Source organism: Sus scrofa, chromosome 15, assembly GCF_000003025.6.
Source record: "Sus scrofa isolate TJ Tabasco breed Duroc chromosome 15, Sscrofa11.1, whole genome shotgun sequence".
Classification (NCBI taxonomy): Eukaryota; Metazoa; Chordata; class Mammalia; order Artiodactyla; family Suidae; genus Sus; species Sus scrofa.
The window spans coordinates 45,478,856-45,752,914 of NC_010457.5; the positions used below are offsets into that span (position 1 = coordinate 45,478,856).

The 274,059-nt window shown below is 43.3% G+C and overlaps 3 protein-coding genes, 2 long non-coding RNA genes and 1 pseudogene across 12 annotated transcripts in view; 2 read left to right on the forward strand and 4 right to left on the reverse strand.

Moving 5' to 3' along the window:
- The window catches only part of LOC110257052, a 16,591-nt gene extending 16,522 nt beyond the window's left edge, over positions 1 to 69 (reverse strand). Inside the window, exon 1 of the long non-coding RNA XR_002339219.1 lies at positions 1 to 69. This exon is cut by the window's left edge and continues 522 nt beyond it. This is a non-coding gene — a long non-coding RNA (uncharacterized LOC110257052).
- On the reverse strand, positions 67,924 to 214,386 carry IRF2 (interferon regulatory factor 2). 8 transcript variants are annotated; one of them, XM_021075622.1, is made up of 12 exons: positions 214,293 to 214,386; positions 191,319 to 191,439; positions 188,148 to 188,198; positions 177,852 to 178,209; positions 111,900 to 111,992; positions 103,767 to 103,866; positions 102,560 to 102,736; positions 102,198 to 102,244; positions 91,302 to 91,419; positions 78,517 to 78,681; positions 70,797 to 70,843; positions 67,924 to 69,263 (listed from the first exon to the last, which is right to left on the reverse strand). In XM_021075622.1, exons 4-12 carry the CDS (start codon positions 178,071 to 178,073, stop codon positions 68,955 to 68,957), a joined length of 1,278 nt encoding a protein of 425 aa, XP_020931281.1. In that variant the 5' UTR covers positions 178,074 to 178,209; positions 188,148 to 188,198; positions 191,319 to 191,439; positions 214,293 to 214,386; the 3' UTR covers positions 67,924 to 68,954. The 8 variants fall into 8 exon arrangements, with proteins under 8 accessions (XP_020931281.1, XP_003483662.1, XP_020931282.1 ...); XM_003483614.4 differs by lacking the exons at positions 177,852 to 178,209; positions 188,148 to 188,198; positions 191,319 to 191,439; positions 214,293 to 214,386 and adding exons at positions 135,477 to 135,636; positions 155,699 to 155,887; XM_021075623.1 differs by lacking the exons at positions 188,148 to 188,198; positions 191,319 to 191,439; positions 214,293 to 214,386 and having other exon boundaries at positions 78,517 to 78,675; positions 177,852 to 177,873.
- LOC106506214 (collagen alpha-1(I) chain) lies at positions 149,261 to 155,302 on the reverse strand. Its single transcript, XM_021075624.1, has one exon. The coding sequence runs from the start codon at positions 154,807 to 154,809 to the stop codon at positions 154,198 to 154,200; it is 612 nt and encodes a 203-aa protein (XP_020931283.1). The 5' UTR covers positions 154,810 to 155,302; the 3' UTR covers positions 149,261 to 154,197.
- LOC100515241 lies at positions 225,035 to 227,441 on the forward strand (annotated as a pseudogene).
- LOC106506219 lies at positions 227,497 to 235,888 on the forward strand. Its single transcript, XR_001301389.2, has 3 exons — positions 227,497 to 229,101; positions 229,444 to 229,501; positions 234,934 to 235,888. It is a non-coding gene; the product is annotated as an uncharacterized LOC106506219 (long non-coding RNA).
- CASP3 (caspase 3) overlaps positions 265,465 to 274,059 on the reverse strand; it is a gene marked incomplete at its 3' end in the record, with an annotated part of 8,933 nt that continues 338 nt past the window's right edge. The window contains 5 exon segments of the mRNA NM_214131.1: positions 265,465 to 265,696; positions 266,880 to 267,000; positions 267,475 to 267,650; positions 267,982 to 268,110; positions 272,019 to 272,143. Coding sequence (NP_999296.1) covers positions 265,465 to 265,696; positions 266,880 to 267,000; positions 267,475 to 267,650; positions 267,982 to 268,110; positions 272,019 to 272,143 — 783 coding nt within the window.

A 274,059-nucleotide genomic window follows, 5' to 3' on the forward strand; every position in this document is an offset into this window, starting at 1 on the left:
GTTACAGGTGCGTGGATTCTATGTGCTCAATACAGGCACCCTGCAGAGAACAGATGCCTCCCTTGTAAACATCTTGCTTGTAGAAACTGCTGGCAAAAAAAAAAAAAAAAAAAAAGAGAGTTTTTACTTCTGCACTTTTTGTTATAAGTATGTAGCAAACCATCTATATTTAGCATAAATGAGTGTTTGTGAGTGGTCCCAGGAATCTAAACATGTATTTTGTTTCTAAGTTACAAACAACTAACTACCAAGGGAATTTTGGTCTTTAGCCTGTTTTTTATACCAGGTATTCTCTCAACTTGTGAAAGAGGAGGAAAGAAATGAGCATTTATTAAATGTACCTTATCTGCTACCCACTTTACAGAATGAGTCCATCTAGTCCCATGACCCACCTCAGTTTATAGGTGAGGAAATGGAAGCTTGGGCAAGGGAGTGGCAGAATAAGGAGCAGAATCAAACTCCAGAGCCAAAGCCAGGCTGTTGCCATGGCTCCTCTGAGTTGATGGGCACCCTCTCCACTCTGAGCATTCTGGGGCAGGCCTGAGAGTGGGCTCCCACTCTTCCAGACACCCCCAGCAAGGAGGAGTCACGTGGCCAGGGTGCCCAGCGCAGCACAATCCTGAACACCAGCTGTCTGTGTTTAGCTAGGGAGCTTTGCTTGAAAAACTGCTGTTGAAGATACTCAGTTTGACAAGGACCACCTCAGGTGAGTGACAAAGATTCTCTCCTGGACCAAACGCTCAACCTAGCCAGCTCCTCAACCTTGCACTGTAAAGACTGGGACAAACACTAACCTAGTTTCTGACAGCTCGAGACTGCATCCCTCGGTGACCCTAACTGCCCCATAAAGTGCAAGCTTGAGAAAACTCAAGGCTGCCCAAAACCTGACTGCTTGTTCCAGCCAACACCTGAAGACAGGGCCCCATCTCACAGCTCCGTGGAAGAATGGAAGGCTAACTTTGGTAACTGCCAGTAAACAAACCCAGATGGGTTTCATATGGACCACCCACCCCTTCTCACTTCTTGTGATTTTTCACTTCCCTGACTGCTGAGCCCCTGCTCACCCCCTTCATTGTCCTTCATTCTCTCTTTAAAATGCTCAGTTACCTTTGTAAAATCAAAGTTGATTTCAGTTCACTCTGGACTCTTCTTGTTACAGCATCCTTCTCACTTTGACTAGTGTCCATCTGTGTTTATCTTTGCTGGGATGGGCAGAGATGCCCTTCAGGGATGGTCCCTCCACTGCCCCCCTCCCCAACCCTTGCTGCTGCCCCCACTGCCCCTACCCTAACACTAGTCCTAACAGCCACCCTCCCTGGCCTAACTCCCCCCACCCTCCTGCCTCTTCCTTCTCCTGTACCTCTTCCTGGGTTTCCACTTCCCATTTCCAGGAGGAAGAGCAGGAGTCACGTGAATTGGGCTCTGGCATGAAGTAGAAAAGTGTTTCAGCCAAACGGATATTTAGGTCACTGAAACAGTTCATCTGAGCCCTACTATTTCAAACCCTACAGAGAGTAAGGGCTTGGGAAGAAGCAGCACACTTCCGAGAGCCCAAGAGCTGGGTGCTGTGGAGAGAGAGGAGGTGTTTCTGGGAGCTCAGGCCTCCAGGCGTTGATGTTGTTGGAGACCCTTCAGGGGTCAGCGCCAAGACTGAGAAGGAAGAGACTCCAACTGCGGAAGGAAACCATGCTGGGGCTCTTGGCCAGCTTACAGGGGAGGGGCCTTCAGGGCTGGCCTCTTCACGTCACTCTTAGCTGCCTGCCCTTTACAACCACTTCATGTATCTGCAGACGAGGTGTCAACTGGGAGTTTCCATGGGAGTTGGGTCATCTCCAGAGAATTTAGTGTTTGCTCCCAAGCCATGCACAAGGCCAGAGACATCTACTGTTTTCAAGTTTTCAGAAGAAGAGTTGGGTACCTTAGGTTTTGGTGTGGCATTGCTCTAGTTTGTGATGAATGTCAAGCCCAGCACCTGAGCTAGGCTCTTTCTTGTGAATTTGGACATGTACTTGGAGTCTCTAGACTGAAAGGTATTCATTGTAATGTGAAATTATTGGAGTTATAACATCCAAAGTATCTCTAAACTTGAAAATAATACTTGGAACATTTCCTGTTTTTATGTTTTCCCAGCGCTATTTTGGGCCAACAGAGGTAGCATAAGAAGTGGAATTACGTAGAGATTACATGCAAGTCCTGAAGAATTTGGGACTCTTTCTAACACTTTAGGACCCATCTCCCTGCAGTATTACAAAAGAAATATAAACCAAACTCCAAAAGCAATGAGAGCAAAGTCATCACCCACCTTGGCAAAACTTCATTAAAGTTCACTAATCCGAGAAAGTGCTCAGCCAGAATTTCCCATCTCTCTCTCTCCCTTCCCGTTTCCCAAGTCTGTGAGTTCTTTTCCACCCAGGGGAACCTCCCATTTCTCTCTTTGCCTGCACTAAGCTTTTCAATTTTTGCAGCTTTACATATTATCACTGAAAGGGAGGAGAAAGAAGAAGGTCTTTCTACATGGTCTTTCTATACTTGTCTCTGTCATATAGGAATTAAATGCACATGTAACAATATCTTCCCAAGAGAGACTGTTTTACTTAAAGAGCTAGCAATGTAAATTCTTGACCTTTCAACACAGAGTTCTTCTAATTTCTCAAGGCATTTCTCCATGCTTTTCTAGCAACTATGTGCATTGGAAATCTCCTGCAGATCCTCTTAAAATGCAGGTTTGGATTCAGTAGTTCTGGGGTGGGGCCTGGGATTCTGCCTTTCTAATAACCTCCCAGATGATGGCCAATAATGCTGATCCTGAGACCTCACTTTGAATAGCATGGTTTAGACTACCTCATTTTTTCTATCATGCCGCTGGAAACACTGAAATAGAGTCATTACAATGATTTTCATCACTGGATGTGTCATTTTATAATCAGGCAACCTAAGGAATCCTAGTCAGCCTGTGATTTCATCTCCTCTTACCTTTGAGCTGGAGTTCTCTGGCCAATGGATAGTCTGTTGGGGACGGTGCCATGTGGGACCTTTTCTAAGACAGAGACATGTGGGCAGAGAGACACTAGTTGGGACATTTCTACACAAATCTTTAATAAATTGAGATTCTGGCTCCTGTTTAAAATAATGTCCTGAATGGGTTTCTTAGAAGATCCAAGGACCCTCGGTTTAGGCCAGTTCTCAGAGGTCACTGGAGCAGCAGGCCAGTCCAGCATGAAAGGTGTGTCCTGTAGAAAAGGCAAGGATCTTGGTCCCATTAGGGGAGCCACTGGACCCATCTTTCACCTGAATCTGTCCAGATCTCATTAACACAACCTCCCTCATAGGCACGAACTAAAAGGGAAGTTGGAGGGTTCAGCCTGTGAAGGGGACTGTGGGGCCTGGGGGCTGAGGGCCTGGGACCAGCAGTCTGATGTCAGTAAAGAACAAGACCTCGGAGTTGTGATCCAGCTGCTGGCCCAAGAACATCCAGAAGGGAAAAGCATTGGCCAGCTGCATTCTTAACCCGAAATCAAAGCGCACCGTAGCTAAAGGGACCTCAGAGACCATCTGGCCCTGAGCCTCCGTTTACAGATAAAGAAACTCACCTCCAGGAAGTTGGGTGATTTTTCTCAAAGTCATAATATTAGTTGGGGCTTTTAGCTATCTTTTGAACTCATGGTCCTGAGCTCTTTACAGTTGAATATGTTTTTTCTCACATTAATCAACTCTCACACACAAAATTAGGTGTACAAGCATTTGTTCCCAAGAGTGAATTCATATTCTGTTCTGAAACTCTACAGACACACACACAAAAAAAAGTCAGCCAAAGAGGCCATCACGATGCCCCCAACTCCCCCAGAGCCCAGCCCTGGGGCAGCCGCAGTTTGAGGCAGACTTGGATTGTTCACACCATGTGTCTTTCCAACAGGGAGCTGATTCCATACCCAGGAGTATGTTTAATTCCCACAACAGGCCATTAGGTAGGTAATATGAATCCCATTTTACTAATGGGAAAACTAAGTCTCCGATGAAGTCAATGGCTGTAGGTCATATATCTGTTGACCTTGAACTCAGACCTGGGTCTGCCTTCTCCCAAATCCTATGCTTCTTCCACCCTCTGCCTGAACCTTCATCCACTGTGCCCTCCTTGAGTTGCCAGGAACATTGTCCAGAGGCTCTGGAAACGGGACTTATTTTTCATAAACACTGAGAGGAGGAGTAGCATCCAGGGGAAACGGGACCTGAAGCTTAGCTGTTGGGAGGACAAAGCAGGACAGTCAACAGAGAATGTTTGCTTAGTGCCCAACACTCACTGCACAGCTTTTCCTCTCTGCTCTTGTTTCTATGAAGAGATCAGATCATTCATGGTACTTTCCAGCAACTGTTTGAGGCTCTTGTTTTGATGAGCTGGAATGATAGCAGTTATGTGGGTGGTGGGAGCCCCCTTTCTCACTTTTTTTTTGCCTTTCCTGTCCTGACCCCAGAGGCAGTAAGTCACCCATAAAACAGCCCAAGAGTGTGTCAGGGCTGGGTAATACCCGGCCTGGTGCCACATCCCTGTGTGGTGATACCCAAGGCTTCCTGCCCTTTAATGACAAAGGCTGAGTGCCTGAGGGGAAAGGCAGTGCTACGGTAACGCTGACATCTGTACTACCCACTGATCACCAAACTGGGCTTTTGTTTGTGTCTGCAACAAGAGAGTCAGGTGCAAAAGATTTCTAGTGGGAAAGAGATTTTTCTCAAATTTTTAGTAGGTCAAAAACCAAATTAGATGGCCTAGATCATTTTCCTCATAGATAGAGAAAACCCCCCCTCCTTTGATGACAGCAAGGCTATAATCCTTGGCAGAAAGATGTGTGAGGTGGAGGAAATGGAAAGCCCAGAGCCTGTCCCTTCTAGAACTGAGGGGTTGCAGGAGGAAGGGAAGGAGATAAAGGAGGACAAACTCTGGGGCTTTGGTTTATCCCTACTCTCCAAGACCAGCTCTTTTTTTTCTTTTTAAAGGCTGAACCTGTGGTGTATGGAAGTCCCCAGATTAGGGGACATCACAGCCACAGCAACACCAGATCTGAGCTGCGTCTTTGACCAACACCACAGCTCACGGCAACGCAGGATCCTTAACCACTGAGTGAGGCCAGGGATCAAACCAGCATCCTTATGGATGCTAGTCAGGTTTGTAACCGGCTGAGTCACGACAGCAACTCTTCTCAGGACCAAAACTGGAAGAGAAGGGTGGCTGGAACCTCGGGGTTGGAAATCCATGTCTTTGGGCAGAGGAAGGGGAATTTTCAGGTCCTTGGGGAACATCAACCTTCAAAAATGGTAAAGAGTAATGGCAAGTGGGTGACAGATAAACCCAAGGCAGGGCTTCCGGAGTGCATACTAGAGTGGCATATTGGAGTGCAGCAGTCCTAGGTGCCACCAGAAGGGAGCACAGCCATGCTAAGAATGCCATTCCACCAACAAAGGATCTGAGATCACTTCACAAAAGCCTTGGTGATACTAGACATCAAGCAGCATAGCACCCTAAAGGGTCAGAGGAGGCCAGTAGCCCCTCCAAAGGACCAATGCAGGAGGTAGCCCAACCCGGCCACTTTGTTGCACAGACTAGGGTGTAATAGTGGACCCAGAATGGATCTAATCATCCACTCTGCCAGGAGGCTGCAAGAGACACCCTCTCCTCCTTAACCAGGTGTATACCCATTCATGCCTTGTCGTCCTGGCATGATTATTAATGGTGTTCCCCTTCTCTTGCAGGCATGCGCTGAATTGATCTGGCATGTGTGGTTATGAAATTATATAGAATAAGGTGCATATTGTGATTCTGTGTACTAATTAGGAAAGAAAATCACCTGTACGTCTCAGGTTTCTCTGTGTTTGTACATCAGCAGAGAACAGGTTTGAAAAGGCACTGCTAACAGTGGCTCCCTGAGAAGTGGGTGGGGATATAGAAAGTGTTGCGTTATTTTATACACAGGCTATTGCACCTGGTATGTGTGTCTTTTTAAAGGGTCCCATTTGGAGGATGAGTTATAATGGTCCCTCCACTCAGAATGCAGGCATTGAAGAGTCTGGGAAGACAGTAGAAACTGCAAGCTGGAGCATTTCTATCAAAGCATTTTTCTCAAACTGGGATGGTTTATGTTATTGCAAACAGACCAAACTCCACCAGATCATTCTAAGCAGAGTGTGGTTTGTTTTCCTATTACCTAGTGGGGGTGGGCTCAGAGGAAAACCAGAGGAGGCAGAGAAAAACAGCGTGAACATATTCTCTGCCCATCTGAGTACAGGATGAGTTGTTTTGTGACTGTGCTGGAGCTGCATCTGACTACCAGTTTTGAAGGACTGATTACTCATTTCTTCCAGTTGACAGAAATGATACTATCCTTTGGTGAGAACATGACCTACATTATTTCTCACTTTAAAGTTTGGCTTTTGGTCCACACTCAATCCCATAACCACTGCCAGATCCCAGCCAAAGAAAATGCAAGAGCCTGTCACTGTCACGCGGCTGCAGATGGGCTACAGAGGTGGCCATGGTGCCCATAGCCTTTGAAAGGTCAGATGGGGCTGGGCACCCACTTCCAGTCTAGAGATGCCTCTCCACGGACCCTGGTGGTTGGGTAGATGTTAGCTCTCGCCATGTGCGCCATGACAAGATAAAGGTTGGGAAGAGCCCCTGAGCATTCTTTCACAGCAAGTGAGGTCTTGTGAAGGGTGACAGTGTCAGTAGATGCATTGTTGGCAAATGGAAGGACACTGTGATAAAAGTTGCCCTACCAATGGCTTATACTTACGATTTTAAATGGAAAGGAAGTAGATCATGATTTTAAGTTGGAAAGCAATATTGGGTCTTTTCAGCAACTTAAATTGTCTTATTCATATTTTTGTTTTATCTGATGGAATTCCCATTGTGGTGCAGTGGGTTAATCATCTGGCTTGTCTCCAGGAGGCGCCAGTTTGATACCCAGCCTCGTGCAGTGGTTAAAGATCTGGCATTGCCGCAGCTGTGGCTTAGGTCACGGCTCTGGCTCTGATTCGATCCCTGGCCCAGAAACTTCGATATGCCAGAAAAAAAAAAAAAAGTTTGCTTAAAGGTTGAAAAATTAAAACAGCTTTAAGCTTAATAAATAGAAGTTATTATAAGTATTTGGAAAGGCTTTTCAGTCAGATGTGCTTAAAACGATATCTGAATATAAAAAATTTATAAAAAAAATTTATAAATGAAATCAGTGTTTGAAGGGATCCCATGACAAATGTAACTAGCCCCCTTAAATATATTAAATGCATTGTCTGACTTTTTTATATTCAGATTTCTTTTTAAATACTTCAATTGCTTATCGACTGGCTTTCCCAAATAGTAGATATTGTGAACCAAAAAAGAACTGTCACTCATCACCCAGTGTTAAAGGGTTACATGGCAGCTCACTTCAGTGGCCCACTGAGAGTACACCATGGGGCAAATTTAAATCAGAATGAGGCATTGGAAAAATCAGAATGAGCCATTCTGTGCTGTGGGTAAATGGCCCCTAAATAGTTCAGATGCTTATCTCAGAAAGAATTCCAGTGACTTAGGATTCTTGCATCTTCCGAAACATGCAAAAGCACAAAAATCATTAACCTGAGATATGTGTACTTTTGATTAGCAGTAATCTTTTATCAAGATATATGCTTGACTACATGTATTTCCTCACCAAATAAATTCATATATGTACTGTTTCCTCCCCTGCTGCTACAGATCAGTTCCTCAGAGCTACTGAAAGGCAGTTTCCCTGGCTGTAGTCCCCAGTAAGGTAAACTGATAAGTCTTACATTATATATTAGTTCTTTCAGTCAACAATATGATTGTTGAGAATGCCCTTTACTAATAAATAAAATAATGGAATTTGAAAGTCGCACTTAAAAACGTAAAGAAGAAACAGCTTAGGAGTTCTGTTATGGCTCAATGGATTAAGAACCCAACCTGGTATCCATGAGGATGCGGGTCCAATCCCTGGCCTAGATCAGTAGGTTAAGTATCCCCCATTGCCATAAGCTGAGGCATAGGTGGTAGATGTGGCTCAGATCCAGCATTGCTGTGGCTGTGGCATAAGCCTGCAGCTCAGATTTGACCCTTGGCTCGGGAACTTCCAGATGTAGCCATGAAAGGAAAAAAGAAACAGTTTGTTTTTAAATTTTTGTAAGCTTCAGTAAGTTGAATACTAATTTTTATTTTTATTTTATTTTATTTATTTATTTTGTCTTTTCTAAGGCTGCACACATGGCATATGGAGGTTCCCAGGCTAGGGATATAATTGGAGCTGTAGCCGCCAGCCTACACCAGAGTCACTGCAACTTGGGATCCCAGCCCCATCTGCGACCTACACCACAGCTGACAGCAACACCGGATCCTTAATCCACTGAGCGAGGCCAGGGATTGAACCCGCACCTCATTGTTCCTGGTCAGATTCGTTAACCACTGAGCCACATGGGAACTCCTGAATACTAATTTTTAAAACCAAGTGGTCCCTGAATAATCTTTTCGACAGAAAAGGACCCTCACCCCCCAAAATTTACCCTGACATTCCCATTGGTTTTTGAGTGGCGTGAACCTTGTGTAGAGCAAGAAGGCGCACGAGCCCAGCATCACTTCAGTTGGTAGAGTGAGCTTCAGTGAATGACAGCTGTTATATTTAGGACCTCTTCTTCCTCCCTTCACCTTCTTATTTTCCTTTCTGTCTAAAAGCTCAAACGCTGGGTGTCAGCATTGCTCAGAAGCACAGTCCTAATCCTCAGAGTCGAGATGTAAACTGTTTTAAGTAAACCCATTGACAAATCATCCAGAAAAGCTTTTATATATATTTGCATGCTTGACCGCAAAAAAGCAAATCAAATTGTTATCCCAGTCTCTGAAGCTGGTGTGCAGGTTTCACCAGTTCTCCCACCTGACGCTGGGCAGGTCTACAGCTCTACAGATTTGCAGAACATGGGCAAACAGCAACTTTCCCACCCCATCTGCCCCTTCTGGGAACTTCCTTTCCATGCAAGGGACCACCTATTATAAGACCAATGAGGGACTTGAATTGTTTGTCCCTCTCACAGAGTAGTAACTACTTTCTGCAGATATAGAAGCAGGAATGGGGAAAGGGAGGAGGAAAAATTAAGAATGAAAGAAATGGGTTGAACTCACAGGCTCACAGTTTCTAGAATTCTTCCAAGCTCCTGACATTCATTTCCGGCATCGGAAATGTTTCTTCCTTGTCCCCCCCCCCCATTTATTCTTCCTCTTCTCTAGCCCCAAACTCAAGTAGAGATTTAGATTTGTTTATTGGTCGGTTGCTTATTTTGTTTTAACAATACCTGCCCAGTGCTTAGGACCCAGATTATTTTCCACCTGCATTTTCAAATTGGACTCTTTGTCCCGAACCCTTATCGTATCTTGCTACTCTTCCACCAAGTGGGAGGGCATAAATTCACTCAAGTTCCACTGCTATTGGGGGCAGGCACTTAAAAATAAGGAGCATCGTCATTTGAGAGTGCGGCAACCTCTCTGGTCTTTTTCTCCTCCATATTCATAGTCTTTCTCTCTCCTGTTTCCTATCCACCCCTTTTTTCCATTCTCTATTCTTTCTTTCTGTTCCTTTTCCCTAGTGTAAAATCTATTCCATTGAAAGTTTTCTCTCTGACTAGTTCTACTGCATAATTTTCTAACATTCGTTTTTGACTTTCAAGGGGGACCCTTGCATGTTGTGTGACGTTTTCCATGCTTTAGAGTACAAGCCCATTTCTTGTTAAGCCACAGAAAAGGGACTTGCAGGTATTAACCACCTAGCCTTGTCTTCAGAAGGTGGCATGAGGTCCTGTCCTCCATGGAGTTGCACCTGGGATGCATATTATTATCCATTGAGCAAAGCAGGGTGGGGATGGTGTCACACTCCCTGTTCTGAAGAGATCTTCCAGCAGGAGGAGGCCAATGTCCTAGGCCTGACCAAGTCCCTGCTGAGGAAGCTAGGAGGCGGGGACCAGACTGCCTCCAGGCTGGTCATACCCAGTAAAGAAGAAGATCCTGGGAGTTCCCATCGTGGCTCTCAGTGGTTAACGAATCCGACCAGGAACCATGAGGTTGCGGGTTCGATCCCTGGCCTTGCTCAGTGGGTTAAGGATCCAGCATTGCCTGAGCTGTGGTGTAGGTCACAGACACAGCTCGGATCTGGCATTGCTGTGGCTCTGGCATAGGCAGGAGCTACAGCTCTGAATAGACCCCTAGCCTGGGAACCTCCATATGCCAAGGTTTGGCCCTAGAAAAGACAAAAAGAAAGAAAAAGAAGAAGACCCTCCAGGTACAGCTGGACTGATGCCAGTTTGATCCTGGACTCCAGAAAGGTCCTGAACAAGGAGATCTTGTTCAGCCTCAGCGGCATTATTAGCACTTCGCTTCCATCCTCCACTGAACTGCCTGGCCAAAGTTTTTTCCTCCTCAGTTTCTGCAGCACTCAGTTATTCCCATCATCATTTCAGTCACCAATATTGTTGACTTTGGTGTTAGGGAAGCTTTAAAAAGCCTTTTGGCTAGCACTCTCACATTTTGTAATCTGACATTTCTGCTTTGGACCCATCAGTTAACAGGTATTTAATAATGTACACACTGTTTGCTAGTCTGCTTTTTCCCTTGACAATTACTGTGAACGTTTCGCCTCTGTTATTTAGTAGACTTGTAAATAGTACTTTGATGGTTGTGTTGTAATCCATCATGAGATATCCCATAAAGTATTTTTTGCTATTGGATATTTAGGTTTTTTTCAAACTTTCACTATCCCAAATAATGCCTCAGTAAATACTAGTGTAGAAGAAGCTTTGCAATCATTCTCTCAAATATTTTTAAAATACATATGTAATAAATGAACACATGCATTTGATAAAAACTTAAAACGTTACAGATATGACTAAACTGTTAATGACCAGTTTCAATCTACTCACTGTCATTCTAATAGTTATAACTCCTGTTATTGGTTAATGCATTTCCTTCTCTTTTTAAATGTGTTTACATATATTTTCATGTATCTAAATGAAGTATATAGTGCTGGGTAGTTTTTATTTGCAAGACTAGGAATGGTGCACAGATGCTCTTGTGCTATATATATTCACTCGGCCGCATATCTTGGAGACATTTCCATGTTCACACATGAAGATCTATATCCCTCTCTGTAACTGTTGCGTAGGATTCCATACTAAGGATAAATCACTGTTTATTGAGTTAGTTCCTGATTGCTGCGTATTTGGGCTCTTTTTAGTTTTTTGCTAAGACAAACAATGCTGGATTAGATCGTTTCCTTGTGCACATATACAAATGTATCTCTGGCGAGATTCAGAGATGTAGAAGTATTGGATCATACACAAGTTTTTTGGTTTTTTTTTTTTAATTTTAAGAGCTACTGTTAAATTACCCACAAAGTAGCTGCACAATCATGCTCCCACCAACAAACAAATAAGGGTATGTGTGTCACTGCCATCTCACCCATACTTTGTATGATCAGCTTTGGGTTGTTGCCTCTCTGATTAAAAATGGATCTGTGGGCATTCTTTTGTGGCTCAGCAGCAACGAACCCAACTGGTATCCATGAGGACATGGGTTCAATCCCTGGCCTCGCTTAGTGGGTGGGGGATCCAGCATTGCCTTGAGCTGTGGTGTAGGTTTGCAGACATGGCTCAGATCCTCAGTTGCTGTGGCTGTGCTGTAGGCTGGCAGCTGTAGCTCCAATTTGGCTCCTAGTCTGGGACCTTCCGTATGCCTCTGGTGTGGCCCTAAAAAGACAAACAAAGAAAAAAAAAAGGATCTTGTGGTATTTTATTTGCATTTCCTTGATTTCTAAAAGATCAATTATCTTTTCAAGTTTTTTGGCCTTCTTAGGTCACATTTCTGAAGTCGTTACTAAGTCAAAGATATGCAATATGTGTGTATATGTAAGCATCTATATTTCTGTTTCAATGTGTGTGTGTGTGGTGTGTGTGTGTTATGAGTGTGTATCTGTCTTTTATCTATCTCTTTAAAGGTGATTTTTTTTCCCAAAATGCTTTTCTTTAATAATTGAACCAAACATATACTCTCACTACAGAGTATGTAAACTTTATTTTTTCAGACTCTGTAGCACTGAGCTTTACATCTGTTGTTTTGACAATTTGATAGGGAGCTATTGCATCTCATTTATTTTAAATTGTTTTCATAAAGATAAGATTGTCTACTTCTAATTTGGAGCAGTTTATGTTTTCTTTTTGTGAATGGCTTTTTTCTTTATTTCTCCCATTTTTGTCTGGGGTTGTTCATCTTTATTTCTGTGTGGATTTATAAGGCCTCTTTACACACATTAAGAATGTTAGCCTATGTCTGAGGATTCAATAAGGACCAGATAGTTCAATTAAAATGTTATTCCTAATATATTAATGTATAATGTAGAAATTATTATATAATATATAATTCCTTACAGCATAGTAACATGCTGCCATGGAAAGGGGTTCCTGGGAAAAGCCATTCTGGGGACTAGAGCCCCTCATATAAATAAATAAAACTTTATAAGATTGTCTTCCTTTGGTTTCCATATTGTCTTCTAATTTATAAAGCATCCTACAGAGGGTCATGCTAAAACAGCAGATTTTTTTCACTTTTTTCCATTTTTTTTAAGTTTTATTGAGTATAGTTGATTTATGAGGTTGTGATCATTTCTGCTATACAACAAAGTGACCTAGTCATACATATACACATATCCATTCTCTCTCAGGTTTATTTTCCCACAGAGATTATCATATAATACTGGGTAGAGTTCCTTATGCTGTACAGCAGGTCCTGTTAGCCAATTATTCCATATACCTCAGTGTGCATATGCCAATCCCCAACCCCCAGTCCATCCCTCCCACCCCCCCAACCTGTCCGCTTTGGTAACCATAAGTTTTTCAAAGTTTGTGAGTCTGTTTCTGTTCTGCAAATAAGTTCATTTGTATCCTTTTTTTTTTTTTTTTTTTTAGATTCCACATACAGGTGATATCATGTGATATTTGTCTTTCACTATCTAACTTAATTTAGTATGATATTTTCTAGGTCCATCCATGTTACTGAAAATGGCATTATTCTGTTCTTTTTTATGGCTGAGTAATATTCCATTGTATATACTTACCACATCTTCTCTATCCATTCCTCTGTTGATGGACATTTAGGTTGCTTCCATGTCTTGGCTACTGTAAATAGTGTTAAAGCAGCAGATTTCAAATGTTTGAGTGTGAATAGACTTCAGTGGTTCACTGTTAAAGGATTGGTCAGTGACTTATGCCTAGTCACTCTTCTAGAAGTCAGGACTCTCCCCACCTCACTCTTCACAGGAGTCAGGACTCTTCACAGAAGTCAGGACTCTCCCCATCTCACAGGAAACGGACAGAGCTGGAAGCCCCAGGAAAGGCTAGAACCTGCAGCTGCCACATGAACTGGAGGAGCAGTGGCAGCTCCTTACTGCCCACTTTTGCAGGGAATCCTCCCTTTCTCCCTTGTTCTCCCTGTTTCTTGTAAGTCTGTGTTTTCTACATGAAGAAGAAGAAGAAGTTCTACAACCAGAAAGCTAGTTAGTAATAAAATAAATACGCATAATGAATAGCAGATGACCTAAACATAAAGCAGATGAACACGGTTGTTTTATGGCACAGACTATAGCCTGGAATCATTTCATGGCAGGTTCAAATTCCAGCTCTACCCTGACTGGCACACAACTTTGACATGGACTCGACTCTCTCATCTGTAAAATGGGAATCATGTAAGAGTAATACTTACTCTTTTTTTTTTCTTCTTTTTTTTTTTTTTTGCCACAATCACAGCATGCAGAAATTCCCACGCCAGTGGTCAAACCCCAGAAACTCCCGTGTTCATACCTGTTTTTAAGGCAGTTGTGAGTATTAACTGATTTAATCCATCTGTGGATTCTGGCCTGATGAGCATTTTTTGTGCAGTGTCTCTAATCATTGTTTCTCCATTTATTCTCAGGATAGAGGCAGATCTCTCTGTGAGAATTCCACTTTCAAAGTTGTAGAAAGGGGCATATGAGGACATATAAGTTCTGAAACACTGTAACCATAATAGAGTCTGGGATGGTGAAAAGGACTTTTCTTGTTTGTCCTGGATATGACATATTTTTTTTTTTTTAAATCTCACTTCAGTTGAAGCGTCTGACAACCATGGATTCCCGGACAACGGTTACTATGGCTGCAAGGAGGAAGCAGAAAGAACCTCCCAGCAGTGTTTCCTGAAGAAAAGGGAGTCAATAGCTCCAGTAGTTAACTAATGACTGTGCTTTGTCCTTGAGACTATAAGACAAGAATGACTGCAAAACGTGCAGAAAAGCACAGCCGTGCCCTTGCCGAGGAACACTGAGAGAAGCCATCCCAACCCCATCCACGTTACCCACAGAGAAATATGGCAAAGGTCTCCTTTCTTCAACATGATAGTCCACTCTCTGTCATCCTTTTACTATATCCTATCATCAGGTTTCTGTTCTTAGAATTTTGGAGACTATCTTTCTCACAAAGCCAATGTCGATGATTCATGCTGGCCCAGATTTATGAATGAATTTCAATAACTGTGGTAAATGGGGGAAGAATTCATGATGTCCCTGATGCCTCCCTGACCTGCGTAAGGCTGTTTTCCATGACAGTTGGTCATGATCTGTGAAATGGAAATAGTGGTAGCTACTAAGGGAGAATGAGCTTTGGTTAAGCAGATTTGGCTTTGAATTCTGCCTCTACCCTTTAGAGACTATGTGACCCTTGTTAGTTATTTAATATCTCTGAGCTTCAAATTTCTCATCTGCAAACTGAATATAATATTGCTATTGAATATCATACTTAGGTTACAGGATGTCGTGAGGATTAGCAGTGGTATATGGAAAACAGTGAGCACAGTGTGTGGAATACAGTTGCCTTTTGTGGCAGGCTGAATAAAGACCGCCCAAAATGTCCACATCCTCATCTCAAGAACCTGTGAATGTCACCTTATATGACAAAAGGGACTTGTGGGTGTGATTACATCAAGAATCTTAAAATGGGAAGATTACCCAGGTGGGCCTGGTGTAATTACAAGGAGCCTTATATGAGAGAGGGAGGACATGAGGACAAGTAGTGGAAGGTGATGTGACCACAGAAGCAAAGATTGAAGTGATGTGGCCACAAGCCAAGGAATGCAGATGGCCTCCAGAAGCTAGAAGAGCAAGGAATGAATTTTCTCCTAGAGTCTCCAGAAGAAACCAACTTTGCCAACCAAGTCCCATGAGACTTTTTTCTTTCTTTCTCTCTCTCTTTCTTTCTTTCTTTGGCCACATCTACAGCATATGGAATTCCTAGGATAGGGGTGGAATCGGAGCCACAGCTGCTGCCTACACCACAGCACAACAATGCGGATCCAAGCCACATCTTTGACCTACGCCTCAGCTCACAGAAACACCAGATCCTTAATCCCCTGAGCGAGGCCAGGGATGGAATCTACATCCTCGGGAAGACTGCCTGAGGTTCTTAACCCACTGAGTCGCAATAGGAACTCCCCCATGGGACTTATTTCTGACGCTCTGACCTCTAGAACTGTAAGATAATAAGCTAGTATTGTTTTAAGCTACTAAGTTTGTGGCAATTTGTCACAGTAGCAGTAGAAAACTAATACAGCTTTCTATAAATGGTGGTCCTTTTCATTATCAAGCACAAGAGTGTTCATTCAGAATGTGAAGAATTTTTTGAAAATTGTGAAGTGCCACATGAATGTTCCTATTTTATTCTACTTTCATTTAAATCCTCTGCTGCTTCTAAACTTTGAATTTAAATATTTTCTTAGTCTGTCCATGAATGACAAAACTATACCTGCATTCTTTTTACCATTTTCCAAGAACATGTATGTCTTAGGAGACAGTCAAGTACGGTGTCGTATAAGACACTCCAGCAGCTTGATCTGAACACAAAGGGTGAACAGAGTTAATGAGTAGGAGAAAAACAATAATATACTAAGTATACAGTGGCAGAGACTTTCAGGAATCTCCCAGTGTCCGTTCTCCCCACATTCTATATTTTTACCTGGGTACATGACCACCCAAATATGGACTACATTTCTCAGACTGCTTTGCAGGTAGGTGAGGTCATTGATTAAGTTTTGAACAATGCACTGGAAACGGAATTGACATGTACAACCTCCAGGGAATGTCCTTAAGGGAAAGCTCTCTGCTTGGCTCCTTTTTGTACCTCAGTTCTATCGGCCAAATTACAGATGTGATGGCCCTCCAACCACAAGACAGAAGCCAAGTGTTAAGGATGGTAAAGCAACAAAATAGAAAGACTTGATTCCTTGATAACTGTAGGGCCAACATATGAAAATAAACACCTATCTTGTTTAAATAGCTATTTTTATTTATTTGGGCATCGGAAGAAATCCATTCATTGTAGTCATACTAAACCCTTACTGCTATAGGACTTATTACAAAACTTGCTATACAGGGCTGTTACTATTATAGCTTCCTTGTAAAATAGAATTCTGGAGAGAGCATGCAACATTTTTATCAAAAACAGGGGGAGAGAGAGCATAAAAGAGATTTATAATTGTACCATAAATAAAGTCATGATTTTCAGTCCTTAAGATAAGCATAGAGAAACTGAAGTCAATGATGGTAAGTATGGAGACCTGATGCATAGCTCAGAAAGTCATGTGGTGAAGGAGATGGAAATTAAAGAAAAAAAGTCAAAGACTGAGGAATACTGAGGAAAAGGTTAGCAGTGAAGATACATCCAGGAAAGCAAGATGTGACTACAGATCTACAATCCCTTATCTGAAATCATTGAAGCCAGAAGAATTGTGCAGTTTAGATCATTTTAGCTTTTAGAATAATACTGTACATGATATACATATGTATTTATATGTGGATTATATGTATATTTATGTGTGTATTCATTTTATGTATATCATATTTTTACATTAGATGTATATTTACAAATTTATAGTATATATTATATTACATCCCCTGGGAAATATAGGAAGTACCCCAAAATCAAACTTTTTCAGCAGCAAAACATAGAATATTCACATTAATATTTTTTAATGACCAGAAATAGCCTCACATCAGCTTAGGCTGTGTTTTTCCACCAAGTGTGCTTGCTGAAAATTTATTTCTTAAAAAAATAAACTAGGAGTTCCCACTGTGGCTCAGTAGTTAAGGATCCAGCATTACAGCTGCTGTGGTGTAGGTCACAGCTGTGGCTCAGATTCGATCTCTGGCCCAGGAACTTCTGTATGTCACAGGTGCAGCCAAAAAAAAAAAAAAAAAGAAAAGCTTTGCTCCCTTCATGCGTCAGTGGTAACAAATCCGACCAGGAACCATGAGGTTGCGAGTTCAATTCTTGGCTTTGCTCAGTGAGTTAAGGATCCAGCATTGCTGTGAGCTGTGGTGTAGGTCACAGATGCAACTCGGATCCTGCATTGCTGTGGCTGTGGTGGAGGCTGGCAGCTGTAGCTCTGATTCACCCCCTAGCCTGGGAGCCTCCATGTGCTACAGGTGCGGCCCTAAAAAACAAAAAACAACAAAAAAAGATTTCCAGTAGAAGGGAAACGGTGTACATGAAGGAAAGGTAGTGACTACAGACGTAGAGGAAAACAGTCCCTGGCTTGGAGAAAGGCTGAGTCTGTAGTTTAAAATAGAGTTTAATATGTTCTAGTCTGGATTGATCAAAAGAGGCATAGGTGAGTTTTAAAACATTCTGAGTTCCAAGGACCAAAAGAAATATATTGAAAGCTTCTTGACATTTAGAACAAGTTACACATACAAGGGGAAAAAATGAACTGACATTTGACTTCTTTTCTGCAACACTAGGAATCAGAAGGAATACTAGGAAATGTCATAGAATGCTGAAAGAAAAAAATAAGCCACCCAGGAAATAGCCGAGCTATCATTCCCTGTTACAGTGAAAAGAGAGCTATTTGCAGATATGCAAGGACTCAGAGCCTACAGCACACAGATCTGGAGCCTAGGAACGGAACCAGAAATTGAAAAAATCAGTTTACCAGGACATCCGCTTATGAACAGGATGAACTAACAAGACCAGAGTTGTCCTTTCTGCCTGAAACAATGAAAAAACTGAATGAAATCTATACAAAGGTTTTCAGACATTAACCACTGAGCATAGTTCCACCTGAGAGAAGGGAGTCATGTGATGGACCCAGCTCACTGCCTGGGGAGACCTTCTGAGGCGTCGCCTCTGGAGGAGCAGCCTTGCTGAGCCTAGCAGTCACCGGGTGGAGCAGATAGGGATGGGATTCTGAGAGCAGGTGGTTGAGAGTGTGCAGGGCAGAGGACCAGAGAGGAGAGAGCTGCACAAAAAGAGCACCAGAGGCTCACTCTTGAGACTTTGGCCAAACACTGATGAGAGCATGTCTATACGGAAGCCACACAAGGCTGGAGAAAGGGAATACAGTTAGTTATACTGGTACACAGTCATCCCCATTCGGGCACCTATTGTCTCTGGCCACTTTCACAGTACAAGAGCAGAGCTGAGTAGTCAAGACAGAGACTGTGGTACAAACCTCCACTTATCCAAAAAACAAGCCACAAGGATGTAACATGTAGCGTAAGGAGTATGGTCAACAATACTGTAGTAACTTTGCATGAGGGCAGATGGTTTCTAGACTTATCATGGTGATTATTTCATAATGTATGCAAATGTCACATCACTATGTAGTACATCTGAAACTACCATCATATGTATGGCAACTAATTTCAATTTTTTAAAAAAAGATGAGACTGTGCGGTCCACAAAGCCTAAAATATTGACTCTCTGGCTCTCCATAGAAAAAGTGTGCCAAATAGGGGATAAAGAAAAAAAGCACCTGTGGATTGAAATACTTGGACTTAAATCCCTTCATCACTGTGCGACCTTGGGTAAGTTACTTAACCTAAGCCTTAGTTTTTTCACCTGTGAAAATGGACAAAATATAGCACCTTCCTCGTATTCTCACAACGTGTTGTGAAAATTAAGTAAAAGACTGAAAATGTTCTGAACCCTAACCCTAACCTAAATTTCTCTGGTGTGAAAGAAAGGATAGATGGATGGATAGGTAGGTAGGTAGGTAGGTAGGTAGATACATAGATAGATAGATAGATAGATAGATAGATAGATAGATAGATAGATAGAAAGATAGATAAATTTTTTAATTTTTTTTTATTTTTTTTAATTTATTTTCCCACTGTACAGCAAGGGGGTCAGGTTATCCTTACATGTATACATTACAATTACATTTTTCCCCCACCCTTTGTTCTGTTGCAACATGAGTATCTAGACATAGTTCTCAATGCTATTCAGCAGGATCTCCTTGTAAATCTATTCTAGGTTGTCTCTGATAAGCCCAAGCTCCCGATCCCTCCCACTCCCTCCCCCTCCCATCAGGCAGCCACAAGTCTCTTCTCCAAGTCCATGATTTTCTTTTCTGAGGAGATGTTCATTTGTGCTGGATATTAGATTCCAGTTATAAGTGATATCATATGGTATTTGTCTTTGTCTTTCTGGCTCATTTCACTCAGTATGAGATTCTCTAGTTCCATCCATGTTGCTGCAAATGGCATTATGTCATCATGTAGTATATATGTTATATACAATCTTAATATACTGTCCTTTACTAAGAGGCTGACAATTCTTGGTTGCCTTGGGGTTCCCATTGTAAAATCAAGCCACATGACTTATCTAATCTTAACTATTGCTCTTCTCCATCCTCTTTGCCCCCCCCCAACATTGTGACCATATCTATCACGTCCTATATCTCTTTTTGCTTATTACTTTGTGCTCAGCTCTGCATCCTTAAGATCCGCCCAGCTGCTCCAAGTACACCCAGTCTGTTGTTTCCGTGTATCCCACTGGGTGCATCCACATACGTGACCAAATGGCTCTCCACATTTGTTTAAGGTATACTTGAAAGTAACTTGCCAGTTTAAGCAATCCTCTTTCCTTGATTTGGGAAACCAAGAGGCAGTCCATCTCCTTGACCATGGCTGGAGGGGCCCAAGCCCTGGGAAGAGACAAAGAGGTCAAAGAGAGGTAGCCTGAGTGTAGGGACAGCTCTGCTCCCCCCTACCCCCCATCTCCATGTCCTTGGCCCTGTCCTCAGCCTCTCTGTTTTCTCACCTGCAGTAGAGTCAATAATCCCTGCCCCACACATGGCAGGGGGCTGAGCAGCGGCTCCAGGGAAGCAGTAGGTGAGAAAACGAGCTTAGACTAGGGTTCCGCACCACAGGAGGCCAATCAGCCCACCTTCCCTTCTCCAGCCGCGTCAGAGCCCCACCTGGTGAAGCAAAGGTGCCTGTCCCTGTGCAGGGAGATGGCCCTTGCTTTCAGGGCTGTGCAGTCAGTTTAAGGACAGTACATCCTGGGCAGTTTTTCCTGACAAGGACTCCCTTCCTCTTGCCCCTGTCTGTTTTTGCTGAGCCCTCCGCAAAGACAGGATTTCCACAGATTTTGATGCTTCTTCTGCACCTGCACGTTTCCAATGCGGCCCTTGTTACTGGGTGTGATTGATGGGATTGCAGGTCTGTCTTTTTCCCATGAGAAGCCCTTGGCTTCAGGAGGGCTAATGCTGGTCACATCGCTCTAGGGTTTTTTTTTCTTTGTTTGTTTTTTGCTTCTTTAGGGTTGAACCTGCAGCTTATGGGAGTTCCTGGGCCAGGGATTGAATCCAAGCTGCAGCCACGAACTACGCCACAGCTTCAGCAATGCCAGACCCTTTAACCCACTTCACTGAGCTGGGAATTGAAGCTGTGCCTCCCCAGTGATCCAAACCTCTGCAGTCAAATTCTTAACCCACTGCACCACAGGCCACAGTGGGAACTCCTGCTGCTTAATCCCCTCAATGCAGAACCCTTCCCTGCGCCCCCGGGACACAGTCCTGGCTTCCTTCCAGTGGAAACCTACCCTTACTTCCCTCTCAGCCTCATCTCCCCAGTCCCTCCTCTGGCTCCACACTCTTGCTCTGCGAAACTTCTTTCTGCTTCTGCGAGGAGCCATATTTCCTGTTGCCTCTGTGCATTCCCCGTGCTATTCCCTCTGTTCTCACGCTTCTTCTTCCCCTCATTTGAAGAACTCCAGTGTCCCTCAGGCCTCAGGAGCCAGTCTCTGTCCCCAGGGAGCATATCAAGATGAGGCTTCCTGGGCAAGCACACGCTGTGTGTGGGCCTGTCTGGGTCCAACTGCATCGCCCCCACCCTGGCGAAACCCCAAACTTCGTGAGGGCAGGCATGTGTTCAGTTGTGCCCCTCCCCAAACTCCAGCGTTGCAGACCTCCCCTCCGTTGCTTCAAAAGTGCCCTTATTTGGATACAGGGTCTTTACAGAGCTTGTCAAGTTAAAATGAGGTCGTTGAGCTAGGCTCTAAGCCAATATAACGGTGTCCTTGTGGCAAGGGGGAAATTGGAGGCAGACATACACAGGGAGGATGCCACGTGAAGATGAAGACAGAGACTGGGGTGATGTCTCCAAGCCCAAGAACACCAAAAGTGGCCAGCAGACCACTGGGGAGAGGCGGGGACAGAGTCTCCCTCAGAGCCCCAGAAGGAACAGGGGTTGCCCACACCTGTGAGACAGTGTCTTCTGTGGTTGATATCACTTGGTTTGTGGTACTTTGTTAAGGCTGCCCTAGCAAACTAACACAGGCGGCAATCACATCTTTATTTTTTGCCACTGTTTTGCCATAAGTTTTGCCATTGTGTCTACAGAGCTTAGCGTAACAGGAGCTCAGTGCATAGTTCCTGAAAGAAAAATCTGTACTCTGGAGAACAAAGAGATGTGGTTCCTGCATTTGAAGATCTGATCATGTAGGGGAAACCCAGAGAAGGGAAAAGACAATTCCAAAGGTGTGCTTAAGGCCAGGTCGGGACATGGGTCCTGTGGGTGCCAAGCCCCAACTCGAATGGGGTGCCGTGCTGGGCAGCCACCCAGAAACCTCCCAGTGCCTGCATGTTGTCCTGTGAGTTAATCAAGCAGAGAAAGAGAACTGGAACAAGCAGAACAAAATGCAACAGCAAGTGAGAACATGGCCTATTTGAGGATCCGTGAGTAATTTGTTATAAAGATAAGCTGGACCCTGATCCGGAATGGTTTGTATAACATGCAGAGTCTGGGAACCAACAAAGTGAATTTAAATAGGGGAGGGATATCCTGGTCAGGCTTGAGTTCTAGAAATTTCTCTCTGGCAAAGTGGGGATCGATCGTAGGGGGTATGACTCACCACCAGATGCTCATGCTCTTTGTGGACATTAGAAGTGGGGGGACATCTTTATCAGCCCCCCATCGAGGGCACGCAACACCCCCCGCCATGGCTGGGCCTGGCTGGGGACATCCTGTGAGCTACATGCCTGGCCCCAGAGGCCAGCTCCTACTTTGTCCTTTCAGTGAGCAGCAGTATCTCCTCACCGGATGTATTGTATAACTATTTTTAAATTCAGACAATCCCCACCCTCCTAGAATCAGCCTCTAATTCTTGGAGAGTGGGGTAGAACCACATGTTTTTCATCAGTCCTCAAAACCGCTAGCTCACAGCACGTAGTTCTGTGACATTGGGGAAGAGGCCATGGACATTTGTGTCACATTCTGCTCCCAGGCATATTTCTCTGTAGAGCAAAGCACAGTCATGCAAGGCCATAAAGACCACAGGGAGAGTTGGGGGCAGGCAGGATCCTGAAGGAATGGTGCTGCCCCAGACCAACCTCCCCAAAGGAGAGGGGCACCCGGATCTGGACCTGAGGCTGCCCCCCTGCTGCAGGACACATCAGGAGTCTGCACAAAGTGAAAACACCTATTTCGGTCCATTGTCTTGGTCTCATTTTTACCAGAGGACACGTGGTTGCCCTGAACAATGTGCTCAAGATAGGAAGGAAAGGAGCTCCCGTCATGGCTTAGTGGGTTGAGAACCCAACTAGTATCCATGAGGACATGGGTTTGATCCCTAGCCTCTCTCGGTGGGTTAAGGATCCAGCGTTGCCCTGAGCTACGGTATAGGTCGCAGACTCAGCTCAGATCCTGAGTTGCTGTGCCTGTGGCGTAGGCTGGCAGCTATAGCTCCGATTAGACCCCCCAGCCTGGGAACCTCCATATGCCATAGGTGCGGCCCTAAAAAAAGGAAGCAAAGAACTCAGAGAACTCTTACTGGGGAATGAGAGGAAAGCACACAGAGCTTGCTGAGGTCCTCGCTGCCCCCACACCCACCTGCAGACCTTCTGCATCCTGAAATCTCTTCTCAAACTGCCACTAGACCCTAGCCCAGCCCCAGGCACCATGGAAGCCAATCTCATGGCCGTGGTCTGGACACTGTGGGGGTTTCCAGTGCTTATTTGCCCCTGCAGACCCCAAATGCCAAGGGACCCATCTGCTGACCTTTAGATTATGACATTATGACAGGGCTGCTGTTGACATTTGCATTAGCGGGTTCAGCCAGGAGCATACCTCCTGGATCATCCTTCTGCTGGGGCTTCTAGGCACCATGGGACACAGAGCTGGGGGTCACCACAGAGCCAGGCTTCCACCTGTGTGGCAGAATCTGACCACCTGGAATTTCCCTGCTGGTCTGGATGGGTTTTGATGGCCTTTTCTCTTACTACATCTCTTAGACCTTGGGACAGCATTATTACCAATGCGGTTGAAACCCAGAGTCCCTTTTCACTCTAGTAGGGGTAGCATTTCAGCAAGGGGAGGCGTTCACCTATGCCCAGAGGGGCTCTGAGCAGCAGCTGAGGCAGGCAGCCCACCCAGCCATCCCAGCAGACCTTAGGAGCCTCCTTTGCTACAGAAACAATTGACATCTCACCTCTGCCCACCTGCCAGGACATTTATGTACTCTAAATCCTGTATTCTCAGCCCTGGGAGATGTAAATGGAAGGGAGGAAGGGTCAGGGCTGTACAGGTCAATTTTATCACCGTTGTCAATGACGAATTTGCAGAGAGTGGAAGAGAACGTTGTTTAGAAAAAAGACTTGCAACTTCAGGGCAGTATACTTGCAATGCAGTATTCTTTTTTAAAATACTATGAATAGTTGGTCGGTATTCCAATTGAGATATTCACATTAAAAAAAAAAAAAAAAAGATTTCCATCTTCTCTTGAACAATAGGAAGACACGGCAACCTTCACGCATATCTCTGCCTGCCAGCAATCAGCTCAAGCTCAGAAGCAGTTCTAAATGCGGCCTTGTCTCCAATATGCCAGAATCCCACCCAGTCTCTTCCAACCATTTATACTGCTTGCCTGGCCCCTGCAGGCATTTGAGTTGGTGGGATCAGAGCTCCAATCGGGGAAAGCAGATCCCGAGCCAGGCTGGCACCTCCCCTTCTCTGATACAGTGATGAGTCATGGGCTGGTTCTTCTGCACAGGCTGCTCTTAGCTTTCCAGTCCTTATGAACAGCTGCTCAGAGAACACAGCCTCACAACGAGAGGAACTAGTGGGTATAGTCCAGGCTATAGAGCGGGTTTCGGTACTACTCACTCTGAGTCCACGTGAAGCCAGGGAGAACTTCTGCCCGCTTTGTGCCACCTTCCCTAGGTGCCACCAAAATAGTGACTAAGAGCCAAGCAGACACAATCACATCCAGTTAACTGTGAGGACTCAGGGGGAACACCCTGCCCCCAAGGCAAACTCAAGTTTAATCTCTTTCAGGAAACATCTGCTTGCGATAGTTAAGGGGTCAGCTTCCCAGAATGTTTCCCCATAAAATTGCTTTCTTAAAAAAAAACCTTAATCTTTGAGCCACCTGTGACCATCACATCGTCTATTCTAGTGTCTGGATTGCCTGCGAGGTGGAGCATGATAAACAGCTAAACGCTAAAACTTGAGACCAAGTTGATTGAAGCTGGTGGGCAGGGGTGGTTCCCATGGTACTAGGACATCTGCACGCTGATTGTGAAAGAAGCCGTGAAAGAAGCAGCCACGATCTGACTTCTCTTGGCATAGATACACGGAATAGAGTTTTTCACCACCGTTGTGTCATCTAATGCTCACGCGGGCTAAGAAGAGCAGACAGGTAAGGGAGTGAGCTGAAACTCAAATTTTTACCCCTAAGTCCTGCCTCTTTTGCTGGACCTGGAAATGTGAAAGGAACCACAGAAAGGTACAAGCTTTGGGAAACCCCCTGACCGCTGCAACCCTGACTGAAAAGGGAAGCTGGTTCCATCCCATGTCCTGCTCCCTGAGGTCTCCTGACTGCCAGCATGAGCGGGAGGGAGAATCACCTCCCCTTTCTTCCCAACCCAGCCCGCGGGTGGGCATATGACCCTTTCTCTACTCTCCTCTCTTCCTCCTGGCTCACCCAACCTACCTCCCCATGCTGTGCAGTTAATACAACATTATGCCAATTAACTGGATGAAATCTTTCTAGTTTTATGGCGTAGCAACTCTCTGTGACATGCCGGGAATTCGGAATATCCTGACTTAGAAAATACAGCATTCTGGTCTTCAGTGGAGGATTCCCAAAGTGCCTTCCAAACCCTGGGGTCATACTTAACTCCTAACACCTAGACTCCTTTAAAGCACTTCTCAGTTTCTTAAATTTCAGACCCAGAAAGTGAGGGTCAGAGAAACTCAGGACTCCTTTTGTTACCTGATGGAGGCCTGAAGTCTGGTTTCTTGTCTGAGGGCCTGATGCTTTGCAATAAATCGGGAAAGTCCACGCATGTCAAAGAAGACCAAGTGTGCCCAGGTGGACCACAGCATTAATATTCAGCCCACTACTAAGTCATTATAAGGTGACAGAGCCTGAGTATTTGACCTGGAGATGCATATGCATGATAGCTGACTGCCACTGTTCCCTTAGAAGCATCAGTTCTCCCCACACTGGGTAAGTATCTAAGCTTTCATGTCAGTTGGGTTTGGATTGGCTACTGGCTTCTTACCTCTGCAGAACTCTCATCAGCTAATTCAGCTGAGTATTGCAAAGGCCTTCTTCTCAAGCCATACTCCCCAGTGTAAGATAAACAGGGCTCATCAGAGAAGAAGGAAAGAGGCAGGACTTAGGGGTAAAGATTTGAGTTTCAGCTCACTCCCTTACCTGTCTGCTCTTCTTAGCCCGCGTGAGCATCAGATGACACAGTGGTGGTGAAAAACTCTATTCTACATTATCACGTAAAGTCATTTATTAACTAGCCCAGAGAAGACATGGAAGTTTCTGTGAGATGACTTACAGTGATTTCTTACGCACAAATTGGGCACACATGTCCTCCTGAGACATTCATTCCATACCTCTGCAGCCTGGCTATCAGGTCTGATCAATGTTTCTCAGATAAAAAGTTGATTTCTTAGGAAGCCAAGAGAATCAGGCCAGTTGGCGAATCAGAAATATCCGGTGGGAGGAGGCCTTTTAGAGAATCATGAATGAATATGGCAAACCTTAATCAATTTTTATTTCATTATTAATTACTAATTACTTATGATATAATAATCATTTGAAATAAAGTATTTTTTGGTCTTTTTTTAGCACCACACCCTGCAGCATATGGAGGTTCCCAGGCTAGGGGTCAGTTGAATTGGAGCTGCAGGTGCCAGCCAACACCACAGCCACAGCAATGCTGGATCTGAGCCTAGTCTGTGGCCTACACAACAGCTCGTGGCAACACCAGATTCTTAACCCACTGAGCAAGGCTAGGGATCAAACCTGCATCCTCATGGATAATAGTCAGTTTCATTAACTGCTGAGCCACGACAGGAACTTCTAAAGTAATTTTAATTTCATTATTAACTGTTTAACAGTTTGCTTATAATGTGTTTGTTAAATTGTTACTTATGATTATTGATGAATTAATTATTGTTATGTTTTTAAATTAATGATGACTGATGAAGTGGGTTGTGGGAGGCTGTAGCAAAAGATAAAACTAGAGGGAGAAGGTGACAAAGACATCTGTTCATGCCATCAGGCTCCCGAGAACCCTAATAATGCATATCTTGAAATTGGAAAAGGAGAGATCCCGTCGTGGCTTAGTGGAAATGAATCTGACTAGCATCCATGAGAATGCAGGTTCAATCCTTGGCCTTACTCAGTGGGTTAAGGATCCAGCGTTGCTGTGAGCTGTAGTGTAGGTTGCAGACGTGGCTCGGATCTGATGTTGCTGTGGCTGTGGTGTAGTCTGGCAGCTACAGCTCCAATTTGATCCCTAACCTGGGACCCTCCATATGCCACAGGTACGGCCCTAAAAAGACAACAACAAAAAAAAAAGACATTGAGAAAGTCTCTTTGAGACTATGTCCCCTGGCTAGGTTGTTTTAAAGCTTCACATAGTTCTACCTGATGTTTTAAAGAATAAATTATCATTTGTGTCGAGCTCTTATTTTTCAAAAAATTTATAGCTCAAAAATTGTTACCAGCTGCAAAAGTTTTTATCAGGTGAAAGTTATCTCACCACCCAAAATTTAGTATGTAGGGAGTATGTTTTCCCAGGGTGTAGGGAAAGTTGAGGCCCTGGGCATGAGGGAAGATAACTGATCTAGACATTCAGGTAAAGAATGATTTTTAGGAGTTCCCGTTGTGGCGCAGCAGGAATGAACCCGACTAGTATCCATGAAGATGTGGGTTCAATCCGTGGCCTCGCTCAGTGGGTTAAGGATTTGGCGTTGTCATGAGCTGTGGTGTAGGTCACAGACGCGGCTGGGATCTGGCATTGCTGTGGTTCTGGTGTAGGCCGGCAGCTACAGCTCTGATTCGACCCCTAGCCGGGGAACTTCCATATGCCTCGGGTACAGCCGTATTTAAAAAAAAAAAAAAAAGAAGAATGATTTTTTTCAGATTCTTGTGCCAATTAAAGGAATGCTATTCATGTGCTTTCAAGTAACAGCCTCGCACTGGTACCTGCCTACCACATCCTGTTCAACCATAAGGAATATCTATTTATCCTTCACTGAGAAAATGTCCTTTTTGCTCTCGGTGTCAATTTTCTCTTATAAAAAATCAGATTGAGAAAAGGTATAAACTAATGGAATATTCCTCAGGCATAAAAGGGAATGACATTCTTGCACGTGTCATAGCATGGAGGAAACTTGAAAACTGAGAGAAAGAAGCCAGTCACAAAAGGAAAAAATTGCAAGATTCCACTTACACGAGGTACCTGGGATAGGCAAGTTCATAGAGACAGAAAGTAGACTAAACGTTACTAGATCTTGAAGGGAGGAAAAATGGGGAGTTGTTGCCCTCATGGGTACAGAGTTTGTGTTTGGCACAATGAGACAGTTTTAGAAATAGTGGCAGTGTGGCACAACATTGCAAATATAATGAGTGCCACTGTACTGTAAACTTAAAAATGGTTAAAATGGTAAATTTTATGTTATGTATATTTTAACAACAATAAAAAATACAAAAATAAGAATAAATTAACAGTTGGGATGCCTTAGGCCATAGAGTTCCAAGTAGGATCCTTTCACTGAAAGGACACACAAAGCCATGTGTCCAAGGCTTTTCCATCACAGATCACTTGTAAAAATGTTCTCTGTTAGCTGGACATCCCCTCCCCAACCATTCTTGCCAATCTTATAACTCCGCTTCTAGATTCAGCCTCACCAAGAAAAGCTTCCAGAATCACAGACGCATTTTGGGAGAATGGTTTGCTTGAAGCTATCATTTTTGGCTTTAATCAAAATTTCTTAAATAGCTTCAAACAGAATTTCTGTTTAAAGTAGGCTAAAGTGTAATAGCAACTTTAGAGAAACTTCATTACACCTGTATCAATTCCTAGCCTGTGATCAATCTGTTTTTATTTTCCTTTTCTCTTATTTCAGAAAGAATACAATGGCTTTGCTTAAATATAAGAACCCAACTTCTCATCTTGTTGACTTCCTTGTATTAGAAGGTTTTCCAAAATTTACCCAGAGGTCCCCAAAGCTGGCTGTGTAGCTAAGGTGCTTGGGGGATGTCTATGTTCTTTATAACCACTCACATCAGGTTTGCCTTTTAAGTTTCAGGAGGCAGAAAATCCCTTAAAGATTTCCTTCGTAAATAAAGACCTTTTAGCTGATTATACATTTTGCATGAGATGGAGAAGCTTTTGCCCAAGATTAGGGTGCATGGCTTAAATGTGACTCAAGTTTTCACTAATTAACCGTTGTTGAGAAGAAGAACTTCAGCATAGTAAAAGGAAGTGTGAATTTGCTGTTAACAAATGGTGAAAATTGCTTTTATGTGTCAACTTGACTAGGCTGAACATTATTCTAGATGTTTCTGTGAGGATGTTTTCCGGTGAGATGAAATCAGTGGACTTTGAGAAAGCAGATTGCCCTCCATATGTGAGTGGGCCTCATCCAATCAGTTGAAGGCCTGAGTAAAACAAAAGCCTGGCCTTCCCCAAGCAAGGGGGAATTCCACAGGAGACTGCCTTTGGACTTGAACCGCAACATTGGCTTCTTCCTGAATCTCCCACCTGCTGGTTTACCCTGCAGCTTTTGGAGTTGCCAGCCTCCATAATAGTGTGAGTAAATCCCTTAAAATATATATTATGTATGTTTTATATATATTAAATAATATACTTATATATTATTTTTATATTGTTATTTTATGTGTTAAAATTTTACATATATATATACAGAAGGAGATTTGCTGGCACAATTCTGTTTCTCTGTAGATCTCTGACTGACACACAAATCTAGTGACAAATCCTGAGTCCTTTGCTACATATTTGCAGAATGATTTCACTAAGCCAATTAGCTAACCTCTCTGAGCTTCACTTTCTTCCTCTGTAAAAGGAAGGTTTTTATATTACCTTGAAGTGTTCTGGGGAGAGGGTATATAAAGCACATGACATACCATGGGTGCCAAATAAAGGGTAGCTTTTCAGAGGGAGCACTACAAATATGCAAGCAAAGAAACCACTTCTCCTCCCTTAAGTAGCTTATAGCCTTGCAATCGAGATAAATAGCCACTTATGTCATATGTACCAATGCCAAAGAAGTGGTGCTCCAGATTCCCACTCTTGGTTATGAAGAGGACCAACATATACCACTTTAGCATAGGATGGTTTTGAGCTGAAGGCACTTAGCTCTCTGCTCTCTCCCTTTCTATCTAAAAGCAAGACATAAATTCTCATTTGTAAAGGTGTATCACTCTCCCTACCAAGGAGAGCACCACTCCAGAAACAACGCTAGCACAAGAGATGCCTCTATCTGCAAACAAACCTTAACAAACAACACTATTTTCTTTTCCTTCCTTCGTCTTCCCATAACTTACCACCAGAAGCCTCAACCCCCATTCTTGGTATAGCCTAAGATGGTATATAAGCCCCAAATTCTAACCACCTCCTGAGTCAGATTTCTGTATGAATGCCCATGCATATATATATATATTTTTTTTCTCTTGTTAATCTGTCATATGTCAGTATAATTCTCAGGGCACCCCAGCTACCAAACATAGGGAAGGAGAAGAAAAAAAGTTTTTCCTACCACTGTTTCATTAAAAATGTAAGAGATCCTGCAGAGATCCAATATTCCCAATCTCCAATCTCAAACCTATCTTTCTCATCCTGAATTGATCGTGTATTGACCTAGAGAAGATCAAGCCCAGGAAATTTAGGAAGGTGACACTGAAGGTAGCCATAGCCAATTGGGTAGAATAGCCAGGAAAGTCCATTTAAGAGTGAAATGATCCCTAATTATAGTGAATTATCACCAGTTTAAAATTTTTTGCTAGATGTTGAAATTAGATGGACTGAGTAAAAAGCATGGTGCTTAAAGTGTGAGGAGCTTTAAAAATGCCTTCAAATCCCAGCTCTGCTTCTTAGCAGCCACTGGCCTTGGGGAAATTATGTATTCTCTGAGCTTCAGTTTGCTCATGGCTGAAATTCAGCGGCTCACCGTAGGAACACAGCAAATGCTGGAGTCATTGAATGAGTGGCTAGATGAGGGGTTGACAGTCATTAAATCCAAAATCGTTTGCCAAACCCAGGCTTAGTGGATCCATGCAAAGACAGTGGAGCTGACAGAGAATTGTTTTAATGGGATGACAGGGTAAATGGAGAAAGGGAGTGGATTCTGGAAAAGAGCTGAAAGGCCCCTTGGCTTGCTCCTTAAACATTGCTCCTTAACCATTAAATACCCAGAAACCATTCTGTTCCGTCAGACCTAATGATAAATGGTCCAAGTTTTTCATGAAGGAATCATCACCGTAGTTTGACGCATCCAAAAAAAAAAATCTCCTTGGCTTTTCTGCATAGGGCCACACCCAGCTGGGTAAGCACAATTCGCAAGCCACTGGCATAAATCCCACTCAGGCAGTAGACCCCCTTCTTCCCTATTCCCACCCTCTGGCCTTTAAAGAAGAGGTTGCTGTCCTCCCAAGGAAACATATTTTTTGTCCCTATCAAAGAGCAAAGGCCTTCCTGAACACACTGTTTGCTGTCCAGTAACACCACTGTGGAAGCATTTAACACAGGCCAATTTTGTGTTTATGGTGGTTTTGTTCTCAAATCCATCAGAGTGGTCACAAATCCTAGTTCAAGGCCAGGAGTAAAGACAAGTTCAATTGATGATAAATTTTCAACATGAATGTTCATTGTAGTGACGCAAAACTTTCCCTGCTGCTTTGGGCTGCACATTTACACATTCCACACTCACACAACAGCGGGGTATTTCCATATCCATGTCAGAGAAACAGACGTTTCACACAAATTTCACGTTGACAAGTGATGTTGGCTACTCTACACATCAGGCAGTGAATGTCCAAAATAGCTCATCTCCCAATCATGCTTTGGCTCCCAACTGATCATTTAGTTAATGTTAAGATTACCAACTATAACGGAAAAAATAAAAATCATTTTTTAAAAAAAGGAGTTCCTGTCGTGGCGAAGCAGAGACGAATCCGACCAGGAACGATGAGGTTGTGGGCTCGATCCCTGGCCTTGCTCAGTGGGTTAAGGATCCGGCATTGCCATGAGCTGTGGTGTAGGTTGCATTCACAGCTCAGATCCTGCATTGCTGTGGCTCTGGCGTAGGCCGGTGGCTACAGCTCTGATTCAACCCCTAGCCTGGGAAGCTCCATATGCTGTCAGAGTCCTAAAAACTAAAAAAAAGAAAGAAAGAAAAAAAAAATTAGACAGGAAATACTGCTTTTAGAGAGTCTGGAATTTTAGCAAGCCTAAGGGCTCCTGATGGTCTTATTTATTTTATTGGTGGGGTTCCCAAAAGGAATTTCACACCGTACTTAGCAAGAAGTAAGCATTTTCTCACTTACCAAAACAAAAGTTGGTTGACACAGAGGTAAAGTCACTCAATGGTGCATTCGTGATACAAAAATGTGAAACCAGGGCAGAAAAAAGAAGTACACACACGCACACAGAGCCACGATGGGACTGAAAGGTATTAAAAGAATAAACAAATAAAATAGCTGGCTCAGTGCAAAGTAAGTTGGAGTGGGGGAGTTTTTCTGAGCCTTTGAAACTATAAAGAGCACTTGGCTCAGGCCAAGGGGGAGAAATTACAGCCTTGAGGGGGTCGATTGCTGGCTGCAGGGGTGTCAGCTCTGCCTCAAGTATCTTTCAAATGTTGATGCTGGTTCATCACACACATTATCCTATAAACACAAACACACGTATTTAAAAAAAAAAAAAAAAAAAAATAAAGGTACCTGGAGCACAGAGCGCTCTCTTTAATTTACTCCTAGCTCAATACCGTTTTGTTCATTTTATAAGCCCTTCTAATAAAAGAACAGAGGCAGCTTACTATAAAGAGTTTAATGGTAGAAAACCAATATATAGCAATATAAAGGGTCATGGAAATAAAAAACCACTTCTACTGCACCAAAAGTCCTTACCAATGGAGTCATGCTTTATTCTAGACTTCGAGCTTCCAAGAGCTTCCCTAAATTAAGGGACATAGGAGTTCCTGTTGTGACTTAGAGGATTAAGAACTCGACATAATGTCCATGAGGATGCAGGTTCAATCCCTGGCCTTGCTCAGTGGATAAAGTATCTGGTGTTGCCGTGAGCTGCAGTGTGAGTTGCCGATGTGGCTCGGATCCTGAGTTGCTGTGGCTGTGGTGTAGGCTGGCAGCTACAGCTCCTATTCGCCCCCTAGCCTGGGAACTTACATACGCCAAGGGTGCAACCCTAAAAAGAAAACAGCAAACAAACAAACCAACGAAGAAACAAAAATGGGACACATGTAGGTGAGTATAATGTGGGCCTATGTGCCTGCAGTAGAGGTGGGGAGGGCTACAGCCTCCTGTCCTCAACTTCATTACCAGCTGGTATGTTTCAAAGAAAGCAAGGCTCAGGCTGAATTCAGCCACAAAATAAACATTTGGAAGCCAACAGGCACCAAAAAGTTGCACAACCAGTTCTGTAAACTCAATGAGGTATCAGTTCTCTGGCTTCCTGGCGCTCTGACAAATTCCCTGTAAAACAGATTCACTGAAGGCAGATGTGATGATATTCTAACCCCAAGATTTAGTTACACATCAGAATCTGGGGCAAGAATGTCCCTACAAGCTGTGGATACAGGTCCATTTCAAATCCTAAGCCAGAGACCGCATTCAGAAGGGCGCACGCTATCAACTAGGCTTTCTAGATCATAACACCCTTTACAAGCAAGGGCAGGAGTGTCTGCTAGAGTATTTTCAACCAACTCACATATTTTGAACACCTCTTCTTTCTCCAATGACAATTACTTCTAAGATCCATTGTGTTAAATAACCAAGCCGCTCAGGTTATTGGGATTGAAAATGGGGGAAGTGCCTCTAGCTGCTTCCAGAGCAGGACCATTTTAATTATCCTCCCACAAATCTCCCCTGGAGTGTGTATTCATTCCTGAGGAGGGTCCTTCGATATATCTAACTGCTCCTGGGGTGTTGCTTAAAAACAGGCAGATATCAGGCAGGGGAGGGCAGGGGATGGATGAGCAGTTTGGGGTTTTGGGAAGTAAAATATTATATTTGGAATGGGTGGGCAGTGGGGCCCTACTCAGCACAGGGAACTATGTATGATGGTGTGACTTTGCTGTACAACAGAAATTGAAGAAACATTAGAAATCAACTATACTTTAATAATAGAAACAAACAAACAAAAACCAGACAGATAGTACACTGCCTATGCCAGTGCTTTAAAGTCAATTGCAGACATTACAGCATTTCTTTCTGTTTTATTGTTTCTTGTCAGAACTCAGGGCCTGCAACTGGGCTCTGGGCTAAAGAGAGCCCTCTCCTCTTCCTGTTCCGTAGCCTGGAGTCTGGGTCAGAATCTGCCCATGACCAACAGCTATGCCTGCCTTCTCTTGCCCAGGCCTTGAACTAACACTATGTACCAGGTGATGGTAACCAAGTTAGAGTCCAATTCATTCCCAGGCTCACCAGTGGTACTGATTTGGGGGCCTCAAGTAATCCGTTTGAAATGCAGCATTTTCTTTCCAGAACTCTAAATGCTCTGATGTGTCTTCTCCATGTGGCTTTTCATTCTCCACTAGGCAAAGCCTGCTGCCTTCAGGGACATTACAGGACCAAGTGAAGGAAGGCAGAAGCTTCCAGACCTCCTGAGCCTGGACGCTGGAACTCCACATCTTTTCTAGCATATTCTATAGCCCAGAGCAAGAGACAAGGTCGTCTCAGATTCTAGGAGTGAGTTCCCGTCGAAGCTCGGCGGTTAACGCACATGACTAGCAACCATGAGGATGCGGGTTCTATCCCTGGCCTCACTAAGTGGGTTAAGGATCCAACGTTGCCCTGAGCTGTGGTGTAGGTCACAGACACTGCTCGAATCCCATGTTGCTGTGGCTGTGGTGTAGGCCAGAGGCTGCAGCTCTGATTTGACCCCTAGCCTGCGAACCTCCATATGCCAAGGGTGTGGCCCTCAAAAGACAAAAAAAAAAAAATTCTAGGAGTGAAGAACTAGACTGTGCGCCTGAGTGGGAGGAATGGCTGGGTCACTTTGCAAAAAGTATGCATACTAAAAAGAGAAGGATATGTAGCCATTATTAGACAACCAACCAGTGCTGTAAAAATTATTTTCCTCATGTGTGAAATGAGAGCAATAATACCTAATTTCTAGGGTTATTATGGCAATAAAGTGCAATAACATCTTTGAAAGGCCTAACATATTAAAAAAAAAAACCTGGGGAAAGGGTACCTATTATTAAAGTCATTATGGACTAAGTTATAGGCAGGCATTTCTCAGAGGAAAGTCTCTTGTTCTAGAACATTTGTCTTGTTAACCTTTTTTTCTTGGTAGAACCTCCAAGACATGACTAGGAACTTAGTTTTATTGTCACATTTTGGGGATAAATTCTTTCTTACCCCTTCTTTGCTGTAAACTCCAAAATACATGTGGAGTCGGAGATTAAACATACTGAAATTATAATTCGATGTGCCTTCAACTTTTGTGTTTAGTTACTATGTGCAGGTATTGGTCAGTCAGCAAAACAGAAACAGCTGTAGGACTTTCAAAGAGAGGAGTGTTAACATAGGCAATCGACCACAAATGTATTGAAGGACTGGAGAAAGAGAGAAAAGCTGAGATCGCTTAGAGATTAATAATTGCAGGAAGCTACCACCATCCTAGGGCTGACCGAGCAAAAGAAAAAACAGTGTTGAGGAAAAAAAAATGGTGTTATCCAGAATCCACGATTGCTTTGCTGCTGAGATGGCTAGGGTGCCCACTACTGCACTGCCATTGTTGGAACATCTTTCAGGAAGCCCAGAGGCTGAACTCTAACCCAAGGCTGAGCTCTAACCCAATGTTGAGCTCTAACCCAAGGCTGTCTATCACTGATACTGCTACTGCCAGAGCCAGGGTCCAGGAATCCTGTGCTTTGGAGCCTGCAAGAACAGCCCTGGCTCCACTGCTGACTTCCACTGCCTGAGGGAACTCGAATCTCCCACTGCTGCTGGTGCTGACATTGTCAAAGACAGTCAGCAACAGTCAAAGGAAATTTGCTTCTCCTTTCTGTCATCTTTCCAGTCTCCCAGCCCTGTTTCCCATGGATAGAGCCCAATTGGAATCCAGCTGGCTGGGGAGTCTGGGAAATGTAGTTTGCAGGCTTCCAGCCCACTATTGAGAGGGACAAGGAGAGTGGGAATGGAGTGGAGCGCCTATAGATCAATAGGCAGCCCTGTGTGTGACTTATATACAGATGTTTCCCATAGATGTGTGTGAGTCTCCAGATGTTTTCTACTTGCGTCTATCTTCAGAGCAAATGTTCAGAACCTCTAATGGAATGTTATCTCACATCTACCTGATGATCAAACCACTCTTCCTCCCGGTCATTTACTCATTCCTGGGGGTTGGCAGGGGATATGTAAAAACTTGCCTGTCACACTCCACTTTGCAGAACACCAGCGGAACCATTTTAGCTTTTTTAAAAACAGGGAAAACTGGGGCTCTCACAGCTGGTCAGCAGCACAGCCAGAATCCATGTCCTCTCTATTCTGCCCACACATCAGTGTGAGTGAATTCCTGTGACTGGCTCCCGCTAAGGGGGCTGAGGGCTAAGTAACCTTCACGGAGCCTCTGTTGTGTGCCAGGCTTCACGCTGTGTGCTGGACACACTTTATCTACCTTTGTCTTCCTAAGTACCCTGACTGGCAGGTATTGGTGCTCCCATTTTTCAGAGTAGGAACATAAGGTCTACCACTAAAAATGTGTACAGAACATTTGAACCCAGGTCTGACCTAACTCCAGAGCTGTTACTCCTGTGACACCAGCAGCCTCCCCATCTACGTTGGGAGTAAAGATGTGAATCTCTGAAGAACAGGAAGAGGGCTGAGCTGAGGAGGGCAACAGCCAGGTGACAGGTTTGGACAGAAGTGTGTAGAAACCAGAGTTCCCTGGTGGCCTGGATGTTAAGGATCTGGCGTTGTCACTGCTGTGGCTCAGGTTTGGTCCCTGGCCCAGAGAACTTCCGCATGCCACAGGCATGGCCAAAAAAAAAACATTTTTTTTTTTTTTTTTTAAAAAGTGTGTGGAAACAGAAAAGAGGGGCTGGGACAGTCACATACTTGTCATAATTGTCCTACCCCCTGGGTCCCCTCTTCCCTGCCAGTGTCTCTCAGAGGTTGAGAGAGGCCTGAGCCACTTGCTTTTTTTCTTTTTTTCCAGAACCCAGAACAAGTTTGAACTTGGGGTCCCAGGCAAATATTCCTGCTGGTCTCCCCCCACAGTGGGTTCTTGTCTCCACTCCCTCCGTCTACACCCCCATCTGCTGGGCTCCACGGAATAAGCTTCTTACATTACACGCACAGGCCTCCTCTTTCAAAAGGTTGTAAATACAGCTGGGCAGGGCCCAAGCCTGCTCTCTAATTGTTATCCCTAAGGACTTATTACTTCACTCTGCACCCAGGGGAGGGCCTATAAATATCTTCTGACCAACTGAAAAAACATAGTGACCTTTAAAAAAAAAAAAAAATCCCCAGCATTGTAGGAAAATAGTGGCCACCGAAGTTAATTTCATAGGCTGGCTTTGGGAGTTGCAACATTTTGAGCAACTCCAAAGCATGAAGTCCCTGGTGCTGAACAAAACAAAAGAAGTAAATCATAAATGTATATCATTTTCTAAAATCTCTTCCTTTTAAAATTTGGTGTTAAAGGCAGTATTTCCTATCTGGACAGCACTGTAGCCATGTTCTTACCCCACACACCCTTCTCGCCTCTGAAGAACAACAAGAAAAAACAAAACAAAACAAAAAAACGGAAATCTTGTGCTATTGGGAAATTGCTGGCTAAAAATTCCTCTATCTCAACACTTTGTCCTCCTAACCTAGTTCAAAACTTTGTGCACTTAAGCCAAACTGAACTCAGAAACAGCGAGGAGGGAGAGAAAAAGAAAATGAGATGATCTGAGGTCATAAAATAAGCTATTTTAGCCTAGTTTTGTATTCTAGGTGAATCTATAGAAAAATGGTCTTAAACACCATCTTATGAAAAACCATTGTGTGATGGAGTTCCCTGGTAGCCCAGTGGTTAAGGATACAGCCTTGTCACTGCTGTGGCCCAGGTTCCATTCCTGGCCTGGGAACTTCCACATGCCACATGCGGCAGGCACAGCTGAAAAGCAAACAAACACAAACTTTAGTGGGAAGCAACTAATGGGAGAGGGGTTTCCTCTTAGCAAGAAATTTGGTGCTGCTTTTGGATTTCCATGTCCACTGTATTTTCAGCAGGTGGTCAGAAAAGCTATAAAGATCTTGGGGCAATTCTTCCATTTTACAACAGCTACAAGACAGATCATCCTAAGGATCTGAAAAAAAATACATCCCTAGTGGTGATTTCTTAGGAGGTTTTAAAGACAGGCTGCTTTATGATGCTCAGTGAATTCCATAGGCATTTTCAAAATGTCGCCTTCCTACTTTCAGTATTACTTCCTCTTTCAGCTGTGGAACGGCAAATGCTGCTGCAGAAATTACCTTCTCCCCCTCTTCTGGGGTCTCCAAATAGAAGTGGATGGAAAGATATGCGTGATGCTCCATCTTTGGGCCTGTGAGCCCATAACGTAGGGGCTACATTACTTCTCGGCAGTGGCAGATATCTATTGACTCAAGAAACCATCCAGAAATCTGGGGAGATATCTTTTTTTTTTTTTTTTTTTGTCTTTTTGCCATTTCTTGGGCCGCTTCTGTGGTATATGGAGGTTCCCAGGCTAGGGGTCTAATTGGAGCCGTAGCCACCAGCCTACGCCACAGCCACAGCAACGCGGGATCCGAGCCGCATCTGCAACCTACACCACATCTCACAGCAATGGCAACGCCGGATCCTTAACCCACTGAGCAAGGCTAGGGACCGAACACACAACCTCATGGTTCCTAGTGAGATTTGTTAACCACCGCACCATGATAGGAACTCCTGGGGAGATATCTCTTACAGAGTGATAACAGCTCACCCTGCTCCAGTGCGTGAATTGGCCACAACATTCAGGAAGTCACAGCTTCAAAATAAAATTCACACATAAGCATTCAGCCAACATTCAAATCTTTTTTTTTTTTTTTTTTTTTTTTTTTTTTTATGGCGGGTCCCTCAGCATTATGGAAGTTCCAGGCTAGGGGCTGAATCGGAGCCTATGCCACAGCCACGGCAACACCAGATCCGAGCCACATCTGTGATCTACACCACAGCCACAGCAATGCTGGATCCTTAACTCACTGAGCGAGGCCAGGGATCGAATCCATATCCTCATGGATACTAGTCCTATTCTAAACCCACTGAGCTACAATGGGAACTCCCTAAATCTTAATCTGATGCCTCCAGGTGTCCCAGCCTGAGCTTTATCCAATGTCATAAACAGTCCCGTGGACATTCAGACCTGACCCTCTCTCTGGGCTGGGATCTTCTGGGAGAGGTGCCCCAGCAGAGCCACTGCTTTGCCCCCACTGAGAAAACCCTGACCCTGGCTGGATTGAGGTCCCGCACCCATACCCCCAGTCCATCTGCCTTAGGATGAATTCCCCAGGCTTTAGGACAGTGCCTCGGATCTCTTCAAGTTCTGCTTAGGGAGGATTTTGGAACTTGCCTCCTGAACATTGATGAGAGATAAAGGAGCTTGTCACTGAGAAACTTTCATCAAAGTCTCTGCTTTGTATTCAAGAAGGGCTTCCTCCCCTGGAGCTATCCCTACCTGATAGAGGTCTCCGGCAGGGTCTGGGCACACGCAGAGCCCAGAGCAGCATGGAGGTCTCAGTGTCTCCACTCAGAGAGAAAGGGAGTTGTTTTTGGCTTTTTTTCTTTCTTTCTTTTTTTTTTTTTTTTTGGCTGCCCTGTGCCATATGGAGTTCCAGGACCAGGGGTCAGATCTAAGCCACAGTTGCGACCTACACTGCAGCTTCGGCAATGCCAGATCCTTAACCCACTGTGGGGTGTTGGGGATCAAACCTGCGTCCCAGCACTCCAGAGACACCACCGATTCCGCTGCACCACAGAGGGAACTCCAAAAGTGAGTTTTAACACCTTGAAGTGAATGAACGTCTCCAAACATCCTTTCAGTAAAAAATCTGTTCCAATTTCTGATATGCATATTTATTTTCATTTTTTTAGATCACTTCCTGGTAAGAGCCAGGACTCGTATAGATGACTGACTTCTTTCATAATCTTCCAGTTGGCCTCAATGCCTGTCCAACACCTCTTCTCTGATGACACGGTCCTATTACCCAGAGGTCAGGGCCAGGCCAGTGACACAGCCATCTGGCCCCCAGGATGTGGGATGTCATCCTCTGAATCCACTAATCAGAGTCTATTAAGAGACCTCTATTTGCAGTCTGGTGCTTCATTAGAGAAGTTGTCTGTAGACTCCAAATTGTCGTTCCTTATAAACGCAATTAAATCCGACACCTAGCCCTAGATATGCCTTCAAAAATTATTACTCTCTGACTATTTACAGACTCAGTCCCTTCCCAGCCCTTCTCCACACCCACTGGCTCCTGTGAATCGTGTATTTATTTGCTGACTGAAGTTCTCTCTGTCCTGGTTTCACAGCGTCCTCCCCGCCCCCATCCGTGTTGGACGTTGCATAAACAACCTTATCTTTTGGCAGCAATTTTCAAAAACATGTAAGTCCTTTTCTTTCCTCTCCACCCCCCGTCCCCCCTCATCCTGTACTGTACTGTACTTGTGCCAACTTCCCAAGCTTTTCTCCAAATCATTGTGCTGGGATATGATACATGGAAAAATAGTTTGCTAATCCAGTGGGATGATTGGCGTTTAGTGGATTATGGAGATTGTTTCTCTGCGGTGTTAACGGAAGGTCAAGGTCCACTGTATTTCATGTCCCTCCTTTAGAACACAAAGGTCAACATGATTCTCACCATACCAGCTTCAAATCAGATACTTTGGAGGCAAGTGGGTGTGGCAGCACTGTGATTTGCTGAACCAACGGGCAAGCAAATATTTACACCTGCAGGCATAGCCACTCCCTAACTTCTTCCTCCTCTTACCTATAATAAATCCCTGTTTAAACCAAGTTGGCCTTTTTTTTTTTTAAGGGCCACACCTGCAGCATATGGAAATTCCCAGGCTAGGGGTCGAATTGGAGCTTCCACTGCCAGCCTACACCACGCCACAGCAACACCAGATCCAGGCTGCATCTTCAACCTATGCTGCAGCTCACAGCAATGCCGGATCCTTGCCCACTGAGTGGGCCAAGGATCGAACCCACATCCTCATGGATACTAGTCCGGTTCTTAACCTGCTGAGCCACAACAGAAAGTCCCTCAACCAAGTTTAATGGATCCTCTTTTTAAAGCCTTCCAGAGAGGAATTCATAATTGCCCTGAAAAGAACCCCTTAATGTGTAATTTAAACCCAGTTCACTTAGGTATTTAATTTGCACCTTATTGGCATTCACGAATCCATTGTAACTCAATTTTCATTATTATTTTTGACTTGAAGTATAGTTGATTTACAATATTATATTAGTTTCAGGTGTGCAGCAGAATGATTCAGTATTTTTGCAGATTGTCTCCATCATGGGTTATTAGAAGATTAACCGCTATAGTTCACTGTACTATACAATGTATCTTAGTTGCTTATCTGTTTCATATGTCACAGTTTGTACCTCTTAATATCATACCCTTAATTTGTCCCTCCCTCATTATGACTTCTTGAATAAGTGAGTGAAAAAGTTGCCTATGTGTGTATCTCATTCCCAGACCTCTTTCTGGATCTTTCTGTGATGCTGACAGAGCCAGCATCGGCTTCTCTCGCCTTTGCATTCCCTGTTCCTGCAGTGCTTCCCTCTCAGGAAATGGTCACTGAATGCTGACTCTGTCCTGCTCCTTGTGCAGAAAAGGGCCCCCCATCCTCTGGGGAAGAACCTCCTTTGTGGGTCCTTCTTTCCCACGTCACGCAGGCTCAGTTTCCCCAAGCGTCTAGGGTGCTCTTCTTGGAACCCTCTAGAGGATTCGTTTCTCCCCTGACCCTGCACATCAAGCCATCCCTGAGTTTACTTCCACGTGTACAGCAGGCTGGAGAGCAGGGGAGAGTCTGGAAACGCTGTGACGGATGTGCAGCCCTTATTATCCTCTCTAAGCATTCTGTGATGGAAAGAGGCATTGCACTCATTTGAAGGACCTTTGCTGGAAATGTTGGGAATGTAAGCACATCTAGAACTTTCTCTTCTATATTTGTATCTCCTCCAAGAGTGCCAATGCCACAAAATCACAGGAGGTTGCTTTGATGGGGAAATTACGGGGAAGGCAGCTTGAAGAAAATGTAAGAAGACAACAATATATTGGGTATGAGCACAGCACTGCCTCCTAAGAGAAGCTTCTAAATGCACACAGTCTGTTACCATGAGAAGCAGCCCTGGGCATGGGAGGACTCCCACCTCTGACCATTGAGCCAAACAGCCTGCCAAGGACATCGCAAATTGGATGGTGCTCCCAACGCTCTTCTCTCCACCTGTAGGGAAATCTGGACCCTACACAGTCTGATTCACCCCCAAGGTTCAGCTCAAGACCACCTCTGCAGGAGGCCTGGCCCACCCACTGCCACACCCACCCCTGTGAACTCACAGCACCCGCTGCTTCTACCAGTTACAGTCTGCTCCTCCTCCATCCTTCCAAGCAGATCAACATTTTGCCGCCAAGAGCAGGAAGGGTTTTCAGCAATCAGTAGAAAGTTTTAGCACTCGATGAGACCTTTGAAAAAAAAATCTGACTCTCTTGCAGAAGCATCTTCCACTAATGCAAATAGGAGCTGGTTTCCTAACTTCGGAAGAAATGGGACTTTCCGATAGATCTGGGATGAAGGATTTGCAAAGACAGTTGCCCTAGTGTTTAAAAAGAAGTGGTTGACCAAGAAGGCTATCTCAGGATTGTATTTTAATTTTAATGAATGAAGCAGGTCACTATCAGAAACCAATGCCCTTGGGGAGTTCCTGTCATGGCTCAGAAGAAACGAATCTGACTAGCATCCATGAGGACGCAGGTTGGATCCCTGGCCTCTCTCAGTGGGTTAAGGAACTGGCTGTGCGGTTGGTTGCAGATGCAGCTCAGATCTGGTGTTGCTGTGGCTGTGGTCCGGGCCGGTGGCTACAGCTCTTATTCAGCCCTGGGAACCTCCGTATGCCGTGGATGTGGCCCTAAAAGGACAAAAAAGTAAAAAATAAGAAGAAACCAATGCCCTTAATGAAAATTCCATTCTCTGGGAGAGAGGACCCAGCCCAGGGTATAAAGCTGCAAAAGATGGTCTCCTTGAGGTAGAAGCAATGCCAACCCAGATTAACTTATTAATATTTTTATTAGCACAGTTTTTGCTTTTATTAGTGCTCTAGTTGTTAGTTGAATAGGTTTAAAGAATCCCCCCCAACCCTGCTTTTCCCAGAAGCCCAATTCTTTTTCAGGCTTGATTGTTTAGAAGTCAGGTTTTGGGGGGCAAGAGAGGATGATGCCCATATGACCTTCAGTAGAAACCCCAGTATTTGGCAATGTGGCTTATTGACCTATGACTGTTTTCTGGAGTTTCACCTCATTTCACTTTGCTGCTAGCATTCGTTCCCTATAGCCGCAGTAATACCCATGAGCTCAATGGCTTAAGAACACATATGTGTTATCTTACAGTCTGAAGGTCAGAAGTTCAAAATGGGTGTTCTTGGACTGAAATCAAGGTGTAGTAGGCAGGGTTGTGTTCCTTTCTGTCTCTTTCAGCTTCTAGAGTCTGTTGTCATGTCTTGGCTCATAGCCAGCCATGGCCAGTCAAGTCATTCCCACATTGCCTAACTCTGACTCTCTTGCCTCCCCTCTTTCACTTATAAGGACACATGTGATTACATTGGGCCGAGCTGGTAATCCAGGATGATCTCCCCATCTCAGAGCTTTGACTTAATCACATCTACTAAATGCCTTTTGTCAGGTAAAGTAACATATTCAAGTTTCCAAGGATTAGGATGTGGACACTTTAGGGGCACTGTTATTCTGAAACTACTCTGTCATTTACCTTTCCATGTGTTCCTGCTTTGTTACCCCTGGTAGATGGAACACTCATTGAGGGGAGGGACTCATTCCTTTGTCTTTTTATTTCCCGCTGCCTTTGCCCAATTCAGATCCTTAGAGGGTATTTTAAATTAACCTTCCTTCCTAACTCTTGATTTGAAGAGCACCCAGGTAAGCTTTGTGCCGAGCCAGCCCCTGTATCTTACCTTCTTGCTGAGCACAGGGGATATAGCGATGATTAATGTTGCCCCAACTTCCCAGCAATTTGCCTTGCAAAGTTTTCAAGATGATTGGTTGGCATCAGGGGGGCCAGCTTTTTAAGGCATGAATAATACACACAACTAAAGATGAAGAGTGTGAGAATGGGAGTTTCTGTTGTGGCTCAGCGGGTTGCGAACCCAATTAGTACCCATGAGGATGTGCGTTTGATCCCTGGCTTTGCTCAGTAGGTTTTAAGGATCTGGGGATGCTGTGGCTGCGACGACGTAGGCCAACAGCTGAGGCTCTAATTCGACCCCTAGCCTGGGAACCTCCATATGCCGCAGGTGCGAATCAAGTGCAGCTTTGCAGAGCAAGGAGAGAGCTGGAAGGAATGGAGAGGACAGCCAGGGACAAAGAGAGTCAGAGTGGGTCCAATTTCTCTATATTTTGAATAAGGTCTTGGAAAAATCAAAGTCGTAGGGAGGGGCCACCGTGGGGTGCCAAGATGTTAACGGTATGAGAATGAGACCCCCAAAAGGCAGCAGAACTCTTTCATGCTTAAATATATCAGAAGAACAAAGGAGTGCTCACCTTATTTAAAGTGATACAAATAAAATATTTTATGGGGGGTGGGAGGCGGCAGGAGGGACAGAAGTAAACAGCCTTTCTGGTGCTTTGCTTTGTCAGTCAAATGCTCAAACAAATTCTGGCTCTGTGTTTACCGCATATTTCCCTACCTCTCTGTCTTATTTATTCTTTCTTTAAAAAAATTTTTTTATTGCAGTCTAGTTGGTTTACAATGCTGCGTTAATTTCTGCTGTACAGCAAAGTGATTGTTACACATGTACACATATCCATTCCCATGCAGGTTGTCACAGAACACTGAGTCCCCTGTGCTACACAGCAGGTCCCCCTTGTTCATCCATTCCATACACAAATGTGTGTATTTGCTGATCCCAAACCCACAATCCATCCCTGGCCCCCCTCCTCCTTTGGTAACCGTAAATTGTTTTCGAAATCTGTGAATCTGTTTCTCCTTCGTAAGTAAGTTCCTTACTTCTGGTATTTAAAAATGCAGTCTTCTCTGCCTAGTGTTCCCTCTTGCCTCCCCCATCTTGCCAGATTCATCTCAATGAGAAAAGACTTTGCCCCTCCTGGAACCCCTGGGCTCTTGGTTTGCAAAGTGCAAAGCACCAACCTCAGACGGTTTCAAATTCTGCAATACAAATCCCCTTACAACATCTAAAAGCAGAATCTGGTGTGGCTGATTGTTTTTTTTAAGTTTCGGAACTTTTATTTATTTATTTATTGACCTAAAAAAAATAAAGGGCTGCACCCGCAGCATATGGAGGTTCCCAGGCTAGCGGTCTAATCAGAGCTGTAGCCGCCGGCCTACACCAGAGCCACAGAAACTCGGGATCCGAGCACCTACACCACAGCTCACGGCAACGCTGGATCCATAACCCACTGAACAAGGCCAGGGATTGAACCCGCAAACTTTTGGTTCCTAGTCAGATTCGTTAACCACTGTGCCATGAGGGGAAATCCCTATTTTATTTTAAAATTTTTTTTGTCTTTTTAGGGCCAAACCCAAGGCATGTGGAAGTTCCCAGGCTAGGGGTCAAATCAGAGCTGCTGCTGCTGGCCTACACCACAGCCACAGCAACATCAGATCTGAGCCTAGCCTGTGACCTACACCGAAGCTCACGTCAACGCGGGATCCTTAACCCATTGAGTAAGGGCAGGGATCAAACCCCAGTCTTCATGGATACTTGTCAGGTTCATCACCACTGAGCCACAATGGGAACTCCCCGTGTGGCTGATTGTATTGGCCAAAGATGGAAAAATAACAGCATCTCCCATCCAGGTCCTTCCAGAACCTTCCCACTAACAGTCCAGATGTAGTGTCAAATTCCCATTCCCTTGAATCTGAGTAGAGTAAGACTCTGTTGTTACCAGGAGAAGACAGTGGCCATGATGCTCTATGACTCTTAGGTCATAAAAGGCCATGGGGCTTGCTGAGTCACGTGCCCTGGGCGTCCTGAGCTTCTACACTAGAAGTCCACCTACCCTGGAGCCACCATGCTGTGAGGAAGCTCCAGCACTTGGAGAGGCCCTGGGTAGGTTCTCTGGTCCACAGGGCTCATCTTCAAAGGCTCCCAGGGCAGGCACTAGACATGAGAGTGAAGGAGTCTTCAGATGATTTTATCCTCAACTGCTGACACCCCCAGCTGTCTAGACTCCTCAGTATCAGGGAACAGAGGCCAGCCATGCCTGCTGTCTAAATTCCAAACTCACAGAATCCATGAGCATAATAGATGGTTGATTTAAACTCCTAAAGTGGGGGATAATTTCTTATGCAGCAATAGTGCTGTGTATTTCCTGATCCCAACCAGGGCACCATACGGGTATGAGCAGTATACGTATTTTCACTGACTTTATTACTCTCTAAGAGTATTCCTGAATCAGAGTCATCATGATAGCCATATGTTATCAGAAGAAAAAGTATCTGAGAGGAGTAAATCACTTTTCTAGAAGAGAAAATTGAGCAGAATCTCCGTGCCTAAAGACCCCTGAAAATGGGCACAACTTCCCCCTCCCCTATAGCCCCCAGGGCGAACTGCCCTCGGAGCACAGGAAAGACCACCACCCTGCATGGCAGGAGCGGTCCCTGCAGGAGAGAAGCAGCCAAGGAAGCTTATCAGACAGATAAGGGATTTCCAGGCAGTCTTGGGAAAAGCCCTTTCTGTTGCACCTTATTTACGCCACACTATGGAGAAGACGGCACACACACACACACTGCCCCGCTGACAAGAGACGGGACTTCCTGGTGATTGGCTAAAGTAATTACTGCTAGGAAGAGAAGGGAAGTGTATGCTTCCGGAGAGTTTTGCTTTCTGTGGCTGAAATATGAGGAACTTGGCAAACATCCCAGACCAAGAAGTCTCTGTGCCAGCCTGATAGCCTAACACACCAAAGTCACCGAAGCGAAAGTGAGCTGTCCTTGCACAGCATCCTTCTTGTGTGGGGAAGGGCTGAAATGCAAAACAAAACACAGTAGATTTTGTAATACTATCTGGACAGTTAAGTAGGCAGCTATAGATGTTGTTAAGACACTTAGGAACCCAAGCGATTATGATTTAGACTCTTTGTTGGTTTCCCTAAGACATCTGAACAATTTTGCACAAACCAGGATGTGCATATCAAGTTCCTGTCTATTCTTACCCAATTAAATTAATTCATCAAGAAAGAATTACTGAGCAGGTAATTCTAAAACCATTCACTTAGATAAAGAAATCCAAGAAAGAACTTTTAAAAATCGGTAGTGAGCTGGAGTTCCCGTTGTAGCTCAGCAGTATCGAACCTGACTAGTGTCCATGAGGACTTGGGCTCGATCCCTGGCCTCACTCAGTGGGTTAAGGATCTGGTGTTGCCGTGAGCTATGGTGTAGGTCGCAGATACGGCTCAGATCCCGTGTTGCTGTAGCTGTGGTGTGGGCCAGCAGCTGCAGCTCTGATTCGATCCCTAGTCTGAGAACTTCCATATGCCACAGGTGCAGCCCTAAAAATCAATATCTATCTATCTATCATCTATCTATCTATCTATCTATCTATCTATCTATCTATCTATCTATCTATCTATCTATCTATATCTGTAGCGAGTGAATGCTTCCTTCCACATTAGCTGGGATTTATTGTACATTATAAATCTACTCAACATTCAAGGATCCAGACTTCAGTTTTAAATACCAGCCTTCCTTCTTCTGGTCCAGAAAGGTGTAAACATGCCCTGAATGTTGGTTTAAAGTAATTGGTTTTGATGTTATCACCTACCAGACACCTTCAATTACCTGGTCACTGCATAACCAAGCCTCCGGCATACCCGGGCTGACACGGTGGGAGAGTCAATCAATGAAGCATCTTGTATTGGTTAAGATGGTGCTGGCCGCTACCACACCTAAACCTTCAAATCTCAGTGGCAAAATATTATTATTTATTTACATGAAATACAAAATAGTATTTATGAAACGTATCTCCTACTCAGGTAGTGTTCAACTGACACAGGCAAACACAGGCAGATCGCCTCACTGCACCGTCAGGTGGAGACCCAGCTGTAGGGGCAGGTCTGTCTTCAGGACCTGGGCAGCGATGCCGCCCATGGCAGTGCCATCCAGCCAACATGCAGGATAGAAAGAGCCAAGGGGAAGGAGGGAGGATGTCATAGGTCAGGCCTGGAAGTGTTTATCCCTTTTGCCCACATTCTCATAGCACAGCTCTGTCACCGCCCAAATTAGATGCAAGTGTTTCTGGGAAATGTCATCCCTGGATTAGCATCTAGTTTCCGGCAACACAGAAGGGAACACACTTCTTTGGTGAATAACCAGCCTTTCTGCCATGCACCTTATTTATACTATGGATTCCATTCACCCCCAAGCTTGCGGGCTAGTGCGATAGATTATCAGCTCAGGCCAGTTCGACCAGATCCAAAAGTCTCACGCTTTGTTGTCTTGGCCTGTGCTACATCTAGCTTGGAGCAGTGCTGTGGAGCTGGGAGATGGTCCCTCCAGGAGGGTATGACCCACATGCATGAGCTTACACTGGCCCAGCTCATCCTCGTAACACAGGAGTGTAATGACTTTTCATGTTTCCAGTGTTCATTCACCCAAGGAGTTCTACCAAATGTGGGAGGACCCGGTGGAAGAGGAAGGCGTTCCTCGGGTCCTCAATGATAGATGGACACTCTAGCATGGTCGGTGCCCCCAGGCCAGCTGTGGGAAGCCAGCACCATTGCATCAAGAAGGTTTGCTATGGGACTAGGCCCTGCCCAAAATGTCACTCAGGAACACATTCTAGCCAGTCTTCTGTGAGCAGTTACTAGTGACGTGATGCCCAGGGCACACAGAGCTGTGTAGAGATCTGTTCATTTGCACAATAAATTGGCCGGTTCTGTGCCCCCATCATCCTCCAGATCTAGATTAATTTTAGATTAATAGCAATATAAACCACCATTTTTTATCCCATTTATACTGGTCACTGTGCAAAGTATAGCGAAATCTTTTCTATGTGATGGTAACAACTGTTCTGCAAGATAGATTTGTTTTGTAAAATGACGTATCTCAGCAAGATGAAGTAGATCCTTTGAAGTAAATGATGAGTGGCTGAGCTGCAATTCAAGTCCAGACCTCTAAAAATCTACTCTCCTCCCATCAAGCCATATGATGAGCCCCACTAGCTCCCATCCCATCATGGGGCACTCACCACTAGCTACAAGAGCAAATGCGCGGTATACACAAGGCACACACCAGCCCAGCCATCCGTCCCGTCAAGTCTTACCTAAGGAAGGCTTCAGACTGCTCAGGGCACCCTGCCATCTTCACCTTGATGGAATAAACCCCATGTGCAGGAAGTTTAAAGAAAAGATAGTCATTGAAAAGTGAATGTTCATTGCAAACAACCGTGTAACAATAAATTCTAATCTGTGGCCACACCCACTCCTTTTCAGCCAAGCAAAGGTAAACTAGTGGCAGAGGCAGGTGTTTGGGATTAAGCGTTTGTGTCACTGTCATACAAAGTCCACATCTGTTCACTTCACGTATCTGCTTCTTCACAGTCACCAGTGAGCTAGCCCTCCTCTGTCTCCAGAGATGTTACAGAAGCAGCATTGATTCAGAGAGTGACCGTGCGGTCACCAAGGCAGCCTTTTTGCCAAGCCACAGAACATTTTAAAAGATAGTTACCAAAACCAAAAATCCACATCATTGAGTAGTACCTTCTCCAGTGCAACATTTTTGTGTGCATTTTTGGAGATTTTAAGCAAAGGCAGAGAATTTTTATGTAGGAGACCACAACAAAGAAAAGGATACTACGTATTCCCTTAGTGTCATTATTAAAACAATCCTTTCCTTTATTGCAATACTTAAGATTGCCAGGCACTGTGCTACCTGCTTTATACACAGTGTCTTATTTAATCCTCCCAATGATCCAAAGAAAAATCTATAATATGATTATGTCCATTTTATAGAAGAAAATGAAAACAAGCAAAGAGTCTCATTAAGAAAGTGAATTGCAAGTAGCAGCAGAAGATGTTGACCCCAGGTTTGTCTATCTCTAAAGCCTATGTGTTTTTCTCTATTCCAAACCAACGAGAGATCCAGAGCTATTTGCAGAGAACACCAGCTAGAAGGAAAACCCAGCATGGAGTGAGAAGCTGTCCAGTGCTACCTGGCAGTGTTGTTGTTGTGGGATTTCAAGAAAAGGAACACAGTGTTCTGAAATTGCACAAGGAATGTAAACAAAACAAATGGAATCTTCAGAAGTGGCGCTAATCCCTTGCTGGAGGTCAATTTCAGGAAAAAAAAAAAAATCCCTTTGCGTAGCATTTGATGAGGTTAGCTCGGTGTTCAAAATACTAAAAGAGGAGTTCCCCATGTGGCTCAGCAGAAACGCATCTGACTAGTATCCATGAGGACTCAGGGTCAGTCCCTGGCCTCTCTCAGTGGGTGAAGGATCCAGTGTTGCCATGAGCTGTGGTGTAGGTTGCAGACATGGCTCAGATCTTGCATTGCTGTGGCTGGCAGCTGCAGCTCTGTTTTGACCCCTAGCCTGGGACTTCCATAGGCCTCAGGTGCAGCCCTCAAAAAAAAAAAAAACAAAGTTATGAGAGCAATGACTGAGTTTTGCAATTGTATATGCATGCAAGGTAATCTACTTCTTCCTAATCAAATGTTTCCTTACTTATGTCAGATCTCAAATGCTTGCTGAGCTATTTAAGAATTCCAAAGAAGACTGGAATTAGCTTTTATGAGGAAAGTCCCAAAGCTGATATTTGTTGATGAAAGTAATTTCACAAGATAAATAAGTACTAGGGATGGAATGCACACGATAAATATAATTAATACTGCTATAATTTATATAGGAAAATTGTTGAGAGAGTGAGTCCTAAGAGTTCTCGTTACAAGGAAAAAATTTTCTTCCTTTTCTTTTGTATCTGTATGAGATGTAACCTTATTGTGGTAACAATTTCACGGTGTATTTAAGTCAAATCTTTATGCTGTATACCTTAAACTTATACAGTGCTGTGTGTCCATTAGATCTCAATAAAACTGGAAGAATTAAAGAAGTCATTTCACAAGTTTTGTCTTCTTTTTTTTTTCTTCCTTTTCTAGGGCTGCTTCCCGAGGCACATGGAGGTTCCCAGGCTAGGGGTCTAATCGGAGCTGTAGACCCCGGCCCACGCCAGAGCCACAGCAATGTGAGATCCAAGCCGTGTCTGCAACTTACACCACAGCTCATGGCAACGCCGGATCCTTAACACACTGAGCAAGGCCAGGGATCAATCTCAAAACCTCATGGTTCCTAGTCGGATTCGTTAACCACTGACCACCACGGGAACTCCCACACAATTTTTGATAGAATACTCCTGTATTTCACAATGAATCTCGGTGTCCTCAGCTTAAGATTTGTAACCACTTATGGGACAGCAGTGGGCTGGAATTATGGCCTCTTGCCAGTCTCCCATCTTGAGAATCTTTCTCAAAGACCTGAAAGTCATCTCTAAAACCTACTTATATCTTCACTGGGAATTCCCCTTGTGGCTCAGGGGGTTATGAACCTGACTAGTATCCATGAGGATGGGGGTTTGATCCCTGGCCTCGCTCAGTGGGTTAAGGATCTGGTATTGTCGTGAGCTGCACTGTAGCTTGCAGATGTGGCTTGGATTTCACATTGCTGTGGCTGGGGCGTAGGCCGGCAGCTGCAGCTCCAATTCGACCCCTAGCCTGGGAACCTACATATACCACAGGTGAGGCCCTAAAAGGCCAAAAGAAAAAAGAAAGAGAAGAAGAATAAAAAAAAAAGGAAATATATCTTCAGTGTATGGCTATGATGCACATCATATTTTGACTTAATGTTTATGCAATAATAAATTGGTTTTTTTGTTATACTTTTTCAGAAAGGTTTTCTGGGTTGAGGGTGGGAGAGAGATTTTTTTTTGTTTTAAATTATTTCTCCTACAGGTAACAGTAGTAAACAAAGAAGAAAAGCCCTTTCCTCTTGGTGCTCACAGCGGAGGAGTTAATTGATGGGGAGAAGGGTAGAAAAAGGTAGTAAAAATTAAGTAACTTGACAGAATATTCTAGCTAGTAAAAAAATTCTACGGGGAAAATGCAGGGAAGTTCATGAGGGAGTAGGAATTTGTGATTGTTAGTTTGGTGGTAAAAGAAATTTTCCCTGAGAAACTGGAATTTAAGCCAAACCTTGGAGATGAGGAAGAGAGCCTTGAGCTAAATAGAGGAAGAATGGACTGGGCAACAGGAACAGCAGGTGCAAAGGTCCTGAGAGAGCTGGAAACCTTACTTCTCCAAATGAAAACACCTAGAACAGGGTGCCAGTTCTGTAGATTTTTTTTTTCTGCCACATGAGCCCATTTTCCTCATCTGTTAAATGAAGGCATCCAGCAAGGAGGTGACCAAGATCTCTCCCACTCAAGTCTTGGATTCTAAATTGCTCAAATTTTATTGCCTCCCCTTCTTCTGACACTGCCACTTGCTGATCCGCCCATCGGACCCACTTGCCATGCTCACGAACCCAAGACTCATCCTTTCTCCATCCACTCCAAATTGGTTGGAGGAACCCAGACTTTGCTTATGTTTATTTGCCCTTGACTCTCTATGGTGATTCCATTTTTTCAGCATCTTCTCTAAAACAACCCCAGTAATCTCACTTGTTTGAAATCATCCCTATCCCTTCATCCCTTAATGGCTCACTCAAGCAGCCTGAGAAACACCCTGTATTTCCCTAATTCTAAGATGCCATTGATTTTAAGATGCTCTATCAAGGAATAGAAGCATTTCAGTGAGGGAAGAAATAAGAGAAATTAGAAAGAAAGAAAGGAGGGAGGAGAGGAAGAGACCGAATTTACTGTGCGTATTCTTTGCTTGTTTTGAAGTAAGAATTTTAACTAGAGAAACACCCCAGCACCACCACACACACACACACTGCCCCTCGGCTGAGGAGGCAGCTATGTGCCTGACAGCAGTTTTGCTCGCTCCATACCACCCTTCTTGTAATCTTGTACAACTACATGCCTTATGTCTTTGCTAGCAGCTCTGCTAGCAGTGCTTCAAGCATTGCTTATCGGTTTCGTTTTTGTAATCTTGTTTACTCAGCTTCTTAGGCAGGAACACTGTCTGCTCAGGGAAGGGAGGGGGGCTGCTTATGAGGAAAAAACAAGACCTGGAAGTCTGTATTATATAAAAGCAACCCAGAACAAAGACCTGGTGCTCAGACTCTGGAGGGACTCCTCTGAGCCCATACAGGTGCTGAATAAACCTGACTATTTCACATCTCTGAGTGCTGCTTGTCTCTCGGCTGCCACGGTTTCTGCAACATTTTGTTTGTTTGTTGCTTTTTAGGGCCGCACCCGTGGCATATGGGGGTTCCCAGGCTAGGGGTCTAATTGGAGCTACATCTGCCAGCCTACACCACAGCCACAGCAATGCCAGATCCCAGCCACATCTGCGACCTACACCACAGCTCACGGCAATGCTGGATCCTTAACCCACTGAGCGAGGCCAGGGATCGAACCCGCAATCTCATGGTTCCTAGTCAGATTTGTTTCCACTGCACCATGACAGGAACTCCTACTGTGCATGTTCTTAAATAACATTAGTACTCATTTATCTATGCAATTATATGCTGCCATAGCTTGCCCATACACCAGCACTGAACAGTGAAATTTGAAATTAAAAACACGGTACCATTTACATTAGCATTCCCCCAAATAAAACACCTAGGTATAAATCTAATAAAATATGCAAAGATCTAGACAGAGAAAACTACAAAACTGCATATCTCTGAAAGATATCAGAGAAGAACTAAAGGGAGTGCTATTTCATGTTCACGGATAGGAAGACTCAATATTGTCATCATGTCAGTTTTTCCTAACGTTATCTGTAGATTCAATGAAATCCCAATAAAAATCTCAGCATGCTATTTCATGGCTATTGATAAACTGATTCTGAAGTTTATATGGAGAGGCAAAATGTCCAGAATAGTCAACACAATATCAAAGAAGAAGATCCAAGTTGGAAGACTGACACTTCCTGGCTGCAAGACTAACTACAATAGGATAATCAAAACAGTGGTTATCCTAACCGATCTTTGACAAAGGAGCAAAGGAAACAACAGAGAAAAGATTAGATTTGCTAACAAACAGTACGGAAACAACTGAATATCCACATGCAAAAGAAAGAAAAAAAAAAAAGGTTTTAGACACACACTTTCCACCCTTCACAATTACATGCTGCTTTTATTACCAGAGTTTAACTGTAGCTTATTTCATAATCAGAGGCTAAATATTTTTCCAAGTCATTTTGGGCTCTCAAACAGTTATTCAGTCTTATGGGGACATGCTGCTTTCCACTCATGCCCAAGAGCTTGGCCTTTTTAGCAGGCTTAAGACTGACAATGTATGGAGTTGCCGTCGTGGCACAGTAGAGACGAATCCGACTAGGAGGTTGTGGGTTTGATCCCTGGCCTCGTCAGTGGGTTAAGGATCCGGTGTTGCCATGAGCTGTAGCTGTGGCATAGGCCAGCAGCTGTTGCTGCTGATTGGACCCCTAGCCTGGGAACCTCCATATGCCATGGGTGTGGCCCTAAAAGGCAAAAAAAAAAAAAAAAAAAAAAAATTGACAAAGTAATATGAAGTCATCACAGAGAACTTTAGGGGTTTGTTGGCATTTCCTCTTTGGTTAAACTTATAATTTTGTTTTGCCTTTTTTTTTTTTTTTTTTTGTCTTTTTGCTATTTCTTGGGCCACTCCTGCGGCATATGGAGGTTCCCAGGGGTCTAATCGGAGCTGTAGCCGCTGGCCTACGCCAGAGCCACAGCAACGTGGGATCCGAGCTGCGTCTGCAACCTACACCACAGCTCACAGCAAAGCCAGATCGTTAACCCACTGAGCAAGGGTGGCGACCGAACCCGCAACCTCATGGTTCCTAGTCGGATTCGTTAACCACTGTGCCACAACAGGAACTCCCTGTTTTGCCTTTTTTAAGGATAAATGTTAACCAGCTTCTATTGAAAATCACTAGAGACTTTTGAAAAATTTTGGAGACAAAATAAGTTTCGTTTTTTTGGGGGGGGTTATTGTTTTTTATGACGTATGAAATGGTCACACCAATTTTCCCCAGCTTTGAAAATTTTTGTAATTTACTCTGTGTGTTGGGGAAACTGGTCATGCTTGGCATGTGCATACAAGGGGACTTCTGTTGTAATACAGTAAAGCAGCATAATCTTTGTGAAGACATTTTCAGTGACACTTAAGGACATAAATCTAAGTTAACAGCATGTGGTGCCACCAATGCAAAACACAAAACAGAAGGGGCAAAGGGGATGAAGAGAGCTTCTCTGCTGGCAAAACTTGTGTGGCTGTAAGCAGTGCCAACCACGTTGGCACCTCACTCCTCTGCCCAGCAACTGATAAATATTTTTGACAGATCCCAATTTCATAAATGTTTTAACACATGCAGAAGTAGAGTGTTATACTAAAGAAAATAGGGCAGGAGTTCCCATTGTGTCTCTGCGGAAACGAATCTGACTAGTATCCATGAGGACGCAGGTTCGATCCCTGACCTCACTCAGTGGGTTAAGGATCCAGCATTGCTGTGGCTGTGGTGTAGGTCACAGACGCAGCTCGGATCTGGCGTTACTATATCTGTGGCATAGGCTGGTGGCTACTGCTCTGATTCGACGCCTAGCCTGGGAATCCCCATGTGCCATGGGTGCAGCCCTAAAAATACAAAAAAAAAAAAAAAAAAAAAAAAAAAAAAAGAAAGAAAGAAAAGAGAAGAAAAAGAAAATAGGGCAGCTTTCAACAATTACATGGCCTTGCAGGTTCTGCAGGGCCAGAGCTATGGCCACCCACTAAAAATTTTCAGAAACTCTACCCTTTTGGTCATTCTAACTCCCCTTCCAGCTTCAACCCTGGAGACCATAGAGTTCAAATCACAGCTTAGAGGGACAACCAATCTAAAAGGGAAGAGGAAGACAATAGTTATGCTTATTTTAAGCTTCCTGCCTGAACTACCATTAGGTTAATTTCTTCTAGATCAGACTTCATTTCCTGAGGGTTCATAAGCAGGTGTGTCTTTTCATGGCTCTGCTAAGCTATGAAGCCTCCTTCCAGGGCCTCGAACCTCCCTTGAATTAGTGTGAACACATGGCTGTTGTGAAACATTGACTCACATCTGACATAAGAAATTAGGAATAATTCCTTTATAAGTGTTTTGTCGTTTTGCATGTTCATGTGTGTGGTTATTTTTGCTTCAAGTGTTCTTCGATTCTTTCTTTTTATAAAGTTAAAAAGCAAACAAACGTTTAATGGTGGTACTCATACAGCAAAGCCCCTCCCTTCCCCGTTTAGCAATTAAGGGCTTTGCTTTACTGCTTCTGAAAAAATCTGTAGCTTTTAAAGAAAGAGTAAATCCCCCAATCTGGAAATACGTGACAAGAATTTACACAGGAGGGCAAAGTCCAACCAGGCCAAGATGCAGGTGTCTGGAAGGAATTTACACAAAGCTCTGGAAGAAAGAGTCAACCGTGGAGGCACAGTGATCCCCTCACTCAGAGGGTTAATTTAATGAAAACATAAAATGAATACATGATCAATTTTTTAAAGTGATCCATGTTCACTGCATTTGAAAAGACAATATAATCTTTATTATTCAGGCACTGTATTTGAGTATCTGTGCATAGTTCTACCTTATTATTTATTAAATTGTTTAAATCTGTTATATATTTATTTTCTTTCCATTAGACCTGCCATGCTGAGTGTGGTGTGTTGAAGTCTCCTGATACTAATGTGTTTCCATTTTTCGTGTAATTTCTGCTCTGTATGGGTGGTTGCTGTATTATTTCATGCATAGATGTTTATAATTTATCTTCATTGTGAATGGTGATTTCCAGCATACTTTTTTGTTTCATTTAAAACTTTTGACCTGGGAGTTCCCATCATGGCTCAATGGTTAACGAATCTGACTAGGAACCATGAGGTTCCTGTCATGGCTCAGTGGTAACAAACCCGACTAGTGTCCATGAGGATGCGGATTCGATCCCTGGCCTTGCTCAGTGGGTTAGGGATCCGGTGTTGCCGTGAGCTGTGGTGTAGGTCGCAGACGCAGCTCGGATCCCTCGTTGCTGTGGCTGTGGCGTAGGCTGGCGGCTATAGTTCTGATTCGACCCCTAGCCTGGGAACCTCCACATGCCACGGGAGCGGCCCAAGAAATGGCAAAAGGCCAAAAAAAAAAAAAAAAACTTTTGACCTGAATTCACTTCATCTGATATAAGAATCACCACCCTTCTTTATTACTGTTTTTCATTTTTCTGGCATAACTTTGCCCATTTCTTTACTTTTGGTCTTTTGAATCACAGTGATTGAGAGGTGTCTATTAAATAAAATGTTGCTGTGTAACCTAATTTGATAAATGGCTCATTTGTCACTATAACAAAAGAAGTGAAAAAAACAGTAAAGTCTGTTCCATTTATTGATATGGCCCATGTTTAGTCTCAAGGCTATCACATGATTTTATGTTAAAGTCACTACATGTTTTATTTACTGTATTTCCTTCTTTATTTGGGTATTTCTTTGCTATTTCTTTTGTTTTCTTTTTCTTTTTTTTTTTCATTCAGAATGTGTGAATGTTTGCTTCACTGGTAATTATTCTACTCATAGTGACTTCAATCTTATTTTTTCCTACTGAGAGAGAGGGCACTGTCTGTTTGTATTCTTCTCCATTTATTATTTATATGACTGTCAATCTTACTACCCTATCTTTCTATTTCTCTCCCTTCCCCTCTCTTTTTTTGGTTGTGTGATTTTTACTTTTCCAGAACACGTAATATATAGATACTAACCTTCAATCCATGCCCTGCCCTGGTTTTAATCTTTGCTGTACAGTTAAATATATTATAATATAAATAATAATATAATAATTAATATAATGTAAAATACATTGCAATAAAATTGCATCATAAAATACATTTCAGGAGGTCCCGTGCTGGCTCAGTGGAAACGTTTCTGACTAGTATCAATTAGGACAAAGGTTCGATCCCTGACCTCACTCAGTGGGTTAAGGATGTGGCTTGTGGTGTAGGTCGAAGATATGGCTTGGATCTGGTGTTGCTGTGGCTGTGGCATAGGACAGCAGCTACAGCTCTGATTGGACCCCTAGCCTGGGAACCTCCATATGCTGTGGTGCAACCTTAAAAAGACCAAAAAAAAAAAATGCATTTCGCCATCAGTTCTTTTGCTAAAGTTTTTACAGTTATCTCAGTTAGACAAAGCTCATCCTGCAGAAGAATCCTATCCCAGATGTGTGCGGTATTCCCTGCATGTTGAAACTGTTTCCTTTAACCTTGATACTTGAAGGACAGCTTGACTGCATTGAAAATCTTTTCACTCACGTTCTTTGCTCTTAAATCTCTTAGGAATGCTGCCCCATAATTGACTGGCTTTATAAGCTCTTCATGAGACGCCTGATGCCAGTTTAATGGTTTTACCCTTAAAGGTAATCTGACCTTTTGGCTCAGAAGTCCTGTAGTGAGTGGATTGAAGAGTGGCCCCTACAAGATAGGCCCCTTTCAAACCCTAGAACATATATGCATGTCACCTTACTTGGGAAAAGGCTCCTGACAGATGTAATTAAGCTAAGAATTTTGAGATAAGATCATCCTGGATTATCCAGGTGGTCGCTGAAAACAGCACCTACCACCTTCAGCATCTTACTGGCTCTAGCTGTTCACATCCTCTGGCTCGACTGTCTTCCCAGAAGCTAGTCTCTGATACATATTTCTAGCTCTTTTCCCAGGAGGCTTCTCAACCCCAAGGTTAATCAGTTTAGGCAAACAGATACCCTGGAAAGGAGTTCTCCTGCCCTTATACCTGGTCTACGTCTAGCCTCTATCAAAGCACCTGCCACACAGGCTTCCTCATCCCATTCATGACTAAGATAACATTCCAGGATAAGGTAGGGCTATATCAAGAAACACAAAAGTTTAAAAGTTTGCTTGTCAGATTGATAAGTATATTGAAATGAACCTTAATTTCAAAATTGCTGAGTCAGGAGTTCCTGTTGTGGTGCAGCAGAAACGAAACCACTAGATTTCGGGTTCCATCCCTGGTCTTGTTCAGTGGGTTGAGGATCTGGAGTTGCTGGGAGCTGCAGTGTAGGCCAAAGACACAGCTCAGATCTGGCGTTGCTGTGGCTGTGGCATAAACTGGCAGCTGTAGCTCCAATCAGACCCCTAGCCTGGGAACCTCCATACGCCGCAAGTGTGGCCCTAAAAAAAAGCCAAAAAAAAAAAAAAAATGCTGAGTCAAAACTTCATGCATCCCGTGAATCTGGTAGGAATCACAGTGCCACCTGGTCTATGCTGAAAATTATACTGCTGACCCAGAATGAAGCAAATTAGGCTACCTCAATAATCAAAAATTAATTAAGTTCTACCTGGTAGTTTCATAAGGCATTTCAAAACTGTGTTTGAGACCATGCTGTTAAAAATAAAAGTAACTGCCAGCAGATTCTGATCCCCTTCACCTTCTGTTAGGAAGGAATATTTTCCTAGCTCCTTCTCAAGCCTTTCAATAATAAAATTAGCCTTACCCAGTAAAGGATGCCCAGGATCTAGAGGGAAAAAGATCCATTAATTTTAGCTATGTAGAAATTGGGGTCACTGGTTTGAGCTCTGGGATCCCCTGTGATAAATTCTTGACTTAATGTAAGTCTGGGAGAGGATGGGTAATTTGGAATCAGCGCTCCATGCTATGGATCCCAGCTCTTTTAAGATTATATGGTTGATAAAACTGAGGGTATACAATGTGCCCCATACTTTAACAGCATCATCTTCTTTCTTACAACATCTTTGCAGATAAGATGTTAATACCCTACTTTACATACAAAGAAAACCACTTCTTATAAAGAGATGTCCCAAAAGTCATCAGGAAGTGAGAACGGAACCCAGGTTCACCTGATTTCAAAAATCTCATCTCAGCGTTCCTGTTGCGGCTCAGCAGTCATGAACCTGACTAGGATCCATGAGGACACGGGTTCAATCCCTGGCCCGGCTCAGTGGGTTAAGGATCCAGCATTGCCATGAGTTGTGGTGTAGGTCACAGACATTGGATCTGACATTGCTGTGGCTGTGGGGGAGGCCAGCAGCTACGGCTCTGGTTCGGCCCCTAGTCTGGGAACCTTCACGTGCCACAGGTGCGGCCCTAAAACAAAACAAACAAAAAAACCTCATCTCTTCCCACTACACCATGTTGCCTTCCCATATCTGTTGGAGGACAGAGATGAAGAGCCCTTCTCTAGGTACTCTTATTTTGGCGTTCTTACTTCCTTTGGTGTTATTGGCAGAGTGGATCCTCGAGATGCACGCATGTCCTAAGTGGTCGCTCAGTCCCCTGCGGCATCTCCTTCTCATCTGCCCTCCTCTCATGCTGAAGCTGCAAATCTAGAGCCGTATTTCCTAGTCTTCCTTGCTGCTGGGCTTCCAGCTCTGAATTAGGTTCAACTAGCTCTCACGCTTGTGTGAGACTGGGAGTCGGGACTGAAGCAGAAGCAACCTTCACATGGATTTGGCCAAAACCACTGGCAAGCATGATGGTGAGACCCTAGGACTTTCTTTTCTTTTTTCTTTTTTTTTTTTTTTTTTGGTCTTTTTGCTATTTCTTGGGCTGCTCCGGCGGCATATGGAGGTTCCCAGGCTAGGGGTTGAATCGGAGCTGTAGCTGCCAGCCTACACCAGGGCCACAGCAACTCGGGATCTGAGCCGGGTCTGCAACCTACACCACAGCTCACGGCAATGCCGGATCCTTAACCCACTGAGCAAGGGCAGGGATCGAACCCACAACCTCATGGTTCCTAGTCGGATTTGTTAACCACTGTGCCACAATGGGAACTCCCTCCTAGGACTTTCTGAAGCTGCATCGCAAGGCTCAGTTGCTAATTTAAAGAGTGTCAAGAGATAGGGTGGGGATGACAGGGACTTCCTGGCTCTAGGATCTCAGCTAGAGCAGCACGTTCTCACAATCAATTCATCCTTCCAGTACCTGATCTCTGACCTTCCTGGTCCCTGGTGCAGAGGTGGAGGCAGCCCTGGGGTCGGCCCCTCCAGTCTTCCCAACAACACAAACACCTGCTCCTCCCTAGTCAATGCTTCTCTGCTGAAAATAGCCTAAGTGGTTTCTGTTTCCTGCAACTGAACCTGCTGATACCCACTGTTCTCTATCCTTCCCCCTAACTGCTGGGCTTTGCAACTGTCAACCCTGCAGTGGATCCTTTAAGCTCTAAAATTCGAGTCTGAATATCTCCATCACTCCCCGTCTCCCTTATCCGGCTTTATCCTTCTCCATAGTATTTATTGTCTCTCAGAGATTATTTATTGGTTGGCTGTCCACCCCAACTGGAATTTAATCTCTATCTGAACAAAGGCTTTGTTTTGTTCACTTCTGTACAGCCCTCTAACACTTAGAACACTCTTGGCAAATACTCCTCAATAAGGAGTGTTGAATGAATGAATGTATTTTTCTTAACACTACTACTAATTTAACGTATTAGTAATACAATAAACAATATATCCTCAATAATGCCTTCTCATGAAGCTTTCACCTGGGTTTAGAAAATCCTCAAAAACACAAAATGATATGCATTTCTCTGGATCTTGGCATTAAGTTTAGGGTGACCAACTCCTGGTTTGCCTGAGATTTTCCCAGTTTTAGCACCAAAGTCCCATGTCCTGGCACCCCATCAGTCCTGGGCCAACCAAGAAGATTGGTTACCCTAGTTAAATTGATGAGGCTCTAAAGAAAGACATTTGGAATTACTTTTTTTTTTTTTTTTTTTGTCTTTTTGCCATTTCTTGGGCCGCTCCTGCAGCATATGGAGGTTCCCAGGCTAGGGGTCGAATCGGAGCTGTAGACCCTGGCCTACACCAGAGCCACAGCAACACGGGATTCGAGCCGCATCTGCAACCTACACCACAGCTCACAGCAACGCCGGATCCTTAACCCCCTGAGCAAGGCCAGGGATCAATCCCGAAACCTCATGGTTCCTAGTCAGATTAGTTAACCACTGAGCCATGATGGGAACTCTGGAATTACATTTATTTTAAATGAATCTTGCAAATGAAAATTTGCAAACACTAGTCTTTTACACCAGGCCTTGGTTTCCTTCCCATGTCACAGCCGTCTTGCGAATGATCCCTGAGGTCATCAGGGTGAAATCTGCACAGTGGCCATGGGTGCATGCTCCATTTTTCCTAATGTGCCTATTTGGTTATACATTGAATATGCTACAGCTCAGAGTGTGAAATATAATTAATATCATATTTCATGATTAAATCTAAAAACATGATACAAGAGCTTCCCAGAGAAAAGATTGAGTATCAGATTCTTTGGGGAAGGCAAGAGGAGTCTGTTTATAATCTCCTTGGGAGACAGAAGAGTGAATTCTATTAAGAATATTTATCGATATTAATCTAGGTGAATAATGGTTTAGCCATCACGAACCATAAGAAACTCACTCCCTCTAGCTGCTAACATTATCCTGAAATTTCAGACAGTGTGTTCGAGTATATTTTGTGCATTTGTGGTGCAGGAGTTTAAGAATCTGACTGCAGCAGCTTAGGTCGCTGTGGATGTGCAGGTTTGATCCTGGCCCAGTGCAGTGGGTTAAAGGACCTGGTGTTGTTGCAGCTGGTCACAGCTGCAGCTTGATTCAATCCCTGGCCTGGGACCTTCCGTATGCCTTAGGTGCAGCCATAAAACAAATAAATAAATAAAGTAAAAAAAAAATACTTTGTGGATCTGAAAAATGCCTTGATCTGGTGCAGGAGAGAGAATTTGGAGAATATAAGGATTCTCAGATGTATCATCCATGTTTCCAGTGGATGGTTCATCTCAGAGCCTCTCTTTCCCTGATGATTCATGTGGTCGAATATTTGGATATTTAGGTAATAAAACATGCTTCTCAACCAAACCCAAAGCTTAGAGATGCTACCACCGTGGGATTTGTTTGGCACCTGCAAAAACAGTTGTGTTCCTAAAATCAACGGTTGTGTGTGATGGCGGCGCTGGCCCCGGCCATGTGTGTGAGGGGTTAACCGAGCTAGAGTTGCACAACCCCAACACAATGCATTCCTCCGAGCCGGCAATCTCTGTCTGAACACGTTTTGAAACAGATACAGAAAAACTGACCAAGTCTCCCAAGGGCAGCTGGCTTAGAGGAACAGAAGCATGCAGGCTGCTCTTCCTCTCAAGAAACTGGCTAAAGGGCTCCTGAAAACGTTCTTTTCCGACTGTGTGAATTCAATCCTTCCACGGTATGACTCAAATTCTTGGACAGACTTCACATTTTTTGCTCACACCGGCTATTAGGCCTGGCCACTTCCTTCCTTTCAGGCACTATTTTCGGCAGCAAAGCCCCTGCACCTGTTGTCAGTGTTGCCACAGAAGGAAACCTCGGCAAAACCCTCATCTGTCCGCACAGCAGGGCTGGTGCTGTCCCAGCCAAGGCAGGGCATGGCATTGGGGTCCAGAGGGCTGGTCGGGGCCTCAGGAGGAAACGTCTCACTCACCCTATCCTCGTGTCTCCTGACTTTTGGCTTTGCACAACCTGGGTGCTGCTCTCCAGGTCTGTCGGCCTGCCACACTCCTAAGGGGTGAGGCCCAGGGACCCACCCTGATCTTTGGACACTGGTATGGGGATCCCAGAGGAGGAGGAACAGCTCCTGGGGGTGACTGCCTCATTTCCACACACTGGATGCCGACGGGACTGAGACACAACCTCCTTGGAAGCTTCTAGACCCACTGACTGGGATCGCCAATGGGAGGGGATGGAGAACTGGTTCCCAGCCCCCTTGGCTGGTCAGGTTCAGGTTCCCCTGGCTCTGATCGTCCTGGCCCTGGGTGAGCCAGGGGACAGCGCTTCAAGAGGAGGTGGCAGAATGCCACCGGGGGGAAAAACCAGGCTCTGCCTCAGTTCTCCTTCCAAACCAAATCGGGTACCGACACACTGGGTATGTGACCCTGCATGCCAGGACCCATCCTGGCTCCCTGCTGGCAACTCTCTCCCTGGCGAGCTTCTTTTGTCTCTCCTCAGTAGAAATTTGGCAGAATAGCAGGGCTCTTATTTTCACCTTTTATCTGGGTCTGTTTGTCCACAGCTAGAATAACAGGGGGCTTTTAAAACCTAATGAATTCAACGTTCAAAGAATGGCCTCAAGCAAATGGAATGTCTAATGTTCCATGAGGGCGGGAGGCCATTTGGGGCTTAACATCATTTTTTTTTTTTTTTTTTTTTTTTTCATTCACATGCAAAATACTTCCAAAGGTACAAATTTGAAAACTCAGAATCCTGAAACCCAATCACTCATCTTTCTCATTCCTAAAATTTTTACCTTAGCAGTGGTTACCTGATAGTTTAGAACACTTTAGATTTGGGAGGAGGGAAGAAAAAAAAAAGGCTCTTATTTTGGGGTTTTGATGTCCCAGTGGATCTGCGTCTATTTCTTTTCCGTGTATATTTCTTCTTCTCTATAAATACATTTAAATAGACTAAACACCTCCTTTGGCAGTTACTTCATCAAAACATGGAAAACATGCTATGGCTGAGCATGGATTTATTTAGAGACTTGCAAACAGTGTTCCGGAAGCCCTGTGCGGTTGGGATGGGCTGGGTTTTCTCAGCCTTCAGACGGGCGGGAGTTCCTGTCACTGGATTCACAGTTCACAGCTGTACACGCTCCTGGTTATCAAGGGGGTGACCTAGGTGCTGGCTGCAGAGAATAAGACACTGAACCTGCTGGACACACACACACACACACACACACACCACACACACACACACACACACACACCTGATGCCGTCACACACACACACACACACACACACACACCTGATGCCGTCACACACACTCACACACACACACACACACACCTGATGCTGTCAGAGAAGCCAGCTGCTCACATAGATGCCTACCCAGTGAAGCACGTGTCCCCAGCACTTCCTCTGCCTGACAATGAAGTCTGAGGCCGGAGTCCTTGAGATGCCCCATCCCATTTGTTCTTACTCATGCCAACCCTAGGCTTGGGCTAACTAGTTATTTTCCTACACTCTAGCAAGTAGCACTGAGAACCATAGAGCCTTTCTGAAATAATTCGAACAGGATTGTTTCTCATGGTCTTCTCGGCAGTGGATGATGGCCTTTAGTGCCTCAGCTCTGCATTTCCAACCCTCCATCTTCTCGAACCTGATGAGATTCTGTATGTCTGGTCGGAAGCAGGTGGAGTGGCGTCTGGCCCTGCAGAGTTGCTGAGAGGGGCAGGACGTGAGCTGGGGGTCCCTTAAAGGATTAAGGGAGCTGCCCTTAACCATTTGACCTCCAGGCCATGTGACGAGAGCCACCTTCTGTTGTCGGTCTCTCTCTCTCTTTTTTTTTTTTTTTCTTTTTAGGGCCGCACCTTCAGCATGTGGAGGTTCCCAGGCTAGGGGTCTAATCAGTGCTATAACCACCGGTCTACGCCAGAGCCACAGCAGCACCAGCTCTGAGCCACGTCTGCGAACTACACCACAGCTCATGGCAATGCCGGATCCTTAACCCACTGATCGAGGCCAGGTATTGAACCTGCAACCTCATGGTTCCTAGTCGGATTCGTTTCCCCTGCGCCTCAACGGGAACTCCTTTTTTTTTCTTTTTTCTAAATCGAGCTGTACCCACAGCATATGAAATTCCCAGGCTACGGATGAACTGGAGCTGCAGCTGTCAGCCTACACCACAGCCATAGCAATGCTGGATCCAAACCGAGTCTTTGAACTATACTGCAACTCCTGGCAACACTGGATCCTTAACCTGCTCAAAGAGGCCAGGGATCGAACCTGCATCCTCATGGATACTAGTCGGGTTCATAACCTGCTGAACCACAGTGGCAATTCCCTGGGGGTTTTTTTGTTGTTGTTTTTTTGTTTGTTTTTTTGGTTTTTTTTTGCTATTTCTTGGGCTGCTCCCGTGGCATATGGAGGTTCCCAGGCTAGGGGTCTAACTGGAGCTGTAGCCACCAGCCTACACCAGAGCCACAGTAACGCGGGATCCAAGCCGCGTCTGCAACCTACACCACAGTTCACAGCAACGCCGGATCATTAACCCACTGAGCAAGGGCAGGGACCGAACCCGCAACCTCTTGGTTCCTAGTCGGATTCATTAACCACTGCGCCACGACGGGAACTCCCTTTTGTTGTTTTTTTTTGGGGGGTTGGCTTTTTAGGGCCATACCCACAGCATATGGATATTCTCAGGCTAGGGGTCGAATCAGATCTGCAGCTGCTGGCCTATACCACAGCCACAGCTACACCAGATCCAAGCCTTGTCTGTGACCTACACCACAGCTCACGCCACTGAGCGAGTATCAGTGTGATACTAGTGAGGTTCTTTACCCCTGAGCTGCAACAGAACTCATGTTATGGTTTTTTAATTTGTCCTAAAATGGGATGACTAAATAGAAGGCTTTAGGGGCAAATTGCAAAGAACTAGACCTGCTGATTGAGGCCCAGGGAGAAGCCTAGGTCTTCAGCAGAGAGCACAGTGCCTTCCCTCCCAGAGGAGGCGAGGGAAATACAGTCAACAAGGCGCTCCTCCCGGGAGCACTGGCACCTCAACTTCAGCACCCTGGCCAGGAAAACACTTAGCTTAATTTTTGTTCAGGGCTGGAGAATTTTATGGCCACTAATTATATCTGCAACTACGCACAGGGAGAGGCCTGAAAATAGCCCTTTGTCCTTTCATTGAAGCAACCTCTGCAAATATTAACCTGGCCATTTCCTCCACAACCCCCCAGAGGTAGGAGTCTGACTTGGCAAACATTGAAGATGCAGGAGGGGTGAGTCCAAGGACTGTCTCAAGGTCAGGGACACACCTTGAAATGCTGAGGGGTGATGGGGCCTGGGGTTCTGGATGTTTCTCGCTCAAAAAGACATTCCTGAAGTTCTGAGGGCTAGGCTAGGGCTGACGGCCCGGGTCTTAGAAAGAAGATTGATTGAGAGGAGGAATACAACAAATATTTCCTGTTATTGAAAATGCCTTATCCATGAGACTGGCACCTGACATAAACATCGAATTTTAGTCAGATGTTTAAGAACAAGAAAAACACAGATGTGGATGGAATTTGCTGACAGGAGAGAGCAGTGGAAAAGGGGTAAAAAGACTCCCTCTTGGAGTTGCCCTTGTGGCTCAGCGGAAACGAATCTGACTGGCATCCAGGAGGACATGGGTTCGATCACTGGCCTCGATCAGTGGATTAAGGATCTGCCGTTGCCGTAAGCTGTGGTGTAGGTTGCAGACATGGCTCAGATCTCACGTTGCTGTGGCTGTGGTGTAGGCTGGCAGTTACAGCTCCGATTCGACCCTTAGCCTGGGAACCTCCATACGCAGAAGATTCAGCCCTAAAAAGACAAAAAAAAAAAAAAAAAAAAAAAAAAGACTCCCTCCATTGTCACAGCAGCTTTGGGCTTAGCTTGTGTCCTTGACTCTTACTACCTATGTGACCTTGAGTCAAGGCATCTTCCTTTTAGGTCTCCATTTCCTCCTGTGAACTGGAGAGACATCCCCACCCTGAGCACAACTCGATGAGTGAAGAAGTGAATTCATCATGCACATTCAGCACAGTGTCAGCTCAGGGGGGGAGCCCCCATCAAGTACCTCTAGGCTTGAAAGGGGGACAGTTACTGGTCACAAGAAAGGGCACTCTGCCAGTCCTATCCCACGATAGTGCTCAGGTACCCACAGACAAAGCCAGGCAAGATGCCCATTAAAAATTTAACTATATATCATATTCATTTATTATCAGTCCACAGGATAATTTGATTGCTACATGAGCTCATAAAAGCTTTTTCAACTTTACAAAATTAAAAAAAAAATGTGCCACAAGGATGTAATAACAATTGCCGATAAACAAGAAAAGGAATCTTAAAATTATAAATTTGCTGTAGAAAAGATAAAAAACAATTATATCTTCTTTAGAATTTTACCTTGAATAAAATATTCCCCTGTATAAAAAATAAAAAAGCTTGCTCTGGTTAGAATTAGAGTATTTTCGTCTTCAAATCTGGGAATTTGAATAATCTCTCCATGATAGTTTTTCTTTGTACCGCGTGGCATTCAAGCATAGCAGATTAGAAAGATTTTCTTTTTTCTTTTTTTTTTTTTTTTAAAGCAGTCTGAAAATGGGACATCTGCGGAGAAGTTCATTTTCTTCTCCTCCTCCTCAGGGATGTGGGACACAGCCTTTGAAGGGAGAAAAAAGGAGGAAGGAAATGGGAGGGGAGGGGAGGAGGGCAGGGAAGGGGGTGTTGACGGTGCTGTGAAACAGAGCAAGATCACAAGAAGGTCTGTCTGTAAGTGCTTTAAGATAAGGTGCAGAAGCAGACTGCAACGTCGCTAGTACTGCCCTATGTACATATTCACAAGAATAAAAAATTCTAGCTAGTTCACATTTTCTCATCCATTCTGAGGCATCCACGCCACCACGCTGGCCTTGACCGCAGGCAATGCAGCACCTCACTGCCCGTGTGGGTGTTGGTCCTATGACGTTCTTGAACTTGAGGGAGCAGCCCTGGGAGATCCAGCAGGCTCTAGAGATCACGCGTCTACCAAGGGGCTGGAGTCCTGAGTTCAAAAGAAGCTCCAGTACTGGAGTTGGACACAGCAATCAATGTTCTAATGTCAAGGCTTTTTCCCTTAAGATTTGTCTAAAACAGATGTCAGAGAGAAAAATAAAATACAAACAAACAATAAAACAAAGCCAAGAAATCCCAACAACCACCAGGGGAAGTCAAAGGCTTAACAGCTCTTGACGCGGGCCTGGGTGACGTCGGATGTCTTCTTGATGACACTGGCCCGGGTCTCCCGGTCCGGCCGACTGCTGCTGGGCGCCGGGGTCCCGGGGGCTGTGAGGGGGAGGTCTGGGAACGGGGGCCAGGAGCTGTTGTAAGGCACCGGACAGCTCTCCTCTTTGACAGTGACCTGGAGGTCGGGCTTGTTGGAAGTGACGAAGGTTGCCATGCTGGGCAGCAGGTAGGCGGTCCGCGTCCCCATGTTGCTGAGGTACTGCTTGCCTTCAATGTTCCTCTTCCGCCAGTGAGGTCGGCCCTTCCAAGGACAAGAATCAAGATACGTCTATTTGCCTGGCCTTCTCTGTATGGCTTTTTAAAAAAATGTACCATGGGTGTTCCCACTGCGGCTCAACGGAAATGAATCTGACTAGAACCCATGAGGACGCAGGTTCGATCCCTGGCCTCGCTCAGTGAGTTAAAGATCTGGCGTTGCCATGAGCTGTGGTCCAGGTCGCAGGTGCAGCTTGGATCCTTCGTTGCTGTGGCTGTGGTGTAAGGCTGGCGGCTGCGGCTCCAATTCGACCCCTAGCCTGGGAACCTCCACATGCCGCAAGGGCAGCCCTAAAAAAGACAACAAAGAAAAAGAGAAAAAGAAGCACCATGTTTCCCAGGTGTCGGTGCCTGAATTTCTCAAGGGGCGTGGACCAAAGAAACAGCTTAGCAACTGTCTCCAGGTCCCTGGACTGAAACCCTCCCCCAGCTCTGTACACCCCCGGCCATGGCCTCTTCCCTTTTTATCAAGGCCATCTGCCACCTCCCAGAAACCTAGCCAAGACTGTTCTATGAGGGCAGGAAACAAGGCAGCAACTTGGGTTTCTGGTTCCCTCTACTCTAGCTGCTCGGCCTCATCATTAGGGAGCTCAGAGCTGGACTACTGGTGTGTGTCACGGAGGATGGCTCCTCACAGCTGGCCTCCGACCTTGGAGTCAAGGTTTTCAGAGGGAGGGAATGCCCCCAGATTGCTTTCAAATGGCTTGGAGCTTAGGGCTTCAGCGTGCAGGCAAGTAGCTGGCCTTGAGGATGGCTTTGTTCAGAGAAGGAGCTGGAATACTGACCTTGAAGAAACAGGGTCCGGATATACATAGGTTCCTGCAACTACTGTCTTTTCAGAATTCCTGGCCTATACTTGAAAGTATTTAGTACATCGGGAAATCACTAATCCAAACAACCACTACTCAACTTCTCTCTCTCCCCTCCATTCCTCACAGGCAGACACAGAGCAGGCTTTGCAGGAATGCTTTCCATCACCATTATAGCCATTTCCTGCCCTTTTCCCAGCTGAGAGGAGGGAGATCAGAAGAGGAGACTCAGAATCCAGACCAACACACACCTGGCTTCTGGGCAGGATCACAGAGGGTGGGGACTCCAGGTATGTGGGGGTGGGGTGCTACTTTTGCTTAGCACTGCCTGATGTGAGCTTTGGCCACTTGGACCTTCTATTTCTGCTTGGGCCTCAGGATGTTTATGGTGGTAAGATTATCAACGTTTCCTGGCCTTTTCCTGCCATCCTCCAGCCTCCTTTCGCATGGTAACATTTTCGCTCCCATGCAGTCCCCTGAGTTTCATTTCATAATTTGAAATCCAAAAGCACTGTAAATCTTATGTTATATTTTACCACCACCACCACCAAAAAAAAACAAAAATCCCAAAGGGAAACTCTTGATCGAAAAGAAAAAAACCTAACTAGCAGCTAGGAACCCAAAGTGCTGGTTGAGAAGCCCCCCTGACTCCCCCCCAGGCACCCCCTCCCCCCAGCATCTGCTGGAGTCAGTGTGGTCGCCGTACTTACCTCTGAGCTCTCTTCATCACTGGGCACACTATCGGTAGTTTCGCTTTCTGTTCAGAGAGAAAAACACACAGGGCCATCATTCCTGCCCTCCACACCGTCTCGAGGCTCAGGCAGCATTTGAAAAACTAGATCAGCACTTCTTTCATGGACAGAGAAATGGGTCACTATACCCTTAACCTCTGTCCGCTTTGTCAGGGCAAATGCTGGCGCCTAGGAGATGCCGGGACAGCATTTTCTGTCTCTAACTTTTGGGCCTTTGGAGAAAAGTTTGAGGGTTGAGGGGTAGCTCATCTGCTCTGGGCCAGGCTACAGGCAGTCATGGCCTCTGCTCCCCAGGATGGGGTTTGGGCCCTGTGGTGAATCTGCCTCCGCCCCCCAGGCCCTAGGCTGGCCGGTCCTTACCGCCCCACACCACTCTCCTCTCCCAGGTAGCTCGTTTCAGTCCCAGCCCGGTCTTTGCAGATGAGCCACGCTCTCTGCTCAGGCCCCTCCTTTCCCTCTCTGCTGCTCCAGTCCTGGGACATCTGGATTTATAAAGTGGCATCCTCCTGCTGGGTTACTGTGGGTGGGCAGATTCCAGGGTGGCTCTGTGAGCCCCACCCACCGGGTTTACCTTCTGGGGTGTGGGTGGGGCTTGTGACTTGCTTTGTACCAACAGAACACGGCAGAGGTGATGGGATGCGTGTGGTTACTTTACATATAACTGAACCCAGTCTGACAAAGAGGCTAGTCCCCTTGCTGGCTTTGAGGAAGTAGGTGGCCATGGCGGAAAGGCTCCCAGGACAAACGACCACGGGCTGCTTCTAGCCAATAGCAGCAGCAAACTGAGGCCCTCAGCTTGACACCCTGCCAGGAACTATGTTCTGCCCCAAATCATGTGAGCCTGGGAGCACACCCTCCCGATAACATCCTCAGCTGAGACAGCAGCCATGGACCAGACCTTGACTGCTGCCCTGAGCAGAGGACCCAGCAAAGCCATGCCTTTCCCCTGACCCCTAGAAACTGGAGGATAATAAATGTGTGTTGTTTTAAGTCACTAAGCCTGTGGTTTATGGTCTAATTTGGTGACTATCCTGATTCAACCTGCCAGCTGTGAGAGACATGGAGCAAGTTACTTAACTTCATGGAGCCACAGTTTCCCTCATCTGTAAAATAGGAGTAGAAACACCTTCCAAAGAGGATTCTGTGACAAGTGAGCCAGAGAGTGTGTGAAGAGAGGCCTAGCACAAGGCCTGGCACAGCTCTCACCTAGCACACGTTACCACGCATTTGTCCTAAGCGCACCAGCCTCACTCAACACCAGATCTGCTGGACAAGCTAGGGTAACAGGATCATGGTTCATAGCAAGTGGTTCCACATCACCTGGACAAAGACTGTGAGTTTTTTTTTTTTTTTTTTAAGCAAAGAAAATTCCTTGATTTTTTTAAGGGAAAAAAAAATTAATTGTATTAAATAAAAAATTGATGGTGTGTGGATTTACAGCATTCATGGGAGAAATGAAAGCACAGCGGGTAGAATTTCCAAAATACACAGACCCTTAGAGATGCCTGAGTTGGGGTCATTCATTTTACACGTGAGGCCTGAAGGGAAACAGTAATACTGCACTTTTATGGGGTGTATGGGCCATGGGCCGGCACCTCTGTTTTGTTTGGTCGCTCGGGGGTCCCAGGTTGGGGAGCAGCTCCTACCGTCCCCCTGCTGTGCAGAGGAGCTGGTGTTTCTACCTCCTTCATCCCCCAAACCATATCTTGCCGGTGGCACAGCTGTGACCAGATGGCTTCCAGCTCAGATGGAGCCCTCTGGCCGCCTGGAGCACCAGCCACAGACCAGGCTCCCTGAGAAGTGAAGGCTAAGGACAAATGGACAGAGTAACAGATTCATTCCTCAAGCAAAGAAACCAAAAGTGATGGCGCGGGGCCCACCCTGGAGCCTCTGTGTACACTTTCAGCCACTTCCTCTGGTGACTTCACCCAGGCAAGAGGGACTGCTGAGGGCGGACCACCAGCATGGGGAAGACGGGCTGGCCACTCCTCGGGCTGAGCTGACCTCCAGAAGCATCCTCGGGGGTCCCACCTTGGCTGACAATGACCCTGATTATGAAGGCAAAGCAGCAACACCCAGCACCAGACATGTTTCCACGTAAAACCAAATTAAAAATAACAGCAAGGGGAAATGCCCCTCCTTGCCTAACCTTCACACTAGCTCAGGCCCCCGAGGGGGCAGGAATCAGCGCAGCCACTCCTAAGGAAAATGCGGAACAGAGATGTTGAGAAATCAGCCAAAGTCTGGACTGAGTCAGCACAGAGGAGGGAAAACAAAGCAGCCTTTGGCTTCCAGGGCCCTGGGCTCTGAAGCTGTCCCGCAGCTCATGCTTCTGATGAAACTTCAAGATCCCCTTTCCATTTTCATGGTTGGAGCTCTTTTTGTGCTCAGAGGCCAAGGTTTCTCTTCCTTTCCTGTCTGTCTAGGCCCCCCCTCTCCTAATCACCCTCCATCAATACCACTGTTTTCTGTTCCCCTCCGCTGAAAATAAAAACACAGTGCCACTAGGCTTGCTCTGGAGGCTGGAAATAGGGAAAATGAGCAGGTGAGACCAAGGTTCTGGGATTCCACTGCAGCCCAAGTTACGGTTGCAGGAGAGGTTGGAAGGCAGACCCTGGGGAAGACTCCTTGTTAAGACCTTGCCTGGACCTTGAACGTGATCAGAATGTTAATTGCCCGTAAGGACCTGGTTTTGAACTTCTGGGTGACAGTCAGAGAGAGAAACACGCATGCTCTGAACTCCTGTTTTCGGCTGACGCGAATGTTTGCATCGTTTCTAAAGGAAGATCAACTGCTTCTAAAGGACTTTTGATAACTCTTCGTATAGCAAATTGATCCAGCCTAAGGACCTCAAATCCTTCTCTCTAGAATAAGAGCGATGCTCACGGCCTCCCCTGAATCACTGGTTCAAAGTGCTTTGTCGGGGCACTCATGCCCAGTTTCCTGTTTTCTTTTTACCATGGTCATTTTCAGGATTTTTTTTTTTTTGTCACACCCAAGACATGCAGAAGTTCCTAGGCCAGGAATCTAACCCAAGCCATAGCAGTAACAACACTGCTTATCCTTAACTGCCACCAGGAACTCGAATTGAGATCCCTTATAGGACAAATGAGTTCATGGCAGCTGCCGCTTCCAGATCACCGTCACTGCCGACACAGCAGCATGAGGTTGTTTCCATTTTTCCTTTTGATTAGTGTGGACTGGATTTTGTATTTGGAATAAGAAAAAAAAAAAAAAAAAAAAAAAAAGGGGAGTTGCTTCCCGAGCAGGTCTGAATAAGTTGCAAGTGTTTCCAGAGTGATAACAGGTACCTGAGTTTAGGTTTATCCTTCTGGTCTCAGTTTCCCCAAAAGCAAGTAGGGTGAAAGAGAAGGGAATGTTGGATCAGATGATGGCAAAGATGCTTCTTTCAGAGCCGAGGTTTGGTTTACTTTATTTATTTATTTATCTTTTTGTCTTTTTAGGGCTGTACCTGGAGCATATGGAGGTTCGCGTAGGCTAGGGGTCCAATCAGAGCTGAAGCCACTGGCCTATGCCAGAGCCACAGCAAAGTGGGATCCGAGCTGCGTCTGCAACCTACACCACAGCTCACGGCAACGCTGGATCCTTAACCCACTGAGTGAGGCCAGGGATTGAACCCGAGTCCTCATGGATGTTAGTTGGGTTCGCTAACTGCTGAGCCACGACGGGAACTCCAGCAAGAATCCTCTTAATCTTAAAGCACTTTTATTTTTGCCCCACTTGACAAAACGCAACCTTGCTATGGTTTCTGGAAGGACCCAAAATCTTTCTGCTGCTTGCTGGTCAGTAGGAAATGTCCCTTCTCTCGGTTATCACCAATCAGTCCTCTGTCTTAGGCTTTCTTCTCCATCCTCTCATCCGACCTTCCCCAAAAGACGACCACGGCTTTCTTTTTATAAAACCACCAACATCCTAATAAAATCCTGGTGCCACACATGGGGCAAGAGGCCACTTTGGGGAAGATCTTTAACGGTAAAATGACTCTCTCTAGAGTGTCCCATGGTTGGGCTTTGGGACATCCCTCCCCAGGATAAAAGTTTATGAATCCAATTAGAATTCGGTATTGTCTTAAAAATAATCCAATGCAAGTCCATTCACTAAAAGAAGCTGTCCCTTTTCTTGCTCGCTGTAATATTTAGACCATGGAGAAGACAGACCTGCAACAATGAGTGTGGTTTTTGTAATACTACTGGGATTATATTTCAATGCTCAGTAGGGAGAAAAAAATAGCCAACAACGCCTCCAGTTTCCTAAACAAGGGAATGAAAGTGGTTGGAGGAGGCTGAAATTCAGCTGAATAGTCCAAACAAAGGAACCCTGTCATGAAAGACAGGCATATAGCCTATTCTCTTGGGGAGCATCAAACTTGAAAGAGAATATGACCCAAAAAGCTGCCTTTCCTAGTAGCAAGCTGTGAGATCCCCAACTGGAAAATTTTAGTTGCCCATGGTCAGTAACAGATATGTTTCTTATTCGCTTAGCTTTTTTCGGGCCACACCTGTGGTATATGGAAGTTCCCGGGCTAGGGGTCAAATTGGAGCTGTAGCTCCTGGCCATAGCCACAGCAACACTAGATCTGAGCCACATCTGTGGCTTACACCACAGCTCACAGCAAGGCAGATCCTTAACCCACTGAGCGAGGTCAGGGATCAAACCCTCATCCTCATGGATACTAGCTGGACTGGTTACCGCTGAGCCATGATGGGAACTCTCAGACACATCTCTTTTGTGCCTGTAGGTTCCAGAAAAGTAGCAGTGATGGCTTATCTGGGCTCCATCCAATAAGCCCCCCTCCAAAGGGTTCTGGAGAATTCAGACAATGAAAACAACAGAAAGAACTAAAGGCCAGGCTGAAACACCAGGCTCCAACCAACACCACCACGCCCCTGCTGTCTCCCCGCAACCCCACCAGCCTGGCACTAAAATCCTGCCTTTCAAATCTTGCAAATGTCCTGAAAAGGGTAATGAAATTTTCGTTTCTCTCTGCATGAATCAGCTGTTCTGGGGATTCTTCTGCTAGAGCAAAATGCCACTACTGGCAGAAGAGCAAGAAGAGGCCTTTCCAGAATCCCCAAGAAGACATCAGAAAAGTCTTACTCAACAGATAAATAGAAAAGCTAAAGCTCCAACCCCTTAAAAAAAAAAAAAAAAAAAAAACCCAAAACACATGGGAGGTAATAATGCCTGCCGTAGCATAATATAGAACAAAGTCATACATTTTCAGCCACAGTCAGGGAAACATAAGCAAAGGAGCTTCACGTTTCAAGTTTCAGTTATCTCCACGGTAAAATTAGGGCATAAACATTCTGCTCTGCCTCCTTCGGTTGGCCCTTGAGATCCTGGGTCGGGCGGCTGTGAATGGCCGGGCCCCACATGGCTTTGTAGGGCAGCCCCACACTGGGAAGCTAAGAACTCAGCATCAGCTCTGTGAGGGTCTAACTGTGCTGTAGGTGGTTCCGTCCTGGACACTCGGCTTCATCCCATCGGCCTTGGATTCCTAATTTTTTTCGGGCCACACTCTCCACATATGGAAGTTTCCAGGCTAGTGGTCGAATTGGAGCTGCAGCTGCCAGCCTACATCACAGCCACAGCAACGCCCGATCCTTTACCCACTGAGCGAGGCCAGGGGTCGAACCCCCATCCTCATGGATATTAGTTGGCTTCTTAACTCACTGAGCCACAACAGAAGCTCTGAATTCCTAATTTTTAAAGAGAGAATAATGACAGGACCCAAGCAGACAGGGTTATTCTCATGCTAGTTCAATAAGCCAATCGATTCCAAGCACTCAGCACAGCTCACAGGGCACAGCAAACACATGGCAAATAGCAATTATTATTACGGGGACTGGCAGAGACCAAAGAGGAACGGGCACATGCAGGAGTTCAAAATATGCCTGACGAATCCACGACTGATGACAAGCTTATCCTGTCTGACAGATTATGGGTTTCTCGTGGCCAAGGCTGGCTCACGCTTTGCTTTTAAGTTCCCAACACAAAGGAAGGCTAGGACCTTGAGGACCTCTGTGAAGCGAAAAGTGCCAGTCACCAACGAACACACACTGGATGAATCGGCTCCTATGAGGTATCTAGAGCAGCCAGGTTCATAGGGACAGAAAGTACAAGGGTGGTTGCCGAGGGGCTGGGGGGAGGCGGAGGGGGAGTTATTATTTAACAGACACAGAGTTTCAGTTTTGCTTTTAAGTTTTGCAAGATGACAACTTGCTGGAAGTGGACGGTGGTGACGGTTTCGAGACTAGGTTAAGGCCCGTAATGCCGCAAAAAGGTACCCTTAAAAATGGCTAAAATGGTAAATGGTAGGTTATGGGCATTTTAACACAATTTTAAAAAGTAAATTTTTTTTTTTTTTTTTTTTAAGAAAGAGTTCAGGAAATATGAGGTTAACTTAGGGGCTGATAACTCACAAACAACTCGTCACTTGACTCAACCTAATTCTAATGCTGACTCTGTGCCTGTCACCGGGGTGGCTGCCCGACTGAAGGACGCGCTATTTGGCAGCACAGAAAGGACGCTGGAAAGAACTCCCGAACCGCCTATTAGAACTGACTGTAGTTACCCAGGAGAGGGCCTCTGCTTTTTATTTTTAATATCTGCAAGCAACAGTGCTGACTCAGAACGTGTATTTCATAATTACAATTGAGTCCCACAAAGTTCAGTGGAGATCATCAGAAAGCTTGGAGAAGAAGATATGATGTTGGTGGGAAAAAGGAGCCATCACTTTAGCCTGTAAGGATGGAAAAGCCAACTGAATCTGGCCCTAATCCTGTGACCGCTGGGGCCAAAGTCTGCAATTCTACAGAGTTGAATTCCCTGGGGGAACAGAAATGGGCTCAGTCGTCTGGCCCCATTAGAAGTGGTACTAAATCATTATATCGAAAAAGAAGCAGGAAACATGTGGAAATGCCCAGTAAACTTGGCCGAACAACAGAATGGAACTTGGGGTCTGAAGGTGTAGTTCGAGTCCTGACCCAAACACTTACTGGCTGTGTGGCCGGGAGCAAGTCTCTTCACTTCTGATGAAGGACTCGGAAGAGGTGGTCCCTAAGGCCCTATCCAGCTTGGTCAAACTCAGATTCCATGAACAACACCCTCTGGAATTTCTGATAACTTCTGCAAATAAAATAAGACTCAGACGAACTACTTCCCCAAAGAAATCTCACTGTTAGTTATGCATGAACATGTTACGGGTGATCAAGTAAAATGCTGTGACCATGTCTTCCATCTGAGAGTAAAAACCCAGGAAGATGTTGATTGAGAACATTATAGCAAGAACAATTCTAGCCAGGAGTTCCCATTGTGGCTCAGCAGTAACAAACCCAACTAGTATCCATGAGGAGGAAGGTTGGATCCCTGGCCTCGCTCAGTGGGTTAAGGATCTGGCATTGCTGTGACTGTGAGGCAGGCCAGCAGCTGCAGCTCCGATTCGACCCCTAGCCTGGATCTTCCATGTGCTGTGGGTGTGGCCCCCCAAAGACACACACGCACAAAAGAACAATTCCAGCCAGAATAAGCCTGGCTGGACAATTCCAGACAGAGGAGAGGTTCTCTGGTGCGTTGGGGCAATGGGTGACTTTAGACTAAAGGGCCCGCCCTCCCTTGCATCTTCCTGGGTCCCAGAGCTCCCGTCCCACCCCCTTACCTGCGTAGGAAGACACGGGGGAGATCTGCAGGGGGTAGAGCTCACTCATGCTGACCGGCTGCTCATCGCTCTCGGTGGTCACCTCCACGACTTGGCAGATGTCTGGTGGGTTAGTGACAATCTCTTGATCCTCAATGGTGCTGTCCAGATGTGACTGTCCTACAACTTCAAAGAAAAGACAGTGATCATGCACCAGTGTCACCTGTCCTCACCAGCCCAGCACACACTCTCAAGGAAGACAACCTTCCCCCAGAGAGAGACCAAGAACAAGGAGTCAGAGTTCTGATCACCAAACATCGTCTGCCATGAAAGAAGAACAAGCCTTCGCTTTGGTTTAATGTCCCCAGAGAAGCAGCTTGCCAATAACCTGCCTCCCCAGGGCTATTTCCAGTGTGCCTGGCAATGGTGCTTACATGTGGCTACGTCCCAAACTTAACCTGGCCACAGCCAAGAATGTAGGATCAGACGCTGTAGGCAGACTTAGCTCCAGGGCCAGCGAGATAAAAGTGCTTTGAACCTGTCCCCTTCTAGTCTCTCTTCTTGTTCTAAATAAAGGTACTGTGCTATTTTCTGGGTCTTGGGGTTGAAAGAGACATCATCGAACTTTCATTAGGACCTCCAAATCCACCCCATTGTGTCATTTCTAGCTGTGGAGTGCTCTGTGCATACCCCCAAGCACCCTTCCTACTCTGCAGGCACGGATGCAATATCAGAACAGCGGAAAAGAATGGTTTCCCAATTCTAACACACCTTAGTAACATCGACTCTTTAAAACACTGATAAGATGAATTCTGAACACCCTGGCTCTGAACTCTGCCCCAACTTTTTAAAAAACGAAATTCTTCAGTTTGAAATCATTGTAGATTCACATGCAGTTGTAAGAAGTAATACAGGGATCCGGCGTGCCCTCTACCCATTCGCCCTCCATCGGTAACATCTGGCCAAACTATGGTAAACATCAGGATAGGGACACTGATAATCTACCCAGCTTGTTCAGATTCATTCCATTTCACTTATACTCCTGTGTGTGTGTGTGTGTGTGTACCTACTTCTGCACAATTTTATCACACATGTGGTTTCATGTTCCCACCACCACAGCCAAGACACTCAACAGTCCCATCATCACAAGCATCTCCTTTAAACCGTACCCACCTTCCCTCGGTCTCCTCCCTTGTCTTGAACTCCTGACATCCACTCATCTGCTTCCCATTTGTATAATTTTTGTCATTTCAAGGATGCTTCATAAATGGATTCACATTCCGAGACGGGCTGTATTCACTGAGCCTTACTCCCTAGAGATTCATCCAAGTTGTTGTGTGTATCAATCAATGGTCAACCCGTTTACACTGTTGAGTAAATATTCCGTGGCATGGATGTACCACAGCCTGTTTTGAATCAACTACTTCTGGGTTGTTTCCATTCTCTGGCTATTACAAATAAGGCTGCTATGAACATTTGTGAACAGGTTTTATATGAGCATATATTTCCATTTCTCTGGGGCAAATGCCCAAGAGTGCAAAGGCTAGATCACATGGTTATTATATATTTAGTTTTACAAGAAATTGCCAAACTCGTGTCCAGAGTGGCTATACCATTTTATGGTCCCACCACCCATGTATGGATGATCTAATTTATGCACATTTTCGCCAGCTTTTGGTGTCGTTACTATTTTTTGACTTTAGTGTGGAATGCTACCTCACTGTGGTTTTACTTTGAATGACCCCATGCCCTGCCCTACTTTCAAACAGAGCTAACCTTCTACTTCTATTGGCAATTGACTAGATAGAATATCCCTGAAAACTGGCACTAATGAACATAGGGGAACAGTGATGTTTTCCCAAAGGCCTCTGTCAAAGCACTCTGCCTTCATAGTCAATGTTCTACTCTGTAACGTTTCTTTTTCTTTTTCTCTTTTTTTTCCCCTGCTTTTTAGGGCCGCACCCACAGCATGTGGAAGTTCCCAGGCTAGGGGTTGAACTGGAGCTACAGCTGCCGGCCTACCCCACAGCCACAGCAATGTGGGACCCAAGCCGCATCTGCAACCTACACCACACCTCACGGCAATGCTTGATCCTTAACCCATTGAGCAAGGCCAGGGAGCGAACTGGCAACCTCATGGTTCCTAGTCGGGTTTGTGAACCACCGAGCCAGGAAGGGAACTCCATATTGTTAACATTTCAACCCATGAACACACCATTATCCTGTTATAAATGAAGACAACCTGACACAGAGAAGTGGGGTGCCATGTCCAGAGACACACAGCCTGGAATACAGGCAGTGCTCTGAGTCCCTGCCACTTTCTCAGCCACCTGTAAAATGTTTTGGTTCGGCAGGAAGGAGGCCACATTCCAGTCTCCTCAAGAAGTTATTTAGCACCATGGGCGAGTTCCTGTTTTCACTGTTCGAGATATTTTGATTGCTCAAGTATTTCTGTTTATACATGGGTTTCTGTTTTCATTGCTGTGAGGCAGTGTGATGAAATGACTAGCAGAACTTAGGGAGACTATTACTTCATTTTTCTCTTTTTTTGGCTGCACCCATGGCGTGCGTGCACAAGGTCCTGGGCCAGAGCTTGAACCCACACTGCAGCAGCAACCTGAGCCACAGCAGTGACAAGGCCGTACTCTTAACCACGAGGCCACCAGGGAACTCCTATGTTACCTGACTTCTACTCAGGGAAGGTTTTAGAAGGGAGTGAGAATTCATGGCTTTTCTAACAAAGAAATAGAAAGGCACCAAAGATGCTGGGAAAGCAGATTTGAGGACGTGATCGAAAGAATCCACAGACCACAGTACACAGAATAAAACTGGACGCCATTTAGGAGGGGTTAAAATTAAAGAAAAGGAAGGCAGGCTAAATATGGCAGGCAGACTCCCAAATTCTTATTTTATCCTTTGGACTCTGCTCCTGAAGCCTGAGAGCATCAATTATGAAGTTCCCTGGCCAAGGTCTGAGCGTGACACTGACCTCTCTCCCGTTCCTTCTGCCTCTTCTCTCAAGTTAAATAAAACGGCAGGAAAACGAGCTATGTCCCATCCTTTCCCAAGTCCTAAGAAGCAGTTGATGGGTGGGGACAGAAACCACATACCTGGCTCAGCCCACGTGTTTGACAAGGGGGTGGGTACCATCAATACCCTGAACACTAAGGCAAGTAAAACTTACATCAATCTGATTGAAATCAAAACTACTTTAACTTCTACTACTCCAAAATTCACTCCTCTCTTGCACTGTCTTCCAAGTGGAGGGGCAGTGAGCTAACTGGAAGGATAAACAATGGCAGCCGTTCAAGCATTTCTCTAATTATATCTCTTTGTTCTGATCAGGAATTCTCTTCCTCAGTGTCCTCCTCCATGAGGCCCACCTCAGTCATTCAATTATCAGAGGGTTGTTTTTTTTTTTTTTTTTTTTGCCTCTTTTTCTTCTGTTTTGTTTTTTTCCTGTTATTTTTGTTTTGCTTTTTACAGCTACCCCTGCAGTATATGGAAGTTTCCAAAGGCTAGGGGTGGAATTGGAGCTGCAGCTGCCAGCCTACACCACAGCCACAGCAACACCAGATCTGAGCCACATCTGTGACCTATATGATAGCTCACAGCAACTGTGGATCCTTAATCCACTGAGCGAGGCCAGGGACTGAACCCCAAACATTTTCTTATGGACACCACGGAGCCACAGAGGTTTCTTGAGCATCTTCTTTGTATAAGGCATTGCTGGTACTAAGTAGAGCACAGAAAGCATCGTCTAGTCCAGCATCTGGTTTGTGAGAAGGCCAGTAGCTGGATGCAGCATTAACGATGGGGAGAAAAAGTTGAGGACAGTAGTGCAAAGGAAAAGAAGGGGTCGGGAGGAGGGCACACGATGAAATTTGAGGAAGTGGAGTATTTCTTTCCACTTCAAGGAAGTCAAAGGCTTCAATGAGGCCATAACACAGGGGGTGGAAGGGGAGCATGACTGGCAGGCAGGAGTCAGATCGTCTCTGCTTTGGGAGAGCCTTTTTCTGACCACCCCAGAACCCCAGAACAGACTCCCTCCTCCTTCCTGCAGGTGTTTCACTTGCTGTCCCCATGGCTCAGCTGAAATGACAATGAGACACAACCTTGACTTTCCACCTCACATGGCCAGTTAATTCTAGGTATCTTTATTTAACTGTGTATTTGGACATGTCATTTCCCAGCCACAGTATGGCTCCCATGAGAGTTCAGAACCTGCGTTCGGAGTTCCCGTCGTGGCGCAGTGGTTAACAAATCCGGCTAGGAACCATGAGGTTGCAGGTTCGATCCCTGGCCTCGTTCAGTGGGTTGAGGATCCCGGCGTTGCCTTGAGCTGTGGTGTAGGTCGCAGACACGGCTCAGATCTGGTATTGCTGTGGCTGTGGCTGTAGCTCCGATTAGACCCCTAGCCTGGGAACCTCCATATGCCATGGGTACAGCCCTAGAATAGAAAAAAAAAAAAAAAAAAAAAAGAAGAAGAAGAACCTGTGTTAGAGCTTTTTGTCTTGAATCCCAGCTCTTGCTCATGGCTCGTGCCACAGAGTAGCTCATTGAATAGCTGATGAATAAAGAGATGAATAAACAGAGCAAGTTTCCCAGACTGGAGCCTGAGGCCTTCAGGTGTTCAGGCCCACTTGCAAATACCCCATGTAATGTCGAATGTTTCCTAGAAAATTTCAAGACTCCTGGCAAGTGGGTTTTTTAAAACCTAGATGAAATGCTAAAGACATAGCAGGCCATAGATGCCAGGGGCTGCAGGGAGGGAGAGAAAATGTTTGGGGTGAGGAAAACATCCTATGTCTTAAATATAGTGGTGGTTACACACTGAGGATGTCTGTCAAAGTTCATCAGCCTGAATGCCGGAAGGGGGTTCATTTCACTGTACTTCACTTCATATATATCCCTTAAGGCAAAAAAGTAGATAAGCACCTGTATTCAAATTTTAAGTGTGTCCTGATTGCCAGTGACCAGGATAGAAAAACAAGGATTTGTTTTCTGGACCACATCTGGATACGGGTTAATATAATACATTGCCGCAAAGGCCAGACATCACCCAAGAAGTGGGTGGCTTCGTGCCTGGGACACGGACGACCACTGCTCTCCATATGAATGTGATTGAGAGCACTCCAGAAACTCCCCAAGTCACAAGTCTCAAGACCAAGAGAAAATCAGGGAAATCCCAATATCAGAGATGCTCTCTGGATGTGCTTTATGCACCAACCCTACTCAGTCAGTCCCTCTCTTCTCTCTCCTCTCCCTCCATCTGTAGAGACCGATGTGAACTGATTTCCCAGAAAGCATCAAACTTTGCTCCAAGGGACAACACAGACAGTGCCGCTTATTCCTGATGATGGACAGGTTACAAGAATAGCAGACTTAGCAATCTGCGAGGGCAAGTAAGGTTGGAAGTGGGAGCCCCCTAAGTGGTAGAGAAGACTGACTGACCAATCATAGCAAAACATAACTTTTCTTGAACACTGAACTTTGTCTTTCCTACGCTGACCTCGTCACCTGCCGGACCTTAAAATTATCACCCCCATTTCAGACAGGAGGAAAAGGACCATGGAGAGTTAAATAACTAACAAAGAGTTCAATGACAAAGTCAAGGTCAGACAGCCAGCAAATGGCAGAATCGAGATTCAAATTCAGCGTTCCCTCCCTAGTGGTCTCCGGTACCATCTTCCTGAAAGGGAAGTTCAAACTAAGCTACCCTGGGCTTTCTAAGCACCTCTTAGGATAAAAACTTCCAAATCTCACCTTAATAAGACACTGGGCTCATAACCAACACTGAAATTGCCTTTCAACAGTTCTGTACGGGGTGCCAAGGAAATTCTCGAATGGTTAGAGGGGCTAGAAATCCACTAAGCCTCCCCAGCTTACCAAGGTCAGCACATCAGGAAAAGAGTCACCCGCAGGAATGTAATTTTATCTGGACTTCGTTGCTGAGACTTACAACAATATTATTCATGGCTGGTTATGGATGAACCGGTTTGATTCCTTAAAAGGTCATTCATACTTTATGAACAAGTGTTGACTTAATGCCGAGCTCCACGTGAGAAGGCAGTTGCTTCCATGCCTCAGAGAAAGAAAGCCCTTAAAGGCAGACTACGGGGAACCAGAAAGTTCTTTGAAGGTGGGTTGGTGCTACCACTTCGCAGCTTGAAAAAGCTAAAACATGGGGAGGTCAAGTGAACTGCCAAGGTCACTCAGGCAGCTGCAGGGTCAAGTTTAAAGCCTTTTGGCAGGACATGTAAAAGCAGGCCTTCCCAGAGTATCCGTCATGGCGCAGTGGTTAATGAATCCGACTAGGAATGAGGTTGTGGGTTCGATCTCTGGCCTTGCTCAGTGGGTTGAGGATCCGGCATTGCCGTGAGCTGTGGCGTATGTTGTGGACGCGGCTCAGATCCTGTGTTGCTGTGGCTCTGGGTGTAGGCTGGTGGCTACAGTTCCAATTAGACCCCTAGCCTGGGAATCTCCATATGCCACAGAAGTGGCCCTAGAAAAGGCAAAAAGAAAAAAAAAAAAAAAAAAAAAGCAGGCCATATGCACACTACCATGGAGAGAAATGTCTTCTTGACCTCATCTGAAAGTTGGAGAATTTAAGCTGTTCATACCAGCCCTGATGACGTAGCACAGATGGCGGCTACTTCTTTTCCTCAAATATATTTTAATATGATTTTGATAATATCATAATCATAACATTATCATACCACCTGATAACCACACAGTGATTTTTCCATTACACTCATTTGATCCTCACGACAACCCTGGGAGGTAAGACAGGATCAGCTTTATCATTTCCTTTTTTTTTTTTTAGGGCGGCATCTAGGGTATATGGAGGTTCCCAGGCTGGGGGTCGAATCGGAGCTACAGCTGCTGGCCTACACCACCGCCAAAGCCACAGCAACACCAGATTCGAGCAGCATCTGTGACCCATGCCACAGCTCACAGCAATGCCAGATCCTTAACCCACTGAGTGAGGCCAGGGATCGAACCTGCATCCTCATGGATGCTAGTCAGATTTGCTTCCACTGAGCCATGAGGGGAACTCCATCAATTTCCATTTTAAACATTAGGAAACTGAATCTCAGAGAGGTTAGGGCATTTGCCTAGGATCACGTGGTAAGTCAAAAACCTGCAGAACCAGGTCTTTAAACTTTTAATCTGCTGCTCTTCTGTGTTTTTTTTTTTTTTTTTTTTTTTTTTTTTTTTTTTACATAAAATCGCCACAGTTTAGGCATCCAGGAGCAATGGTGGGAGAGATGGTCCTTCTGGGGTAGTAACGGCAGGGAAAGAGCTGTCCTTGCACAGCCAGACTGCCCCAATGGTGACAGGCTGCCAGGGTACAGGGTGGAGCCAATGTGAGGGGGGCAGTGTATCTCTTCACTCCGGGAGAAAACAGCATCCCATGCTGCTATAGAGGGCAGAAACAATGTGTCCCAGTAAAAACTCAGTGGAGTTAATCACCATGTCTCAAGGGAGCAGACATCTGGGGCAGACCTCTCTTCCCCACGGAACCACCAAACACCCACTTCTTGCCGGGCTGTGCTGATAAAACCTTAGCATCCACTCCACAATAACAAAACCCACAGCGAAACCTGGCTTTCTCCCTCTGGATAGGCACATGGGAGTCAAATTGTTCAAAGTCATCAAGTTCAAAAACAAGTATAAAAGAGGTAAAATCAGGACCCTGGGGACACTGGGGCCTTTGTCCTGGGGGGCAATGGGGACATGGTGAGAGCGGCATTTTTAAAGAAATTACTCTGTGGGGAGAAGGGGCAACGTGGAAGCAGAGCTCAGGCGAGAGCGAAGGTGACTGTGTGTTGTATCAAAAATAGAAAGAAGGGGATGGACTTGCGAACTACGAAGAGGGAAAACAGGGTTTGATAGTTAATTATAAATGAGGTGGAGGTGGCTAGAGAGGGGGAAGGAGAAAAATATACATAGCCTCGGGAAAAAATTGGCAGCTTTCTTGAGTAAATAAAAAACTCCTTAAGTTTGAAAAAAACAACAGCTCAACTCCATTGCCCAGGGCTCCTGGTACACGTGGGGACAGAGGGCACATCCCACACAGTCTCACCTTTGTGACTGTGGCTGTTTCAAGGTCCAGGTCACTGAAGAAAAACAAGATGTCAGCTCTGTGTCTGGATGTCTCGTGCTACTTTTTTTTTTTTTTTTTTTTGGCTTTTTTAGGGATGCACCTGAGCTAGGGGTCGAATTGGAACTGCAGCCGCCAACCTACACCACAGTCACAGCAACCCAAGTCACATCTGCGACCTACATCACAGCCCGGCAATGCCAGATTCTGAACCCGCTGAGTGGGGCCAGGGATCTAACCCGCATCCTCATAGATGCTAGCTGGGTTGATAACCCGCTAAGCCACCACAGGAACTTCCTGTGATAACTCGGTTCACATCTCGCACGGACTTTCCTATTGCTGAGCGTTTTCTAGGCATCCTGATAGATCTGGATGCTTTGACTCTGGCCTTTACTACTGTGAGGTGAGCAACTGAGCCCCGGGGAGAAGGGGACAGCACAAAGCCTACAGAGCACCAGCTTGGAAAGCCTTTCCTGGGTCCTTCTCAAGAGGGGGGCCTTCTGTGTAACGGCCACCCCAAAGCTACTGTTTATTGTGCAGATGAGATTTTTCATATCTTCAGCACCAGGGGAAATGGCAAAAAGAAAGGGGAAGCCGGGAGCTGGAAAAGATGAAGACAATTCCACAGTCCAGCGTCCCCTGTGACCACACTCAAGTCCTTATGAATTCACGTGCCAGAGACTGCCAGTCTTGAGTTAGAACTGTGAGGTCCCAGGGAGGGGGGACCCTCAGTTTGGCCTCTAAGTTGTGAATCTGTTCTGCTCCTTTTCCCTTTATTTTGCTGCTGTTGTTCTGCTCCTGTTGATACTCAAGTTTCTAAGTCTGGCTAAAAGAAAAAAAAAAATGCTACTCAAGGTTTACTTTAGATAAAGTTAGTCATATTCGGAAGCAATCACCATAAAAAAGGATGTCCTAGAAGGTGCATTGGGGGCAGCCCCAATCAAGACAAAATCCAAATGACATTATTTCCTAACTGCCTGTGCCTGTGCCTAAGGCCCGTTCGATTGACTTCAAAGCAATGAATAGCCTCCCTTATTTCACAGCTATCTTTGCTGTCTTGAAGGGTGGGGTTACCTTTTATCAAGAAACACAATGGGGTTATGAGGCCCCGCCTGGGCCAGTGAGACAGAATGTCTGCACCTGCAAACTTTTCACACTGGCCTGGAGGTGATTTCAATACGGCTCAGCAGAAGCACTGCTGACCCGGGCAACATGCCAGCAGGGTATTGTCAGAACAATTCAACATGTTTGCTGGCTTCTTCCGCTTCCTAAAAACAGAAGTTGCCACACACACGAAATAATTCAATGTGAAAGAAAAGTAAAAATAAAAATCAGGAGTTTTTTTTCTCCCTCCCCTTAAAGGGCTAGCAGGAAAGGTCTTTAGGGGTGGCTCTCCTGTGCATTTAAACACACGGGAGAGAGAAAACAGTAGAAGATCTGGTTTGAGACACCGCACTCAGACTGAGTGCACAGCCAACTGAATCTGGACCATTCAGCTGTCACGGACAAGAAGGCAAGACCTGGATACTGCCCACTGGCCATGAGTGTGTGCCTGCCTGTGCACACGCATGTGTGTGTTTACACGCATGTGTTTTTCTGCTATGATTTGCCACCAGAATAAAACCACATAGCAGCAATCCTTCAAGAGTTCATCTGTCAGGGTAACAGTACATTTTGTGTTTTACACATTTACTGGATGCACTTACCAAATAGTCACCTTCTCCAGAATTAAAAATGTACTAGTGGCTGGTCTCCAATGGATTAAGGTATTGATTTTCAATCTATTTCCCTAGCGACAGAGCCTACCAACAACAGGAAAAACGTCTCGTGTGAAGGACTTGTTTCAAGCTCCCATTTTTAAATCTTATAAACACATCCTTATGAGAGCAGAATGAAAACATCTTGAGGCTTTCATCCCTGTTCCTGGATTCAAAACTGGAAGGAACTCTGAGTTTAGAAACAAATGAATGGAAAGCAGGAAACAGTGTCATTTTTAAATAAAGCATTTTTTAAAAGGTAAAGCAAGACTAGTAAAGGCTAGGATGCCTAATTATTGGTCACATGGGAGAGTGTAGAAAAAAGATTTGGGAAGGCTTTAAAATCTGAGGTGGTGCTACTGTTTGCAGTGACACTCATTTCTTTAAAATACTTGCAAGGATCCACTTTGTATATCATTACATAGCTTCATAAGGTCATGAATTTGAAAGTGATATTCAGACTCATTTTACTGCCATCCACTATTACTTTGTTATTAGGAGGGACTCATTTTATCCAGTAGGTGATTCTCTCACCAAACCTGGCCTCTCTCTTTGCCTGGGGAGTAATGACTCATTAAATTAGCACCAACCCTATGTAGCACCAATCATACCAAAGGGCAAAGAACCAGCAACCTGAGACAATATTTGCATACTGAAGACCAGACCAAAATGTTAAAGAAAGAAAGAAAGAGAGAAGAGAGAGAGAGAGAGAGAGAGAGAGAGAGAGAGAGAGAGAGAAAGAAAGAAAAAAGAAAGAAAGAAAGAAAGAAAGAAAGAAAGAAAGAAAGAAAGAAAGAAAGAAAGAAAGAAAGAAAGAAAGAAAAGAAAAGGTAAAGAAAACAGGTCCAATTCTGACATTTATGTGGCATATTTTATCTGAGGCTGACTTCACCTCTTTAATGAAGGGGTGCTCCAAAAGCCAACCAGCTCCCTCCAAATAAGCTGAATCTTAAGAAAGCGTGCCTGGAAGATGGGCATATATCTTCCCTTTTTAAAAGGGCTCAGTGGGCAGGCTTGCAGGGACAGCCTGCTGAGAAAGGGATGGTAAAAACCCAGGTGCTGGTGAAGCAGCTCTTGGCCTTGAAGCTGGGCTCCCAGGCAGACAAGTGGCCTCACTTCAGAGGGGAAGTGAGAATGCTCACTCTCCAAGACCTCGCTTAGCCCCAAGTGACTGTGGGACCATCTGTCTCTATGCCAAGTGCCCCATCCAGCCGTGAGCCCTGGAGGAGGGCAAAGCTGCCCCTCCCTGAGGTCCAGCAGATGCTGCATATCAACCAGGCTCTGCCCCTCCTTTAGGCCGAGCTCTGCCAGAGAGCTCAAGGTGTGACGGAGACCCTGCTTACGCGATTCTACTTCCCAGACTCCAAACCCCAGGAACGAGGGGCGGCTGCCATCTGTCTGTTACTCAACTGCGAACCCACAGATGAAGGTGCTCAGACGTGAGGCTTGCTCTTGGAGCGCTCGCTGACTGATCCTTCCGGTTCTGCCAGCATCAGAAGCCCTAACTGTTTACAAAACAGAGCAAAATGTAAAGGACCAACAGGTACTGAGGACAAAAAAAGGGCAAAAAACCCCTGAGGTTCTGGATTCCAGCGCTGGAGCGAGAATACAAGTTCCGTTCAAGGTCCCCCTCTTGCAGAGGGTCCCCACCGTCCATGCACACCCTATGCCAGAGGGACTTTACGGAGATGTACTTCACCCTCCAGGCCTAAAAGCCTCCAGGGGTGGTGTTTACTTTGTACGTTTATGTAAAACATTTGTGTACCTTCCTATCTGCTATACTTCCATTTTAAAAAAAAATTGTTTTAAACATACCCCCCAGCAGTTGGGGGATAAAAACCCAATCTCCTTCTCAGGGGTCTGCAAAGGCCCCCAGGAGCTGTCCTTCCTTCCTCCTGAGGCACCTCCCCAGACACACGGGCCACCCCTCTATTCCTCCAAGTGTTTTCCTGTCTTGGGGTCCACGTGGGGAGTTCTACTGTCTGGCCCACCCCGAAGTTTCTCACCCACTGGCTCCAGGGGAAACGGGGCTCCTCCCAGAAGCCTCTGATCTAAACCTGGTGCCGTTTTTCTCTCTCATCGCTCCATTCTTTTCCTTTGCAGCTACCACAAACGGGGATGCTGTCACTAGCTGTGGCTTTACTTGTTTACTATTGGTCTCCTTCCATGAAGCTAGGAATTGGGTCTGCCATGCCCATCCCCCTAATCTATCTCCTGCTCATAGTGCTGAGTTTGGTATATACAGAAGGTACCCAAAACTCTGGGTGGGAGCCAAGTGTCTCTGTGCCTCAGCTTCTTCATCTGCAAGATGAGCACCGCCTCTGTGGCAGGTCTTTTGTCCAGCAGATGCTGAAGGGGACTCACAGGGACAATCCCCCCACCCCCAGGCCCCCGCCTTGTTCCCAAGTAAAATAAATAACACTTTTGCCCACGAGACCAATTTTTGAACGATTGGGAACTGCTAATCATTAGCCACTGAGGGGGAAGAAAATCCATGTCATCTGCCTACTTTCTTTTTTTTTTTTTTTTTTTGTCTTTTTGCCTTTTCTAAGGCCACACCGGCAGCATATGGAGGTTCCCAGGCTAGGGGTCCAATCGGAGCTCCAGCTGCTGACCTACAGCACAGCCACAGCAACGCGGGATCCTTAACCCACTGAGCAAGGTCAGGGATCAAACCCGCAACCTCGTGGTTCCTAGTCGGATTCGTTAACCACTGCGCCACGACGGGAACTCCATCTACCTACTTTCTTGAGGTGGATCCCTGTCAGTTCCTCTATCTGATCCTCAAAGGCCCTTAAATCTGGGGCCTGAACTTGCATTTTGAGATGGTTCCAGGACCTCCTCCTGCTAACTCTGTTATTTCAGATCCCGTTTGACAAATTCTCAGCCCCAGAAGGCTACTCATGTATATATATATAAAAAGAGACGTGAAAACAGTTTACCTATGATGTTCACCGTACTATCCACTTCATTTTTTATAGCTGAAGTCAGGACCGCGTACTCAGGAGAAAGATCACTTACTCCATTACTAAGCCCCAAAGATGACTCAACTGGTTCTTGCTAGGAAGAAGAAAAGAAAAAAGAATTGAGAATACTTTCTTTTCCCTCTCTTCACTTAAATTCTACTCTCTGTCTACTTTCTTTCATGCTAAGTCACGTTCATCTCCTGAAGGCATTCCCGACATGCTTTAAATCAGCCTGGAGCTTGAGAAGCACGTTTCGCAGAGAGTGTCACACAGTGGGGTCTCTCGCTTTCATTTTCCTTCCAGGAGATGGTACCAGACCATCCGGCTTGCCCTCCCGAAATGCTTACACCTGCAGACGATAGCGTGGAGTTGAGCGGAGTTGCATCACTGTCTAGGTAAAAGCACCTTGCTGCCAGATCCCGGCTCTCCCTTCTCTGAGGGAGGGAGGGTGCGTGCTTATGAGCTGTTCCTGGACTTCTCTCTAAAGAGAGGAGTCCTGCCACTCCTTTTACAGCTTCAGAGAAAAAAAGCTCTGTTCAATCACTGGCCTGAAGAGCAGATCCCAGAAGATGTGGTGAATGAATTCTTCTCAAATAGGGTTTGCCCTGGGCTCTGACCTCTTGAGCATCCTAACCGGGTGGGGTACAAGTATATGGGCTAGAGTCACAGCCAAAGCCTCCTCTACCCCATGGAGTCCGGCGCAGCAACCCACACCCACAGCTCCCCATGAATGCCTTCCCAGTGCCTGGATGGCCCAGGCAGCCCGAGAGGCTACACCTTCACGCTAACGAAACTGGGAGAACAAATTCCTCTGCCTAAGCATAGCTCTCGGTTCTGCCTCATTCAAGCACACCTGAGCCCTCCAACCTCAGACTGCTGGCAGCTTGGGGACAGCCGGTGCTGGGGTACATGCTGCTGACTGTCAGCATTTTGATAAGAGCTTCACCTCAAGAGGAGATCATACCGGCAACTATGATGGCAGCAGAAGCAGACAAAAAAAGCTGCACGGGACAACTCCTAGGGAGACCAAACTGGAGAGGAGGGTGGAAGGGTGGGACGAATGCAAGATGGGAGCAGAAGATCAAGTGAGACAGATATATCTGTGCTGTGAAAAATCGAGAGTGGTGGGAGTTCCCGCCATGGCGAGGTGTGTTAAGAATCTGACTGCAGAGGTCAGATTCGATCTCCGGCCAGGGAACTTTCATATGCCATGGGTATGCCCATTGGAAAAAAGTCTTCAATTCCTACTGTGGCTCAGCAGATTAAGAACCCGACACAGTGTCTGTGAGGATGCAGGTTAGATCCCTGGTCTCATTCAGTGGGTGAAGGATCTGGAGTTGCTGCAAAGCTGCAGTGTAGGTAGCAGATGTGGCTCGGATCTGGCATGGCTGTGGCTGTGGCCTACAGCTGCAGCTCTGACTTGACCCCTAACCTGGGAACTTCATATGCCACAGGTGTAGCCGTAAAAAGAAAAAAAAAAAAATCTAGAGTGGTAGACATCTCCAAGGCATGAAGGTTGTTTTTAATCATCTTAGGTGGTGTTTGGAATTGATGATCAATCCCCTAAAATCTTGGTGAAGCCACCTAGGGAAAGAGGAGGAATTCACCTCCTCCCCCACGATCCCACCTGGCAAACTCCTATCATGATAACCATTATTTCAAACACATGAACTCACTGTATAGTTCAATTCTTAAAAAAAAAAAAAAAAAAAAAAAAAATCCACATATAGCAGGGTTGACCAGACGTACCAAAGGCTGAACATAGGAAAGGCCCAGGATGCTGCCCACTGGGCAGAAATCTACTTCTTTTACCTATAGCATCTCTTTTACAAATTCTAAACAGTCAGTCCTATCTGGAAAAAACTCCCTTGCCTGTGAATCACCCCTTTTCTCCTCCTCTAGAGCCAAGCTCCTGACCACACACCTGCAGTGGCCCCCTTGCCCCCTCGCTGTGTTGTGGTGAAGCCTGTAGGCGGCTGCCACTCCACTTGTGGAATCAAACTCTCAGCCCTGGAGGGGGAGCGGTGAACAGGCCTAGCTTTGGAGTCACATGAGCCTGGCGTCCAAGCCTTTTACTAGCTACCGCACTTTAACCTCTTTTTTTTTTCAGGGCTGCATCTGCGGCATATGGAAGTTCCTAAATTAGAGGTCCAATCGGATGGCAGCTGCCGGCCTACATACGCCACAGTCACTGCAACGCCAGATCCAAGCCTCATCTGCAACCTACACCACAGCTCACGCTTGGCTCACTGACTGGGGCCAAGGATGGGACCTGAATCCTCACAAATACTAGTCAGGTTCCTAATCTGCTGAATCACAACAGGAACTCCCGTACTCTCCCTTCTCGACCACAAAATCTATGTGACTCTCCACCTCTCTGATGGCACCTTCCTGGCTTCCTCAGTGGCCTTTTCTCCATCTCCCCTCCCCATGCATATCCCAGTCATCTTATTCCACGTTCATCTCAATTCCCCCAAAGGTACTAAGAACATCTTAAGGAATTATGGAAAGAACTGCTCATTTTAATGGGTCTCTTTTGTTGTTAGGTTATTTTCCACTCGTTCTGCTTCTATGTTTCTTATAAAAGTAATGAGGCAGTCAGACTTATATATCTTTAAAAACCTCGATTATTCCAATATCTCAATTGGAGACCCTGAAGTGTTTCACATTATCTATAGTTTAATTAGTGGCAAGTGATACTTTTATCACTTTACACTTGAGAAAACTATGGCTCAGAGACTAAATTAATTTTCCAAAGATCACACTACTTTTACTCTGTGGACATATAGACACTGAATTCAGTCTTTGGTCAGGCAACATGGTACCAGGAGTTTCTGTCTCAATAAACCTTTAGATCCTGTACTAATTCCAACAGAGACTGAGACAGAACCATTTCCAACACCTCTACCTTGCGTCCTGCACTACTTCTGTAATGGACCAGCATACTCTACTGATGGAGACTCTGAACATTGTTTCACCTCCTCCCATCCCTACTTAACAAAACAACCTGTTTTGATTTCAAAGTCTTTGGTGCAAACCTTCTCATTGGCACTACGACTTTGGAAGGACAATAGAGCAGACCGTATGGTGCAAGGTGGCCAGCATCCCCCTGAAATGTTTTTCTTCAGGGAAGAGAACAACAGGGTCTTCATTAGACTTGGTCAAAATTTTGGAAGGGATTAGACGAGGAATAGCTAAACCTAAATTATGTATTTTATTATTTTTTAATTTTTTAAAGAATTGCTTATTTATTTACTTTTTTAGGGCCACAAGTGCAGCACATGGAAGTTCCCAGGCTAGGGGTTGAATCGGAGCTGCAGCTGCTGGCTTACACCACAGCCACAGCAATGCCAAACCTGAGCCATGTCTGTGACCTACGCCACAGCTCACAGCAATGTCAGCTCCTTAACCCACTGAGCGAGGCCAGGGATCGAATCCACATCCTTATGCATACTAGTTGGGTTTGTTTCTTCTGAACCACAAAGGAAACTCCCCTAAATTACATATTTTAAAAAGCAAGGGACCTAAATTAAGAAAGGGGTGGGTGCTCTTCTATGGAACCTGCATACAGAGACCCCGCAGGTCATGAACGGCCTCTGCCCTACAGCATCTCCTGGTTCTCTAGGATGACCACGCCTGCCCTGCCCCCTTTCCTGGCCATACCATAACCCGTCCTTTGGTTAACCCTGAACCAGCCTCCTCTTTCTGTTCCCTTTCTTCCTTTAGATACAGGCTCTCTTGTAAATCACCTCGCCCCAAAGAAACCCCCCAAAAAAGATTGTGCTTGGTTGGGTTCAGACCTCTCTGCGGTGCATTAACTCTGCCAAATATTTATGCCCAAGAATCTTTTTCTCATTATAAAATCCAAGGTTTGTTCCGCAGCATAAGGGATTTTAGGCAAAAGCAAATCAGCAGAAGGCAGAGTTTAGGGGCAGGGCCAGCCTTCCTTAGGCCTCTCACATAATATTCATCTGGCTGGTCTCAAAGCTGTGCTTGCTGGAGGGGCTAGGGGGTGGGTCTGAGTCAGAGGACATCGAAGGCCACTCACCCCTATTCTCCAAACCCATTCTGTCTCATCCCTGCGTCACAGTCCCTTATCTGGATGTCTCCTCCTTCGAAGCCAAATACAATGGCCATAAGACCATTTCCCATTCCCAACCCAATCCGTCACCCCCAGAAATGCCTTAATTCATCTGTGCAAAGGCAATCTCCTCAAAGCCAAATTTAAGGGCATCTCTAGGTCTCTCTACCAACAAAAATCTCAGGCTGACAGCTGGGCTTCATGAAAGTGGCCCAGGGAATTTCACACTCCACACCACGGAAGGCCAGGAAGCCACTAAGAACAGGAGAGCTACTGAAACCAGCTGAAGCCTCCTGCCTCGTCCTAGAAACAGCATCCTTCCTTAGAACTAGACCATCTGCATCCTCTTCCGCCCTGCTCCCACTGCGCCCTGCTCCCACTGCGACTTCCCCTTAGACTCCCCCCCACCGATTTTCTCTTCAGCTTCTGAATTGCTGTCTTTATCGTGTATCGCTTCCCTCTTGGAGAAGGCAGCTGGGCTCGTGGCGTCCAACATCATTCTCGAGTGAGCGACCTCACACCTGGCCTCTGACATTCACCCAAGCTCCGCACCTGCTCTAGCACCAACTTTCTAGCCCGAATTTGCTGTAGAGGGCCCTTGGTCCTTTCTAACTTGCTACGTTCAACGTTAAGCTCACCTCTTCTCCACAAAACGCGCTCCACTCCCAACATCCCCTCCATGAGGAGTGAAACCCCCTTTGATCCACTCCTGTCTTTGTCCTCCGCATCCTCCTGCGTTCGCCAGAGAAATGTCTCCTTGTCTCCATTCCAAGTGCCACCACCTGCATCTAAACCTGCTACTGCAGATTCTCCCATTGTTTCCAATACCCGTGAGAAAACCTCCCTTAAAATCAATTCCATCACACTCCACATCCTCCCCAAGGAGTTCAACTGTGCTTTCTTTCACAAAAGCATCCTCAGAGCTTATTCAGCCAACCAGTTTTTCTTTTTCTTTTCTGCTTTTTAGGGCCACACCTATGGCAGATGGAAGTTCCCAGGCTAGGGGTCGAATCAGAGCTGCAACTGCCAACCTATGCTGCAGTCACAGCAATGCCAGATCTGAGCCAAATCTGCAACCTACACCACAGCTCATGGCAACACTGCATCCTTGACCCACTGAGGAAGGCCAGGGATCGAACCTGCGTCCTCATGGATACTACTCAGGTTCTTTACCACCAAGCCACAACGGGAACTCCCAATCAGTTTTCTGACTATGCTCTGAGAAGTCCCCTCAAGACCTCCACGAGGTGGGGAAAGGCACCAAAGCAGGGGGGGAAGGACCCTCTCCAGCTCCCTCCAGAGCAGCTCTAATTTCATCTGTTGACATTTCAGGTGGGTTGCAGGCATGTGTTTTCATTTCATTAAGGTTTAACAACTGAATGAGATAATAATCCAAGCTGAGAACTTGGTAGGTGTTCCAAAAAGTCAGCTACCACCCTCTCTGTTTAATCCACTTCCATCCTCACTGGTCTTGGCCTTGTGACACTTTTTTTTTTTGAAACACACAACATGCTCTGATGATGTAGAATCTGGTACTGCATCTCGCTGTGTTTCTTATTCTCATTTTCTTACATACCAGTTACCTCCACACTGGTGGCGCTCAGCGCAAGTAAAACATGGCTCACTGAGTACAAAGCATAGACTCCCAAAGAGAACATCAGGGGTAAGGAGGCAGCATTTCTGCACCTCCTCCGTGGCCAGCGAGCCTTGGGCCTCCCAGACTCAGGGAAGCTATGTGCTGAGGGAACAAAGAACACGGAGATGAAGTACCGGAATGACAGTTGGCCTACATGCTCTAAACTTCCTTTGCTAGTTAAAACTTCAACTTGAACTGAAGGAACAGTGGGAAGAGCTTCATTTAACAGCAAGTTTTCGTACCTAGATACTACACACAAGAGAATTTTCTCTGTGGAAGAAACCCATCTAGTCTATCTAGTTGCATACATGCACAGGACACGTGAACTCAGAGCTTAGGTGTGTTGAGATCCAAGAAAGAAGTAATGTAATTAAGGGTCTGGGATTAATCTAAACACACTCCTATATATAAAATAGATAACCCACAAGGACCTACTATATAGAAGAGAATGCTACTCAATATTCTGTAATAACCTATATGGGAATGGAATCTGGGAAAATACTGGATATGTAGATATATAACTGAATCACTTCACTACATACCCGAAATACACACAATTTTATAAATCAACGATACTCCAATAAATTTTTTTTTCTTTTCCTTTTGGGTCACCCCACGGCATGTGAGTTACCAGGCCACAGATCAAATCTGAGCCACAGCTGCAACCTATACAACAGCTGCGATAATGCCATATTCCTAACCCACTGTACCAGGCTGGGGATCGAATATGGGTCCCAGTACTCCACAGATGCTACTGATCCCGTTGCACCACAGCAAGAACTCCCAATAAAATTCTTTTTAAAAAGTAATGTAGTAATAGCTCATGAAGTATAAAGTCCTTTACACAATTCCAGATAATCTGGAGAATTAACTTCTTTTCCTTTTTTTTGGTCTTTTGTTTTTTTCAGGGCCGCACCTGCGGCATGTGGAGGTTCCCAGGCTAGGGACCTAATTGGAGCTACTGTTACCAGCCTACACCAGAGCCACAGCAATGCCAGATATGAGCCACATCTGTGACCTACACCACAGCTCACAGCAACGCTGGATCCTTAATTCACTGAGAGAGGTTCAGGGATCGAACCGGCAACCTCATGGTTCCTAGTCGGATTCATTTCCACTGCACCATGACGGGAACTCCTGGAGAATTAACTTTGAACTACTCTACAAAAACACTGTGAACGCTCTGGTGTTGGTTGGCATCATGAGCCACAGAACTTGGGGGGACTGCTGGCCTTATCCATGAACTGCTGCTTCATTGCAGGAAAGACACAAGCAAAATAAGGCAGTGCTTATTTCTGATGAATTCCCTGCCTTCTGCTGGAGAAACAATGTCTCTCGGAGGGACAAGTTCCAGGTGTTTGCTTTATCTTCGTCCCAGGAGGATTTCTCAGTGTGCTCTCTGCTGGGGTGGAACTTGACCCACGTGGTGGCACCTAAGAGGAATCTCTCTTGCCCCCTACCGGGTCAGTGTGGAGCCTGACCACTTGGCTGACACTGCCAACGGGGATGTGACTGCACGTGTCCTTTACCTACGAGAACAATTCTAAGGTGCACGTTTCCTCCCATTTCCACACCCCCGGAAATGCGATGCACCTTCTCGTCAATTCTGTCATGATTTCCTTGCAAGCAGTGTTTCCTGCTTACAGACACATAAAATAAGGGTGCACCTTGTAATCACTGGCATCTGATTATTTGAGGATGGATATGTTTGAGCAAAGCTGGTTGAAAAGTGAACATCTGTTACTCCATATTTATTTCTCCATGAATGGAATTGTGAAACTAAATCTGCATCCTAAATCCCCCATTCTGACCCCTATAATATAAAGAAATATTATATTTATTTCTGCATCTATTTAGTCAATAAATACTCAATCATCTATTCTGTGATCAAATGTGTTTTATCTGTTCTGTGCCAGGCCCTGAGCTAGATGCTGTGAAAACAGATATGAGATAGTCATGGTGAAGATTATAGCAGCTTCTTCAAAAATCACACATTTGTGAAAAGTTAAACTTTTCCGCCTAAACAACAATAATCAAAACACAGGACTTAAAAAATTCTAAACTGTGGGAAACTTGATACAACTAATAAGTAGGTTTTTTCCAATTGAAGGAAAAAAAAATTCTATAGTAATACAGAGGAACTTATAGATTAAAAAACTTAAAGACACAGCCAAAATCAAAACATGTAGCTCTTATACAGATCTTAGTTCAAGTAGCCAGACGGCATAAAAAGTATGACTCTTATGAGACAATTGGAAATTTGAAACACTGACTGGATATTTCATGATATGGAGGAATTTACTGTTAATTTTTTCAGATGCAGTAATGACACTGTGTTATTTCTAAAGAGTGTCTATCTTTTAAAGATATATATATTGAAATAGTCATGAAAGAAATGACAGGATGTTTGAAATCTGCTTCAAAATACTGAGCTGAACCACATGAATTTGTTTCTGTTAAGTCAAAAATGGTTGAATATTGGAGTTCCTTCATGGCTCAGTGGGTTAAGGATCCAGCATTGTCAGTGCAGTAGTTCTGGTTACAGCTGTGGTGCAGATTCGGCCCCTGACCCCTAGAGCATGGCCAAAAAAAAAAGGCTGAATATGGCAGTTTCATATTGGAGGTAAAGAAGTGGATGGAGGTACTAAAGACACAAAATGGCCATGAGGTAACTAATGCTGAAATCGCGGTGACGGCCTATGAAATACATTTGACTCACTTGCCTCCTTCCTGTGTATATATAATTTTTCCATAATAAAAGGTTAAAACAAAATGAGGTCTATACTGTGCTATATTTAAAAGAAATCAGCAGCTAAAAATATGAAACATGGAAACTGGAGGTCTCGGTGTTAAAATCACTCTACCTAAAATATTTATTTTCCATTGTAGAGGTAAACGGGTCTGAAATAATTGACCTAAGTTTTCCCTTTAACTACCTTCACAAGTCACACTTTATACTGAAGTACACTGTAGGGGATTTTTTTTTTTTTTTTTTTTGGCTATTTTGACTAACTGGTTTGCTTTTAAATATTGTGCTGTCTAGACAATCTGTTTTTTCCTCCAACAGTTATTCTAGAGTAGAAATCAGAATACTTGGCATCTCTTTAAGTTCAGTTCTAAATAATCCTGTGACCTTGGCCACAAGTCCCACTGCCCTTGGGTCCATGTCACTCAACTCTTGAGCCTCTGTTTCTTCATCAATAAGCACAGTGAAACAGACAATCTTCTCTCTGACGGTCAAGGGCTCTGGACTATAGTATTTGCTCTTTTCTTAGCAACTGAAGCTCATCCTCAAGTTTGCACATTTGACTGTTTTCTGGCTATTGAACAAGGGCCCACCCAAACTACACACAAAGATCTTCACACTGTAGCAGATTTCAGATGATAGAGTCTACACTAGCAAGAACACACACACACAAACACATTCCTATGGAAAACCTCTGGAAGTTAAGAAAGTTGACTGTATAGCAGAGCAGAAAAAAAAAAACAGAGATCCACATGTAAAAAAGGTTTGAACAGACCTCTGGTTCTCCAACCTAATGGCCCATCATGGAAATGTATCACTTATGTTATACAGAATTATCATATATAATATATAAATTGTAACCCCCTCCCCCAAGAATACGTCTGTGAAAGTAGCAAATTAGGGAAACGATGTTCTAAATGATTTTCTCTCTCCTTTTCTTCCCCCACTCTATGAAAACTTAAGAATCCTTATTATGAAGTTTATTCTGGAATTGCAAGATTAATTTCCTTCTCCAGTCTCCAGTGTGAATGGCTAATTTCTTTTCTAATAAAGAGGTACCCATGGATCACACAGTGATTTCTTTTTTTTTGTCTTTTTTTTGCCTTTTCTAGGGCCGCTCCCACAGCATATGGAGGTTCCCAGGCTAGGGGTCTAATTGGAGCTGCAGCTGCCGGCCTACGCCAGAGCCACAGTGACAGGGATCCAAGCTGCGTCTGCAACCTACACCACAGCTCACGGCAATGCCAGATCCTTTAACCCACTGAGCAAGGCCAGGGATGGAACCCGCAACCTCATGGTCCCTAGTTGGATTCGTTAACCACTGAGCCACGACAGGAACTCCCACACAGTAATTTTTATCTAATTCTTTTCTATGTTCTCAAGACCTTAATGTTATATATATATTAATATTAGCATATATAACATACATTAGTATATATACTAGTATGTATTATATATATTTGCAAAATATACTAGTATAATGCTAATATATACTAATATAATTTATATAGAACATATTATAATAACGCATATATTATATATGTTAGCATATATAATATATATTAGCATATATATTAGTAAAAATAATACTAATGTGAAACTTTTTTCATGTTTTCCCCCTGCCATTATAAAGAAAGGCACGTGCTATTGTCCTTCACTGAAAAAAAAAAATAATATATGGGAGTTCCCGTCATGGCGCAGTGGTTAACAAATCCGACTAGGAACCATGAGGTTGCGGGTTCGGTCCCCGGCCTTGCTCAGTGGGTTAAAGGATCTGGCATTGCCGTGAGTTGTGGTGTAGGTTGCAGACGCAGCTCGGATCCCGTGTTGCTGTGGCTCTGGCATAGGCCGGCGGCTACAGCTCCGATTAGACCCCTAGCCTGGGAACCTCCATATGCCTCGGGAGCAGCCCTAGAAAAGGCAAAAGGACAAAAAAAAAAAAAAAAAAAATATATATATATATATATGACATATATAATGTACATAATATGATAATACATTGTAATATAAATATATAATATTTAATACACTTTAAAATATATTTAATGGCCTGAAAATATACCTAACATTATCAGGTAGTAGCTGGCTGCTGAAGCTTAGCTGAAACTAAGGGACCAGCTGGCAACGGTACGGGGACCAGATGGAGCTTGCTCAGTCATAACGCTCAATGTGGACTTGTGGGTTCATTCATAAATTTCTCAGGAAAATTAGATGAAGCAGGGGATGTGTGTACTTGGGTCCACAGGTGGGTACATGCCAAAGAGGAGCATGAGAGCCCATAAAACACAACAGCAAAAGAAGGAAGATTAAATACTTCACAGAGATCACACTGCTCTTTTCTACGAGAGAGGATATGAATCATTAATACAATCACAACTTTGGCCTCCTCTCTAAACAACCAAACATTACCTTGATGTGCTTCACTCTGTCTTCCTTTTCTGTCTTTGGTTTCTTTCCTGTGACAACAAAATAGTTCTGGATTAATTCATGAAGAACAAACACACAGACATCTCCCCTAAGTTACGTTCTTCCTGAAGCTCTCAATGAAGGCATTGCTTTAATATGCACATGTCCAAAATCCCAAATGTTTCTTTCATGGCCCTTGGGGGCCCTGAGAGTCATTTTCCCCAGCCGGGTAAAGCAGCATTATCACCCACAACGGCAACAGGTGGTCTATCCTGTGGCTACAGATGTGGAAATAAAGGAATCATAAAGGCACTACAAGGTATATTAAGCCATCACTGTTTTACTCAGTAAAGATCTTTACCTACCTTTCTTAGAAGGTCGCTCAGATAAGGGCAGCATCCGGTATACCCTGAAGGCATTGTTTCCTTTCTTTATGCTTTTATCCTTGACTTCTTCAATGTCAGGCAAGGAGTTCATGGCACATCGAAAATTCGCCTTCCATGTTTTTGGATCAGGTTTATCTACTCCCGGTTGATGCTTTCCTAATAAAATAATTGAAAGAATTAAGGTTGTGGGGGGAATTAGATCGAGACTCAAAATTTCTGGAAACAGGAGAGCTGGGCAGGTGGTACAGAGAACGCTTTCAATTCTAGGTCACACCTACAGTGACCAACTGCCCCGGGTTGTTTAGGGCCGAGAAGGTTCCGGGGATGAGGGAATTTGTGTTTTAAAACCCAACAGTTCTGAACAAACTGGGACACACTGGTCACCCTGGTTCTACAAACCCGGTTAAGAGAAAAGAATGATGGTAGAGAAAGGGAAAATCCAAGTAAGGAGAAAAGACAGCGAAAAGGTCAGGAGGCCAACAAGCACGGGTAAGTGGAAGGCCTCTTTATCATGAAGTAAAATCCATTCTATAAATAAGTTTCCTAGTTAAATTTTGTTATAAGTACATATAATCTCGGCTACCTCTGGGGGAGATAAATTCAACCCAGCTCCAGAACAAGTCGTTCTCTATTCCCCGGGACACACGTGGATAACTTCTGAATAGCACATTTACGGGAAATCTCAGGACTAAGTGTCTAGGGAATAGGAGCATCGCTTCTGAGTGATGAGATCTGCACCCCTGCGACATGTGCCAGATGCGCCTGGGGACAAGTCACAGGTTTTTCGGAGCTACATCTTGACTCTAAAAGCCAGGAGATTTTACATAGGTAGTAAAAATAAACATAAACAATAGCTAACAGTCTTACTGTATAACTGAAGTTTGCCAAGACAGTAGAACTTAAATGTTCTCACACATACACAAATATATATACTTTAAATACCTTACAATTTATACGTCAATTTTTATTTATTTATTTTTTGGACATGCCCACAGCACGTGGACGTTCCCGTGCCAGGAATCGAATCCACACCACAGCTGTAACCAGAGCCACAGCAGTGATGACGCCAGATTCTTAACCTGCCCCACCATGAGGGAACACCCACAGCTCAATTCTTAAAAAGGCATGAAAACCACAACGGCAAAAGCAACAGTGCCAGCCTCTACAAACAACACGGGGTTGATACCTGTATGGATGGCCCAGTTTCTAAAGAGTGGTGCATCTTTTTCCACATCCCACCCATGTCTAGCTGCATGCATCCAGGGGATCTGAAAAATCTTCTTTTCCTGAAAAATAAAAGTAATTAAGAAACGTAGACATGGGTTTCAGGCCACCACTGCAGAAGGTTCTTTGGTCCTAGCTAACAAGATTCTCCAGTAAGTAAGTACCACTGGGGTTTGCTGAATATCTACTGTAAACCCACTTTCCCCCTGGACCCCAACCCTTGACAGTCCACCAGACATGTGGAGAAAGGCATATGGAGTCTGGTAGAATAGGAATGTATACCAAGGTCAACAGTGATGATCTGGGATATGCCCATGTGTTCTGTTACCTGGGCCTCCTTTCCCGTAGAGGACCACAGGAAACTGAGCACTTACTGAAACTTCCAATGCTTAATTACTCTTATGACTTATTTCCATCACTTGATAAAGAGGAACTCCAGCTGCCTTAGGTAAATTAAAAATTAGGCAACTCTCCAAAATAATACCATTTTGCTGTTAATGGGAAGTCGGGGTGTCCAAGGCCATTGTCAAGACTTAATATCTGCTTGAGCAGCCAACAGAAATAGATTTTGTTCTAACCCCTCTGTGTCTACCACTCCGCACGAAACAGCAACACATGCAAAGAAAGATGTGTCAATTACATGAAGAAGATGCTCCTTTTCTGGAGCAAAGTCCCTTAATTCAATTCTTCTTATAGCAGAACCTCCTCCTCGCTCTTACATCCCAAGAGGGGACTCAGAATTGCTTAAATTGACCCTGGCAAACATAGGTCTAGAAACTAGTACTTTGGGAACAAAGTGACACTTGTAGTAAAACTAATTTTGTGAAACCTGGTTCACTTTGCATGTTTACATGGTCTCGGTTTTGGTTTCTGCAACACCCTAACAAACTACTGTGATTATATTATCATTTCCGCTTTCCAGTTGAGGAAACAGAGGCACTCTCATAAATAAATTATCTAGCCAAGGGTCTAAGTTCAAAACCAAGGTCATGTGATCCCAGACTCAAGTCACTTACACCACCCAATGTCTCCCAGGGACTGGATTTAGAAGATTGCCCTGTCTTACAATAAATCTGCTCACTTGGATTCCCTGGAGATTAAAGCCTAGGGAAACTAATTTTTTTAAGCTCTCAAGGTAGGTCTGATCATTTCTAGGTCTGGAGATCTCTGCACAATACCCTGGAGCAGGAAAGAAAATGTTAGTAGGAATTTTCCACCACTTTAGTGTCACACAATGAAAGAAAAGGGGTCCCCACCAACCCAAAAGGGGCTCGGCTCCTCTCCTCAGAGCCAGTTATAAAGCCTGAACTAAAAATACGCCAGAACATTTGAGGACTCCCCAGAACTGTTAAAGGGGAAAATTTATGTATTTAAAACTTCGTCAACAAAGAAGAACTGAAAGCGAGAGGTTTTTCATAAATCTCTGCATGTTCAGGCTGTATCGTCCACAGAAAGAGGAGGGTTTCAGGTTCACCATTTTTCAAAGGGCAGTTAATCAGAAGAAGGCTGGGTGAATTTTTTTTTTTTTTAATATATATGAAAGTCAGAGAGGAAAATCACTCAGTGCAGTTTTGGACATGCACATAAGACGGAAAAACTTTTTGAAAATGAATTTATCTCAGCGAATGAATTTTTCCTGAAGTGCACCATCAGAATCTAAAGGTTTATGCCTTAAAGATAGAGACCCTTAAAGAATTTGCTGTTGTACTTTTTTTCTAGGTCAAAGGAGATCTGGGGTGACATAATCTGAAATCTATCCCCTAAGATACAAAATTCATTGTGATGAATAAATCTTTTCAAGTATTTGCGTGTTCAGAGCACACATGTGCACTCGCACACACGCGCGCGCACACACACACATCCTCAAACCTAGTCGCCCAGGAACCACACTCAAATCATGAATCCAAAAGTAATGACTGAACCTAGCAATTATCCTCCAAGGACCCTCTTGAAATGGCCGAAGGACCTGAACAGATATTTTTCCAAAGAAGATAAAGAAATGGCCAAGAAGCACACGAAAAGTGCTCATCACTAGTCATTAGGCAAATGGAAATCAAAACAGCAATGGGAGAGCATTTTAAACCCATTAGGATGGCTAGAATTAAAAACAAAACAAAACAAAAACAGAAAAAAATCAGTGTTGGCAAGATGTGGAGAAACTAGAACCCTCACACTGCTAGTGTGAGTGTAAAACACCACAACCACTCTGGAAATCACTTTGGCTGTTTCTCAAAAAAATTAACACAAATTACCACATGATCCAGTAATTTCACTCAAAGAATTCCAACCAGCTTTCCATGCAAATATTGACACATGAATGTTCATAGCAGCACTACTCACAATAGGCAAAAGGTCCATCAACCAACAGAAGAGATAAGAACGTGTTGTATATGCATAAAACGAAATATTATTCAGCCACAAAAAAAACCGGTATTGAAACTGGCTACAGTAGGGATGAACCTTGAAAACTCTGTGCCAAGCGAAAGACACTGTCCACAAAAGGCCATAAAGGGAATCATTCTATTTATATGAAATATCCAGAAAAGGCAAATCCAAAGAGACAGAAAGCACATCACTGGTTGCCATGAACTAGGGAAAGGAGAATTGGGGAGTGACTCCTTAATAACAGTACCAAGTTTCCTTTTGGGGTGATGAAAACGTTCTGGAATTCGATGGTAGTGATGGCTGCATAATAGTGTGAATGTACTTAATGCCACCAAATTGCACATTTTTAAATGGTTAAAGTTGTAGATTAAAAAAAACTACAGGTAACATTTAACTAGTTTTTCATACTGCAGGAAAAAAAAGAAACTACTAATAAATATGACAAACATGTCTCTTCTTTTAAAAGACCATGTTGAACAATAAAGAAGGCGAAACTGGGGAATTCCCGCTGTGGCACACTGGTTAAGGATCCAGTGTTGCTGCATCTGTGGCTTGGATTCGATCCCTGGCCTGGGAACTTCCATATGCCGTGGGTACAGCCAGGAAAAAAAGCAAACCTGAAAGAGAGTGTAACCAGTAAACATTCTGGTTCTATGGGACCAGGAGGCATTGTCTGTGTCCGTGGAGACTGCGACATCAGTATGTGCCATCAGAATGCCCCCCAGAGCGGTGGCGTCCACTAGTGTTTACATTTACAGAGATTTCTGCCCACCTGCAGGCAGGAGAGATGAGCATGGCCTGAATTGAGAAGAACATCTGAGATAACACACACCGTGGCCCCCAAAGCAGGAAACTGGTCCCCTTATCTCCTTCTGCCCTTGCCCTCCCCCCACTATTTATAAGATGTTCCAATTTCATTTGCTGTTTTTGTTTGGACTTCTTACTTTGTTCCGAGAACCTGATATTTACATAAGCACAAGCCTGCTTTCCAAGTGCAGAGAAGGAAAAGGTCGGAACCACCTGACAATCTCCTGGGCTTGGGGAGGGGCCTCAGTGCCCAGAGCTGGGCTGACCTCCAGTGAGAAACAAACCAGGGTGGGAAGCGATCGGAGCTACAGGAAAAATGGTGAAGCTGCATGTGGTTGCCTCCCTCCTTCCTCAAGAAACGGCCCAGGGAAACCAGAGCCAGCAGGACAAATCCAGAACTGACTGGGCTTTGCCATAAACCAATGGCGAGGAGAAAAGGGAGAGGGTACTGCTCACAGCCAGGAACCAAGCACAACCTATGGGGCTTCTTTAGATTCTGATTGAACAAATCAACCATCAAAAGATATCTGGGGAATAGTCAAGGCATTCGGCATTTGAACAGGGCTGTAATGACATTCTAAATTACGATTAATTATGATTAATTTAGGATTATCCAATTGATAATGGTATCACAAATAGATAATATCCTGGGGTCTTGGAGTTGATTTACCTGGTCAGGGAGTTGATTTACCACACACACGCTCACACAGATTTTTTTTTTAATGTTAATTAACTGTTCAATCTAGATGTGAGCTTTAAATCTAGATGGGAATTTGCTAGACTATTCTTTCTAGTCATTAGATTGTTGAAGCATACTATTATATTTGCAAATTATATTTGCAAGCAGTCATACTAAAAAGGAGTTCCCGTTGTGGCTCAGCGGGTTAAGAACCTGACTAGTATCCATGAGGATGGGGGTTCGATCCCTGGCCCCACTCTGTGGATTAAGGATCCGGCATTGCCGTGAGCTGTGACGTAGGCCGGCAGCTGTAGTTCTGATTCGCCCCTAGCCTGGGAACTTCCATATGCCGCAGGTGCGGCCCTATAAAAAGAAAAAAAAATAACCGGCCCAAGCCACAGCCCCTTTCAGGAACTAGTTATAAAACTGCTTCGCCAAATGTCCTCACTGTTCCTCCAGAGGAACCCAGAAGACCCTCATTTCATTACCTCCCTACCTCCTCATGTATCAAAAGTAGAAGATGGAAACAAATGAAAGGCATTAATTAAACACCTATTTGTCGCTTACTGAGAATGCACTGGGTGGGATGGCATGCCCACTTGAGAGAGACGTGACAGCTGCCAAGCCAGTGTTCTTAATTGTAATTATCTTAGCAGGACAAAAGCAGAGTCGCCGAGGTTCCTCCCCTGCAGGTACCCACCATTCATCCATTCCTTCACAAAATGGTATTGCCCAGTGCCTCCCAAGGACTGGGCAGCGGGCCTGGCTCGGAGCTTGCAGCAACAATCAAGACAGCCAGGGCGCCCGCCTCGGGGACGTGCAGCCTGGAGCACCTCACCCGCCTTAAGGACTAACACTGGGAACACAGCTAAGGCACAAGGCATTGACAAGGCCCCATGGCAGCACCCGTTTTCTAGGAGTCACAACAGGCGTCAGTGGGAGAAGAGAATTTGGAACGGCCTCAAACTACTCACAATACAAGCAGGGACTCAGGCTTACGAACAGGCAGGAAATAACAGCAGGGACTAAGTTAACTAGTGATGTGGACAGAGACCAATGCCAACAAGCCCAAGTTAGCAGAAACCTATAAAAAATACCCCGGGGAGCTGTGGGTGCCGAGAGGAACTGTGCTGAGGCCAAGGGAGGTCTACAGTGGGGGAGACCACTGCCTGCACTGCCTGCGTTGGGCCTTCAGGCAGCCCACCAACTCCGGTGACAGCGCCGTCCTGAGAGGCGCCATCTACTGCAGCCACTGCGCTCTTGCCTTCCCTCAGCCTGGCCCAGGCCCAGCACCAGCAGAGGACAAGGAGGGGAGGGGTCCCTGTCCCTTATCCCAGGGCAGAGGGCAGAAGAGCCAAGGGCCGGGGGAGTAAGCTCAGCAGGAAGGGCCACCTGAAGGGGCCAAGTGTTCAGCTGCACCAAGAGGAATCCATTTACTTTCTAGCCCTCCAACCAAAAGGATGGAGGGAAGGTGTCTCCATGGAGAGCCCAGCTGGGAAGGAAGCTACCTGAGGGAGCACGTAAGTGTCTTACAGCCATCATGACAAACTGCCACACACTGGGTGGCTGACCATCCCAGAAATGGATTCTGGCATAGTTCCGGAGGCCAGAAACCCAAAATCAAGATGTCAGCAGGGCTGTGCTCCCTTCGAAGGCTCTAAGGAGAATCCCTCCTTGCCTCCTCCAGCTTCTGGTGGCTACAGGTGTTCTTGGCTGGTAGCTGTACCACTCCAGTCTCTGCCTCCTTCTTCCCACGGTGTCCTCCTCTGTGGGCGTGCCTTCTCCTCTTGTGCGTCTTACAAGGACCCTTGCCTTTGGACCTGCCCAGCTGAATAATCCAGGATGTTCTCATCTTGAGATCCTTAGGCTAATGACATCAGCCGAGACCCTCTTCCCACATGAGGTCACCCTCACAGGTTCTGGGGGTCAGGATGGGGAAGTATCTTTTGAAGGGGCCACAATTCAACCTACTGCAGAGAACACAGAACTGCAGCATACCAAGCACCCACTTGGTGCAGAAGCCATGGTGACACTGTTAGTGCACCACTGCCTTAAGCCAGCCTGGATGGGTGTGTTCGTTTTTTTAAAAAGTAAAAGCAACTTACATTTCTTCAGAAATCAGGAACATCTTTCATTTCCTGCTCCAAATCAATACAGGCAATGTCATCTTGTCCTTCATGTAGAATCCTACTTAATCTGCGACTCAAGTTTCTTTGTCTGCCAATTGGAAAAACTACACCAGCCTCTACCCCACAGTGGGTATTCTGGGAGTGAGGGCATAATCTCACGTGGAGCAGCATCTGACACCAAATAAATGGTAGTTTATTACCATCTTTATCAACATCACTCTTCTTGTTATTGGGGACCCTGTGTCTCTTCAGTGTTGCCCCTTCCTTCCACCTCCACGTGTGGCTGTTCAAACCCTACCTGCCAAGCGGCAGCCTGATTTCTTGTTGCTTCTTTGGAAGAGGCTAATTACAAAGCCCCCCAGCATGCAAACCTGAAACACTGCAGATGTAGCAAGCCTAGAGAAATACATTGTTTGCCATCAGTATGAGAGATCACCTAAGGTATTTTTCTCTACTTCTACCCCACTGTGTTTGGAAACAGACTCCTGCAATAGATATATTCACATATACACCATTACATCTGAAATAAATGGAAAAAAACTAGGTAAATGAAGGAGGAAAGAACAAAAAAGAAATAAGACTTGAGCGGAATCTGGAAAAATAAAATGAAACAATGGAGTGATATTTGTAAAAAGAAAATTTCACTGCAATATTTTGTACACTTGTTAGAAGCAGCCACAATCTGGCTCTAAGCTCTCGGCATGTGATACAAAAGTAAAGGCTGACCTGCTAAATTATTCATCGTGTCCTTAAGATTAAAAATGAGGGGGAGACAGAAGAGGAAAAAGACTTTTGCTCAGAAGAACTGCAATATTCCCGGTAGCGGGAAAGAAAACCCTCTCAGACCATCTTAAAGAAAGCACGATGTATGTGTTACTTTTCTAGGTTATAACTAAATGTGTTCAGGTGTTCTTTTTTGTTGTTCTTTTTTTTTTTCCTTGGGCTGCACCCGAGACATATGGAAGTTGCCAGGCTAGGGGTGGAATCAGAGCTGCAGCTGCCAGCCTACGCCACAGCCACAGCAACATGGGATCTGAGCTATGTCTGCGACCTACATACACCACAGCTCACAGCAATGCCGGATCCTTAACCCGCTGAGCGAGGCCAGGAATGGAACCCATATCCTCATGGACACTAGTCGGGTTCATTTCTGCTGCACCATAGCAGGAAATTCCAGGTGTTCTTTATTTTCACACCCAGTGTCTTCCTGATTCAAGACAAAGAGGCAGGATCAACTAAATTGAGAGTTTTGAGGTTAATGAAAGGAAGGAAGGATGTATGTATATATGCGGGGGGCAGGGTATAAATGACAGAAGACTTCTTTTTCAGGATACATAAGCACACAAACAGGATTTCATGATAAAAATAAACACATTTTTTAAAAACAAAAACAGCTTCAGAGTTCCTGTCGTGGCGCAATGATTAACGAATCCGACTGGGAACCATGAGGTTGTGGGTTTGATCCCTGGCCTTGCTCAGTGGGTTAAGGATCAGGTGTTGCCGGGAGCTGTGGTGTAGGTCACAGACACGGCTTGGATCCCACGTTGCTGTGGCTGTGGCGTAGGCCAGTGGCTACAGCTCCTATTAGACCCCTAGCCTGGGAACCTCCATGTGCCATGGGAGCGGCCCTAGAAAAGGCAAAAAGACAAAAAAAACCCAACACCAAAAAACAAAAACAGTTTCTTTAAAAAGTTTTCTTTACACAGAGAACACGGAAAAATCAGCATGCTTCATTCCCAATGGAAAGCCCTAGCGTTTCCATGCCTTCTAGAAAATCCTATAAAACTAGATGAAGAAAGGAATTTAGAGAAGGAAGAGGGTAAGAATCATTGAGCAGAAATACAGCAAGAAGCTTCCCATCAATAGTCATGGACGATAACCAAGCCTTAACTTGGGGTCAAGGCTAGAGTCTGAGATGATAAGTCTTCTTTATATGATAACTCGATGTTTTGATGATCAGTTCTGCTTGGTTGGGTTTTGTAATTAATTAGCATAATATTTCAAACACAACAATTATATGTGCAGTGATCCACACGCACCTGCCTTTAGTAAGGGTTTCTTTCTCTCTCTCTCACACACACACACATGCACTCACCTTGTTAAGCCACTTTAGCCCTGGTATCGTATTTGAGTTGATCTGTTCCTCCAGCCACGGGCGCATCCGCATCCTTTCCACCGGCATGGTGCCCTTTGCAGAGGAGAAACAACATTAGGCATTTCTGCATTTCTGCTACTGACTCACGTCTGCACTGCGAAGTCTGACACCCCTGCCTGACCTTCTTCCATTCCTCTCTTCCTCAAAACTACACGATTTACATGTACACAGGGGCTGGGGGGTGGGGGGCTGGAGGAGCGTATTAGGGGCTTTGCCATAGAGCCCCCTGCTTGAGTGCCACTCATTCCCCAGGGCCCACCTCGGTGGGGCAACAGTGTGGGCCATGTCTGCTGTCAGCAAGGTGGTTCCATGACACAGGAACACAGCCAGCTGGTGGGCCTGGATGCCTCTGAGTGGCCCTGCCTACACTAGGCCTTACCCCTCCCAACCCGGCTGTGTTTATAGCAGATAACGTCAGTGTTGCAGGCGCTCAGAGGACCAGTGTCTTACAAATACCTTTGTTTATTATCCTTCCAGGAGCCAAGGGTGGACAGAGTAAATGATGGTTGTGGAAAAAGACTTATTATAACCAATTCATTCCTTTGGGGTACGTGGGTTATAGAAATGCTTTGAAGCCCCCACACTGGCACTTTAAAGCTCTTAAGGAAGCCATTCACTTGATTCCGAGGCCTTTCAGCAACCAGCCATCCTCTCCTGATAAGTTCTGTCTCCTTGCAGAACACACCAGCCTCTTATTCTGGCTTCAGCTTCAATTTTTTTTTTTTTTTCCAGTTTGTGTGCATTTTTTTATTTTTTTAGGGAAATGCAAATTTACTTATTTTAATTACTCAATGAATTTATCATATCTGTAGTTGTATAATGATCATCACAATCCAATTTGACAGGATTTCCATCCCACAGCCCAAGCACATCCCCCACCCCCCAAACTGTCTCCCCTGGAGACCATAAGTTTTTCAAAGTCTGTGAGTCAGCATCTGTTCTGCAAAGAAGTTCCGTCTGTCCTTTTTTCAGATTCCACATGTCAGTGAAAGCATTTGATGTTGGTGTCTCATTGTACGGCTGACTTCACTTAGCATGATAATGTCTAGGTCCATCCATGTTGCTAAAAATGCTGGTATTTCGTACATAAATGTCCATCGACAGAGCAGTGGATCCAGAAGATGTGGTACATATACACAATGGAATATTACTCAGCTTCGATTTTACGAGAAGGCATCTCTTACTCCGTGTCCTCCCTCAAGGGTCTTCCTTCACGGCTAGCCACGCCCTCGGACCTGGGGTCATCTTCCCCTTTTCTTTAACTTGGTTCTGCTCTGAAATCGTTTCATGGTCTATCCACCTTTCCTCTCCCAGCCCACATGCCTCTCTCCACTCCGTCCAGATACATTTCTAGACAGTTTTTCCCTCGACCACCTAAATGCACCCAGAGTGGGGTCACTGACACGGTGTTGCCCGTCACTCCTCTTCAGCCTACTGCACTCCTAAAGCCACCAGATGAGTGGACTGGGCCAAGCAGGATTCGATGCAGGATTGAATTCAATGCAGGATTCCAAAGCAAAGACAATGCCGATTCAAGCCCCCACTCTGCAGGACTTCGTGGACAGTGTGACCCGATCCTCTTTCCAACCCTGAGCTGCCTCATCTTTCCTATACTCGTTTTCTCCTCCAAAAATGAGATCTGAAAGTTCCATCTAGATGACTTTGTGTTCAGATGATCGACATCTCAGTAACCCTCTCTTCCAGCTCACAAAGGACCTCCCTTCTCCCCCACACCCTACCCCCATGTTGTCTTTATTCTTAGCTATGTCTTACCTTAAATGTAAACTTTTCATCTGCGCCCACCCTCTCTGCCTAAACAAACTGCAACTTCGCTGAGGGTAGAAACTCCACCTCTTGTAAGTCTTTTGATACACCCAGAAAACCTACACATGCCATGCCCCAGAAATGAGCAGGACAAGAACCAGGCCAGCTCTGAAGATCAGCCAAGGTGGGGTTACCATGGCAGCTTGGCCCAGTCCACTCATCTGGTGGCTTTAGGAGTGAAAGGAACCGCAGAGACCCCCAAAACGGCACGGTACTGATGGGGGTGGAGTAGACACAGGTAGTTGTAGAAGTCCCGATAAAGACCATATTTAAAGAGGGAAACTTGGGGGACATTGGGAGATCTCTGTAAGTAAATAAATTGCTCAAAAAAGCCATCAGAACAAGGCAGGTTTGCATCATTAAGTGGAGCCTTGAGAATTGCCTCAGATCATTGGGTGGCAGATGGCATTAGGCCTGCATTCATATTCAGACCAAGGGCAAGGGCAGGACCACCCATCTGCGGATTTGAATACACACCTCAACTGATACCAAGGAGGAGCTGGTACTCCCAGAAAGGAAGAGGTGGGTTTTTCCAACCCCCACTCCCCTTGGATAACAAAACCAGTAGCCCACTGGATCCTCTGGGCGGAGCTTCCATGCCTGCCTGCTTGCATCTCTCACAAGCCTCCTATCTTAATAAATATATTTTTTTGCCTATCTCCTTGTCTCTCGCTGAATTCCTTCTGCACAGAGACATGAAGAACCTGAACCTCAGTGAGTCCAGATACAGGGTGAGTGATTATCATTTAAAACCTTGGGTTCAAGTCCCAATCTGGATTTAGGCTGGGTTCGAGTCCCGGAACGTGGGTTCAAGTTCCAATCTGTGTTCTGGCTAGGTTCAGGCCGTTAATACTGTCAGTTTCAGTATAGCCACAGGGAGGCCCCCAACATAGGTGCTTTTAGTGGGTCTCCAGCTGTTCCACTCACTCTTTCATTCACTCATTCAAAGATCATTATGGGAGTTCCCGTCGTGGCGCAGTGGTTAACGAATCCGACTAGGAACCATGAGGTTGCGGGTTTGATCCCTGCCCTTGCTCAGTGGGTTAAGGATCCGGCGTTGCCGTGAACTGTGGTGTAGGTCGCAGACCCAGATCGGATCCCGCGTTGCTGTGGCTATGGCGTAGGCTGGCAGCTACAGCTCCAATTAGACCCCTAGCCTGAGAACCTCCATATGCTGCGGGAGCGGCCCAAGAAATGGCAAAAAGACAAAAAAACAAAACAAAACAAAAAAACAAAGATCATCTACGGAGAGTGAGTGATGTTCCAGGAATAGGAAGAGAGAAGACACTTCCTGCCATCTAGGCAATCCCGATCTGGTGGGAGACAGGGAAGATGGCAATTCCCACACCCCACAGATCGTCCTGGGCACAGGATGATAAGGAGCTCTGGAGATGGAGTTCCCGTTGTGGCTCAGCAGTAACGAACTTGACTCGTATCCATGAGGATCGGGTTCCATCCCTGGCCTTGCTCAATGGGTTAAGGATCCAGCATTGCCATGAGATGTGGTGTAGGTCACAGACAGCTATGGCTGTGGAGTAGGCCTGCAGCTGTAGCTCTGATTGGACCCCTAGCCTGGGAACCTCCATCTGCCATGGGTGCATCCCTAAAAAGCAAAAAAAATAAAGCACTTCTGGAGAGCTCCGGAAGCATAGAGAAAAGCTGTCCACATTAGTTCCCACTGGGTGTGCAGCCTCTGGGAGGGTTCTGCCCAGCCAATGTGGTCACAACCTCTCTCTTAAGAAGAGCTCAGGACACAGGGAGGGGGCAGCAAGGAGAGGAGAGTGGGGAGCAGAAGGAGGGCTAAATACAAAGTGATGAGCTCTTCTGAGGGGATAAGGGGACAAGTAGAACTGCTGTGGCTCAGGAGCCGGTCGGCTCTTGCTGAAACGTAGCAACACAGACACAAGAGAGGATCATTTAAACAGCTCTGTTTCTGATCCCTCATCATAATAATATATTTCCTCTTCTAGTTTTTCACAAGCAACTGATCTGGAGAAAAAATGGTTAGCTGAAATATTTCAAAAAGGTTTCTGGATTTATTTTATTTATGTCTCTTTTTTTTAGGGCTTTACCCTCAGCATATTGAGTTCCCAGGCCAGGGGTCAGATCCCAGCCGCAGCTGTGACCCAAACCACAGCTGTGGCACAGCTGGATCCTTAACGCATTGTGCTGGGCTAGGGATCAAACCTGTGACCAGGCCACTGATAAGCAGATTTTTAGGAAGAGCAAATATAGCAAATATTGTGCCACAGCGGGCACAACTCCAAACCTCATTATTTGAAGATTCCATGTTTGCAAATTCACCTACTCACGGAAATACATTTATGATGCCCAAATCAATCCTCAGGCTGTGTTTCTGGCCCTTCACAGACATACACAAAGAGGTGAAAACTCTGAGTCATACAACGCACACATTCCCAAATAAAGGCCAAAGAGGTGATATTCTGCCTTCTTATTTCAGCTCTTTCTATAAATATGATACGTCCTTTTCACAGTCTATTTTGTGCAACATTTTTTGCTTTTTCCTGCTTTTGGGTGGTGGTTTTGCCGTCTAAAAAGACCCCAAGAGTGGTCTGTCTGAAGCACCATCTAGATTTCTCAGCACAAGGAGGCTGTGATGTACCTTGTGGAGAAAAACGTGTGTGAGATAACTTCCTTCAGACCCGAGTTAAGTATCGGGTTGTGAGTTCAATGTTACTGGATCACAATACAGATTAAATAGGGGAATCTTTAAGCAGAAACACACATAAAACCAGCTGCGTCTGCAACCTACACCACAGCTCACAGCAACGCCGGATCCTCAACCCACTGAGCAAGGCCAGGGATCAAACTTTCATCCTCACGAACACTAGTCAGGTTCTTAACCCACTGAGCCACATGGAAACTCCATGACTCTCTATTTCTAATAAGCTCTTGGGTCCCTGGACCACACTCTGAGGAGCAAGGCTCCAGACTACCTTTCATTTTTCAGTTCTGACTCCCCTGGCTCTTCTGTGATTTGCTACAAAGTCTGGTCATCCTGGCACCGGACCTCCTCCATCAGTCTCAGAGTGCCAGGCCCTGCTGCATCATCTACCTGTTGGTCCATCCCTTATTTACACACTATGCCTTCCTAACAAGGATGTGGCTCAGCTAAACCTCAGTGTTTATCGCTCACCAAGCCAAAATACTATAGAAATCACCCATGTAAAAACTGTTCTAAATCTTTAATTGGGACTGATTAAAAATAAGCAGATTTTTAGGAAAAGCAAATATAGCAAGCATCTGATCAGAGCAAGGGAAGTTCCATTATTAAGGGCTTCACTGGAGTTCCTGTCATGACTCAGTGGTTAACAAACCGAACTAGTATCCATGAGGACTTGGGTTCAATCCCTGGCCTCACTCAGTGGGTCAAGGATCTGGCATTGCCGTGAGCTGTGGTGAGGGTTGCAGATGCGGCTCAGATCCTGCATTGCTGTGGCTGTGGCGTAGGCCGGCAGCTATAGCTCTGATTAGACCCCTAGCCTGGGAACCTCCATATGCCGCAGGTGCAGCCCTAAAAAGACAAAAAGGACAGGGGCCTTCACTTATTTTAGGCTCTTTGACAAGGACATCTTCGATGATAACACAATGAAAACTAAATAACCCTTTTCCATGCAGGCACTTCCTCTTTCTTACTTGATTTTATAGCCCAGCCCCACCTCCCATACACGGAACAGGTAATGAATTTCCAGAGGTCCTGCCACATGACCCAGAAGGAAAAGGTTGCAGTTTGACACAGATTTCTCATGACTCTCAGAGGGTGAGTGTGCAGCCTTCTGTGACAGAAAGGAAAGGTGGAATTCTACCTTGAGCCTTGTACCACAAACTCAGGCCTACATGGCATGTGTTTTCTAACCTCCATCAGTGAAATTCAAGGTGACAGGTTGGCCTTCCTTCTATAAGGCAGGTTTCCCATGGGCACCAACACACAGATTTAACATTCACTACAGACCCCAAACTGACAACCATAAATAAAATCACACCTAAACGAACTGTATCGTACACTGCAGGGAAACCAAAAACATAGAGAAAAACCTTAAAAACATCCAGAGGAAAAGCAGGCTCATTACCTTCAAAAAACACAAAACAGAAATTTTCTAATGACTACTCAACAGAAGCAGGAAAAGAGAAGACAACAGAGAAAGTACCCCAAGAAAATAACTGCTATTTTAAAATGTTATATACAGTGAAAATTTCCTTCAAGAGTGAAGAGGAGGGAGGTCCCTGGTGATCTAGGGGTTAGAACTTAGAGCTTTCACCGCTGCCACCCGGGTTTATCCCTGGTCTGGGAATTGAGATCCCTCATCACACTGCTGTATGCCACGGGCAAAAAAAAAAAAAAAAAAAAGAATGAAGACGAAATAAAAAAATAAAGGCACCCTCACCCAGAGAGAAACCATAGAGAATTTCTACCAGCAGCCCCACAGCACATCAGTTCCCAGTTATAGCATCACAGGAGACAGGTCACAACGGGGCAAAGGGAGGCCAAAAGTATGGGAACTAAGCTCCTAAGCACAGGGTTAACTTTGAGGCAGAGGCTGAGCGCAGCAGTGCTTGGCCCCACCTCTTCTGTAGCTTCGTCGTTTGTTTTAAATGTGCCTGTGAGGGGTCTCGTCACCTAAGAGCCCTCCCCACCTAAGAGCTCTCCCCACAGAGCCATGTGCCACCCCTCTGATCAACCTACAGACTGGTCCAACACAAGCCAGTTCAAATCTATTTCCATCCATTAAACCTGCTCTCAGCTCTAACCAACGGGATCCTCTTCTCCCATGGTGGCATCGTCTGCACCATCCAGCATCCAGTGACCAAGAAGCATTTATTAAACACATATTATTACAAGGAACAGTGCTAAGTGCTGTGGAGGATTCAAAGATGTGTAAGACATGATCACTACCCTCAAGGAATTAGTAAGTTAACTGGGAGCATGAGGCATAAATCATACAAAGCTATCTAATAATACTGTAATTATAATCATAAAAGGCTGCAATAGAGATCAGAAGGCAGTATATGATTAATTGCCAACTAGGTGAACTCCTTCATAAATCATTATTAGATGGGTTCGTAAATGAAAGCTCTAAGGTGAAGGAAGAGCTTAGAGAATGGGGAGGAGTCACTTAGGCAGAGAGGAGGCTGCAAGTCCAGTCAGGCGAGGATTCAAATTGATTACACGAGGATTCAAATCCAGATCTTCTTGACTCCAAAGACTATGCCAGAAAGCTCTATACCAGTTGTTTTTTTTTTCAAACATCTGGCAGCAACCCATTAGAGGGTCAGGAAATCAATTTACTGGATGAAGATCAGCCTTACAGGATGAAGACGAGCACTTTAATTTTAATGTATGAGAATACAGAATAGAAATTATGAGAGTTCCCCATGTAAGAGGAAGCACTGTTTTACAAAACTTTTATTATGATTCTATATTATCTTACATGGGTACAGTGGCCCAAAAAAAGTATAAACGGCCTGGCACTGTGCCGAACTGCTTCCCAGTTGTGTATACAGATGCGTGTGAGCATGTGGGTGGTGGGGGAGTGAGTAATGATGGAAAGTAGAGAAGGGAAGAGAAGGATCCAGGAAGAGTAAGAAGCAGCAAACCCTTAGAATGGTACTGATTCCTGGGAGACGGAAGTCAAATGTGTGAGAGAAGTTTACCTGCACGTGCTTGGCATGGAAATATGTTCAGAGCTAAGATGACATGACTCTGAACATGACGGAGAGGGTCTGAGACCTACCCATTTGGCTATGCTTCATACTTTCCTGCCTACAATATTCAAATCACTCCACCTTCTCTGCGGGACCCTAGGATGAACTCAACAATTACCAGTCAGGAAATCAGGAAGATATTCAACATTTGGATGTAGGGGCTGACCCAGAAAAAAAGTTCGCCTCCCAGTATACATATTACCTGCCCCAAGGCAAAACCAATTTTAAAGGTTTGCTAAGATTTGGGAGAGTTAGTAAGCAACGGACATCAATGCATGCTACCCACTGTATCACTGATGTCAGTTTCACTTTACTGAATGTTAAAAAGATACATGTCATATTCCCATTGTGGCTCAGCAAAAACCAATCTGACGAGCATCTATGAGGATGCAGGTTCCATTCCTGGCTTCACTCAGTGGGTTAAGGATCCGGCGTTGCCGTGAGCTGTAGCATATGTGGAAGACATGGCTCAGATCTGGCATTGCTATGGCTGTGGCATAGGCTGGCAGCTCAGCTCTGATTTGATCCCTAGCCTGCCAAGGGTTCGGCCCTAAAAGAAAAAAAAGACAAAAAACCCCCCAAACCACCAAAAAAATACTTGTCATAGATCCATTAAGTATTTTAGTCTCAAGACCAGTGTTTCTCTGCTTTTAAGCAATTCAACCATGAATTCTCCTACTAAGTGGATTTTTCAAGAACCCAACCTTGGATGATGTGGCAGGATTGCTATAAATGGCTCAATATATCATAACCCATAGTTATACTCTGCTATACTTTCTTTTCACCTATACCAGCATCCCCAAACTGTCTGGGCAATGCGTTATTACCCGGGAAATGAAAAAAAAAAAATCTCTGACCCCCAACCAAGACCTACTGGATAAGAATCTCCAGGGTTTGGGCGCTCTTCTCCTGCCTCCCAGCAGCCCTGGGAGCTATTTGCTTTCCTTTAATAAAGACTTTGCTTTCTTGCTGCCTGTGTGTTCACAGAGTTCATTCTTTGACTGCATGAACAAGAACTCAGATTCCGATGACATCTTTCCGGCATCATCTTTTGGGGGCTCGTCCAGGGTCCGATCCAATACACCAGCGCTCACAAGGTCTACTAGAAGTCAATGAGATACTGAGCCATCAGTTACTAAAGAGAGAAACTAAAGATCGCCCGCAGCAGATTCATAAGAGGTCAGATCCAGCTTCAGCTTTTGGAGCTGCCCTCTGGAACTGGTTGACCTCCGCTTGGTGAAAGTATTTCCTCACCATAGTCATCAATGAGATCTTGCTCCTTTTATTCGGACCCCGTATAATTAATTAATTGTATTTCTTGCATCATTACATCCCGATTAAAAGCTATCGACCTTCAAATGGTGATAGCAGGGGTACCCAAGGTGATGTATCGAAGCCCACCTGAACATCCCATGAGTAGAGACCTAACTGCTTTCCCCCAAAGACACCCCTTTTCAGCGGGAAAAAGTCAGAGCATTCGCCACCCCTTTTCTCCAACTCTAGAAGGGGGGATTGAGGCAGAATAATAACTCAGGTAGTCAGTGCAGGAACATGGGCTTCGATGCATCCTTCGACATGGCTATTAACATTTGTGACTTAAGGGCTCCAGGGAGTAACATCCCCACAGGCCTTGTTTACTATGGCTCAGATGGACATTAATCCCTAATCCACTGTGACTCAGTTTATGGGAGAAAAGGGCAAAGAAACCATGAGAGCTACAGGACATTTCCACCCCTAAAACCCCTACTGGATAAGGGCTGATATAGGAACTGAGCAAGGCCAATGGGAGAAAACCACATCTTTCTGGACCCCATATTGGTGCCCCCCCCCATCTTTAAGGGATAAAAACCCTACAGGACAATAGAGAGCAGGGGCTCTTCTCCCCCTTCCCAGTGACCCTGGGAGCTCTTCGCTTTCCTTTAATAAAGACTTTACTTCCTTGCTGAAAAAAAAAATCTCCAGGGCTTAAGAATGAGGAGCTTTTGGTGGAGTTCCCTCGTGGTCCAGCGGTTACAACTCAGTGCTTTCACCACTGCAGCTTGGGTTCAAACTCTAGTTTTGGAACTGAGATGCCACATCAAAACACTGTATGCCACTACCAAAAAAAAAAAAAAAAAAAAAAAAAAGAATCAGGTATTTTTCTGTTATCCTAGAAAAACTCTCATATGAAAATAAGTGTAGGTATCCTTGCCATTAGTACCACTAGCTAATGGCCTTCCAGACCTAACCTCCAATAGTGTCATGAGAGAACAGGGAGGCCAATGGTGAATAGATTTCATCATGAATGGAATATTAATGCGTAGGAAATTAAAATTCTAAATACCACAGAACAAGTTTCCCATACTGAGAATCATCCAAATGATAGTTTTGCATATTCACCATCTACCCACAATTTTCTTATTAGGCATGTTTTCTATACCCTTTTAGAAGACATTATTGAAGGTACTCTGCAAAAATTTCCCTGTCTCTGACCACAAACTACCCTAGTACCTGAAACCGTGTGATTTAGCCTCTGAATCACAACCATAAGCTGACAGAGAAACTGACTTATGGCCATGACCCATGTGCTCGAAAGACACCAAAATATCTGTTTTTCAGTACTGCAGGTGACCCAACGGTCATTCTAGAAAACAGTTCTTAATGCAGTTCTCTAAAGAGAACAGAAGTTCTCCATCTGCCGAGTAAGACTTGAAAATATATGCAACATGTCACATCTATGCAGATGTGCACTCTTCCAAGAAAGGGTCCATCCCCGCCCTATAGGCTCTGCTTCCCTGCTCCCCCATCCCACCCCAGAATGTCTATTCTCTGGCCCCACTCTTTTCCCAAAAAGAGCTGCCCAGCTACCTCACCACAAATGGGTCTCACCTCCTCCCTCTTCTTCTTTGTTCCTGTGGCAGAAATTCAGGACTAGGCTGAATAATACCCAGTCATAACAAAAATACCATTACCAGAGCTTTCTAAAAGTCTCTGCAGGTTTTTTGTTGCGGCGATGGGTTTTGTTCCTTTGTTGTTTTGTTTTGCTTCTCCCTCATCAGTTCCTATTCCCTTTCCCACGGGAGCGCTTTTGGATTTTTCCACCTCACACTCCCCAAGTCACTTCCACACACATCAATCCAGGCAAACGATCCTGCCTCCAACTGCAGAGAGAAAAACAGAGACCACTACTCTCCCTTCTGAATGCCTGACTCCCTTCCCTCTTCAGACTTATCTGTGACTTCCTTTTTTCCTTCTTCAGACCAGGGGTGTGGTGATGTCACTCTCTGCCACAGGGAATATAGAAAAGTTTCAGAGAAGAAATACCCAGTATGATGATCTCTAGGTCCATTCATGTTGCTGCAACGGTTTACAGACAAATATTATATGACATCACTTATATGTGGAATCTAAAAAATAATACTAAAGAGGGAATTCTCCTCGTGGCTTGGTGGAAATGAATCTGACTAGGATCCATGAAGACAGAGGTTCAATCCCTGGCCTTGCTCAGTGGGTTAAGGATCGGGCGTTGCCATGAGAAGTGGTGTAGGTCGAAGACGCTACAGCTCTGATTGCACCCCTAGCCTGGGCACCTCCATATGCTGTGGGTGCAGCTCTAAAAAAAAAAGGTAATATGAATGAACTTATTTACAAAACAGAAATGAGCTCATAGAGAAAACAAACATATGGTTATCAAAGGGAAAGTGGGGGAGAGATAAATTGTGAGTATAGGATTAACAGAGGCACACTACCATATATAAAACAAAAACAAGGATTTACTCTATAGCACAGGGAACTCTATTCAATATCTTTTTTTTTTTTTTTTTTTTTAAGGGCTGCACATGCGGCATGTGAAGGTTTCCAGGCTAGAGGTCTAATCGGAGCCACAGCTGCCGGCCTACGCCACAGGCACAGCAATGTCAGATCCGAGCCACATCTGCAACCTACACCACAGCTCAAAGCAACGCCGGATCTTTAACCCACTGAGTAAGGCCTGGGGTCGAACCCGCAACCTCATGGTTTCCAATCGGATCCGTTTCTGCTGCACCATAAAGGGAACTCCCAGTATCTTGTGATAACCTATAATGGGAAATAATTTTAAAAGAATATATGTCAACTATACTCAATAAAACTTTTTAAAAAGGAAAACAATTAAAAGAATATATGTGTGTGTGTGTATGTGACTCACTTTGCCGTACACCTGAAACTAACAAAACACTGTACATCAAACATATTTTAGTTTTTTTTAAAAAAAGAGGAGAATACTGAGATTGCTTTCGACCTACTGAATTTGCGAGATCTTGGAATATACCAAGAGATGTTGGATGAGCAATTAGCTACGTGAGGCCAGCACTCAGAAGGGTCTTACCTGGCAATAGTCAGGCACCCCTTTATAGACTCTTCAAATGGCACCTCTTCCCCAAAGCTCACTCTGGCCATTTCAAAAGTGCCCTTGAATTCATAAAACACACTGCCTCTAACATGTATAGTCTTCGTTGCATTTTATGCACCTTACTTCATTGAGACAAACCTCTGTTAACATTGCTACCTATGTTAACATGTAAAACCACCTAGCCTTGCACTTTGCACCCAGCCAATAAATGCAGACCAGCCCCATCCACTGATACTGGACACGTACATCCAGACAGCTGCTGAACACCTGAAATGTGCCTGGTGTGAACGAGGAACCATTGGTCCCCAACAACAGACACATAGTTTCAAGGCCAGTTCTGACCTGTCTAAATCATAGTGAGTGGTCAGGTAAAAACAAAGAACTTGCATAGGATGCCCCTGTGGGGCTCCTGGAAAGGCAGGTTACCCACCCGACGCTGAAACTGTTCTATTCTGAGTTTTCCATCAGGCGGATTTGGAAAGGCCTGACTCATACTCTGCAAGCTCAATCACCTTTGGGAAAGCGGCCGGCTGGTAAGTGGGGGAGCTTCCTTCTGTGTGAGTAATCCATACCCCGTCTAGCCCTGCAAGCGCTGGGAAACAGGGCCTGCCCAGAGTATGCCACGCCACACCACAGTGACACTAACAACAGCTAACGAGCAGTGTCAGGCAAGTTCTCAGATGCTCACTTGATTCACAACAACCCTATACGGGAGGTGCCACTAAAATCCCCATTTAATAGATGAAGAAACTGAGGCACACCGGTTAAGAGACTTGCCCAAGCTCACAGAACACTTAGAGCTCAGAAATTAGACAGGAGTCTTAGGCTCTCAATTAGCCTGTGGACCCTCAGACCAAACTGGGATCCACATAAAGAGACCTCGAGGGCCCAGAGTCTGATCCAGGACCCCACCCACCCACCCCTGGGAGCCTGTGCTGGCCACGGAGCACTGCTCAGGGTCCACTTGTTGGGTCTGATGAACAGAAAGCAGCTTCCCCTCCCTCACCTCCCCCCACCCCCGTCACCCAGCCCACCCCCTTTAATTCACACTTCCTGCCCCTTCAGTACCTTCCTGGCTGGTGGAAATCAGCAAGCTGGACTGCATATCCTGTGCAGCCAGAGCTTTATTTTTGCAATTTGTACTAGGAAAACAGCATTTCCCCACTCCCATACGCCAAAATAAAATATTTTTCCACTCTCCACCCATTCACCTCCATCCTCGCTTGAAGAAGCAACAGGAAAGAAGCAAAGGGCTTTCCCCCTCACCCCCCCTTGAGTCACTGGGTGTATTTTCCAGTTGTTTCATTTTTGTTTCTGCCTCTGCCATAGAGCAGGGTCACCTGGGTCCTGGAGGGATCCTAGGAAAGCAGGCAAGGAGGAAAGTGCTGCCTGCCCTGCTTATTACTGATTAACCTGGAGGACTATTTCAGGAACGCAAACAAACCCCATAGAAGAGGTGCTCCAACCTCTTCGCGTCAATGTCACATGAACACTTTGTAAGGTACTGACAACTACTGGGCATTCTGGGTATTTGTCAATTTGCACACCCTCCAGTGTTGATGAAGAGCAACCCTTGCCTTTGAGGCCCTTTGCTTCTCCCTCATGTTTTGTTTCAGGACCTAAAAGGAGTGCCAAACCCCTGGCCCACAAACTCCACTCAAACCAGCTTCAATCTCTCAGCCACCTGTCTGTCCCACACACTCTGCACTAGCCTATTTCTTCTTGGAAATAAGGGGCCCTTTTAAATCTACCCTTCCCAAGAAGCTTCCTCTGACCAATGCAGATTCAACTGTAACCACAAGTATCATTTGGTTCATACTGGTGTGACAGCCTCAGAAGTATTTGGATAGTGGAGTTCCAATTGAGTTCAGCTGGTTAAGAACCCGACTAGTATCCATGAGGATGTGGCATTGCTGTGGCTGTGGTGTAGGCTGGCAGCTGCAGTTCTGATTTGACCCCTAGCCTGGGAACTTCCACGTGCCACAGGTAAAAAGAAAAAAAAAAAACCTAGATATTAACAATTGACTCAAATAATAAATTGACCTGGAACTTCTGAATAAGTGCTGATGATCTCCACAAGACCTAGAACGTCCTTATTTATCGAGAAGAATGGTGGCCAAGATGCAGGCCATTGCTGGAGGTCTGGCGGCACGTGACTCTGGGACAGCACAGCCATCCATGGACAAGGTGGGCACCGGGGAAGGCCTCAGTGGCTCATGTGTCCAGCACAACTGGGCAAAGGGTGAATCTGTGGCTGGTGCCACTTCTGTATCACGACGCCTTACGTGAGACAAGGATTGGGTAGGTGTGACCTTAAATGAGATATCAATATGCCATTTCTCTAAAAATTCGGAAATTCCTTAGTCTCTGCCACCACCTCCACGACCGACCGTATCTGGGAGTAGCTCCTAACTGAGGCCACTCCCAGAGCAAAGCTTAGGAACCACAGGCAGAGCGTAAGAGAACCCAAGATCCATATGCCCCAGTTTTCTCAGCTGTAAAATGGGGATCATTTCCTTAGGGTTTGTAGTAAGGATTAAACCAGATATGCCTAGTGCCCAGCCTACTATCTGATCAATGGTGGATATTTAATAATACATTGTTTTATATATATAATATATACATTATATGTATATAATATTATTTCTGCAGGCACACATTTATGGTCTAGAACATCTGATGGAGCATTATTTATAACAGCAGAAAATTTTAAACTGATCCAAATACTAGGCAGTGAGAAGATGGTTAAATAAAATGTGGTAGACTCAAATAACGGAATATTGTGACTAGAGAAGAACATTTCATTTGCATGGGAAAATGCTCAGAATATATATATGTTAATATAGTTAATAAACATAATTTTATATTCTAGGGATGTATTTTTATATATTCTATATAAGTCACACATAAATTAAGACAGCTCAGAATATAATACGAGACAATATGTGAAAAGAAGCAGGGAGCGAGGGTGCTTTTCATCCATCAGGGCAGTAAAGGCTGGGCCATGGTGGCTTCGCCGAGTTGGGTCCCAACGCTGACAGTGCTCCCTTCCTGGACAGCGCTGATGGCAGTCAACAATCACTTCTCCCAGGTGCTCGGAACTGGGCAGCTAGGGGACCGGGGCAGGGGGCACCCCAACACCAGGCAGCACCCTAGGAAGCATTGTATCAAGGTTCCTGAACACTTAGGGTAGCGGGCTGCAGTGCTTTACAGCAGGGGGTGTCTCGAGGGGTGCAGTCCCCATGGGGACGTGTAAAGTCCCACAACACCACAATGAGTGCCCTCCTGTGCTCTCGACAAGTCCTGAGTTTTCCAAGAGTCCTGAGGTCAGCAGGGTGCCCTCATTTGAGATTAGAAAATCAGGAGTTCCCGTCGTGGCTCAGTGGCTAACAAATCCAACTAGGAACCATGAGGTTGCGGCTTTGATCCCTGGCCTCACTCAGTGGGTTGAGGATCCGGCGTTGCTGTGAGCTGTGGTGGAGGTTGCAGATGTGGCTTGGATCTGGCGTTGCTGTGGCTGTGGTGTAGGCCGGCAGCTACAGCTCCGATTGGACCCCTAGCCTGGGAACCTCCATATGCTGCGGAAGCAGCCCTAGAAAAGGCAAAGAGCAAAAAAAAAAAAAAAAAAAAGAAGAAAAAGAAAATCAGAAAATGGCACCGGACAACACTCTTCTCAAAACAATGAAGAGAGTTCCTTCTACCCTTCCTCCCTCCCTCCCTTTATGAACAACGGTTTAGTCCCCAAACCCACTCGGCGAAACTGAGCAAAGCAGAGCAGTGGATCGAACAGTGTTCCCCCCAAATCTATGTCCACCCAGCACCTGAGAAGGTGACCTTGTTTGGAAATAGGGTCTTTGCAGATGTAATCAGGTTACAGTGCAGTCGCAATGGATAAGCATAGGCCCTAAAGCCACCACGATCGGTGTGCTGACAAGAGGGAAATGTGGGAGTTTCCGCTGTGGCTCAGCGGTAATGAATCTGAATAGCATCCATGAGGATGCAGGTCTGATCCCTGGCCTCACCCAGTGGGTTAAGGATCTGGTGGTGCCATGAGCTGTGGTGTAGGTCACAGATGCTGCTGGGATCTGGCATGGCTGTGGCTGTGGCGAGGGCAGCAGCTACAGCTCCAATTGCACCCTTAGCCTTGGAACTTCCATATGTCCTAAAAAAGGCCCTAAAAAGCAAAAAAAAAAAAAAAAAAAAAAAAAAAAAAAAAAAAAGGGAAATGTGGACACAGGCACACACACAGAGGAGGTCGCAGGAGCAGAGACAGAGGCGGGTGATTAGAGACTGGGGTGAGGCCAACCCATGTGGTACATTAGCCCAAAGCTTAGTTTCTAAATACTGTTCTCCACTGAAAGGAACAAGTCAAGGAAAGCCAAGGATTGGCAGCAACCACCTGAAGAGGCAAGACCCCTCTCTGTGGAGCATATGCTCCCTTGAACCCAGAGAAACAATCCTGCTGACACCTCGACTTAGGGCTTCTGGCCTCCAGAACCGTGGAACAGTAATCGTGTGCTGTTTAAGCCACCCAGCTTGTTGGTACTTAGGGCTGCCTTGACAGATGTAACGTGGCAGAAGTGAGGACAGAAGCACTCCAGCCTGGGTACTGGCATAAAGAGGGTGCCTCCACCCACCTGGGTGGGAGGAGCCAGCAGCCCTGGTGTGTGGAGCACTGATGCCCACAGGGGGCAGTGAGGATGGACACAGGAGGGGGACAGCAGCCACGCAGAGAGAACAGGCTCCTTCAGGAGGTCGGCCATCCAGTCCAGAGGGCAGAGATCAACAGCACAAAGTGAGGTGGGCTGACCACGGGAACGTGAGATCAGAAGTGTTCAAGCAATGGAGTAAATTAACTAATGCATTAAGGATGATGGGAGCCAGGTTTCTGGCTGTTGGGGAAGTTAGTTCAGCAAGAAAGAAAACTAGAATAACCCTGGGTGTTAGATTAGAATAGGATTGAATTTGTGGTTTTTCATCTATTTTGATAAATACAAAATAAACATAGATACAAAATAGTACATGAAAGAATATATATAAAAATAGTACAGATACTTCCTAACCCTGTTCACCAAGAGGGTAGACGGGGGCAGCAAGAGGCCAGTGGTGATAAGCACACGTAACGCCCAAAGCTTAGTTTCTAAATATTGTTCTCTACTGAAAGGAACCAGGGCTTCTTGGGGAAATGGCTGATTCCAAGCTGATTCCAGGGCTAGAACGGGAAAAGGAAAAGATGAGCCTGAACCATCCGGGGGGCCAGAAAGTAAGAAAGTGGTCAAAGAACGCTAGAAACACACTGAGAGAACATAGCAGCCAACTTAAAGGGGCTCCCACTGGCCAAATCTGAGACAATCTGAACATCGAAATGATAAAATCGTGTTGTAGCCCCCTGAACAAAATAGGGATCTATAAAGAACTAAACAGAGAAAGGAGAAAGCTTTTCCACAAAGTACCATGCCCACTAATAATTGTGCAAAGAGACAGGACCAGGAGATCTCCATTTGGCAGCTATCCAAGTAGCAATTATTCAGCCAAGAAATATCACGGATGCTAAAACCAGTGGGCAAAAAGGCTGATGAAGAAAAGGATACTTACACAGCCTCAGAGTACCTCCCACAAAACATTTTTTATTACAAAGAGAAAAAGAGTAACGTTACCATGGAAAAGCCTGACTGATACCTCCTTCCTCAAACGATCAAATGACCACTGCAGAAAATACATTTTCTTGCAGAAAATGAGTAACCTGAATCGAATCACGAGGAAACTGCCAACAAAGTCAAACTGATGGACATTCTGTAAGATAACTGATCTGTTATTATCAAAAAGGTCAAGTTTGTAGAAGTTAAGGAAAGATGACAAAGGTGTGACGCTTGAGCCGTCTTTTGCTATCAGCACATTATCGAGACAACCAGTAAACCTTAACAGGGTCTGTGGGTGAGATGGTCCTCGTGTCACCTGCCTGATTCTAACAGTCATGTTGGACAGTCCTCTCGTTTGCAGGACAGACGCACTCCAGGATTCAGGAGTAGTATGACTTGAGGCTGGCAACCTCTCCAGAGGTTCAGGAAAAAAAATCTTTGCAAATATTTGTGAAAACGTTCCTGTATGTCTGAAATTATGTTGCAAAGAAAAAGAGCTGGCAAGCAAGACAACAGCCAAGGTCGCAAGTAATTTACAATCCAGAGGGGGAAACGACAGCATTTCTGCAAATACAACAAACTCTAGCAAATTCCCCCTGCGGTGCTTAAATTAAATTGCTGGCAGTTTTTTCTTAATCCAGGCACCACGACTGTATTAAGCACACGCATCAATCACTTTATCCATAAGGGGCTGTGCGATCAAGCAACAATGATCTGAACAAGGAAACTCAAAGCATCTTTTCTGGGGCAAGATGGTCTTTAAGTCATTTTAAAGTGCAGGTTGTGCAGAAAACTAAAAGTGAGATGGCCAAAGACCCTGCCTGCATATTTTGGAGAAGGTGCTCTGATTTCAGCAAACATCTGAACTAGTATTTAATTCAAGTTATTCAGATTTGAAAACGTGAGAGTGGTTTGCAAGTGACATTGATTCACCGCACAGGCTAAGTCAGTGGTGGAGGAAAGAGGTCAGAAACACTGGCCTGGATGAAGGATGGCAGGTTTTAGATATTCCACCTTCAGGGACCCCACGCTGCAGGGTGCTCTGCAGGGCATTTCAGGCCAGTCCAAGTTGTCACCAGAGTCCCCAAAGCTGGCATTCCCAGCATAGTTTCATTTTCTTTCATGACAATAGTTCCCACCCACCCCCTAGCCTTCCCACCACTTGGCTCAAAAAAAGGCCCACCATGAGTAAAGGTTTTGCTTTTTGTTTCTTATTTACAACTTTGCCTCAACTTGGGGAAAACGGAAGCCTGAATAACCTTAAGTTCTAACTTGCTCTCACTTGGCTGGTCATTCCAGTAACTGCTTTGGCCTCCAAGTACCAAACAGAGCACATATTTACTGTTCCCCAAGAGAATAACACTGTAAGAACAGAAAGTGAAACCAGTGGGGCAAGAACAATTCCTTCCTTCAGCAAAGCCTGCACCAAGCAGCCATTCCAATGGCTGCCCCCACCTCCACCCCTCACCTCCCAACCTCAGCCCTGCAGCCCGAATACTCTCATAAAAGCATGAACACGATCTACTTAAAGCCTACCGCTGTCACATGCACAGGCTCCAGCTTCCCTCTGACCCCCTCCTCTGCTGGCCTTGCTCCCTGGCACTGCGGCCCAGCACTTCAGCCCAAGGCCTCAGTACCTACTGTCCCTCAGCCTCTAGGGCGCCCCCTCTCACTGGCTGACTCACAATCTTCAGGTCTTAGCTTCAAAGTCACGTCCTTAGCAAGCCTTCTTAGTCTCCCCAGGCCAGGCCAGGCCCCAAATCTGTCTGCTTCATTGGACAAGAATTTCCATGAGGTCCAAGACCAATTCTATCTGCTCACCACTCTATTTATTCCTGGGGCCTAAGAGTACGGCAAAAGCTGATGTTGAGTAAACAAACGATGAACTGACTGTGGATGCCAGGTATCAGAGATAAAGAAAAGGGGAACAGAGAGGGGCTTGCAGCTTAGTAAAAGAAAGCAGGTACACAATTACAATGAGGAAAATGATGATTGGCCCTTAAAAAAAAAAGGCTTATATATTAATGCTATGGAGAAGTCGTCTAAGAAAGCGGTGGCATATACATTTTTAAAAATTAATTCTTATAAACTCTGCTTTGCATTATTTTAGGGTTTCAAGATATAATCTGGAATCTTATTAACTTCAAAGCTGTATGTATGGAAATTCACAAGGAAATTACTGATGCCCAGCAGCACTGCATCTGCTATTACCGAGGGTGCAGAGATGGTCACTATGGTCACTACATCATTACTGTCCAAAATGGAACGCTTTTGAGTGTGACTGGGGCCCTATTAATAAGTCCATCTTGCCTCTAAACAGATGTGAAGAGAGACTGTCCCTGGAAAAACCAGGATTGGCAGCGGGGGGCAGGGAGCTGTTCGGGTCATGGGAGACAACTGCTCTTTTATTCAAAATCCTTGGACCAGATCTGTTTCAGAATTCAGTTTGGGGATTTTAGAGATAACATGGTATATACTCCATACAGAACATCACACTCCCAGCAATCTCTAGAGCAGAGCCCCTTAATCCAACAAGTAATATTTCTGCAGTAAAACGTGAACATTCACACTAGTTGGGATTAGTAAAAGCTATAAATAGCTTTATGCCAATTCAGGGAAGACTATACTGACAAATGAGTCATGATAAAAACTTTCAGTTTTCAGAGCTATTTGGATGGCAAAGAAGGGATTTGGGATCTGTAATTAATTTCAAGTTATTTCTATCCTTAGGGTATATTATTATTCCCATATTATACAAAAAGATCAGCGTCTTCTTCCTTATATTGCACTTAACATTATAAATTAGTCTGGCAGGCACTCTTCGTAAGTTCATGAATAACATGCACATTTTAAGTCCTGAAGTGGAAAAATTTAATGCAAATACTAAGTGAGGAAATACCTTTGTTAATTTTTTTTTTTTTTTTGTCTTTTTAGGGCCACATCTGCAGCATATGGAGGTTCCCAGGCTAGGGGTCCAATCATAGCTGTAGCCACCAGCCTACGCCACAGCCACAGCAATGGCAGATCTGAGCCGCATCAGTGACCTACACCACAGCTCACAGCAACACTGGATCCCTAACCCACTGAACAAGGCCAGGGATTGAACCCAAAACCTCATGGTTCCCAGTCGGATTCGCTTCCGCTGCACCACAACGGGAACTCCAGTTGAATATTTTTAAAAATTTGATATCTGAAGTAGCCGCTTAAAAATTAGTATTGCCTTTACATTAGGCCTACCTAGCAATGGATATACACATTTTACTTTACCAATCTAAGTATTTATTTATAAATTAAGAAGAGCTTTCAATTAAGATTCAAAGCTACTTTAAAAACATCCCCTCCATAGAGTTCCTTTATAATGACATTTGTAATGACATCATTCCTTCTCCTCCAACATTTTAGATATTTGATTTCAAAAGTAAATTTATTACACAGGAATTCCTTGCTGGCACAGTAGGTTAAGGATCCACTGTTGTCACTGCTGTGGCTCTGGTTAAAGCTGTGGCACAGGTTCAGTCCCTGGCCCAGGAACTTCTGAATGCCATGGGCATGGCCAAAAAAATTAGAAAAATAAATAAATCTATTACAAAGAATACTTTAATGAGCATCAAGTTACATCACATTTATTTGCCGTCTGTTCATACAGTCTATGCGGTGGGAGTGAGAACAGCATCATCTGCTGAGATAGTTACATGAACTAGTCTCCCATCTAACACAAGCCCTACTGCTCTGTGGAAACCATGGTATGAAAGAAAAAGACTTAATCCTCAATGGGGCACAAATGTAAATTTACTCAAGGAATTATCTGGAAAGCACACCCCTTACACTGAAAATAATTCTGAATGAGAGGGCTGTGAGACACATCGTTGCAATGTGATAATACCATATACACTGAACTGTTCTGGTTCTACGGGACTTGGGTAGAGGTTCTGCTCAGAGATCCTTGCACACACACACACTTCCTCCTGACATTGAGAAGAAAGAAAACACAGTGAGGCTAATGATGGTCAAGGTGAAGGAGCCCCAGAGACTTTCCTACCCAAAGGACCAAGGCACTCACACCAGCGGTTACCTTTACATGCATTGAACTGGACTGCTTATAAATATATGCATTCAAAAGTCAAACGTGGAGTTCTCATTGTGGCTCAGGGGAAGCAAATCTGACTAGTATCCATGAGGATGCAGGTTCGATCCCTGGCCTCCCTCAGTGGGTTAAGGAGCCAGCGCTGCCATGAGCTGTGGTGTAGGTTGCAGATGCGGCTCAGATCTGGCATTGCTGTGACTATGGCATAGGCCAGCAGCTGTAGCTCCTATTAGATCCCTAGCCTGGGAACCTCCATATGCCTAAGGTGTGGCCCTAAAAAATAAAAAAGACACACACACACACACACACACACAAAGTCAAATGTGCCTCCAAAAAACCGCTCTCCTGATTCCTCACCAGGAAAAAGATGGTGGTGGGACGATGATGACAATGACTAGGATATGCACCTGGCATTAAACCTGAAGCTCTTCCTACGTCAGCTCCTTTAACCCTCACAAGAACCCTAGGAGGTAGGTACTATTATTATTCTGATTTTCAGAAGAGGAAGCTGGGGCTTAGTTCCTGACCCCAGCATCCAAAACAGGCCTCAAGCTCCAGTGGACAGGATCCATCCACACGTGCCCTTTGGGCCCTCCAACAGACCCGATAGGAAACGGGCGTGCTTCCCAAGCTGTTCTCAGACACCACGCTAGTTCTGACAGTTGCTTCCTCGGGTCAGGAACAGTCCAGGGACTTTAAGTCCCCCAGGCCTACAGGTACAGAAAGAAAACCTAGAGCCAGGCTGTGGTTGCATTTCCCAACACTTTCTGTTTTGTTCGGTCTCTGTGCTGAGGGAGGAGCAACTAAGAATACAAGCCACCCCCAAGCAAGGATGGAACAAAAAGACAGTGAGCTGTCTGGGGCTTTTCCTAAAAGAGGAAGTCTTTTGACCCTGTATGACCCCAGGGCTGCAATGATGAAAACTGTGTGTGTGCATGCGCGTGAGCGTGCCTGAAATGCCTGAGCAAAACTTTGCAAAACCATCATACCTCTATTTGACATGCCTTCTGGTGACGTCAGCGACCCCTGAAGCACCCCCCTCCCCCAGCAGGCTGCCAAGGGAGTAACCGCGCAGAAAAGGCAACAGCGTGAACTCTACAGCCTGGTTCTAAATCCCAGCTCTATCACTTATTAGCTGTGTGGCCTTGGGTAAGTTATGAAGCCCATCTGTTCCTATAAGGCTTTGCAAGGATTAGATAAGTAACCATGTAAAATGTCTAGCATAGTCTAGAACAGTACATCTCACATGTACTTTGGGTCACAGGCACAAATTTTCCAAACCATAGGTATCAAAAATTTTTAAAGGATATTTTTGACCCTCACCATGGGTCAGATGTTTCCTAAGCAATTTAACCATGTATGAAACATATTTTCTAACAAAAATAAATAAACTTTTTTAAAAATTGAAAAACACTACAGTGATCTCAATCTGTTACATATATAAATGTAATATTCTAGTAAAAAACCAATTAAGAAGATAAGAACGCTGTGTGAAGTTGTACAAATAAATTACTTTCCGGATACATCTAAATTATGAAAAACCTAAAAGCATTTTTGAAAAATCCATCACTTTTTAAAACAGTTTTTTCTAGAAGAATTCATAGAAGGCAGTAAGGACCAAAAAGGGTAGACTGACTTTTAAGAAAACATTTCATAAATGTGAAATCACACTGGGTCCGCTGGGTGTGTTTGGCCCCAGACCCAGGTACCTAGGTAGCATCAGATTCTGCAATTCAGCAAAGCAAGAACCATGGACAGATTTCAAAGCATATGGACTCAGGCTCATACCGCACGTTCAAACCTTCTTTCCATATGGAAAATGGGAAAAAGAAGCAACCCTATTTTTCCCTGAATCAGCGTGTCCTCTGAGCACTTGCCTTTGCAGTAAAGTCTGAAAGACATGACTTCTTTTGGGAGTTAAGTGGGAAGTTCATTTCAGACTGTCCATCTTTGCATGAAGAGGTGGGTATCCCTGGAGCCATTCAGCTAAGTCGGCAGTACGAAAGCCCAGAAAAGACATCTCAGGCCTCAGGTACACTGAGAAAGTACAGAAAAAGGCAAATAAGATGGTGCCTGTGAGAACTGCGGACAGCAAAGTGGATCACTGAGATACTACACAGGGAAGCCTGGGGACGAGGAACACGGCAGGAGGTGGACAGGATCCGAATTATCTCAGTTGTTTTCAGCCCCCAAATCACTGTGTACCTGCCACGGCCTTGTGATTCTCTATGACCGACCATGGCTATGTCTGTCCCACCGGGACCACAGGAAAGACAAGAGGACGTGAGGAGAAAGAAGATGGCCATGCTTCAGTACTTACGTTTGAAAAGTCAAGTAACAGGGATTCTTAGAAGGGCCGGCATACTGGAACCTTCTAAGAAAAACTATTTACATAAAATGACAAAGTTATTTACTGCCATCTGATTTCAGCTCCATTCGGGGCCAACGATGTTGAAAACCAATGACTTCCCCAAAGATAGAAGCCTAAAAATGGTTTGCTCTGAAAATGGCTGGCATTGAAGGGCGTGGCCTGGCTCCCCCACCCCGCCCGCCGCCCGTCCCCCCCATGAGAATGATCGACTCCCTCCCTCATTCCACATCCACAGGGTCCCTGACAGCTTCCTTCTTGCTGCTACTTTTCCTGAGGGGATTTCCTTTGAGCTGTCCCCTCAGCCACTAAACTCTCTGTAAAGATTCTCCTCCTCCTCTTCTTCTTCCCCTTTCTTCTTCTTCTTCTATACTTATTATACTACTTATTATCATATACGTCATTATAGAGCCATTCCGTTCAGCTCTTGATGTTCAAATCGAGTTGAGATCCAACACACAAACTATAACCGTAGGCGCTCGTGATTCTACTCCTACAAGACGCCATCCTGATTACCAATGAATTCCAACTGGAAACAAGAGCCAAAACCGCTACTCACTCTAAAGACAACACGACCTCTGAATCAAGAACACATCTCTCCTCTACAGGGTGCATAAACGTCTTCAAATAATTTTAAAAGATACTCACTGCCATTAAACGAGTTCCAAATGGCACCTGGAAATTGGGTTTGTTCCACTCCATTGTCACCATATCCTCCTCTCTGCCAACCCCTTCCTGGACCACACTGGTTTCCATCCCCCTTTGCTGAAGCCGAAGGTGCGGAGAGAGCTGAGGTCTCGCGTCAAGCACACCTGACTAGACTGTCACCACTCACAACCTGTAACTTCTCCAAGTCTTAGTCTCTTCATCTATAAACAGAGATCTTAAGCAACTTGGCAGAGCTACTGTGAGGAAGAAATAGATAAAGGGCAGCTTCTCTCAAGAGGAAAAGTATGGGGCATGATTGCTTGGGCATCCCCTGAGATTTCCCCAGAGAAATTCCGGAGAGCAGAGCCAGTGCCCCACCTGAGAGCAGGGTGGACACAGCCAGATTCTTCACAAGGAGCAGGCGGGCACCCAGGGTCCGAGTTCTGGAATATGAGCGTTATCTCCAGCTTGCACGGGGCTGGCCAGATTAACCTTCCCAAACGTCTTAGCACCAGGCTCAAAACCCTGCAGTGGCTTCCCGGGTCCACTGAATAAAATCTGGACTCTTAGTCATCGTTAACTCAGCCCATGTCTCACTTTTTGAGTTCTTATCCCTCAGACGCCTTTCACCTTCTAAACTCAAGCAAAGCTCACAGCTTTCCTAACCCTAACCCTAACCCTAACCTGTGAACAGTCCTTGTGAGCAGGAATGGCTTCTGACTGCTCTTTAGACTTCCCCAGATATCAAGTACAGTACCTTGCACGTGATGCTATGTAATAATTATGTATTGATGAGGAAATAGAGGAATCCTTCCTGGAGAACCTTCTGGGAGCAGGGGATAGGCTGGAAAAGGCAGATGTTATGAACCATGTGTTGTGATGGATAAAACTTAAGATGAACAAGTGATAAACAAGTGGGAGGGTGGGGGATGATGACAAAAAAGCATGCAACCTAAAAAAGAATAATTTTACTCTTTTTGTGACCTTTCCCAGGTGAACCGAGTTAAGCATCTTCACAAACCTTTGAGTTACATTTATTTAACATTTCATTCAAAAAATCTTATGGAGCCAAGCAAGTTCTGTGAAAAGCTCTTTGGGAGATAAAAAGATGATGAGGACGTGATCTCTCTTCTCAAAAGGGCTCCATTTTTGGAATTCCCACTGTGGCTCAGCAGGTTAAGCATCCAACATAGTATCCATGAGGATTTGGGTTCAATCCCTGGCCTTGCCCCAGTAGGTTAAGGGATTAGTGTTGCCACAAGCTGCGGTGTGGGTCACTATTGCTGTGGCTGCAGCTGCAGCTCTAATTCGATCCCTAGCCTGAGAACTTCCATATGCCCGTAAAAAGAAAAAAAAAAAAAAGCCACGCTGTAGTGATGGGGACAGGAACATAAGCAACCAACTCTAAAACAAGGCAGCGGGTCCTGAAGGTGATACTAGAGAAACAAACCAAAGATGATAAAACTTGCCAGGATGCACCTCCCCTTACAACACATCCCACGATCACTGAACTCAACCAGCTCATTCAACACAACACAACTGGTTCTTGGTTCATTCTCTGCATCAAACTCACCCCAGTCATTCCACCTTCACAATCACAGGACCCTGCTTATTATAAAGGCAGGGGTTTTGGAACATATTTGTGGGGAGTTTATTATGTCAAAGCCTGGAAGAGAGAAAACACTGGGGGGCTTCAAAGAAGAAGGGGCATGTGAAGCGGGCCTGGAAAGGCAGGGGATTCTCTGGCAGAAAGGAAGGAAAAACATTCCAAACAAAAGGAAGAATAACAACAAAGGCAAGAGAGAGGAAGGGATGGCACATTTGAACTGTGAGTAATCAGAGAAGCTGTGCCCCAGGAAACAGGGGCGGATATGGTAAAGAAAAGGCTGGAAGGCTCACATAAGTCTGGTGAGTTAACAGACTTTGTCCTTGCACCTTAATAAGGGCCCTGTTGATGGGGAAACACCCTGACACACCCCAGGGCACAGGCACACGTGGCCGCTGCCTGGTCCTTGTTCCTCACCAGAAAACACAGCACATGAGCCCCACCTCTTCTAAGGTCCTACAGAGGGGTCTGTGTCTGGACAGGAAGGAACAAATGGAGATCTGGGACAATCCTCGCAAAGGAATTCATCCAACATGTATTGCCTACTGGGTACAGAATATGTGAATCGTTTTGCTGAGCCCTCATATAAGAGCACTCCAAAATTATAATCAGGTCAAAAAGGTCATCATTAACAATGAATGCAGAGCATGACACATTGAAATATCTAGGGCCTTTGAACTAGACCTTCAAACTTAAGTGAAGAGCCTAGGAGATACCCAATAAATGCTATAAGGCAGTGGCCAGCCAAGTTATGGCCTCAGCACTGGTAGTGGTACCATATTCACCAAGGTCATGCTAGGGAGACACAGATGGGAAGAAGCCCCCACTGTTCAGCCGACATCCCCAACTTCCTGAGTCCCCGTTGTTCAGCCTCAGGCTCCATGAGTCAGCCCTTCATGGTCTTCCACCGTGTCACTCGGATAATATGGCCAAGCATACCCCGTGTCCTACCTGGATGGCCAGTGTCACTGCTGAGATGACAGCCACATCCAATCATTCTGGGAGCCGCTGGGACACCTGGTCCTAAACATTTCCACTGTGCTAAGGCATTGTTTGGGGGCACCTTGCCATCGTCTTGATTCTCCAACTCAGGTTTCTCAGCCATATTAACGACAGCCGTCTCGATCGCCTCCTCTCTTACCCTATTCATAGTAATTTCGCTCTCTTTATAAACCAAATCAAAACAAACAAAAGAGGGTGCAAAAAAATATTTTGGTACCTGTGCATCACTTCCTCTTAGAAACATATGAAAGCAGCCCAAAGACAGGCCTGGTTATTATCGAAAGCAGTTTGGTCCTTCCTGCAACGCCCATGTGTCTATGACTAAAATGTAGGCATATTCTTACACCTTTTATCTCCTCTTAGGCATGGCAGGGCCACCGCTCTGCCACATTCGACTGCTAAGAGCCATTATCTAGCATATTTTAGAATGTAAGCCAGGGCGGTGCGGGGTGTGTGGGGGGGTCCAAATCCTCCATAAACGTCCCACCAAAGCTTGCACTATGCTCAGAAGAAAGCCCTACCTGGCTAGTAAACACAAGAACCCGCACACTGAAGGAAGCATTCAGGGCCACCAGGAACTGTCCCTGGCACTCCCTTGACCTGTCTGCTCCCATCAGACCAGAGAGCTCTCCAATGACCCAAGAGTGTCAGGAATTTCCGATCCTTCATGATTTTGCTCTTGCTGCTCTTTCCACCAAAGATGCCCTGCTCACCCATTGGCCACCCGCCGACCCTGCCTACCTCCTCCCCTGGCTGGGAAATTCTGGTGAGGCACACCCTCGCTGCTCTGGTCCAAGACAGAGCTCCTTGAAGCTCCCGCTGTGGCGATTAAGAACCCCACGCAGTCTCCATGAGGATTAGGGTTCAATCCCTGGACTGCTCAGTGGGTTAAGGGTCCGAAGTTGCCGCAAGCTGCAGATGTAGGTTGCAGATGCAGCTCCGATGTGGCGTTGCTGTGGCTGTGACGTAAGCCAGCAGCTGCAGCTCCGATTCGACCCCTAGCCTGGGAACTTCCATATGCTGCAGGTGCGGCCCTAAAAAGAAAAGAAAAGAAAAAAGGATCTGGCGCTGCCACAGCTGTGGCACAGGTCACAGCTGGAGCTCAGATTTGATCCCTGGCCCAGGAGCTTCCAAATGCCACAGGTGTGGCCAAAAAAAAAGAGCCCCTTCCTCTTCTCTCCATAGCTTCTAGTAAGCTCATATTTCATTCTTTTTGTGCCTACAGATGGTTATTTCCCTGCCTGTCTAACTAAATGATAAGGTCTGTGAGAACATGAAATTGTCAACTTCACATCTCCACAACACAGGGCATCACACCAGCAGTCCAGAAATGTCTGTCAGAGGAATTAACTCTTTTTGAGAGTTGTGTTTAAAATATTTGCTTGCAAAACAGATAAGTCTTCAACTTAACTTCTTTGTCAGATTTGTTATCATTCTTGAGGCTAATTTTAAGGACTTTTTTTTTTTTTTTTTTTTTTTGTCTTTTTGCTATTTCTTTGGGCCGCTTCCGCGGCATATGGAGGTTCCCAGGCTAGGGGTCGAATCGGAGCTGTAGCCACCGGCCTACGCCAGAGCCACAGCAACGCAGGATCTGAGCCGCGTCTGCAACCTACACCACAGCTCACGCAACGCCGGATCGTTAACCCACTGAGCAAGGGCAGGGACCGAACCCGCAACCTCATGGTTCCTAGTCGGATTCGTTAACCACTGCGCCACGACGGGAACTCCAAGGACTTTTAAAAAGCCTGGGCTCCAAGGCTGAAAGGAATACACATTTTTGCAACTCCTCTTACCACTTTGCCTTATGTCCAACCACAGACATTATCTATCTTCTTCCCAATTATTTACAACTGATTCTTAGTTACAATCTATACATTATCTTGCCAGGCTATATTATCCGATAAAAACCAACTTCTCAAAAGAATTGAGTGAAGTGAAAACTTTGAAAACAGTAAACATAAACCTGCAATAAATTTGCTACTGTAAAGTTGTTATTTCACAGAATTTTTTCATCTACTACAGCTCTTATAAGGACAGACGAAAGGTTTCTCCTGTCGATAATTCATAATAAACAATTGCTTTTATTCATTTTCCCTAACAAATCTGTTACTAGAGCCACATTTTTTTTCATTCACTCAAGCAGTAGTATTGAACTATTACTGAAAGTATTATGTCTAAATTCTTATGCCCTCAAATGTTATTCTGAGGCTGCTGCTATTCACTTTGATTCTGAAATACCACCAAAGTGATGAACCGTAGGGTCTTTTTTATTGAAGGTCCCATATGAGCAGCTGCTACAATTAATTCACTACCATATTCAATCACTGCTATGTTTTTCCTCTCACCAGAGACGTTAGGGTTCAAAATATAACAGAAAAAAATTAATTCTTTACTATGGAGTTCAACAAAATGTTCTAAGTACTTATCCAGCCACAAGATCCCGAGCACGTCACTTGATTTTTCTGGCTGTAAAAAGGAAGGAGCAGACTATATCCTCTAGGGAAGCATCCCATTCTAGTTTCCTTCTATGAGAAGGTTAAGTTCTTTTATCTGATTCCCCATTTCCCAATCCACTCTGATATACTTGATTCAGTATAATTTAATTCCGCAAGAGGAACTGTTATCAGCTCTACGACATCTCAAAACTTGAAAAATGGTTTTGTGCCACATGCTACACACGCTACAATGAGAGAGGATCTTCTGCATTTTCACACCATACTAGCCTATCGCTCTAGAACCCACACAAAGAATGACTCAGTCCTCCAACTCAACAACAAAGAATCCAAATAACCAATTCAGAAATGGGGCAAAATACTGGAACAAACGTTTCTCCAAAGAAGACATACACATGGCCAAGAAGCACATGCAAAGATGTTCAACATTACCAGCCATTAGAGAAATGACGGCAAAACCACAATGAGAGACCACCTCACACCCCCACACAATTATTCAAAAAAAAAAAAAAGAAAGAAAGAAAGAAAAGAAATTCTGGCAAGGATATGGACAAACTGGAACCAACCCTTGCGCATTACTGATGGGAATATAAAATGGTGCAGCCTTTGTGGAAAACGGTTCCTCAAAAGGTTAAACCTAGAATTACTGTATGATCCACTGGACTGAAAGACCTGCAAGCAGGGACTCGAACAGATATTTTACAGCAGTGTTCCCAGCAGCATTATTCACAATAGCCAAAAGGTAATGACAGCCCAAGCGCCCATCGACAGATGAATGGATAAACAAAATGTGGGAATGTTATTCGGTCTTAAACAGGAAGACATTCTGACACACGCGACAACATGGATGAACCTGGAAAACATTCTAAGTGAAATAAGCCAGGCTCAAAAGGACAAATATTGTCTGATGCCACTTAGGTGAGGTTCCTAGAGAAGTCAGTTACCCAGAGACAGAAGGTAGAATGGTGGTAGGTCAGGGGGAGGGAGGCAGGGCTCTTGTTTAATGGGTACAAAGTCTGTCGTCTGAGGTGATTAAAAAAAAAGTTCTTGAGTTCCCGTGGTGGTTCAGTGGTTGGCGAATCCGACTAGGAGCTGTGAGGTTGCAGGTTCAATCCCTGGCCTTGCTCAGTGGGTTAAGGATCTGGCATTGCCATGAGCTGTGGTGTAGGTCGCAGACGCTGCTCGGATCCCTCGTTGCTGTGGCTCTGGCTTAAGCCGGTGGCTACAGATCCGATTCGACCCCTAGCCTGGGAACCTCCATATGCCATGGAAAGCGGCCCTAGAAAAAGGCAAAAAGACAAAAAAAAAAAAAAAAAAAAAAAAAGTTCTGGACTGGGATAGGGGTGATAGTTGCACAACACTGTAAGGTACTTAATGCTATTGGATATACTTAAAGATGATTATAATGGCAAATTCTGCATTATGTTTACCTCAATAAAAAAAAAAGAACAGCTACACATGCATTTATTAATTCACTACTTGTGGTCACTGCTTCCTCCAGGCCTACTTGAACAATAGTCATTCTTTACTCCAGGTACCTGAAGTATTTACTGACCCTCCCCCTACCCCCATGCACACGCACAGAGAGAAAAGGATGGGTTTTCAAAATTAAAGAAGGATCAATTTCCCCTCCATGGCGACATCATCTCAAAAGGAGGTGAGGAAAAAGCCTCTCCTGGATCCTATGAGAAGAGCTCGGTTCTCCCGGAACAACTTCCCTCGAGGCATCAGGGGCAGCTGTGTTACCAGCAGTGCAGCCAGTTCCAGAGTCTACCCCCTGGGAGAGGGAAGTAGAGGGTGGAGATAACTATCAAACTATCCGGACTCGGCTGATGCCAGAGGATGGCGGAATTCTACAGGCCACACTGCGCGGGGCAAGAGTTGGCAAACAGACAAAACAACAAACAGTATGTTTGGTTTAGCCCATCATTATATGATTTACTAAAAATCAATCTCAAATAAAGTGTGTACAGTTAGCCAAAAAAAATGTGCCAGGTTAGCACTGCTGCTTCCCCTAGAGTTGGCCACCCAGGTGGCCCACTGATGCCTGAAAGAACTCTAAAAGGGATGCACAGGAGTTCCCATCATGGTGCAGCGGAAATGAATCTGACTAGGAACCATGAGGTTTCGGTTTCGATCCCTGGCCTCATTCAGTGGGTTCAGGATATGGTGTTCTGTGAGCTGTGCTGTAGGTCGCAGACGCAGTTTGAATCTGTTATTCCTGTGCTGTAGCGTAGGCTGGCAGCTATAGCTCCGATTAGACCCCTAGCCTGGGAACCTCCATATGCCGCAGGTGCGGCCCTAAGAGACAAAAGACAAAATTAATTAATTAATTAATTAATTAATTTTAAAAAGGGATGCACAGACACCTAAGGTCATGTCTGGAACTGAGGTCTTGTTGCCCAGACTACGGCTCCTCACTGTAGGGTAGGCAGACCCTCAACTGAATTCACTTAAAGCCAAGCTGACCACTTCCTACCTTTTTTCTACGTACTCCCCAGATAGGAGTACGGTAGCAGGGAGTACACACCTATTAAGTAAACGACTGACTGGATGAATGACTGAAATAGTCCATTGTTTCAGTTCTGGGCCCATATCTACCCCATCTCCCAGACTGCAGCCCAAAATGGCAAGCTGACTTTGAGGAAAAGCAAAAAAAAAAAAAAAAAAAAAAAAAAGGTTTGATGCATTCAAAGCACCTATATGAGAGGCAAATAAATATATCTTCTCCTGTAATATTTTAAACTCACCCTGACTTCCAGAATCACCAGTAGAACCACACCACACCCAAAAGTGGAAATAGCAGTTCATCCACATTGCCTCCTGGGACTTTGGACTTTATGTCTATAACGGAGAGAAGAATGGGGAGCAGTAGCACCTGTACCTAGAACCCCCCGACTCACCCAAGTCACCCTCTGGGGGGCACCAGCCTCTGGGTCTCCACTCATCCTTCAGGATCTTAACTTTCCAGGTCAACCCAACAATGCCCATGAGTTAAGTTTTCCCATAGGCATCAAATCCCAACACCCCCCAAAGCGTCAATAAAGATTTACCTCCAGGATTACGATTTTAAAGTGAGATTATACTTTCCTGTTCTTCTGTCAGTTGCAAATCCCCAAACCTACTCGAATTCACTTAAAACTAATCTACAGTGTTTTCATTGGAAGAAAGCAATCAGGAAAGCTCTGACCCACTGAGCAGCTGGGAATTTCTTTGCTGAAGGTTTGGTTTAGTCTTTATTTTTCTAGCTGCTGGCCCTGCTAACATGATTCAGTGAAGGTCGTATTTAATCTTGCAGAGAAAAGCTACCTAAGCAGTTCTTAGGTAGGCTTCAGGAAAAATAAATTGCCTGGGCTCTGTGGATAAGTCTGTTGCTTCTACCCAACAATTACAGTCAAAGAGAACAAATGAAGGCAACTGGAAGATAACCGGGCTTGATGTCAAAAGAACTTCCCTGCACACAGGTTATGGGCTGAATGTTTGTTAATAACAAAGTTTTTGTTCATAACGAACCCACTCGGAAAGTAGCAGCTCCCGAATGTACACCTCCGGTTTATCAGCAAATAGAGCTTATTTACATGTACAGGAAGGTATTACTATCAGCACTGGACATAAATGTCAACGGAATAGACTGATAAGATTTTTGTTAAGGCCTTGGTACAAAGAAGAAAACCAAACAATTTTTTCACCTTCTGGATGTTGAACTCCTAATATAGAGTGACAAATCCTAATGCAAAGTGACAAATCCCAATGTTTACGTGCTCAATACATATACCATTTGTTTGTAACACAAAGGAGATCTGGGCCCCCGTCCGAGCTGGAATTCAGCCTTTGGAGCTAACCTTTGCTTTAGGGCTGAAAATCAAATCAACAAATATTTGTCTAGGCTTCCTGTGTATCAAGCACTGGTGAGAATGCAAGGAAATACGACACGATCCCAGCTCTCAGCTGACTTGCCCGGGCGAGGTGCTGCAAACGGGAAAAACCAAGGAATCGATGATTTTAACAGTTTAAGAGGATGGAAAAGGTTCAAGAGGCTTGTAATGAATGGCATATCCAGTGTGTTGCTTCTGAAGAGATTCAGAGCATCTTAGTATTTTTGTCCGGTGAGATCAGGTGAGGTTTGTGGGGAGAAGGCCCAGGAGGTGCAGCTATAACCAAATGACCACTCTCACTCTGCTTTCCTCTGGTCCTTTCAGGTTGGTCCCTGTGTTACAATGTTTCACTGCATTTCTCTTCACACCCTGCTTCATTTCCAAATCCTGCACCATCCAACAGTAACCACCAGGCACACACAGCCACTGCACACTTGAAACATCCCCAGACTGAATTAAGATGTGTTGTAGGTGTAAAAGACACACCGAAGGCTAAAAAGAACATAAATGATCTCAGTATTTCTATATTCATTACATGTTGAATTGATAACCTTTTGGACACACCATGCTAACTAAAAGTGTTAAAATTAACTTCACCTACTTCTTTTTACTTTTCTAACGTAGATACCGGAAAATTAAAAACCATACATGTGGCTCACATTATACTTGGGTTGGACAGTGTTGTCCTAATCAATACATTTTTTTTGGCCGAGCTTTGGCATTCTGCCGCTCAAGTCCTAATGGTTACGCCCAATCCTAGTTTCGTGACACATCCAAAATTGTCTCCTAAATCTACACAGGGATTAAAGCTATTCTAAACATTTTTTTCAGACACAAATTAGGGATTTGGAGGCTTCTGCAGTTGTGGAAAGTCAGAAGTCACATTCTGAGTCACATGAAGTCATTCTCCAACAGGGACTTGTAAAGATTGGTGTGTGGGGAAAATAACACTTGCCCAGACTCCTTGGTGCTCCTGTGCTTGGCCACCCAAGATACAGGAATGCACATGACATGGATACAAGATAGGCAATGTTTGAATTCGCCTCCCCTAGAAACATTTTATATTTTACCTACCACGAGAATTGCATCTGTAGCCATTTGTCTAAATAAACTGCTCTGATCCAGAAGGATAACCAAACTTCTCTTATCTCCTCAAGAGAGCCAAATGGTTACAGCCTGGACCAGGTCCCTAGGTTAAGTTCATAGGATGCTAGGAAGATCTCTCTTTCTAAACATGGTCATTTCAAAGGGCATGAAGCCCAGATCTTAGGGACACCTAGACGTGTAAAAGCCTTATGTTCCCAAAAGTTCGGATGAAAACCTTGGATCCTTTCCATCCCAACTCAAAGGAGCAAAGGTGTCTGTTTTCCCTTTCCCTCCTCCCCCACCTCTTTCTCCTTGGGCAGAGGGGGTACCTGCTCTGATACAAGCTAAAATGTAATGCACACTCACATTCCATTAGTTTTCACAGCATCACCTGAGGGTCTAGGTATGCAGGACCAACACTGCAACATCTCTCTGGCTGGGACCTGGCTGTAAAGGTCAATCAAGAACTCTTTCCTTCCCTTGCCCGCCACCACAGGTGTCTGGTGTTTCTATGGGATTCACTTACATAATGGACGTATCTGTGAAATGCGTAACATCTCAGATCCTCCAAAGTTCTTGACAAAACAGTGTATCCCAGCCTTACCTGGGAACCATCCATCTCAGTGTCTTCAAGCAGCAAGAGCTGAATCAGGACAATGGCACTTCTTAGCACTGGCTGGGAAAGCCCTGACTCTAGAGCTCCATACATCAAAGCAGAAAGGGCCCAGGAGTGGCCAAATTCACAAACATCCTCCTCAGCAACATCCAATTTCCTGGTCCTCATTCTACATTTACCAGAGGTGAGGTCAGAGGAGAATCACTTTAAAGTTGTCTCGAGAATATTTTTCTGGTTATCAAAGTAATTAGGCTGTTATATTAAATTTGGAAAATACAAGTGTTGGGGGGGGCAAACATCCATAATCTCACCACCCAAATGTTTCCTTCCAGTTTTTTTTTAAATGATGCATATACAAATAAACACATACATTTTAAAAATAAAATTAGAGTCACAACTGAATACCCTCTTTTCTCCATTCAACATACACTGCCAACATCTTCCCATTATTAAATGCAAAAACATGGATTTTATCAGCTATCTATACTCAGTGTGTGGAGGTGCCGTAATTCATTTAAATGTGCTCCTATTGTTGGGTATTTCGAGTGTTTCCGGGTTTTCACTGTAACAAAAGCTAACAGTAAACATCCTTAATATAAATCTTTGCCCCATCTCTGGTTACTTCACATGAGTAAGTTCCTAGGAGTGGAATTACTGGAACAGAGAGTTCAACATAAGTATACACCACCAAACTGAATTCCAGAAAGTTTACTTCAAAGTACAATCCCTTGGGAGTTCCCGCTGTGGCTCAGTGGTAATGAACCCAACTAGTATCCATGAGGATGTGGGTATGATCCCTGGCCTCGATTAGTGGATTAAGGATCCAGTGTTGCCATGAGCTGTATGGCTCAGGATACGAAGGTACGGCTTGGATTCCCTGTGGCTGTGGCTGTGGTATAGGCCAGCTAATGCAGCTCCAATTCAACGCCTAGCCTGGAAACGTCCATATGCCACAGGTGCAGCCCTAAAAATCAAAAAAAAAAAAAAAAAAAAAAAAAGTACAATCCCTCAACTATTACACGAAGTACTTAGTTTCAAGCCCAGTGTGACAAGCAGTACCACTGACGGCATCCATAGCTCAGTCTTAACCTGTACCTCCTGCCCTTTAGGGCAACACAGTATAAGCCGATTCTGTTTTCCTGACCTTACCTCCTTTACCTCTATTTCCCTAGTTACCTCCTTTAATCTGGCAAAAATAAAACAGCAGCAAGGAAATCCAGCACAAGGAATGGAGGAGCGCCTAGGAGCTAGCAGAGTATTGCTGATCCATTTCATCAACATGCCTCTTCCTCAAGGGAACCCATGGCTGCCAAGGCAATTCAGACTGAGTCTCGAGTGGGGGGCACGGATTCCTCATCCTCTTCAGCTCCAACACTAATGTGGCATCCTGGTTGTGACCCTTCACAGTTTTCTATTTCCTTGTCTGAAGTTGGCCAATGCCCAGCAGTTTCCTCCCCCCCACGATAAAAAAAAAAAAAAAGCCATATTTTAAAGTCAGAAATGGAAGGTCCTCCATTTATCCTGCAGTTACCATCAATTAACTACCAACTTGTCCCCTCTATTTCCAAAATGTCTTCAATGCCATTGGTGGCAGGCAAAAGTCTACCTGCCTGATTCCCTCTTCTCTCTCTCCTACTAGAATTCAGGAGGCACTATCCTGCTCTCCACCTTAGTCTCTTTTCTCATCCTCCAATTGTCACCTCCCAATGCCCTCGCCTTCCTATTCCAACACTCCACACACCCACTGACACCCTCTCCAGGGGCCAGGAGGCTTTTGTCCACCACTGCAATTTTTTCATTGTCTTCAATAATTGTCCAGTAAGGTGAACCAAAAAAAAGCTCTCTTCAAAAATAACACGTTGGATATCACTTGAAACAATACAGTCTGTGGAGCTGTGGCACAGAGGGTTAAGGATCTGGCATTGCCGTACCAGCAGCAAAGGTGGCAGCTGAGACTCAGATTAACCCCTGGCCCAGGAACTTCCATATGCCACAGGAGCGGCCACTGGGGGTGGGGAGGGGTGGACTGTCTGCAGTTCCTTCTCACTCAAAATGTCAACTTCCTGAGATGGAGAAGTCTGTAGGATTCTAAGCTTATGGGGCCAGGACAGTGCATTTCATCTATAAAGTATTTCTTTGGTGCCTACAAAAACTTGACATCTTTATGCTCAATAAGAACAAATTAAATTGGAAGCTCATCTTTCCTTTGATCACATTAGGGTGTATGAGTATCAAATGCTCTCACACAGGAGCAACAGATTGCTAAGGACACCGGAGAAGAAATTATTTATGACAATGACAGAGCAAGCAGTTAACTCGAAAAAATGGTTAATGAAAACTGGACAGGCTTTTATCACACAAAACTCTACATTAAGATACTCCGTTGAACTAAACTGGTCTTGCCTTTGAGATAAAAATGCTTAGGATTCATCACGAGAAAAAAGGGCACAGACTCCCTTCTCATAATCATGGGACTACAAGGCATACACACAGGGCACAGGACATAAGGGGACATTTTTTTGCTTGACTCTTGTTCTTTCTTGTATATCGACACTTAATACTAAATTGATAAAGGGGAATACAAGCTAAAACAGAAAACAAACAAACAAACAAAAAAAAAACAACCCATGACTCTTTATATAAGCCTTCCTAGACAGAGACATCGTCATAAAACAAAGTCCTTCTTGCCTCTTCAGAATGGAAAATTCAAAGTATCACAACCACAACACTCATCCCATTTTTATATGACAAGCAAGGTCAACATGAGCAGAGCCAACAGAGAAGGACCACAGATTCCCTACTCAAAGCACCACCTAAAAGGTGGATGATAAGTTCCATCTGCTTGCTTTCCTGCCCAGTGTTGCCTCTGAGCCAATGAGGAAATGAAACGATCTGGCCCTAGACAGAGATCCTCGATGCAGTGGTTCTCCACCTTTGCTCTGGCCCAGCACCTGAGGACACACTGGTGAACATCAGAGGCTTACTCTTGGGGTGGAGGTGGGGGTGAGGATGGGGTTCTTAGGGCAGGAGAGAAAGGAGAGGATGGAGCTGCATTCAGCCTCAAATCTGAATGTTCTGTGTGGCTTCTGAAAGCCCCTTGCCCTCCGTGATTCTGATACACACCTGAGTGCCATCCTTCAGAAATGACAGAGCGATGCAGCCCCATTTTACAACTGTGAAAACTAAGGTCCAGAAAGAGGAAATGACTGGAGAGTTAATAAAAGAGCTGAAAGTCAACTCCGGGCCTCTGGACTCTTGAATTCATGTACCTTCCACTACCCAGAGCCTTGTACATACCTGGCTGTCAGCATATATCTAATAGCTAAATGAAATAAGGACCCAAAGTGTGCATTCATTTAACAAAATAATTGTCTGGGTTACAGCAATGATTGATAACCTAGGGTTCCTGGATCCCCAGCAGAACTTAAGAGTTACTGATGGGAGTGGGGAGACGGTAGCCAATTTCAGAACCTCAGAAAGCCTAAGCGGACTGTCAGTTTATCCAAGAAACTGCTGCTCAGGCTGTCCACAACGTCAAGTTTCTTTACTTGAGGTTGGAATCAGACCAGCTGGATTTGATGCCGCTAGTTCTCTCAAGTCCATCGGGAGCTCTGACTACAAGTCCGGTGTGTTGCCGAGTAATAAAAATGGGCATGTGAAGTCTTCCTAACTAAACACAATCTGTTTCAGAGACAGTCTGTCAAAAGATGGAACTTGTGAGAGGGGAAATCATTTTAAAAGGATCTTTCAAGGTCAAACACTGGTGACTGTGGGTTCTCTGGACAGGTCATAGACCAGCCTCAGGTGGCCTTGATTTTCTGCCTGTGTATTTCCCTTCGTATTCTATATAATATATTGGCTTCAGGTTTAAATCTGGATCATATAGATAACATCATTCTTCGCTGAAAAATTAAAAAAAAAAAAATCAAGATTTAATAAAGTCTCTTCACTCCCATTCCCACCAGCTACCCCTACCACGAGGACCACTGTTTGATCCTGCCTCGGGATAGACATGACAGCCAAATATTCATCAGACTAAGACCAAAAGAAGGGCATAAATGGGCCAATGGGGACAGAAAGCCCTAACTTCCTACCTCCCTGTGGGAAAGGTGTCCCATAAAGACCAAAAGAAGAACTGATTTTATTGTTAACAATAACTGACAGTTCATAACAATTTGTCATTTTGTATACTATTTTATGTTATTAAATATATATATATACACATATATATACACATCTATATATACACACACACACACTATATGTTCCTTTTCACACTATATGTTTCCTTATATATACACATCTATACACACACACACACACACACACACACTATATGTTCCTTTTCACTATATGTTTCCTTGTCATCATATATTTTCACATATAATAGTGCTGGCTATGTACTGAGCTTTCAAAAAATAAATGCAAGTTAACTGAGTCCCTTTAAAGATATTATAGCAAAAACTAAAATCAGTTAAGGGCATACTCTGTAATAACATGTAATGAACTGAAGGGTTTTCAGTACTGATGAAGAAAATTCAGACTAAAGTACAGTGAGCTTGGGAAGATTTCCTCCTGATATAAAGAGGGAAAATACATTAGCTCAATCATTTTTATTTCCATATCATCTGGTCTCCATGGACACCATCTAACTTCTTTCCTGACAGGAAAAAAAAAAAAAATAACTCACTGGCAATAACATATTTCATTTTGTTAAATACTTTAATGCTTTACATAAAATAATTATTCTGTGTTAAATTCCTTACCATTATCTATACACTTTCAGAACAAGTAAAATCCCTTCTTGCTGAAAAGTCAATGTTTAAGCCACAGTGATGATTTCCTGGCTTTTTCTTTTTTTTTTTTTTTTTTAGGGCCACAGCTGCAGCATACGGAAGTTTCCAGGCTAGGGGTCCAATTGGAGCTAGCTGCCGGCCTACACCACAGCCACAGCAATACCACATCTGAGCTGCATCTGCCCCCTACACCACAGCTCACGGCAACGCCAGATCCTTAACCCACTGAGTGAGGCCAGGGATCAAACCCGTGTCTTCATGGATCCTAGTTGGGTTTGTTAACCACTGAGCCATGAAGGGAACTCCCTCCCTGGCTTTTAAAATGAAGAATAATCTGACAGAATTCTGAAAGTGAACACCTTATACATTTGTAGGTTGCTGTAACTTATGCAACCTTCTTTCATAACAGTATCTCACTTGTTCCCTTTGCAACCCTTCAGATATACAGTTAAGTATTATCACCTTCCACAGAACTCACTGGAAAAGGTAATTACTGTATTTATTTTTAGTTAGGTATTGTCAGCTCATCAGCTAGAATGCAATCTCCCCAGAAGGTAAAGAAATTGTCTTCCTGTTCCCAGTTGAATCCACAGAACAAGCACTGTGTCTGGGGCACCGTGAATGTTCTGGGAATAGTTATTAAATGAATAAAGTCCCTTATTTGCTTTAAGCCTTTTTTTGGTATAAAGCACATAACGGAACCATGTCCCAGATACCCCATTTAGAGCTCAGTGGTCTGTTCTCTATCAAAAGGAAATTGTGTGAAAATGCTCTAAAAACAACGAAGCTTATATGCCGTAATACTAAGAATAAAAGTACAGTGTCCTTGAAAACACAAGAAATCGACCCACGTCAAATGTTAAACATCCAGAGTTTCAAATTTTCCACTACTATGTTTAAACATCTTTAGCTAGCTTTGGTATACTGAATATTTGCCTAATAAAGTCCTCGGGAAAGCAGAGAAAGAGAAAAGTGGGGTCATGGTTCACTGAGCTGTCAGGACTTTTTGTTTGCCATAACTGGCTTCCAATTAAACTACAAACCCTTACTTTTGGTTATGATGACATTTTTACTGGTAAGTCGGTCTGAAATATGCGGAATTATCTCTAACTTTTGAAGGTCAAAAGAAAAAAACTCAACTCATTGAGAATGAAATATGTAAACGTTTAATATTAAGACGCAGTTACAAATTGTAACAGCAAAGAACTCTTGGATCTAAGAAACCAAAATCTAACTTCTTACACAACAAGCTGAGTTATAAATTATAATCATTCACTAATTACAGTGAAATTCTGGACTCTGCCCCATCAATCGATAGATGTTCCTTCCAACTTTACCGCTTCAAAATGCCTGGTTGAGTCCTAAACCGTCCATCTGTTGAAGTTTCCTTAGAAAACACAAGTTTTTCCAGGATTTCTTAGGTTTCTATTTCTACCCTTTCCCCCCCTCTAAAAAAGGAATGATGGGGGTGGGGTGAGAAAACTAGAAAGTCCTGAATGTGTGTGCATGGGATTAAACAGGGGTCACCCTCCAGGTCTTGGTAAGGGAGCGGAGCATGCGCCTGCCTAACTTCAAGACCATCGACCTGGTCCCAGTCTGTCACCAGCCCCCTGTCTGCACCTGCCTTAAACACCAAAAAAAGCTCAGGCTGCTAAGTTCCAATGTTATCTGCAGTCGGTTTGAAAACTAATAAGTGAATGCAAGCTTGACAGCAACCTCGGTGATTCCTGAAAATCCACAACAGGAAATGTAACTATCCTCCACCCTCCCTTGCCATTCATCAAAAGCAGACCTAGTCACAGCAACAGGGAGGCCAGTGGCAGAAGGTAAATGCTGGCACTTTTCCTCAACTAGGAAACCTCCGAATATTCTTAACCCAGGGCTGGGAGCACTACCCGTAGCCCACACTGGGGGAAGGGAGCGGGTAAAATATCCCTAAGTTACAAACACTATACAGAGGGGGTGAAAACTACTAAACGCCAAGCCGCAAGTATGGGGCAACCTCGACTGCCAGTCCCAGGGGTCACGTTCACAGCCGATGACCAGGGGTCCTGCCTACACCGACTGACTCGGGCACCTCGTCCGGCGCTGGGAAGACCGTTTCTGAGCCCGGCTCTGGCTGCCAGCCTCCTGCCCTCTTCTTCCCCTCTAAAGGGGCAAGGGGGTGAGGGCGGCCAACGCAGCCACACGTGCGGCCCAAACCCAGACGCCAGTGCGTCCTCGGAAGGGGATGAGTTGCATCCTGAAGCCCCTGGAACTTGGAAAGGCTGCCCGAGCCCTCTCGGGGCCGGGTCCCAGGCCGTAGCCCCGCGAGCGGGCGGGCGCCACGATCGGCCACAGCGGGCATCGCTTGGTGGGCGAGCCCGGCCCGCGAGGCGGAAAGGAAGTGGCGGCCGCGGCTTTGCACCAACCACGTTTGGCCGGCGGGCGAATGCCACTCGGCGCCCCGAGCGGGATCGGAGGGCGCGGGGCGGGCACACGCGTCCCCACCCCGCCGCCGCCCGCGCCCCGGGACCCCCAGGGGAGCCGGCACCCGGGCTTGCCAGCAGGGCGCCGCTCGGTCCCCGGAGGCTCCCCGCCCCCACCTCGCCCGCTCCGTAGCCGAGGCGGGTCAGGCCCAGCGCGCGAGGCCGGCCCGGGGGCGCCCGCGGGGACCCGGAGGCGCCCGGCGCTAGGCCGCGGCCGGGGCCGCTGACCCCTGGGCGCGGCGCCCTCCCAGGACGCGCCGCCCGAGCCCCCGGCGCGCCGGGACAAGTGCATCGACAAGGCCCCAGGGCCAGCCCGGGCGCTGGCCGGCGGGAAGGAGGACGCGGCGTCCCTCCCGGGCGGTGGCGGCAGCGGCCCAGCCCCCAGGAAGCCGGGCGCGCCGGCCAGGCCCGGCGCCCAGCCGGGTTCCGAGCCCGCCCGCCGGCCCCGGCCGCTGGCACCCGACGCCCGCGACCCTTCCCCGAGTCCGGCAGGCGGGCGAGCCCTGGGACCGCCGCCGGGCTCCGCATCAAGTTTCCTTTGGCCGCGGCGGGAGGTGCCTCTCCCGGCCAGACGCGGGGCGCAGGCTGCGGGCGGTCGGCGGGTTCCTGTCTATTTATGCCAGAAGCTGCCGGGAGAGAGCCACTGCCGCCGGGCACCGAGAAGGACCCGCTTCTCTCCTTAGGATCTGGTGGCTACGGCGTCTGTAAACATACACACGCACCCACATGCACCCGATAATTTTGTTTTAAAAGGAGGCCCGACTCCAACAGTCCTGCACCCCCCCCAACACCTGGGGTGCAGAATCACACAGAGCAGGTCTGTGTCCATGGAGCCACCTCTCCGCATCTGCAAATCCAAAAGTGAAATTAAACCTCCACTAACCTCCTCCTCCTCCTCCTCCCTCTTTACCTCCTCCTCCTCCTTGCAGCCTCAGCAGCCCCAGTAGCAGCAGCAACAGCAGCAGAAACCTGCTTTCCCTAAAATCAGATGATCCATAATAGCGCCGACTGTTCCTCCAAAAATCAGTATTAATATTTATGAACCTCAGCATTTTCCGTCTGCCAAACATCGTGTCAAACCATCAGGACGCGCGCACACACAGATCCCCTCCAGTCCTCATAAACATGCCCTCGAGAAAAACACACACGCACAGTCACAACTATTATTTGAAAAATGTTACCTCTCAGTGTGCTTTTTCACGCTACCAATACAATTCCGCAAGGCTTAAGTGTTGCTAGGGTGTGTGAAATGGAAATGAAAGCCCGTCAGTTGAATAATCGCAGGAGCAAAACTAAAAGTTACTCCCCGGCTTGCCTGAGAACAGTCCAGATCGAAAGCAAAACAAGGAGAGGAAACTGCGAAGCGCTGAGGCTGGAAATCCCCCCACCCCCCGCCCTCCTGCCAGCCTCGCTCCCTCCCTCCCTCCCTCCCTCGCTCCCCCCTCCTCCCTCCTCCCTCCTCCCTCCGCCCTTCCTCCCCAGTGTTTGTTTCAAGCTTGTGCAACCGGGAGGTGGAGGCGGAGGGAGGGCTCGAGCAGCCCGGCCGGGAGGTGCGGAAGTTCGCCGCCGCCGTTCATTGGCCGGCCGCACGGCTTTCATCATTTCTCGGAAAAGTCAATTTCATTTTCACTTCCCCACGACGCGGCAGCAGGAGCAACAAGCGGCTGCTCGCGAGTCTGTTGCTCGCACCTCCCGGCGCTCACACTCCCGCGCTCACACTCGAGCGGGGACCCGGGGGGTTACGGGCCGCGAGCTTGGGTTCCGGCCAGAAGCTGTTAACGGTAGGAGGGAAAGGCAGGTACCTACCTACCTGACTCTCCATCCTAAACGTAACCTGAGGGTGGGAAGGAAGGAGGAGGAGGACGTGCCGGGGAAGCAAAGCTCTTGCCATCCAGTTGGTGGGGCAGGTGTAAGAGACATCTAGAGCCTGTTTTCTGAGTGAATAAAAACTCACTTTGTAACACTTCCCACTTCAAGGAACAAAAGGAGCAATTAACCGACAAGATAGCATTACTTAGATATTAGTGCAATGACTGGGCCAAGGGGCCAAGTGTCGCGACGTCCTGCACTTTATTTGAACCCTTATCGGTAGTTGACAGTGTAACCCTTTGAGGGGCTGCCGGTCATCTGGGACACCGCCTGGAGCTCTTTTGGGGGGGCGATAAGAAAGGCCTTCCCCTAGTAAGTCAACAGCAGCACTCTCCCAGCCTGAGTGTGCAACGGAAGTGACCCTACTGCAGGATGAGATGGGCAAGGGTGATAGCTAATTTTCCTGAAAGAGTCTTCATGTGGCTGGTCCAGGATTGAGGTTTTATACTGTAGTACTTGCAGCCAGGTTCAAACTTGGCCTCTTTAACTTACTAGCTGGGCATCCTCCATCAAGTGGCTGAACCCGAGGCCTTAGTATTCAGTGCCTTGGCATGAGGATGAGTGAGAGAATGCAAGAATCCAGGCACAGCACTTGTCATGTTCAGGGTAAGTTAGCTCAAACTAAGACAATTCCCTGGGGACCTGCCACTTTGGGGTCCTTTGCTTTAAAGTATGGGTTCTTTCCTGCCATGCAGTTTCCTTGGCTCTCTCCCACACTTCTCTCCCCAACACATAAAGTCCCTTCCTGGGAGGTCACAGCTACATATATGTAAACACTGTTCTAAAAACGTAACTCCAAGAGTTCTTTTTTTAAAATTAATTGTTTATTTTTCCATTATAGTTGGTTTACAGTGTTCTGTCAATTTTCTACTGTACAGTAAAGTGACCCAGTCACACATACATATATACATTCTTTTTCTCACATTATCCTCCCTCACTCTCCATTACAAGTGACTAAATATAGTTCTCAGTGCTATACAGCAGGATCTCATTGCTTATCCGTTCCGAAGGCAATAGTTTGCATCCAAGAGTTCTTTTATAGTGCAGCAGGTTAAGGATCTGTCATTGTTACTACACTGGCTTGGATCACCACTGTGGGGCAGGTTGGATCCCTGGCCCAGCAATTTCTACAGGCCACAGGCTTGGCCAAAAAAATAAAAATAAAAAAATAACTCCAACACCCCTCTTTGTCACAGAAGTATTGAGTTCTATGGACAGGAAAAAGAAAACTATCTAAATATGCACATGTGGTAAGGAGACCACTGAGGGTTCAGGAACCTGCTCTGTGGCTGTGATCTCAGAAAGAGCTCTCCCATACATCATTATTTCTTATCCCCTCTCAAAGAATACCATGTGACACAGCCACTCGATTTCTTATTTCACAAAGCAATGACCACTATAGGTGATTAGAGTAATGAAATCCAAACTCTGTAGGACAGTTGTCACTCTACCCTCCCCCATGGAGCCAAGTTCAAAACCCGGTCATCCTTAATGTTTTCCTTGTCCCCACCACACATGCAATCAGTAATATCCTATTGACCTGTTTGTTGATGCTAATCTCAAGTATCTCTGGACCTGGCCCCCCTTCCCTATCCCCTTTGCATGGCCGTCATTCAGTGCAGTGGCTTCAGAACTAGGCTTTTGACATGGAATCCTCCAAGTTAACCTTCTTTTCCAGCCTCCTCTCCTGTTACTGTCCCCCACAAGCCCTACACCCCCCACTTGTCAAACCAGCTGTTATTCCTTTTTGTAAAACAAAAAGAGCCACCCTCTAGTTCTTTGTTTTATCCCTGGCACTGGTGCCCAGAACAGAGGCACTCAGCTACTTGTGATTTAAAAGTAACTTACCCTTGGTTCTCAAAGAATGTTTTAGACTTTATCAGAGCTTTTTTTCAGTATAAAGGTAACCGATATTTACTGTACAAAATGCAGAATGTACAGAAAAGTTGAAAGAAGGAAATATGGCGCCTTCAATCTCACCTAAGGCATAGACCTAGTGATATTTTTATGTATTTCCTTCTAATAATTTTTCTAAAGGGCCATTTCCAGTCCTCTTCTGCTCAGCATCTCTGTATCATTTAATAACTCCCGTCATGCTGCCTGATGCCTATGTGACATCCTTCTGCTCTGTTTTATTTCTTATTTCTTTGTTAGCTCCTCTTCTGTTGCCAGCCCCCTAAAGTATGGTGTTTCTAGACATTCTATCCTCAACCCTCCTATTTTCTCACTCTGCATCCTTTCTCTTTAGTGCTCTCATCCACACCCCAAACTTCAGATATTACATTTAGTGATAATTCCAAAATCTGTAACTTCTGAGCTCTGGATGCACTGACCACCTAGATGTTCCTCAGGTGCGACACATTATTTATGTCCAAAACTAAACTCTTAACATCTTGCCCTACCATCTTTTTCTTTTCTTTCTTTTTTTTAATGCCATAACCTGTGGCATATGGCGTTCCCAGGCTAGGGATTGAATAGGAGCTATAGCCGCCAGCCTACACCACAGTCACAGCAACATCAGATCCAAGCCGCATCTGCAACCTACATCAGAGCTCACGGCAACACCGGATCCTTAACCCACCAAGTGAGGCCAGGGATCGAACCTGCAACCTCATGAATCTTAGTTGGGTTCGTTAACCACTGAGCCACAATGGGAACTCCCCCCGTCATCTTGTATTTGTCACTTCACTAGCAAACCAGGAAACTGGGCACCAACTCCCCACCTTTCCTGAGCTCCTACAGCTCCCTGAGGCATGGGTTATCGTTTCCGATTTCCAGGTCCTTAAACTCATAAAGTATAGACTGAATTTCACTCTGTTCTTATGCCCTTGGATGTCAGTGCAGACTAAAGATGTAAATATGACACAAAAATCCACATGGCATTGTCATACACAGTCAAGAAATATTTCTAAGCCTTTTGACGAGATGCATGTAGTCATAAATCCCTGTGGAAAATGGATCATATAGCAAAAGAGAAGCTTTTTTTGAAGTCTCTGAAAATAAAAAACCTGACCAAACACCTTGGTCTAAAGCAAAAAAACGTTGTTTTATCAGTCTTGTAGAATGAAACTAGAGTGATCGCCTGAGTGAGGTGTGTTTATGTTTCACCTGTGGAATGGAACAGCCCAAAAGATGATCTACCTGGATGCTTTAGGACTCATTTTTCAAGGGAATCAAGAAAGAACAATGATTACTTGTCCATGTAGCAACTGATCTCTCCATAAATGAAATTTAAAGATACAATCAAGGTTAACCCCTTTTGAATTGTTTTCTAATTTACTTTTCTAATAAATAAGAATAGTTTGATAAAATCATCATTCAAGAAGCATTTATTGAATGCCCAAGAATTTTTTTTCTTTTTTTTTTTTTAGGGCTGCACCTGCAGCATATGGAGGTTCCCAGGCTAGGGGTCTAATCGGAGCTGTAGTGGCTGGCCTATGCAAGACAGCCTCAGCAACTCGGGATCTAACCGCCTCTGCAACCTACACCACAGCTCATAGCAACGTTGGATCCTTAATCTACTGAGCGAGGCCAGGAATAGAACCCATGTCCTCATAGATGCTAGTCAGGTTCGTTAAATGCTAAGCCACAATGGGAACTCTCCAAGAATTTTTCTTGTGAATAAAACCAATGAAAATCTCTGCCTTCCAAGAAGTCTCTTACAGTCTAATAAACTGGTTTTTTTTAATTTAAAATATTTTATTGCTAAAAAATATTAACCATCATTTGAGCCTTCAAAAGAGTCTCAATTTTTTTGCAGATGAATAGTCTTGCCTTGGTGATCAGGGAGGTGATTGCTGAAGGTTAGAGTGGCTGTGACATACAGTCTAGAGAACTGTAATGTTAATTTCTACTGCATCATCCTAGTAATGTGTGGACATCACCTCCATCTATAATCACAGTCTTTAGAACTGTACATCAAAGTTAAGAGTGTGGACCGTGATGGCATACTAACTAAAGCATAAAGTATTTATACCTGTGATTAAATCAGGAGATGCCCTAATTTTTTCCACAGTATTACTGGTACCACTTCTCTCCTGGCCACCAAGGACGTCTTCTATGTTTCTATACTTCAGCAGAGGTTATAAAATCAGGCAAAATGACTGTCCATACTTGCCAGAGCAGCTGGTCAATACAAAGCCATAGATTATAGTTTTGCTTGGCAAAGAATAGGATTGTGAAGTCCATGTTGACTACGCATACAGCCACATTAGAATTTTGTTGAAACAGTAGAACCACAAAGATGTTGAAAAAGCCATCAATCAAAGTTCAAGGACCATAGGCATCAAGTTGGAAAAATTTTGACTACTACCTCGTGTAATGGTTTCTTCCATTTTACTAGAAACTCCAAAATGAAGTTCATTTTGTTGCAATTCTCTGAAAATCATGGATTTAAACTAAGTAATATATTGCCCAATCCTTAGTAATAAATATTAATTTTGTCCTGTTCTTCTGAGGAAACGAGGGAAAAAATATTCTCTAAAAGTACCAGGATGTGTGTGTGTGTGTGTGTGTGTGTGTGTGTGTGTGTGTGTGTGTGTGTGTGTGTGCTGCCTGCGAGGGTGCGGTAGGTGATAAGGCAGAAATAGAGTTTTCTTGTCCAAAGGAAGGCTTTCAACTTTGAAAACTTCATAAATTGTTTTTGGCTATAATTTCTGTTTCATCCCAAATGGCTCTGAAATATTCCTTATTTCTCTAAGGTGACAAACTATTAAGTAGTGCTTTTTTTTTTTTTTTTTTGGCCACACCTGTGGCATTCCTCAGCCTGATGAAGCATCACCCCATCTCTGCCTTCATCTTCATGTAGTGTTCTCCCTGGATGTGCATCTGGATCCAAATTTCCCCTTTTTATTGGGACACTAGTCTTATTAGATTAGGAGCCGATCGTACTCTAATAGGATCTCACCTTAATCCACCACACCTGCGAAGACGATCTGAGGTGCTGGGGCTTAGAATTTCAACATATCAATTTTGAGAGGGACACACTTCAACCCGTAACAGATGTGAATTGTGTGATGAAGCCCCAGGCAGGGGAAAGAGCAGGGTCAGAGGCCCCGAGAAGCAAAAGGGTCTGGCACATTCTGGAAACCAAAAGAAGGTGAATGTGATGTAAGAGTCGTGAATGCGGAAGAAGGCACAGGCAGAGGTCAGGTGGGCAGAGGCCAAATCAAGGAGTTTGGGTTTTATTCAAAGATCAATGGGAAGATTTTGAAGGATTCTGTGGTTTTTAAAAGGCAGGCGGGTGTTCCCATCGAGGCTCATCACTTAACAAACCCGACCGGTATGTAGGAGGATACGGGTTTGACCCTGGCTTTGATCAGTGGGTTAAGGATCTGGTGTTGCCATGAGCCGTGGTGTAGGTTGCAGATGTGGCTTGGATGTGGTGTTGCTGTGGTTGTGGCGTAGGCCAGTAGCTGCAGCTCTGATTTGACCCCTAGCCTGGGAATTTCCATACGCCGTGGGTGCGGCCCTAAAAAGACCCCCCCAAAAAACCCAAAAAAGCCATGATATAAATTTCCCAATTGTCTCCTTAACACCAATGAAAGGCAAGGATTTCTTAATTTGTGGATTTCTGAGAAGAATTTGTAATTGTTCTATCACTGCCCTCTTAGTTCATTCATTACATGATGAATTTGTTAAGGAAACACAACACATAAAGATATTTTGAAACAGTTTAATCTTTTTTGTCATTTCTTTTTGCATTCCTAAGTTAAAGTGTTTCCCTTTAACTTTCTGATTTTCTTTTTTTTCCCTTTTTTTTCTTTTTCTTTCTGTCTTTCTCTCTCTCTCTCTCTCTCTTTTTTTTTTTTTTTTTTTTTTTTTTTGCTTTTTAGGGCCACATTTGCGACATATGGATGTTCCCAGGGTAGGGGTCAAATTGGAGCTACAGCTGCTGGCCTGCACCACAGCCACAGCAATGCTGGATCCTTAACCCACTGAGGAAGGCCGGGGATTGAACCCAAGTCCTCATGGACACTAGTCAGCTTCATTACCACTGAGCCACAACGGGAACTCCCATCTTTATGGTATATCTTGATGAGAAAATTTCATCTTTTCAGGGATGCAGAACTGACAGAATCATGACCACTTGTTTCACTAAGTATGTGGTTCATATTATGCTTTCATGACACTTTTGGACAAGCTTCTCCCCTTATCGAGATACTGGAGGAACATTACCCTAACCCTGTCATCTGTCACAAGGCTTACAAATATTTTACCATATCTGCACTCTTATTGGTACTTTTGCTTGTGATGAACTTAAGTATGATAGTAGAAAATGTATATGCCATTGAGGGTAAAAGGAAAAGAAAGTTTTATATGTACAGTAAGATGACCCCAAAAAGGTTGACATATGGTGAAAAGGAACTACACCAAAACAGTAATAGTGATTGTCTTTGAGTGATAAAATCATGGGTGATTTATTTTCCTATTGAAAAATTAACATTTTAAGAATAGCTTTTCCTTTAATTAATGTAAAATTTTAAGTACATTTTTATTGGTGATTTCAGAAAATTATTTCTTGATATGCTTATGATTTTTATATAAATGACATACATTTAAGATAGTTTCTTCCACTGGACTTCAAAAAAGAAAGCACTGGTTAATATATCTTATATCTTACACTACATTCTTATAAGAATTTTTAAATCTTTTTTTGTTTGTTTTGTTTTTTTAGGGCTGCACCCGTGGCATATGGATGTTCCCAGGCTGCAGGTTGAATTGGAACTACAGCTGCTGGCCTACACCACAGCCACAGCCACAGGGGATCCGAGCTGTGTCTGCGACTACACCACAGCTCATGGCAGTGTCAGATCTCTGACTGACTGACTGAGGCCAGGCATAGAACCCACATCCTCATGGATACTAGCTGGATTCATTTCCACTGTGCCACAACGGGAGCTCCAGAATTTTAAAATCTTTATCTAAAAGATATTTTTCTCTACAAAAGCTATATGGTTTCTCCCAGTCTTTTATTTTATCAAACTATTCATTTTTAATGACTCTCCAAAGGAATGTATAAAAACAAACATAAATTAATGTGCGCAGATCAATGGCTATTAATATGTGATACATCCCATGACTGTTATTAATATTTAAATAAGATTTTGCTTTGATTCACATCATGTTTTAAATATGCTATTTGAAAAAAGACTAAGAATTAAGAGAAATCTATAACAACCAAAGAATCTTTTCTACTTGTAAAGTTTCATTTCATTTGTATGCAAGAATATTACTATATTCTTAGCAATCAAATCCAAATTCATAGATCTCAAACCTGAATAAGGACTCTAAGAAAAATATCAAACTTTAAAATTATTTTCTTTATTGCCTTTCTTCTTTCTGGCACTTTCACATTTAGTCATTGTATTTCCTATTTTGCTTGCTCAACTTCCACATACTACAAGATTAGCAAAAGGGACAGAAAACAACTTATTTGAGGGCAGCGAAGGGAAGGATGGGTCCCCCCCACCCTCTCTCTCTCTCTCACACACACACCCCACAGAGCAGAGGAGGGTTTTCTGCGTGCAGAAACTCAATTCAGAAGACTTTTCCCACAGAAATAGTAAGAAACCATGATGTACGAGTGTACAGTTTTCCTTTATTATTATTATGGGTTAAAATAAGAGCTCGTGAGCTGACCCTTGGATACGCTGTTTTCTAACCTTGTACATGTGCGAAACTTGCATTCGGAAATCTAGACAGCTGTTTTTCAAATGACACCATGAGGGCACAGTGGGTTGTGTGGGGCTGGGGCTGTCCACTCACCTCCGCAAGACCGTCCTCAGTGATTGGACGACTTATCTGTCATGACAAAATCAGAAAGAATGTGAACGTCTGTCACTAACCGAATGATTGAATAAACGGGTTGATCCATTCTGTGGGATGTTATGCACCAATAAAAAAGAACAAATTAAGAACGTCTGCTGTTCTGTACAGGGGACCAGGACACATTATAAAGAATGAAATCAAGATGCAAAGAAATATTCACTTTTTTTTTTTTTGCCTTTTCTAGGGTCACTCCTGCGGCATATGGGGGTTCCCAGGCTAGGGGTCTAATCAGAGCTGTAGCCACCGGCCACACCAGAGCCACAGCAACGTGGGATCCGAGCCTCATCTGCAACCTACACCACAGCTCACGGCAATGCCAGATCCTTAAGCCACTGAGCAAGGCCAGGGATCAAACCTGCAACCCCATGGTTCCTAGTCAGATTTGTTAACCACTGCACCACGACGGGAACTCCCAAGAAATGTTCACATTTTGATCGCCTTTTTGCAAAGACAACAGTGAACCCACCCCTGCCCCCCACAAAATTTTTGAATTTGAAAGGATAAAGGTAAAAAGGATAAAGGCATGGATACAAAGCTGTTAATATTGTTCACCTTACGAACAGGTGGGTTGCTAATTTTTTCTTTATTTTTGTATGGGGGGGAATGCTAATTTTAAAACCAAATGAAAATTTGGAAACACAGACCAGATTAAAGAGAAAAATTGAAACCACTTTGATTTTTAATTTCTGTTTTGTTAGGTATTACGTGTGTGTGAGAAAGAGAACTGCCCTTGATAATTCATTATAAATAAACTTTTCTTGACTGTCCACTATTTTTATGTCACTTGGGGCCCTTCTGGCAAGAGGATTTTAGCCCAGAGCCACCCAGACCCACAATGGAAACACGTTTAAACCGGCTGGTGTTTCACTTCCCTGTGGGACCTGCCTGCTCTCCCTGTGGGAAAGGCCCTGAGTAGACTTCTGTGTATTTTCCGCTACCTACATGATAAGGAGGAGTTTCCTAAAGTGTAAAACCGTGGGAATAAAGGCTGCTGCTCTCATGCCAGCTTGAGCCCTGTTCTTGTTAGGGGTCCTCTGCCTCACCTCGGTGAATTCTCCTACATCAGCTGAAAGAACCGCTCAGCTGCCCTCCAGCAGGCTGGATGCACTCACAGGAGGGCACCCGGCAGCTGGTAGAGTCTGGCCCCAGGGGACACGTCAAGAAATGCTGTGTATGGAGTTCCCGCCGTGGCTCAGCGGAAACAAACCCAACTTAGTATCCATGAGGATGGGGTTCAATCCTTGGTTAAGGATCTGGTGTTGTTGTAAGCTGCAGTGTAGCTTGCATCTGGCATGGCTGTGGCTGTGGTGCAGCTCTGATTTGGCCTCTGGCCTGGGAACTTCCACCTGACAAGGTGTGCAGACCTAAAAAAGACCAAAAAAAAAAAAAAAAAAAAAAAAGTGCTGCATGTCCTTGGGCTCAAGGTTACTTGGACATCCGTGACATCAGTTTCATGGCCTGAGGAAAAGCAGGACCGTAGTTTTCTCTGTTCCTCTCCTGAAGATAGGTGTCCATTACATCAACATGACACATTCATCAGCCAAGCACAAAAGCAAGCAAATCTGCACAATACATGCCAAAGCACAGCAAGGACCGTGCTTTCCTTACCAAAGGAAAGGCTTCCCGGAGGTAATGGAATTTGACCTGTACCTGAAAGAACAGGTTACAAATAAAGGAGTAATTAAAAACAGATTCATGTGTGTGTGTGTGTGTGTGTGTGTGTGTGTACACTTAATAACCGGCTTTATAACATCCTTCACAGAAGGTTTTGGACTTTGAAATGTCCTCTCGTCCCACACAAACACCCATCTAATAAACCCATCTGGCCTATGGTCCAGGCCAGTTCTGTGTTGAGGTCAAAGGGATTTTGTTGAATTATACATTAATTATATTGGTATAGTTACAAAACTAGTTTTTTCAATTAAAAATTGGATATGGAGGGGTGGGGGTGGTAGAAAGACTCCTACATCCAACATGTGGAAGAAATATGTGCATTTAATAAGATCTCTAAGGCAGCTCTTCAGTCACTAAAACTACATGCTGAGAACTCTTTCCTTGAGATTCTTTAACTGATTCCACAGGAATGAAAGAGAAAAGTTATAGACACCAGACCAGTGCCTGCAGCTGTCAAGTCCTTGGATGCACTTAGGTTAGGGCGTATGTCAGTGGACAGGCCGATGTAATCTAGTGGACCTGCTCATGGCCACATTCACGATGTAAATAAGAGTAGCCTCAAGTTATTTGTTAACTCAGCATTCCACTCACAGGTTACTTTAATTACATGGCTGTGACTCTTCCATGATACCAATCAGCTAGTGAAAGCTAAAGAAAATATCTAATGTCCAGATGTTCAGCTTGTGGTCATGTAGGCAAAACACCTGGGCCCTAAACTAGTATTTTATCCAGATGATGACCTACAACTCTTTTTCTATACAGTTTATTTCTTCCTATTTGCCAATATAAAGCTCAAATGAGTTTAAAATTTAATTCATCTCCAAGTTCAGACTTTAATGAAACAAAAATAAAAAGAACTATAAGAATTCATAACATGGCAAGTCATGTTTTTTGCTACAAAAACGTGGGGGGACTGGTTTCAGACTGACAAGAGTAAAGACATAGCCACTCAACCATCTTCTCTCAAAATACACCAAGAAACATCAAAGAGAATAGGTTAAAAAAATGCATATGATCATTAGGAAACTAACAAATGTCTGTACCCACGATATATGGAGACAGAATTTGGAAAGAGGAAATCAAAGACGGAGCAGAGAGAAGGAAAGTCAAACCTTAGTGTCTGCAAAGAAAGTTGGAGGAATATCTATGAGCTAATTTTCCATACAGAACCCAGAACAGCACAGGAATGGGGGAAACTGGGCAGGGGGCAGCAAGATTAAATTGACCCCCCTAGTTCTCCACCCCCATCCAGTTCCCAAGCTGTATGTTGACTTCTCTTCTCCTCCAGACACTGAAGTGAGCAGAGGTGGAGTTCTATCTGAAGTAAAAGAATTCAGGGAGTCTGTGTATGGAACAGTGAATTCTCCATTTCCTTTCTACTGCTCAGACCCAGATCACCCAGAGTAAAATTCCAAGAGAGGAGATTGGAGGGTGCTACCCCAGAGAAAATACTCGCAGTGATATTTTCAGAGCCTCAGTAAAGACATCAACTGCCACCCCCACCCCCCTCCGTTTGCCTCAGTGAAGACCTCCAGTGAATAAGACCAACACATGTATACAGAGCTTCTGGTCAGCTCAGCTTTTTGGTGATTTACTGTTAACGGAGAACACTGAAGGGCTAAGAGACACTCTAATATAACCATGATGAAAACAAACAGAATAAAGAACTCAGAGGAAACAAAGATGATTAGGAAAGAAAATATCAAAAAAGTTTAATATCATTAAAGATATGGGAGAAGATAGTGCATCAACAAAATAAGAGCAAAATGATATAAAAAGGAACAATTAGAGAATAAGAAAAAGTTTCTAGAAATTAAAAATATGACAGAAATTTTAAAAAGTCTGTAGAATAATTGGAAGATAAAGTGAAGTAAATCTCAATATAAAGTATAATAAAATGGTAAAGAAATGGACAAAAGGAAAAATAAGAAAAAATGGATACTCAATGCAAGAGATCCAATATATAGTAGAAATGCTACAAAATAAGAATTGATGGAGTTCCCATCATGGCTCAGTGGTTAACGAATCCGACTAGGAGCCATGAGGTTGCAGGTTCGATCCCTGGCCTCGCTAAGTGGGTTAAGGATCTGGCATTGCTGTGAGCTCTGGTGTAGGCTGGCGGCTACAGCTCCGATTAGACCCCTAGCCTGGGAATGTCCATATGGCATGGATGGGGCCCTAGAAAAAACAAAACAAAACAAAAAGAAATTCTACAAAATAAGAATTGAGACAGGAAATTAGCAGAGGCATAAGAAAATTACTCAGGAAAATTTGAGGAACATGATTTTCCAAATTTAAAAGGCACTACAATGTCTAGCACAATATGTAAATGAAGATATGATGACATGATGTGAATACTTTTTTTTTTTAAGTGCTGAACCCATAGCATATGGAAGCTCCCAGGCTAGGGGTTGAGACAGAGCTGCAGTTGTTGGCTTGTGCCACAGCCACAGCAACACCAGGGCCGAGCTGTGTCTGTGACCTACACCACAGCTCATGGCAACGCTGGATCCTGAATGCTCTGATCGAGGCCAGGGATCAAACCCTTGTCTCATGGATTCATTACTGTGGAGCCACGACAGGAACACCTGTGATGTGAAGATCTAAATCAAGACATCTCACAATTAAGAAATGAAGAGACAGTTTGGAAGTAAAAGAGTAATAAGGACTAGACAACCTGCAATAAACAACTAGAAAACTGGATAAAACAAATGAAACAACTGTTTTTCAGGCATTGAGCAATAGGCAGCATGGTTCAATGATCCTCGAGAAAAGGGAACCAAATAAAAGGAGCCCTGCACTTTCTGTTGGAGACAATTTCTATACTGCTATTGCAGGGATAGGGGACCCAAATAGAACCGGGGAAGAAATTGAGGAAACAAAGATCAGACATCAGAGAGGCTTAGGCAGCTGGAAGCCATTAGGCAGAGTTCTCAAAAAGAGGTGGTAATATAGAAAAAGAGCTTCAGGAGTTCCCATCATGGCTTAGTGGGTTAAGATCCAACTAGTACCCATGAAGACAAGAGTTCGATCCCTGGCCATGCTCAGTGGGTTAAGTATCTGGCATTGCCGTGACCTGAGGTGTAGGTCAAAGGCTCAGATCTGGCATTGCCGTGGCTGTGGTGTAAGCTGACAGCTATACCTCGGATTAGCCTCCTCACCTGGGAACTTCCATATGCAGTGATTGTGGCCCTAAAAAGCCAAAAAAAAAAAAAAAAAAAAAAAAGAAGGGAGGAAGGAAGGAAGAGCAGAATGAAGGAAGCTTCAGAAATTTGGATGGTCCCCACTAGTGTTTGCTGACTACTGACTAGGAATGTGGAAACAGGTACTCCAAAAGGCTGGATAAAGAATGATGGAGCATGGTAAACAAAATATTCCCAGAGCTTACACAGACCTTGGAATGGATCAAATTCCCAACAGGCAGAAGGGAGAGGCCTTAGTGATCATCCAAGGTATTTATGCCTCTCTGTTAGGGCTGAACAAACCCTGGAGTGAAGCCACTTTCTACATGTCTTATAAAAATTAAAAACAGATTCCGAAGGGATAAAGCTGAAATGCAAGTAAAATGTCTTGCTTAGAACAAAGCCAAAAACTCATTAAAGACAAAAAACCAAACAACAGTTCAGACATTCAGCTACACAAAATACACAATGTCTAAAATCTAATAAAAAATTACTAAACATGCCAAGACGTAAGGAAATATGACCCACAATCAAGGGGGAAAAAGCAATATGAAGAGGTTTAAAAAAAAAAAAAAAGCCAGAGCTGATGAAACTAACAGACAAATTTTTTCAAAGCTCTTATCATTGTGAACACGTATTTAAAGGAAAATATGAACTTAATGAGAAAAAAATGGAAGATAATGAAAAGAACCAATGAAAATTCTAAGATAAAAATACACCATCTGAAAGGAGAGTGTAACTGGATGAACCCAGAACCAGATCTTGGTTTCCAAGTCCATTCTTCAAAAAAAAAAAAAAAAACCCAGAGCTTCTTAGAGATATGAGACTCTAGGGCTGATGCAAGGAATACACAAAGATGACCTTCGGTGGGCGGGGCAGGGGGGGGAAATAGAGGGATGTCAAAGGGACACGGGAACCAACTGAAAGGTCTATACTGAAACAATTTGAACAACAACCAAAAAAAAAAAAAAGAAAGAAAAAGAAGAAGAAAAGAAAGAGTATTGGATTATAACCCAATTTATATTTATAAAATAAATATCTATGAGTCCACATATATAAATCGATAACAAACAAATAAATGCAAATACTCATATAGAAGAATTTCAGATCATTTTATCTAGGTTCCACTCCCTCGAGGAGATAGAGCATAACTCCCATCCCTTAAGGGTGAGATGCACATAGTGAATTCTTTCCAAAAAGCACACTGTGGAAATAGGGGCTAAGGAAACTTTAAAGTGGAGAAACTTGACAAAACTCTCCCTCAGCCGAGTAATCAAAGTGAACATCATCAGTGATGATCATGTTGAGAGCATAAACCCCTAATATGATGTAATGAGAATAACTCTGTGGCCTTCCTCTGAAAAACCCCTAACTCCAATGTACAATACAGAGTAATGGCCTCAAAAATGTCCATATTCTAAATCTCAGAATGTATTACCTTATGGGAAAAGGACTTGGCAGGCAAGATTAAGGATATAGACTTGTGGAGTTCCCATCTTGGCGCAGGTGAAAGGAATCCAACTAGGAACCATGAGGTTGTGGGTCGATCCCTGGCCCTCGCTCAGTGGGTTAAGGATCCAGCATTGCCATGAGCTGTGGTGTAGGTCGCAGACATGGTTCGAATCCCATGTTGCTGTGGCTGTGTTATAGGCTGAAGGCTACAGCTCCAATTAGAGCCCCTAGCCTGAGAACTTCCATACGCCGTGGGTGCAGCTGTAAAAAGACAATTAAAAAAAAAAAAAAAAAAAAAGGATACAGACTTGAGATGTGGAGGATTGTCCTGGATTATCTGGGTGAACCCAATCTAATCACATGAGTCCTTAGAAGTGGACAGCTTTTACTGCTCTGTCCCCAGAGATAGAGAGATGTGACGATGGAATTAGGGTCAGAGACTGAAGGGTCAGGGAGAGTCGCTCAGTTCCTAGATGAAGGGCCACCAGCCAAGGAACTGTAGATGGCCTTTAGAATCAAAAGGCAAGGACACAGAATCTCCCAGAACTTCCAAAAAGGAACACAGCCCTGCTGCCACTTTGATATTGGCCTAGGGAGACTCATGTCAGATTTCTGACCAAGAAAATGGTAATGCATTTATGTTTTGTAATTTAAGCCACCAAGTTTGTAGTAATTTGTTAGCACAGCAATAAAGAAACTAATACTTTCACTCTCACCATGAGGAAAATTCATACCAACCCAAACTGAGGGACATTCCACAAAATACCTTCTCAAACTCTCAAAACCATCCAAGACAAAGAAGTAGGAGAAACTGTCACGACCTGGGGAAGAAGCCTAAGGAGACACAATAACTATAAGCAATGTGACACCCTAGATGTGAAAAAGGACATTAGGTAAAAACTGAGAAAGTCTGAATGAAGTATGGACTTTAGTTAATAGGTAACCTATCAGTGTTGGTTCATTAGTAGTAACAAATGTACCATGGCAATGTAAATGTGAGCAAGAGGGAAAACTGGGTGAGAAGTTTACAGGAACTCCCTGTATGATCTTTGTAATTTTTCTGTCAATCTAAGACTCTTCTAAAATAAAATTTTATTGGTGTTCCCATCGTGGCTCAGTGATTAATGAATCCGACTAGGAACCATGAGGTTGAGGGTTCAATCCCTGGCTTCGCTCAGTGGGTTAAGGATCTGGTATTGCCATGAGCTGTGGTATAGGTCGCAGACGTGGCTTGGATCTGGCGTTGCTGTGGCTTTGGCGTAGGCCGGTGGCTATAGCTCTGATTAGAGCCCTAGCCTGGGAACCTCCATATGCTGCAGGTGCAGCCCTAGAAAGGCAAAAAGACAAAAAAAAATAATAATAATAATAATAAAAATAAAAATAAATAAATAAATAAATAAATAAAAGTTTATTTTAAAAAATTCTCTGGATAGGAAAAGCAGAAGATTAGGCACAAAGGGCCAGGGAATATGAAGTGATAGCAATATAATCTATCCATAATGAAGCAATAGAGATTAAAAAACAAACAAACAAAAAAAACTGAGGAGTTCCCATTGTGGCTCAGCGGAAATGAATATGACTAGTATTCATGAGGATGCAGGTTCAATCCCTGGCCGCGAACTCAGTAGGTTAAGGATCCAGCGTTGCCATGAACTGTGGTTTATGTGGTGTAGATTGAAGACGAGGCTTGGATCTGGTGTCCTTGTGGCTGTGGCATAGGCTAGTAGCTAAAGCTCTGATTCGACCCCTAGCCTAGGAACCTCCATATGCTGGGGGTGCGGCCCTAAGAAAAAAAAAAGATTAAATAAAAAAGTCTGAAAGAAAAAATAGAGAACGAGTGACCATTTGGGACAATGCAAAGCAATGTGACATGTATCTATAACTGAAATCCAAGTAATAGAGAAGGGGGGGGAGGCAGAAAAACATCTTTGAGGAAATAATGACCAAAAAAATTCAAGTTTGATAAAAACCATAGATGCAAAATCTCAACAAATCTTAGGCAGGACCATCAATCAAACAATAAAACACAGTGAGGCATATCATAACCAAATTTCTGAAAACACACGATCAAGAGAAAAATCTTAAGAGCAGCCAGAGAAGAAAAAGATATTACATAAAAAGGAACAAAAATAAAGATGACAGCTGACTTAGTTAAAGATCTGGAAATAAGGTCATTCTGGGTCATTCTGGTGGGCCCTCAATCCAAAGACAAGTGTCCTTAGAAATGACAGAAAAGACACATCCATATGAAGACAAAGGCAGGACTATAGTGATAATACCGCAAGCCAAGGGATGCTTGGAGCCTCCAAAAACTGGAAGAAGCGAGAAATACTCTCAGAAACCAAGAATATGGTCATATTTATGCTTTTGCTGTGTATATAATATTAATAACTACTGATTAGCCACCTCTCCTTGCTAAGTACACAAAAACATATAGGTATAAAATATTTAACCCTACAACTGTGTACTAAACATCCAGATTCCAGGCTGATTAGATTTTTATCATCCCTTATCTCAACCTCAGGTCTTTTATCATCCCTTATCTTAACCCCATATGGGGTCCAGGGTGATGCATCCCCTTTCCCAAGTCAATAATTTGCCAATATCAGGCAAATTCCTGACAGTTTCTTACATTTTTATGCCAATTCATGCCAGGTGAGAAACTGGGAGAACATGGAAAGAAGCATATAAGCCAGTTTTGTTATTAACTCTGGCAAAATGATCAAGTAAGCTTGTTTTTTTCTCTCTCTCTCTATACCCAAGGATAATTTTTATTTTTTGTTTTTATTTTTTATTACCAATGAATTTATTACATTTATAGTTGTACAATGATCATCACAATCCAATTTTATAGGATTTCCATCCCACAACCCCAGCGCATCCCCTCACCCCCCAAACTCTCTCCTTTGAAGACCATAAGTTTTTCAAAGTCTGAGTCAGCATCTATTCTGCAAAGAAGTTCAGTCTGTCCTTTTTTCAGATTCCACATGTCAGTGAAAGCATTTGATGTTGGTGTCTCATTGTATGGCTGACTTCACTTAGCATGATTTCTAGGTCTCTCCATGTTGCTAAAAATGCTATTTCATTCCTTTTAATAGCTGAGTAATATTCCATTGTGTATATGTACCACATCTTCTTGATTCATTCCTCTGTCGATGTACATTTAGGTTGTTTCCATGTCTTGGCTATTGCAAAGAGTGCTGCAATGAACATCAGAGTACATGGTCTTTGGGAGTCACGGTTTTCTCTGGATAGATGCCCAGGAGTGGGATTGCTGGATCAAATGGTAGTTCTATTTTTCATTTTCTGAGGAATTCCCATACTGTTTTCCACAGTGGTTGCACCAATTTACAATCCCACCCACAGTGTAATAGGGTTCCTTTTTCTCCACACCCTCTCTAGTACTTATTGTTTGTAGACTTTTGGATGATGGCCATGCTGGCTGGTGTAAGGTGGTACCTCATGGTGGTTGATTTGCATTTCTCTAATAATGAGTGATGTTGAACATCTTTTCATGTGTTTTTTGGCCATCTGTATGTCTTCTTTGGAGAACTGTCTATTTAGATCTGCCCATTTTTTGATGGGTTGTTTGTTTTTTTGGTATGGAGCTGCAGAAGGTGTTTATAAATTTTGGCGATTAATCCCTTGTCAGTTAATTCATTTGCAAATTTTTTCTCCCATTCTGTGGGTTATCTCTTCATTTTGTTTAGGATTTCCTTTGCTGTGCAGAAACTTTTAACTTTGATTAGGTCCATTTGTTGATTTTTGTTTTTATCATCAATACTCTAAGAGGTGGATCTGAGAAGATGTTGCTGTCATTTATATCAGAGAATGTTTGGCCTATGTTTTCCTCTAAGAGTTTTAGAGTGTCTGGTCTTATATCTAGGTCTTTAATCCATTTGGAGTTTATTTTTGTGGATGGTGTTAGGGAGTGTTCTAATTTCACACTTTTCCATGTGGCTGTCCAGTTTTCCCAGCACCACTTATTGAAGGGGCTTTTCTCCATTGTATATTCTTGCCTCCTTTGTCATAGATTAGTTGGCTGTAGGTGCGTGGGTTTAAGTCTGGGCTTTCTACCCTGTTCCACTGATTTATATTTCTGTCTTTGTGCCAGTACCATACAGTTTTGATGATTGTTGCTTTGTAGTCTAGTCTGAAGTCAGGGAGCCTGATTCCTCCAGCTCCATTTTTCTTTTTCAGGATGTCTTTGGCTATTCTGGGTCTTTTGTTCTTCCAAACAAACTTTAAAATATTTTGTTTAGTTCTGTGAAGAATGTCCTTGGTAATTTGATAAGGATTGCATTGAATCTTAGGTAGTATAGTCATTTTGGTAATATTAACTCTTCCAATCCAAGAGCATGGTATGTCTTTCCATCTATTTGTGTCATCTTTGATTTCTTTCATCAGTGTCTTATAGTTTTCAGAGTACAGGTCTTTCATCTCTTTAGGTAGGTTTACTCCTAGGTATTTTATTCTTTTGGATGCAATGGTAAATGGGATTGCTTCCCTAATTTATCTTTCTGATCTTTCATTGTTAGTGTATAGAAATGCTGTCGATTTCTGTGTGTTAATTTTGTATCCTGCGACTTTGCCAAATTCATGGATGAGCTCTAAAAGTTTTCTCATGGAGCCTTTAGGGTTCTCTAGGTATGGTATCATGTCATCTGCAAATAGTGATAGTTTAACTTCTTCCTTTCCAATTTGGATTCTGTTTATCTCTTTTACTTCTCTGATTACTGTGGCTAGGACTTTCAAAACTATGTTGAAGAGTAGTGGTGAGGGCGGACATCCTTGTCTTGTTCCTGATCTCAGTGGGAATTCTTTCAGATTTTCACCATTGAGAATGATGTTTGCTGTGGGTTTGTCGTATATGGCCTTTATTATGTTGAGGTAGGTTCCCTCTATGCCCACTTTCTGAAGGGTTTTTTATCAGAAATGGGTGTTGGATTTTGTCAAAGGATTTTTCTGCATCTATTGAGAGGATCATATGGTTTTTATTCTTCAGTTGGTTAATGTGGTGTATCACACTGATTGATTTGTGGATATTGAAGAACCCTTGCATTCCTGGGATAAATCCCACTTGATCATGATGTACAATCCTTTTAATGTATTGTTGGATGCGGTTTGCTAGTATTTTGTTGAGGATTTTTGCATCTATGTTCATCAATGAAATTGGCCTGTAGCCAAGGATTTTTTTTTTTTTTTTGTCTTTTTGCCTTTTCTAGGGCCACTTCCCACGGCATATGGAGATTCCCAGGCTAGAGGTCTAATCAGAGCTGTAGCCACTGGCCTACGGCAGAGCCATAGCAACGCGGGATCTAAGCCACATCTGCAACCCACACCACAGCTCACGGCAACACCGGATCCCCAACCCACTGAGCAAGGCCAGGGATCGAACCCACAACCCTGTGGTTCCAGTGGATTCGCTAACCACTGCGCCAGGACCGGAACTCCAAAGATAATTTTTAAAAACCTTTTTGCCTTTTTTTTTTTAAGGGCCGCACCTGCAGTATATGGAACTTTCCAGGCTAGGGGTTGAATTGGAGCCACAGCCTCTGTACACCACAACCACAGCAACACTGGATCCAAGCCTCATCTGCAACCTACACCACAGATCATGGCAACACCAGATCCCTAACCCACTGAGTGAGGCCAGGGATCAAACCCGCATCCTCATGGATATTAGGTTCATTACTGCTGAGCCACAATGGGAACTCCTAAAACCTTTTTGATATATCAATCCTTTTTTCCAGTTTTAGTAAGAAATAACTGACATCCATCACTGTATATTTTAAGGAATATATATAGCATGATGGTTTGGCTTATACATTAATACTTTTAATGAGGACAACTAAATAGATTAAAACTAAATGTGTTTTCAGAGAACCTATAATGCCAGTGATTTTTATTATTTTTTTAATGGCCACACCCATTGCATATGGAAATTCCTGGGCCAGGGGATTGAATCCAAGCCACAGCTGTGAACTGTGCTACAGCTGCGGCAACACGGAATCCTTTAACCCCACTGTACCAGCTAGGGATTGAACCTGTGCCTCTGCAGCGATCCAAGCCACTGCATTCAGATACTTAAGCCATTGCACCACAGTGGAAACCTGAAGCCAGTGATCCTGATAAACCTTAGTCTGTAGAAAAATTTTAGCTATTTCATGAGGCTCAACAAAAATATGAATATACATACACAGACATGTATCCCATCGGAGTCATTAACAAAACTGAAGCATGTGTCCACTGACTTTTGATGATGTTGGCTGACCTTTTTTTAGTAGAATGAGTGATTTTCTGAGAGCGGTGACCAAACCAATTTTAGCATTCTTTTTATCACCAAAGAGGGAAGTATAGTGTAGGGAAGGAGCATATACTGAGTACATACTATGTACCAGGCACTTCCTTAAATACCCTATAACCCTGATGGCTCACTCCCTTTGAAATTGGGAATCTAACCTCGTTAGTGCAGTAGGTAGCATGTCGGTCTCATAATTCCCATTTCAGTGTCTGTCATCTCTGCCTGGTCTGCTGGAGCAGGGTCCTTACTGGTACCTCTGCTTCTGCTTTTGTCTCCTGACAGTCGACTGTGGACTCAGATGTACCAGAGTATTATTAAAATAGATCACGTCACACTCCTGCCTAAAGCCCCTTGGGTGTTTCCCACAGCAATTAGAATAAAATCCGTACTTGCTTCCATGGCCTACAAAACCCTGTGCGGGGTCTGGCCTGAGCCCACTTCACACTCTCCCACCCTATCTGGGTCTACTTTTCCCCCACTCACTCGCCATGTGTTACCCCATGGTCAGCAAACCACAGCCCCACAGGCAAAATCTGGCCCTCTGCCTGTTCTTCCACAGCCCCTGAGCTGAAAATGGCTTTTACATTTTTAAACAGTTGGAAACAAAAGAAGAACACTATTTTGTGACATGTGAAAATGATATATAATTCAAATATCAGTGTTTATAAATAAAGTTTTATTGGAACACAGCCATGCTCATCTGTGTGAATATATGTCCAAGAAGATTTTAGGGGCTAAAACAGCAGATGGTTGCCAAGACCGAATGACCCTCAAAGCCTAAAAATACTTACTAGCTGGCCCTTTGCAAGAAAAGTTTGCTGCAATTCGTTTTCGTCCCACTGGTCTCCTTCCTGTTTCTAAAACTTACCCTGCTCATTATCTCCTCAGGGCTTTCTAGTTCCTGTTCTCCTTTCCTAGAATGTTCTTCTCCGGTTCTTGGCATGGCTTTTTTGTTCCATCAGATTTCACCTAACATGGGCAAAACCAGCAGAAGTTCATATACTATCGGACTGCATCTCTTACCTCTAAGAAGCTCCTTGGATAGAGAGAGTGGATGGAAGAGTCCTTCTTTCCTCTCTGGGAGCAGCGAGGAAATGAGAAGCTTTCTGGAGGCCAGGGTGGGCTCTGAACAACGCCGATATGGAGATCCCACCTGCATTCGGTGTGAATGGATGCTCCTGACCTGCGCACCAGGACCATGAGGCTGGAGGTGAGCTCTGTCTCCTGGACCTTCCTCACGGTCATTCCAGCCACAGCTCCATCAGATTACAGCTCTGTGTGTGTGCATGGCCCAGAATTCTTGGTGTAATCTGTGCCCAGGGCGCGGAGGATGAGGTGTTCTTTCATGACCGCATATTGATCTGCAGAAATCAGTTGCCTTCTGGATAAAAGGGATGGGAACTTAGCGTGTGGTGGATTCAAAGCGCACGGCCCTTAGACCAGAAGACCTCTTCTCACCATCTCAGCTGCAGAACCACTCTGAGCCAGGATCCTCTTCTCTAAAATACCGACTTGTCTAAACCTCTTAGAGATTCTTAAAGGTCCAATGAGAAAACATTTGTAAAATTGCCTTGTAAACTATGACTTAAAAGAATATAAGGTTTTTCACTCACCCTCTCTTAATACCATGAAGCAAGAAGGCCAAATTCTACCCAATAAACACCATAATTTGTGACAGCCCCCACCCCACAGTGAAGCCTGTTTAAAGTCTCAGTCTGTCCTTAAATGTATTATTCTGTTCTTAAAATATATAAAGTGGGCATACAAGATTTTAAGGGATGTTGGAGGCAGCAAGGAGAGAGGGAGTTTCTGAAAAAGAAGCCACAGAGATAGTAGATCATGGCCAGGCAGAGAGAGAAATGCATTGAGACCTCCTTCACATCTATGTGGCAGTTTTAATTTGGAAACAATATATTTCCAAATGCAATTCAGCAAATGGGGTTCAGGGTAGGAATGATTTTTTGTGTAACTGAGTGTATTAATTTCAAGGGGAGCCTTCTGACAGAGGCTACTGGGAGGCCGGGTTGAATTGGGATTTAGAAGGAAATGAAGTAAATCCACAGAGAGTGAGGACAATGCTGGACCAAGGCTGTTCTAACATAAGTTCATTTATTTGTAAGGCCTGTGTGAGGGCTCTCGCCACCATGAGAAACTGCTCCCTGGGAGCTTATTTTCTCTATAAAATTGGGACAACGTGCTCTACTGCCCAGGCCGTTGCGTGGAGTAGAGATGATGCACGGAGAGCACTTTGCACTAATCCTGCTCAAAAGGAAGCTCTTGTCACTGTGCTAAGCTGCCAGGTCAGTCACTACTGAGACACACTTGACATTAAAGTCATGTGTCTTGGAGTTTCCACCATGGTGCAGTGGGTTAAGAATCCAACTGCAGTGGCTTGGGTTGCTTTGGAGGTGCAGGTTTGATCCCTGGCCCTGTGCAGTGGGTTAAAGGATCTGGTGTTACCATAGCTGTGGTGTAGGTGGCAGCTGTGGCTCGGATTCAATCCTTGGCCTGGGAACTTCCATATGCTGCAGTTGTGCCCATAAGAAATTAAAAAAAAAAAAAAAAAAAAAACACGTGCCTTTACTGGACTGCAAAGATAGCAGTGTGAAGGCTTAGCTGATATTAGAAGCTGGCAGATTCTATGTGGGGTACCTGGAGATGAGTCACGATGAGTACCAGAGGAACAGAAAGAACCAAGATGTTTCCGCAGATGCCAAGGTAGCAGGGAGGGTCCTTATTTGGAGTGAGTCTGGGGTCTGACTCAGGTAATTTGTGCAAGGCACCCAGAGTCATAGGAATCGTTCAGAATGGGATGCAGGGCCCAAGGAAAGAACACTAGCTGAACTGAGCATTAGGTTGGAAAGGTAAGGACAGGGAGCAGAAAGCAGGCCACATGCCAGGAAAGGCCTAGATGGCAGACTGGGCTACCTGGAACTGGGTGAGGCAGGGGGCTCTTTCTTCCACAGCCACTGTAGAACTAGCTCACGTGCAAGGTCGGTAATCTTTCTCACCCCTCCCCACCCACTCATACCTGTCCTCTCCTTCCTGGATGGATCCTTGCCAAGCTGCCTGTCCCACCCCAGTGCTGTCCACAGCTCTGCTCTCTTCCTTACCTGCAAAAACAAGAAAACCAAGAAGTGAGCAGAAACCAGGCCTGGTGAAATGCCACCCATCCTGGCCAGCAGCTACAGGTGATCAAGGAAAAGTCCAGGCCCCTAGCAATCTGGAAGATCCCCTTGGTACAAGTGGATCCCATGTGGCAAGGGCCAGCCCCCTTGCCCACTTACAAATCGATCTCTCAGCATAGATCTCTATAGCAACCCACCAAGCGTCTTTATAAAATTTGAGGCTTGGAGGAGGCAAGAGACCAGCACAGGTTCTGATGAGAATCAGACCCGAGGCCTAGTTTGTACTTGCTTTATTCCACCTCACATGCATCTCCGCTGCCTGACTGCCAGCATCAGCTGGCAGACAAGATCACCACACAATCATTCAGTATTACTGGCCAATGTATGAGAGATGAGGACAGTTTAGCATTATCAGTAAAGAATGTACAAAACGGTAGGGTGTGCGAAAGATGAATCCTGGATATTTTTTAAGACTTTGTGTAATCTTTCATATACAAGTGGACAGTGTGAATTTCCAAGAAGAAAACAGAGAGCATGTAGCATTTCTCAAACTTTATTGTATTACAGGAGTTCCCGTTGTGGTGCAGTGGTTAACGAATCTGACTAGGAACCATGAGGTTGTGGGTTCCATCCCTGGCCTTGCTCAGTGGATTAAGGATCCGGCGTTGCTGTGAGCTGTGGTGTAGGTCACAGACGTGGCTCGGATCCCTGCGTTGCTGTGGCTCTGGCATAGGCTGGCAGCTACAGCTCCGATTAGACCCCTAGCCTGGGAACCTCCATATGCCGTGGGAACGGCCCTAGAAAAGGCAAAAAGACAAAAAACAAAAAAAAAACTTTACTGTATTACAGAAAATGTTATGGGCTAAATTGTGTTCCCCTCCAAATTCAGATGTTGAAGTCCAAAACCACAGGACCTCAGAATGTGACTATGTTTGGAGATAGGGCCTTTAAAGAGGCAATTAAGTTAGAGTAATCAGAGTGGGCTCTAATCCAATGACTCACGGTGTCTTTTTTTTTGGCCACGCCCACAGCGTGTGGAAGTCAGGGATCAAATCTGTGGCACAGCAGCAACCTGGGCCACTGCAGTAACAACACTGGATCCTTAACCCACTCCCTTCAAGGGAACTCCCAGTGACTAATGTCTTTATAAGAAGAGATTAGGGCACATAGACAGCAACCCATGGACACACAGAGAGATAAACATCTGAATACACAGCAAGAAGGTGGCCATCTGCAAGCCAAGGAGAGAGGCCTCGCTAGCCCCTTAATTTCAGACTCCCAGCCTCAGCACTGTGAGAAAATACATTTCTGTGATTTCAGCCACATAGTCTGTGGTACTTTGTTGTGGCTGCCCTGCTAAACTCATGCAGAAAACCTATTAGCATGTTAGTGATTAGTTTGGCATATTCTGGGATAGTATTAATAATCATTTTAATACTTTTATTAAAATTTATCCTAGGAGTTCCCATCGTGGCTCAGCGGAAAGGAATCTGGCTAGCATCCATGAGAATGCAGGTTTGATCCCTGGCCTCACTCAGTGAGTTAAGGATCTGGCGTTGCTGTGATCTGTGGTGTAGGTTGCAGATGCGGCTCACATCTGGCGTTGCTGTGATGTGATGTAGGCCAGTGGCCATAGTTCTGATTTGACCCCTGGCCTGGGAACCTCCATATGCTGCTGGTACAGCCCTAAAAAGCCAAAAAAAAATTTATTCTGGAGTTGATCCATTTTTATTAGTCACCTAGTATCACTGATTTATAAACACTAACTTCCCTTACCTTTGCATGAGTTCTGTGCACCTGTTGCACACACATCCTCAGACGGCCAGACTCTGCCATTACAGATAGACAAATGCTTTCTATGCATTGCCCGGCTGTGCTCCTTATTATGCTGGCTGGTGGTTTTGTGTGATGTCAGTGTAGCTAAGCTGGAACTGTGCATCCCAGAAAACCTAGGCAACATTTGGAAGACGGAAGTGACCTGGTGGCTGTGTTTATCGGAAGTTAGAAGGTTGATGTAGGGCCTGGCACTGTGGTAGCTCACACACAAGATAGTGCCTCTGCTGGCTGACCTGACATTGCAGGGCTGCAGCTCAGCCTCCAGCTTCAACTGCTTCTTCAGCTTCTCTGAATGCTTATTAGGTTTGGATGAAACTCCACAGCAAAGTGCACCAGCTCTTCTCTAGGTCAGCTTCATCATCGAAGTTGGAGGACTGGAAGCACGAGAGGCCAAGGCGGCAAGCAGGGGTTCTAGTACATCCATCCACACAGCTTCAAGTTTGTGCCTGCTGGCTTCACGTCTCCACCTCACATCAATCTTCCCCTCATGAACTGGTCCATCCTGCTGATTTCAGGCCCAAGTCTTGACTTAGTACAGACAGACTACACGGACTGCATAACTGGCTCCCATAATCGCATATCTTCTAACCCCCTCCAATACATTCCTTGTTTCCATCAAAGTGGTTTTGCTCCTCTGATCAAACTATGCTGATACACATTTTGGAAGCAGACTGATATAATAAAAACCTAGAGCATTTGCACTGACTTTGGGACTGACCTTGAACGTCTGTCAGTGAAGGCTCAAATAAACATAGGGAAAATATTGTTGGAGTCTGGGGAAAAGTAGACATTTTTATATAGTGGTGGGAAGTTTAGCAACACTGACACTTGAGGTAACTTGGAAAATAGAAACCATACGGATGAACTGTGTGACCTCACCAAGGAAATGTCCAAGAACAGTGTTGCCAGTGCCACCTGGCCTCTTCCAGCTCTTGCAATAAAACAAGAGAGTATAAAGATAAGCTAATGAATAAATAATTAAATATAAAGGTGAAAGGTCTTGCTGAGTTTGAAATGGTTTTTCATTCCCAGATGACAAATCTAAAATTAAGAAATGGCTTCTAGATCTGGTTCTGGTCAAGATGGAGTGAGCAGATTCCATGGTCTGTCTCCCACTGATTCAACCTAAAAACCCTAGACAGAATACATAAGGCAACTAATGAAGACTCGGAAAAGAAATAATAGTGGGTAGATTGGGGAGGAAAGTCAAAACTCCAAGAAAATCCAATAAGATGGTGAGTGTCTTGGATTTTTTTCCTTCCACATCTCTTGGCATAGATGCAGGACAATCTGGGACTCAGAATTACTCAAGTTGTACAGTCAGAAAAAAGTCCAAGAGAAACTCTGATCAAAGGAAAGGACAGAAGGAGTCATGAGAGAATTCCTCTGTTTTTGCTCCTCCCAACCTGTCTTGATGCCACAAAACATTGAAATTCAGGGGTCTTGGGGAAGGGATAAGAGTAGCTTGCATGTAGAAGTGGGTGGCAGAGGGCAGACTGTGGCAGACTGTATCACCCAAAAATGGCCATAACAGTATCTCCCATCCCACACTCTCTTTTAACAACATGATCTTGCCATCTCCCATCAAGAGGTGGAGTCTAGGAGTTCCTGTCGTGGCTCAGTGGTTAATGAATCCAACTAGGAACCATGAGGTTATGGGTGCGATCCCTGGCCTTGCTCAGTGGGTTAAGGATCCGGCATTGCTGTGGACTGTGGTACAGGTCACAGATGTGGCTTGGATCCCGAGTTGCTGTGACTATGGCGTAAGGCCAACAGCTGTAGCTGCAATTCGACCCCTAGCCTGGCACCCTCCATCCATATACCCTAAAAAGACAAAAGACAAAAAGGACAACAACAACAAAAAGATGTGGTGTCTATGTCTCTTCCCCTTGAAACTGGGTGGACCTTTGTGACTACCTCAATCAACAGGGTATAGCAGAAGTGATACTATGTGACTTCCAAGAATAGATCATAAAAAGTAATGCAGTTTTCTCCTGGATTTTTCTCTGGGTACTTGCTTTTGGAGCCCAGCTTCCATGCTGTCCAAAATCCCAGACCATGCAGAAGTCACAAGTAAGTGTTCTGACAGACACCTACAGCTAAAGTCCCAGCTAACAGCCAGTGCTAACCCCAGATTCCAGCCCCAGTTCCCACCTGGCTGCATCCACATAAGAAACCCCAACCAAGAATTCCCTGCCGGCACCAAATCAACCCCACAAGTGTGAGAGATAATAAGAATGAATGATTTTTGCTGTTTTATGTTACTGAAGTTGGGGTGGTTTGTTAAAGAGCAATAGGAAACTAGAGCAAGGATGATAAAAAACAGCTGCTTTTGTGTCTTGTCATCAACTCTCAGACTTTTTCCAGATCTATCTTCCTACTTCCTACTTCGAACAACCAGCCCTACCTCTTGGTTGCTAAAGTTTCTACACCCTGTTGTTGTCATACTGTGGTTTGCCCTTCTCACCTTGGCCTTTAGTAAGACCACTGACTTCCTCATTGCCTAGGGAAGCCCAGACCCCAGACACTGACACTAGGAATTGTTGCTAAGATCCACCCCCAGTAACCTCACCCATCAAATGTGGAACCAGTAAAGTAGGAAGGAGGGCCTTCCATGAGGTGGGAATAATAAACCTCAATAGAGCAGGAGCTTTGTAATGCCTCGTGAACATGGGCAAGAGTAATGAGAGTAATTATTGTAATTGAAGTATTGCATTATGGAAACCTAAATAAATGTTACAGAGAAAGAATAAATAATAGAAGGGAGAGAACGAAGAAAAGAAAAAGAGGAAATTAAAAGGAGATGGGAAAAAAATGAAAAATAAAATAGATATGGGGTCAGAGAAATAGGGGAGGAAGAGATAAAGATCCTGAAATGAGAAACAGAAAATGAGGAGAAGGAAAATCAAGTCCAGACCCCAATACTTGAGAAGGATACGAAGATACATGCCGAGGGCATGCACTTGAGTGGGCATGAGCCAAGGGGCTGTGCAAAAATGGACTAGCCCTTTACTGTGCATAATCCATACTTCATTTAAAAAGTAAACAAGAAAAAATATACTAACTAGACTGATTTATACTGATCTTACATCTTTGCTGTTAGAACAGTAGCATTCAAGTAAGTTATTATCTATAAACAAAGCAAAATGATGAGATTTGGAGGTGGGACCTAAAATTTTGAGTATATTATTGGAAAAGACTTTATAAGGATGACTCTGTTTTCCATGGTACATACAAGAGATTGATAGAACATATTGAAGGATGGAAGTTGGCTTCTAGACCATCTGTTAGGACATTAATCATAAAGGAACAAAGCATACTATGCCATTAAATAAATCATACTGAAAGAAGACAATAGGCCTGATAAATGTAGAAATAAGCAACAACAAAATAAGCAATACTGTCCACAGAATGTGTCCTCCCTTTACGGAGAGACACCAAACCAAGGAAGCAAGTTCTTTCCTACCTGCAGTGCTTTGTACAATAAATGATCACCGTGTAACAGAGGACAAAGGGAGGCCAGGACCCTCATCTCTAGTTCTGGGTGAGAAAAAATTATTCTAACAGTCAGAATTAGATCCCAAGAAGAGGAGATAACTTAACCTAGTTTTTGTTGTTGTTGGGTTTTTTTGTCTTTTTGCTATTTCTTTGGGCTGCACCCGCGGCATATGGAGGTTCCCAGGCTAGGGGTCGAATCGGAGCTGTAGCCACCGGCCTACGCCAGAGCCACAGCAACGTGGGATCCGAGCCGCTCCTGCGACCTACACCACAGCTCACGGCAACGCCGGACCCTTAACCCACTGAGCAAGGGCAGGGGCCGAACCCGCAACCTCATGGTTCCTAGTCGGATTCGTTAACCACTGCACCACGATGGGAACTCCCTTAACCTAGTTTTAATTCCTGGTAGACCCTGGTCTGAGAGGGCTTGTTGCACAGCATGCCAGTTAGTGTATTTGGGCAAAAGGGTTACAGGTGGGGCCAACATAGTAGGTCCCTCATCCCTTGGGGTGGCCATGGGTAGCTCCTCACATTTACCCAGCCTGTAGTAGGCAAGTATAATTTTCTATCATTATCATTCTCCATATGTGTCCATGGAGATGAAGGGGGTTCAGAGACTGAGGTGTCATTAAAATGGTTCTTTTTACATCTGCAACTGCAGCATGTGGAAGTTCCAGCAAACTCAGAAGAGTTAAGTGAGTAGTAGCTGAGGGCCACTCAGCTAATAAGTGAAAAACTGAGATTAGAACTCATGTTTATTTGATCCTAAAGTCCTATCCTCTCTTTACAGTGTTATACTCTGTTTAAGAGAAATGGTAATATTACTTAGGTTCTCTTTTCTTCTTTTTTTAGGGCCACACCTGCAGCATATGGAGGTTCCCAGGCTAGGGGTCGAATTGCAGCTGCAGCTGCAGGCCTACACCACAGCCATAGCAATGCCAGATCTTAGCTGCGTCTGAACCAACACTGCAGCTCATGGCAACACTGGATCCTTAACCCACTGAGCAAGGCCAGAGATCAAACCCGCCAGAGTCTTCAGGGATACTAGCCAGGTTCTTAACCCACTAAGCCACAACAGGAACTACTGAAATGGCTCTTGATTTATGAGGCCTTCATGTAGGTAACAAAAGTCTGTGCGTAATCTACCTTGATTCCAACCAGTTAAGAAGGGAAATCCACTTTAAGCTATCTCACTACTCCCTGGAGACTCTCCTGCTCCCACCAACCCACACTCTGCTCCCAAATTTACAGAGAGAAGTAAAGTAGGAGAAGAGTAATGGAGTAGAGGTCCAGACGGTAGCAATCAGCTTGGTGACCTTGGGCAAATTATAAGGAGCTTATAGTGGAATGCCTTCTCTGTATAGATGAGGAAACCTAGGCTGAGGTTAACTAGTTTGAAATATCAAAAATGTGGCTAGAGGTGACACCAAGACAAGAACCCCTATTCTCTCCAGTCCCAGTGTGGGGCTGCATCTGCCCTTGAACCAGGCTACTACCCTGCATGCCACAAGAAATGATTCATTTAAATACAAGAAAAAAGCACCATGTCCCCTGTCCGTCTTCCACTATGGGAGATCAGCAGAGCTGTGATCCAAGAAGCCTGGCTGTCCACTGGAGACAGTCAAAATGGACAAAGAGCCTTGGCATGCTCATCACATTTAAAGATCGGGGTTCTGCTTGGCTGACCCAGGACCCTTAGAATTGGTTGCATCATAGGAGACAGACTCACTCCAGCTATCCTTAAAGACCTGAAATCTAAACCAGAAGGTAGTTTATTAATTTATAAGGGGGTTAGATCCTTCCAAAGACATTTACTCCAATCTCAATAGCCCCTTCCAGTTTTCCAGGTCCCTTAGAGGCTGCTTGAAGTGCATGAAATCAGGGCACAGGGATTCCCAGGTGCCATAACACCTGATGAAGCATCCTGGCCCATAATAGGGACTTCACTGACTGCCAGTTACCTCCTCCTCCACCCCCAACCTTACCAAATTCCTGCTAACTCCTTGCTTGTGAGAGTGGTATTCTGCCCTCCCCTCCTATTAACAGTCATCCTTCCCTAGATAAAGCACAAATATAATTGATTCCTATTCCTCCAGGTTAATAACACCTATTATGGTCAGCCTCAGATAAGTTAATACAGATGTCCTGATGTAATGCATTGATTAAATTAGGGCATCTTTATCTCCCTAGTCAATAATTTACTGACTTCACTCATTATCTTTTAGTGCTTCCTCATTAGTCCTAGAGGTTAACTTTATCTCAAAGTTGTGACTTATTGTTACTCCGTGTACTGACTACAATATATGCTAAAAGTAATGCTTAGTGGTGGCTAGGATGCCAACCAAAGAATTTTCATTGACCATCTTTTGAGAAATCATGAAGTGTAGCATACATATATATTTTTATGGCTGCACCCACAGCATATGGACGTTTCCAGGCCAGAGACTGAATCCGAGCCGCAGTTGCATCTATCACCACAGTTGCAGAAACGCTGGATCCCTTAATCCACTGAGCCCGGCCGGGAACAAACCCGCCCCTCTGCAGCAACCCGAGCCACTGCAGTCAGATTCTTAACTCACTGCACTACAGTGGGAACTCTGTAGCACATTTTATAGCTGTTCATTTCATACTGTCATCCTATGGCACATGGGCCGATTTTGCTGCACAGAATCACACTTTTGCCTAACTTCTCTAGGTATTCTCACCCTTTTTTCGTCCATTTTCCACTTTTTTCGGTAAACTTCCAGCTCCCTTTTGCCTCCATACTTACACCAAGGCACTCACACACACAAGCATTGGCTATACTGACAAAACAGCCTCAGTGCCTTCTGGAAAGCAGCAGAGATTAAATCCTTACTCGTGGTGCAGAGCGTCACTGCCTGAGACCTCTTGGAGCTTGTTTCTCCACCTGCAAAGTGATGATAGTCACTTTGTCACCTGTTTTCTTCACAAGATTGCTGAGAAATTCGAATAAGACAATGTAGATAGGAACACTTTGTAAAAGGCTCGGCAAGCCATGCAAAGGGAAGGAAAACATGCAGATAATTTGCAACAAAAATAATTAGGCATTCATGTTCATTCATTTAAATGTGGCTTTGTTCCCTCTTTGCATCTAATTAAATCAAGAGAAATGTCAGGTGTGATTCTTAGGGACCAAGATTTCGTTTTAGCCAGGCAAGAGAAACGTGCCCTTGAGTGCCCTGGGGATATAGTTAATTTGTTTTTTTCTATGCTTTAGGATTAAAGCCCTATCTGGAATTCTTATGCCTTTTTATCCTTCTAACCATGCTAATGTAGGAAAGTTCAGCAGGTCTGAATATTCTAAATATATATTATTTTATTTAATGAGAATCTTCATTAGTAGTTATGGTTCATCACATGACCGGCCTTTTCAAAAGCAAGAGTAGGTGGATGGCAACCAAACCCTTGTGCTGGCTTGGAGAAAAAAAATTTGGAGACCCAAATAAGTAAATTTAATTAGAGATTACACATGGAATGACTGTGGGATGCAGACAAATTTACCCTGCCTTCCAGCAGGAGGGCTTTGTCCTGGTGTGTAACATTTCAAAGGCCCTTGTTCATGGGAACCATTTTTCCCTTCTGCATAGATGCTTTTGCAGCTGCTGTCAGGTGTAGAGATTTCATTTTAAATACAGAATGTTCTCCAGCTTCTGTAATAACCTGCAGCTGTTTGACCGCTCAGTGCAAGAGGTTGAATGCTGTACATTGTCCCTGGAGCTGCTTCAGACCAAAGCAAAATATTTTCCGCTTGCAAGAATCAGAGAAGGGCCACCTATCAGTGGAATTTAAAATATTTCTCCAATTAAGCTCTAGACCTACAGAGTCAGTGTTGAATGCGAGAAGAAAGGGACAGCAAGTTAGCTGAGCTGCTCTAAAGCGAGCTGTTCTTGAGATGACAGAGCTCTCTGTTTGGAGCAGCCTTCGACTCTCTTTCTGAAGAAGGAAACACCTGCGTGCGGCGGGGGGTGCAAAGCCCTCATTCCCTCCAGGCAAAATGAGAGAAAAGTCTGTGGATTTTCCAGAGCTGTTATCTAACAGTCCAAGGAGTGAGTGCCTAGCCAAAAAGCAGTGTACATAATGGATCCACAAGTTAATTCCCTTAGTGCTGAGCAGCTTAGGGATGCGGTACTGTTGGAGCCTGAAGACTTGGACACCAGGACCCTAAGAGTAAAGGTCTTAACTCAGAGCGGTGACCCAGAGGTGTTGGCAGAGTGTATTAGCCTTACGGCCTTTGTCCACAAGCTGAAGGGCCTTTTGCAGTAGGGTCCTTCAACCATGAAGGGAATGACAACTGGGGGTCCTCTGAGATACTGTAAGACTACCTGGGAGAGAAGGAGGGCAGAGCAGAGGGGAAAGGGAACATCCCGCCCCCTTCTCCCTGCACTCTACCTGACCTCACAGCCTCTCCGGAGTCATGGGTCACAGCCACGTGATCCAGAGGTCTCTGGCGACAACTCCTGATGAATAGCCTGGCCCAATGGTCGATCCAACCTGGAGCTACATGCCTTTCCTTCTCTCCACAGCTCTGACGTCTCTGAGGGTCTTTCCTATCAGATCATTAGTTGGAGGGCAGCACAGATGAAACCCAACTACAATACTGTGATGCTTTTTTTTTTTTTAACCCTTGTTTTTATTACCAGCTTTTCCCTCCCAACACATATAAGGGTGTGGTGCATAAATGTACATGTGAGCTTTTTGTCAGAACTGAGAAAAATGATGAAGCATTAGGGATGTCCTAGTTTTGAATACAGCAACAGCAGTAGATCCTTCAGCTTAAATCTATGCAAAGAAAAGAAAAGCGAGATTGTGTGGATTCCAGCCTCTGTCACCTGGGCAGTGCCCTCCTTCAGGTCACTCCTGTGAGCCCAGGCTGATGACCAGCTTTCAAAGACTGCCCCTGAGGGGAACTGAGATCTTGGTACAGTTTGCAAACATGGAGTTTCCTCCTCAGGACCTCCGACTCATTCCTATCCCAGCCATTTGGGGGTCGGGAGAGTCACTTGCTGAAAGGCTGAGGCAAGTGCCTGCAGCTGGCTGGGCTGAGCTGTTTCTGGAGCTCCAAGCAGCTGTGACTCATCCCTCCCACAGTCCGTTAACTTCTCACTCCTCTTATGCGACCAGCTACCCTTCTCACTCTGACTCCTACAAACCCACTTATTTTCAAATTTGCTCAAAACCGTGACATTCAAACCCAAACCTGCTCCATACCCAGGATGCTGAAAAAAAAAAAACACACACACACACAGGGGGAGTCGAGGGGCTGCAGAAAAAATAACCACCAGAGAGTTTCTTGAACTCTGGGTAGTAAGAAATAGATGCTAATAAGAGACTCTGGCAAGTTTTAGGACATGTGCCATCCTGCCCAATTGAGTTAAAGGAATGCAGTCATACTAACTGGTGGTTTCAGGAAGTCACACCAGATTTTAATTGAATTCACAGGCTCCTGCATGATTAGGAACATAATACTGTGGTGCCCAAACTGGATTGAGCTGGTAACAATAGAGCTAAGATGATTTTCTGCCATAAAGGAGTGATGCTCAAAGCTATTCCCCCCGTGACACTTTCTGGCCCTGTTGCCAAAGGCACCAAAAGAAAGTTAAAAAAAAAAATTCAGAGAAGGGTCAGGTCTTTCCTGCATGACTCCAACTGCTAACACAATTTTTTAAAAATGCAACAAATGCACAAGAGAGAAGTGCAGCAGGATTTAAGAGAAAAAATTTCGGAAGACCAAGAACAAACAAACAAACAAACATAAAACCCCAAACAAGCAAAAACATCAGTTTGGTGCAAAGTCACTGAAACCAGGAAGCAAACAGCACCAACCCCTCTCATCCTTCCATCAGACACCATGAACTTAAAGGGGTCTTCAGTTATGCAGCCATTTCTGAGTTTGACTCCGAAGCCCACTTATATTCAGTCAGAGTCCAAGGAATCCAAAAGCTTCTAAAACTTGGCAAAGAGGAAATATTCAACAGATTCATTTAGCAAATATTTGTTGAGTACTTACCCTGTTTCAAGCTCTAAGACATAGGGGATTATCATAACAATAGTTGGCTTGGATATCGACGCAGTAAAATTAACCACTGGACTATCAGCAGGAATCCCAGAGATTTATATTCAACGTGAGCCTGAAATAAAAATACAACTCATTTTCTACATTGTGATTTTTTTTTTCCTATTTCTTTGTTTTAAAAGTTAGACTAGGGAGTTCACATTGTGGCTCAGCAGTAATGAAGCCAAATAGTATCCATGAGGACGAGGGTTCAATCCCTGGCCTCACTCAGTGGGTTAAGGATCTGGTGTTGCCTTGAGCTGTGGTGTAAGTCACAGATGCAGCTTGGATCTGGCGTCTCTGTAGCTGTGGTGTAGGCTGGCAGCTGCAGTTCCAATTCAACCCCCAGCCTGGAAGATTCCATGTGCCGCGGGTGAGGTACTAAAAAGACTAAAAAAAAAAAAAAAAAAAAATTAGATGAATAGAGGCTATCACCTTTTACTTTGAGCTCTGGACATCTGTCTGCCACTCTCAGTGGAAGGCTCACTGAGGTGTCTGTCCCAGCAGTTCTTTAGTCTCATAATGTTTAAACCTGAACTCATTGTCTTCCCTCCGATACCGTATGTAGGCTGGTGGCAGTCAATCACCCAAATCCAAACTTGTGAATCACCCTTACCCCCTCCCACTCCCTTACTCCCAAGAACTGATCAGTCACCACATCCCATCACTTACACCTTTTAAACACTACTTGAAACAATACAATAGTGATCTCTTCTATAGACATTTGTACTAAGCATTCACAGATGGGTACTACTATTATCATCCCCATTTTATAGGTGAACAAACAGGACTACAGAGGTTAAGTAACTTGTTTAAAATCACACAACTAGTATATGGCAAAACCCAGTTTGTCTGATGCTAAAGACCAGAGTTCTTGGCCCCTATGCCTCTAATTCAACAATCATCGCCCTACTTTAAGCCTTATTCCTTCTTCTGTCTTCTTACTGGTTTCTCTGCCTTCAATCTTTTTTTTTTTTTTTCTCATTTCTTTTTTACATTTACTCTATTTTTTTTTTTTTAAACAGCCACACCTGTGGCATATGGAATTTCCCAGGCTAGGAGTCGAATCTGAGCTGCAGCTGCCAGCCTACACCACGGCCATGGCAACATCAGATCCAAGCCACATCTGTGACTTACACCACAGCCTGCGACAACGCTGGATCCTTAACCCACTGAGTGAGGCCAGAGATCCGACTGAACCCACATCCTCACAAACACAGTGTCTGATTCTTAACTGGCTGAGCCACAATAAGAATTCCACATTTATTATATTTTTAAAAGTCAAGTTTATAAAGGTATAATATATAAAAATAAAATTCATCCCCTTAAGTGTAGTGTGATGAGTTTTGACAAATGTATATCATTGTATAACCACCATCACAATCAAGATCTGGAACACTTCCATCACCCCAAAAAGTTTTTGACTTTTTACAGTCGATCCCCTCCCCTAATTCCTGACTTTGGCAATTACTGATTTTCCTCTATAGTTTTGCCTTTTAAAGAATACAATGTAAATGGAATAATATGGTATGTAACGTTTGTTATCTGTTTACTTTTACTTAACATAAAGCTTTTGATTTCATCCATGTTGTTGTGCTTATCAATAGTTCAGTCTTTTTCATGGCTGAATAGTATTCCTTCACATGGATGCATCGCTGTTGTTTTATCCATTCACCAGATGAAGGACATTTGAGTTGTTTCTGTTTTGGAGCTACTACGAATAAAGCCTCTAGAAATATTCACAGATGGGTCTTTGTATGAACACGTGTCTTCCCATTAAATAAATACACAGGAATGGAGGGGGGATCACATAGAAAATGTATGTGTAGCTTGGCTTTATAAGAATTTCTCAAACTTTTCCAAAGTGGCTACATAATTTTGTATACCACCTGGCAGTGAATAAGAGCTCCAATTGCTCTGCATCTTTCCTAGCACTTAGTGTTGCCAGTCTTTGAAATTATCTAAGAAACCTTTGCCTGAATCAAGGCCACAAAAGTTTTTCATGTGTAGAATCACTACTAATTATTTGATAAAACTTACCATTGAAGTTATCGGGTCTAAAATTTCTTTCTGGAAAGGTTTTTAACTACAAATCCAATTATTTAAATTCTTTTTTTTTTAAATAGAAGGCTATTTAGGTTGTCGGTTTTTTGGTTTTTTTTTTTTTTTTTTTTTTTTTTTAGTCTTTTTGTCTTTTTCAGGGCCACATCCGTAGCATAAGGAAGTTCCCAGTCTAGGGGTCTAATCAGAACTGTAGCCACCGGCCTACATCACAGCCACAGCAATGCCAGATCTGAGACACATCTGCGACCTACACCACAGCTCACGGCAACGCCGGATCCTTAACCCACTGAGTGAGGCCAGGGATCGAACCCGCAACCTCATGGTTCCTAGTCAGATTTTTTAACCACTGAGCCACGACGGGAACTCCAAGGTTGTCTGTTCTTGAGTGGGCTTTAGTCATTTGTGTTTTTTGAGAAATAGCTATTTCTAAGCTATCAAACTTATTGGCATCAAGTTTACCAAAATATTTCCATATTATCATTTTTATATCTGTAGAATCTATAGTGATGGCCCTCTTTCATTCATAATATTGCCCATTTGTTTCTTTCTGCTTGTTTGGGTTTAATTTGTTCCTGCTTTTTAGCTTTCTTAAGGTGAAAGCTTAGGTTAATAATTCGAGAGCTTTCTTTCTAATATAAGATTTTAATGCTACAAATTTCCCTGTAAGCCCTGCTCTAGCTGTATCCTAGAAATTTGATATGTGTGTCATCAGTTTTATTCAAATTATATTTTCTAATTTTCCTTATAATTTCTTCTTTAACCATGGGTTATTTAGAAGGGCATTGATTAATATTCAATATTTGAAGTTTTTTCTAGATATCTTTATGTTTGATTTATAATTTCATGTAATCAAAAAATTTACTTTGAATTTCTGTATCCACTCTTTTCTCCTCAAAATCACACTCTAAAAGAAAAATGTCTCTATGTATTGCTACGGAGTGTTAACCAGAATACAGTACGAGTAAGACAAGGTGGAGATAAATCTTACATATGTTTTTAAATGGAAGGATAAAACACAGAAAAATGAACAAAATAGTTCCCTATAGAATGAGTCGAGGGAACCAGGTAGAGGTGAAGGATAAAAACTAGATTTCTCTGAAAATACTTTGTGTTGTAGATTTTACTTTGGAAGCATGTGTATAAAATAAAATTGAATAAAAGTAAGAGGAAAAGAAGAAAACTCATAAAAAAATAAACAACAATAGGATCACAGAGTCATACTGATGTGCAAAATGGTTTTTCCACAGTGCTTTGTATTTGGTTAAAAAAATAAACAAATGCTTCATTTGGACCTTCTTAAAAGAAGGATTGTGCCTTAAGCTGCCAAATTAGTTTTTGTCTGGGATCCAAAGAACAGGACAAAAAAAGAACCCTAAATTTTTTTTTTTTTTTTTGGCTACACCCAAGGCATGTGCAAGTTTCCAGGCCTGATATCAAACTTGCACCACAGGCATAGCCCTCACCACAGCTGCAGTGATGTCCTATCCCCAACCCGCAATGCCACAAGGAAACTTCCATAAACCCTAAATCTTAAAGAGATCATTTTATAGAGAAGTGCCTATTTGCTCATTCTTCTCCTATGTAAATTTTTTAAAATTTCTATTTTTCTTTAAAGAAAGTAAATCTAATTGAATCATTCCTCTGCTGAAGACCCTGCAAGACTCCCCACTGCTGACATGAACAGGCATGATACACATTCCCTCAGTGGTGTATCTGAGATGATTTTAAGCGATCAATGAATAAATATTTTCTAAATTTTAACTGTAATGCATTTATTGTAAAGTGCATTAGAAAAATAAAACTAGGATAACAAAATCGTGATTTCAGGGGTATTATTGCTTAGGCCAAAATTAAGTAAAAATTAGCTGAGTTTAATATTAAAAAAATACTACTACAGGGACAACGTGGACACTGCAAAAATTTTAAGAGAGAGGGGGTGGGGGGAATGTTTTAGAAATATTGGCTGACAAGATGGAGTTCAAGTTTTTCCACACGACACAGGGGTGCTTCTCTGTCAAATCTCATTTCTTGCCACTTTTTCTTGCCCAGCATTTTATGCTTCAGCACCGCCAATCCCCAGATTCCACTGGTTTTCCACTCTCCAAACGGTGTCTTGCTTTCCTAGGCCCACCTTTTTCTACTCACCTACACCCGGAACTCCAAATTATCCTTTTTTTTTTTTTTGTCTTTTTAGGGCTGCACTCCTGGCATATGGAGGTTCCCAAGCTAGGGATCTCATCAGAGCTACAGCTGCTGGCCTATGCCACAGCCACAGCAACATGGGATCCGAGCCACATCTGCAATCTACACCACAGCTCATGGCAATGCCAGATCGTTAACCCACTGAGCAAGGCCAGGGATCGAACCTGCAACCTCATGGTTCCTAGTCAGATTCGTTTCCACTGCGCCGCGATGGGAACTCCCAAATTATCTTTTAAAACAGCTTTCAGGCAGCCCAGGCATCTGTACTTTTGCTCTGACTGCTCTTTACCCACAATCTACAGGAATCATCTCGTTGTGCACTTTTAACCCACAGGACTTTGGAGCTCTCAGGGCAAGGACTGATTTTTTTTTTTTTAATCCTTTTATCCCCAGTGCTAGCACAGTGATTAATAACTCAAAAACGTCTTGTGTAAAACCTAGAGCTGGCGTGGAATATGCTTAGTCATAAAGTGGCAGTGCTTTTATTGAAATCTATGTGCAAGGCACAGTAATGGACAATGGGAATCAAAGAAGAATAAGGATGAACTGTTCAGGGAGCTTATAATGATTTCATTTAACCCTCAGAATGATTTTATGGGTTAGGACTCACTCTCTATCTTACAGATGAGAAATCTGAAGCTGAGTGGCAGCAATATAGCATAATGGTTAGACGATTGATTTCTGCCACTAAAAAGGCCTGCGTTCAAAGCCATTTAACAGCTCTGAGTGGGTTATTCAACCTCTCTACATCTTGGTTTCCTCTTCCGTAAAATGGAATAATGATAACAATACCTATCTCTTAGGGTTGTTTTCAGGATGAAATGAGATAAAATTGATAAGGCCACTTCAACAGTGCCTGGTGCACGGTACTTATTAAATCTGTGTATATATATATATATCATATTTATTAAACCTGTACACATATCACAATAATTGTAATAAATAAAAGAGACTGTTGTGCTGCCTCAAGGTCTGCCTCAAAAAGAGACGACATAAATAAATTATACCCAAAATAATTTAAAAGCAACTTAAATCTTTAGATCATCTTCTGAAAATGCTATAGAACATCTTTATAATACACAACAAAATGTCTATAATATCCTCCTCATCTAGCCTTTATCCACCCAAAGCCATACTGATGACAGCATTCAACCACATCCAATCTTTTTCTTTCCATAGCTCAACCTCTGCCCCCCCAAACAAAATTCTTTCTTCAAATACACCCTACGCTGGCTCTCTTACTTTTTGCCTATCTCATCATCTGACAAACCTGTTATCTCCTTTCCGCAAGTAACTACCTCCATTTTGCTGTGAACCTAGTACTGCTCTAAAAAATAAAGTCTATATTTTAAAAGTCTTCAGAGCCTTGTTCATGTATATGTTGTGTCACAACTCTTCAGCGTAGTCTGGGCAAAACTGACTGTATTATTCATTAGAGTAATAATTAAAAAATAATAACATCTAGTAGTTTTTGAACATTTTTTATATTGACAAGCACTACTGTTCTAAGTCCTTCACATCTATTTTCTCCTTAGTCTAGATCCTCCACCGCCACCGCCACCAGCCCTTGAACTTTACTGTGATCTGATGAGCAAGGCCGAGTTACCAAGATGGCAAAGACAGGTTTATCCTTATTGGTCAGGGCCTTATAAATGCATTCCCTTTTCTTTCCATGTCTATTAACCTCCCCAAATCACATACTTAGAAATGGAAGAGGTAGCATTTCTCTCTGACCCCAAGGCCCACAATTTTTGCAAACTCCATGAGGATAAAAGACAAAATTATTCAAAGCAGAGCTGTCTCAAACTATAATGATGGGGAACAGATCAGTGGCTGCCAGAGGTGAGTGTGACTACAAAGATACAGCACAGGGATTGTGTGTGGTGGTAAAATTGTTCTGTATCTTGATTGTACTGCTGGTTACATGAATTTATATATGTGTTAAAAATTCATAGTCTCTTCACCGGTATCATGATTTTTTTTTTTAAAGTAAAGCTATTTCAACTCTTAGAAACTTTCTCCTATACAATGTGGATAAAATTGAAATTAACTCCAAAAATCAAAAAGTAAAACCTCCAAGCTGTCCTTCCTCCTGTGGCAGAGCTATACCCAAGGGTTAGCCCTTGGTCAACCTGTGACCAAGCAAAGGCTCCTCTTTACCATCTTCCTCCCTTTCTGAGCACCTGTCTTCTACTCCTGACTCCCCCTCTCCCTCCCTCAGTCTGCAAGCCAGGCACCCATGAGCACATGCCATCCTCCCCAAAAGTCCACAGGCTCTGCTGTGTGCAACATCCAGGCTCACAGCCCTTGAGCCCCTGCATGGGGTGGGGTGGGGTGGGGGGGCTCCCCCTAGCCTTCAACTGTTTATCAAAATTCATTTCTTTGACATGAGGTTCTGCTCTCAGCTAATTGCCAGAACAAGGACCCAAGACACCCACCTCACCACGTGGAGGTGTTAATAACCAAGAATGACTGAACGGGATAGAAATATCAGCCAGGAGGAGGCAGATCACAGGGAAATCTTAGGCAGGGGGGCTTTCACAACATCATACAACTCATTCTTTGTAGTATGAGAGGCTTGCCCATTCTGGCCTTAAAACATACACAAGCTATCTCAAAAAGATGTCACTTCGTTAAAAGTCTTCAGAATATTGGGGGAGGCTTGCTGGGGGGCAGAGGGACACAGGGGACAGAACTCTCTGTGCTTTCTGCTCAACTGACTGTGAACCTAAAACTACTCCGAAAAATAAAGTCTACTTTTTAAAAAGTCTTCAGAGGAGTTCCCTGGTGGCAGTAGTTAAGGAACCAGTGTTGTCACCGCTGTGGCATGGGTTCGACCCCTTGCGCCTGAACTTCTGCATGCCATGAGCACAACCAAAAAAATTTAAAAATAAATAAAAACATAAAAAAAACTTCAGAGCCCTTTCAGTATAATGCTGCATTATAATTCTTTAGCATAGTTGGGCAAAACTGACTGTCTTATTCATTAATAATGATAGTAACAAATACTAATATAGTATTTATATATTATATTTAATAATTTATTAGTTTTATAAAATTTATAAAGTACATTTAATAATATGTTTACCTTATTATAAATAATGATAGAATAAAACAATAACAGGTAGTATTTTTTGAACACTTATACGACAAGCACTGTTCTAAGTGCCCCCTATGTGTTACCTCATTTAAATCTCTAACAATCCCAACTGATTATCTCAGTTTTGCAGGTGAGGAAATTGAGACAAAAGAGGTGGAAGCAACTTTCTGTGACAGACAGGGAGGGGTTGCACCTAGGTGCCAGGTCACGTGGCTCTCAGCTGTGGGGAGCGGAGCAGTCAGCCTTCTGCTCTCGGCTCCTCGGGGTCCTCCACAGGTGCAGAGCACCCCTGGCCTGTGGTTCTGCCCTTTATAGGTAGTACACACCAAGCTTCTATGCAAGGTCCCTGTGACAAAGGCCTGGCCACTTTAGGGCAAAGCAGGCTGCTGTGTCAGACCTGCATCTCATTTCCCTCCCTTCCTCCACCCAGTCCTGCTTCTGCCCTGCCTTCAGAAGCCCTGATCCTTCATTAACATCCTGCACCCCAAACTCTGTCTTGGCGTGGGCTCCTGGAGGACGAAACTTATAGCACTCACCAGGGGTCATGGGGCTGCTAAGCGGTGATGCCACAAGTTGAACCCTGGCAGTCTGGTGCTCTTTGGCACTGTGAAACACTGCTTCCAAATGTAAGAATAAATATAGAACACTCTGAAAGCAATTTAGCGAAGGCTGAAACTGTGACTTGGAATATCTGAAATTTTGTCTTTAATTTTTTTTTCCTTTTATTGCCTTCACCCGAGGCACATGGAAGTTCCAGGGCCAGTGATGGAATCCGAGCCGAAACTGTGACCTATGCCACAGCTGCGGCAACACCAGATCCTTACCCCACTGCACCAGGCCGGGGATTGATCGAACTGACAATACTACAGAGACCAGCTGGGTCATTAACCCACTGTGCCACAGCAGGAACTCCTGTCTTTAATTTTTTATATCAGTTTTATTGAGATGAAACTCACATACCATAAAAATTCACCCTTCTCAAGAATACATACAATTCAGTTTTTAGTATATTCACAAAGCCGTGCTACCATTACCACAATCTAATTCCAGAACATTTAATCACTCCAAAAAGAAACCCTGTACCTTGGAGCAGTCACTCTCCATTTGTCTTCAATTTTGGTCTTCCTGAACAATAACTAAACTAGTTCATCTGTTTGCGCCAGTTATGAAATTTATCCACCATCATCCAAGGTACAAATGTTCCAAATTTCACTCTCCAATACCAAAGCCATAAACATATTCAAATTCTGTTTGGTAATCTCACTCCTGAGAATTTATTCTATAAAAAAAATTACCAAAGATGGGGGAAAAAACTACACTGTAGCATAGTTTATAGAAGTAAAAAACTGAGAACAAGTTTTGTTCTTTACAGGGGTTGGTTAATTAAATCATGGCACATTAACTAAATGGGATATTATGCATTCACTAAAGACTAAATAACAACAAGGAAAATGTCTGGTATAACATTAACTGTAAAAGCAGAATATAAAATTACATCTACAACTATGTAAAATATGTACACATGGATAAGGATCGAAAGGAAATGGAGAAAAATGAAAACAGTACTGCGACAGGATGTTGAAACTGAACTATTTTCATTCTTCTGAGTTCCTTTATTATTGTCACAAGGTGGTCCTTGCAATGAATAAGAATGTGAAGGAAACATGCGTATAATCTACTCTGGCTAGTAAAACTTCTCATTCATAAGCATATAATTTTTGTTAAGAGCAATCATTCTGGAGTCACAGGAATCTGGGTTTTAATTCTGGCTCTGATACTTCTGAGATGTCACCTTGGGCAATAATCTAACCTCTGTAAGACTCATTTTCCACAACTATTAACTCGTGGTACCATCTACCCCAGAGGGCTGCTGTGAAGATGCAGTGAGACAGTCGTGCCTGGACCACTCAACAAATGATGGCTACTGCTATTTTGGCTGCACAGATAATGGTGGGAATGATGGTGAGGGTACTGACAAGGGAACAGGACGTAAAGAACTGAGGGTTTTGTTTATCACTACACTGAAAAACTCGAATGACAGTATTATCCCTATCACTTGACAACTCCAATTCAGACCAAGTGAGCCTTGCTTCAAAGGAGACCTGGAGTTGTAGGTATTATCCCTTCTTAGCTGGAGAGACCTAGAAACCTGTACGAACAAGATACTCATTGGTGTCCTAGTTGAAACGGTCAACAAAGAAAATCAAGTCCTGCTGAATGTGTGTGATTGATTAATTTTATTAATGAATACAATGCCTACTAACTATCCTCATTGTTGTAATTGTTGATATCATCCTCATTACCAACAAAGAGCCAGTGTGGCACGTTAAGCAAGCCCCACCCACTTTCCGTCTCTTCTGCTGTGGATGAGCTTTTCTCTTCTCCAAGTCCCACGCCTCCCGCCTCCCTTGCTCACAAGATACCAGCCCAGACTTTCCTGCCTACTCAAGGACTCTGTCAGTTCCTTTTATTTTTGTAGCCATTTGTCCTCTCCTCTCATCTGCATATAAACATGCTGTAGTATATCCCAACTTAATAAAAAACCCAAATCCTCACTTGCTCCCATATCCCCTTCTAAGGATGCCTCATTTCTCAACTCCTCCTTACCCCCTGAAAGAGAGTAGCAGAATACTGAAAATTACTAAAGCTATAACTGGTGCACAGTAAACTGTATGTACTTCATATGTACAATTTAATAATGTACAATGGGCATATGCAGAGACCCGTGAAAGTTCACCACTTTCATGATAATGAATATCACCCTAGAAAATTGCCTCGTGTCCCTCTTTAAATCCTTCCCTCCCATCCCTTCCTCCCCTGGCAACCACTGATTTGTTTTCTGTCACTCTGGATTCAGTTGCATTTTCTGGAATTTTTATAAATGAAATCATACAATATGTATTCTTTTTTGGGGGATGGGTCTGTCTTCATTCACATAGTATAATACTTATGAGTTGCATCATGTACAAATGTTTCATTCCTTTTTCTAATGCTGAGTATAATTTATACCACAGTTTATCCATTTACCTGTTGATGGCCACTTGGGGTATTTCCAATTTGGGGCTATTACAAATAAAGCTGCATAAACATTCACGTACAAGTCTTTGCATAGAGAAATGCTTTCATTTATACTAGGTAAATATCTAGAATGGAATGGCTAGATCATTTCAAAACAAATGCAAAATTGTTTCCATTGTGTTTGTACAATTTTACATTCCCGCCAGCAGCGTGTGAGAGTTCCAGATCCTCCGCATCCTAGTCGACACTCGGTAGAGAGTCAGAGTTTATATTTTTAACATTCCAATTGTTGTAGTTTCTCATTGTGGTTTTAATTTGCATTTTCCTACTGACTAATGAAGTTGAGCATTTTTTATGTGCTTATTGCCATCCAGAACCTTTTATCGGTGAAGCGTCTGTTCAAATAAAACATTGCGCCCCCCCCCCGTTTTTTTGGTGTGGGTTTTTTTTTTTTTTTTTTGGCTTTTTAGGGCCGCACCCTGGGGCATATGGAGGTTCCCAGGCTAGGGGTCGAATCAGAGCTACAGACGCCAGCTTACGCCACGGCCACAGCAACTCGGGATCCAAGCAATGTCTGCGACCTGCACCACAGCTCATGCAATGCCAAATCCCTTATCATTGCGTTTTGAAGGGTTTTTTTAAATACCCTAGATAGAAATCTTTTATCAAACATGATTCACAAATATTTTATCCTAATCTTTTGATCCTCTTAACAGTGTCTTTTTAAAGAGCACAAGTTTTCATTTTGGTAAGTCCAATTTATCAAATTTTTTTTACAAATAGTGCTTTTGGTGTTTTATCTAAAGAATCTATGCCAAATTCAAAATCATAAATGTTTTCCCCTGTTTTCTTCTAGAAGTCTCATAGTTTTAGGTTTCATATTTGTCTATAATCCATTTGAGTTAATTTTTGTATGTTGTTTGAGGTATATAGATTGATACTCTTTTTTTTTTTTTTTTGGATCTAATTGTGTAACCAAGCAGGACCCTATGGAGCCTTCTCAGGACAGGTCCCTCCCATATACCCCTGCTGTAGCTCCTCTCTCAAGTACTCATATAACAGCATCCCATGCATATTTCCTGAGTTTTTCAGATGCTAAAAACCACCACCAAATGGAAGAAATTAACTGCTTGATGAACAAGAGCCCTCAGACTTTCTGGCAACTAAAGATTGATAATGTTAACCACCCTGTTACCTCAATATCAACCAATCAGAGAATTGTGCATGAGCTGATCACATGCACTGGGACATCCCTCCTCGTTTTCCCTTTAAAAATTCTTTGCTGAAACCCTTCCGGGAGAGTTTAGGGTTTTGAGGGGCATGAGCCACACTAATCCCCTTGTGTGGCCCCTCAGTAAGCGTTTCTCTGCTCCAAACTCCAGTGTTTCAGTTTGTTTGGCCTCACTGGCAACAAACTAATAATTTGTTAGGCATACCAATAATTGTTCCAGGACCATTGGCTGGAAAGTCTATCCTTTCTCCACCAAATTCCCTTTGCACCTTTGTTGAAAATTAATGGTTCATACCTATATAGAAATACTTCTGGTATCTTCATTCCGCTCCACTAATTTATTTGTCTAGCTCTATGACAATATTACACTGTCCTGATTACTGTACCTTTATAATAAACCTTGAAATCAATTCGTGCTAGGCCTCCAACTTCATTCTTTGTAAAAGTTGTTTTGGTTGTTTAGGTCCTTTCATTTCCATAGGAATTTTAGAATCAATTTTTTTTTTTTTTTTTTTTTTTTTTGTCTTTTTGCTATTTCTTTGGGCCGCTCCTGCGGCATATGGAGGTTCCCAGGCTAGGGGTCCAATCGGAGCTGTAGCTGCCAGCCTACGCCGGAGCCACAGCAACGCGGGATCCGAGCCACGTCTGCAACCTACACCACAGCTCACGGCAACGCCGGATCGTCAACCCACTGAGCAAGGGCAGGGATTGAACCCGCAACCTCATGGTTCCTAGTCGGATTCGTTAACCACTGCGCCACGACGGGAACTCCTAGAATCAATTTTTTAATTTCTACAACAACAACAAAAAAGCCTGCGGAAACTGTAATTTAGAATGTGTTAAATCTATGGACCAATTAGGGGAGACTAATATCTCAAAAATAGTGAGTCGTATATACATATACCATTGAATATTTTTCTCCATACATGTAGGTCTTTGATTTTTCTTAGCAATATCATTTTCTTTTTCTTTTTCTTTAGCAATATCATTTTCAGTGTATGGGTATTCCACATCTTTGTCAGATTCATCCCAAAGTCTTTTACATTTTTGAGACTATTATAAATGGAATTCTTATTTTTATATTTCAACTTCTGATTTTTCATTGTTTTTATATAGGAACAAAATTGGTTTCTGTATATTGGTCTTATATCCTGCAACTTTTCTAACTTCACTAGTTCTAGTAACTTTTGGGGGAATTCCAAGGGATTTTCTACAAAGACCAGGGGTTTGCAAACTATGGACCATGGGCTAAATGTAGTCTGATGCTTGTTCTACAAGTAAAGTTTTACTGGAACACAGACATGCTCATTTGGTTATATATTGTCTATGATTCTTTTGTATTACAATGACAAAGGTAAGTAGTTCAACAGAGATAACATAGATAAGCACGTCACATACAATAAAGGCAGTCTTGTTTCTATAACCTTCAGTAAAATGCTGAATAGTCACTTCTATTCAGCATCCTTGTCCTGTTTTGATCTTAGAGGAAAAGCATTCAGTCTTTCACTATCATGTATGGTGTTGATAGAGATTTTTTGTTTTGTTTTGTTTTGTCTGTGCCTTTCTAGGGCCGTTCCTGCGGCATATGCAGGTTCCCAGGCTAGGGGTCTAATTGGAGCTGCAGCCGCCGGCCTACACCAGAGCCACAGCAACGGGGATCCGAGCCACATCTGCGACCTACACCACAGCTCAGGGCAATGCCCGATCATTAACCCACTGAGCAAGGCCAGGGACTGAACCCCACAACCTCATGGTTCCTAGTCGGATTTGTTAACCATTGAGCCACGACGGGAACTCCTGATATAGATTTTTATTTTAAGTCCCTCAATTACTAGTTTGCCAAGAGTTTTTTTTAATCAGGAATGGATGTGGGATTTTGTCAAATGCATTTTCTATTTCTATAGTTTAAGAAAATTTTTTTGTTTGTTAATATGGTGAACTACCTTGATGAATTTCAAATGTTAAATCAATCCTGCATTCCTGAAAAACTCAGTTGGTCATAATGTGTTTTTTGATGCAATTTGCTAAAATCTGATTTAGAATTGCAATTTTATATTCATGAGGGATATTGGTCTGTAGCTTTCTTTTCTTGTAATGTCTTTAGCTTTGGTATCAGTGAACTTTTGGCCTCAAAGCAGTTAAAAGTTGAGCTCCCGTCGTGGCGCAGTGGAAACAAATCTGACTAGGAACCATGAGATTGAGGGTTTGATCCCTGGCCTTGCTCAGTGGGTTAAGGATCTGGCGTAGCCATGAGCTGTGGTGTGGGTCGCAGATGTGGCTCGGATCTGGCGTTGCTGTGGCTCTGGTGTAGGCTGGCAGCTATAGCTCCGATTAGACCCCCCTAGCCTGGGAACCTCCATATGCTGCAGGAATGGCCCTAGAAAAGGCAAAAAGAACAACAACAAAAAAAAAAAGTTTCGTAAAATTCACTACGCAGTCATCTGGGATTGAGGTTTTCTTTGTGAAAAGGTTTTTAACTACAGATTAAAAGTTTTAGTACATATAGGGCAATTAGGGTATCTATTTCTTTGTGAGCAAGATTTTATGGTTTGCATTTTCAAAGAATTGTCTGTTTCATCTAACTTATTGGATTTACTGGCATAAATTTTCAGTTTTTTATCATCCTTTTAATACTGGTTGAAAATGTAGTGATGTCACCTCTCTCATTTCTGATATCGATAATTTGTGTCATCTTTTTTTCTGATAAGTCTAGCTAAAAATACATCAGTTATGTTGATCTTTTCATTGGTTTCCTCTATTATTTTGGTTTTCCATTTTACTGAGTTCTTTTTTTTAATTCAAATTACTTTGGGTTTAATTTGCTCTTCTTTTTCTAGTTTCTTAAAGTGGAAGCTGAGGTTGATAACTTAAGATTTTTCTTCTTTCCTAATAAAGTTATTTACTTCTCTAAATTTCCTTCTAAGTGCTAGTTTTGTGTCATCCCCTACACTGTGTGTGTCATCCTATGCATTCCCTATTTTTTATTTTTTGACCCATTTGTTATTTAGATTATAAAATATTTGAGGATTTTCCAATGTTCTATGGCAATTAGTCTTATTACTGAGGCAAAAACTTCTGGGTACTGTACCAAATGTTATATGAATCTCGATGTTTTCCACTCTGGGTAGAAGGAATAGGCACCATTCTCAGTACTGTGTGAGCACCATACACTGTTTCTGCTAATCCTTTTAGAGGGACCATATGCTGATGAGTATTCAGCTAAACAATCAAGGGGGATCCTCTACAGATCTTTGAAAAATTCCCTCTCTGTGCAGTACTCTGTCCTATAACCCCTAGCCACCTTGGTCTCCTTGGTCTCTCAGCTCCATCTCCTTAACCCACAGAGTCCATCAGGCTCTGTCCACTTCCCTGTACTGAAAACTCTCCCATGGCAGTAAGCTGCAGCAGCCGTATGTCTCACTCGTTTTTTCTTCTTGCCTCTCAAGTATCATCTTTTGTTGTCTGTTGCCCAAAGTCTTTCAAACCACTCATTCACATGTTTTGCCCATCTTAAAATTGTTTCATACAAAAAAATATGGTCTTTGATATTCCATGTTACCTAGAAGTGTAAGTCTCTCTAGTTATTTTTGTTCATGAAAATGTCTGTAACATAATTTTTTAAAAAAAGAAAAAGAGACCCTTTGAAAGACTTCCATTTCCACTTCACTCCTTCCCATTCTTTCTTAAACTGACTCTAAACTTTTGTCCCCCTTATTGCTGAAATCATGTTCTTCAGTAACCTCCAACATACAATTCTCAATCCTCATTTTACTCATGCTCACAGCTTTTGACATAGTTAATCACTTCCCCCATTTTTTTTTCCCTTTCATATCCAAGATACCACACACACACAAACATCTGGTCTTGCAGGTATCTGCACCTCTTTAATTGGACTCTCTTCCTTTTACCAAACTCTCAAAGTTGCGGTACCCCACAATCCATCATCAGAACTCCTCTTTATTCATATTCCTTCCTTCAGTGACTTCATTCAGTTCCAAGACACTGAATACTCCCTGCATAATCACTTATACTTCGGCTCTGATCTCTTCCAGAATTATATACATATATAATTTCTTACTTGACAATTCCATAAAGATTTCTAATAGGCATCTCAAACTTAGCATCCCCAAAAGCAAAGTCTTGATTTTTGTCCTCTAACCTGCTCTCTTTCATCAGGGCTCCCTATCTTAGTAAATGGCAAAAGTGTTACCTCAATCGCTTATATCAACACCTTTAATCTCCCCTAGTTCCTCTCTTTCTCTCGCACCACAATCAATCTGCAAACTCAGGGAGTGATATCTTCAAACTCTAACCATGTTCTATCAATTCTATAGCTAATACTCTGTTCCAAGCCAGTATACTCCTTCACTTGGACTACTAAAAGTAGCCTCTTAACTGACTTCAGTATGTTCTTTACATAACAGCCATTGTGTTACTTTTAAAGCATGTCATCCTTGTTGTCTTTTTTATGGAAATTGATGATGTGATCCTAAAAGTCATGTGGAATTTCAAGGGACTCATAATAGTCAAAACAATCTTGAAAAAGAACAACGTTGCAAGGTTCGCATTTCCCAATTTCAAAACATACCACAAAGCTATAGTTTTCAATACTGTGTGGCACTGGCATGAGAATAATATATATCTCAATGGAACAGAATAAGAACCCAGAAAGAAACCCACATGCCAACGTCAACTGACTTCTTTTTTCTTTCTTCTTTCTTTCTTTTTTTTTTGCTTCTTAGGGCTGTAACTTTGGCATATGGAAGTTCCCAGGCTAGGAGTTGAATAGAAGCTGCAGCTAAAGGCCTACACCATGGCCACAGCAACACCAGATCCAAGCCATGTCTGCAATGTACATCACAGCTTGTGGCAATGCCGGATCCTTGACCCACTGAGCAAGGCCAGGGACTGAACACAAATCCTCAAGGATACTAGTTGGGTTCTTAACCTGCTGAGCCACAATGGGAACTCCTCTCAACTGACTTTTGACAAGGGGGCTAAGATAATTCAATGAGGGAAATAATCTTTCTAATAAATAATGCTGGGACAAGGACTTCTCCTTGAAAAAACAATTCACAATTTGACGTGAGTCACAACCCCTGGGTTTGTGCAGTGAAAGACCTGAGGCTGTAAAACAAGGTTAATTACAGAAGATGAAGCATCTTTCAGATGCTTTAGTTATCAGAAAGGACACAGATTTGGACATCCCATCATTAAGCAAAACAAAAATGTTGAGTTCTACCCAATTTTATCCTGTATTGCTCCTATTAGAAAAAAATTCATTGGGAGTTCCCATCATGGCTCAATGGAAATGAATCCAACCGGTATCCATGAGGATGCGAGTTTGACCCATGGCCTCATTCAGTGGGTTAAGGATCCAGCACTCATATGACGTGAGTGTGGCCCTAAAAAGCAAAAAATAAAAATGAAAATAAATATTTTTAAAAATTTAAAAAAAGGAGAAGAAAGAAAAGGATTTATCAAGATATTCCAATGCCTGGAGTTCCTGCTGTGGCACAGTGGGTTAAGAATCCCACTGCAGGAGTTCCCATCATGGCTCAACGGAAACGAATCCAACTAGTATCCATGAGGATGCAGGTTTGATCCCTGGCCTTGCTCAATGGGTTAAGGATCCAGTGTTGCCATGAGCTGTGGTGTAGGTTGCAGACGCAGCTTGGATTCTATGTTGCTGTGGCTGTGGCGAAGGCCAGCGGCTACAGGTCTGATTAGACCCCTAGCCTGGGAACCTCCATATGCCACAGGTGTGGCCCTAGAAAAGAAAAAAAAAAAATCCCACTGCAGCAGCTTGGGTCACTGTAGAGGTGTGTGTTTGATCCCTGACCTGGTGCAGTGGGTTATAAAAGGGTCTGGCATTGCTGCACCTGCTGTGTAGGTTGCAGATGCAGCTCAGATTCAATCCCTGGCCTGAGAACTCCCACATGCTATGGGTCCAGCCACTAAAAAAAAAAAAAAGATATTCTAATGCTTTGGACAGGACATCAATCAGTCTTAATTTAACACTGAACTAAACTGATGTTCAATTGTCCTTGAATTTAAAATAGTAAATTTGAGTATTATTTCTATTGTTTATCATGACCATGTCTAAAACAAAATAAACAGGAAAGCAAGGAAGAATTCCATTTAAATCAACAGGTTTTTTCCACTTGGGAAACAGAGCACAGAACAGTGATCCGTTTTTGACCTATCCCTTACATTTAGACAAGAAATTACCTGGTAATCTTTTTTTTTTTTTTTTCTCCCCTTGTTAGGGCTGCACCCATGGCATATGGAAGTTCCCAGGCTAGGGGTCAAATCAGAGCTATAGCTGCCGGCCTACACCACAGCCATAGCAGCACAGGATCTGAACTGTGTCTGCAACCTACACCACAGCTCAGGGCAACGCTGGATCCTTAACCCACTGAGTGAGGCCAGGGATCGAACCTGCATCCTCATAGATACTAGTCAGATTCGTTTCTGCTGAGCCACGACATGAACTCCTACAGTAATCTTTTTTAAAAAAAATTTTTTTTCCTTGTTAGGGCTGCACCTGTGGCATATGGAAGTTCCCAGGCTAGGGGTCAAATTGGAGCTGCAGCTGCCAGCCTACACCACAGCCACAGCAACGCCAGATCCAAGCTGTATCTGTGACCTACACTGCAGCTTACAGCAATGCCAGATCCTTAACCCACTGATTGAGGCCAGGGATCAAAACTGCATCCTCACGGATATTAGCCACAATGGGAACTCCATCTGGTAATCTTGAAGGAAGGTCAAGGTGAGCACTGCTTTCCATCAAAGTCCAGCCATCTTAAATTGGATGTCACTCAAAAAAAAAAAAAAGTTACTCCAAATTCCACAATCCTCTCTATGTAAAGAAATGACCTTGGGTCAAGAAAAAGAACTGCTGAAAGAATCTATCATTCTTAAACCCGGCGCTCTCTCCCTCATTTCTTATAACAACAGAGCAAACTAGAGATCAAGAAGCAAAAACGTAGTCCAGAATGCTGAAGCCAGCTGTCTTTTTTTTCATGCCTGCCTACTCTCCTTCAACAAACCAAATATCATGACTAGCTGTAGTCAGATACTACAGGAAGCAAAAAGACCAAGAGAAAAACCTCAAACTTCCGGCCTTCATTTTTCTTCTACAAGAAATCTACTTGGCTTTGTGGCTCTAAATGTTTCCTCCCAAGAAGTTAAAATGAGACATGATGTCATAGAATGACCAGGTCCACATTATCTTTTTTATAATTGTATTTTTCTGATAAACACACAATCCACATATCAGAAAAACCTATTATGTTTTATCAGAGGGGTCCAATACTAGAAATTCTATTTGTATGAATAGGGAAGCAGCAAGACATGTACTGGGCTCAATGTGAGTGTTTATTCCTTTGGATCTTTTAAAAAATGCCTGTTAGCTATATGAGGTAATAAGTATGGTGAAGCTGGATAAGGTAGATATAAAGCTTTATTGGAATTTAACCTCTCTCTTCTTGCCCAAAGCAACAACCTTAGGAGAAAACAAAAGAATCCTGATGAGCAGAACATTGGCAGCAAAAATGTACATTTTTTCTCATGGATCAGTAGGAAGCAAATGAATGGGACCTCTGACCTGGAACCAATTAGCCCTATAGTTAAAATGGCAGCTTGGGGCAAACTGAAGGTTTGGTGTCAATTAATCTGTTTTCTGGGCTGCATACACCGAAAGATGTTCATTCTGTTTTGGAACAAAATTAAAGGATCCTGACCTAAAATGAACTATGTCCCAACCCTCTGCAGGGCCTAAGCTTGTGTATTAATGTCACTTCAGACTTCAGCATCCCACCCTCACAGTACTTCATCTTTTAAATTCCAGTGATTTTACTTATAGTCTACTTCATTGATTCTTTTTTTTTTTTTTGCTTTTTAGGGCCATGCTTGTGGCATATGGAGGTCCTCAGGCTAGGGGTCGAATCAGAGCTACAGCTGCTGGCCTGCACCACAGCCACAGCAACGTCAGATCTGAGCCACATCTGCAATCTACACCACAGTTCATGGCATCTTCGGATCCTTAACCCACTGAGAGAGGCCAGGGATCGAACCCACAACCTCATGGTTACTAGTTACTAGTCGGATTTGCTTCCACTGCACCACAACAGGAACCCCCATTGATTCTTATTAATGTTCCCACTCTGATACTGAATAATAATGATGATAATGACAACAGCTACCTCTTACATGCTCATTGCATGACAGGGTCTAGGCTAACTTATTATTACATAAATTCTTCATGATTGGAACAAATCTGTGTGTTAAATATTATTATTACTAGTCTATAGATGAAGAAACTGAGGTCCAGAAACATTAGATAAACTGTATGAAGTTGCACAGCTAAGTAATAGGGTAAAGGGAATGCAACCCTGCTTCACTTCTTCCACTTTCTAGCTATCAAAATCTGAAATTCTTCCTTTTTTCCCTATAATGCACTATCCTTCCACCATTCAAGAGTGTCTGTTCAGGAACACTTCAAGATGAAACCTGCAATTTAATCCACGAATATTTACTGAGTAAATATTCATACTTCCTTCAAATCATACACAAAGATTTACTGAGGGCCTGCTGTGTGTTAGGTTCTGTTCTAGGTGCTGAGGATACACTAGTGAACAACACACACAAAAATCCCTGCCCTGTGGAGCATAACATTCTACAGGGGCAGAAAGACAGTAAACATAAGAAATAAGAAATAGGGTGATGGGAGTTCCCGTCGTGGCTCAGTGGTTAACGAATCCAACTAGGAACCATGAGGTTGCGGGTTCGATCCCTGGCTTTGCTCAGTGGGTTAAGGATCCGGTGTTGCCATGAGCTGTGGTGTAGGTTGCAGATGTGGCTTGGACCCCTCGTTGCTGTGGCTCTGACGTAGACCGGTGGCTACAGGTCCGATTTGAGCCCTAGCCTGGGAACCTCCATATGCCTCGGAAGCAGCCCAAGAAATCAAAAAAAGAAAAAAAAAATAGGGTGATGGTTCAAAGATAATAGGTGCTAGCGGAAACATAAGATAAGGAAGATGGGAATGTAAGTCCGTCTCGTGTCTGTGTGTGTGTGTAGGATTGCAATTTCTTTCTTTCTTTTTTTTTTTTCTTTGCATTTTAGGGCCGCATGTGCAGCATGTGGAGGGACATTCCCAGGTTAGGGGTCGATCGGAGTTGCAGCTGCCGACCTACACCACAGCCTCAGCAACATGGGATCCAAGCTATATCTGCAACCTACACTACAGCTCACAGCAACACCAGATCCTGAACTCACTAAGAGAGACCAGGCATCGAACCCGAATCATCGTGGAGACTAGTCGGGTTCATTACTGCTGAGCCACAATGGGAACTCTGAGGATTGCAATTTTAAGTGTTACAAAAAGATAGTATTGAGCAAAGACTTTCTAAGGATGTGATGGTCAGTTTTATATGTCAACTTGGCTGGGCTACAGTACCTAGGAATTTAATCAAATGCTAATCTAGGTGTTACTGTGAAGCTATTCTGAAGCTGTGGTTAACATCTATAAGCTGTACAGGAGACCACCTTCCATAGTGTGGGTGGGTCTCATCCAATCACTTGAGAGGCCTTAAAAGCAAAGCTCAGGTTTCCCCGTGATAGAAGTTCTGTCCCCAAACTGCAACATCAGCTTCTACTCGAGTTTCCAATCTGCCCTACAGACTTTAGGCTTGCCAGTGCCCAAAATTACAGAAGCCAATTCCTCAAAACAAATCTTCGTATATCTTATATATATGTGTGTGCCCCACTATATTTACATATAGGTATGTGTATACTGTACACATAGTAGTAGATATGCATATATGTATAGTCTGTATACATGTTGTATACTTACTAATATATGCATATTATGGTGTATATATGTATACAATACACTTGTATATATATACAATACACTTGTATACATATGTATACAATATACATGTGTATAAACACACACCTCTGACAGGCTATGCTTCTCTGGAGAACTCTGATACATGGGGTAGGAGTGTTCCAGGCAGAAGGGACATAAAAGCAAAGGTACCATGTGCTGGACACCATGACAGGCATCACGCAGACAACTGTGAACAACACAGATGTGGCTCTTACCTTCCTCAATCTTAGCGACAAGATAGAGATACTGCAAACTGACCCGTATGTCTCCTCCAGATTTTCAGACTCTTCCCAGATTCACTGGCCTTACTCTTCAGCCTTGACCCCATGGTCACTAATTTCAACTTTTCTTTTAACTGACATTCCTAGTTCCCCTGGCCTTTCATTACATTTGCCAAATTACCACCATTACTAATATACTTTGGAGTGTTATGGAGTTTAAGAACTATATTCACAACAATGAATATAGTTTAAAATAATAATTTTAATTGTCTTCACAAAAACTGTCATGTGGGGAGGAAAGGTTATTTCACAGATGAGAAAACAGGGATTCAGAGGTAAACTAACCTGTATGAAATTACAGAGTTAATAAATAGCAAAGCTGGGTCTCAACCAACCATCCATCTTTCTTCTCAACAAGAACACATTTCTTGAACAAGCGACTTGTGGTCAACTGTAATTGTTCACCTCCCACCTTCATTCACTCCTCAACTTGCCATTTCCCTCTGACAGTCCCTCACTCCTGTACTGGTAAGTTTCTACTTTCACTGGGGGAGGGGGGGGAGGGACTGCGGTTTCCCATGTATTACATTTATTTAAGTGTGTCATACTACATTTATAATTACATATATTAAGGGTGTCAGTCAAGCAGTGCGTTTTATTTGCCCTTAAATACAGGTATTCGTCCAAGGTTGTCTTCAGCGCACATTAACAATTATGAGCTGAAAGATCATAAAAATAGAGATCCCAGGCCCAATTGAAACCAAGTGCAAAACGCTAACTAGCTTGCAAGAAGCGCGCCCGGATTTCCAGGTTAAAACATCTGCCTTGCAGACTCCTAAAACAATATTCCAACTCCCCGAGAAATGCCTGCGAAGATATAAAGAGAAAAAAAAAAAAATCCGCTACTCCAACAAAATCCAGAACTGTCAGCCTCTTTTACGCGCAGGGAGGGATGGGGGACACCTCCCAAGACGAGCTTACTGCAACCAGACAAGCGCAAGCCGCGACCACCTGTGTAAGGCCTGCATGAAAGACCCCTCTTCCCGGTCAGAAAAGCCAAGCCCGTGCACTCCAGAAATCGAGGCAGCTGCACACCAGAAATCTCTGCAGCAGACTTGCTGCTTTTTTGTGACAGAAAAAGAAAAAAATAAGTGACTCCAAACCGCTTCCCAAGCAGCCAACAAACCCCTCCCACCTTTAACTTTTCTTGGACTCGCAGAGCCACTGTTATTCCGGAAACGCCCCGGCAGGAAGTAGAGCCGTGAATGCGGCAGCACGAAGCATCCTGGGAGTTGTGGTCCACGCTCAGAATGCGCAGGCGCAGAGGTGGCCGCCCAAGAGCAGAGCCCGACGGGAATGGTAGTTTCTCCTGCGTTAACCTAGCGTAAGGGTGTCCAAAGGTCAGACAGATGCAATTTCGCGAGTTCTCATTTCAGACAGCAGGGGTGCCCTCACTGAGGGCCTGTAGGTCTGGGAGACTTGGTTTGGGAAATGTGCCTGTCGTCTGACGTTCGACAGTAGATCTGAGATGGATTGAGATAGCCCTCAAGTGGACTGAGTGGAGCGAAGCACAAGCCGTAAGATCTGCAAACTGGACTGTGGACTGTGCGGGAACACTGTAGAATTAAGGAGAGAAGCCGTCTCAAAGACTCAGAGAAAGAACGGACTTCAGTGTTATTTACCTCATGAATCAGAAGAACATTTTGGAGAAGGATACCGAAAAAAATTACATATATGACATGCAGGCCAATGAAAGTATGGCACAGTCTGAAAGAATATGCAGCAAAATATTAAGGTTCATTTTTTTTTTAATAAGGGATTTTTTTTTTTTTTTACACTTTTATGTATTTTCTGAATTGTCTACAAGGGCTAAGTATTCCTTTTTGGTATAAAATACTGCAAATATGAAGTAAAATATATAGAGTAATTTTTTTTTTGTCTTTTCTAGGGCCACTCCCGCAGCATATGGAGGTTCCCAGGCTAGGGGTCTAATTGGAGCTGTAACCGCCGGCCTACACCACAGCCACAGCAACGCGGGATCCAAGCCACGCCTGCGACCTACACCACAGCTCAGGGCAGCGCTGGATCATTAACCCACTGAGCAAGGCCAGGGATTAAACCTGCAACCTCATGGTTCTTGGTGAGATTCGTTAACCACTGCGCCACGACGGGAACTCCATATAGAGTAATTTTTAAAGGCCCTGGAATCTACCACAAAGCTTTGTCTTATTTACTTCCTCCCTCCCTCCCTCTATTCCTTCCCTTCTTTTCTCCTATGCTCCCTCTTTCTTTCCTTCTTTCTAAAAAAAAAAAAAAAATTACTAAGAAAAAAACAATAGAGAGATGTCCCTTATTTAGTCCTTTCTCTGCTGTGTGGAAATACACACACACTCTGAAGGGTTTTTATTTTATTTTATTTTATTTATGTATGTATGTATTTTTTTGTCTTTTGTCTTCTTGAGGCCGCATCCCCGCATATGGAGGTTCCCAGGCTAGGGGTCGAATCAGAGCTGTAGCCCATGGCCTACACCACTGCCACAGCAGCTGGGGATCTGAGCCGGGTCTGCGACCTGTGTCACAGCTCACAGCAACACAGGATCTTTAACCCAATGAGAGGGGCCAGGGATCAAACCCATGTCCTCATGGATGCTAGTCCAGTTCGTTAACCACCAGGGGAACTCCTGAAGAGTTTTCAGTATATTTCTGTTTGTGTATCCACACACACGTGTATGTATTGTAGGTTTTTCAGATCGGTGGTGTCATACATACTGTGTGAGTCATTATGTAATTTGCTTTTCTCATTGCTCTGCATCCTGTGTTTTTTAGATTTATCAAAAAAACCACAATACCTATAGTTCTAATTCATTCATTTTAACTTTTATGTGCTATTGTGTTGCATGACAATGTCACAATTTAAATATTTGTCTGATGAGGGATTTTTACTGTGTTCCAGATATTTTGTGATTATAAACTGTATTGTTATGCACATTCTTAAGCAAATGTGCAAGAACTTCTCTGAGGCCTTTACCTGTGAAATTGCCGGGTCTTTAGAATATACATATTTCCAGGTTTACCAAGTGCTGCCAAAATGCCCTAGAAAGTGGTGAACCTCTTTTCACTTTTTTCACTTTTCACTCTACCAAAATAGATTATGAATTCCCTGTGATTCACATTCTTGCCATAATTGCATGGTGTCATAATTTCTTCTTTATTGTTTAGCTTGATCACCTTAAAACAGTATCTGTTTAGTATTTTAATTTTAATTTAATTGATTTTGTCAGAATTTAAAATTTTTGAAAATGGGGGCTTTTCTTCATCTTCTTTGGTTCATCTAGGTATGGTGCAAGGAACATATTATTTGTGTAATAAAATAATCTATTTTAGATTTACCTTGTGTTTAGATAATGCTATCTTTCTCTACAGTCTTGTTTTCCATAATGCTTTATATTATTTCTATATTTTAATTATTTTAAATTTTATTATACTCCTCATTATCTTTCTTTTTTTTTAATTTTTTCTTTTTTAGCCACAAGTGCGGCATTTGGAAGTTCCCAGGTTAGGGGTCCTGTCCAAGCCACAGCCACGGCAATGTGGGATCTGAGCCACGTCTCCCACCTACACCACAGCTCATGGCGACAGCGGATCCTTAACCCACTGAGCAAGGCCACGGATCAAACCCTTATCCTCTGCTGAGCCACAACAGGAACTCCTCAGTATCTTTATATCTGCTAAAGACTAAGCAACAGTTCCCTGATTGGTAGAGAGTACCATATTTCTAATGAATTCCACCTAGGGCTACCTGAAGTTTTTAGCTATTATGGCAACAGAGTACTGTGTATTGTGTACTCTGTACTCAAAAGAGTGTGTGTATATATTAAACCTGTAGGCCACAGAAAGCCCCCAGTCTTTTTCTCCTGAGTGGCTTCTCAACAGAAACTAGCTCTTCCGGCTTTTGTTTACTTTCAACATTCCTATTTATTTATTATTTTGTTGTCTTTTTCTATGCCCATTTACATCTAAGCAAGTTCATTGCTCTACTCATTTTTTTTTTCCAGGCAATAACTGTTTATCTTGTTGTCATATGTAGCATTTTTAGGGATCAGGTTTATTGAGCTGTAATTTACAAATAATAAAATTCACCTTTTTTTTTAAGTATACAGTTCTGTAAGTTTTGATAAACACAAAAAGTAATGTCTCCACCGTCATAATGAAGGTAGAGAACAAATCCATAACCCCTGAGATACTCCCCTGTACCCCTTTGTAGAAGCTGCTCCAACCTAAAACCCTGGCAGCCTCTTACAGGTTTCCTGTCTCTGTAATTTGCCTTTTTTAAGACTGTGATTGTGTTTGCCTGCTCTGGTTTCTATAACAAAATATCACAGCCTGGGTAAACAGACATTTATTTCTCACAGTTCTGGAGCCTGGGAAATCCAAAATAAAGGTGCCAGCATATTTGATTCCTGGTACAAGCCTGCTTTCTGGCTTACAGATATCTGCCTTCTGACTATGAGGGTTCTGGTCTCTCTTCTTCTTATAAGGGCACTGATCCCATCAGGGAGACCCTGCTTTCATGACATTATCTAAACCTAATATCCTCCCAAAGTCCTCACTGAATTTAGGGTTAAGGTTTCAATAAATTTGGGGATATGGAATACAAACCTTTAGTTCAAAACAGTGATATAAGTGGAATCATATGTTATGTTGCCTTTTGAGTCTTAGTTTGAGATTCAGTGATGTATGTATCAGTGGGTTTTTTATTGCCATGTAGTAACCTGATATATAACTGTGCTGTAATTTTTTCATGTATTCATCAGTTAAAGGAAATTTGGGGTTGTTTCCAGTTTGGGGCAAATATATATGACACTGCTATAACCATCTGTATACAGGTTTTGGGGTGAATATTAGCTCTTGTTTCTCTTAGGAAAATACACAGGAGTGGATTCACTATGTCTTTTTGTTTTTGTTTTTGTTTTTTAGGACCACACCCATGGCAAAGGGGTTGAATTGGAGCTGCAATTGCCAGTCTGTGCTACAGTCACATTAATGCCAAATCTGAGCCACATCTGTGACCTACACCACAGCTCAGGGAAGTGACAGATCTTTAACCTACTGAGTGAGGCCAGGGATCAAACTGCATCCTCAAGAATACTAGTGGGGTTCCTAACCTGCTGAGCCACAACCAGAACTCCTCTATGTCATATTTTAAAGTGTATGTTTAACTTTATAAGAAATTGCAAAACTAAGATGGATCAGTGAGCCATCTCTCAGATGTCCTACAACAATACTAATGAGGAATTCCTTCGTGGCTCAGTGGTTAATGAACCTGACTGGGATCCGTGAGGATGGAGGTTCCATCCCTGGCCTGGCTTGGTGGGCTAGGGATCCAGTGTTGCCACGAGCTGTGGTGTAGGTCATAGACATGGCTCGGATCCTGCATTGCTGTGGCTATGGTGTAGGCCCAGCAGCTTTAGCTAGGATTCAACCCCTAGCCTGGGAACGTCCATCTGCCGTGGGTGCGGCCCTTAAAAGCAAAAAAACAAACAAACAAAAACAAACAAACAAACAAAACTAATGAAGGTTAACAGTAACCTTTTAAAATCTTTCTGTGAACTTTGATTAGTATTGTTTAAGGACATTTGGGCGAAGGCTTACTGATCCATCTTAAGACAGAAGTCATATTTTGGCTTCATTCGTCTGTCCTATAAATGTTTGTGCTTTTTAGTATTTCCTTTTTTGATTTGTGCTTCTTAGTATTTCCTTCTTTGACTTCTTCTCTTGGTACTCTTCCCCCCCCCCTTTTTTTTTTTTTTTTGTCTTTTTGCTATTTCTTGGGCCGCTCCCGCAGCATATGGAGGTTCCCAGGCTAGGGGTTGAATCGGAGCTGTAGCCACCGGCCTACGCCAGAGCCACAGCAACATGGGATCCGAGCCACGTCTGCAAACTACACCACAGCTCTCAGCAACGCCAGATCGTCAACCCACTGAGCAAGGGCAGGGACCGAACCCGCAACCTCATGGTTCCCAGTTGGATTCGTTAACCACTGCGCCACGACGGGAACTCCTCCTCTTCCCTTCTTTGATTTCTTCTCTTGGTACTCTTTCCTCTCCCCTCGGGCAGTCTCAACCACTCCCCTGGATTTAGATAACTTCCAATGACCCTTATTCAAAAACTCCAACAGTGATTTTCTTGTATATCGACCTACCTTCAAGCATCTGTTTTCACGTTTCTAGAGTCTTGCTCAGTTTGTCCAAAATACTGAGCTAATTATGACTATCACCCCTGTGTTTCTGTGATTTACCCCATTCATGAAAACCAGTCATCAAACCAATAATCAATGTTCTAAGTTTCTCTCCTTCACAATTAACATTCATTGAATTCTATAAATTCTATAAATTCCACTGCCTAAATACACCTTAATACTCTCCTTTCCTTTTCATTTTCCCACCATTATTGCCTTAGCTCAGAACCTTGCCTATATTACTGCTGTAGCCCGTTTACTGATTTCTCTGCTTTGTGCTACCTCAAATCCTCAGAAATCTTTGCCTAGCTATGTCTTTAAACTACCTGCATCTCCAGCTATCTCTTCTACTCTTTCCTACCTCATTCCCTATGTCCCAGTTGAACTAAACTACTAGCAATTCTTTGGAAAAATTATATTGTACATCATGTGACATATTCCTTGTCATTTTGTGTGCTGGCTAAAGGATAAAGCTATAAATCAGAGAATTTGGATAAAACCTAGTAAATTCAGCAATAAGTTTGAAAGTTTTTTATATTTATTAAATTATAGTTGATTTACAATGTTGTTCCAGTTTCAGCTGTACAGCAAGGTGACCCAGTCATACACACACACACACACACACACACACACACACACACACACACACGCATACCTTCTGTTTCTTATATTATCTTCCATTAAGGTCTATCCCAAGAGATTGGCTATAGTTCCCTGTGCTATAAAGTAGGACCTCATTGCTTATTCATTCTAAGTATAATAGTTTGTGTCTACCAACCCCAAACTCCCAGTCCATCCCACTCCCTTCCCCTCCCCCTTGGCAACCACAAGTCTTTTCTCTATGACTCTGAGTCTATTTCTGTTTTGTAGATAAGTTCATTTGTGCCGTATTTTAGATTCCACATATAAGTGATATCTATATGGTATTTGTCTTTTTCTTTCTGACTTACTTTACTTAGTATGAGAATCTCTAGTTGCATCCATGTTGATGTAAATGGTATTATTTCATTCTTTTTTTTATGGCTGAGTAGTATTCTATTGTATATATGTCCCACATCTTCTTAATCCATTCATCTGTCAATGGACACTTTGGTTGTTCCATGTCTTGGCTATTATGAATAGTCACAATAAGGGTGCATGTATCTTTTTGAATGAAAGTTTTGTCCAGATATATGCCCAAGAGTGGGATTGCCGGGTCATATGGTAGTTCTATATTTAGTTTTCTGAGGTACCTCTGTACTGTTTTCTGTAGTGGTTGTACCAATTTACACTCCCACCAACAGTGTAAGAGTGTTCCCTTTCTCCACACCCTCACCAGCATTTGTTGTTTATGGACTTATTGATGATGGCCATTCTGACCAGTGTGAGGTGGTACTGCTTGTAGTTTTGATTTGCATTTCTCAATAGTGATGTTAAGCATCTTTTCATTTGCCTATGGCCATCCTTATGTTTTCTTTGGAGGAATGTCTATTTAGGGCTTCTGCCCATTTTTCGATTAGATTGTTTGTTTTTTTGGTGTTGAGTTGTGTGAGTTGTTTGTATATTTTGGGGTTTAAGCCCTTGTCAATTGCGTTCTTTGAAACTATTTTCTCCCATTCTGTGGGTTGTCTTTTTTTTTTTTTTTAATGGTTTCCTTTGCTGTGCAAAAACTTGTAAGTTCGATTAGGTTCCATTTATTCAGTTTTTTTTTTAATTTTTTAATTTTTTGCTTTTTAGCGCCGAACCTGTGGCATGTGGAGGTTCCCAGGTGAGGGGTCTAATCAGAGCTGCAGCTGCTGGCCTACACCACAGACACAGCAACGCCAGATCTGCACCATGTCTGTGACCTACACCATGGCTCATGGCAACACTGGATCCTTAACCCACTGAGTGAGGCCAGGGATGGAACCTGCAACCTCATGGTTCCTACTCGGATTCGTTTCTGCTGTGCTACGAAGGGAACTCCCCAGTTTTGTTTTTATATCTGTTGCCTTGGGAGACTGACCTAAGAAAACATCTTACAGTTGATGTCAGAGAATGTTATGCCTATATTCTCTTTTAGGATTTTTTATGGTCTCATATCTTTTAAGTCTCATATCTTTTAAGTCTTTAAGCCATTTTGAGTTTAATTTTGTGCATGGTGTGAGGGTGTGTTCTAGTTTCATTGATCTACATGCAACTGTCCAGTTTTCCCAGCACCACTTGCTGAAGAAACTCTCTTTTCCCGTTTTATATTCTTGCCTCCTGTGTTGAGGATTAATTAACCATAGGTATCTGGGTTTATTTTTGGGCTATTCTGTTCTGTTGATCTGTCTGTTTTTTTGTGCCAATACCACGCTGTCTTGATTACTGAAGCTCTGTTATAGTGTGTGAAGTCTGGGAAATTTATGCCTCCTGCTTCCCCCTCTCCCTGCTCAGGATTTCTTTGGCAATTCTGGGTCTTTTATGGTTCCATGTCAATTTTTGGATTATCTGTTCTAGTTCTGTGAAAAATGTCATGGGCAATTTGATAGGGATCACATTAAATCTATAGATTGCTTTGGGTTGTTTGGCCACTTTAACAATACTAATTTTTCAGATTTGGATGTTTTTGAAATTTAAATATAAAGAAACAAATATGGAGTCCAGTTAGAGCCTCTGGCTTGTGATTTTTATTTCTTCAATTATTTAAGATATGGATGCTCTTCTACACTACCAATGGAAGGGTGTATTGGGGCTCTCTTCAAGGAAAGTTGTCATATTAAAATTATAAATATTCCTCAACGCGAATATTCAGTTTCTTGTTATTATCCTAGAGAAACACTTGTACATATGCACAAAGAGCCATGTGCAATAGTTTTTATTGCTTCTTAGCTATAATTGTGGACAATCAAAAACAACCTAAAATTGGCAATAGGAGAAAAATTAATTATGGCACACCTATAGAATGAAATATATCGCAGCAGTTAAAGAGAACAAATTAAATCTGACCTAAAAAGCTCTCAAGGACATACAGTTTTATGAGGGAGAAGAGAAGTAAGCTGTGGGATAAAATACATGGTATGATATGGTTTATGTTTATGGAAAAGCTATATCATCTATATGAACGAACATAGTTATGTATGAAAATGCATTTTAAAGGGTCTGGAAGAATTATTTAAGACCAGTGACAGTGTCTGCCTACAGAGAGAGGATTGGGATTGGGAGTAGTGAAGCTGTGAATAATTTGTTTAGCTTTCTACTCCTTCTACCCTTCTGTATTTTTCAGTATTTTTTATAGAGGAAATACATGGATATTTTTTAAGGAGTGAGAAATGGCTGGACAATCCTAACTAGCATGCTCCCACCTTTAATTCTTACTCTGCCAGAAGAGGTACGGTCCATTTAAAATGAGGAAATCTCCGATTAAAAACTCCCACAGGGACAGAAGTTCCTGTTGTGGCCAATCGACATGACTTCACTGAACTCGGAGTTGAAAGGGCTGTACACAACCAGTTCTCATGAGCCAAGATAAGTGAGCCCAGTGTACCACTAAACAGCAGACTTGGGCTCAGCTAAGCCAGAGAGAGTTCGAAGAGGGTTCCGAGAAGTTGACATAAGTTCAACCAAGAGCTTTCAGTGTAGAGGTATCATCAGTGGACATTGTCTTGCATTATACCCTTTACCTTTAAAAATCTCCAAGTTGGGGAGTTCCCATCACGGCTTATCGGAAATGAATCTGACTAGCATCCATGAGGATGCAGTTTCGATCCCTGGCCTTGCTCAGTGGATTAAGGATCCGGCGTTGTGCCGTGAGCTGTGGTATAGGCTGCAGACGAAGCTTGGATCCTGCATTGCTGTGGCTGTGGTGTAGGCCAGCAGCTGTAGCTCTGATTTGGCCTAGCTGGGAACTTCAATTTGCTGTAGGCGTGGCCCTAAAAAGACAAAAAAATAAGTGAGTAAATAAAATAAAATCTCCATGTTGGATTCAAAATGTACATTAGTGTTTAAGTTCTAGAAAAGCAAGTATGAACATGAATGTGAAAGTACCTGATAACCATTCAAATACCAAGGATGATAGGAGGAAATATAGGCCAGGTTACTCGGTTGAGACTAATTCCTGTGTTGTTCCTTTTTTTTCTTTTTGATTAGAAAAAAATTTTTTTTCTGTTATTTTGACTGTTTCAGTTAGGAGTTTTAAAACTGCTCAGCACTGTTATATCCTGAATCAAGACACACACACACACACACACACACACACACACACACACACACACACGCAGTGATATTGGACATGTACAGGGGTATCAGGACTGTAGAGTTTTAGTGTAGAAACTCTTCTTACTTCCGTCCCTCTGGTGAGGAACTAGGACTTTGGAATCAGTCAGACCTCAATTCAGATCCCACCTCTGCCACTTACAGTCCATGTGATGGGAGAAAGGACTTAGCTTCTACAAGCTCCAGTTTCCTGGTTTGCAAAATGGTGGTAATGTTAGAACTTAATTCAAGGCACTAAACACTAGACACTTAACACAAAGGGCAGTTATGAGGATTAACATATTTAATGCAATACCTGGCATTTAATAATAATAAACCCTGATTAAACAATAAATAAGCTGTGGTACCAACACCTTGATCTGGGAGTTTAGAATCCTGAAGGCCAAGCAACTCAGTTCCCAGAGTCTAGCCACCAAGACCTGTTTATCAGGTCTGACTGCAGGGAAGAGGGGAAGTCAAGAGCATGTACCCCAGGTGCTCTGCTGCATGGTCCTTGAACTGGGGGAACACCTGCCACCTCTCTGTTTTGTTTGAATTCTGCTTCCCCCCAGGGATTTCTAGGCCTGAACTCACCCATGGTTTATTCACCCCTGACCAAAGCAAATGTCAATGTTGAGCAGAAGTGACAATGTGAAAGATTTAAGACGGAAAATGAGAGCATCTTTTTAAAAAGCCAGTGGAGCTGTCTGTCCGACTGTCTCTGGAAGCCAGGCTTTGCCAAGCGTGTGTGTGGGGGTGAGTATGGATGGACTCCCTGGGTGGGGCTGGTCACCTAAGTACCTATGAAGTGCTGAGAAGCTGATGTTACCTGACTGCTGTGGTTCCCCCTGACTCCTCGTCCACAGGGGAAACGTTCCATGCCTTCCAAACCACGAATAGTTCTGAACCCTGACTATGCTATATCCTTTCCTGTTAGCAAGCAGGTGGCATAGAGAGCGAGGGTACCTGGACAGAGGGATGATTCATGACACAAGGGTGTGAGATTCCATCAGTTACTCAGAATGGCCTATCATTTAAAATTTATGAGTTACTTGTTTCTGGGATCTTCCATTTAATATATTCAGGTATCCAAAACCACGGAAAGCAAAACCAAGGACAAGGGGGTGGCTCCTGTACCAGGGAACTGCCTAGGAGACTGTATCCTTCCTGATTCTAGAGAATTGCTGAAGAGACCTTTACAGTTTAAAATGTAAAGACCAGAGGATGCTAGTTATTGGGGTGGGTGGGCGTTACATGAAAGTACGTTATGCTGTTTTGTCTAATTTTATGTATACCTGAAACTGTCCATAATAAAAGCTATAAACTAAAACAAAGAAACAGAAGGAAAATTTTAATGTAATGACCAGGAATATTTTCCCTTTCCTTTCTTTTAGGAATCGCACTAATGCCGAGGACCAGGGTCTCTGCTGCGCACACAGGGGTGGTGAGTACAGCTGCCCAGTTCACCCAGGACTTTGACTGAGCCCATCTGATTCTGGGGAAAAAAAGCCAGACTTCTTAAAGGTTAGTCTGTTCAACAGGGGGGACCTCAGGGCTTTCTGTATGCTCAGCAAAGAGACCTTGTAGTGACGTCCTCTCCATCCTGGGTTCTGGTGGTGCCATCACTTGTCATGTTGTCCTGAGGCACACAGATGTTGGGGCTCCTGGCTTGACACATTGCGAGGGAACTGGCACCAAAGATGAGATGTCCTTGATCATGGACTCCATAAAATCCTTTCCCAACCATCTCAGTGCAGAAGGTAGAACTCCACCTCCTGGGAGGCCTCAGGGAGAGAGGCAGTTGTCAGTGAACTCATACTCATCAACTGCTCAGTGAATCTGACCGACAAGATGATATTCACAAAGTGACATCATGTGTGATAGAATTAAATGACTGAGAAGAAAATGAAAGCCACTTTACAATAATTTCTGGCGTTGCCGTCAGTATTAAAACTGTCGAGGTCCAGAGAAGGAACTGCAGGCTGTACCATCTTTAACCAGAGGACCAGTGCTTAGCACTTAGGATACAAAAATACCATTTCCTCCTGTGGATTCCTCGTTGCAGCAAGATGATAAGGAAATGCTAGAGGATCTTTCCACTTCACTTCTGGCTGAGCCCTTCCTCTCTGTGAAACATATTAGATCTACCTTGATTTTTTTTTTAATTCCATCTTCAACTAATACAGTTTCCTGGAAAGGAAAAAAGAAAAAGAGGGAGGAAAGGAAGAAGGGAGGAAGAAAGAAAAAAAAAAAAAAAAAAAAAAAGGCAGCTTCGCTTATGGAAATAGAGCTCTTCTCCAGAGAGCTTAAAACAAGATTTACCAAAGAAAGTAACTTTTTGGCATGACAAAGACCATTGGTGGCAGTCGGAAGAATATAAATTTGCTATCTACATCCATTGAGTCTTAAGTCTCCCTTCTTACCCAGTGTCTTTCAAATAACTCTCAAAATAAAATCTCACTTTTGCAAAAGGAAAAAAAGAATCTTCCTATCATCTTGCCACACACATAATCATTAAAACCTTTATTTATTAAGGGTTGTGATTCTCCTTGGAATAAGTCGCCAGACTGAAGGAATTATACGGACATAGCTCCACAGTCCTTGAAGCTAACAAATGCAGGTTTCCTTCTTAGGAAAGGATAAAGAGAGCTCATCACATTTACACATCCGGTTGCATCCCTTCTTACTTCAAATCCTTAAATCGTTTTCCAGGGTGATGTCCACTCCTTTGAAAGGAATACCAGACCCTTTATAACCAGGATCTGAGACACACATTTACTCTCCCACCTGTAATCTTCCACCTCCTGTTTCCCATCCTCCTCCCTCCCACCTACGGGATGCTGTGTTGTTTCTTGAAGGCACTGTGATCTTGCACCTCTCTCCTTGGTCCAGAGCCTCCCCCTCCCTGGATGGCTTTCCCTCCCCCACTCATTCCTACCCATCCTCTAAGTCGGGCCTGACCCCTTGCCTCCTTTGCCAGGACTTCCCCAGCCCCTCGGTCCTTCTCTGCCACGTTATACTTGGTCATCACCTCTACTGTAATGTTTATCAATTTGTATTATCATTGTTTGTGTTTCTCCCCTCCAGGAGAGATAAGCCTCTTAACCACAGAGGTGATTTCGTTTTTCCTTTGTTTTCTCAGTGCTTGGCACATAGTTGATGTTTAAATATTATTGAATGAAAACCAATAGTCTATAAAACACTTGGCTGTTTACAAAGGCTTTGCAAGTACATTATTTCTACTGATTCTAGAAGTGACTCAGTTTTTACCTGTTATTAGACATTATCATCAGCCTGATTATTTCACAAATGAGGACACTGAAGTTCACAGAGAGTAAGGAACTTGGCTTAAGACATTCGGATGGTGTATGGTCAAGCAGGCTGCAAAGCTTGGATCTCCTGATAAGAGAGCAGAGAGACAGAAACAATAAGAACAGAAACCTCAACAGACTATGAAGTTCATCAGTTCTTTTTACTTCACAGTCCAACAAGGGAGCCGGGAGCCTAGGAATTGGGGCCTTGCTAGTTTTAAGACTTTAGCCATGCGGAACCTCAGTTTTCTCATCTATAAAATGACAGGGTTGTACTATAAAAAGTAATTCTCAGTTATATTTCATGTTCACTGCTCTTTCTAATCCAGAAATTCCCAAACTTTCCTAGTTCCTGGCACCCCTAGTCCAAAAGAGATACCTAAACAATTTTCTGTAAGTAGTTAGGTCTAAACAACCTAGTAGCAGCTCCTCTGGCATCCAACAGATGCCTGTGTCCCTCAGAAACTTAGCCCACAGTGCAGAAGTTCGCATTGTGGCTCAGTGGTAACTAGCATGACTAGTATCCATGAGGATGTGGCTTTGATACCTGGCCTCGTTCACTGGGTTGGGGATCCGGCCTTGCCGTGAGCTGTGGGGCAGGTCACAGATGTGGATTGGATACCATGTTGTTGTGGCTGTGGCGTAGGCCAGCGGATGTGGTTCTGATTAGACCCCTAGCCTGGGAACTTCCAAATGCCGTAGGTCCGGCCCTAAAAAGCAAAAACGAAAAACAACCCCCCCCAAAAACTCACAGTGCCTCTGCGGGTTTGCTTGTCACTTTGGAGCACCTGAGCACACAGTTTAATAATCACAGTTCTAATCAAAGAAACTCAGCTCTACTCTGATAGAAATAGGAAGTCTCTTTTTTAAAGAAAAATGTTTATATCATAGCTATTTACACAAGTTTAAACCTTATAATGACGTTAATGAGGGTATATTTTAATGCCAAAGTTTTAAAATTCAGATAATTTTGTTAATAATCTGAAACACACCAAGATGTTGCTGAGAATAGTGTTTTCTGGTATCATCATCAGAGAGCACAAAATAAATGCTGGTAATATTATTAGAAGTATTATAGCTCTGACACATAAAAGAAAATCATTCTATTAGAGATTAAATGATATTAATACTATTGGTAATCATTATCATCATAAATTTTCAACAGTAAAATTCATCCCCACATATAACAATTATTGGACCTTATTGTTTAGAGGTTGCATTTTACTGAAGAGCATCTTGGTTCTTGGAATAAAATTTTAAACAGCAACCAAAGAACAGCTTTAAGTTAAAAATGTTTTATTTTTAAGAGTTAGTGGTGTGAACGTTTTTCTCACACAGCTAAACTGCTGGAACGAGTCCAAGCTTTGTGCAAGTTTTCCTTAAGTGTTTCATGTTGTCCCTGCTTTAAACCCAAACAATTGCTAACTCTTTGTAAGCTGTTGTAATACTGACTCAGCTGATAAATTAATGAAATCCCCTTTCTTGGAAATCCTAAACCACAAAACATTTGTTACATTGCTAATAGGAAGGAGTGGACAGAGATGGGCCACCCAACATTCTCTATGCCTGGATCATCTGCAATGAGAAAACAGCAATTTATTTGTATTTCTTACTTACCCAGATCAACAGTTACCAACTAGATAGGGACTGAGCCTAGAGCAGCAGGAGGTGGTATATAAAAACACAGGTACTGGAGGAAATGGGAGGGGACAGAACCATAATCAATGGCTGTCAGGTGTGGTTGGCAGGATGTAGCTGGTGGGCTAGAGGAAGAGAAGTAGAAGAAATGGTGCTCATCCAAGGTTATTTTGATTAACTAGCCAGAAGGCCACAGATGGATACTCACAGGAGAATGATCAGAGCAGAAATAGCACTCTTGGCAGGTAGATGTGGGGACTGAGGGAGAATTAATTTTAGCTTTAATTTTTAAAGTTTTAATTCATTTGTATTTTATTTTAATTAATTTTTAAAAGCTTTAATTTTTTAAAAAAGTTTTAAGATTTTTATTATAGGGATATATGTATATAAGGAAATATACCACGTTAACCCTTCTTAAGTGTACAGTTTAGTGGCATTAAGTACATTCACATCATTGTACAATCCTCACCACCATCTGTCTCCGGAGCATTTTCTTCTTCCCAAACTGAAACTCTGCACCCACTAAACAACCCCCTATTACGCTCTCCTCCCCTGCCCCAGGCTCCTTGTGACCACCAATGTGCTGCCTGCCTCTATGAATTTGACTGTTCTAAGTACTTCATGTAAGTATAAATTATACAACACTTGTCCTTTTGTGCCAGGCTTCTTCATTTAGCATGATGTCACAATCCATCCATAAGGTAGCATGGGTCAGAATTTCCTTCCTTTCTTTGGCTAAATAATATTCCACTGCATGTATATATCACCTTTTATTTATCCATTCATCTGTCAAAGGACCCTTGACACTTGGGTGCTTCCACCTTTCAGCTATTGGGAATAATGCTGCTAAGAACACAAATTACAAATATCTTCTTGAGTCTCTGCTTTCAATTCCTTTGAGTAAATACTCCGAAGTGGAATTGCTGGCTTATATGGTAATTCTGTTTCTTTTTCTTTTCTTTTAGGAACTGCCATACTGTTTTCCATAGTGGCTGCACCGTTTTACATCCATACCAGCAATGAGTAAGTATCCTAATTTCACCACATCATTGCTGACATTTGTTATTTTCTGGGGCTTTGTTTGTTTAATAATTGCCATCCTAAGAGGTGTGAAGTATTACCACATAATGGTTTTGATTTGCATTTCCTTCAGAGCTACTGATGTTGAGCATCTTTTCATGTGCATCTGGGCTATTTGCGTATCTTCTGTGGAGCAATTATCTTCTCAAGTTCTTTCCCATTTATATATATATATATATATATATTTTACCATTTCTAGGGCCGTTCCTGCGGCATATGGAGGTTCCTAGGCTAGGGGTGAATTGGAGCTGTAGCCGCTGGCCTATGCCAGAGCCACAGCAACACCAGAATTGAGCCACTTCTGCGACCTACACCACAGTTCACCACAACGCCTGGATCCTTAACCCACTGAGCGAGGCCAGGGATCGAACCTGCAACCTCATGATTCCTAATCAGATTCATTAACCACTGAGCCACGACGGGAACTCCTCAAGTTCTTACCCATTTTTAAATTGTTTTTGTTGTTATAGTCATTGAGCTGTAGGAGTTCTTTATATATCCTGGATATTAATCCCTTATCAGATATAAGATTCACAAATAATTGCTCCCATTCCGTTTCGCTCTGTTGATAGTGTCCTTTGATGCACAGAAGTTTTTAATTTTGATGAAATACAGTTTACCTATTTTTTTGTTGTTGTTGTCTGTGCTTTTGGTGTCAGCAAACTTGTAGTTTTTAATTCAAAAACACCATGTCTCCTGCCTCATGTGTACCACTGAACCAGGTCCCTTTATTTGCTAGGATTCATCAGAGGTAAATGCATTTTGAAATAGAGAACACAAATAATTGTGCAATTGGAATGGGAAAAATCAGGTAATTATGGCTGTTTCAGGTGCAAATAGAGAAGTTTAATATGCTAAGAGTTCACCAATCTATCCCGGAGATCTTTTTCAGAATTACCTAAATAGTGCAGGAGTGGAGTTTAGATGTCTTTATGTCAGAGGTCTTTGGGAACCAAATAGACCAGGTATGGAGATGAAGTGGAGATAAAACAAAATGAGATGAGAATATTAAGAAGCCCTTGTTTAGAAAATTGGAAAGGGGACAGCTTCACTTTGCTGAGGGAATACAAGAATTGGACCTCTTCCCGAAATTTAGTTGCATTAAGGTATGACCGCCTAAGTGATATCATGGGCTCAACCCAAAGTCATGTAGTTTCTCTGTGGGAAGGCGGCAATTAGAGTCCAGTCTGTGTGTTCCCAGTTCCCCTCTGCCATGCAGATTCCACTTTGCGATCAGTGTAACTGGGATATTTTTGCTCTAAAAATGTAAGTAGCATGCTGGTCTCTCCACCTCAACTTAACATCCAACGGTCTGCTTTTAGCATTTGTAGGTGTCATTACATTACAACAATTTGCTTTTACTTGAATAGTGAACATTATACTACTTAGTCTAGAGATTTGCGATATTCTGGTCTAAATTGAATGAAAGCTATTCGGGGTCTTAAAGATTAACCTAGTGTGATATAATAAAACAGAAACAAGTTGAATTGTGGTGGAATTGCTGCTTCTGAATTTAAAACTAGTCAAGATAAAGTAAATGTTTGAAAAGATTGCTATCATCTTCACCTGAATATTAATACATTTTGATCAAATGATATGTATGTTTACATATGGAGAAATAAAATCCAGCTTAAAATGCTAATGGCATTTTCTCTGCTATTTTTGAAGCAAAAAAAAAAAATGATGCTGATTGTTGACTATTAGGCACCAACACAATGTTTCAGGGAAACTAATTGAATTGAATAAGTAAATAAGGTTTTCCAAAGATGAGTGAGTCATACACCTGCATATGTTTGGAACAGCAATTAGAGTGTTCAAAATTGTGACATGAAGAATGAGGCATACATAATACATAAAAGTAAGAGTATTTTTAGCTGAATCTGATCTGGAAGTCAGGATACTTAATTCCTGTGAACAATTTCTCTCTTTGTTGGTTTGTTCATTCTCTATGCTCTTCCAAAAAATACCTAGTATCAAACTGCTTGATTTATTTTTAACTTTGGCAAAAAATCACTCATATATCTTAGGCTTTCTAGCACCATATTTATTTCATTTTTCTTCCTAAAAATACTAAAGAGTAGCAGCAAAAATTCTTGGTGGGAGTTCCCATCATGGCTTAATGAATCCGACTAGGAACCATGAGGTTTCAGGTTCGATCCCTGGCCTTGCTCAGTGGGTTAAGGATCTGGCCCTTAACCCACTGAGCTGTGGTATAGGTTGCAGACGCGGCTCAGATCCCAAGTTGCTGTGGCTCTGGCGTAGGCTGGTGGCTACAGGTCCGATTAGACCTCTAGCCTGGGAACCTCCATATGCCACAGGAGCGGCCCTAGAAATGGCAAAAAGACACACACAAAAAAAAATCTTGGTGGTCTCCCTTGCATGTAATGTTATTATTATTATTTTTTATCTCTTGTCGTCTGCCTGCTTTTTGTTGTAAACACAGGCTAAACTTCATGCTCTTCTGTTGGCATATACTTGGAGCTTTATGCCTGCAAGATGCTTGTAGAGCTTTTATAGCTTTGAGAGTACAGTGTAGATACCACTTGTTCCTCTACCTTAAGACTTACTTCCCTTTTCTGAGATTTGAGAACAGTACCTTGTACAGCTCTAAGAATGCAATTCTTTCCGCATTGTCTGGACTGTCCTAATAGTTACAAAATAGTGTTTTGCTAGCAGGGGCTACTGCAGTTTATATGAAGGTTGCAAACTGAAACTTCCTCTAAGATTTGTAATAAGTTTTTTGGGGGAAAGGGAGGAAGTACTTTAAGTTTAAAATTGTATAAAATAATAAATAGAAAATGATTACTTGTTGCATATGTTTATCACACCGTTTAATATATATATATTATATATATATATATATAAAATATATTTGTTTCCTAGTTTAGACTGTAAGTTACTTCAGGGCAGAGACTGTGTCCTAAGTTTCCTGCTCCCCTGGTGCCTTGCTAAACACAAGGTACACAGCAGGTGCTCAATACTTTTAAAATGTCCTAAGAATAAATCTTGGTAGACATAAAAATATATGAGTACAGGGAGTTCCCTGGTGGTCTGTTAAGGATTCAACATTGTCACTGCTGTGGCTTCGGTTCATTCCCTGACCTTGGAACTTCTGCATGCCATGTCCATGGCCAAAAAGAAAATACATGAAGAGTTCTCGTTGTGGCTCAGTGTGTTATGAACCCAACTAGTATGCATGAGGACATGGGTTCCATCCCTGGCCCCACTCAGTGGGTTAAGAAGCCAGTGTTGCTGTGAGCTGCAGTGTAGGTTGCAATTGCAGCTCGGATCCTAAGTTGCTATAGCTGTGGTGTAGGTCAGCTGCTATAGCTCTGATTCAACCTCTAACCTGGGAACTTCCATATGCCAAAGGTGTGGCCCTAAAAAGCAAAAAAAAAAAAAAAAAAAAAGCAAAAAGAAAATACATGAGTACAATCTATCGACAAGACCAGGCCCACAAAATTCAATTTCCAAATGTCAGAATCTTCCCCATCTTTCAAGCCCCAGGGGCAAAGTGACTTTTTCCCAGATAGTCCCTAATCCTTCAACAACCCCAAGGATCATATTCCTTACTTTTACATTCTCATAGCATTTTGTACCCCTTCTTTTTGCCACTTCCTGCTTCATAATCTGTTCTGTGGCTTAAGTATAAATTATTATTAACTCCTGCCTATCCATTATTGTCATGCTCAGACATCTCACAGTGTCAACACAGTGGGTCCTCACCAAATGTGGGTTGCATTCACCACTTATTCAATAGCTAAGCTCTGAAATCCTAAGTTTTTTTTTTTAAAGCTTTAAAGTAGCTTTAAAACCCTTTTGGAAATAGGTATATTCATAACAATGTGAATACAGGAAAATACTGAACTTCATGCAATAGAAGGATACTACTTGAATTTGTATCTGGGCTCCAGTATTTATTTGCTGCTGGATCATGGCCAAATTACTTAGCCTCTCTGTGCCTCAGTTCCTTCATCTATAAAACAGGGATGGTAATAATACTTGGCACTTATGGTTGGAGACAATATAGGCAAAGGTTTTTGAAGACATTCCTTATGTATTTTCAAAATTAACTCTTTCTCTGACATATGCATTGCAAATGTTTTCTCTCATTTTGTAGGTTGCCTTTTCACTCGGTTTTTGTTTTCTGTGTTTTGCAGAATCTTTTGGTTTAACATGGTCCCATTTGTTTATTTTTGCTTTTGTTGCCTATGTTTTTGGTCTCATACCCAAGAAATCATTGCCAAGACCAATGTCATGAACATTTTCCCCTATGTTTTCTTCTTACAGACTCAGGTCTTACATTTAATCTTTAATCCACTTTGAATTGGTTTTTATATATGGTGTAAGATGGGTCCAATTTCTGATATGTATTTTCACATTGGTAAATTGTTTTTTTCCTTCTAAAATTTCTTCTTTTCTTGTAAGGTTCATCTTTGCCTAAGACAGGGATCATTTCTCTCTGCTTTGCTTCCCATATTCCTTTCTGACCCAGATATGTGTTGTTTCTGCTTCTATCCTGCCCAACCTTCAGCCAGAATGAGTCAACAAGAAAACTTTCACAATTAATATTCTGAGATTCACCCCTCAGGTAATAATTCTCCTGCGTTTAGTCATTCATATCCTTTGGTTCACAGAAACGTTAAGTCTAGAGCCTTCTAATTGCTGACCTAAATAATATCCCTAGATTTTTTTTTAAGATAATGTACAGTTTATTTTAGTAATAACCATGAGTCATCACAGAAGCTAATGAACTTGGGAATTCTATATAAAATCATCCAAGCATATAAAGCCTATTTTCCAAGGTTCCTTTTTCTTAGTTCAAGGCCACAAAAATTGGAACATGATGGAACTTGACTCCCACATTTGCCATATGTCTAAATAATTTTGAGTTAGAAATCCAGCTAACAAATTGTTAAATAAAACCTGAATTCTCAGAATTTAGACTTCTGCTTGGTGTTCTGCACAGGAATGTGGTGGCAGAGGGAAAGCTGGCCCCCAGCCCTGGGCCAGTCCCCTTCCCTTTCACCCTAGCGCTGTTCTCACAGGAGCAGCCTTGCATGCCTTATGTGGACTCCCTAAGCCCCCCTCAAGCTCCAGCCACACATTCTCACCCCCTTTGGACAGCAGCACTTTGGGTTCCCTTTGGCTAAACAGCCTGCCTTTGAAGATGGAAGAAGCCATGCAGACTCATAGCCATTGGGAGTGGGTCCTCACTACCCAGAGTGTGTTCTAGAAGAGAAGGTGCAAGCTCTGGGTAGACAGGGGTGCAGTGAGGGGAAGGCCAGAGAGGCACCTTTCAAAGGAAAAGGTCCAGGCAGGGGCATCTTGCCCAAGTCAACTGCTCAACCCAACAGTGCATTGTGTCCTCTCAGCCCTTTCATTTCAGTCTCAGCCACAGTGGACGCTTCCGTGGAAGCACAGACTTTCCTTGTGCTGCCAGCATCTTACCTTAAGCTCAAGCTCAAGCCACACTTTCTGCTCCAAGGTCATCTCCAACACACACAAATGCAGCCCAGAAATACCTGGAAGTTAACAGCCTTTCCTGGAGGAAACTTCTAGCACAGGTCAGGGGTCAAGCCTCCCATTTGTTTCAGGTGGACAATTCTGAACAGCTTTCCATGACCTTCTTTTGAGATTGATGGGAACAAGCCCACCACTCCCAGTAGCAACCTCAGCAGCCCACACTGGTCTCAGCTTTTCCTCCTTCCCTGTCTCCATCTCTTGCTTCCTGGAATCATCACCCAAATAAACCACCCATACCCCTCGGGCTCTGCCTTGATGGGGGCTCAAAGGAATAAGGGACAAATACTGGGAGCAGAAAGACCAGCCCTTTCCAGGTACAACTACATCAGCAGCATAGTCTCACTGGTGACCTTCATCCACGATCATGTAAGAACACTTCCTAAGGGGAAAGTATGCTCAACGCATTGATGATATAACCTATCCCAGCACATTGATATTATAATCTAGACTCCTTCTTAGGGGTCTTTTGTTTGGTTTTATTTTTCTTTGAGGGGGCAGTCCCTTTGCTCTTTCCTCTTTTTCAATGTCTAAATCCCTTGTGTGATGCCTCACTTTCATGTTTAGAATTTCCCCAAATTGACTGTGGCCTGTGGAAGGCAAGGTGGAGGGAGCTGTTTATAGAAAATGAACAAGGAAGGGAAGAAGACCAGAGGTGAAAAGCTGTGACTAATTTTGACATCAAAGATTACAATGATATACACAATGGAATACTACTCAGCCATAAAAAAGAATGAAATAATGCCATTTGCAGCAACATGGATGGAACTAGAGACTCTCATACTAAGTAACGTAAGTCAGAAAGAGAAAGACAAATACCATATGTCACTTATATCTGGAATCTACTATCCAGCACAAATAAACCTTTCCGTAGAAAAGAAATTCATGGACTTGGAGAATAGACTTGCGGTTGCCAAGGGGGAGGGGGAGGGGATGGGATGGACTGGGAATCTGGGGTTAGTAGATGCAAACAATTGCCTTTGGAATGGATAAGCAATGAGATCCTGCTGTATAGCATTGGGAACTACTATATCAAGTCACTTGTGATGGAGCATAATAGAGGATAATGTGAGAAAAAGAATGTATATATGTATGTGTGACTGGGTCACCTTGCTGTAACAGTAGAAACACTGTAAACCAACTATAATATAAAAGTTATTAAAAAAAGATTACAATAAACATAACAAAGTATAAACAGTCCTTTTTATAGCTGACCACCAGGCTGAGGACTGTGGATCTGGATTTTCCTGGACAGTCCCCATTTCAAATTTTTGACGTGAGGTTTATAATCACATTCCTCTGCTTAGACTGTTGTCCAGATTTAACCCTCAGAAAATAGGGTGCCAGACCATCCACAGCCATGGCCAGGCCAGGGGCTGCTTTCTGTTGCCGGGGTTCTTTGTCTGAATCAAGGCCCTCAGGGTTGGTCTCCTACAGAGCACGTAGCCCCCAGTTCCTGGATCCCCATGGGAAGGGGCTCTTGGACAAGGCCTATCAACAGTTCTTTTTGCACAGCCTGGCCCCGTTAGGGGTGCCACACTGCAGAAAGCCCTCTGGGCCAGGTTACTGCCAGCCTCTAGAGCCATCTTATTCTGCACCAGCTTTTACTACAGCTCTATCTGGAGACCCTGTGCCCAGACTTCAGGCCCCTTGGGATGGAGTCTGCTACCCTTGGGCTGGCTTGCCTTGGCTCTTTGAGCTTCCTTGTGTTTAATTTCTGGGTAATTTTCTGAGTTGAAACAGAAAGAAGATTAAAAGAGAATGGTAATTTTTTTTAAAAAAAAGAAAGAAAATAGGGTCACCATGCTATGGGAACCCTGCTTAGGGTCATGGGGCTCTTCTTCCTCACACCCTGCTTCTGCCTGAGGCTTCAGCCACTTGTGGCCTGAAGGTGAATTTGATGATCTGTTATTTGCCCCCACATTTAAAAACCAAAAATGGGATGGGTGGCAGAGAGAGGATCAACCTGGGAAACCAATGATCTTAGAGCTGGAAGGAACTTTATACTAATCCCTCGTTTAAAAAAATGAGACTTTTGGAGGCCCCTGACAGCTCAGTGGGTTAAGGAGCTAGTGTTGTCACTACTGTGGCTTGGGTTGCTGCTGCAGCACAGGTCCCTGGCCCTGGAACTTTCACATGCTGCAGCCAAAAAAAAAGAGAGAGACTCTGTTGTAAGATTATAGTCTAAGGTAATGTACTGAGGTTTTCTTTCTTTCTTTCTTCTTCTTCTTTTTTTTTTTTTTTTTTCCTTTTTAGGGCTGCCCTTGTGGCATATGGAAGTTCCCAGGCTAGGGGGTAAATCAGAGCTGCAGCTGCCAAGCCTACTCCACAGCCATAGCGATGCAGGATCTGAGCCGCATCTTCAACCTACACCACAGCTCACAGCAAGGGCAGATCCTAAACCCACTGAAAGAGGCCAGGGATGGATCATGCATCCTCATGGATATTAGTCAGGTTCATAACCTGCTGAGCCACAAAGGGAACTCCTGTATTGAGGTTTTCTTATAATCCTAAAACCTAAAATGATTGCATTTTGCTATTTGATAATTCTTTCTACAAGCAAGGGGTTATTTTGTATCATAGACTAATATGGAGGGATCCTGAGAAGAGTAAACGGATGGATTTGATTTCCTTATTTGTGCTGCTACCCAGTGGTGGAGGTAAGAAAGCACACCCAGGAGGGGACCTAGGCATTACTGAATCCAGGAAACAGACATTTACAGACATGAGAATAGGTAGACAACTACTCATCGTGATAAACAATGCTGTAATAACCTAGATTTGTTCCTCCTCTTCAGAAATTAGAACATCATCCATATAATTATGAATAAACACCTTTTATGTATATGCACTGGAAAAACATTTTAATCTCTGACACGAGGCCATGGAAAGATGTTTTAAGTGTTCCAAGTATTATTCAGCAAACATTTACTGAAATGAACCATAAATCAGGCACTGTTCTAGGCTTTTGGGATAGAAAGGTTAATAATACAGAATTTTTGGCTATAGGAACTCCATGGTTTGAGTCCCAGAATGAATAGTCAACAAATCATCGCACTCAGTGTGACGTATAATAAACAATATAATGATATTTTTCACATTTCCCTCCTAAATAATAGAGGTTCAATAAAATGTAAATGGAGAAATACAGTGATACTCTCCTCCCTCCCCTAACATCTGAAATAAACCTTCCCAGCTGCTCTTCAGGCTCCTCTTTTAAGATGCAAACACCAAGAAGGATGGCATCTTTATCACATCCACTCTCCTTTGCCTTCTGTCAATCAGAGGTCACAAAAAAGCTTTCACCAGATCATTTTTCCAATCTTCCATAAACTTTTTTTTTTTTTTTTTTTTTTTGCTATTTCTTGGACTGCTCCCACGGCATATGGAGGTTCCCAGGCTAGGGGTTGAATCAGAGCTGCAGCCACCGGCCTACACCAGAGCCACAGCAACACTGGATTCGAGCTGCATCTGCAGCCTACACCACAGCTCATGCAATGCCGGATCCCAACCCACTGAGCAAGGCCAGGGATTGAACCCGCAACCTCATGGTTCCTAGTTGGTTTCGTTAACCACTGCGCCACGACAGGCACTCCTTCCATAAACTTTTACATCTAGTCTATGAAAGGCTGATGACAAAAATAAAACAAACAACAGAAAAAAACATTTGCCTACTAATCACGTTAAAAAAAAAACAATCGTTTGTCATTTTATTTTTTCAATATCAGATAGAAGCAATAAATTGGCTTTTTACAATAAATATTATTAATAGCATCACACATCAGAGATATCAGAAAAGAAAAAAATAACTTGCTATGTATAGGGTTGTCAGAATAACCTAAACTTTTAAAATAGGCTAAATTATAAATTAAATAGAAAATAGTTGGAAGTGGAGTTCCCGTCATGGTGCAGCGTAAACAAATCCGACTAGGAACCATGAGGTTGCAGGTTTGATCCCTGGCCTCGCTCAGTTGGTTAAGGATCTGGTGTTGCCATGAACTGTGGTGTAGGTCGCAGAGGTGGTTCAGATCTGGCATTGCTGTGGCTCTGGTTTAGGCTGGCATGTGTAGCTCCGACTAGACCCCTAGCCTGGGAACCTCTATATGCTGTGGGTACAGTCCTAAAAAGACAAAAAGATAAAAAAAAAAAAAAAAAAGAAAAAAAGAAAATGGTTGGACGTATGATAATTAAAGCAAACAGAAAAAAAATTAGGAAGCAGTGTTAGGAAAAGAAAAGAAGTCAGTGACCCAGAGCTTTGGATGTCTTTCTCATGCAAAGGAAGCTGAAAAAGAGGCAATATGCATTAATCCAAATTTATTAACAAATTTTAGTAAAAGTCAATTGAAAATATAGTCAGCCTTGATAGATAAACAAGGAATTATGCTTCAGATTTGAGCAACTTTTTTTTATTACTCAATGAATTTATTACATTTGTAGTTGTACATGATCATCACAATCCAATTTTAAAGGATTTCCATCCCACACAGCAGTGCATCCCCCCACCTCCCGAATTGTCTCCTTTGGAAACATAAGTTTTTCAAAGTCTGTGAGTCAGTATCTGTTCTGCAAAGAAGTTCAGTCTGTCCTTTTTTCAGATTCCACATGTCAGTGAAAGCATTTGATGTTGGTGTCTCATTGTATGACTGACTTTACTTAGCATGATAATTTCTAGGTCCATCCATGTTGCTAAAAATGCCAGTATTTCGTTCCTTTTAATGGCTGAGTAATATTCCTTTGTGTATATGTGCCACATCTTCTTGATCCACTCCTCTTTCGATGGACATTTGGTTGTTTCCATGTCTTAGCTATTTGAGCAACTTTTTTTAAAAGATGGAAGTGATTTTGAACCATTTAAAAAGACAGAATCCAGATAAATAATTCAAAAAAACACATAGAACAGATGAAATTCATTTATGGTATAAGTCAAGACAGCTGTTGCCCTTGGGTATTAGTGAGTGGGAGGAACAGGAGGGGGTTCCTGGGGGGCTAGTAATGATGTTCTGCTTTTTGACTGAGATACTGGTTACATGGAGGTGTTCCCTTCATGGTGAAATCCCCCTGGTTACTTATAATGTGTATATTTTTCTGATGTAGACTTTAATAAGAGGTTAGAAAAACATTAGCCAACCTTAAAAAAAAAGAGAGAGAGAAAGAATCAGGCCAAAATAGAATTAATTTAATTTAATTAGGATTTAAATTAATAATTTAGGGAGGAATGTTACCTAAACAAGTGATAACTAAGGAATGACTGACACATTCTGAATAGCAAAAGCAACAATGTCTTGGCTTAGGTATCACTGAAAAGGAACAAAAATGATAGATTTCATTTTTTAAGAAAATATTAGACTTTGAGTAAAGATAACTGAATGAAATCGGATCACAGAATCTAGCTCCTTCAATACCTAATGACATAAACCACCCCAAGAGAAATAGCATAACTTCCCTGGAGTAACCAAACATAGAAGAGAGCATAATGTCAGACCATAAACTTCAGAAGGAGCTGATGGCTAATGAAAGAGAAAGAAAATTTTGACAAGGCTCTACCAGGCATCAAACCCCACTTTCATAAAAAAATGAGTCTAGAGCTACTGGATAGCCCAGGTGCAGAGTCTAGAACCACAGAATCATAAGGACTTCCAAGAATGCTCACTGTTGTCTCAAAATGGGGAAAAAAAGTTAATAAAAATTTCATTACTGCATTATGAAAAGTCTTCAAATTTTTTGTAAGAAAATTATGTTTAATGTGAAATATGTGATCACTTTAGCATGTTCGATCTTGTAAAGAACAAGAGTGTCTCCAAAATTGAAGACTTGACCTGATAAGATGTCCTGTATTGAGGAGAAGGGGACTGAGGGAAGACAAGGAAGCTTTATCCTTTCATGGAATGAAAAAAAAAATTATCGCTCTAATGGTCAGCATTGATTTCAGTGTTATGTCAGTTATTTTTTTCTGTTCAATGTAAGCAAAATACGACTAATTTTTTTCAAAATCGTGATTGGCTCAACCAGAAAGTGGAAATGACAGAAGATAAAGACTTAAAAACAATGACTAGAAATTATTCAACCTGAACAATAGAGAGAAAATAGCTTGGGGAAAAAAAGGAACAAAGATTCAGGGACCTGTGGAACAGTAACAGCTGTTTGTGTCATTGGAGTCCCAGAAGGAGAGAAGAAAGAACAAGGAACTGAAAAAAAATTTTGAAGAAATAATGAATGAAAGATGTAAAACTGTCGACTCACAGAACTGAATGAAGCCCAAATCAAAGCAATCCATGCCAAGACATATCATAATCAAACATTTGAAAACTAAAGGCAAAGGAAAAAATCTAAAAGCAATCAGAGAAAAATGACGCATTTCCTATAGGAGAGTGCCTATTCAAACAATAGTGGATTACTCATCTGAAGCCATGGAGGTTGGCAGGAAGTGGCACAACATTATTCAAGTGTTAAAAAATAAAGGAATAAGCAATGCGAATTCTGTGTCTAGAGAAACTATCCTTCCAGAAGGAAGAAGGAATAAAAACATCTTCAGATGAATGAAAGCTAAGACAATGTGTCACTAGCAGACCTATCCCTAAAGAATGGTAAAAGGAAGTTCTCCAATGGAAAATGAAAACAGAAGGCTTGGAACTTCAGAAAGAAAAACAAAACAAAACAATGGATTGGGTAAAAGAATGGGTATTCATTTATTTATTTATTTAAAATGAGATAGAGTCAACTACTCATTTGAATAACACAGAACATCCTGATGTGTGTTCTGGAGACCAGGTGTTATGGGTATGTGGAGATTACTGACGCTCTCGGCCATTAGGAAGGCTCAGTGGGCTCTGGGGCACTGGGCATTTATCTCAGGCCACAAGCGTTTTTATCAATTTACCCTTATCTCTATAGAAATATTATTTTCTGTGTGTGCTATGCTTTTTATTTATGTATTTATTTATTTGCCTTTTCTAGGGCCGCTTTCCATGACATATGGAGGTTCCCAGGCTAGGGGTCTAATCAGAGCTGTAGCCACCAGCCTATGCCACAGCCACAGCAACGCCGGATCCTTAACCCACTGGGCGAGGCCAGGGATCGAACCCACAACCTCATGGTTCCTAGTCGGATTCGTTAACCACTGTGCCACGACGGGAACTCCTGTGCTATGATTTTTAAAAAAGGAGCTGGGATGGGTTCCTGCTGTGGTACAGTGGGTTAAGGGTACAGCATTGTCTCCGTGGCAGCACAGGTTTGATCCCTGGGCCAGGGACTGAATCCCAGCGACCTGCTGCATAGGATCCCTGTCCTGGGAACTTCCACACACTGTGGGTGCAGCCAAAAAAAAAAAAAGGAAAGGAGCTAGGAGATTTAAATATTATTTAACAGAGCAACTGATTGATTATTCCGTAAAGCAACCCATTTGAATTGTAGACTTGTATGGGTTGTAAGTTACATTTCATAGAATATAGCAATAGTCTATCTTATGTCAAGAGCCAAGAACATCCAAAACATTAAAGAGGAAAGAAGAAACATACCCTGATAAATATCAGAACTTTTATGAAGCTACAGTAATTAAGACAGTGTGGTATTGCCACAAAGATAAACTGATCGATGACACTGGCCCTGAAGGAGAATAAAGAACCCCCAAACAGACCTCACACATTTAATCTTTGACACATGATACAGGTGGCATAGCAGATCAGCTAGCAAATGAGGAAATTTTCAATAACACAACTAGAAAAAAATAGTTATTGATATAGAAAAAATAATTTTATATCTTTAACTCACTCTATGTACAAAAATTAATTCCACATGGATCATTCTTACATGTCAAAAGCAAACATTAAAATGTTTAGCAGGAGTTCCCGTCATGGCACAGTGGTTAACGAATCGACTAGGAACCATGAGGTTGCGGGTTCGGTCCCTGCCCTTGCTCAGTGGGTTAACGATCCGGCGTTGCCATGAGCTGTGGTGTAGGTTGCAGACGTGGCTCAGATCCAGCGTTGCTATGGCTCTGGCCTAGGCTGGTGGCTACAGCTCCGATTCGACCCCTAGCCTGGAAACTTCCATATGCTGCGGGAGCGGCCCAAGAAATAGCAAAAAAAAAAAAAAAAAAAAAAAAAAAATGTTTAGCAGATCTGCTATGTCGCACAGGGAACTATGTTCAGTCTCTTGGGATAGAACACAATGGGGGATGAGATGAGAAAAAGAGTGTATGTATATGTATGACTGGGTCACTTTGCTGTACAGCAGAAACTGGCACAACATTGTAAGCCAACTATACTTTAATAAAAACAAATACAAAAAAAAAAGTTTAGCAGAAAATAGAGGTTAATGGGACACAAAGAGGCATTTAACCATAAAAGAAGATTAAAATTTTTGACTATAGTAAAATTAAGAACTTTCATCAAATGGTGAAAAGACAAACTTTAAGATGGAAAAAAGATATTTGCAGCACATGAAACCTACAAAGATTAATATGTCAACACAGTTAAGGAGCTCTTATGAATTAATTAAAAAAAAAGCCAATAGAAAATTGGCAAAAGGCGTTAATGGAGATTTCACAGAAGAGGAAACATCTGGCCAATAAACATAAAAAATTGCTCAACCTCAGTAATAGGAAAGTAAACAATGAGACATTTTGCGTCCACTGGCAAATACTAAAAGTCTGACAATGCCAAACATGGAGAGATTGTGGCTCAAATATGGAGAAAAAGAAAGCTATTTGTTATTTGGTCAGAGTTTAAGTTAGAACCACACCTTAGGAAAACAATTTGGATTACCACATGAAGTTGAACATTCTCATATTTCATGGCAGAAAAATTCCTGTACTATAAGCTGCAGAGAAACTCTTGCCCATGTGCACCAGAAGACCAAACAAACAAACAAACAAACAAACAAAACCCAAACTGAAAACTCCTCACATAGTACCATTCATAATAGCAAAAATCTGGAAATAAACCAAATGTTCATCTATAAGAAAATGGGCAGATTTGAAGTTCCTGTTGTGGCTCAGTGGTTAACAAATCCGACTAGGAACCATGAGGTTGTAGGTTTGATCCCTGGCCTCACTCAGTGGGTTAAGGATCCAGCGTTGCCCTGAGCTGTGGTGTAGGTCACAGAGGCAGCTCAGATCTGGCATTGCTGTGGCTGTGGCATAGGCTGGCAGCTACAGCTCTGATTAGAGTCTTAGCCTGGGAACCTCCATACGCTGCAGGTGCAGCCCTAAAAAGACAAAAAGACCAAAAAAAAAAAAAAAAAAAGAAAAAAAATGGGCAAATTAACAGGAGAATGGATAATAAGTTATACGCCTAAACCAAGCAATATGTTGTTTAGGCAATTGTATACATGCGATGAAAATTTTCTTTTCTTTTTACGGCCACACCTGTAGCATATGGAAGTTCCTAGGCTAGGACTCAAATCAGAGCTGCAGCTTCCAGCCTACACCACAGCCACAGCAATGTGGGATCTTAGCCACATCTGTGTCCTACATCACAGCTCCCGGCAACACCGGATCCTTAACCCACTGAGCAAGGGCAGGGATCAAACCCGCATCCTCACAGAGACAATGTTGGGTCCTTAACCCACTGAGCCACACTAGGAACTCCTAAAACATTTTTTTAAAGCACAGAATCATAAATATAAATTCAGGATACTACTGGTCACCCCTGGGCTGGAGGGTTTGAAGCAGGGAAAAGAAAAAATGTTAGTAGATGTCAGGGTCAGTTCTCATTTGGGTTGTGTGGTGGGTTTGCAGGTGGTCATAAATTTTATTCTCATACATTCAACATATTTACATAGAAGCACAGTCAAGGATGACCTACAAACCAAGATGGGCCGTGAACCAGGGATTATGATTAATCCATTTTGTGTACTTTGTCATTTTAAAAACAGAAAAGTAAAACAGCAAGAAAAGAATTTCTAGCAAATGGAATGTGGGCTTCTTTTCCTTTCATCTTCTACAATTCTTTGTTGCCTCTTCAGCAATTTTATTTTAAATTGACTCCTCATAAGATTTCTTACCTCTGGTTCTTCCGACTTCTTTTCCAATCTATTCTTAAATATATAGTGTTCACTATTTGTTAGTATCCAGGTGAGAAAATTCAGAATATGTTCTTTTAAAGTTTCAGTTCCTGGAGTTCCCATGTGGCTCCATGGGCTAAGAACCTGACACAGTGTCTGTGAGGATGCAGGATCAATACCTGGCCTTGCTCAGTGGGTTAAGGATCTGGCATTGCCACAAGCTGTAGTGTAGGTCACTGATGAGTCTCAGATCCAGCGTTACCATGGCTGTGGTGTAGACCCCAGCTGCAGCTCCAGTTCGACTGTAGCCAGGGAACTTCCATTTGCTGCAGGTGCAGCCTTAAAAAAAGAAACAAGAAAAAAAGAAAGGTTCAGTTTCTGCAACATGTTCCAAGTATTGTCTCATGTGTAAACTATTATTTCCTTTCCAATTGTAACTGTCATCTGGAAACACAGTGGCACTATACTTACTCTACAAGTGTTTAGGTGGATTTTTAATGTAACCTTGTTAAGATTAAGTGCTAGTTTCTAACAATACAGATTCATCAATGGCCTAGTACAGTAATCTATCAGTTGCTAGTTATCTCTGCATTCTTCCACTGAGTTGGAAAGGGAAGGTACAACTCTGAAATTAGACTAGTTGTGTTACCCATAACATTTGGGGAGCTTTTTTTTTCAGCCTTTTGCCTGAAAGGCTATCACACACAGCATCTCAAGTGGAAAGGACCTCTTCTGTGGAATTTTCCCTTTGTGCCTTGTGGTGTATGAGAGCAGATCCTGCATTTAGAAGCATTTATTTAAGTATTTTGTATATCTATGGAAAGTTAAAGGACTTGTATTTTTAGTTCCTGAAGATAAGATCACAGTGACAATAAAGAAGCCAAGACATGGTACCCAGAGAGGGTGAGCCTTAGTCTTTAAGAGTGAATCCCTTTTTGAGAATTATTTGCCTTTTAATCATGGCTTTTTCTTTTTTTGCTTTTTAGGGCTGCACCCTTGGCATGTGGAGGTTCCCAGGCTACCGGTCAAGTTGGAGCTGTAGCTGCTGGCCTGCACCACAGTCACAGCAATGCAGGATCCGAGCCGCATCTGTGGCCTACGCCACAGCTCATGGCAATGCTGGATCCTTGGCCCACTGAGTGAGGCCAGGGATCGAACCTTTGTCCTCATGGATGCTTGTCAGATCTGTTAACTGCTGAGCCATGACAGGAACTCCTAATCGTGGATTTTTAAAAGAACTCTTTATTTGTTCTTAATATGGGACTGTTGTCAAATATATGTTTCATGAAAAAAATAAATAAATAAAGTATATAAAAAAAAAAAAGAGTGAATCCCCTTTCTTCTCTGCCATGACTCATGAACCAGAGAATTTAGATGGAGCAATGTGGCTCCCTACATCCTGGTGTGTGATTGCTGTCGTGTGCCACTGATACTTGTGATGGGCACTAGACCTGCCTTCCTGTTGACCACAGGCAGGTTGAACAAAAATGTCTCTCTGGAGATTTTCTTGATTCTTTCAATTATATCAGGATGAACTTAGAGTTCAGGAAGATTATTGAACAACATAGAACATAGTTTAAATTTTCCTCTGTGGTGGATCTAGGTTAGAGGAACAGGTCTATCCTTTGTCTTGGTAGGCTCAGTCACCCTTGGGAAAACATCATGATGCCACTGCTGGTGGTGGAGAGTGGGTTGCTAACCCCTGTGTCTGGGGAGAAAAAGAGACATTAATAGTAAAGAGTTATGAAATGAGTGGGACTGACATCTCCTTATTGTGGGAGGTAGGAGTTTAAGATATAAAAATGTAGGACTTGACGGCCACGTTAGTTATGGGGCTTGATAAAACCCCTCCAGTGAGCTTTAAGCAATGTGAAAACTGATAAACACAAATGTGTTATTTCATAGTTATCCTGATCAATTGGTAGCACTGTCTTACTTATGAATGAAATGTCACAACTCAAGTGTATTGTTATCATCCAATGCAACACCACTCAATTCATGTCTATTCTGCCAGGATTGCCCAGAAGACCCAACGTCCTACAAATTAATATTTCAGGAGTTCCCGTCGTGGCGCAGTGGTTAACGAATCCGACTAGGAACCATGAGGTTGTGGGTTCGGTCCCTGCCCTTGCTCAGTGGGTTAACGATCTGGCGTTGCCGTGAGCTGTGGTGTAGGTTGCAGACGTGGCTCGGATCCCATGTTGCTGTGGCTCTGGCCTAGGCCGGTGGCTACAGCTCCGATTCGACCCCTAGCCTGGGAACCTCCATATGCCGCGGGAGCGGCCCAAGAAATAGCAAAAAGACAAAAAAAAAAAAAAAATTAATATTTCACATGGGGAGAGTGCCTGTTTTTTTTTAAGCTATAGATTTCATATTCATAAGAGCTATGGTCAGATATCATGGCAAGTTTACTTTTCAAAATGAAACTTTGTTATTTTACTCTTCCTGTTGGGTAGTGGAGGTATTGTTGGTGAAATAGGGCTTTGCAAGCTGTTTATGCCATCTTGTAAAAAGCCAACTCACTCTTAATGGACAAAGTGTTGCACAAGTTGGATTAAATTCTTTAAAAGTTTCTGGTGATTATTTGTAAATAAGCTACTTCTACCCATCCTAAAAATGTACCAGAAAAATTTTTATAAGGATAACATTTTTTAACTAGAGCTTATATTTATTAGAGTAACATTTCATTTGAATAGATTGTCTGAATAGTTACAAAAATCCTTCCAGGAGAAGAATGAACTACCTTCTTTATCTTTAAGGTTTTCTCTTACTGCAAGCTTGAAAAATAGGGCAGTTGTGACAGTCCTGTTGAGCTCCACTGAAAAAATTGTGGAGCATGTTACTCATATCTGATTATTCTTGGAATCCCTTCTTTGTTCCTGTGTGTCAGGTCATGAGTTAAATTACTGGGAAATGGAAATAATTTTTCGGCAATACTGAATGGCCCTTGAGGGAGTACCAAAGATAATTTGGGTACAAAGTCACCCTGACAGTTTCCTAAGTATTTTCCACCCTGAATTTAGGGTTGTCAGAGAAGACCGGTTATTTTTTAAAATCCAGGGTCCAACCTGAGAATGAGGAATAGCAACGATTTGTGTTAGAGATTTACAAGGTAACACTCATAGAAGGCAGAGGTGGAAGAATCCCATGGACGTCCCAGCTCTTGCCAAATGAGGCTCCTTAGGGTTTTATAACCATCATTAGCCATGAATTACCCCCAAAGTATAGCCAGTGCCATCAAAAACATTATCAGGTTTGGTTTTGTTTTTAAGAGGGAACACTATCTACTTGAGAAAGAAGAAGTTCTGCTGCTTGGGTGCCCTTGCTGATCAGGTGGGGGTGGACTGCGGTATTTTTTGTGATGTTGGCTTGAGTAGGGTGGTTATTGTCTAAAAGTTTTCTGTCTTCTTAGACTGCCCCTTTCTTTAGAAGGTTTTTGGGGTTGGTTGGTTGGTTGTTTTTTAGTTTGCATCCATTGGTCTTTCTGGGTTGCCAACTTCTCTGTTATTTAATCCAGGATGTATGAGACAATAAGAAAACCCAGGGAACTCACTGCCGCATCATTCCCTGGTCTTCCTGCTCCTATTCCCTTTCAGAGTTTTCTTTTCTTTGTTTTATAAGGTCCAGTCTTTCTAGCAGGAGGAATAGAGAGTGTGCATTGATGCTGTCTTGGTCTCTGTAGTATTTTAAATCAACTAAATAGAAATTCCTTTGGAATGAGACATGTAGCATACATTTTCAGAGGTCTCTAGGGACACACAGAGTGATCTTCATCAGAGTTTTCTCCAGCGGAAACCCTATACCTGGGTTATTTTTTAAAAATCAACTTTATTTGGTTTAATATTCATACAGCAATGGATATTTTGCATACATTTGAATGCACCCATTTTAAGATTGCAGCTTGATGCGTTTTGACAAATATATACACCTGTGTAGCCATCACTGCCATCACCATATCAAATATTTCCACTACCCCCTAAAATCTTCCTTGTGCCCCTTTGCAGTTGCTAGAGTCCTAATTCCTGCCATAGGCAAGTACTAATATGATCTCTCTCACTGAGAGCTTAGTTTTTGCCTGTTCTCATCTCTTATTTAAATGGAATCATATACTGTGTACTCTTGTCTGGCTTCTTCCACTCAGCAAGATGCTTCTAAGATTCATCCATGTTATGTGTATAGGGAGTTTGTCAGTTTTTATTGGTGATGACTCTGCCTCATTGTACGACTATACCTCAATTTGTGTGTCCCTTCACCTCTTGATGGACATTTCTGCTGTTCCCATTTTGGGTCATTATGAATGAAGATGCTATGAATATTCTTATACAAGTCTTTTGGTGGACATGTATTTCTTTTTCTCTTGAATAAACACCTAGGAGTGGAACAAGTGGCTCATACAGTAAGTGTGTATTTAACTTCATAGGAAACTGTCAAACTGATTTCACAAGTGGCTGTGCAACTTTGCATTACCAACAGCGGTGCATGAGAATCTGATTACTTCACATCCTTGAGCTCTGGGCCTGGTCCCTACAGCCAACACTGGTGAGGATCCTTCTAAAGCCAGTGCGGTTTGGGTGCTAGGCTCAGCCAATGGCATTTCTTACTAAAACAAGTCCATGCCCCCACCATCTCAGCTCTTTAAATTCCCTTCCCTGGAGGGCTGGGTCAGATCCCTCGCACAGAGCCAGAACTGCTCTTTCTACTTGATTTTTGAAGTCTGAATTTTGACCCCAATAAGTCTGTCTCAAGCCTAACCCTACATTTTTTCAGCACGGAGGATCCTTTCTTTAAGAGAAAACTAACACTGTGGCATTAAGAAGCTTAGTCTTGAAGAGAAGTAAAACTCATTTGGAGGGATGAGGGTAGTAGAGACCAGTGGACCAATCAGGTTTCATAATATGGGTAGGAAATAAGGAACAAGATAATTTTGTAGTTGTTTTAATCCTAATAGATCTTGACAGATTTGCAGGAGTTGTCTTGTGGTGCAGTAGGTTAAGGATCCAGCTTTGTCACTGTAGCAGCTTGCGTCGCTGCTGTGGTGCAGGGTCATTCCCTGGCCTGGGAACTTCCACTTACTGTGAGGTGCTTCAAAATGTGGTTTGTGGAGTTCCCATCATGGCTCAGTGGTTAACGAATCCGACTAAGAACCATGAGGTTGCGGTTCGATCCCTGACCTTGCTCAGTGGGTTAACGATCCGGCGTTGCCGTGAGCTGTGGTGTAGGTTGCAGATGCAGCTCGGATCCCAAGTTGCTGTGGCTCTGGTGTAGGCCAGCAGCTACAGCTCCGATTCGACCCCTAGCCTGGGAACCTCCATATGCCGCAGGAGCGGCCCAAGAAATGGCAAAAAGACAAAAAAAAAAAAAAAAAAAAGTGGTTTGTCTGGTGGAGCCTATTAATATTAATACAAAATTATTTTGCATGCATATGAGAAGAAAGGCTTTATGTAAAAGAAATATCCCTCAATTCATTCCATTATTTCAATTTCAATTAATTTGAAAATAACTTTCACCATCTCTTTCTCTTTATATTGGTAGTCATCAGGAAATCCAATTTTATTTGGAAAATGCCTCAACCCACCCCACACTGGCTAGCATTTTTTCCATTTTCTGGTCGTTACCTGCTAAGAATCCTACTCAATTGATACCTCTCTCCTCTGACAGCCAGGGCCACCCAGTCTGTGGACATTTTGGTTCATCACTGCAAGAGGCTCAGAGCAAGGGGCCAGATGGGTTTGGCTCTGTCTGTGTCTTAGTTTCCCCTATTTAGATTGAGAGTGTTTTAAAAGTAGATCTCAGACTACAGGACGAGATTCCTATGGATGTTCCTTAAGATATCTGCAGAACAGAATGAAAAGTGTCTGAGATGGTCAGAAATGCTTTCTCCAGGACAAAACATTTCCCAGAAAGACGATATTCTTTCAGGGTGTGGTATCTGGCATTTTTTTGCTCTGATTCTGTTGACTGTGTAAATTTAGCAAGAAGAAAAATCACCTGGTGAATTTCCAAGCAAATCAAGGCTGATTCACAAGGTATTTACCATGTGTTCCTCACCCCACGGGAAAGCTCTGTCCTCAGGCCTCGCCTGGAGCTGGGTGTGACCAAGCAGGTACAATCTGTAGAATTCCCAGATGCCACTCCCACCCCCCCCCCCCCCACCCAATTCCTGCCCATTGGTGCCCAAGCTCTGTAAGAGTCCCTCCCTTTGAGTATGGGAAAGACCTGAGACTATGATGGGATTTCACTCCTATCATAGGTTAGGTTATGTGGCAGAAGTGAAGGGATTTTGTAGATGTAATAAAGGTCTCTAATTGATTGACTTTGAAGTCATCAAAAGGGAGATGTTCCTGGCTGAGCCTCACCTGACAAGGGAACACCTCAAAAGAGGGGCCTGGGCCTTCTCCAGAGGGCAGAGGTATTTTTTAGTAAGAGATTCTCTTTTTGGAGTTCCCATCGTGGCACAGCAGAAACGAATCCGACTAGGAATCATGAGGTTGCAGGTTCGATGCCTGGCCTCGCTCAGTGGGTTAAGGATCAGGAGTTGCTGTGAGCTGTGGTATAGGTCTCAGATGCAGCTTGGATCCTGTGTTGCTGTGGTTGTGGTGTAGGCCGGCAGGCATAGCTCCAGTTTGACCCTCAGCCTGGGAACCTCCATATGCCTTGGGTGCGGCCCTAAAAAGCAAACAAAAAAAAAAAGAGAGAGAGAGTGAGAGAGAGACAGAGATCTCTTGCTGGTCTAGAAACAAATAGCACACCATGAACCTTTGGAAGGGCCTCTATGGCAAGGACCATGGCAGGGGGTGCTTGCAGTTGCTGGGTTGTCTGGTTGACAGTTAGCAAGAAAACAGCTATAAGGAACTGAGATCTACTGGTAACTTTAAAGAGCTTGGAAATGGTTTTGTCCCGAGTCAGACCTCCAGATAAGAACACAGTCCAGTTGGCACCTTGATTTTAGCCTTGTTGGACCCTGAGTAGAGGATCTAGCTGTGCCTGGACTCCAGACCACAGAAACTACGAGAATAAGCATGTGCTGTGTTAAGGTACTGGATATGTGGTAAATGGTTATGCATCAGTAGAAAATAAATGCTGCAGAGATTGATTGACACTCACATCCCCAGCTTTCTGCTGTAGCTGCTTGCGCCTTAAATTCACAGCACTGGCACAGCGCCTGGTACGTACTAGGCCGGTGAATCCAACTTATCATGAGCTCTAAGAATCTGAGAGATGCCGTGGAGTATCCCTTAGAAAATAATGAGCCTTGATGTAGGACACAAACTGATTGCTTATAAAGTCCTAAGCTATGTGCTTTATATGCATCCTCTAGAATCTTCCCAACCATACTGCAGGGATGGTGCTATGGTTATATTATTTTTTTACTAAGAAAACTGAGGTTCACAGAGGTTAACTAAAGTGTCCAATGTCATGTAGTTAATGAGCAGAGACTTCAAGCTTCGTGGCCGGATCTTGCAGACCCCAAAGCCAGTGAACTTTCACTTTCACAGTGTAGCTTCCTGTGTCTCATCTCCACTTGGTTTTTGAGTTCCTAAGAGCCACAGTATCATTTGGCTTCCCAAGGGCCCCACTTGGTGGCAAACTTGCACGGTTACTCATTGCTTGGAGCTCAACTCTCCTTGTTGGTCTTGCTCATGTATGTTGGCTGCCACCCACATACCCCACTATGGACAGATGCGCCTAACTCTCTTCCCTCAGTTATCACAGCTTGCTGCCCCCTTGCTTTCTGCATCCTAAAGTAACAGGTGGATGAACGAAGAATAGAGTTGGATAGAAAATCAAAAAGGAAAGTCAGAAAGAAAATTATGGTGTTTAAACATATTGCCAAGAGTCTTCGAAATTTAATTAAGAAAGCTAGTGTTTCATCACAGGGTGGGGATCTGTCCATTTTCAATCAAACTTGACTCCCCAAACTCTGTAGCATTCCAGCTCTATCCTCAGACTTGTTTACCCCCCTTTAAGGTGGCTTCTTTAAATGATGCAATAAAGGATAGTTGTTGGCCATCCTGAGGGCAGGTTCTGGAAGAATGAGCCTCTGCCATTTGTTCAGATTGTGTATAAGGATCTGAGATCTTGTATTCGTCTGTTCTTTCCTCCAGCTACTCCCCTCTTGAAAATAGATCCTTTCTGATCTTCTATCACTTTGACCAACTCTCTGTACACATGCCTCTTTAGTACCTCACAAAGACAGAGCTCTAAGAATCAGGTGTAAAGTAGACATGCTCTCCTCTAGATGCTAGTGCATGCTCTGGCTTGTGTTTTTAATTTGGTATCCGAAGTGAGTAGTTGAGTGACCGTAGAAAGAATAAAGACTTGGAAGGCAGAAATACCTGGCTTCATATTCAGGCCCCACCCACCTCAAGTTGTGTGACCTAGGCAAGTTGTTTAACCTCTGAGCTTCCAATTCACAAAATTTCAACGTCAGTCACAAAATTGGGGTGATAATACGACTTCATAAAATTCTCTTGAGAATTAAGGAAGACGATGTTTGTAAAGTGCTTGGTGGAGAGAAATTGCATCAGACTATTATAAGCACATCTGGCAAAACTGCATCCTCACTTCCTTTCACTCATCACCTCCTCCTACTCCCACACTGTTGATGTGGCTGTTAGACACAAGGCCTTCGTGGCCCCAAGGAGAACTGTCACATTAAATTCTTGCATTTTGATGTTTAACAGCTGAAGGCCAGAGATGACCCAGAAAGAGAAGGCTGACTGCCTCTCCCCTCCTTGCTCTCCCCCCACTAGGTGAAACCCCCCTGAGCAGGGAGAAGGGAGTTGAGCTGGGGAGGAAAGAGCTGGGATGAGCCTTTGCTTTAGTCCTCAGAGAATGAGCACTGCTCTCCAGCTCCTTAGATTTGGGGTTCTGCAAATGGCACCTTATTTCCTGCTTGGAGCCTAAAGGAGAAGGTTGCACTCTGCCCTCCCCATCATAGAAGGTGTAGAAAGGCTTAAGCAGTAGGTGGCCTGGGGGTCGCCTGCTTATCCTGACAGAGCTCAGGAAACAGTTCTGGGGTCTGAGATGCAGTTGACTTTGAGGATGAAGGGCAGCCACCCTAAAATACACCTCTTTGGCATAGGGTTGAGAAATTGCAGACACAGGAGAAGCTCTGAAAACGAAGCAGAAGTCACTCTTTGGCAAGAGAAATGTACCTTTATAAAGGAATTCTCTGCTTGTAATGTTGCCTCCCTCTCTGTACCTAGAAAGGAAAGATAATCCTTAATCATAAGAGACCTATCAATGGAGGGGGCACTGACAATTCTGTGTAACAAACCGTACCCTTCTCTACCTGGCTTTTCCTGGTAACCACCCCTGTAGCCAGCCTCCCCTCATTTTTTCTGGCCACACCCGTGGCAGTGGAAATTCCCAGGCCAGGGATAGAACCTGTGCCACAGAAGCAATCTGTGCCACCACAGTGACAATACCAAACCCTTAACCTGTTAAACCACAAGGGAACTCACCCCCTCACTTTTCTTTTGTCTTTAGCTGAAAAGCTTATTTAAGCCAGTGGTTTAGGTCATGTTGAAGAGTTACTCAGTTTTCCTGGGTATCTCCCGTGTACACATGGGAGGTATACATGCGTCTGTCTTTTGTGAATCTGTCTTTTATTATAGGGGCCTCAGTCAAGAACTCAGAAGGGTAAAGGGAAAATTACTTTTCCTCCTCGGCATGGGGCCTCCTGACTGGGATGAGAGGATATGGAGTAAACCTAAGAGCAGAAACCCCAGGGGAACACAGATAACTTGATGGGGCCAGAGTGGGGAGGGGAGGAGGACAGCCCAACGGAATGACGTTCACCTCCACAGGACCCACAGGGCACCTGTGACAATGGAAAACCAGACTCTTCCAGCCTCCTGCTCCCTCTGTGACATGGTGCTTCACAAACTCCCAGGCAAGGAGCGAGCCCAGATTGTCTGAGTTAACTCAGAATTGACTAGGTTTGCCCTAAACTGATGAGTTTTCCACTACCAAGCAGAATGGAGGAACTTGACTTATTAGCAGAGTGATAGTTTATACATTAGAACCCCCTAAATGACTGAGATGATGATCATGTGGTTTTGTCTTTCCTTTTGTTAATGTGGTGTATTACACTGATTGATTTGCAAATATGGACCCATCCTTGTGACCCTGGAATAAATTCAACTTGATCATGAAGGAAAAAAAAAAAAGAACCCCCTAAACAGAGGTCATCCCAGTGGTGGCCCCACCCACATCACGAATCTAAACACAGAGCAGCCTGCGTTTACCAAAAACACCTGTCAGGGAAACCCGACATCTACCACTCACCATCCTCCAACTCAGCTTTGACTGGTTTACCTTACCCTAGAAAATAGGACCTGCTAATTTTATCAGGAAACCCTTAACCTTCTACCCCAAATTCTCATGCCACTCCTACTGGAAGGGTGAAATTATTGCCCTATTTTAGAGAAAGAGAAACTGGAGTTCAGACTGGGGAAGAGGCAGCTAGTTAGCAGATTCCAGAGCTGGTACTTCCCAAACTACAGGAAGCCCACAGAGGATGTGTACACGTGGGAGGTGAAGCGGGGAGGGGGAATTCTGAGTCGAAATGAAATATTGTCTTTAGTGAAAAACATTTCTTAGTCATAGTTTACCTGTCTGTTTCAACATACTGAAAAATGGGTTGCCCAACAAACATCACACTTCAAAGATAGTCAGCTCAGAATTTCCCAGACTTAACTTGATGCAATTTGAAATTATGCTCCTCTCCAACCAAGCAAGTTGATATCAATGCAGTGGTTTGAAAGGACTTTTACATCAAGGCTGGAGCACAAAGTAGATCCCTGAAGGCTCACAGATAAACTTTCACAATAAGCTTCTTCCATTGATGACTTGATGACATTTGAGAAAAATTTGAAGAGAACCTGGAGCAAATTATTTAATATTTTTTAGTGGTTAACTTTAAAGATGTGATGTATTATAGTGGTTCTGAGTCTGGCCTTTCTTTTTCATGTTCTCATTGGATAAACAAAACCACTATTTTATTTTTTTTTAATTTATTTTTTAATTTTTTGGGTCTTTTTGCCATTTCTTGGGCCACTCCTGAGACATATGGAGGTTCCCAGGCTAGGGGTCGAATCGGAACTGTAGCTACCAGCCTATGCCAGAGCCACAGCAACACAGAATCCAAGCCTCATCTGCAGCCTACACCACAGCTCATGGCAACGCCAGATCCTTAACCCGTGAGCAAGGCCAGGGATGGAACCCACAACCTCATGGTTCCTAGTTGGATTCATTAACCGCTGAGCCACAATGGGAACTCCCAAACCACTATTTTAGTTCAACTATTTCAGCCTTTACATTTCACTCTATGCTTGAGGGCATATGAAGGTATGAGGAGAGAAGAGGGAAAAAGCAGGTTCTAGGAGTTCCCTTGTGGCTCAGCGGGTTAAGGCTCCAGCATTGTCACTGCTGTGCCTTGGGTTGCTGCTGTGGTGCAGGTTCAATCTCTGGCTCAGGAACTTCTGCATTCCATGGATGTGGCCGAAAAGAAAAAAAAAGTCAGTTTCTAATTTTGTACAATTTTGTACTTATATGAGAAATTCAAATAAAATATAAATGATATTTGATTGCTTTGACCATCAGAAAGATATACCTAAAAAGTTCATATTAAATTTCTCACATTAAAGAAATAGAATATGTATATATGTATATATAAATACTGGGTCACTTTGCTGTACAGCAGAAATTGGCTGAACATTGTAAATCAACTATAATAGAAAAAAATAAATTTATTTTATTTTTTTTTTGTCTTTCTGCTATTTCTTGGGCCGCTCCCGCGGCATATGGTGGTTCCCAGCTAGGGGTCTAATCAGAGCTGTAGCCACCGGCCTACGCCAGAACCACAGCAACTTGGGATCCGAGCCGCGTCTGCAACCTACACCACAGCTCATGGCAACGCCGGATCGTCAACCCACTGAGCAAGCGCAGGGACCGAACCCGCAACCTCATGTTTCCCAGTCCGGACTCATTAACCACTGTGCCACGACGGGAACTCCAAAAACAAAAATCTTAAAAAAAATTTTTCCACGTTGAAGATTTTTTGAAAAAATTTTAGAAGGTACCAAGTTGATCAGTACGGATAAAGTACCCAAGTAAAACGGAAAGATGGAATCGGTACTTAATGGACAGATTTGTAATATTTGAATCATTTAATTTTGTATCAGGGTGGGTGGGGTCAAGGGAATGAGGATAAATCAGATCAGAGATGATACACACAAGCCAGGCAAATCTGCTTTGTCACTTTAGGGTCTCAAGCTCATCTCAGGGGACAGAGAGCCATAAGGGCTGAGGGGGAGCAGGAGACAGGGAGGGCAGGGTGAGATTGTGTTGGTGCAGAATAAGATTTTGGTACACAGACTGCCTCCATCACTTACCCTAGCAGCAGTTCAACTCATTCTCACAGATTTACAAATAATTGAAACTCTCAACAGGCACCACTTGCAAATTTTATTTCTCAATATTTTCCTTCTGAATTTGCATCAACAGCAGTGGTTCTGGAGGCAGATGTTCAATAGAGACAGCAGCATTGGCTGGAAAGAAGCAAATACTCCTACCTGGTGCGTTTGACTACATTATGTTCCAGTTAAAAACTGGAAACCAAAAATAAATGTTTTAAGGTTCTGAGCAGAATTGTCAGTTATTTGTCTAAGCTTTAAAAATGAGCATGGACCTTGGAAAACTTGAAGATCTAAAAATAAATACTATAACTTAACAGTAGGATCTGGAAATATCATTTTATCTTATTTTATTTTATTTAATTTTTGGCCACCGCCATGGCATGTGGAAGCTCCACTGGCCAGGGATTGAACTGGAGGCATCTATGCCATTTCCAGTCATTGCTGCTTCTCACTGTCCAAGAGTCATCAGGGAAGGAAATTTTTAAGAGTATAAATTTATTTCAAGGGGCAAGTGAAATTTTATTTTAATGGACTGGAGCAGTACTTCCCAAATGCTAGACTGAGGACTCAGATTCTGATACTGATTCTATGATCATTTTTCCCTATAGCAGCTGGGTGTCCTAAATCCAAGTCAATCCTGACACATCTACTCAGCGATAGGGTCAGATTCCACAGGTTAAGGGCTCAGTCCCACAAGACTGCCGCCACCCCAGGTCAACTGACAGTCCAGATTGTCATCTGTGCTTCTGACCAACTGGCTATAAATCAGAGGTTCAAACAATCCCCTTCTTGGGTCCAATTAATTTGATAGGGCTGCTCAGAGAACTTACAGAAGCATTTTACTTACTAGATTATTATAAAAGGTTTATTATAAAAGGATATGACTCAGCAACAGCCAGATGGAAGAGATGCACAGGGCAAGATATGGGGAGAGGGCAGGGAGCTTCCATGCTATCTGGCTACCAATCCCTCTACATCGCCACATGTTCACCAGTCTGGAAATTCTTCAAACCCAGGTTTTTGTTTGTTTGACAAAAGCTTCATTACACAGGGATGATCAATTAAGTCACTGGCCAGAGGTGACTGAACTCAATCTCCAACCTCTCGCCCCTCCCCTAGAGGCCAGAGATGGGGATGAAAATTTCAACCCTCAAATCCCCTGGTTGGTTCTCCAGGCAAACAGGTCTCATCCTTGTTACCTATGGGCTTTCCAAAAGTCACCTCCTTGACATACAAAAGACATCTTTATCTCTTTCGTCATTTAGGAAATTTCGAGAGTTTTAGGAGGTCTGTGCCAGGATCAGGGAAGAAGACCTAATATGTATTTATCATAAATCACAATATCACAAAGGCCATTCCAACCTGCAGCAGGTTTGATTTTGGCAAACTGAGAAAAGTAAAGATAATAGTGTGGGGGTATGTCTGTAATGAGTACATCACTTTCCCTTAAGAAGTATTATGCTTTAACTTGAGATTTATGTCCCTCCTTATTTGGCGGTTGAGGAGGAAAATAAAGAGGTGGGAATTAAATTATCCTTTCTTTTATGAATAAATGTGATCACAAGTGGTAGTTTTTCTTTTACAGTGTTCTTATTTGGCAAAAACAAAAGATGGATTTTTAAAAAAAATTTCCTAAAATGAAAGGGTTATAAACTTAACTGAAGTTTATCATTTTATTACTATACTTCCACATACGGGATCTCATTTCAGTCAATCAATGACCACATGGAGGAGGACACAGCCAACATGCTCAACCTCAGTTCCAAGAACTAATTCTCAAAACAGTCTTTCATTCTGCTTCATTCTTCTATTGAGTCAATCACATCCTTTTCATGATCAAATTTGCCCCACCTCCGATCCATTCTCTGACTACAATCTGCCATCATTTTAGTCTTACTGTTCACTACTTGCACAACAAAGGTCTTCAAATTCATCAGGACCATCAGGCTGGGAGGGACCATAAATCACTTTATTCCCTAAAGTTATCTCCCTTCTGTGTCCTTTCCCTCTCTACCCAGTTTAGCTTCTGTGGTTCATCAATTCAGTAACCCATTTTGCAGTCTCCTGAAATCCATGGCTCCTCTTTTTTCAAATGTGGGCAAAAGCCCCAAAGTTGAAGTCAACACATGTCAATACCCAAGCAGCCAAATGTCCCTAGATAAAAATCACACAACAGGGCAGGCTGGTACCACCGTAATGCATAACCTCTAGCTTCAGCTGGATCTTAAACACTGCCCAGAGATCTCACTCAACTTCTCTGGTCATCTTACTCCCCAACTTACAATGGTTGTTCATATCTTCTTTACTCTTCTAACCCTTTGAGCAGTTAACTTTGAGCAGAGTCTTTGTCTTCTATTTCTTCAAAAAAAGAGGAGGTATCATATAAGAGAACTTCCTGCCACTAAAACTTACAAGCCTAGCTTTATTCACACCCAGCTTCTCATATTTCCTCCTATAAAATAGCTTTTTTTTTAAATGCTCTTTTCTCCCCATAATTATGTTCAGGTTTATCCCCCTCTCATTTCTTAGGAAGCCTAGATTATCGGTTGACTTTTCTCTCAGTATTTTTAATCTTTCTCCTGACGGGACTCTTGCCATCAGCACTTAAACATGCTCATGTCTCTTGCGCACACATATCAGCTCACTTTCCCCTCTAGCTACTTCTTTCCCTCTCCCTTGTCCTTTGAAGCCGATTTCTCATTTTCTATACTTTATTTATTTATTTATTTATTTTGTCTTTTTGTATTTTTCTAGGGCTGCACCCGTGGCATATGGAGGTTCCCAGGCTAGGGGTCTAATCAGAGCTGTAGCCGCCGGCCTACGCCACAGCCACAGCAATTCGGGATCAGAGCCTCGTCTATGACCTACACCACAGCTCAGGGCAACACTGGATCCTTAACCCACTGAGCAAGGGCAGGGACCGAACCCGCAACTTCATGGTTCCTGGTCGGATTCGTTAACCACTGCGCCACGACGGGAACTCCTATACTTTATTTTTCATTAATTTTTAAATTATAGTTGATTTACAATGTTCTGCCAATTTCTGCTGTACAGCAAAGTGACCCAGTCATACATATATGTGTACATATATATACACGACACGTACATATACATACTTCTCTTTCTCACATCATCCTCCATCAAGTTCCATCACAGGTGACTAGATATAGTTCCCTGTGCTATACAGCAGGATCCCATTGCTTCTCCACTCCAAAAGCGAGGTTCAAGTTTTCTATACTTTTAATTTCCATTTCCTCACTTGACACTCATATATCAGTCTTCTCTAAGCAGGCTTCTGCCTCAATATTTGCACAGAATCCCCTTGTTACGATCACTTATAACCTTCTGTCATAAGCCCACTGCCTACCTCAAATTTTCTGTTTCTCTGAATTTTCAGTAGTTTGTCCTAGCTGGCCAATTCCTGGGGAGGCAGTTTCTTCCCTTGGCTTTCTCACCCTACACTCCCCTGCCCTTTTGTCTCCTTTCCTAGGTCCCCAGATGTTAGAGCCTCTGCCCTTGCATGCATTCATCTCCCTGGGTGGGATTTCCAGCTGTACACCCTCAAGGCCCTGCATTGCTCCATCTCCCCTCTGCATCTCACCTGCTTTCCTTCTGCTGACTTTCCTCCACAATGGCCTCAATAGTCCTTAAACCTGATGGGCAAAAGTGAGTCTTTGAAAATATTTCAGTAACTTCAACAAAGTAGCTCTCAGCGCATTGGCCAAATATGCTTCCCTCTTGGGAAAGAGTATAGGAGGCTATTAGGTACCTGAGCTGACATTTAAGTCACCTAAAACCAAAGCATAAGGAGTAGATCAGACAGTGGCCTCTTTTAGCTCAAACATGTTACTTAATAGCTTTTGCACCAACTTTAAATTTGGCAAAAACATTTTCTTGAAAGGGAGATGCTAGCTTTTTCTGAACATCCCTAAACATGTCAGTTCCTCAGTTCTTTTCATTATCACTGTAATAGACGGTAGAGATTCTGTGCACAGAAATCCTTTGGTGCATGTTTGTTGGTCTGCCTCATCAGGCAATAACTTATAATCATATTGCAAAGGATAAAGTTTCAATAATGAAAGAATGAATTAAGATACAAATGTGGATAGTCTAGTTTGTTCCTAGAGCTATAAAAAGCTGATGTTGAGCATTACTTTAGGCCCAAGTTCTAGTATTAAGAATGTTAGGGTTTCTCAACTAATAGCTACAGAGGTTGAGGAAAAGAAAATAAACAAGCTAAACATAATCCTGTAACATGGCTATTGGACAGTTATAGCACCCTCTCCACCCCATACTGATCCACATTCTCATTCCTAAGATAGTTTTGTGTCATCTCCACTCCCCTTGATTTAATTCCATTTTTGAAGCCGGGTAGTACATTGACATGGTTCAGAAAAGTCAAAATGATACACAAAAGAAATCTCACTTCCATCCCTGACCCCATCCAACATTTACATTTGTAACATTTCCTTTTTTATCTTTCTGGTGTTACTTGACACATATTCTTTTTTTTTTTTTTTTTTTTTTTTTTTTTTTTGTCTTGCTTTTTGCCTTTTCTAGGGCCGCTTCCTGCAGCATATGGAGGTTCCCAGGCTAGGGGTCCAATCGGAGCTGTAGCTGCCAGCCTACGCCACAACTCGGGATCTGAGCCACGTCTATGACCTACACCACAGCTCACGGCAATGCCAGATCCTTAACCCACTGAACAGGCCAGGGATGGAACCCGCAACCTCATGGTTCCTAGTCGTTAACCACTGAGCCACAATGGGAACTCCAACTTTACACATGTTCTTATCCCCACCCCACACACCCACTCTCTTTTTATACAAAATACAGCATACTGTCTATAGTGTTCTGTTTCATCCTTTGCCACCTAATCACACATGCTGGAGATCTTTACCAATCAGTTGAAGAGGATCCTTATTATCTTTTACTGTAAGTTGTGTTCCATTTTGTGGATGTATTGTAGTGTATTTAACTTGTGTTCTTCACACTCAGGTAGCTGCCACTTGATTATTTTTGCGCTTTAGGGCCGCACCTGTGGCATATGGAAGTTCCCAGGCTAGGGGACGAATTGGAGCTACAGCTGCTGGCCTACACCACAGCCACAGCAACTCGGGATCCAAGCTGTATCTGCGACCTACACCACAGCTCATGGCAACACTGGGTGAGGCCAGGGATCGAACCCACATCCCCATGGATACTAGTTGGGCTCGTTACTGCTGAGCCACAATGGGAACTTCTACTGCCATTTTTATCATTAAAACAATGTTGTGATGAATAATCCTGGGTATACTTTTCTACATGTACAGGTATATGGGTAGTTTAGATTCCAAGATCAGAGACTGCTACCTCAGATTAAATAATCTGATAGATGTTGCCAGATCTTCCTCCATAGGGAATTAGGCCATTTTGCCTTCCCACCAATGAGAGAATATTATTTCCCCACACTTAGCTTTTTTGTCAATCTGATAGATGACAGGTGATACCTTAATTTAAGCTGCATTGATCTTATGATATTGATTAAGCATTTTACCTGAGTGTAAGGGACATTTGGTCTTTTTCTGTGAAATGTCTGTCCCTTGATCCATTTTTCTATTGGGTTCTTGGTCTTGGTCTTTTTCTTTTTAATATCTAAAATGCCTTTATTTAGTAGAGGTTTGAATGGGCTCAATTGTTAAGACATTAATAGTTGAGCCCATTGCTTTAAAAAAGTCTTAAAGTTGTTATTCATGCCACCTTCCACTTCTTGGAAACAGGAATTCCCTAATCCCAATCAGGAAAGTTTTATTTAGTTTTGTAACTTAAAAGTAACGGATGTTCTCTGTAGATGGACTGGGAGAAATGTAAAACCATTCATGTTTATACCTTCTCATATCTCTTTTCTAAGTACATTAAAAAAAAAAAAAAAAAAAAAAGGAACATCTTCCCCTGTCACAACCCCACCTCCCAGAGGTGACCATCAGGGAACATCAATGGTTTATTCCACAGCCCCACAGTTCTCCCCCAATCCCCCAACTCTATTAGCCCCATTAAAAACCTATGGGTGGAAAATGTTTGTTTCGGCAATATCCTTTACACTCTGCTACTCCCCATTTCTCAAAGCAAGGAAATAAAAATATGGTTATATTTAGGGGCTGTGATCTATGCAAATTAGCATCCTTCCTGGCATCATGGTAATTTTAGAAACAGGCCCTTCTGGGAGGGCTGGGGAAGCATAGGAGGTCTGCTTATTCTATCCAGTGATTTCTACCATCTTAAAATATTTGATTAGAGGGTCCTGTTGCATCTTCTTCGACCCTTCTAAATCAACCACTTGGTTAAAAAAATTTTAACTTCACTTAGTAGCACCTCATAAACAATAATAAAAACTCGAACATGTTGGTGATTTTAAGTTAAAATTTATATTTAGAAATTAAAATTCATAACAAAATTTTACAAAATTCTCACATAGGAACACACCTTAAGATACTATTGCATGCTTCATTTACTCAGAGTATACACACAATCAGAACAAATAGTTGTCATTTATAAATGTGAGTTCCTTTCCTTCAGCAAAAGAAAGCTCATAGGAAATGTCAGACCAAAAACCAGTGAGACACAGCAATACAGGGATGGCTCAACCTCTTGAGCAAGGAGCCTTGGAGCCTGGCCCCTCCAGCTGGGGGCTGGCTGTACCACTTCTCCTCTCTGGCTTTCTGTTTCCCTGGGCACAAAGGAGGGAAGACTGGATGATCTCTATAAAGTCCTGGTTATCATGGTCCTTTCATTTCAGGGAACGTGTATATAATCCTAACAGTATCATTCTCCTTTGATTGTTCACAGCAACAGAATTTAACATGCTCAAAAATTTTACTACCAAAAAGAGTTATTATTTTTTATTATGACTCTCATTATCTTTGGGAAATTGCCATTTCAGAAGTTTGATTTGGTTTACTTTTTTGGAGCTTCCTGCCCTGGGGGCATCCATACTATATCTATGAAGAAACTAACCAGCATGTAATCTGTGGATCAGCCATCATTACATAGGCTGCACTGTGTTCCCATTCAGGCTCAAACAATCTTGTAATTATGGAAATTATCAGCCCTGCTGACTGATTTACTCTTTCTTTCTTACACCTCATTGTATGTCCTTTAAGTTGTATTGTAGTATGTTCCTACAGAATTTCTTCAATTCATGCTGCTATCAATGTTATCAAAGTTTGAGGGTATGCGAGGCTCAGTGGCTGATGTAGGCTGATTTTAGCACCTTATAGTCCTAACTCTGCCTCCTTCTAATAATGTTTTATTTAGCCTTAAAAGAGTCAACTTTGTTTGCTCACACATTCTCATGTAAAACATTTGGTTCCTTTTCAATATTAACCATGATTTTTTTTTTAACAACAAAGACATACTCAGGACAAACATCACAAAACCATGCACTCAGATAAGTAATGTAAAAATACCACTGTCTTATCTCCAAATACTAATTCTAAAATCAAGGTCTACAAGGCTTTGACCATGCCCATGGATTCTCAAGTTCTATGGTGCATTATTCTACATTTTCATTTCTATAGCCTGACAAAAACCAGAACATGTACTTTGAAATGAACCTATCATTATCACTGAAATTCATCACTGTAATGTTTAACTTTTTCCCTAATTCCTTGAAAATTCATAGCACAGCATCATCACTAAAACTTGCTAATTATGAGAGCTATTAATTATAATCATTTCCTCTCATAATGACTGTACCACTTTCCATTTTTATTTATTCTTAATTAAATTCAATGTCAACTACCTGACTGTGTTTGAGGTAGGTTCATAGTTCTATTGATATAAAATTGGCATGTTGCAAAGTATCACCTGGGGCATTAGATTAGATTTAAATGAGAGAGGAAAATATAGTATCAGTTAAACCATTTCCTCATTTCACATACAAATTAAAAAAAAACAACCCCAAATCATTCATTTCTTTAGTGATTAAAAAAATAGAGTTCTTTTGTGAGCATGGACACAATACATGGAATCTGTTTCTTTGCATGAAAAGTAGAGTCAGTAGAAAAGGACTCGAATTCTACTGCTACCTTTCGGTTAACCCGAGTAAGAATGTGCATAAGCTCAAGCTTGTGAGCATACTGTTTCAGCGCTGCACAAAGTGACTGGATGAACCAGGATCCGTCCTTTGAATTTCGCCAGGAATAGTAACCTATGAGGCAACATATAAGCAAAATATGATGAATAACTGATGTTAGCTGATTTAATAAACTACAGCATAATCACGATGATAAAAATAAGCATAAACATCCACAGGCAATATTAGCCATAAAAAGAAAAAAAAAAAATGACACTTGATTCCAGGAGTAATGATGCTGGAGGGCAAACAAAACAAAACCCCAAATCAAACAGGTGCTATATATGTACCTCTGCTTTCAACAAGGAAAAAAGTTGTGGACTACTTTTAGCATCAGATTACTGAGAATTCTACTTTACTGCGCTTCCCTTCCAATAGGGAAGAACAGGTGAACATGCAGAAGATGGAAAAGCAAAGAAATAAAAAGGATCATCATAAGTAGCAATCAGATCATTGGCTTATCCAAGAAATAACTTACTTACGTACGCACACACACTTATTTGCATGCTTTTCTACAGATCATCTGAAGAGTATAATAACACACTACAGTGTATTTAAAAGTCCAAAAAGGGGAAGTAGTGTATTTATTATACTTTTTCCAGATTAACTACTGGATCCACTGCTTTTAATTTCAAAGTACTTATCTGGAAAAATGCCTGGAGGTTAAAAGAATTCAGACTGAGCAATATTTAAATATGCAACATGGTTTAAAATTACATTTGCCCTATTATTTCCAAGCTTTGTGACACCCTGAGTTAGCTGTATAAGTAAACAATTGTATGATCAGTACATATTTATTTATATCATGACATGTGCATCAAAACTACATAAAAGTGGAGGTTAATAACCTATTCATAAATCATTTGTAACTTGATATTTTCCCTCAATCCACTTCCACCTGCTCATATGCTATTTATACTTACCGTTTGTATTTTCTACCTTCCAAAGAATTCCTGGAAAACACACCTCTCTTCTATTCCAGGAAGTGGGTGAAGCTCTGACTTGGCCCATGTTATAATACAGTTTCCAAGTGGTAGTAAATTTATGAATGACACTGTGTAAGTATGCTTTCTTATATATGCATATTTCCTAGCCAAACTTGGTCAAAGACAACGTTTGAGACCTGTTTGTGGTTAAGGTACCCTGAAATTCAGAAGATGGCTGTTTCTTATGGATATCAAAATCTTGACAGCCTTTGGAACGGACTGTTCATTGTTTAAAATCTGCACATAACATTTGGTATTTGTAAGTTTCTTACCAGGTGCTGTAGAATATGCATACAAGAAGTCTGCCTCAACTGGTATTTTCTGACACGCCATGTCATCTTCAGTCCCACTGTCCGTCTCAATCCCACAGTCCAATTCTGTGCCTCGGCAGGCCTAGAGGTTAGAAGATAACATTTAAAAAAAAAAATTTTATGGCATATGGAAGTTCCCAGGCTAGGGACTAAATCTGAGCTGCAGCCGCGGCAAAGCTGGATCCTTTAACACACTGTGCCAGGGTGGGGATTGAATCCACACTGCCACAGTGACCTGAGCTGCTGTAGTCAGGTTCTTAACCCACTGCACCACAGCAGGAACTCAATAAACATTTATTTTTTAAAAAATGTGTATACATGCACAACTATTATTTCTAAGAAATATAAAGGTTGTGTAAAAACTCGTTAATTATACGCAATCCTTTTGCTATAAGTCTAAAATTAAAATTATTCTGTATCTCCTAAGTGGTGGTTTAAATAAATAAAAAGTAGTAATAGTTCAGTAGTTTCAGGGAAAATAAAAATCCTTTGGAAAATCCACAGTTCAGTAATGGATCCTTAATGAATCCTCAGTAACTGCTCAGTTATATATTACCTGAATTATGAAAAGTTTGGGTTTGCCAGTTAGAGTTCTACAGCAGTCCCCTCTGAAGAAACTTGTTAATTTTTTCAGATCAACAGGTCCATTTGTTCCAAAAATTTTTCCTTCTTCACCATGGCTTAGAAGCACGCAAATAAAACTGCTCCTTTTGCTATGGTCTTCTTTAGAAACTGGAAAAACATTTACAAATAAGAAAAACCAACCAACCAACCAACGCGATTTTATTCAACAATCTCAGATACACAGTAAGGGAGTAAGAGGAAGGATTCTGAGAAGAGAACTAAGAGATTATGTAAACCCAACGTGGGGCAAAGCGACGCACCTCCAACCCTTCTGGGGAGTTGGTATGAAGAACATGTTTTACTTATATAAAATATACACAGCAGGATTATCTACAGTTCAGTTTCATCATTCTTGTGCCTTATTTTTATATATGGATCATTATAGCTAGACCATAACATAAATTGGACAATGAAGATCATTCTGTTCATTATTCCTTACCACTGTGCATTAACTCCAAAATTTCTTCACGTGTAAGATCATTTTTATTCCTGACTTCATATTTCAAGTTTGTGAAGGTCTCCCTGAGATTTGCAGCATCCACATCTGTACCAGATCGACATGCCATTCCTTGAACAGAAAGAGTTATTTTAATTGCATTTAAAAAAAAAAAAAATGAACTGTCCTGAAATGAACTATTCAGTGAGTCACACGGTCCACAAGAAGCTCTTCCTTTCAAATGCTAAGAAAATTCAATATTCTGATCCTGGTGACACAAAGTCTCTTTCATTTCTTAGCATATAAGACACTTTGTAATATGTCTTTCACAGCTGCTTAGATAGTGAAAAAGAAACAAATGCCTAACGAGAGGGGTTTGGTTAAATATAATTACCATCCATTTATATAATGGGATATTATGTTGCCATGAAAATTTTGTAGACAAATTTTCCATGGGAAAAATGGTCACTGTGAAAAAGAAAAAATGACACAGACACACACACATATGTATCAACACACACATCTCACACACTCAGAGGAACTTAAGTTCCTAACAATTCTAAGATACATTAGTACTTTCATAATATCTTTTCAGGAAAAACCCCACAAACCACTGCACCACACATGCTATTCATCAGGCCTTCTGCTCTGTGTGAGCTCCTTTAACCCTTCCCACCACCAGGAGACCATTATCATGACTGGCTTCATTTGCACAGATGTAGGACCTGCAGCACAAAGGAGGCCAGGAACTAGGACAAAGTAATGAGGTTGGTGTGAGGCCTGTACCCCAGGGGTCCTGGGCTTTCCTCAGTCCTTACAGTGCCTTCCATGTACATGTACAGGTTGACTGAATGATGCACTGATTTAAAAATTCTAAAGCATTGGAGGTTGTGTGTGGGGGAAAGGACACACAGAATTGAGTAAACTTAACACATATGAATAGAAAAAAGACTTGAGGGAGTTCCCTTGTGGTGCAGTGCTTTTAAATATCTGGTGTTGTCACTGCAGCAGCTCAGATTGCTGCTGTGGTGCAGGGTGTTTTGTTTTTTTGGTCTTTTTTTAGGGCCACACCTTCCCAGGCTAGGGGTTGAATTGGAGCTGTAGTCCTCAGCCTATGCCACAGCCATGCCAGATCCTTAACCCACTGAGCAAGGCCAGGGATCGAACCTGGGTACTCATGGAAACTAGTCGGGTTTGTTTCCGCTAAGCCATGACAGGAACTCCCTTTTTTTTTTTTTGTGGCCCAGGTTTGATCCTTGGCCTGGATCCATATGCCGTGGGTGAGGCAAAGAAACAAAACAAAACAACACACCTAGATGTTTCTGGCTCTAAGTTATTGTTGATTATCTGAGTAGTGTGATTATGATCGATTTTTAATTTTTCTTTTGCTTATCTGTTAATTTCTGAAATTTATATTACAGCCATATATTACTTTATAAACTTAAAGTAAGCTCATCAAGATTTTGATACTGGAAAGGCTGAGGACGCCATGCAGCTGTGTGACAAGGTGACTGATTCTGGTCCTGATTTGTGAGACACCTAGTAGTAGAACAGAAAACACCAGGCTGTCAGAGATGGTTCTGAGAACCTGACCTTCAAATTTCAAAGAACAGGAACTCACTCTAAGGCTGGAGCCAGACTCTGGGGTTAAGCATTTTTGGGGGAAAGAGAACAACATGCCCCCTTCCCTTTAAAGATAAGTAAGCACTCAGGAGGCACTAGGGATGCAAAGAATAATATGATACATGTAATTAACACTGTTGTATGTTATATATGAAAGTTGTTGAGAAAGTCCATCCTAAGCGCTTTCATCCTAAGGAAAGAATATTTTTCTATTTAATTTTTGTATCTATATGAGATGATGGATGGTTCACCAAACTTACTGTGATCATCATTTCATGATGTAAGTCAAATCATTATGATATACATCTTAAACTTGTAAGTGCTGTGTGTAAATTATATCTCAATAAAACTGGAAGGAAAAAAAAATAGTAAGTGGAGTTCCCTGGTGGCCTAATGGTTATGCATTGGCATTGTCACTGATGGGGCTCAGGTCATTGCTATGGTGCAGGTTTGATCTCTGGCCCCGGAACTTGCGTGCCACAGGCATGGCTAACAAACAAACAAACAAAAAACCCAATACGTTCACCTATTTAAAATTCCATGGGCACAGGGCACGTTCATTAGCAATGTGAGGCAGAATACCTAACAGAAGGTGGTCTCTCAACTTTTAGCTGAAGGCAAAGCAAATGGTGCTATTCGGGTGTAGACACTCATTTTCAACTACTCTTTCCTCACTCCTTATAGTGAATGGAACACCAAAATCCTGCTATCTTTCCAGTGTAATCTGGCTTCTTTCCTTTTTCACCAGCACTCTGGTAGAGTCTCCTAAAATGAACCAGCAGTTCATTCTAGTCTCTTTAACTAAAATTAATTCTAATACGATGAATGGGCCAATTCACAGCACCAGTTTAAAAATAAAGTGAAGAAACAGCCAAAGTGTTCACTCATATGGTAAATTATGCAAATCAAGTGAATACTATACTTTGGGAATGGAATATTATATAATTATTAAACGAACAGATACAAAAATTATATAGCAACACAAAAATGCTTGCATTACATTAAATGGAAAAGCAGGATATAATATTGCTTGTGTATTATGAATAAAATTAAGCTTTGAAATAAACAGGCAAGGAAAAAATATCAAGTAATATAGCAAGATGTTAATTAGCTTTTTTAGGATTATAAGGGATTTTATTTTTTTATTATTATTTTTTTTGTCTTTTTTTTTTTTTTTTTTTGCTATTTCTTGGGCCACTCCCGCGGCATGTGGAGGTTCCCAGGCTAGGGGTCCAATCGGAGCTGTGGCCACCGGCCTATGCCAGAGCCACAGCAACGCGGGATCCGAGCCACGTCTGCAACCCACACCACAGCTCATGGCAACGCCAGATCCTTAACCCACTGAGCAAGGCAGGGATCGAACCCGCAACCTCATGGTTCCTAGTCGGATTCGTTAACCACTGCACCACGACGGGAACTCCAAGGGATTTTATTTTTTACATTCTCTTTCTTTCCCTTTTTTTGGCTGTACCTGTGGCATATGGAAGTTCTTGGGCCAGCGATAGAATCTGAGCGGCAGCTGCAACCTATGCCACAGCTGTGGTAACGCTGGACAGAACCTAGCCTCAGCAGTGACCTGAGCTGTTGCAAGCTGCGGCAGAGATGATGCTGTATCCTTAACCCACTGCACCAGTATAGAGACTAAGAAGGGGTTCTGGTGATCAGGCTGTTGTGAACTAAGAGCAATTTCTATAGAGTGGTTGAGGTAGAAACAGAAGACTGGCTTAAAGGAATGGAAAGAAGCAAAGATGGCATTTAAAGTACATGTTTTTAAGATTTAGGGAAGGAGACAAAAATCAGATCCAAGGCAGCAGGGTAAAATAAAGGTCTCTTCAAGGTGGGGAGTCTGTCATCTTTGCAGGAGAAAAGGAGAAAGTCAACAGAGCAAAAGAAATATAGGAGGTAAAGCCACATAGAAGGTGGATCCCGAGGTGGGGCTAAGGCTCAGAGCCCCAGCTTTGCTGCTGAATCATCTGTGTGATTCTGTATAAGGATTTTAACCTTTGGCATCTAATAGTGGTTACTTTTCAGGGCTGCTGTAAAGAGTTAATTAAGACCATTCCTGTGAGGGCCTTGAACAGTTCCTGGAAAGGAAATATACTACTGCTTACTATTTGTTGAGATCTTTCCATGAGCATGAAAGAGGGAGCAGGAAGATAAAGAAGCAAGGTTACAGAGAAGTCAGGGCAGGAGAGGCCAACACACAGATAGGAAGAGGGAGAGATTCTGATGATGGGCAGAAGATTGAGAGTTCATATTGAATTGTAGACCCTTAGGGTCCTGCTCTATCTCTACTTCATCGCTATTCTATGTCATTAGCTTACTAACTAATAATATCAATTCTATTTTGTATAATATACCAAATATAAATGGTAAAAATATTTGTGAAGGATTAAAAACCATCCTATGATACATACCGGTATTTTTATCAAAGTTCTTATTATTAATTATTATACATAAACCCATTTCAGGATAATCCATTTTGTAACTGACATCCAAGGATATTCCAGAGTCCATTGATTTGCTTCCATGTAAGATCTTTCTGTTTGGAAATCAAACAACAGTTTACAAACGGAGAAATGACCACCGCTGCTATTCACATTAACACAACTTCTTTAACACGTAAGAATAGTTAACATTTGTTGAATATAATGTGCCAGGTTGTGTGTGACAGACTTTTCCTCACTAAAATTCATAAAAACTCATTTCACAGATGGAGAAGTGACTAGTTTAAGGCTGATGGTTATGCAGATACGGGCTCAGACCTAAGGCTGAAAGCATCTGTTGGATTAAAGAATTCAAAAGTTTAATCTCGGAGTTTCGGTCTTGGAGCAGTGGAAACAAATCCGACTAGGAACCATGAGGTTGCAGGTTTGATCCCCGGCCTCGCTCGGTGGGTTAAGGATCCAGCGTTGCCGTGAGCTATGGTGTAGGTTGAAAACGTGGATCAAATCTAGCATTGCTGTGGCTGTGGCGTAGGCCGGCGGCTACAGCTCTGATTAGACCCCTAGCCTGGGAACCTCCATATGCCATGGGGGCAGCCCTAAAAAGACAAAAACAAATAAGTAAATAAATTTTAATCTCTATATTTTTCTTCCTTTGAATTTAATTAAAATTTCACCAGATATGTTTTACATTTTATGTTTGTAAAATATTTTATCCTTCAAGGTAAGGGTAAAACCTTAAAAATTACCCTGAAGTAATAAGGAAACCAGCAAAAGGCAAATATGACTCAAAATAAATATTTATCACAATTCCTAAATTGTTCCTTAAATCCTCTGCATTGAACAAATTAATAATTTATTGCCACATAAAATCAGTGTTGTAAGTAAGTAATTGAAAATTATTTATCTGAAGGTCCCTTATCCAAAAACCTCTGTCATCTAGATCAGGATCAATATAAACTTTTTCTCAAAGGGCAAACTATTAAGTATTTTAATATTCAGTATTTAGCTGTACAGTCTCTGTTGCAGCCACTGCATCCTGCTGGTGGAAGTAGCCCAGGACAGTATGTATATGAATGGGTGTGGCTATGTTCCAATAAAACTTGACCAAAACAGTCTGTAAGCCCGACTTCTGATCTAGACTGAGAACAGCCAAACATCAATACCTAAAGTCCATGCACTTATACGCGCAACTTGGCAGTATTTCACATTATATGCAATTCCAAAAAAATTTTTGGAAAAAGACTAAAATAGTAGATTATGTTCTGTAAGATACAAAAAAAGTAGGAAATGTGTAAATCACTTAGAAGTTTTTTTAAAAAAGGCAAAAAACCTCTAACTGACATCCAAGGATATTCCAGAGTCCATTGATTTGCTTGTCAAAAGTTTAATTTGTAGGACAATTCCTTTATTAATAAACAAATATTGCAAAAATCTTCAATGGTAATCTGTGAACAGTACTGCTATGATAGTATTGTTTAGTACTAACATTAGTTTATAATTCTTTGGTGGTCCAGAATAATAACACTAGGCCTCAGAAGTAAACTTATTTTTAGGGCTCCCCCATGGCATATGGAGGTTCCCAGGCTAGGGGTTGAATTGGAGCTACAGCCGCAGGCCTATGCCACAGGTCACAGCAACGCTGGATCCTTAACCCACTGAGCAAGGCCAGGGGATCAAACTAGATTCGTTTCTGCTGAGCCATGATGGGAACTCCAGAAGTAAAAGAATTAAACACATCCCAAGCAATCCCAAAAGAATAAAACAGACACGAATTAAATTAAGAATGTTTGAGTTCTATCTTTTCCCTTTCACCATCTGCTGGTTATTGGAAGCATCAATAAACACAATATTCCAAAAAGGAAGACTGGAAAAACCAAAGATAATCCGTAACTAGGCAATTTTTACCCAGACTGGTAACTGGTATTTTATTTTAGCCTTAAAACTCATAAAGAAGAGGCCAACCACCCCCCTCAAACACAAAACCCCTCATTCTGCAGAGAGATCTGAAAGG

Coding starts and splice junctions, on each gene's coding strand:
- LOC106506214 (XM_021075624.1), bottom strand. CDS start 154,809: ATGCACTTGTCCCGGCGCGCCGGGGGCTCGGGCGGCGCGTCCTGGGAG.
- IRF2 (XM_021075622.1), bottom strand. CDS start 178,073: ATGACCGTGAGGAAGGTCCAGGAGACAGAGCTCACCTCCAGCCTCATG. Junction 111,993..177,851: donor ATCCAAGGAGCTTCTTAGAG/GTAAGAGATGCA, acceptor TCCTCTGCAAAG/GGCACCATGCCGGTGGAAAG. Junction 102,245..102,559: donor TGAGCGACCTTCTAAGAAAG/GTAGGTAAAGAT, acceptor TTGTTGTCACAG/GAAAGAAACCAAAGACAGAA.